The sequence below is a fragment of the Balaenoptera musculus genome, chromosome 1 (genome assembly GCF_009873245.2).
Source record: "Balaenoptera musculus isolate JJ_BM4_2016_0621 chromosome 1, mBalMus1.pri.v3, whole genome shotgun sequence".
Lineage (NCBI taxonomy): Eukaryota > Metazoa > Chordata > Mammalia > Artiodactyla > Balaenopteridae > Balaenoptera > Balaenoptera musculus.
In genome coordinates, this window is record NC_045785.1 from 161,770,959 (window position 1) to 162,059,316 (window position 288,358).

The 288,358-nt window shown below is 41.3% G+C and overlaps 1 protein-coding gene across 9 annotated transcripts; it reads left to right on the top strand.

Moving 5' to 3' along the window:
• Positions 1–87,287: 87,287 nt before the first annotated feature.
• ENAH (ENAH actin regulator) lies at positions 87,288–240,561 on the top strand. Of its 9 annotated transcripts, XM_036830652.1 has the most exons (16): positions 87,337–87,452; positions 166,546–166,711; positions 175,225–175,402; positions 195,444–195,500; positions 200,340–200,424; positions 217,273–217,577; positions 219,456–219,566; positions 221,523–221,827; positions 222,781–222,926; positions 223,084–223,141; positions 224,412–224,460; positions 228,038–228,104; positions 230,824–230,886; positions 234,047–234,125; positions 236,922–236,979; positions 237,547–240,561. In XM_036830652.1, exons 1-16 carry the CDS (start codon positions 87,448–87,450, stop codon positions 237,582–237,584), a joined length of 1,770 nt encoding a protein of 589 aa, XP_036686547.1. In that variant the 5' UTR covers positions 87,337–87,447; the 3' UTR covers positions 237,585–240,561. The 9 variants fall into 9 exon arrangements, with proteins under 9 accessions (XP_036686579.1, XP_036686588.1, XP_036686547.1 ...); XM_036830693.1 differs by lacking the exons at positions 195,444–195,500; positions 230,824–230,886 and adding an exon at positions 141,255–141,305 and having other exon boundaries at positions 87,321–87,452; XM_036830638.1 differs by lacking the exon at positions 230,824–230,886 and having other exon boundaries at positions 218,784–219,566.
• Positions 240,562–288,358: the final 47,797 nt, after the last annotated feature.

Here is a 288,358-nt window from a genome sequence, read left to right on the forward strand (position 1 = left end):
GCCACTGCATCATTTTCTGGTGCAGTTCCAGGTGGCCGGCGCCACTACTTCTTTTCTGTCCGGATGCGGAGGCCAAGGGGTCTCCTGGGAGAGAGCTGCTTTGAAGCTCCTGCGCTGAACTCCTGCACGCTGTCTTGGTGTTGGGAAGCCTTACAGCTGCTCTGCGCTGGCAAAGCCTTCTCTCGCTAACTCGGGGCTTTTTGGATCAGGGTGCTGGTGAAGCAGAGCTTTGGCAAGAACCTTGGCAGCTGCTGCCAAGAGGAGAAAGAAGGGAGATAATTAGACCTGGTAATTGGTTTGCTTTTTACTTTTTTATAGGCAACAGTGACTATGGCTGGGAGAAGACACAGAAGAAAGTTGTCCTCCAGGATCAAGGCTAAGCTGTCTTGATTTTAGGGGAAAATGCTGGTCCCCGGCCAGTCCACTACTTCCTGTCACGTCTTGCCTGGCACATCTGTCTGGCTGTGAAATGATTCTCTGCACCCCGTGCTGCCCCCAACACGGCAATGCAGGTTTATGGTACCCAGGTCCATGCTGAGCCCGGGACCAGGCATCTTAGAACCTTGAATCCAAAGGTAACCTTTAGATGGATTTGCCCAACTCCGACGCCTCCAAGAAGAGATGCTGTGGGGCTTATTGCAAAGGGCTTTATGGAAGCCTTTTGTTTCTGGGCAGAGCTGACTCATCATTTCCCCCAGATAAGTTTGCTCTCTGGGAGCTTTCCAGGCCCCCATCCCTCCAGTTGGCCGTTTCTCCAGACCAGATGGCTCATGTTAGATCTCAATTTGCAACGTGCTACCCTTCATGGGCACATGTTCTGGATTCGTCCCAAACTGAGCAGCTGATTCACTCGAACGTTCTGGGAAGTCCTCGCCATTTGATTCCAATTCAGCACATCAGCATAGAACCTGCGAGTAGGATTTCCAGTTTTTGTGGGGAGCCTATTGATACTAAGCCCAGACCCAGAAGTGCAGTCCTGGGAGATTGAAGTCAGACCTCAGGCAGGGTGCCCCGGGAGCTCTGCATCGGGTCCTTGGGTTCTGGTGTTGCCCCTGGGAGGGCTGCTTCCTCAAAGTTCATCAGAAGTGGACTCAGTGGGATCAATGACCTGTTTTTGTGGCCATTTAATATCTTGGATAAAAGCAGAGGAAAGAATTCATGACCAATTTGAGCTCAGAGGGTTTAGGTTTAAACAGGATGGCCTTTCTCCAGCTTCCCTCCTTCCCAGTTACCGACCGTTTATACAGTAGACAGTTATTGAGCAAGTACTGTATGCCAGACATTGTTCTTAGGGCTCGGGGATAAGGATAAAAAGATGATCCTTGCCTTCAAGGGACTTAATGACTAATGTCTGAGATAGGCAGGCACTGAGAACAAAGTGAGTGAGAGCTGATGTAACGCAGTGGTCAAGAGCCCAGACTCAGGAGCCAGACCACCTGGCTCAGGTTCCTGCTCTCCCACTTAGAAGAAGCATGTGACTTTGGACAAATTACTTCACCACTACGTGCACCAGTTTCCTCATCGGTAGAATGAGAATAATAATGATACCTACTTTAGTGTTTTATGAGGATAAATTAGTTACTAGATTTAAAGTGCTTAGAACTGTGCCAGGAATAGTGAGGGTGGTACACATCTGAGATAGGTTAAAGCTGTAGCATCAAGAGGACTAATTGGATGAAGGCCTTAAGAGGAAGAAAGAGGTAAGGTATATACCCCAGGATTCTGGGATCTGGACATGTGCAGCCAGGAAAGGTCTTTTGAGTCTAGGGACCACTACCATATATATACTTTATTTTAAATGTAAGTGTAGTTGATTTATAATATTGTGTTAGTTTCAGGTGTACAGCAAAACGATTCAGTTATACATACATATATGTATTCTCTTTTTCCTTGATTCTTTTCCATTATATTTTCTTACAAGATATTGAATATAGTTCCCTGGGCTATACAGTAAATCCTTGTTGTTTATCTATTTTATATATGCTCATGTGCATCTGTTAATCCCATACTCCCAGTTTATCCCTCCCCCGCCTTCCCCTTTGATAACCATAAGTTCGTTTTCTCATTGTGAGTCTGTTTCTGTTTTGTAAATAAGTTCATTTGACTATTTTTTAGATTCCACATATAAGTGATATCATGTAATATTTGTCTTTCTCTGTCTGACTTACTTCACTTAGTATGATATTCTCGAGGTCCATCCCTGTTGCTGCAAGTGGCATTATTTCATTCTTTTTTGTGGCTGAGTAATATTCCACTGTATGTGTATATGCGTGTGTGTGTATATATATACCACACCTTCTTTATCCATTCATCTGTCAATGGACAGTTAGGTTGCTTCCATGTCTTGGCTATTGTACATAGTGCTGCTATGAACATTGGGGTGCATGTGTCTTTTCGAATTAGAGCTTTCGTCTTTTCTGCATATGTGCCCAGGTGTGGGATTGCAGGATCATACGGTAACTCTATTTTTAGTTTTTTAAGTAACCTCCAGGCTGTTTTCCATAGTGGCTGCACCAATTTACATTCCACCGACAGTGTAGGAGGGTTCCCTTTTCTCCACATCCTCTCCAGCATTTATTATTTGTAGACTTTTTGATGATGGCCATTCTGACCAGTGCAAGGTGATACCTCATTGTAGTTTTGATTTGCTTTTCTCTAATAATTAGCGATGTTGAGCATCTTTTCATGTGCCTATTGGCCATCTGTATGTCTTCTTTGGAGAAATGTCTATTTAGGTCTTCTGCCTGTTTTTTGGTTGGGCTTTTTGTTCTTCTGTTATTGAATTGTATGAGCTGTTTGTGTATTTTGGAAATTAAGCCCAAATTGTCAGTCGCATCATTTGCAAATATTTTCTCCTAGTAGTAGGTTGTCTTTTTGTTTTTGTTTATGGTTTCCTTTGCTGTGCAAAATGTTTTAAGTTTGATTAGGTTCCATTTGTTTCTTTTTGCTTTTATTTCTATTGCCTTGGGAGACTGACCTAAGAAAATACTGCTACAATTTGTGTCAGAGAATGTTTTGCCTGTGTTTTCATCTAGGAGTTTTATGGTGTCATGTCATATTTAAGTCTTTAAGCCATTTTGAGTTTATTTTTGTCTGTGGTGTGAGGGAGTGTCCTAAATTCATTGATATACATGCAGCTGTCCAGCTTTCCCAACACCCGTTGCTGAAGAGACTGTCTTTTCCCCATTGTATATGCTTGCCTCCTTTGTCAAAGATTAATTGATCCTAGGTGTGTGGGTTTATTTCTGGGATCTCTATTCTGTTCCATTGATCTATATGTCTGTTTCTGTGCCACCACCCCAGTGTTTTGATTACTGTAGCTTTGTAGTATTGTCTGAAGTCTGGAAGGGTTATGCCTCCAGCTTTGTTCTTTTTCCTCAGGATTGCTGTGGCAATTCTGGGTCTTCTGTGCTTCCATAGAGATTTTAGGATTATTTATTCTAAGCTGTGGAAAATGTCATAGGTAATTTGATAGGGATCACGTTAAATCTGTAGATTGCTTTGGGTAGTATGGCCATTTTAACTATATTAATTCATCCAATCCAAGAGCATGGGATATCTTTCCATTTCCTTGAATCATCTTCGATTTCCTTTATCAATGTTTTATAGTTCTCAGCATATAAGTCTTTCACCTCCTTGGTTAGGTTTATTCCCAAGCAAGGAATTTTTTTATGTGATTTTAAACATGATTTTTTTTTTTTTTTTACTTTCCCTTCCTGATATTTCATTGTTAGTGTAATATATATATATATATATATATATATATATATATATATATATATTTTAATCTTGAGTAATTATGGCCTTGGTTTGTTTCTTTGTAGAGTGGGGATAATCATATCTTCCCTTCCAACCTCAGAAAAGCCAACATTTGAATCTACTATGTACCAGACAGTTTTATTCCAAATATTTGAATCTACTATATATCAGACAGTTTCATTCTAAGACTGAGATAAATAACATATTTTAAATGTGTTTATTTTAAAAATTGTGATTTTCTCTCTACCACCGCCTCCCCCACCTCATACCCACCAATAGCCTGGGTAACTGAAAGACGACCAAGCAGGCAGCACTTTGATCTGGCTTTGATAACAGCAGGTACTGCTGTGGTCCTGTTTTGCCTCCATGCGATTCATCACATTTCCATGCTGTTTAGTTCCGGGTTACTAAAGCCTTGTGACCCCACGGGAGGCTGGTGATTTCTTCAGAAGGAGGACCTGGGAGCAGTAAGAAGCCTCGTGAGAAGGTCTGGGCTGCTCAGAGGTGAAGTTTCCTGGATGATATGATGAGATGGGTTGAGGACACACATTCCCCTGTGCAGACCGGTCCCTCCGGGTCCTGGAGGAGCTTCAGGCTCCTAGGAGCTTGTCTGTGCCGCAGGGCTTCTGTAAGGCAGGCTCTGCACAAAGCCCGAGCTTGCTAACGGAGGTGGGTGGGGAGCATTCACATCCTTTGACTGAGGGGAAAGGCCGGATTGGGGGGTGGTAGTGCGGGGAGCGCGGCAGCCTCACTGTCTGCTCATGACCGTGAGCTGCCTTCAAGTGTCCTGGAGAGACTTCTTGGCGAGGTTTCAGAGCTTGCCACCAAGATTATGGCCCCGGCTGGCCTGGCAGCCGTGTGAGGGAGGAGGAAGTCTGCAGCAGATGCAGCAGGATTCCCGCCTGTTTGGGAGACTGGCCAACTCTAACGGGATTACCATCCGCTGCCCTGGTATCCGCCAGGAAGTTGTGAAATGAAATCTCAAGGACCCTACCACAGAGAGTGTGTGGGATGACTTGGCTGAAGCAAGAATCCTTGGGGAAATCGGTCCACTTCCCTGGCACTCCATTAGTCTCTTTCCAGAACAGAAGCTCTGCCTCGGAGCCCAGCACTGGGCAGCTGGTCTGTTCTCTGCATGGCAGCCTGTGGCCTTGGGTGGGGACGAGAGAGATGGTACCCTGGCAGGATGCTGGGGGGTGATGCGGTGACATGAAGGAATGCCTGGGCTGAACCCCAGGAACCGGAAAGTGATCCCTTGCTCTCTTCTAGGCCTCTCCCAGGCCTCTGACAAGCCCACACTGTAAGGTCAACAGGGACTGCCTAGGAGATGGTTATCCAACCCTCTCGGTGGATGGAGGAAAGCACCCCTGAGCTTGGTGTCCACATTCTGGGTTGGAGGTTCGGCCCAGTCCCTTAACCTATCACTTAACCTATGGGGCCTCATTGTAAACTGCTTATCTTGTGAGGATCAATCAGGAAATTCTTTGTAAACTGTAAAGTGCTTTAAATGGAAGGAATTGCTCCAGGCACAAAATTCTCTGGGAATTGCTCCCAGAGAGTCAGAGGAGCTGAGTGGAGCCTTCTGGGCCTGACTAGGTCTTCTCCTGAAGACAAAGAGAAAGGACCTTTCACATGGCCCTTCTTTCTGGCTTCATCTGATATGGGTATCCCTGCTCTCACTGGTGGTCTGGGGTCCTAGCAAATAAGAGTTTCTGTGCCAAGATCACAGAGCTGACTGGTTTTCTTGTGATGACAGGTTTACCTGTGATGCCAAGGTCACTGGTCTTCGGGGCAGCCTAGGGGATCCCCAGCCCAGGAACCAACAGGGGCCCTGTTTTCAGCAGGGTTTGTGTTTATACACGACAGTGTCTTTACCTTTTATCTAGCAAGAGTGAGTAATCTATTTGGGATATTTAACAAAAACCAGACATTACCTCACTGGTGTCTTATCCAGAGCTGCTCCAGTCTTCCCATTAATTCCAGTAACTCAGGGTCTTTTGCCATGTTGAGCAGTATAGAGAGAAATCCATACTCTTTTTCTCTGAGTAAAGGGATTCACAGAACACACTGTTCTAGTATTTGTATTCAAGCCCTTTCTTTTCCCAGTAAACATCTGTTTTCTTTATTCTGAGAACATGGCAGAGGAATTAACCCAGCTCATCCCCCAAACCATCCTGACTCTAGTTGGGTTTCTCTGACGCCCCTCTTCCCTCAGGGATATGAAGAATTTATGTGTGAACTCACACTGGCCTCACAAGGCAGCATCGGGAAATACCAGCAGCAGGAAGACCACCTTCTCTGAGGCTGATGGCTGTTTTCTAACAGAGGTGTCAGAGATAGTGGCTCAAGTCATCATAGGCTTTGTGAGCAGCTGTCAGAGTACAGACTGACGGTGTCTCATGTCTCCCCAAGGTGTGCAAAGGCCTGCCTGCTTCCTGAAGAAGGACCTGCCATCGGTCATCATGGAACACCCCGTGGGTCATCCTCACATAGGAAGTACAGCTATCATAACCCCAGGCCAGGCAATGTTACATCTGTGTCTTGCAGTAGAAAAATTGAGGCCCAGGGACTTCCCTGGTGGTCCAGTGGTTAAGAATCCGCCTGCCAGTGCAGGCGACACAGGTTCGAGCCCTGGTCTGGGAAGATCCCACATGCCGCGGAACAACTAAGCCTGTGTGCCACTGCTGCTGAGCCTGTGCTCTAGAGCCCGCATGCCACAACTACTGAGCCCGCGTGCCTAGAGCCCGTGCTCCCCAACAAGAGAAGCCACCGCAATGAGAAGCCTGCGCACCACAACGAAGAGTAGCCCCCGCTCACCGCAACTAGAGAAAGCCCATGCACAGCAACGAAAACCCAGCACAGCCAAAAATTTAAAAATAAACAAATTAAAAAAAAAAATGAGGCCCAATTAAAAACTTCCATGTATCCAAAATCATCATATATTAGGTGATATGAAGGAATAATTGCTAATTTTGATAGGTATCATCATGGCATGACAACAACGTAAGAAAATGTCCATAGTGGTATAGATGCTTACTGAAGGACATAGCAGTGAAACGACATACCATCTGGGATTTGCTATAAAATATGTTAGCAGAAATATAAGAAAGAAAAAAGAGATAAGATGAGTGACACAAAGCATTGTTAATGGTTGAGTCTGTTCTTTCAGCTTTTGTGGATGATTGGATGTTTTCATAATAAAAAAAATAAAATAAAGGCACTGTGAATAGTGTTAAAAGACAAGACCTACACTGGAGAAGATATTTAGAACACATGCATCTGACAAATGATTCCTATCCAAAATATATAAAGAATTACAAATCAATTTTAAAAAAATCATCAACCTCATAGAAAAAAAGGGCACAAATTAGAACAAGCAATTCCATTCCTAGAAGGGGAAGCTTGAATGACCAATGCCCACACTCACTGGTGATCAGGAAAATGCAAATTACAAAACAAGACACCAATTTATGCCATTAGATGAGCAAACATTTTAAAGTCTGGCAATACCAAGTATTAGTGGAGATATAGAGTTTAATATATATATTAGAAAGCAATTTGGCAATATCTGCTAGAAATGTTTATATCCTACAACCTAGGATTCTACTTCTCAATATATATCCCTCAGAAAGTCTGGGGCAAGTGCACAACATATACTTCGAACACATACTTCGATGTTCATTACAGCATTGTTTATAATAGTTAAAACTAGAAAAAATGGAGAAATAATTCATGGCATAGTCATTATAATGGCAGACTACATAGAAGTTAAACGAATGTGTTCCATTATTATATATAATTATACATAATTCATATAGAGGACAGACTTGTGGTTGCCAAGGGGGAGGTTGAGTGGGGGAGGGATGAACTGGGAGTCTGGGGTTAGTGGATGCAAACTATTACATACAGAATGGATAAACAACAATGTCCAACTCTATAGCACAGGGAACTACATTCAATGTCCTGGGATAAACCGTAGTGGAAAAGAATATTTAAAAAAATAATGTATATATGCGTATAACTGAGTCACTTTGCTGTGCAGCAGAAATTAACACAACATTGTAAATCAACTATATTTCAATAAAAAAATAAATTTAAAAAATATTAGTTTTTTTTTTCATTAGTCCTTTCAACGTTTACCTTTTCCCATTGAGTTTACTATACACAGAACTGCAAATTTGTCATCTTGAAATTCTGGGGTTTTTTTTCTGAAGTGCTGTTCTCCGCCCCCCACCAAAATGCTATTTTATATCAATTATTCCCAAGCTCAAAAACCTCATGGTGGCCCACTGCCAGCCTAAGAAGGTCCAAAATCCTTAACCGTTTGTTCGCATGCCTTCCTCTTTCTCCAGCTTTGTTGCCCACTGTCTGCTGTCACTAAGGAGGTGGCACAAGCACCCAACCATGCTGCATGTCTTCCTGTCTTCCTGCATTTTCAGTCTTGAGATGCTTCGAGCTCAGATCAAATGCCTTTTTTACAAAGCTTTCATCCAGTTCTACCGCGAGAACCATTCCCGTAGCACAGCCCATGTGCTGCCTTTGGTGCAGGCAAATCTTTTTGTACAAAACGGGTCTACAAGGCACATCTTTCCCCCTCCCCAGATCCCTTTCCATTAATGCTGAGCTCAATTATTTAGCAGACTCAGGAAGAAGAGGTGAGATGAATAGACATGCTTATCCATACAGGATCTCATCCATATAAACGTTAAATCCATCTTTCCCCCTTCCTTTCCTTCCTCTTAGATTTTCTTCAGTGATATTAACTGTAAAGCAGGCTGGCCTCACATAGGATTTGCAGAGAAGGTAAGGTGCTTTTCTCTGACATATGGCAAGAAGCTGATGAAAATGAGATTCCTTTAAGCCTAATATTGTATCAATTCTAAGATGCACATTTTTTCACATGTTAATATCTCTGAAATCAAGATGCATTTTTCAAGCAATAGAAGTTTTTTTTTTTTTCTTTCTTGCTGGTATACAAAAATAAAAGTGCATCTTCTATTGATGGTATCTATAATTAGATGAAATAAGGTATATGGGAAGTATTTAAAATGTCTCTAAATGCAAACAGCTTTTACTATTTGATATGAATATTAACTATCAGTGTTAAAAAGAGACTTTGGAACACTGTCCTAGGGGTGCATACTTTTGCAAAAATGGCTCCAGAGCAGCATTCCACTTCATTCCCCCACAAAAGCAGCATTGTGTACATGTCTTATCTACTCTGCCTTATTTTGTAAGCTGTTAGAGGGCAGAGACCCAGAAGAAGATATACCTTGAAATTCTCTGTGTAACGAGCAATAAAGAGCAGACATAAAGCCCTGCAAGCAAAATTCCTGAACAAAAGGTTTCTATGAAGGAAGCGGCTGACCAGTCCCCAGGTAATATCTGGTGTCCCAGATAATAAGCGGGAAATCAAGAATAGAACCCGCAGTGCTCATGGCCTCGGTCTCAGGCTAGACTGCACTCTGACCTCTTTACGCATCCTGCTCTCCAAGAGCCCAAGTTTGGGTTCTCAGGAAGCCACTCCAGGCATGTTTTGTGACAACAGAGGTTGCCTGACGGCTTGATCAGGGATTCATTGTTTATACTTTTCTACTTTCCTGGCGTCCCTCCCACCTGCTTTCGTATCACTACCACTGGTAAGTTAGGCAGACCAGACTCTTCCACTGTCCTCTGTCACCTCCTCATACTACTTCTCCCAACCCTCGGTGAAGCCAGGAGCCCCAGCTTAGGTCACCTGTCCCTTACTGGTCACCTGTGACTTACTTGCCCATTCTGTCCCATTGACTTAGGCAGTAAACTCCCTGGGGTGGTAACAATCTAGGTGGTCAGGGGAGACTCTGCATGCAGTATGGTACTCCATAAATTATTAACTGTTGGAATCGTGAAAACAAGGAGCTGTGAGTATCCGGAGAGGGTGGGCAGAGAGGGGTTTGACAACACACGCACCGCACACACACACACATTTACACAAACATGCAGGATGAGTTTTCTCAGTGACTTTGTTATATGGTTTTCTGAGTTTTCTGTTTTGCTTTTTGCGGAACCTAAGTGCTTTTGCGGTCATAAGTAGGGCTGTTGCCAACTTGGTCCCAGGATGCTCGGGCAGGGGATGGGCTGCGGAGAACTTTTCTTGCTTATGGCAGCAGCAAGGGAACTGTGGGTTCCTTCCAAGGAGCTAGTGTGACTGCAGTGTTGGCGGGAGGCAGCCAAGGTGATGAGAAGGATGTGTTGATGCAAAGAGGTCTGAGGTCAGGGAGCCGCTTTCTGCGTGGCAGCCCTTCCACGCGGCGTTTCCAGCACACCCTCGCTCCCTCTCACTGGCATATCCTGGTGAATGGAGGTCAGGGAATACTATTTTGAGTGCTTCGAGAGGGACGGGAGGCTGCTGGATATATCAGCCTGCTTGTGGGAGGAAGAAGGAAGAAAAGCATCATCAAGGCTGTGCTAAACACAGATGCTGTTCTTTGACCTCCACTCCAGTTGCTACATCACTCCTGCGTACTTTATCTTTGCCAAAACCACAATGGGAGGAAGCTAGTGAGACAAAGAGGTGATCATGGAGCCAACTTCTATTTCTAGCCTGTGGTTGACCCTGGCAAGTAACCTTGAGCAGGTCATTAACCCCTCCCTAGGGTGATTATAGTGGATTCCAACTTATGTCAAGGAACTCCTGTGAAAAGTGATAAGTTGAGATTTTAAAGTGCTTCAAGATCTTAGAAGAGATGAACAAACAATATCGCTGTGTTTGGGGCCAGCGTTATGGGCTTCCCTTGAAATCTAGCTCTCCATGCACTGGCCAGGCTCTCTCCTTCGCTTGGTGACCAAGTGCACAACACATTTAGGACTAGTAACAAAAATAGCTAACATTGATTAAATGTTGACTGTGTGCTGGGCACTTTAGTTTAATGCTCACAGCAACCTCATGAAGTACCAAAAAAAAGTCCAGAGAGGTTAAGTAACTTTCCCAAGGTCACACAGTCAATAAGCCAGAACCAGTATCTGAACTCTGGCCTCCTGAGTCCAGGGTCTGCTTTTATCCATGATGTCGAAGTGTATTTAATTACCAGGTAATTCCTCATTAGTGAGCATTTGCTATATATTCTGTGCGAGTTGGATGGTATGTGGTATGGAACTGTATAAACAGACAGGAAACACATGAAGGTTGGGTGCTAAATGGGTGACACTGAAATGCTTTTGGAGATCTGGGGAAAGAGGGATCAGTATGCGCTGAACTTTGAGGGGAAAGTTCATAGAGAGAATGAGGCTTAAACCATTTTTTGGCTTTCTAAACAGAGTTAGAACATTTAGCCTCTCTGGAATCACAATGTCTAGAAAGATGCCAACATGTACTGGTTGTGGGAAAAGGGGCAGGGAGGAGGGACTACTTCAAAGTCAAATCTGGGACCTGCTGCCTACACCGTGTTGAACTGATTCGTAATACTTTGGCTCTTGAAGCCTCTGTGATGCTCAGCAGTAACGGAAACTTACACAACATTATATGTCACTTGCATCTCAATTACATAAAAAGAAACCTGCATGTCTTCCAAATGTTTTTGGCCAATAGAACACCTTTTTCATAGAATTTTTGTCACTAACTCATAGACTTTCAAGTTTGGGAGCCACTGATGTAAAGGAAAGCCCCTCCTTGGAAACGAAAGTCGTTGACAACCCCCAACAACTGAAAATCAAACTCCCTGAACATCCAGTGTAACGCTGCCCTTTTCAGGGCTAGCATTCATCACACAGCGCTCTGGACATTTGGTTTTTTTCCCTGTTACTACCCTAAGCCAGACTAGGAATCTCCCAAATGCAAACATTTGGCTGGTGTATCTTTTTATGCCCTGTGGCTCCTAGCCCACCTTGTCTAAAGAAGGTCAATAAACATATGTTGGTTTAAAAACGGAGACAGAGAGCAGAGAGGAGAAAATGAAGATGGGAAAAAACCCGTACTTGAAATGACAGCAATTATTGGCAATTTACAACTGATTATTTGAGTTAATTGCCACTCATCAATCAGCACTCTTTGAAAGACTAGTAGATTGTTTAAAATGCAAAATAATGCAAATTTTTATCTTGGTCTGGGTCAGAGCTGGATCTGCAGTTGGAGGGAGCCAAATTTGGGACATGACCTCTAAAATATATCTTCCTTTATTAGCTTTGGCTGCTTTCTGCTGAACTGGGTGTGCCTGGGTGGCTCCAGCCCTTGGAGGTTTGATACCTGGTCCTAGAATCTCATAAAGCCTGAGTACCCCCCGGGGTCAGCATGACTGCAGATGCCAACTGAAGGGCTGCTGGTGATGCCACTGCTTGTGGAACAACTAACCCAAGGCGGGGGGGGGGGGGGGGGGGCTGCAGTTAAAAGTGCAAGTGACACTTTGATCTTAGGCGTGGTCCCTGTCTGAACACACCTTACTGCCCACACCCCTGCCCCCAGTTCCCGGGGTTAAAGAGGGCACCATTCCTGAGGTGTGTGACTTTTAGTCTCTAAAGGCCCATGTCTTTATTTTTTAATTAAAAATTTTTTTATTATTGAATTATAATTGACATACAATATTATATTAGTTTCAGGTATATAACATAGTGATTTGATACATTATGAAATGATCACCAAGATAAGCCTAGTTATTACAATGTTATTAATATAATCACTCAATAGTCTTAAAGGTTCCTCCCATCCTAACTCCAGTTTTTTTTTTTATTGCTTAATGACATTCCATTTATTTTACTTTATTTTTTATTGAAGCATAGTTGATTTACAATGGTGTGTTAGTTTCAGGTGTACAGCAAAGTGATTCAGTTATACATAGACATATATATATGTATTATTTTTCAGATTCTTTTCCATTATAGGTTATTACAAGATATTGAATATAGTTCCCTGTGCTATACCGTAGGCCCTTGTCGTTATCCTAACTTCAGTTTTGAAACTAGTTCACCCTGGGAGAAGTAATTCATAAAACATTTGTTGCTGACACCTAGAGGGGTTTCAGCGCAAATGGGCAGGGGCTTCTCTCCTTTTTTTCAGGAGGAAGGGGAAAGGAGAGGGTTCCTAAAGAGGGTGGAGTCCCAGCACAGGATAAAGGTGTCTCTGAACACTGGTATGAAGACTCTGTCTCCTGTGGGAGGAAATTGATCTTGTTTGCTCTTTTTGTTCTTGGTCGAGTTCCCGGTGTGGATCTTGGTGTCAGAACCACCCAGGCTTGGTCCTCACTGGCTCCTACAGATTCCTAGCCAGGGTTGCTCCCAGGCCTGGACAGCAAGAACTGGGTGGGAGCTCGGAGAGGTCCTGCCCTACATGCTGGGGGCCTGTGGCCGCCTCCCCTGTTCATGCAGCTATTTGGAAAAGACTGGAAGGAGAGGGTGGAGACTCAAAGCCTTGAAATCTGACTGTGGTTGTTTTTCTGCTAAAAACAAAGGATCCCCACCCGCGTCCTGGCCTGTTGGTGCCCTTTAGGGCAGGGCCACAGTGACCCCTGAGGAGCAGCTGCTGGAGGTGCGGCGGGACGAGCACATCCCCTCTCCTCCTCCCCTTTGCTTTGGAAGCACTCATGTACCAGTGGAGCCAGCACTGGCCTCCCGTGCTAGCTTGTGTTACGTGGATCAGCGTGAGCCCTCTACAGCCAGGGCCGAGCCCTGTCTTCGTTTCCCATTTAACTTCCCACTGGTGCCCAGGGGGCTGTGTACACAGAGGGCCTCCAGGGGAGGCTGCTGACAGCATGGCGGAAGAGTTGGGAGTTAGGAGGCTGTTTTGAGGGGTGTGGCGGAATCCTCATCCCTGTCCTTAATTTCTCTGATGCCTGCTAAGGAGCCAGGGTGTGCACCGATCAGTCTCTGTTCCTGGCCCCGTGGCCAACTGTCACACGCGTTGGAGCAAAGAAGAGCTGCCCTCAGCGCGTTGTGTGTGGTTGGCTTGGCCTCTGAGGCTCTGGCTCCACCCGTTGAGCCACAGGTTCTCTATCTTGTGACGCCCTTCATCACCTGTCCCTCCTGACCAACCGGTTGCCTCCACTTCTCCTGCCTGGATGGGAAACGCTATGGGGGAGGGGGTGGGCAGCCTCTCACCTGCACTAAAGCTTGAGGCCAAGGGGCAGGGGAAGCAGGGGGCCGAATTGGCAGGGTTCAAATGGCACCATCAGTGAACTCAAGGGGGCCTGGCTTCCCACCCAGGAGCCCCAGGGTGATGGGACCATACTAAGACAGGCTGGGATCTGGGGCCCTTTGCTGCAGTGCTTGCACCTGGACAAATGTCTCCTCAAGCAACAAAATACAAAGAAGCTATGAGGGACTAAAAATAACTGCGTGCATGCAAAGTTAGGGCAAATTATGGACAACAAGATACAAGAAGCCCGTGCACCGCAACGAAGAGTAGCCCCCGCTCGCTGCAACTAGAAATAGTCCACACGCAGCAACGAAGACTCAACGCAGCCAAAAATAAATTAATTAATTTAACAAAATACTTTAAAAAAAAAAGTTTATTGGTTTTTTTTTTTTTTTTTTAGAAATTTATTTATTTTTGGCTGCGGTGGGTCTTTGCTGCTGCGCATGGGCTTTCTTCTAGTTGCTGCAAGCGGGGGCTGCTCTTCGTTGTGGTGGGCAGGCTTCTCATTGCAGTGGCTTTTCTTGTTGTGGAGCATGGGCTCTAGGCGTGCGGGCTTCAGTAGTTGTGGCACACGGGCTCAGTAGTTGTGGCGCACGAGCTTAGTTGCTCTGCGGCATGTGGGATCTTCCCGAACCACGGCTCGAACCCGTGTCCCCTGCATTGGCAGGCAGATTCTTCACCACTGTGCCACCAGGGAAGTCCCATAAAGTTTACTGTTAAGATACAAAAAAACCAAAACCCCAACTGCCACTTCTGAAGAACCGTGAGTGAAAACAGGGTGTAGGGAGAAAAAGCAGGGTACTGCTCATGCCCCCTGCACTCAACACCACCAGAGAGGTGGACAAACCACCTAAGCCACGCCTCCAGCCCGACCCCTGGACACACACCTACCCTCACCCCATGTAAGGAACTAGCTCGGCCCCCCACTCGGGGACTGAGCAAGGGAACTTGTTACTTGTTTTCACTCCCTCCTGCTGCAGCAGGAGTCCCAGTAAAGCCTTGCGTGAATTTCTTGTCTGGCCTCTTATCAATTTCTATTGATTAAGGAAGGACAAGAACCCTGGTACGTAACAATACAACTTGCAGTCAGTTCTTGTAGCCCACATGCATCCAGAGACTTTCCAGGCTGAGCAAAAATATTTGACCACTGCTGCATCTTGGAATTCCAATGGTTTCAACCTTGATAGTGCAGTTAACTGGATGTCTTTCTCACAGTTCCTTTATTCATAACGTGTACAGAGGCCAAAGTTTGCTGTGATCTTCCTATGTGCCCAGCACTATGCCAAGTGCTTACAATGTATTATCTCATTTAATCCTCACAACAACTCTACAAGGAAAGTTCAGTTATCACCCCAATTTACTGATGAACTAACTGAGGATAGGGAGGGTAAGTAACTTGTCCAAGATTATATTCCCGGTATGTGGCAGAGCTAAAAGTCTGACTGAGGCAACAGTCTTAACAACCATACTACTGTCTCATGTATATGATGATTTTCCTTTGTCCTGGATTAAAGTCTTTACATTTTACCAAATCTAGGTCTTGTGTATATGGATCTAGCATGGGGGTCAGCAAACTATGCCCTATGGGTCAAATCTAGTCATAGCCTTTTTTTGTTGGGCCTGCACGCTGGGAATGGCTTTTTACTTTTTTTTTTTTTTTTTTTTTTTTTTTGGCTGTGTTGGGTCTTCGATGCTGGGCGCAGGCTTTCTCTAGTCGTGGCGAGCGGGGGCTACTCTCCGTTGCGGTGCACGGGCTTCTCATTGCAGTGGCTTCTCTTGTTGGGGAGCACGGGCTCTAGGCACGCGGGCTTCAGTAGTTGTGGCACGTGGGCTCAGTAGTTGTGGCTCGCGGGCTCTAGAGCGCAGGCTCAGTAGTTGTGGCGCACGGGCTTAGTTTCTCCGCGGCATGTGGGATCTTCCCGGACCAGGGCTCGAACCCATGTCCCCTGCATTGGCAGGCGGATTCTTAACCACTGCGCCACCAGGGAAGCCCACTATTTACATTTTTAAAGGTTGTTAAACACACACGTGCATGGGTGCACACGCACGCTAAATTGTACACTTAAAATGGTTAAGATGGTAAAATTTTTTTTCTGGATGGGCCTTTAAATTATTTTTTTTAAAAACTGTGGTAAAAAGACATAACATACAATTTACTGTCTTAACCATTTTAAGCTTCCATCTCTTGGCTATTGTGAGTAGTGCTGCTATCAACATGGGTGTGCAGATATCTCTTTGAGATCTTGCTTCAATTTTTTTTGGATATATATCCAAAAATGAGATTTCTGGATCTATTTTAAACTTTTTTTTTCTTAAACACCACACTGTTTTCCGTAGTAGTTACATCTATTTTGCAATCGTACCAACACAATGGTTGCACAATGGCTCAAGTTTCTCCACGTCCTCACCAACATTTGATATTTTCTGGGGTTTTTTTTGACAGTGACCATCCTAATGAGTGTGAGATGATATCTCATTGTGGCTTTTATTTCCATTTCTCTGATAATTAGTGATGTTGAACATTTTTTCATATGCTTGTTGGCCACTTATATATCATCTTTGGAGAAATGTCTATTCAAGTCCTTTGCCTATTTTTAATTGGGTTATTTGATTTTTTTGTTGTTGAATTCTAGCAGCTCTTTATATACCCTGGGTATCAGATGATATGTGACTTGCAAATATTTTCTCCCCCTTCATAGGTTGCCTTTTTAATCTGTTGATTGTGTTCTTTGATGTATAAAAGTTTTTAGGTTTGATGTAGTTCCATTTGTGTACTGTTGCTTTTGTTGCCTGTACTTTTGGTGTTATATCCAAGAAATCATTGCAAGTCCAATGTCATGAAGCTTTCCCTTATGTTTTCTTCTAAGGATTTTATAGTTTGGAGTCTTATATTTAGGTTTTTAACCCATTTTGAGTTCATTTTTGTATATGGTGTAAGGGAAGGATCCGACATCATTCTTTTGCATGTGGTTATCCATGCAGTTTTCCCAACATCATTTTTTGAAGAGAGTATCTTTCCCCCTTGAGAAGATGGTGAATTTTATGTTATGTGTATTTTAACACAATTTTTTGTGTTAAAAAAAGAAGAATATGCAGCAGAGATAATATTTGGCCCGCAAAGGCTAAAATATTTCCTATTTATTATTTGGCTCTTTATAAAAAAGTTTGTTGACACTAGAGCTAGCGCCTACAGCATCTTGAATACAGTACACCAGTGTCATATGTGTTGACAGTAAGCCCCAGCGTGATGTCTGCCATTCTCTAATTCTCTGATTCTCTTTGGAATATGCCTCTTCTAAGAGTGCACTTAACAATTAAAAACTCAGTGGATTCATTGTGTGCATGACGATGGAAGTGCCAGTGGCTGCGCCTTTGAGTCTGTGTAGATGTGGGCCTGGTTGCCTGGCAGGGCGGCCAGTGGCCTGTTTCTTAACCTTCCTGGTTGTGAAACGAGGATGAGAAATTTTGGCCTTGGAAAGGAGGGAAATGAAAGAGGAGAATCTGACCAAGTCTCACTGAAACATTGGCAGGGAGCTCTGAAGCCTTCTTAGAAGGAAGAACCAATGTAAATCACAGGCAGCATTATTCTCTTAGCAAGTCTTTGAGCTCCTGGCCTAAATGTGTAAAATAATCTGCTTAGGCTCAAGAAAATGACTTTTCTCTTTTCACACTGGATGTATGAATGTATGACCAACAGACTGTCTAACTTAATGTCTTTTCCTGTCTCACTTCTCTACCCAGGTGGTGAATTCCCCGAGGCCTGGTCTGGGTCTCAGATTTCACCTGTGGCTCCTCTGAGCCCTTGGTACCGCACTTAGCAGCAAACAGCGACTCTTCTTCTTTGTTTACTGCCTGACTCACGTTCTGAAAAGCCCCTAAACGAAAACAGGCCTCTAGGAAGAGTCTCTAAGGAAATACGGGCCTTCTGCCCGCCTCTAAGAACAATCTTGAGGCCCAGAGAGCTGGGAGGGCCCTGAGTGCCCAAGTATTCCCTCCCTCACCTTCAGAAGACAAATGCTGCATCACTCCCTGCATCTTCGGCCTTCAACCCACTTCAGTGCTCCAGGAAACATCCTGAGGGTTAATTATTTCTGAGGGCTGACTCAGACGGCATTTTTCTGCCAAAGGATTCTGTCAGCCAAGCACCGTCCTGCAGTTACCCCTCGTGAGGGAGCCTTTGTGAGTCCTGTCAGGGAGGAAGCCCCACTGGCAGGGAGGCCCCAGGCCCTGTCGCTTGGGGTGGAGTCCAGACCTAATCCCCCAGGGTGGGGCTGGTTGCCGGGAAGGGAGCTGTCGCTGGGCGAGTGAGGGAGGCCTGTGTGAGAAGCCGGCCCCAGAACACTCACCACCAGCTGCCTTTCAGTCAGTCCCTGTGGGGCTACTGCTTGCCTTTCATTTTGTTGATTGGAGACTGTGTCCCTGAATGGAGCCTAATGTCCTTTTGAAATTATCTGTTCTCTTTTTCTCTTTTAAAAATTTCTCTTGCATCCTCCATTTGGTTCAGATTGTCACTGTGTCCCTGACAGCTGAAGGTGGATAATGGGACATCCGGAGGAGAGGGTTGATTCTCAAACACAAACGGTCTGCCCTACGAGGCCAAACTGGGGGAGGGTGGGAGGGAGGGAGGGAGAGTGTCTGGGGGAAGAGGGCCTGGGAGCCATTCTTTCTCAGGTCAGTGTCGGATGAGGGGGCGGGGTGAAGGGGGGAGCCCTGGGAGAGCTGGGGGCAGGGCATCAAAACTAGAGCAGAAGAGGTGTCGAGGCTGTGGAAGCAGGAGAGCTGGGAATGCAGGTCTGAAAAGGATCTGAGGGATGGGGGTGGCTGGAGCACGGGTAGCAGAAGGGAGATTCAAAGAGGCTGAACTGCGCTTGAGGTGGGGAGGAGACAGAGCGAATGAGGCCAAGGACTCACTCCATGGGAGCCCTTAGCTTCGACCTGCCCTCTGCCCACGATGTGTGTAGGAAGATATCCACGGGGCAACACAACTGCAGTCATCCCCCCAGCTGACCCATGCTGTATTTAGGGCTCCTGCTGATGGGCCAAAGCTTTGCCTTCATACAGAAAGAACAGCACTTCCGCAAAAGGAACCAGTGAGGGACTTCCCTGGTGGTGCAGTGGTTAAGAATCCACCTGCCAATGCAGGGGACACGGGTTCGAGCCCTGGTCTGGGAAGATCCCACATGCCGCGGAGCAACTAAGCCCGTGCGCCACAGCTACTGAAGCCCACGCACCTAGAGCCTGTGCTCCTCAACAAGAGAAGCCACCGCAATGAGAAGCCCGCGCACCGCAATGAAGAGTAGCCCCCGCTCACCGCAACTAGAGAAAGCCCGCAGGCAGCAACGAAGACCCAACGCAGCCAAAAGTTAATAAATTAATTAATTTTTTTTAAAAAAGGAACTAGGTGAAGGCAGGGCTATTCTTGTGTGAGAAATGGTAATTCTACCAGTCAATTCCATCTCCTCTAAGAACCCAAGGCCTGTAGTAAATTACATAGTTACAATTCTACCCTATTCCCAATTTACCCACCAGAAAACAACACAAAATCCGACCCCGTGTTTTGCAAGAGTCAATAAATATTTATAGGACAGCTTGTACGTAGTACATACAAGGAAGTATTTAATGTGTTATATCATTTGATCTTCTCAGTAACCTTGTGATCTATTTACTAATAAACAAATGAAGACTCAGAGAGGCTACAAGGTAACCAGGAATCACAGGACCAAAGAGATAATAAACCTAGGCCTGTCAATGCTGAGTAGACAGGCTTTGCATCTAGTGAACGGTGTCTACCAGGCTCCAGGATCAGGGCTTGCACGTTGCTCCATAACGGCGTCCAGGGCCCAGAAACTGGGTAGACCAATGCCTACAAATATGCCGCGGGGCTGCTTTTGGAGATTCTATTCTCATCCTCTCTCCTGTGCGCTTCACTCCCCAGCTGCCATCCTGTCCCCCTTCCCCTTCCAGGAAGGCAGAGAATGGAGAAGTTGAATTTCATTATTTGACGTCCCAAGTATTTGAGTGCCTCCCGTGGTGCCAAGCATTATTCTAGTTTCTGGGGTTAAGGAAGTGAAAAGGACAGATTAAAACCTCTGCCCTTATGGAATTCATATTCTAGCCAGGGTACAGACATTTGTCTGAGAGATCAGGTTCTAACTGCATGGAACAGGTCCTTGCGTGGATCAGGGAGGATCTGGGGGAGAAATGGAAGTTCTGGGACTCCTAGGCTGCCGTGCAGAGACTGGAGCAGACCCCTGCTGGGTTGTCTGCTGCCCTATGTCACCAGTTGTGCCCGCTCCCATTGCTGTGGTCCAGGCATGGGCTTTGCAGCTCTGTCTGTGGACCCCTTCCCTGGTTCTCATCCCAGGATGGGCTTCTAAGCCACGCTGACCTAATTAGTGTCATTGCCACAGGATCTGGAATTGAGACTAAAAGATTCAATCTGGGCTGATCTCTCGAACATGTAAAACACCAGGAGCTAAGGAATGGCCTTTGGGTATTTTTTTATTAACAATATTTATTTTATTTTTTTTTTACCATATGGACTGGAGAGCATAAAAAGTCCATTACAGAATAAGAGGACAGAAATGGACTCAGGCATAGAGATGCAGCATGGACAGACACCCTGATACCCTCTAGGCCCCGATGTTGGTATTTTCCTGAGGCCCAGCTGCTCTCCTGCTGCGGGCATAAGAAGAAAACTCACCCATTCAATGACTTATCCTTCTGTGCTTAAGCTGGCTTAAGTTGTTTCTGCTACTCAAGACCAATTCAGTCTCATCTTCAATGTAAACAAAAACTTTGAACCTCTGTTCAGGGCAGAAGCAGCAGACTTAGAATTGGCCTGATAAGATCAGGACTGGGAGTGACAATCAAACTGGTCCCTAGAGACCACGGATCACTTTTAGGACACTCTCCTGCCCCCGCACCACCTCTCTTCCAAGGCCCAGGGCTAAGAGCACACAGGGAACATGCAAGTTGATCTGGATACAACCAGAGGCTGACCTTCACCCAAATCTACTCTCAGTAAAGGATCAGATTTTTGATCCACATGCATTTTTTCCTTTGCTCTAGGCCCTAGAAGGGAGAAAAGATTGTGGTAAAAGAAAAAGAAGGAGGGACTTCCCTGGTGGTCCAGTGGGTAAGACTCCACTCTCCCAATGCAGGGGGCCCAGGTTCGATCGCTGGTCGAGGAACTAGATCCCGCATGCATGCTGCAACTTAGAAGTCCGCATGCTGCAACTAAAAGATCCCGCGTGCCACAACGAAGATCCCCAATGCAGCCAAAATAAGTAAATAAATAAATATTTTTTTTTAAAAAAGAAGGAAAAAGATAAACTACCTTCTAAACTGTGAGTCCAGTAATGGAGTGGCTGTCAGTATTGATCTTTGCAAGATCATTGCAAGCTTAGCAAGAATCAGCTACTGGGTCATAGCCTGTTTGGAAAGACAAATGTAGTCCATTAAAAACGACTGCATATCAGCTACAGAAAGCTCCTTATTTGACTACCTTTACTCTACTCCTGACTGGTTTCCACTTGCCCTACAAGCCCCAGTTTTCTCTGGGAAGCCTTCCCCAAGGTTAGGTTAGGGACCTCCTCTCTGTTATAGTACTTCCTTAAAGTATACTCTGTTTAAGTTGCCTGTTTAAATTCCTGAGAGTAGAGACCATGTATTTTAGCTCAATACCTGGCAGATGGTAGATATTTAATATAAATTTATTCAACAAAGGACTGAATTCGGGCATTAATTTAGTGCTACCTCAAAAGTCTCCATATCTCAACATCTACAGACAACCACTCAGTGGTCATCAAAGCAAGTGTTCATTTTCTCATGTGAGGGAAGTCCAGAGGAATTCAGTCCTGGGCAGGAATGGTGGCTCCAGAAGTTATCAGGAACCCCAAGCTGCTCTGGCTTTGTCTAGCACCATCCTTAGCACTTGCTTCCCCAAGGTCCAAGAGGGCTGTGGCACGTCAGCCATCACATCTGCATTCCAGGCAACAGGACAGAGGGAGAAGGGCAACAAAAGGGCATCTTGCCCATCTGAGTCTAAGCAGACTTCTTGAAAATTGCACATATAACATCCTTTTATATCTAATTGGTCAGGAAAGCTTAGAAATCTGGGCAATAACTGGGCACATTGCTGTCCCAAATAAACTTGGAGTTTTATAATTCAAGGGGAAGAGGAGAACAGATAGTATGTAGGAACCTGAAGTCTCTGCCCCAGTCCCCAAGCAAAACTGTCAGAAAGCCCCCAGCCCCCTTTTAAGATAAGTTAAAATATCAGTAGATCTTTAGGGAGCTCCACTTTGCTCTGTATCTCTGTTCCCTTTGATAGATGGGCTAGTAATCAATACTTTTGTCTCTGCGTAGAGAACTAAGAGAAGCATGGAAAGGGTCATCTCCTGTGCTCTGGTTCTAGTTTGCACCCATCGTTTGCACTTGCCACGGATGGGACCATATGAAGGGTTCACCACAAACAAGCTGTCAAAAAGCTCTGTAGCAAGTGGGCAACTCTCACAGGCCTGGATGACTCAGCCGAAATGGGGATTGCCGATAATGCTGAATGAAACACAGTACACCGGGGGCCCTGCTGTGGGGTTGACAGCCTGGATCCTCCGTGTTTCAGATCCGCAGCTTGCAGAAAGTGCTCTGACAGCATGCAGGCCTCTGCACTGGGCTCCAGGACAAGAAGGAGGGGGGAAAATTTCCTTCCACCCTCTTCCTTCAAGGCAGATGGTCCCCAGTAGCCACAGTTAGAGCATCCTTCCCAGGACACGGGCAGAAGCCCCCACTACCTTGGGCTCTCTAATTAGCACTTTCTCAGACTACAGGTTGATTTTCTCGTAAATTGGAACCATCTGTATGCAGGACAACTGTGATAAAGGAAACATGGGAAGTAATAAAGAGCTCTGGGGTAGAATCCTGGCCCTGCCCCTTGTTTTCTGTGTTGCTTTGCTGACTTCTTTAACTCCCCCCACGAGTCCATTTCCTCAGGTGAAATAGGAGTGGTAACACACCTACCTCACGGAGCTGCTCAGAGGATTAAACAAGATAATGCTGGTGAATGCATTTAGCACAGTGCCTGGAGTACAATAGGTACTCAATAAAAGATAGTTAAATTTACATCTGAGAATACAGAATGGAGATAGATGGCCAAAGCCATTGTGGAGACTCAACCCCTGAACAAAGCTCCCTCTGAAATTAGAGAAATGTGCAACCCTGGTATCTTGGCTGGAATCCCAGGAAGGGATGGGCACTTAACCATGGCAAGCCAGCTCCAGCCCCAGATACCAGGCTCCAAAGGGCAGGGGCCACTCCCCAGCCAAGGGCAGGGCTCAGGGAATGGATTCACATCTTGTTCTGGGGACACTGCACTTGGAAAAACATTATTGATTCTGTGGTTCAGGTTGCAAAGAGAGGAAGAAAGACTGAATGCTATTACATAAAGCACGTAGGTCCACTGTGCTTTCCACTTTAATCATTTTCATTAGTGTCTCTTAAAACTATCTCAGAGATAGCTTATTCCCATTTAGGAAGGGCAGAAGGTAGAAGTAACTGGCTGAACAGCATGAGGCCAAGTAGCAAAAGTTAAGAGTTCATGACCCTCAGATTTCCAGCGCGTTGCTTACTTAACTCAGTATGCTCCATCAGTCCACTCGGTGAGTGCCTGGCAGGGCCTCTGCAGTCGGTGTACTCACCGCTCACATCGGGCGCTCATGATCACGGGAGAAAGGCAGAGGCGGAATTCTAGGGTATGTGACTGTTTTCCCTCGCAGCTTAGGATAAGAGGTGAAAAGCGACCCTTCTGACCAAATCACCAGTGGATCTGACTGCCAGCAAGTCCTGGAGCGGGGAGGTTGGAACTCTTCCAGGACAGATGTCACACTATAGAGCTCTGGAGATGCGATGGGGGCGGAGGAGGGGTAAGAGAGCCAGAGGCAGCCCCTGTCTTCAGCAGGTGGAAGAAATCACGGCTGGAGTGTGGCCTCAGTGAGGCCAAGGGGGGGGTGGAGGCAAATCCGGGTGCCGCGCTAAAGGCACACCTACTGTGCGCTGGGCCCTGTCTCATTACCGATATTAGCTCATTCTCGGCTCTGACTCTAGGAAGCAGGTATGATCGTTCTCCTTTTCACAGAGGCTGGGCCTTGAGCTCAGATAACCTAGCTCCTGATTCTGGAATCTCCACAGTCATCACTTAAGCTGCCTCTCAGGACAGCACTGAGGGTGAGTCCGCGGAGCCGAGTGTTGGGCTCAGGCTCTGGGGACGTGCGCCCCTCAGGGAGGAGGCCTGGCTTGCCCTCCTCCCCTGGCGGGACTCATGCCTTTGGTCAAGGCAGCCTTACGATCCGTCCCTGCCACCACAAGCAGAGACACTCTTGGCACGCGGCCCCCGGGTCGGGTCAGTCTTCGGGGGACAGGATGTTGAGTGTGCCTGTCTTGAGCTGTGCGAAGAGCACGGAGAGCCCACTGGGCCTGATCGGCGAGGGGATCGGGAGCACGACGGGGCCAAGGGCTCCTCCTCCGTTGCCAAAGCCTGGGGGCGCCTGAAATCAGTCCCAAAGCTCAGGCCTGACCCCATGCCTTCCCGGTCCCGGGAACAGAGCTCACGGATTCCAAAGAACGCATTTCATTTTATTTTGATTCCAATACCAAAGCAGCCCCCTCTGCTCACGGAGGCAGAGCCCCTTCCTCTCTCTTTTCCAGAAAAATCCTGAGCAACAGCTGCTTTGGATTCTTGCGTTGACCCCGCATGGGAGCTGCTCGTGTGGCCCCAGTCTCTAGGGGTTTCAGACAAGGAGAACACCTGATCGGGAGCCTTCGGGAGGATTCTGAGGGGTGGCAGGTCTGCCTCTGCTGCGTGTTCATTAACCCCTGGGGTAAAGACTGATGAGTCACCACCATCTAACGCCAGTTGTCAAGACAGGCCTCAGCAAGCAAGCAGCTTGTGGGGAGGCGTCCTGAGTCAGCTGGGAAAGGAAAGCTGCCGGGCCCGCTGACCTAACTCAGGCGTGTGTCATACTCTTCCTGTTCTCTGGCATCCTCTGCTTCCTCCTAAGCCCTTTTCTCAGCCAGGTGCCTTGTGCGGTGTAGAGAGCGAGCAGGACGGGAGGACAGGAGCCGCTGAGCCGAGCAAGCAGTGGTCACTCTCTCCTGTCACACCCGCCGGCTTACAAGTCCAGACACAGGTGCCTGCCCCTCCCAGTGGGACACGCCAAATCTTCTGTAACATTTTAAAACAGCCATGGCAATGCCAGATGACAAAATTTCCCTTGGAGATTGAGAAATTGCGATTTGGATGATGGCAGAATTCTGGAACTTGTGACAGATTTGCTTCCCAGGGGAGAGGGCGAGGTGAAGGCACCAGGCCCCCATCCCAGGTCAACCAGCGGACCTCATCTCTTCTGTTTTATAGACTGACGTTGGGCACAGATTTGATCTGAAAGAGTTCCTTTTCTTTAAAAATGTTGATGGAGGGACTTCCCTGGCTAGTGGTTAGGACTCTGTGCTCCCAATGCAGGGGGCCCGTGTTCGATCCCTGATTGGGGAACTAAGATCCCGTATGCTGCATGGTGCAGCCTAAAAAAGTCGTCTGGGCCTCAGCAGGGCACCTGTGAAGGGGTCGCTACAGCACCTGCTGGTTCTAAAAGAGGCAGATTCCGGCCTAATGGACTCCTCAAACGCTCTTCTTTGGGAAATCGGAAGATCACAATTTGAAGTATCAATCCGAGGTAACAATCACATATAGAAGAGTCCTACATAATCCAGAGCTTTAAAAAATGTGGAATTAAGTCATGAATGCCTGGCAGCTTCTAGGCTCTTCTAGTCCTGAAAGACACCACCCAAGGATGCTTCAGAGTCAAGCCCAAGAGCAGACAGATGCTAATAAGGCTGATTTGTCCTTTTCTCTCTTCTCCTGGGCGTGTGAACCTCTGAATACAGAAAACCAGAAGGGAGCATCTCAACCCATTTCGGTGGTGGCCTCCTTTAGAGTGAAATGTGAGGCCAGGGCTCCAACCTGCTGCCGTCCTAAGAATTCCCAGGCAGGCTTTGTGCTGCGACCTGGATGGCCGTCCGGATTGCCTTGGCTGGGCTCTCCCTCCCTCAGGGTCCTGCTGCTATCAGTTGACTGGTAACGTTTCCTTTCACTGCCTTTTTCAAACTGCTGGGTGAGTGCCAAGCGCTAACTTTGCAGGGTTCATTCAGCCCAGGGCTGGATCTTTTCAGCAGTGCAGGAAGGTTATGTGTTTGCAAATCAGCATAGTAGGGCAGAGTGATTTGGAAGCCATTTCATTTTTTCACTTCATCAAACTCCTACTCACTGGGAAACTCTAAAGCAGCGATATGAAACCTTTCTGGAGTTGTGACACCCTATTGTCACTCATTTCATCTCATCAAACACCCACCCCTCTTAAAAATGCCATGAGGCATGTATTTATTTTTAAGATTAAGGTGAATTAAAATTGGAAAATTACCTGAGAATTTTCTGGCACTCTAGCAAAAAAGATTTACCAGAGGTGTTTAGAAATCAGAACTAGGGATCAGTACTGTACACAAGGAAGACATGTGACCAAATTGAGACGTTGGAGGAATTTTTCTTTGCTACCTCTCTCCCCCCACCACACGACTCCTTTCTCCAGTGAACACCCCCTCCCCTGGAATCCATGCCCTCTTGCTGCCCTGTACCTCCTTTCATGGTACTTCATGCAGGACTGGCCCTTCCCTGGACCTGTCTTCTACTCTTTCTATCAACACTTATCCAACGCCAACTCCTGCAGGTGGCTCTTGTAGGCTAGTTGCTGGGGGGAAAAAAAAGCTAATAGCTTCTAAGTTCCCTTCCAGCATGAAAATTTTTGCAGGGTTAATTGTGTTGAAAATGAATCCCTCCCAGGGATATTTGTAACTTAACTAGAGATAATATCATACCCAAAAGAATTAATTTCCAGTGGAATTTCAACAGGTAACAGAAATGGCCAGTGGAGAGATGAGAGATTAGCCCATCCTGCTTTGTGGTAATGCCCATCCTAGCCATGCAAGCCTTTGCTTTGGGATAGTATAAAAGGCACTGAATAAGAGTCAAGTGACCTGAGTCTATTTCTGACTCAACCCTATTCAACCAATATTTACTAAGCACCTACTATAGGCCTGGCATTGGGCTAGGCTCTAGGAATCCAAAGATGAATGGGACACAGTCTGTGTCCTCAGTGAACTCCTAGTCTGTTAGGAGGCAGCTATTACCTTGATGAATGTTCCCGCAGCAGTAGAGACAAAACGCTATGGGAACACAGAAGAGAGGATAATTAATTCTGCCTGGAGAAAGCCACAGAGAATTAATGTTTGTGTCGGGCCTTTAAGGATTAGAAGGACTTCAGCAGACTGAGCAACAGTGAGAACAGTGGGGGAAAAACACTGGAACGAAGGCACAAGGAGGTGGTTGCTGGGGGGGGGGGGGGTCCAGACATATGGGACACAAGAAGGGAAGGGGCAGGCATGAAGCTGAAAAGCGAGGATGGGGCCAGAGTTTGGAAGGGCTGTCAGTGCCTTACTCAGGAATGGATACGGTACCCTTCAGACTGTGTGGAGCCATGAGAGTTTTGAACTTTCACGGAAAGACACATTCAGGACACTGCCACCTTCTCACGGGCAAGAGGTATGGCGGTTTTACCCGAGGCTGTGAGGATGGAGAGGAGGGAAGGAGATGCTCTGAGGATAGAATGGCTGCATATGATCGGCAGCTTAGATGTTGGAGGTCAAGGAGAGGGCGCAGTCACAAGTGACAGATGAGGCCTCCTGCACTGGCTTCTAAGAGGTGGGGAAGCCAGTAAGTGAAGACAGGAGCAGGAGCCCACAGGAGATAATAATGAGCTTGCTTTGGGGCCTGCTGGGTTAAGAGACCAGGGTGTGGAGTGAAGGTGGCTGTCGGTGTTCCTGCAGAGGATTCTTCTGTTGTTTATGATGTGGGTCCTCTAAGAGGACACCACGTCCTCCTGGTGTCTGTGCCAGCTACGTGCCCACACCCGTTCATCTCTGACCTGGCCCTTCTTCTGATGCCGTCATGTTTTCCGTCAGCCAGCAGGAGTTTTGTGTGCTGGAAGGGAACTTGGAAGGTATTAGGTCCTTTCCAAAGTGACAACGAGCCTACAGGAGCCACCTGCACAAGGAGTTGGCATTGGATAAGTGTCAATAGGAGTGTTGGAAGGAGACAGGTGCAAAAGTAGACAGGTACGAACAAGAGCCCTGGCACTGCCGCTGCCATTAACCAGAGTCCAGGCCAAATGAAGCTTCTGGAAGCTCAGGTCCTCCCTCCTTGAGTACAGACCTGCTTCTTCACTTTCTAGATGCTAATCTACCCTCCCTCCACTTATCTCTTGTTTTCACTTTGTCTTTCTTAAGTAATATTCTTGCCTGGGGAACTATCTTTCCAAAGAAAACTTGTGATTTCCTTCTGTTTATTTCAGCATGAACATTGCTTAGTGAAAACCAATGTTCGTTTATGAGCTAGAACTCTATTGTGGAGATAAAGTGGTTTGGGAAGCGTTTGGGCAATTAGAAACACATCTCAAAACCCCTAAAAAGGGCTTCCCTGGAGGCGCAGTGGTTAAGAATCCGCTTGCCAATGCAGGGGACACGGGTTCGAGCCCTGATCCGGGAAGATCCCACATGCCGCGGAGCAACTAAGCCCGCACGCCACAACTACTGAGCCCACGTGCCACAACTACTGAAGCCCGTGTGCCTAGAGCCCATGCTCCACAGCAAGAGAAGTCACCGCAATGAGAAGCCTGTGCATGGCAACAAAGAGTAGCCCTCCCTCGCCACAACCAGAGAAAAGCCCGCGTGCAGCAACAAAGACCCAACGTAGCCAAGAATAAAAAACAAAACCAAACCAAAAATAAAACCCTAAAAATGTGCATGCTCTTTGACTTGGTAAACCCACTTTGAATTTACACTAGAGTAGTAGTGGATGAGTGCACAAATATGTATGTATGAGATTGTTTATCATGCTTATTATAGTAAAAAACTAAGATATAACCTAAAATTCCAAAAATAAGAGATTAAGTAAATTGTTCACAATTATCTATATAATGGAATTTTATAAAAATTAACTCATTAAAAACGACAATATAGATCAACATTTGCTGACAACTAGAAAGCCAGAAAGATGTTCAAGATTTATTCATTGAAAATAATAGATTATATAAATGTATTATGTAAAATTTTTAATAAAAATATCTGGAGGGGCTTCCCTGGTGGCGCAGTGGTTGAGAATCTGCCTACTAACGCAGGGGACACGGGTGCGAGCCCCGGTCCGGGAAGATCCCACATGCCGCGGAGCAACTAGGCCCGTGAGCCACAGTTACTGAGCCTGCGCGTCTGGAGCCTGTGCTCCGCAACAAGAGAGGCCGCGATAGTGAGAGGCCCGCGACCGCGATGAAGAGTGGCCCCCGCTTGCCGCAACTAGAGAAAAGCCCTCGCACAGAAACGAAGACCCAACACAGCCAAATATAAGTAAATAAATAATTTTTTAAAATATATCTGGAGGGCTTCCCTGGTGGCGCAGCGGTTGAGAATCTGCCTGCCAATGCAGGGGACACGGGTTCGAACCCTGGTCTGGGAAGATCCCACATGCCGCGGAGCAACTGGGCCCGTGAACCACAACCACTGAGCCTGCGCGTCTGGAGCTTGTGCTCCGCAACAAGAGAGGCCGCGACAGTGAGAGGCCCGCGCACCGTGATGAAGAGTGGCCCCCGCTTGCCGCAACTAGAGAAAGCCCTTGCACAGAAACGAAGACCCAACACAGCCAAAAATATATATATATATAAAAAATATATATATATATATATATATATATCTGGAAACCAAAATCAGCAAAATATAAATAATAATTATCTAGAGCACAGTGGGAGGAATTTCTGTTGGTTTAATTATTTTTCTTCCTGCTTCTCTTTATTTCCTAATCTTTCTACAACTAGTATTGCTGGCATAAATAAATATCTTTATCTCTTTCAAATGTGCAAGGGCCAGTTTATCAGCTGTCTTCCCAGACTGAAGAGCAAAGGAAGAACAGAAAAGCTGTTGGAAAAAAAAAAATCTATTAAAAGAAAACAAGTGGCGAAATTGGAAATTATGGGCTACAAAGTATATTTTCCAAAGGGATCTCCCTTTCCCCGCCTATGCACTCTCTGGGGGATTCTTTGGAACTGGATACTCTCAGGTCATAGTCACATAGAGGATCATATACAGGGTCCTTTTAGACACTGTTCCACTTTGCCCCCCAACTTTTCCTAATATTTTAGCTCTTCCACAGTCTCTCAGATATAAAAACCACTCAAGATCTCATTTCTTACCTTAAAGCTATTATTACTTTTTAATTCTATTTTGCTCTGTGCAGTTTATCTTCTAAACTGGACATGTTGCTGCAGGGGATGAGTATTCGTGAAGAGAGTGGTCAGGTGAGGGTGATCAGGCCTGAGAGTGATAAACATCAGCAGAAGCCAAAGGGATGCTGGGAAACAGGCTTGTATAACATGGTCAGCTCTAACTGGTAATCATACATATGCAAAATAAGATACTATTATTCTCACCTCTGCAACTGAGGGGGGAGAAAAGATAGGATCCAGTGTTGGCAGTAATGCAGGGAAACAGACTTCATAGGCTGCTGATGGCAGTGTAACCGGCTACAAGCTTTTCTGCAGGGCTTTGGCAATGTGGAGTCAAAGCTATCCACAGGTGCATACCTTTTGACCCAGAATTTCTACCTCTAGAAATTCATTTTAAGGAAATAATCAGAGATGTAATTATATGCTTATCTATAAGAATATTCATCAGTTTTTTTAAATTAATTAATTAATATATATATATATATATTTTTTGGCTGTGTTGGGTCTTTGTTTCTGTGCGAGGGCTTTCTCTAGTTGCGGCAAGCGGGGGCCACTCTTCATCGCGGTGCGTGGGCCTCTCACTATCGTGGCCTCTCTTGTTGTGGAGCACAGGCTCCAGACGCGCAGGCTCAGTAGTTGTGGCTCACGGGCCCAGTTGCTCTGCGGCATGTGGGATCTTCCCAGACCAGGGCTCGAACCCGTGTCCCCTGCATTGGCAGGCAGATTCTCAACCACTGCGCCACCAGGGAAGCCCCCATCAGTTTTATAACAGAAAATTTTAAGAAAGAGTAAGTTTCTATCACACAGATCTGTGCTCAAATCACAACTTACTAGTTGAATGAACCTGGGCAAATTCCTCAACCTTTTTTAAGCCTCAGTTTCCTCATCTGTAAAATGGGCACAATAACAGTACCTTCTCCTAACCATTTCTCCAGCCATGACTCACCATTTCTCTACATCTCTTGGCAACAAAACTCCTCAAAAGAGTAGGCTACCTGCACTCTCTTTGAAATCGGCTCCCACCAGTTTCTTGCCCTCGCCACTCCAGTGAAACTGATGTTGTCCAGGTCACCAACATTGACTAAATTCAACAAACAATCCTTGGCTCTCATCATAATTGGGCATAATTCGGCACAGTTGGCCCCTCCTTCTGTGACATACTTTTTTCTCTTGGCTTCCAGGACACTGTACACTCCAGATTTTCTTCCTACCTCACATTGGTCACTCCTCCATCTCCTTTGCTGTATCTTCCCTTTTCCCTGCCCTCTTAAGGACAGAGCACCTGGGACTCAGTCCTTGGTCTTCTCTTCTCCATCTACACCCCTTCACCCTCCCTTGATGGTCTCATCCAGTGTCAAGATTTTGAATAATATCTGTATGCAGATGATTCTAATGTATATCTCCATTCCAGACCACTCCCCAAAATACAGGCTGGTTTTTCCAACTGACTACGCAACATCTTTATTTGGATGTCTAATAGGCATCTCAAAGTTAGTATACAAAACAAAATTAACATCCTTATTTTCACTCCCCAATTTGCTCCACCCATGGCATTCCTACCTCAATTCCGTTCGTCAGGTTGTTCACAACAAAAACCTTAGAGTCATCCCTAATTCTTTTTGTTTTTTTCCCTGTCATACCCTACATCCAATCTCTCAGAAAATCTGTTGGCTCTACCTGCAGAATATATCTGGAGTCAGATCAGCTTTTACCACCTTCACCACTACTAGCCTGATCTGAGCCACTATCCCCTCTCACCTGGGTTACTGAAATGGACTCCTAATTAGTGTCCCTGTGACCATCCTTGCCCTCCACCACTTATTTTTAATCAACTGATTTTTTTTAACTAATTAATTAATTTATTTATTTATTTAATTTTGGCTGTGTTGGGTCTTCGTTTCTGTGCGAGGGCTTTCTCTAGTTGCGGCAAGCGGGGGCCACTCTTCATCGCGATGCACGGGCCTCTCACTATCGTGGCCTCTCTTGTTGCGGAGCACAGGCTCCAGACGCGCAGGCTCAGTAGTTGTGGCTCATGGGCCTAGTTGCTCCGTGGCATGTGGGATCTTCCCAGACCAGGGCTTGAACCCGTGTCCCCTGCATTGGCAGGCAGATTCTCAACCACTGCGCCACCAGGGAAGCCCCCTCCACCACTCTTTTCTCAAGACAGCAGCCTGAATGATTCTTTTACATTTTAAGTTAGATTATGTCACTTTTCTTATCAAATCCCTGCAATGGTGTCCACTTGGAGTACAAAGCCAAATCCCAGTGAGGGCTTTCAAAGTCCTCCATGATCTGGTTTCCTGATATCACTCTAATCTCATCTTCCACCTCTCTCCCCATTCACTCCCTTCCACTACAGCCACTTTGGTTCTTTTGCTGTTTCTTACCCACACAGACATTCCTGCCTTTAGGGCTTTTGGAGTAGCCACCCTTTTGCCTGGAATGATCGTCCTTCTTATTCCTTTCAAGTCTGCTCAGATAGCACTGTCACATGATGGGTTCCCCAGAGGGCAGCCTCGGAGCTGGAGATTGACATGCAGGAATTTTATTTAGGAGTGCTCTTGGGGTCAACTCCCACATGAGGGAGAGGAAGAAGCGGGGTTGGTCTGTCTCAACAAAGCTGTAAGCCAACCCCACACGGAGCTCTGAAGCTGGCAGAGTTAGAGTGAGGGGCTAAGACACTCTCTACCTGATTCAACCAGACATTGGATTGAATTGACCATTGGAAGGCAGCTGTAGGGAAGGGACCAGGCGACTGTCTTCAGCAGAGGCAGTTCCAGAGGAAGGCTGACAGCTGAGGGATGTCTGCTGGCGCACTCCCAACAAATTGGGTGAATAAGGTCATCAGCCCTGATGCGGATCATGGGCGGTGCATTACAGCATCCATTATAATCCACCCCTTCTGTGCTCAGATCTACTACTTGATAGAAGTTTGCGGAGCAGCTCCTCCAGAATTCCAGGAGGCTTCTTTCTGAGGGGAAACTTACAAGAGAGAGGTTAAGGGGATGAACCATAGCCCCTGGCATGGCAGATTGTCTTGGGGCAACAGCTGAAATTTATTTTCTCTCCTTCCCCGTATTACCCATTCTAGAGTCCCCTCACCTGCAAATAGCACCTTTGCTGATCTAGGTGGCTTACCTGGTGGGTGACCCAGCCCCTCGTCTCTGATGGTTCTGTTCCCTGTCACCATGCCCTTCTCAGCCATAGCTTCTAGACTTGTCCAGCAGCTGTCAAAATTGGGTGAGGAAGTATCAAGAGTCACCCAAATGGACCCCCTGCATGCCACATTGTTCTTCTTGCCCCAAGTGTGGAATAGCCATCCTGCCTCCTCTACTGGTCAGGGTCTGTCACTCCTGCCAAGATGGGGACTCCTCCTCTTGACTGCTTGTCATGTGGCACGAAGAGCCTGAAGTTCCCAAGGGGCAGCCATAGCCTATAATTCAGTGAGAATTTTTCTGTGTCCCCTAGTGGAAGCATTTCTTCTTTTATAACCGGGATCTCTAACCCTGCAGATCCCAGAGCTGCAGAGACAGGAAGCGCAAATTCCCTGAGTGGATCATTGAGAGTGATGGTAAAGGGAGTCATTCTTGCTTCTACCTCTTGGTTCCCAGATTGAAAAGGGATGTCGCCATCTTAGCAATGCCTTCAAGTTGATGCTTCAACAGCCTATTCCTTCACTCTCTCTGACTAGATAGTATGATGTATGCCTATGGTCATGGGCCTACATTTGCACCTCTTTTACTGCAAAGTGAGTCCCTTGGTTTAATACAATGTTACGTGCGATCTGATGCTGGCAGATTGGAACACTCTAGAAGCACTTGGATAGCAGTACTGGTTGAGGCCCTGCATGGAGAAAAGGCAAAGTCATCAGTGGAATATCTAAGTCTTGCAACATTAATTGCAAAAAAAAAAAAAGAGAGAGAGAAAGGAAGGGAAGGAAAGAAAGGAAGGGAAGGAGGGGAAGAAGAAAGGAAGGAAGGAAGAAAGAAAACTTTAAAATAGAGCTGTACTTCCTCATCAATGAAATATTATACTTTGTAACTACTGAAAACTATGTTCTAGAAGACTAGTTAGTAACATAGTCTGTGCTGTTATGTGAGAAAAGCTGTTTATAAAACATTTTATACACAAAACAATCAGTACAATTTGATTTTGTAAATCTATGTGAGCATAGAAAAATATTCAATAAATGGTAGTTGTTATATTCTACATTCATCTGTTAGGGCCCCAGCGCTTTTCTCATACATTGAGTAAGCTATAAATTAAAGTCATAACACATTAATCATTTATGTGTCAGAATTTAATGCAAATGTTCTCCATCTTTTATCTCTTCGTTTGCACAGAAGTTTTAAATTTTAAAATATTCAAATCTGTTCATCTTTTCCTCACTGATAGCTTCTCTTGCTTTAAAGCCATGAAAAATGGTCATGCCTGCACCGACCTAATAAATGTTATATTTTCTGCTAGTTTTTCTATTTAAAAAATTTAATTGCTACTCCTTGCAAGGTAGCTGGTTGGTTTCCTCAGGGATGATAGCAAAGAAAAGACTCAGAGTTGATCTCTGTTGCTGGCAGGTTGGACATATACCACGGTAGCTAGATCAGCCTTGGTGAGGGGGATCCCATGCTGTTGGGCTCATGCAGAGCCTCTGTCCCTCACAATATGGCTACTCGTGCACCCGGTGTGCCAGCAGATATGACAGAGGTGGGTTGACTTTAACGGGCTGAGTCAGTTTTGCCGACCTCGTTGTTTAATTCTTCTTCTTTCGTAAGTACTATCTCACAGGCATGTTAGCCAACGACCTTCACCCTGCGTGCCGGTTCCCACATGTCCATCCAAGTGTCTCCACCACAGACTTCCTAATCCTGATCTTCAACTCTTTCTCCTTCAAGGCCACTGACCAAGCCGTTCACCACTGCCCATGAGTTTTTATTTATTCCCAAACCCAAGCCACTTCTTTCTTTCACACAAATTGGATGACAGATTCAGTGCCTGAAGGTCTTGCCATTGAGAGGATTTCTCGTTCCATTGTCTTTCGGATCACCCCAGAATGATACTGTAGTGCAGCTACCCATGCATTTTCAGCTCGTACCCACATATCAAGACAGCTCATCCATGAACCTCACTAAGGATTTTCCCTCCTCCGTTAGCTGGTCATCACCTGGTATCCAGGGATCCACATGGAACCGTGGGAGTGAGCTGAGGGAGAGGGGCTGGTGCAGCGGTGATGGGTGGCCTGTGTGTCTGGGTCACCAACTTGTGTAGATCACTTATACCCATCAGTCCTGCTCATGGTTGACCCTGGATGCAGCATTTCCGTCTTATGATGAACTACTTCTGGGACTGCCTGACCTTATGATTCCAACGGCTCTGACAGAACCCAGCTCATGCTGAGCAGTTCTGGCTTCCTGGCCACTTGTTGTCCCATGGTCAGGTGTCTGTCTCTATTAGGGCCTAATAGCATGCCAGGAGCTTTCTAGAAAGGTGTTTAATTCTCTGTGGCAGATGGCATGGCCTTGCTCCAGAACCCTGGGGATCTGCATTGTGATTCTCCCATCGGGACTTGTCATAAATTCCACATGACGTCTTTTTCTACCACTGATACCTCTAGGAACATAGGGTCTGCCAGATCATGTGGCCCAAGTAGCAGGACTGCTTGCACTGCAGCCTGGACATTCTCTGCAGAGCCCTTTCCTGCTCTTAGCCCCACTTAAAGCTGACAGGCTTTCATGTCACCTGGTATACGGGTTGAAGTGATATTCCCAGGTTTGGAATATGCTGCCTGTGAACAGGGGTTGGATTTCCTTCTTTGTGGTGGGAAATGCAAGAGCCACTAATATATCCTTTACTTTGGAGGGGGGATGTCTCAGCATGCCCCAGACCCCTAGACCCCTAAAAACGTTACAGACATGTGAGACCTCTGAATCTTCATAAGGTTTTTCTCCCACTCTCTGGGATGCATGTGTTACAGAGGTCTCTAATGAGCTAGTCACTCCTTACTCATCTGGTCCAGCTAGCATGATGTCATCAATATCCAACCAGCCCAGGTCTCTTGGGACCACATAATGCCAAGAGTGGGAGCATTAACATAGCCCTGAGGCAAGACTGTAAATGTAGGGACTTCCCTGGTGGCTAGTGGTTAAGACTCCGCACTCCCAATGCAGGGGGCCCGGGTTCGATCCCTGGTTAGGGAACTAGGTCTCACATGCATGCTGCAACCAAGAGTTTGCATGCCACAACTAAAGAGCCAGCGAGTTGCAACTAAGGAGCCCACCTGCTGCAACTAAGACCTGCTGCAACCAAATAAATAAATATTAAAAAAAAAAAAAAAAAAGGACTGTAAATGTACATGTTGTCCGTTCCAAGTGAATCAACTGATCTGATCCTCTTTCTGGTAGGGATAGAAATAAATGCACTCATTGGTTCCCTGGCCACATATTATGTACCTGAAGATATGCTAATTTGCTCTAGCAAAGATATAACATCTGGCACAGCAGCTGCAGATAGGTCTACTGCTTGGTGGACTACAGTAATCTCTTGTCATCCTCCAGGATCTGTCTGACTTTTGCAGGGTGCAGACTAATGATTAAATGGAGACATGCTGGCGACCACCAGCCCTGTATCCCTTAGACTCTGAATTGCTTTTGTAATTACTTTGTATGAATTGCTATCATCCTCCCTGGGATGCACTATTGCTTTTTATTTACTATCTTGGTTCATGGGGGGCAGGAGTGGTGCAAGAAAGGGAGTTTCAAAGGCCTTTCCACTAAATAGCTTTTATTCCACAGGCCAAGGAACCAAGATATGTCCATTCAGAGACTAGGGAAGTGACCACCTGGTGGGCCCCTGGACCCAGTGGGCACACTGGGGGCCAGACCCGGGCCAGCCTCCACTTACTAACTGGCCCCCATATGCACCCACTGTAACAGGGTTCTCATGATGATACTTCAGGTATCAGGGTCTCAACTCAGACCCCATGCCCAACAGTCCTTGAAAGAGTATTCCCTTTTCTCAGTATCTGACTACCCAAACAAGTAGCCACAGTTCCCTTTTGGGAAAGGTTTGGGCAATGCCTCCATGTACATCACCATGGTGTTACAGGGTACTTCCTACTGGGGACCTGACCTTTCTTTCAATGCATGAGTTCTAGGTCTGAAAACTAGTTCCTTTCTGGAAACTGAGCAAGGGATTGTGGCTTTTTATTGGGGCTGCCATCCTTGGATTACTCATCATCAGACTGAGCAGAACACTTTTGCCCAATTACTTCTGTTGTGTTCTATTAACCATCTCCACAACTCTCTGGGGGCCAGAGTCCCCTGGCTGCCACTCCAGCCTTGCTACTCATTAGGACAATTGCATCCACCTGGCTACTGAGGGTGAGATACCACATCTGGTCCCTGTTGTTTCAGGGTCCTATCATCCCCATTATCATTAGTGAGCCGGGTTCTGTGACGGCATCTCCTACCCTTAGCCCTGGCCTATAGACTCTTAGTGACACTGGTGCCCCTCTCACACTCACCAGGATACCTCTTACGCTTTGAGGTATCCTCCAGGCCTTCCTATGGGACACAGCCACCTGGCAGGCTTTTCTGTTGCACATAGTATATCAGTTCTAACGTGCCCACTTCTCTGAGCCTTTTATTCCCATCTTCCATCATCTGCCACGGCTATTCTGGCATTTCTACCTCACTTAGTGTGGGCTATCAGTTTTCCATGCTTCTAAGAACCATCCTAGCAGCATGTTCACTCTCTCACCCTGGAATCTTGCCAGGGCATTAAATCCTATGTCCTGAAAGACTGCTCCCAAATTGAAAATCTCTTTTCCGGCTTTTTACATTATCCCTGTTAATCCTGCACCTTCAGAATGCAGTCGCCTGCGTGCTCTCACAGCAGCTCCTGGTGTATGTTGGTAGGTTTAGCAGGTCGTCTGGAGTAGGAGCCCTATCCTACCTTATCAGGCCTAGCTTGTCTCTGTCCAGGTTATGCTGTGGCTTTACCTTAGGTATTAGCCTAGTGGTCAGGAGGGCAGATGTTGGCAGATTCTATAGGAGGGGTGTGTGTCCTGCCAGGGAGAGTCCCCTGCATCCTCTCTAAGCAAGGGGGCAGTGCCAGCCCTTCTTAGGGAGAGGTGGGCCACTTCTGCAGGCTCCGAGGGTTCAGGTAACCTGGAAATTCAAGGTTTTGGGGTACATCAACTCAGATATTCACATTCCATGTGTCGAGGTTCCATTCTTTCCCAATAAGGGCTCTGTCCTGTCTACGTTGGGAGTTTGACCATCTTTGGTGCTCGCTACTCTTGTGATTAAGTCTTGGACCTGCTCTTCTGCTTTCCCTGTCCTCCAGGCACAGGTGAGCATCTCCTTATATGTTCCCAAGGAGGTCCTCTGGCTTTCACACCAGGTTTTTAATTGCTGATTAATCCTTCTCAATATTGCAAAGTATTAATTATTCTAATTCCACTGTCCCAGTAGTTACTATTTCCCCCATATTTCTCAAATGCCTGATATATCACACCCACTAGTGCCATTCCCTTCCACCAGAATACTATCCCAGTTTACCATCAGTGAAAGGTTTAACAAGTTCACTCCTACCTTACTAGGTAAGGCAGGGTCCTTACTGTCAGCTGGATGATGGGTGATCTAATTCCAAAATCCTATCTTAACACCTTCTTTCTTCAACCACTGCTGATACCAATAGTCATAGGTTGAATTCCCAGGGAAGCAGATCCTAAGGCAGGTATCAACACAGAAGAAGTTATGTTAGGAAGCACTCTTGATATCAACACCTCTGGATGGGAAGTGAAGGGGGCAGGATTGTATACAGGGAGAAGTTGGTTGGACCACAGTGCAGCCTCAGTGAGGCCTTAGCCAGGCCCATGTGAAGATCTAAAGCTGGACTGACCCTTTGGAGTAGTGTCAAGCTGGGGCAAGGGAACAGATCTTTGAATCCTCACATTAACCAGTCATTGGGTGTAGGCTGCCCCTGAAGCCAGTGTGATCTTGGGTAAGGTGACTTTCTCCATCAAAGGCAATTTCCAAAAACGCTGAAGTCTGTCAACACTCCCAGCAGCTGGGGGAAATGTCCTCAGTCCTGAAGGGGTACTTGGACAGCATCAGAACTTCTACTATAATCCTAATAAATAGATAAATAGACCTGACTATCCTATTTACTTAGTGAGACAACCCATGCCACTTCTTCATAGTCTATCCCTGCATCCTGAGCACATAGATTAGGATCAAATGACCACATGATAGGGGCTAAAAAAAAAATTTATTGAACAAATGAACAAGAAAATAAATACCTAACTTGTTGGGTTATTGTGAGGATTGAATTGAGTTGATGAATATGAAGTAATTAAACAGGCCAGACACACAGTAACCACCATGTTACCTATTATTATTATAGAGTTTAGAGACTTAGACCAACATGGTAATAGTGATTGTCTCTGACTAGTGGGATTATGGGTAATTTTTATTTTGTTCTTTGAAATTTTTGTATTTCCCAAACTTTCTATGATAAGCACATTTAATTTTGCAATCAGGAAAAAATGGTAAATTAATGGTAAAAAAATGGTAAATGGGAATTTCTGTACAGTAAAGAGCATGAAATTTTTAATGGACATCATCTCTCTGTATCAAAAAGAACAATTGGTTTGACAGCAAATTTCAAATGGTCCTTTCTTAAGGTTGACCTCTAAGTTTCTGAGTACCTAGAACTGTGCCTGGCACAGAGCAAGCACTCAGTAAATATTTGTTTGAAAATTAACGGAGAAGAACAGAGAAGGAGATTGGCATCATGGGGGTTAGGAGGTATCCGTCCTACTGTTGAAAGCAGCATTGTCAGACTGAGAGGTTTTTAAAATGCATTGTTCTGGTCTCAGTTTTCCTATATGTCAAGGTGATAATAAATACCTGTGTCCTTCTCTGACCTTTTAGTGACCTCATGAAACTGCTTCAAGAATAAATGACTTCAATGCTATCCCTATCAAAATCCCAGCTAACTTTTTTGCAGAAATTAACAAGATGATCCTAAAATTCATGTGGAAATCCAAGGGACCCAGAATAGCCAAAACAATCTTGAAAAAAACAAAGTTGGAGGACTCATACTTCCTGATTTCCAAACTTTTCTACAAAGGTCAAGACAGGTATGGTACTGGCATGAGGATAGAGATATAGACCAATGGAATAGAATCGAGAGTCCAGAAATACACCCTCACATATGGTTGATTGATTTTTAAGAAGGGTGCCAAGAATTCAAGAGGGAAAAAAATAGTATTTCCAACAAATGGTATAGGGACAACTGGATCTCCTCATGCAAAAGAATGAAGTTGACCTCCTATATCACACCATATAAAAATTAATTCAAAGTGGATCATACACCTAAGTGTAAGAGCTAAATTATAAAACTCTTTGAAGAAAACAAAGATAAATCTTCATGACCTTGGATTAGGCAATGGTTTCTTAAATATGACAATACAAGCACAAGTGACAAAGGAAAAAATAGTTAAAAATAAATTGGACCTCATCAAAAGTAAAACCTTTTGTGTTTCAAAGGATGCCATCAAGAAAGGGAAAAGACAGACCACAGGATGGGCAAAAATATTAACAAATTATATAACTGATAAGGAACTTATATCTAGAATATATAAGGAACACATACAACTTGACATAAAAACAACTCAATTTAAAAATGGGCATAGATGACTTCCCTGGTGGCGCAGCGGTTAAGAATCTGCCTGCCGGGCTTCCCTGGTGGCGCAGTGGTTGAGAGTCTGCCTGCCAATGCAGGGGACATGGGTTCGAGCCCTGGTCTGGGAGGATCCCACATGCCACGGAGCAGCTGGGCCCGTGAGCCACAATTACTGAGCTTGCGCATCTGGAGCCTGTGCTCTGCAACAAGAGAGGCCACAATAGTGAGAGGCCCGCGCACCGCGATGAAGAGTGGCCCCCGCTCGCCGCAACTAGAGAAAGCCCTAGCGCAGAAACGAAGACCCAACACAGCCATAAATAAATAAATAAATAAATAAATAAATAAATAAATAAATAAATAAATAAATAAAAATTAAAAAAAAAAGAATCTGCCTGCCAATGCAGGGCACACCGGTTCGAGCCCTGGTCCGGGAAGATCACACATGCCGCGGATTAACTAAGCCCGTGCGCCACAACTACCGAGCCTTTGCTCTAGAGCCCGCGAGCCACAACTACTGAGCCCGTGTGCCACAACTACTGAAGCCCGCGCACCTAGAGCCCGTGCTCCACAGCAAGAGAAGCCACCACACTGAGAAGCCCGCACACCGCAACGAAGAGTAGCCCCCGCTCGCGGCAACTAGAGAAAGCCCGTGTGCAGCAACGAAGACCCAACGCAGCCAAAAATAAATAAATTAATAAATTAATTCAAAAGATTAATTCATAGGATTTGAATAGACACTTCTCCAAAGAAAATATATATATGGCTGATAAGCACATGAAAAGACGTTCAACGTCGTTAGTCATAATGGAGATGCAAATCGAAACCACAACGAGGTATCGCTTCATCATTGGATGAGGCTCTAATAAAAACAAGGAACAAAACCAAGTGTTGGGGAGGATGTGGCAAAACCAGAACCCTGCTACACTGCTGGCGGGAATGTAAAATGAGGCAATTGCTTTGGAAAACAATGTGGCAGTTCCTCAGAAAGTTAAACATAGAGTTACCACATGACCCATAAATTCTACTCCTACATATATACCCAAGATAATTGAAAACCTATGTTTACACAAAAACTGACGCACAAAGGTTCACAGCAGCATTATTCCTAATATTCAAAAGGTAGAAACAACCCAAATGTCTGTCAACAGAAGAATGGATAAACAAAATCCATACAATGGAATATTCTTGAGCCATGAAAAGGAATGAAGTACATATTAAATGAATACATACTAAAACATGGATGAGGCTTAAAAACATGCTCTGAAAAGGCCACATATGGTATGACTCCATTTATATGAAATATACAATAGAGTCACGTTTATAGGGAGAAAGCTGATTGGTGGTGGCTAGTGGATGGGGAGAAGGATAAGGGTAGGGGAAGGGGGGATGAGAAGGGACTCCTAATAGGTTCAAGTTTCCATCAGCGGTGATGAAAATGTTCAAAAATTAGGTAGTGGTGATGGTTGCACAATTCTGTGAATATACTAAAAACCGCTGAATTGTACATTAAAAGGGTGAATTTTATGGTATATGAATTACATCTAAGTTCTTTTTTTTTTTTTTAAAGGTAAATGACACAAGGAGCTATCCCTTGAACCAGAGAATTGGAGGCTGGACTAGGGCCAACCTTCAGGGGATGGGAAGTCCCTGTAGAGCCACAGGGCAGCCTGAGCCTTCTCCTTCTTGCTCACAGCACAGGTACTCACATACCTGTTCCCTGCAGGACACACCTGGCTCTGTGCCCTCTATCAGGTTGTTAAACGGCTTTCAGAGCCTGAGTTAGCTGGCAGCTGTGCGAGCTGAGTGACTCTTCTAAAAGGGCCTGAGATCCGTTCAAACAGCCCATCTAGGAGGCTTTTGTTTCCTTGCCCGGAACATCCCTTCCACCTGCCTCCATCCTCAGCCCCTCCTTCTCACGCCGCCTCCACCATAGGACCTTCCGGGTTCCTGCAGGCCTCTTTATCTCCTCCACAATCCCAAAGGTCATCTACTTCACCAGATCTGGTTGATCAAAAACACCACCAGGGATGATTTTTTTTTTAAAAGACAGATTCCTGAGGTTCACCTGGATGAAATTCTGAGTCAGTAGGTCGGGGGTGGGCCTGGAAGTCGTGAAGCTGTCCCAGGTGATTGTGCTTATCAGCCTGACGGGAACCTTTGATCCAGTTCACCCTCCCACCCAGTGCTTCCACATCCCTGCCAAGCGGTTGACTCAGCTTTTCCAAGGAGTTTTCCCTGACTCGCCTCCGGAGTCAGGAGCTCCACCCAAGTGCTTCGAAAATGCTGTGCTCATCACTGCCCCTGTCTTAGTGCAAATGATGAATTGTCATTGTCTGTTTAAATGTCTCACTCCCCCACTTGACTAAAAGCTCTTTGAAGAAGGGGACTGTGTCTTGTTTAATGTTTTACCCCCAATGCCTGACTCATAGTAAAGACTCAATACGTTTATTGAATGAATGAATGAATGAACACCACCAGAAATCTACTAATATAACCATTAGCTAAAGCAACTGGTACAAAGAACTTGACGGTGACAATATTTACTTGGCTATTATATATAGGGAATTAGAATTTGATGGTTACCTCAGCTCTGAAGATGTGACTGCAAGCTAGCTGCCCTTTGGAGAGAAGTCTCACAAGAGCATCATTTAGGAAGACGAACCATTTACTAGAAGGGTGTGATGTATTCCCTGGGACCAAAAATAAGCATTGAACTAAACTCTATTGTCTGTAAGTACTAGAGAAAATTAAAGTAGGAGCTGATTATTTCTCATCCCGAGAGGATTTAGATTCACCCATTTATCCAGCCAAGGGCAGATTCACGTTTTGAGGGGCCTGAAACAATTTTGGAGGCCCTCTTTAAGGAAGATCTTCTTTCTCTACCACCCACGAACTTCTAGTGCCAGGAGCCTAGGACATGCTCATTTCTGTGACACCACATCTGACCCTGCTCCTTTGTGACATGCCACGTGAGTCTTCAAAGTGGGTGGTGGGAGTATTCCTGTAAGCTGTTCCTACACTGGGACAGCTAGCAATAACTCTACACTTAAATAACAGCATACCATATCACTGTGTCCCCCACATCCCATACTAAATGTATTCCCAACACAACTGCCCCTTAGCTGGATCCCTAAATGCCCATGGCCACTCCAATATCCCTTGACAGGAGGGGAAGGTGATGGAGGGGAAGCTGGAGTAGAGGCAGAGGTCTTAACTATTAAATATCTTACTTTTGAAATCTTAAAATATCTTACTTTTGAAATTTTAATAAAAACATATAACCATGAAAGCACATAGTAGGGCCTCTCCCAGGGCCTTGGAAGGGGCCAGTGCCAGTGAGGGGCTTAAGCTTAAACTCCTTTGGCTTCACAGTTCAAGGTGCTTCTGCATACAACACCTGTTTATTGAGAATCTATTACATACCAGGTACTGCTGTTGGCACTAGGAATACAGCAATGAACAAAATAATCCAAGTCTCTGACCTGTGGCACTTACACTCTAGTTAAAATAGATCTGTTTCCCTGGCTTTGGAGGACAGGGAAAATGGATGTGTTGGCCACCACTGCCTCCCAATCATATTCATGGAATGAATAAATGAATGATGAAATGAATGAAACATTTGAGAACTAAAAACTGTTATGCTACTGAGATTTGGTAACTCAAAAATGAAATTCAAGACAAATTACAAAGTTGCTCCAAAAGCCAGTGAAAAATTATAGGGATGGTATAATGACATGGGCGTTGCACCATAATTTTCCAGGACCCGGCAGGACTATTGTTCTGACATGTATTAGCATTGGCAGGTAACCAGAGTTTCCTGCCCCTTTCTTTCTACATTGGCACTCCAGCTAGTACACCTCCAAGGTAGGTCCTCCCTCAGGTCTGACAGGTAAAAACAGGGAAGGACAAGGGAGAATCAATCCCCAGTCCTGTGTGGCCGTCGCCTCTGCTTCTGCTCCCTGGCTGCCAGGAGCTGCTGGAGATGTGGCCCTGTCAGCTGCTTATCTCTCACGACTGTCTCACAACTGCAGGCAACCTCTCACCCCCCTCTGGCCCTTCCACTGCCCTTCCCCCCACCTCCCAATTCACAGAGGTAGAAGACAATGCCCACAGTTTCCTGCCAGCAAACCTGCCTGCATCTGAGTCCATCTTCTCCTCTTCCACTCCTGATGAGATTAAAGTCCCAGCTCCACCACTTACGAGCTCTGTGACACTAATTGAAGCAATTGTGTGGGCCTCAGTTAAAAACTGGTCCCCACTTAAAAATCGGGATAATAATAGTACCTATTTTATTGGATTGTTGTGGGCATTAAATGAGATAATGGACATAAAAGGCTCAGCAGAAGGCCTCACACAAGAAACTTCCTGTAATTGTGAGCATTAGTCCAAGGCCTTCCTCGGTGTTCTGAGTTCTATCCCATTTTGCCTCCTCAGGAACTCCATTTCTATCAGTTAATTCACTCTCCCTATTTCTTCAACGTTTCTTGTACAGGTTCCTACCCATCAGCATTTTTAAAAATTCAATTTACTCCAATTTTTTTAAATGACAATGAAATTAAAAACTTTCCTTGACCCCATATGCCCCCTCCATCTGTCATTCTATTTTCTCCTCTACTTAACCTTCTTTAATTTTTTTTTTTTAGATTTTTTTATGTGGACCATTTTTAAAGTCTTTATTGAATTTGTTACAATATTGAGTTTTATGTTTGGTTTTTTGACCACGAGGCATGTGGGATCTTAGCTCCCCAACCAGGGATCAAACCTGCACCCCCCCGCATTGGAAGGCGAAGTCTTAACCACTGGACCTCTAGGAAAGTCCCTAACCTTCTTTAAACAGTGGTCCCCTCTCACTGTTTTTCCGTCCTCCCTTTTTTTCTGAATCCACCTACCACTCCTCCAAGCCAGTCTTACCAAGTTCACTAAAATCTTCCTGTGGCTTTGAGACCCCACAGACAATCTTCAGTCTTTTCTTCCTTGGCTTCTCCTCAGCTTCTGACATTGTTAATTGTCCCTTCCTTGAAATGCCTTTTCTTCCCTTGACTTCCATAACATCACACTCTTTCATCTTTGCCTCCTACTTTTCCTCCTACTATTTTCCCTCGTCAGTCCCCTGTGTGAGTTCCTCTTCCTCTGTGGGTTCTTCAGCCTCTGCCTGCCCCTTAGTGGTTATAGTCTCTCTTATTCTAGCCTCAGTCTGCTTCTCTTCTTACTCTCCCCTGTCCCTTGGTTCAGCCCAGTGACTCTGTGGCCTCCTTTATCATCCCATGCTGAAGACCAATAATTTAGTGCCTCCAGCCCAGACCTCTCATCTGGGCTCCAGATGCATACACTATACATTGCCTTCTCCACTTACATTTCCCATAGGCCTCTCAAAGACCATATGTTCAAAAATAAGCTTATCCTATTTCCCCATAAACTAGCTTTTCTTCCTGTTTCTCTCTTTCAGTGAGTGGCACCACTCTCTATCCAGTTGCCCAAGCTGGAAACTTGAGAATCTTCCTTCACTTCTCCCTTATCCAATCAATTAACAAGCCTTGTCAATTATTCCTCCTATAAACCTCTCAAATCTATTCACTTCTGTTCATTTCCACTGTCACTACTCTCTTAACAGGCCTGTTTGTTTCCAAACTCCCTCCCTCCCTGCAGGATAAAACCCTGGAGCGTGTTGGGTGGGCCCTGGAGGCACAGGTTGGGCTCCTCGTGATCTGGCCCCTCCCACCTCCCTGACTGGTCACCTTCTCTTCCCTCCAGGCACACTGCTCCACTTTCAGTTTCCAAAAATGCAGAGACCTTTCTTGCCTTTGGGCCTTTGATCCTGCCACTGACCATGGCTGGAATAATCTTCGCAGCCTTTAGTTCTCTCAAGATTGGAGTCGTCTCTGCACAGCTCCCATATCTACCCCTATTGTAACACTCCCTGCACTGTGTCCACGAACTACCTATTTGCCTGTCTGTCTCCCCTCCAATGTACAAACTCCTTGAGAAGAGGACGGAATCACCTAGTTCACAGCTGAATCTCTAAGGCTTTAAGTAAGACCAGCAGAAGATAGGTGCCAGACACAGAATTGCCGGATGGATTAGTGACCCGCTTGGGTCTGATGCACATCTGTGGCAGCCTGTTAAAGCAGGGTCCTCAGAGTTGCTGAGTACCCTTTTTAAGCACCTCTTTGCTGATATCTCAGCACCTGCTCTGAACATTCTTTCCACTGTTATCAAGCCCCAAACTCTGGGATACAGGTGAGAAGAGGTGGGATGCCCTCCCTTGGAGGGAACCTAGATTCTCGATTTTTTAAGAAGGTCAAGTCTGCCAGTTCCTTCCCTCATCCATTTACTTTTCCACCTCTCAGTGTTTCTGTATCCTCACCCATCTTTCCTTCCCTTCTGTCTCAGAAGAGCAGGGATCCCTCCTTCTAACCAAGATTAACCCTTCTATTGAGACCCTTGATCCCATGCCTTTCGGGGACGGCAATTCACCAATTCTCCCTTTTCTCCTCACCTACAAATGCTTCCTCTCTGTGGTCTCATTCCTTCCAGCATACACACAAGCTCAAGTCTCTTTTCTCTTGAAAATCTCCCTCCTCATGGCCTCCTCCAGTAGCCTTTGCTGATGAACTCTTTTTAAAAGGGACTTTCTATCATCAAAAGGAAATAAGTGCTGGCGAGGATGTGGAAAAATTGGAACCCTTGTGCACTGCTGGTGGGAATATAAATTGGTGTAGCCACCATGTAAAAGAGTATGGAAGTATCTCAAAAAATTAAAAATTTTGATTTTAATTGATCACATGATCCAGCAATCCCACTTCTGAGCATTTGTCTGAAGAAAATGAAAACACTAATTTGAAAAGATATTTGCACCCCCATGTTCATTGCAGCATTATTTACAATAGCCAAAATATGGAAATAACTGAAGTGTCCATCCGTGGACGAATGGATAAAGAAGCTGTGGTGTACATATACAATGGAATATTATTCAGCCGTAAAACCGAATGAATGAAAACTTGACATTAGGGACAACATGAATGGACCTTGAGGGCATTATGTTAGGTGAAACGAGTTAGAGAAAGACACATACTGTATGCTCTCTCTTACATATGGAATTAAAAAAAAAAAAAAAACCTCATATAAAAAGAGAACACATCGTGGTTACCAGAGGCAGGGGGAATTGGAGGAAAGTGGTCAAAAGGAAACTTCCAGTTATAAGATAAATAAGTACTATGTAATGTACAACATGATGATTTTAGTTAACACTGCTGTATGGCATATTTGAAAGTTGCTAAGAGAGTAGATCCTAAAAGTTCTCAACACCAGGAAAAAAACAAACAAATCTTTTTTGTATCCATATGAGATAATGGATAACAACTTATTGTGCAATCATTTCATAATATATTAAGTCAAGTCATTATGCTGAACAACTTGAGCTTGTACAGTGCTATATGTCAATTATATCTCAATAATAGTGAAAGAAAAAAATTAAGAGGAAGGAGGCAGCAAAAAAGACTTTCTATTACACTTCTTGCCTCCGTTGTTTTCACCACCCTCTTGCTCCTTCCTCCTTGCCCCCCACTTCAGTTCCCCACCGAAAATGTTCTCTTTAAGGTCACAACGACCTTCTCCAGCCCCAAATCCAAGGCTTACCCCTACACTCTACTGATACAGATGTCCCAGGTTTTCTGCCTCACCTTCCTCGTGATCCAACAAGAGTTTATTGAGGGCGATTCTGTATGCAGCCTTGTGCTGAGGGATGAGAGGTGACCCAAAGTGTAAGATGGGGTCCTCGAACTTGCAGATGCAATTAAGATAAATACCCCAAAACAGCATGGAACAGTGGATGGCAGAATATAAAGAAGTACTCAATTTTGTGGCACAGCCTATACTTCCTATCAGGGATGTAGGAGAACAGCGAGGCTCGACAGCCAAGGAAGTAGACCTCGAGTCTGTCACACAGAGTGAAGTAAGTCAGCAAGAGAAAAACAAATAACGCATATTAACACATATATGTGGAATCTAGAAAAATAGTACAGATGAACCTATTTCCAGGTCAGGAATAGAGACGCAGATGTAGAGAATGGACGTTGTGGACACAGCGGGGGAAGGGGAGGATGGGATGAACTGGAAGATTAGGTTTGACGTAAATACACTACCATGTGTAAAACAGATAGCTAGTGGGAACCTGCCGTATAGCACGGGGAGCACAGCTCAGCTCAGCGCTCTGTGATGACCTAGATGGGTGGGATGGGGGGGCATGGAATGGGAGGGAGGTCCAAAAGGGAGGGGCTATATGTATACATATAGCTGATTCACTTTGTTGTACAGCAGAAACTAACACAACATTGTAAAGCAATTATACTCCAATAAAAAAAAAATCTAATAAATGACTTTGTTCTAAGCCAAAGAAATAAAAAGGAAATGCTAGTCAAGTTTAAGCTGTGAGCGAGGCTACACTGTGTATAATGGGCAGGATTTGCGGGGGTGGGAGTAGGGTTAGGGAGCAAGGGCCTAGTTAGGGTAAGACATGAGCAAAGGGCTCCCACCCAAGCTCCGTTCAGATTTTTTTCTTCACGCTGAAGTGTAAATGACTGACAAGAGCTTAAAATGTAACCTGTAAGTTGTACTTGCATTTTACACTAAAGCCTTCAACTAAGAGGATGCAGCCCTTATGATAGATAGAATTCACCTACCCTGAGTTGGAACAGAATATCAGAGTAAAAAACACTTACTCATCCCTCCCTCTCTGACTGTTCGGTGTGCCAGTTTTCCTATATAGGAACTATGCATGGATATGCCAGCTCTGTTGTGCAAATATTTTCCTTGATCTGAGGTCAGACCCGGCCTCAGCTTGCCTCAGCGCACACGGCCTCACATCCTCCCAGCGGGCTGTTTGTTCTCAGCGTTTGACGTCAGTCTCTGTTCAGTGTGCTTTTATACCCGAAGCGTTATTTTAATCCAAACCATGTTTTAAAATCCTCTCTTATTTTGGCAAAATGGCTTTCTCATGTATTGCAAATAAAAATAATAAACAGGGGCTTCCCTGGTGGCGCAGTGGTTGAGAGTCTGCCTGCTAATGCAGGGGACACGGGTTCGCGCCCTGGTCTGGGAAGATCCCACATGCCGCGGAGCGACTAGGCCCGTGAGCCACAACTACTGAGCCTGCGCGTCTGGAGCCTGTGCTCCGCAACAAGAGAGGCCACGATAGTGAGAGGCCCGCGCACCGCGATGAAGAGTGGCCCCCGCTTGCCACAACTACAGGAAGCCCTAGCACAGAAACGAAGACCCAACATAGCAATCAATCAATCAGTAAATAAATCTTAAAAAAAAAAAATAATAATAATAATAATATCAGATACTCATGTGTCTCCAAACGCTTGGCATACAATTGCTCTGCTTAATCGTTCACAACAACCCTGTGAAGTAGGTTCTGTTGTTATCCCCACTGACACAGGAGGAAACTGAGGCACAAATGATGAAAGAACGTGTCCAAGTTAAGTAACTTGCTGTGACGTTAGGGAGACAGGGTTTCACTCAGGAGGTGGCGGTGAGGCTGTACGTCCTCTTGCTGCCAATTCGTGCTGCTCTGCCAGCTTCTGATGGCTGCTGGCGGTGGCTGTGGAGCGCCTGCAGCTTTATTTTATTTTATTTTATTTTTTAATTTTAAAAAGTGAAGTATAGTTGATTTACAATGTGTTAGTTTCAGGTGTACAGCAAAGCGATTCAGTTATACATACATACATATCTTTTTTTTTCAGATTCTTTTCCCTTATCATTTTAAAATATCGAGTATAGTTCTCTGTGCTATACGGTAGGTCCTCGTTAGTTATCTATTTTTTTTTTTTTTTTTTAAGAAATTCACGTTCTTTTTATTTATTTATTTATTTATGACTGTATTGGGTCTTCGTTTCTGTGCGAGGGCTTTCTCTAGTTGTGGCAAGTGGGGACCACTCTTCATCGCGGTGCGCGGGCCTCTCACCATCACGGCCTCTCTTGTTGTGGAGCACAGGCTCCAGACGCGCAGGCTCAGTAATTGTGGCTCACGGGCCCAGTTGCTCCGTGGCATGTGGGATCTTCCCAGACCAGGGCTCGAACCCGTGTCCCCTGCATTGGCAGGCAGATTCTCAACCACTGCGCCACCAGGAAAGCCCCAGTTATCTATTTTATATATAGTAGTGTGCCTGCAGCTTTAGAAATGCTTGCCTTTCCCTAGTGGAATGACAGTTTGTAGTATGTAACCTATAACAGAGCTTCTCAAACCATCTGTGTTGAAGGACTAGCTTTATTTTATTTTTTAAAATTTCCAAACCATTGAGTGACAACACTTTTTAAATTGCTATAAAAGTTTCTAAACACTTTCAATTTCTATATTTGTGGTAGATTAACAAGGAGCAATTTGCAGATTAGCACCAGTTCAAGGACTATATTTTGAGTAGCACGGTGCATATCATCACCAAAATCAGTTTCATGCTTTTAGAATTTCATTTCTTTCATTCAGTAATATTTGTTAAGTGCTTACTACACAGCAGGCAATAAACCAGGTGCAATAAACAAGAACGTTAGGGCCTTCTCAAAGCTAACATTCTAGCAGGGGAAGCAGACTCGGAAAAACTCACTGCAAATTAATTAGTTTTTTTTAGAGAAATGCTAAGAGGAAGATTAGAGTACTCGGAGTTCATATCAGGGTGCCCCAAGCTAGCCTGACAGGTTAAGGAATGTTTCTCTAGGGAATCTTCAATCTTAGAGCAGAAAGATAAGCAGGGGGTGCGAAGCTCAGAGTGGGGAAAAAGGCTTCTGGGCAGAAGAAAGGGCCTATGCAAGGGCTCTGAGGCAGAGAGACAGATGGGAGGCTGCTGAAATAAAGTCCTGCAGGTCTCTAAAGGTCATGCCAAGGCTTTTACGTTTAATCTTAAGAGCTATGGAAAGCTCTGGAAGAGTTTTAAGCAGGGGGGTAAAATGGTCAGATTAACCTTTTAAAAAGAACACTTACTTTCCCATTAATTTAAACACAGTGAGTTTTCATAACAATTGCAATGGGGAATTAACAATCTATTATAGAAATTTTCACATATGAACAAAAAGTTTGGGACTGTTCTCATATAGCAAGGGTTATTGCGATTCCTGTGCCTGGAAGAACACATCACGGGGACAGTCACGTCTCCAAAGAGGTCAGTACGTTCTACCTCTGCGCCCTTCCCTCAGCCGCGCCATCCTCTCAATAGCATCTTAAGGAGAGGAGCTGTGGGAGGTATGTGACTAAACTGCACCCATTCCTCGCTCTTCTGCACTCACACAACCACACTGTAGTTCAAGTTAGCCGTGCGCCCAGCTAAGGCTCATTTTTTAAGCCGATTGAGAGTGACCACGTGACCCTGTTCTGGCCAATGAAAAGACAGCAGAGATCTGCTTAGCGTTCAGGGAAAACTTTTGCTTTCCAGGTAAGAGGAGACCACTGTCTGGCTAGTGTGGCCCTTCCCCTTCTTCCTACCTTAAAAATGAGTCCAGAGGTGCTGCAGCTACCTTGCCACCATGAGGCAACAAGCACAAGGAAGAAATCCAACATGGTAAGGTTGGTGGAGCAGAAAGGAAAACCTGAGTCTTGCATGACTCGGGCCGGACCGCCCACTTCCGGTCTCCTCGTTCTGTGAGAGAAATAAAGCTCTGTGTGCTGAAGCCGCTGTTAAGTCTGGTTTTTTGATTCTGGCAGTTGAAAGTAATTGAGCTTTCCAACTGGAAATGGATGGTCCACAGAATCAGATCAAACTGCATAGCCCAGTATTCTCCCCCCGTGACTGTTCCCATCTTTGGACATTTAGATATTTCAAAGGAAGAAGGCTTTTCTTTTCTTTCTGACAACCGGTCACCCTTCTCACCGGGAGCTGTAACTGGATAAGTAGCTCTGCCTTGTATCCTTTGTTTCCTAAAAGGGGAAGGGCAGGCAGTGAGGCTTCGGGTGGAAAATGCTGATATACTACACCACATCAGAATGTGCTGTTCTCATTTATTTTTTAATACAAACCCATCTTTGCATGTGGGCACTGGCAAAGAATTGATGGTTATGAAATATTGGGCGACGGTGGTTAATATAGGAGGTAAGTGACACACAGCAAAGGAATCTTGTCTTCAAATTACACAGAACGCAAACCCATTGTGGTTCATGACATAGCTCCCACGTTTTTTCCATATTTATCCAACAGGGCTCCAGTGAAATTAATCATGCCTTCCATTTGTTAAGTGAATATGTAGAATTAGGGGACGGAGTTGTGTAAAGCAGCATGGAAAAGTCACGGGAAGGTACAGCCTCCGGCCTGCTACTGCCTGCTTATCACTTCCTTTGGCACCATTGAGCTCTGGTGAGGACCAATAAGAATGGTTTATACAACATTCAGGGATGAAGTTCAGGAAGTGGTTGTCACAAATGATGGATGCTACAGTTACTATATTCGGCACCAAAGGGATTCATTTATCTTTACAGACATACAGGAGCAGAGCGGGTGCATTCAAAGGTAGTCTTCTGGGCAGAGAAGACATTGCAATTCTAGCCACACGCTGTCAAGAAACCCATATGTCTACAATGTAAAGGGCTTTTTAAGATTACAAGCTGTCTTTCAAGCAACACAGCCTCTACTAAAAATAATTCTATTTGATCAAAGTAGGAAGAATGCTACTGGTTGCTATCTCAGGGGCAAAGATAGACTCAAAACAGTATAATCTCTCATGCCCACAAAAGGACCCCATGAAGGGCTATCTGTCAAAGGAGAGATGTTTCAAAGGAACACATACTCTACTGGGGTGGCCAACTGAAAATATAAAATACTAAAATATGTGTGTAATGAAATCTCCGTGGCTTATAATGAGGGTAAAATCCCCCTGATGGGGTCTGGCTGAAACTCCAAATTAAGAGACTGAAGCTGAAATCCCTATGACCTTGAGGCAGCAGCTGAAGACTTTAATGTATGTTCATTTTCGGTCACTAAATGTTTGTAACATCTGGAGCATGATTAATGCCTAAAAAGGTTGAAGAACTTCTAATGACATTAATAGCCATTGGTTACACTGAAGAGTGGTCCTGCTGCCAGAAAAACAAATGACCAGGCACTTAAAGCCTCTATCAGGGTGGAAAAAGGCATTTTGCCAAATTTAGTCACCTCTTGGAAACTGTGTGGTCAGTTTTCTGAACTATATTTGAACTCCAGAAGTCCATAGTTGTTTCCCTGGGTAAAACAGCCTTCCTGGTATTTCAAGGAAATTTTAAAATCTTTGGAAAGTCTAAAAAGTTCCATGATCCCAATTTTGGAAAAGGGGAAATACTATAAATATATGTACAGAAAAATACACTAGAAAAAAAATTTTAAGTTAACAGCAGTTACATGGGGTAGCAGAATTACTATTTGTTAGGCATCTCATATTTCCTGAATTTTCTAATATGAATATACATTATTTTTATAACCAGAAAAGTTTATAAACCATTTTTAAGACGGAAAAGACTTCTGAAAAAGCAGGTAACCTTCTACAGAGGAGAAAGATGAGTTGATTCTACTTTTGCCACTCATTAGCTGTGTAACCTTGGTACTAGAGGTAACACTTCTAAGATTAAGTGAAATGGTATATACAAAGCACCCACAATACTCAGAGGCATATAGCAGATGCTTAATAACTGGCAGTTTGCATCATTATTCTTGCTCAAATCATATTCAGTGTTCAAAACCATATTCAGATAGCACCAGGTATAAAATTCTATTTTGCTGGGAAATTTACCTGAATTTCGAGGTGAAAGAAAACTGTCCTGAAGACAGGACAAAATAGTGTTCCTCATATAGCTCCAAAGCCTGGGATTCCATGGCAAGGAGAGAGGTAATAGGAGGGGGATGTGACGGTGTTGACAGGGTGCCAGTGTTGGGGACCAGAATCAGGCACCCTTTCACCTCCCACTGGCTTCCAGACAGATAAAAATTGTGAGGCTCTCATGAACATTTGTCAGGGATCCCCGTGCCTGGGGTCAGGTGCAGTGACATGGGACACAGCAACTGCCATGGCTGCAGCTGTTGGCCGTCAGCCCTGCCAGGGCTATTTCAGGTTTCTCCAAGCGTTCCTTGCCCCACTAAGCAAAGCTTCCAGAAATGCTTTGAACTATTCAAGGACGAAAAGGCCCTTATGGCCTCCATTCCTAGGAGGCCAGCCTTCCGCTAACTAAGCCACAGTGAGGGTAGGGTTTCTCTCCTGGGTGGGGAGCGACTGTCTATGCCCCTAGGCCAGAGCTTTCGGGGAACAGAACCTTACACATGCTTCCTCCAAGTCCGAGCCCTTTGCGAGGATTTTCTGCTTAAATTTTCCAGTTGTTTCAGCTAAATATATCTAGTATGAACTCTCTCCTTGCGGTGCAGGTAATGAGGCAGTGTCTCCAAAGTTAAGTAATAATAATACTAATAGTGCACATGGATTACGTAATCTCTTACTTTGTGCCTATGTTGTGCTAAGCAGCTTCTATATTGCTGCATTTATTTCTCACAACAACCTTGTGAGGTCAGTACAGTTACTGTTACTATTTTTTTTTTTAAACATCTTTATTGAAATATAATTGCTTTACAATGGTGTGTTAGTTTCTGCTTTATAACAAAGTGAATCAGTTATACATATACATATGTTCTCATATCTCTTCCCTCTTGCATCTCCCTACTGTTACTATTTTATAGATCACTGGCCCCAAATTTATGTCAGCCCACAGCTGCTTTGTAATGCATACATGCTTGGGATCATCCTTGACTTACTTTCTCTGTCTTGTAAAATTTCTCAAATGATTACCAGTTTAAAATGTGCACGTTTGGGTCTTTATGGATTCAAAGGAACAATCCTCGTTAGATTCTTTTTTTTTCTCTACGACCCTGCCCCAGTGAGCCTGAGTATTTTTCTCGATGACCCTGCATCCCGGGTTCCGATATGAGTCCTTTATATCATGTCCCTGAAGAGTGAATCTCTAAGTTGTTGGCCTCAATTCTCTTCTAAAAGCTGTAATACTCTTTTTTATGGCCCGGGGAACAAATGTACTTCCATAATGACCAAAAGATAGCATGGGAGAGAGAACTGGACAGAACCATATGCAATGAATTTTTTAGTGTAAGAAGAACCCCGTGGCTCCCATTATTCATTTATCACGCAGGCGTCCACCGGGTAACAGCTGACAAGTGCAAAATGATGCTCTGCCCGTTACCAGACTGTTGGGACACTCAATGCAGACCGTCCACTGCAGCTCTTCCTCTGTTCTCCCTTCTGCCCCCACCCCTCAAAGGCTGTTCTTGGCAAAACATATGGGAGCCATTCGGGCTTACTCCTTTCCTTCCGATGTCCAAGTCACGTTGACAACAGGGGATTTACAACTGCCCCAAGTGGAGCATTTTGCTCTCTTTTGGATTATTCCAAGTTTGGGGCCTGTTAAAAGTTTTGTAACTACATAAATATTTACCCGGAGTTTTGGTTACTATATAAACTTAACAAACATGACACTGGACCCAAACGCTGTAAGTCACATGAAAGTCTTCCAATCAAGAAAAGGGGATACTAATAAAGGACTTTGGAATTGATTATTTTTATCACGAAATATTCTTACTGCTATTTTTATGCTGGGCTTTTAAAGTACCAAAATGTGTTCATCCTTGACTCTACATAAATATTCAGACCTCACTTACTGTCCATCAGCCAACTTGCTGAGATGTGCCCCTGGATCACAGAGACCCGGGGGAGAACGTGCATGGTGCAGTACAAGGCTTCACCCTTATTTTATTACTTATTTATTTTGGGGGGACCGTGCGGCTTGCGGGATGTTAGTTCCCGGACCAGGGACTGAACCCACGCCCTCGACAGTGAAAGCGAAGAATCCTAACCACTGGACTGCCAAGGAATTCCCAAGGCTTCACCTTTATAAATGAACTGGCTAATGGTGGGAAGCTGAGGGTGAAAAATGCTACTCTGAGCTTTGTCACCTGTGAGGGCAAGAGATATGACTTTGTGTTCAAATGTCATATGTTTACATTTGTTAGTGGGCTCTTTTTTTTTCTTTTAATGTATGTATGTATGTATTTATTTATTTATTTGGCTGCATTGGGTCTTCGTTGCTGCACGCGGGCTTTCTTTAGTTGCGAGCGGGGGCTGCTCTTCGTTGTGGTACGTGGGCTTCTCATTGCGGTGGCTTCTCTTGTTGCGGAGCACGGGCTCTAGGCACATGGGCTTCAGTAGTTGCAGCACGCGGGCTCAGTAGTTGTGGCTCGTGGGCTCTAGTGCGCAGGCTCAGTAGTTGTAGCGCACGGGCTTAGTTGCTCCACGGCATGTGAGATCTTCGCGGACCAGGGCTCGAACCCGTGTCCCCTGCATTGGCAGGCGGATTCTTAACCACTGCGCCACCAGGGAAGCCCTGTTAGTGGGTTCTGGTTGACACTTACGGATGCCAGGTAGAAAGAGCTGGGACGTTTAATGCCCCAGATAGTGATTATTAAGGGTAGGCACTAAAGTACTCAGACCTAGGACGGGACATGTCGCTCATGAAAAATGTGAGGGGAAATATTGTGCATTCTTTTCCTAACCCTCTGTTTGCCGTGAAGTTAACCCTCCACATGCAAGGGGTGGTTTGTGTTTTATGTTCTTCAGAGCTGTGGTCTCTGGAGGGAGGTCTCTGGCAGGGCTCCCTGCTCATCTGTAGAAACCTGTTGTTCTCAGGAGAGGGTAATCTGCTCGGGTTAGAGCCTGCTTCCTCCACCCTGGCCTGAATCCATCTCCTCCACCTTTCTTCGGCTCCCTGTCACCACATCCTGTGGACCGAGCAAGGAAGGACACTCTTTATTGCTCTGCAGATGATCAGACTGGAACCAGTTTTTCTGAGTTTGATATTACATCATTAAAGGAAGCTTCAGCTCGAGGTGAAATGGGGCAGGTTTGCTGGCTTCATAAACTCTGGAACAATCTTATTTACCGCCCCAAGAAGGAGATAACAGAGCAAGCCCTGAAATTTTGTAGAACACTGCTCTGGTAAAGCTTACAGTCGCTCTGCCGGGGCTTCATTTCTTTAAGGGACTGAGTTAGTGGGCAATTGCTGTTCTTGGAATGTTATTATCCCCATTCTGTACATAAGTAAATGTTGACAGCGAATGGTTTAATGACTTGCTCCAAATTTTATAGCATGCCAAGATTATAGTTAGAGAAAAGCTAGCTGGAATTTCTGACTGTCAAACCCATGCTTTAGCCAGGAGACTCAGCTCTAAATAGACATGCTTTAAATGCACACTAGCAAAATCTGAGAGAAACAATGTTGCAGAATCTAGTATCCTTCAGAACCTTTGGATGGAAGTTATCAAAGTTCGCTGCTAACATTCTAACTCCCTCACCTCTGCATGGACCTCCTAGGAGGTGATGAATCATTTTTCCTTTCCCACTCTGAGGACCTGCCAGGCAGAGAGGTTAAGCAACTTAGCTAAGGACACAATTTTAGAGGTAGAACCATGACCAGACTCATCTCCTGACTCTATATCAGAACTTTCCCAATGATGCTAGAAACTGACCAGATGAGTTCAGAGAGACTATTGCATATCTGTGATGATTCTGTACTGTATTGTGTCTACTTGGTTTAGCTGGAATGGTTTCCCAGAATCCCCTTCTCTATATGGTTCTGGGTTGGAGTTGGCCCAAACAGAAATGGGGGCAAGATTTGGAAGGTGGAAGTAAAGCAACAGCCACTTCTTTGTGAAGGTCATTGTGGTTTCATGTGGTGACAGACAGATGGAAAAGTGCTGGTGGGTTCCAGTGTGTCCTTGCTCTTTCCCATTCCATGTCCAGCAACTCTCTCTTTCTGTCTTCCTTTCTTTCCTTCTTTTTTTCCACCACTTTATTGAGGTATGATTGACATACAAAAATCTTTACATATTTAATGTATACTACTTGATGAGTGTAGAGATAATATATACCCGTGAAAACCATCACCATAATCTATGTCATAAACATGTCTGTTACCTCCAAAGTTTCTTCACACCCTCTTTATTTTATTATTATTGACATTACTGTTGTTGTTTTGTGTGATATTTGGTTTTATTAAAACATGAACTAAGATCTACCTTCTCAGCCAGTTTCTAAGTATACAATACAGTATTGGTAATAGTAGGCACTTTGCTGTACAGGAGACCTCTAGGACTTACTCATATGGGATAATGAAACTTTGCACCTTTTGACTAATGTCTGCCCCCAGCCCCTGGCAACCACCATTAGACTCTCTCCAGCAATTCTTTCTGACGGTTGGTCCAGTGGCCCCAGGCCCAACCACCAGATGCAAAGGCAATAGTTCTCCATGGACTTCTCTACCAACTCTGCTTTCACAGCTCTCCTCCAGCAACTGCACGTGCCCGGCTGCCCCTATTCCTGGCAAACTTTGACTGTTCCATTCACACCAGTGCTTCAGGAGAGCTGGTTAGTCACCAGTCCTCCAGTTCCCCATTAGGTATCCCTGCTTCCCCAGCTTCTCCCATAATTGCCTGATACATCCTGTGATACTCACAGTGGTTCTGCTTTCCCCACTGAAATCTGACTGATGGAAAATCAACATGGTGCACCACGGGAGCTGCAGAGGAATATGAGAGAGTCCCTGCCCTCAAGGGACTTCCAGCTCAATGAGGAGGTGGAACACTTTAACACAGCCAGCTGGGGATTCGTGGCAGCTCACAGATCAAGTGACAAATGCATGATGTGGTCATTGCCTTGAAGTCCTTGCAGCCTGAGGTGTCCAGTGTCTTTCAGTGCCAGGCATGAGGAACTGATTGGGAATGGACACGGTCAGCATTCTTCATGACCGGTGGCCACATTTAGTCTGAGTGGATACAGACCTTTTCCTCTGTTCCATCCAGACTGTAGGCTCCTTATCAACGTAAAAATGGAAAGAAAGTTACTTACATACTGGGTGAAAATGTTGAGTACGTTTGAACACGAATGCTGACACTGAAGATTTCCCATCCAACCAACAGGAATTCCCCTGGCTTGCCACACTTGGGTAACTTGAGTTCTGGAATTCCAGCCTCGGTTAACCCATATCCACAAACTTGCTGGAGTTATGAAACTTAGTGAGAGTACTGTTTTTCTATTATTCGTTCCCAATATGTTCTGTCCTGAGCCGACACCACTGAATTTATTTCCCCCACATGTTTAACCCTCTGCATGTTGACCACCTTTTGGTATCAGCCAAAAGAAAAACAGATCAAAGCATGCGTTCCTGGTTTTTACACAAAATAAATTTTATTTCTAACTTGGCTGGAAACTTCCCCACTCACTCGGTCTGTTGGCCCTTTTTGCTGGACCTCAGTTTCCTTCTGTTAAAAGCAGTTACTAATACCTCCTTGGGGAGGTATGAGCACCAATGCTGGGCTACAAATCCAGGTAAGACCCCTGGGTGAAAGGTGATAGGGAAGCACAGCAGCAATCTGGATGAATAGCCCCTGGAAAAGTCCAGTCCTCAGCTCAAAGCAATACCACAAGCTTCCGGAAGCTGCTTGTGAGCTGAGGTTTTATTTTGCAAATGTGTATCTACATGACTATGTGTCTGGAGTGTCGACTCCAAAGACCTAAGAATACAGTAAATGACATCATAGGTAGCTCTGAAAAATGAGGATTTATTTTTAGCTCTGACCCTTGTCTGTTAAATGATTTGATTTAAAAAGAAGGAGGAGGGGCTTCCCTGGTGGCGCAGTGGTTAAGAATCCGCCAGCCAGTGCAGGAGACACAGGTTCGAGCCCTGGTCCGGGAAGATCCCACATGTCGTGGGGCAACTAAGCCCATGCGCCACAACTACTGAAGCCCGCACGCCTAGAGCCCGTGCTCCGCAACAAGAGAAGCCACCGCAGTGAGAAGCCCGCGCACTGCAACGAAGACCCAACGCCACCAAAATAAATAAACTAATTTTTTTTAAAAAAGGAGGAAAAGGGGAGAAGAGAATGAAATCTAGGAGGCAATGAAAGAATGTGGGCTCCTGCTGGATCTTAAAAAGCACCAGCGTGAAACTCAGTACAGCTTTTCCTATTTCTTTCTTTTCTTTTTTTTTAATTAATTAATTTATTTATTTTTGGCTGCATTGGGTCTTCGTTGCTGCACGCGGGCTTTCTCTAGTTGCGGCGAGCAGGGCTACTCTTTGTTGTGGTGCAACGGGCTCTCACTGCGGTGGCTTCTCTTGTTGCGGAGCATGGGCTCTAGGCACGCAGGCTTCAGTAGTTGTGGCTCGTGGGCTCAGTAGTTGTGGCTCACGGGCTTCAGTAGTTGCGGCGCACGGGCTCTAAAGCACAGGCTCGGTAGTTGTGGCGCACGGGCCTAGTTGCTCCGTGGCATGTGGGATCTTCCCGGACCAGGGCTCGAACCCGTGTCCCCTGCATTGGCAGGAGGATTCTTAACCACTGTACCACCAGGGAAGCCCCTTCCTATTTCTTTTCAACCAGAAAGGTGGTGACAAGAAAAATGGATGAACAGTGGAGGTGTGCCCTCTTAGGAGAATTTGGTGCCTTCCTGCAGTCATTCATTTTGAGACGCTGGTTCCAAGTATCTACAGCAGAGGTGGTGGTCTTTTTCAGAAAATCCCAGCCTTTAGCTTGTCACTCATTTATCCCCTGGTTGTTATACGATTGTACTTCCAAGCAATCTGTCCTGTTTGTCTTGGCATCTTATGGGCTGTCCCCAAGGGTTCCTGCCCACTTTCTGTTTCCATGTTCTGCTGACACGGGGCAAAGAAGGAAAAGAAGCCAGGAGTAAGATCAGACAGAAAGTGGGTCTGCTCAGTAAAGAGAGGGAAATCATGGCGATACTGAAAGATGAAGAAAACAGGACCTCTCACATAAGGGCAGGGCTCAAGCGAAGAGACTTGGGAAGGAAAGCAGGAATCTGAACAGTGGCACGAGGACAAGAAGCCAAGATCAAGAGACATAATGCAGTGAAGCGTGGAGTCTTAACCTCTGGGCCGCCAGGGCAGTCTCCATAACTCTTCATCTCTATTGTAAAATGTGATCAAACATTTTGATCCTTTCTATCCGCTGCTCTATTCTTCCCCTGGAGTTGTCCTTGTCCTGCACATGGGTGCAGGGTCACCATCATATTGCCCTCAGCTTGTGGGAGAGGGGAAGAGTGAAAGAAAAGCCTTGGATAAGCAGTTTCTTTTTAAGCAAGTGATGTGGGAATTACACACATCACTGGTACTCACAGTCGAGAACGTGGCCACGGAGCCACATTGAACCGTGGGGGGCTGGGAAATGAAGCCCCTGGCTGGGTGGGGATGTGTGGATTGCAACTCCATTACCAGGGGAGAAGGGGGCACACAGATCTGGGAAGACAAGGGCAGTCTGGCTACATAAGGACCAGAAGGCCCATATCAGCCGGGACAGGGGAAATTATAGACCCTTGACCAGCCATTAGATGGCATGGGAAGGGGAAAGCAAAATGGTGACATCCTTAGGAACTGCATGTCCATTTGAAGGAAAAGACACCATCAGCAAATACCAGCCTGCCCTTCTTCTTTGGCTACAGCCCACTATTCTAAGGACCTTTGCCTCCAGGTGAACCGCTGCAGTGATTTCCAAACTTTTAAAAAAGCAGCTGTTGGGGCTTCCCTGGTGGCGCAGTGGTTGAGAATCTGCCTGCCAATGCAGGGGACACGGGTTCGAGCCCTGGTCTGGGAGGATCCCACATGCCGCGGAGCGACTGGGCCCGTGAGCCACAACTACTGAGCCTGCGCGTCTGGAGCCTGTGCTCCGCAACAAGAGAGGCTGCGATGGTGAAAGACCCGCGCACTGCGATGAAGAATGGCCCCCACTTGCCGCAACTGGAGAAAGCCCTCGCACAGAAACGAAGACCCAACACAGCCATAAATAAATAAATAAATAAATAAAATAAAATAAAAAAAAAAAGCAGCTGCATTTATAAATGCATTCTTACATGGGATTCTAGTTATAAATAAGAAAACAAAAGGGCTGCTCTGGCTGGAAGAGAGGAGAGGGCCCAGAGCTCCAGCTACCTGCTCTGGTTGTCATGGCACATTAGAGGCCAACACACAAGGGGTATGATGTCCACTTGAAGGTTTTCCCCCAGAACAGTGAGGCTCCAAGAAACCCAGTTTGAGAACCCCTGAGCTGTGGGAAGCAGGGCCCAAAGCTACTAGCAAGGATAATTTCATCAAAGCCAAACTAGGACCACTCGGAACCTTGTAACAAGGAAGTCATGCTCCAGATCCTAGAAGTGGCAAATCTGAACTTCACTCATTTTCTGAGTAAGGTCTTCTGTAAACCCTATTCTGTGGTAGCAATGACTCATTTCATTTATTCTTACAGAGGCTTGTGTATTTTGGGGAGTTTTGTTTTTGTGATATTGGGGTGGCTATATTTATGACTGATTTAGTTAACAACACAACCCCCCAACTATAACATGGTTACCATGGGAAAATATCATCCACTTTATGAAGTGGTTCCATGGACCGCACTGAGACAAAAGCCCTTGTGGGACAAGGTCCACCCTGACTTAGCGGCAGGCGCAGATCCGGGCAAAGGGCGCGAGCTCGCTGGTTGGAGCACCGTTATTACCAGCACCCAGTGCCCGGCGATTCTCTCACCTCTTATGGTGAAATATCAAGGAAGAGAGGGGTGTGTGAAAGAGAAGATCCAGAAGTTCGACTTAGGACTAAATTATGGATGACATCAAAAGAAGCCTCGAGAATGTACAGGAGCCCATAATCCCAGTGCCTGGTCAGCAGAGGTGCAAGATGTTCAGTTGGGGTAGAAGACAAATGTGGTGGGGAAGGGGGAGGTGGGCTGGTTTCCTCAAGCGGTGTCAGTGAGGAATGAAACCTCCCACTGCAACTGTCTCCAACAGCTATCATGCGTTAAGAAAGGGGGGAAAAAAGGTCCTGAACCTAGCTAAGAGAGCAGAGTATTCCTGACAAGAGTAAATAGAAGGTCTCGGTAGTAAACCAGAAATGAGGTCCCAGTTTTCCTCTTACACCTCCTTCATACCAGATCAAGTTCCTTGACTCCCAATCCATCCCCAAAGGAATAATCTTCCCACTTAAGCCCTGTGTTAAATGAGCAAAATATCATAGAGTGTTGCAAATTGTTTAACGACACCTTGTAAAAAACCCAACAGAAAGATGGGCAAAAGATGTGAACAGGCAATTCACTGAGACTGTGAATATACAGTCAAAAAGAAGTCCAAAAAAAAAAAAAAAAAGAAGTCCAAGCTAATTATTCCTCAGAGAACTGCAAATGCAGACCTCAGTGAGACACCTACACCTACCAGGTTAGCAAGAATTAAGAACGCTGACAACACCAGGTGTGGGCAGGAGGTAAAGCTACAGGAATTCTTTCACATTCCTAGTGGGAATGTAAATTGGTATAATGACTTTGGAAACCCATTTGGCATTTTGTTGTAAAGTTCAACACGCATATAACTAGGACTTAGCAGTTTCCCCCTGGGTATATATTCTAGATCAGGTTTTTTTTTCCAAACAGGCTCCCGTTAGCAGGTCATGAACCTAACCGAGTGGTACACAACCAACATTTTTAACAAACAAAATAGAATACAATAGAGTAGAAAAACTTAGAGGACATTGTCTGTAGTAAGGGTAAGTTTTGTTTCGTAAATTGTTTCACATATGTGTGTGCACCCATGTGTGTGTGAGTTGCGATGTGATTTTCATGGTTGATGAATGAACCAGGCAAGACACCTGTTGAGGAGCAGAATGTCTTCTCCTGGGATCAGCCTTTGAATGTGAAAGCAGAAAAGGTTCCCAGAATAAATTCACCCAAGTTAGTAACAGGCCATGTTCCCTGTCTACATTTCTTGACTAAAATAGATTATTTTCTTCAAACTGTATTTTTGCACAAACCCATTTTTACCAGTGGGAGTACAGCATGTGCCACCTGGACCAGGCTCTTCTGCGGACACAATTCATTAGCTGCCCTCACTCTCAAAATGCAATTGAAATGGATGCATCCTTTAAACTGAATACAAGCAATGGCTTCCAGGCATGCGTTTGACTCAATAATTCATGAAGTACTCATGATTACTTATTACTGAGAATAAAGTAAAATTAGCCACATAGAAGCCCAGGAAATGTATCTGCCATAAAGTATTAAGTGTCTCTACAGTACAGCAAACTTTACTGTCTTAAAAACCATTCCTAGTCCCAAGGACTTACTGGAATAAAAGCATCAATTGTGAACTATTCGGCTCGCAAAGGTGGAACAAACTTTCATATCTTTGTGTTACGGGTTGAATTGTTTCCCCTCAAAATTTATGAGCTATCCCCTACTACCTCAGAATATGACCTTATTTGGAAATAGAGTCACTGTAGATGTAATTTGTTAAGACAAAGTCATACTGGAGTCGGTGGGCCCTTAATCCAATATGACTGGTGTCCTTCTATAAAGGGGAAATTTGGACACAGACATGCACACAGGGAGAATGCCATGTGAACATGAAGGCAGAGATCGGAGTGATGCAGCAGAAACCAAGGAATGCTAAAAACTGCCAGAAAACCACCAGAAGCTAAGCAAGAGGCATGGAATAGATTCCCCCTAACAGCCCTCAGAAGAAATCAACCCTACTGACATCTCAGTTTTGGATTTCTAGTCTCCAGAACTATAAGACAATGATTTCTGTTACTCTAAACCACCCAATTTGCAGTACTTTGTTACAGTAGTCATAGCAAACTAATACTTTGGATCTTTAAGATTTAGGCAAATGCTTTATCTCCTATTTAAATACTAAATATTATAATTACAACTCTGTAGGTTTATAGTCAACATTTGAAATCAGGAGACCTGGAATAAAGATTCTGCTTTAGTTGGCTGTTTAACCAATCAGTATCAGCTGCTTCAGTGTGATGAAGATTCTTCGCATTAAAAATAGGCATAGGGCCACCAGTTAGAACTCAGATAAAAGACCTCAATTTTTTTTTAATGTTATTTATTTATTTATTTATTTATTTATTTATATTTTTGGTTGTGTTGGGTCTTCGTTTCTGTGTGAGGGCTTTCTCTAGTTGCGGCAAGCGGGGGCCACTCTTCATCACGATGCGCGGGCCTCTCACTATCGCGGCCTCTCTTGTTGCGGAGCACAGGCTCCAGACGCACAGGCTCAGTAGTTGTGGCTCACGGGCCTAGTTGCTCCGTGGCATGTGGGATCTTCCCAGACCAGGGCTCGAACCCGTGTCCCCTGCATTGGCAGGCAGATTCTCAACCACTGCGCCACCAGGGAAGCCCAGAAGACCTCAATTTTTTGTTTTTTGTTTTTTCGGCTGCACGGCATGTGGGATCTTAGTTCCCTGACCAGGGATCAAACCTGTGCCCCTTGTGTTGGAAGCGTGGAGTCTTAACCACTGGACCGCCAGGGAAGTCCCCAAAGACCTCAATTTGGAACTGGCTTCCTGGTCCTGGGTGGTCCACGTTGAATTAATCTAGATCCACTTTCATACCCCCTACCTGTTCCCAGCCTTCCTTACCCCCAAAAGGCTAGTGTCTTGCTTTCAAAAGCTACTTGGAAGAACTGGTAATTCTCTCCTGGTGCAATCACAAGCGAATGAATGGTTCATTGTTAAAGAAGTCATTCAGCTGAATAAGGCAATCTCTCCTTCAAACAAGGTTAGGGGTGTTGGACCAAACGTTATAATTAAGTCAAGTATTTGCCTACATTTCTTGTTATGTAGCTCAATGTATATAGGCATTTCAAATAACTGAATTTTGGGGTTCCATCAATGTTATTTACTTATTAAGACAAATGAATTTATAGATGAGTATGTAGTAAAGTACAATGATACTATCTTACTTTCTAAAAGGGTTCAAAGACATCTGAGATGTTTGAAAACTTAGACATTTTACAGAGGGTAGGAAAAGCAGCTAGCAATTTCCTGAATTGCTAAGAGCATCTTCTAGAGTTAAGTTACCAGTACAATTATACTTTCACTAGATGCCCAAATCCTACTTATCCGCTTATAATTTCTGTTGATTTGTGAGTGAGAAATAAAGATATAATTTACTGGCTAAGCCAGTCCTATAATGAGTGGAACAAAACCGGATATGCTTGAGAAGTAATAAGCACTTGTCTTTGATTTCCAACACTCTGGTCAGGAAATCTGAACTGCTCGTGATTTAGATCTTTTGGAAATGAAAAAAAGTGTTGCTAGGGGTTCCTAAACTTTCTGCTGGGAGATGTTAGTTTTTTGTTTGTTTTATTGTGGTGAAATATACATAAAATTTACCATCTCAACCATTTTTAAGTGACAGTTCAGGAGAATTCATTCACATTGCTATGCAACTATCACCACCAGCCATCTACAGAACTTTTTCATCTTGCGAAACTGAAACTCCGTACCCATTAACAATAACTCCTCATTCTCTCCTTCCCCTAGCCCCAGTAACCTCTATTCTACGTTCTATGTCTGTGAATTCGACGACTCTAGGTACCTCATAAGTGGAATCATACAATATTTGTCCTTTTGTGACTGGCTTATTTCACTTAGCATAATGCTTTCAAGTTTCACTCATGCTATATGTGTCAGAATTCCCTTCCTTTTTAAGGCTGAGTAATATTTCACCGCATCTAGATATCATATTTTGCTTATCCATTCATCTGTCAATGGACACTTGAGTTGCTTCCACCTGAGTTGTTACTTTTCATACCTTGTCATTTTCTGACATCTCCCGTCTTTGGATCACTAAAGAAAGTCAGACACAGTTGCGGAGGGGGCAGGTGATGGGTTGAAAGTGAGGCAGGTGAGGGGGAAAGATGAGGCAGGGCGGGCAGCCAAAGGGCCTGTGCAGAGGGAGGCAGAGGGCCAGGCCGGCTTCCCCAGAGGCCAGTCAGACAGCAGCACCATCTGCCTGAAAAGCTGTACCAGCAGTGGTTCTTCTTAGTTTCAGGTGTCCTTTGAACCCTGTGTTTAGAACCCCTGGTCAGGTACAGCCTCTGGTAGGTGACTCTAGAATGACACTCACATTTCTAAATCAACGTTCCCTGAAGCCTATCAGAAAGACCTTTACCAGAACTAAGCAAGCCAGTGAGAGCATTTCGAACTAGTCCAGATGAGTAGTTAGGAAGAGTGAGCTCCAAACCCCCTATTAACTCTAAACAGCACTCTTTTAAACCCAGGTTTTCAATTTGATTGAAATGGGATCATGTTAAAAGCTCTCCCTGAATTTACAAAAAAAAAAAAAGGAGGTATCTGGTCTTGGGCAAATTAGGCTGTAAGACATTCTGTAAGTAAAAATATTGATAATTTCAGTACTTCGACACATTCAACATTGATATTTAAAAGTCAATTTAAACACAAAAACTGGGTAATCATTTGATTTTTCACAATAATCAGGGAGGTAAAGGCATGTATTAACAAATAATTTTACACGTGAGGAAACGAGATTTCAGAAAAGCTATGTGGCATATCTAAGGTTACATACCTAAGAAGTGGCAGCATAGGAACTCGAAACCAGGTCTTCTGAATTTAAATTTTAAGCTCTTTCTTTAAGTCAGAAGTGTTTAATCCCAGGAAAAGAGACAGAGGTAGACTGATGCACTATGGACTGGATAAAATTTTAGTAACTTACAACCTGTCAGTTCTGGCTTTGCTACTAACAAGTTATCTCATGTGAGGTAAATAACATTATCACAACTTCTCCTCCTAAGAAATTAGGACTCAAGTCGGTGGCTTGCCCAGGGACTGGCAAGTGTAAGATTTGATCCAAACTATCTCGTTTGAAGAGTCCTCAACCTTCACCTCCATTCTAGAAGCAGAAACATGTTTTTATTTTTGTTTATGGATTTCTAAATAAAAGTGTACTCAGAATTTAGAAGTAATGAAGGCAAATCTGCTCTGACTGAAGGGGGTGAGGGGTCCAGAAGATCCCCCAGGAGGGTGCTGTCCATAGGGTGGCCTGAGGAATCCTGAAACTGCCCATTGGTTTGACCAGAACTTTCTAAATCTTTACAAGTCTTACTGAAGCGCACCTGGACATTCTCTCTCTCTGCCAAAACTGTAGCATTTACTTTTTTGGGGGTAAAGCTGGTCATTTCTCCAATACTTCAAAACCGACTTCTCTAACAAAGTCACCCAACCCTAAATGGCGTTCTAGCTCTCTGCTTCTGGTGACCAATTGCTGTGATCAGCCAAAAGTGATCTTTGGGCACTTTTTAAAATACTATGCACTAAACATGGTTAATGATCCTGGGCCCAAATGGAGAGAAAGAAGAAAGGGCAGGATTCCCTTTCATTGAAAGGACTGAGTTGGGACTTCCCTGGTGGCGCAGTGGTTAAGAATCCGCCTCCCGATGCAGGGGACACGGGTTCGAGCCCTGGTCCGGGAAGATCCCACATGCCGCGGAGCAACTAAGCCCGTGTGCCACAACTACTGAGCCTGCGCTCTAGAGCCTGCGAGCCACAACTACTGAAGCCCGCGTGCCCTAGAGCCCACGCTCCGCAACAAGAGAAGCCACTGCAATGAGAAGCCCACGCGCCGCAATGAAGAGTAGCCCCAGCTCGCTGCTACTAGGGAAAGCCCGTGTGCAGCAATGAAGACCCAATGCAGCAAAAATAAACAAATAAATACGTTTTAAAAAAAAAAAAAGAAAGGACTGAGTGATAGCAGCGTGTGCAGTCTGTGATCTCAACGTGTCTGTGAACTCCCTCCTAATGCCTGACCCACGATGCTGGAGAGAAGCCCCATCCGCACCTGCAGCTGCCCCGTGAGGGCCCCCAGAGAGAGCTGGATGCCGCAGGCGGAGTCCGGCATGTAACAGGTCCGAGGTCCGAGGCCGAGATCCGGGGCGCAGAGGCACGTGCCTGGAGAGGAAGCACCGAGAGCGAGCGGTAATGGATGAAGCTTTGCCGGAGAGACTGTAACCAAGGCGATCGTGAGGCTGGCCTGGCTGTGGTGTTACTGAAACGACTGCAAACAAATGGACAAGTAACACCTTCTTTGTCTAGCGCTGGGGAGGCCAATGAACTTCTCGATTATTGGTGAATTTTCCAGGTAACTGGAACTTACTCTTTTAAGAACCCAAACTGCAAATTTTAAATATTTGTTGTTGTTTTTGAAATTTTCTAGATGCATTCCCTTTAATTTACCTGGATATGGCTCTGGGTCCTCCTTCCTGAGACTCCCTTAATATTCCATGTTTAGGACCTGTAAGGTTTGTGGGGCTCCTCTCCTGTCCCCGTGTACAGGTGCTGGCTTGCCATGCTGTCACATCCAGAGCTGCCTCTTGAGGCCCCTTTCTTTTTTGCTAACTTTAATTTGTATAGGGCCAGGGAGCCAGAAGGTCAAACTTCTCAGAATTGCTCAATAAATAAGACTGAAAACAGTTTCAGTGTTAGCCTGAATCCTCACTTAAGTGCTCTGAGCTTTTGTACCTTGATTTTTGACACAACATAAGCTTTTTTGTTGTTGTTGTTATTCTTTTTAATAGTGGTAAAATTACATATAACATGAAATTTACCATCTTAATCATTTTTAAGTGTACAGTTTAGTGGCATTAAGTACTTTCACACTGTTGTGCAATTATCACCACTACCCATCTCCAGAACTCTTTCATCTTGCAAAACTGAAACTCTGTGCCCATTAAATAATAACTCCCTTATTCCCCCTCCTCCCCAGCCCCTGGCAACCACTATTCTATTTTCTGTCTCTACGAATTTGACTACTCTAGGTAGCTCACATAAGTGGAATCATAAAATATTTGACCTTTGTGACTGGCTTATTTCACCTACCATAATATCCTCAAGGTTCATGTGTGTTGAAGCATATGTCAGAATTTCCTTCCTTTTTAAGGCTGAATAATGTTCCATTGTATGGGTATACCACATTTTGTTCATCCACTCATCTGTTGATAGACACTTGGGTTGCTTCCACCTTTTGGCTATTGTGAATAATGTTGCTATGAACATGGGTTGTACGAATATCTCTTGACTCCTTGCTTTCAATTCTTTTGGGTGTATACCCAGAAGTGGAATTGCTGGGTCATGTAGGAATTCTATTCTTAATTTCTGGAGGAACTGCCATACTGTTTTCCTTAGCAGCTGCACCATTTTATATTCCCACCAACAATGCACAAAAGTTCAAACTTCTTCACATCCTCGCCAACACTTGTTATTTTTGTCAATGCCCTTTTTTGCTTACTTATTGGTTCTTAGTTGTCTTTATATAGTGAAAACCAGCTTTCAGACCTCTGATCAGTGGGTTGTTTCCTATATGAAGCAATAACAAGTTAAGCAGGTGTGTCTCACTTTGCCACAGCAGTGTGATAATAAAAATCATATTATAATGTAGTATAGAGGAGCTAGCTATTTAAAAGAAGCCTATAATCGGGACTTCCCTGGTGGCCCAGTGGTTAAGAATCCATCTTGCAATGCAAGGGATGCCAGTTCGATCCCTGGCCAGGGAACTAAGATCCCACATGCCGCAAAGCAACTAAGGCCTCGTGCCACAACTAAAGAGAAGCCCATGCACCGCAACGAAGAGCCTGCATGCCACAACGAAAGATCCCATGTGCCACACCTAAGACCCGCCACAGCCACAAAATAAATAAATAAATAAATATTTTTTTAAAAGAAGCCTATAATCAGTTATTTTAAGTTTTTTTTTTTTTGCTGCTTTGGGTCTTCATTGCTGTGCATGGGCTTTTCTCTAGTTGCAGCGAGCAGGGGCTACTCTTTGTTGCGGTGCATGGGCTTCTTATTGTGGTGGCTTCTCTTGTTGCAGAGCACTGGCTCTAGTTATGTGGGCTTTAATAGTTGTGGCTCATGGGCTCAGTAGTTGTGGCTCACGGGCTTAGTTGCCCCGCTGCATGTGGGATCTTAGTTCCCTGACCAGGGATCGAATGGGCATCCCTTGCATTGCAAGATGGATTCTTAACCACTGGACCACCAGGGAAGTCCCGATTACATGCCTTCTTTTAAATAGCGGAATGTGGAATCTTCCTGGACCAGGGATTGAACCTGTGTCCCCTGCACTGGCAGGCTGATTCTTAACCACTGCACCACCAGGGAAGTCCTAAAAGATCTTTTTAAAAGTAACTTTTTATTATAAAATAATACATTCACTGTAGAAAATTTAGAAATTATAGAAAAGTGAATAAAAGAAAATAATGCCACTGTCTAGAGATAACTTAACATTTGTGTTCATATCCCCCCATTCTATACACTCCCCCGCCACACATATATATTTATATATGCATACATTATGTATATGTATATTGTATATATAAATATATAATATATATATTTCCTGTCATTTTTCCTCCCTATCATTTCTTCCCTGACCCCCAAACCCCTCATACACTTGCACCTTAGACTGTTGACCACTCTTTCATCCTGCCTTACATTCTCATGGATTTGTGGCTTATCCACTCTTATTTTTAAAAATTGCCCTTATTCCATTCTTACAGTTTGGTAGCCTGGTTTTCTCACTTCATAATATGTTAAGAGGGCTTCCCTGGTGGCACAGTGGTTAAGAATCTGCCTGCCAATGCAGGGGACACGGGTTCGAGCCCTGGTCCAGGAAGATCCCACATGCCGTGGAGCAACTAAGCCTGTGCACCACAACTACTGAGCCTGTACTCTAGAGCCCACGTGCCACAACTACTGAGCCCACATGCCACAACTACTGAAGCCCGTGCACCTATAGCCCGTGCTCCACAGTAAGAGAAGCCACCACAATGAGAAGCCCACGCACTGCAAAGAAGAGTAGCCCCCACTCGCCGCAACCAGAGAAAGCCTGTGTGCAGCAACAAAGACCCAATGCAGCCAAAAATAAAAATAAATTAAAAAAATAAATTTATAAAAAAAATATGTTAAGAGCATTTTCCCATGTCATCATATTTTTAAATAATCTTCAGATACATAATTTTTAATAGCTGTACAGTAAGAATCCTTAAAAAATAATCACCTCTTATTATATTTTGGGGAAGTATTCATGTTCTGGACTTTCTCAGGGATACTATAGAGTTTTAAGAAAATAATTAAACCTGTTTTTACAGGCGCCCCACTGGGTAGACTCTTTCCTAAGACTGTTACTCCCATTTTATAGATGGTGAAAGACAGACACGCAGAGAGTTATTTCTGGTCTGGTATTTTTTTCTAAATGGCAGGAATATTGATCTGTTACATATGGGAAAGAGAAATGCAGAATGGGCCAATTCAATGTGGCATTCAAACTGTCAGAGGAAGAAGAAAATCCTTAATTTGGACAAAGACTCCTAAAAAATATGAAGACGTCCTGGAAGATTATTATGTAATTCCATGAGCAGCTTTTGCTTCAGAGTTAATTGACAGTTAATAATCATAATGATGCTTTGGCATCATCAGACCTTTGGGGCTCATGACTTCGTGTGTGTCTTTTTATAGAGCAATTAATAAGTGTTGGCAGTGTGCTTGTGATCCTTCTGAAATGCTTGGGAAGGATATTGTTGCTGCTGTAGCTTTGAGTATTTTGGGTCTTACAAATGATTTACCACTTACTAAATTCAAAATCCAAATTGTGGATTTGGCTCTCACTGTTGCCAGCTAACAAATGCTATAATACTGGGAAGAAGTTAAGAAGCTATCATAGACTGCTTCAGGGTAATCATGTGGAAGGGAAACTTCTCTTAGCAGGTTTGAGCCCTGCTCTGAGAAGACCCCACATGCCACGGAGCAACTAAGCCCGTGCGCCACAACTACTGAGCCTGAGCTCTAGAGCCCACGAGCCGCAACTACTGAAGCCGCGCGCCTGGAGCCCGTGCTCCGCAACAAGAGAGGCCACCGCAATGAGAAGCCCGCACACTGCAACAAAAAGTAGCCCCCACTCGCCACAACTGGAGAAAGCTCATGCACTGCAACAAAGACCCAACGCAGCCAAATAAATAAATTAAATAAATAAATAAATAAATAAATAAATAATTTTAAAAAGCAGTATGTGCACTTTAAAAAAAAAGGTAGATAATTTGTATTATTTAAAACAATAATTGTCATATTCCCATATGGAAAAAATTTCTTCATCATGTATTTTTAACATGATATACTTCAGTAAACATTTTTTTAAAGATTATAACTACTGCAAGTTGCAATTTAAGTAATAATTACTAGATTGTTTTGTGACTATACAGCTAAATAGTAGACTATATTTTCCTAAGTATTATCATTCTTCTTCCTTTTGCCTTCCCTCAAACTGTAAAAGAAGAAAGAAAACACAACATACAGAAACATCAAGGCACAAATTTACAGGAAAATGTGAGAATGTACTGTTGCTGCTGCATTGTAGATTTAGACTAAAACGGTGCAATTTTTCATGATCACATCTGCTAGCAAAGTTAATTGTGAAGAATCCCACTATTTTCCTCCTATCACTTCATAGTGAATAAGATCCTGCTCCTTAAGCATCAAAGTTAGTGACAATCCACGATTATCTAATTAGCACCACTTCATCCATCATCCAGTTCGGAATATGTTGAAATATACTGTTTTGCTGGATTTCAAATAATAAATATAGAATTTTAAAAACATTAGAACTGGAAAGATATTATAAATCAGTTATTCGTACTTTCTCTATTTACAGATAAGGAAACGGAGAGGGTAAACGGAGAGGGTAAACAACTTGCCTAAAGGCAGATTTTTTTTTCATTTATTCACCCAGTCATTTATCCACACATTCAAGCAACCATGGTTAGCAAGCAGGAGTTAATGTGAGGCCCTCCGAATGCAAAAAAGAGTGTAAGACACCAACACTGTCCTTAAGGAATTAAACTCCAGTGAGGAGAGGCTGGCAGCCCCACAACTAGTCACTACAGCAGACTGTGGTGAGGACCGTGATGGCAGCATGGGCTAAGTGCTACCAGAGCACAAAGATAATTGTTAACTCTACCTGAGGAGGTCAGGAAGTCTTCCCAGAAGAGGACACTTTTGAGCTGGGCCTTGAGGAATGAGCATTTCTTGTTATTCATGTAGAGAAGAGCAAAGGGCAACCCAAGTAGAATATACAACATGAGCAAAGCTACAAACTCATGAGCATCTATGGCAGGATTAGGGAATGGTCAACAGTGTAAGGTGCAAGTGTGGGGGGAGAAAAGATTGGGGAGAAAAATAGCAGGAAATTGGTCTTAAAGAGTCACATGTGGCTAAATTGGTAAAAACTTTGAATGTCATGCTAAGTGTGAATTTTATTCCAAGAAAATATGGGTCCGTGGAAGGCTTATAAATAGGGCTGGGATATGATCAGACCTCGGTTTGCACTGGAGATGAGTTAGAAATTTACATTCTAAACAGGAGATGATGAGAGCCTAAATGTGGAAGAGTGGCAATAAGGAACAAAGAAGATATATGAATGGCCAATAAGCAAATGAAAAGATACTCAGCTTATTAGTCATCAGGGAAATACAAATTAAAATCACAATGAAATAACACTACGTATCCACTAGAATGGTTTAACTTACAAATGCTGACCATACTAAGTGTTGGCAAGGATGTGGAGCAACTGGAATTCCCATATACTGCTAGAAGGAATGTAAAATGGTACAATTTTGGAAAACAGCTTGGCAGATTTCTATAAAGTTAAATATACACTAACCATATGATCCAGCCCTTCCCAATCTAATTATTTACCAAAGAAAAATGAAAACGTCTTCATTTCAGTGTTTAAAGTCCACAAAGTCCATACAGAGACTTGTCCATGAATGTCCATATCAGTTGTATGCATCATAGCCTAAATACTGGAAACGACCCTAATGTGTATCAATGGATAAATGGCATTAAAATGGATACTCAGCAATAAAAAGGAATGATCTATTGATACACATAACAACATGGAGGAATCATAAATGCGTTCTGTTGAGTAAAAGAAGTCAACACAAGAGTACATACTGCATGATTACATTTATGTGAGACTCTGGAAGAGACAAATCTAATCTATAATGACACAAAGCAGACCAGTGGTTGCCTGGGGCAGAGGGTGAGGGAAGGATTGACTAGGAAGAATCACAAGGGAAGTTTTTGGAGTGATGGGGTTGTCCTATACCTCGATTGTGATGGCGGTCACAAGGGCATATAAATTTGGCAAAACTCAATAAAATGCAGATGCATTTTATTACATATAAATTATACTACAATATATTTCATTTAAAATAATAAATTGAACTTAGATGGTAAAATAAACTAAAAAAAAAACTAAAAACATGGCAGTTGATCTGATTTACAGGTTTTTCCATTGGTTCTATTTAATTATGTATTGATGTCTTAAAATAATAAAAAAAGACACAGACAGAAACAAATATAGAAAGGATCTCCCATTCCATTCCATTCAGCCAACCAAAGGGAGAGACATATAGTAAAATTCAGCAGCCAGTATAATACAGAGCCCCAGTTCCACACGTTAGCAAAAAGCAACTCACGTAGATGTTAGTGTGGTATTAATAAACTCCACTAGATTGGAAATAATTTATGTTAAGGATTCATGCATCACCTTTCACCCATTTGAAAAGTTATTTTTATATTTTTCTATATTTTAAATGTGTCTCTGCTCTATGTAGTCAAGCTTCATAAAACAGTTATCTTTAATAATGCTCGTCTTAGACATTTCTTTATTCCTTTGTATTTTCATTTGTATCTTATTTTCACATTTTTAGTATACATCCAGAGGAAAAGAAGTGTGGAAAAGTAAAATATGATGGAGGATAAAGTGAAAGAGAGAGACATTGCCCAGAACTCATTCTATAGCCACTCTGCCATCATTTAGACTTTATTATTTTCCATGTTACACTTTAAAGGAGTGATCCCCTGGGAAGGAGCAGAACTTGGTCAGGAAACCAGAAGAACTGAGAACTGCTTTATCTCTGTCTTCAGGGGAAATTCCCTTCCTTCTTTTCAGAAACCTCTCTTCCTCCCTCCAGAGGTGTGGTTCTAGGAGGGCTCTCAAGCTAGGCAAGGCCCCAAGCTGGACCAATCAAAGTACTCATCCCCTAGCCAGTGTTAGGGTCAGGTATGCGCACAGGACCCAAGCAAGTCAATCACAATCTAGCATGTCCCTCCCTGATAGCCAAGTAAGAGGTGAGCCAAGAGCTCTGGCAGCTGTGTTATAGCTTTGTGAATAAGCCAATCTGAGAGAAAGAAGCTAATACTCAGAGAGAAGTAGAAACAAGACAGAGAAAGAGTCTTGACCATTTGGCACACTGGTCATCCCTGCCTTTCCTGATATTTTATGACATGAGAAGTAATTCCCTCAGTTCAAGCTGGTTTTCTGTCTATTACAACCTTTTAAAAGGAGTGATTAACATAGGTCTCTTGTCCTCTGGCAATGGACTACAATACAATCAACCTTTCCAGGACAGCAGAGAGTGGTTGGGGGCTCTAATGAAAAAAAAAAATCAGGCATCCTCCAACAAGGGCATATGTATACTGATATGCAACTTGTTGGTTTCCAGGACCCCTTCCAGATCACTGCACCCCAGATATTTCTAAAGGACCTCCCCTCCCACTCCCATCCATTCTTCCCCCTTCCTGACCGAGATTACCACTTCCATTCAGGCCTAAGTGTCTTGAGCTCTAAGTTCCCTTCTTAGAGCCTTCTTGGATCTCTCAAGATACTCTTGCTTCACTGCAGTCATTTCACTGGACTGCTGCCTATAAGCCTGGAGGCCAAGATCTAAAATATTGCTCTGAGACCTCCAGGAATATCTGCTTCATCCCTTCTTCCCTCCATTGAGAGAAACCGCTTTCTTGAACTCTTCTGAAGAATGACCTCAAAGTCTTTTTCAAGTTGGAGAGAAACATGGGTTTCATCCCAACTCATGCCTGGTTCCTTAGCCATGATATACAGACAATGGTCCCTCACTGGGAACTTTGCCAAGAACTGAGTAGGAGCTGATTCCTAAGAGTTTGGTGGATTAGGGGGGAGTTTCTTCCTCATATTTACCTCTTCCACCAAACTGATGGCCTGAGAGGGGTGCTGTCCCCCATAGGAACTTGAACATAAACAAAAACTTTTAATAACTTGTGGACCAACTGAGAGCAGTTTGGAGCATTCAAACAAGATTTTGCTAAAGATTTGTGGATAACAAAAGGAAAATAAGCAGAGAGGGAAACAAGAATCTAGATCGCCTGGTATATAAGTTACAGTTCTTGCTCATGACCTCAAGAGCTCCTGTCTTATCTGCTTGTAATTTGGTGTCCTAAGAGATCCTGCCTTTTTATCATTCTGTGCATTCTTCCCCATCTTGCAGGTTCTGCCTTCTTCTGGAGGAAGAACTTCAAAGTATAATAACCACCCAACCAATGAAGAGTTTTGGTGTCTAAAGGCACATAGACTCTGAGAAGTCTTCAGAGTATCCCTTGATAAGAGAACCTGGGCACAAGTGAACATCCTTCAACTAGAGCAAGAGCTTCAGTCACACATTTCCCTCTCAGTGCAGCAGACATTGCTCTACTCAAAGAATGTGGGAACTTCTTGAAGAAGAAAAAGGTGTATCAGTTAATTTTGCTGTGTAACAAACTATCCCGTAACTTTAGTGGCCTTAAAATAATAACCATCATCTCTCATGATTTTGTGGGTTGACTGGGCAGTTATTTTGGTCTGGATCTGCTCAGCTGGGGTTGGATGGTATGGAACTTTCTTTTTTTTTTTTCCTTTTAATATTTATTTATTTATTTATTTTGGCTGTACCAGGTCCTAGTTGCGGCTTGTGGGATCTTCACTGCAGCATGTGGGATCTTCTTTTTTAAGCTGCGGCACGTGAATTTCTTAGTTACAGCATGCAAACTGTTACTTGTGGCATGCATGTGGGATCTAGTTCCCCAACCAGGGATCGAACCTGGGCCCCCTGCATTGGGAGCACACAGTCTTACCCACTGGACCACCAGGGAGGTCCCTGGAACTTTCATTCACAATCTGCAGGTTGACAGGCTGTTGATTTAGGACCTCAACTTGGACAACTCCCTTTCATCCATGTGGATAAACCAGCCCAGGCTTCTTCATATGGCCGTCTCATTTTTGGTTTCCAAAGAGCAGCCAGCAAGGGCAGGCAGCCTTTACAAGTCTCTTCTTGTGTCACATTTGCGATTGTCTCCCTGGCCAAAACAAGTCACATGACCAAGCTCAGAGTAGGTATGGGAGAGTCCAACCCAAAGGCATGGATACTGAGAGAATATTTATAATGGCCATTTTGCAAAAAATCTGACCACAGGGCCCACAAGTTGGTCCTGGCTAATTAAAGAACCTCTTCACCCTGGCCATAGTGGCTCAGGATGGTGCTGTGGCTCAAGCTGGACAATCAGAGTCCCTGCTGGTTGGATGGACTGTCCAGCTTTGGGATCACAGTGCTGGTAGAATGTGAAATTGTAGGTAGTATAGTAGGAGAGAATAGGTCAAAGCACGGTAGGTCAGAACAAAAAGGCAAAGATAAGCAGAAGTATGAGATGAAGATGGTGACATTGTTTGAGCCCCTGAATCTAGCTAGCCTGAAGATCATACTTGAAATATACAGATACTTTTTTTTTCTCTTTTTTTTCTTAAGCTACTTTGAATTGGATTTCTGTCAGCTGCCATCAGAAACCTAACAAAAAGACCTGAGTAGAAGGTCAAAGGGGAAAAGTTCCTTTTATTTGATAGGTTTAAAAAAATTTTTTTAATTTTATATTGGAGTATAGTTGATGAACAATGTTGTATTAGTTTCAGGTGTACAGCAAAGTGATTCAGTTTCACATATACATGTATCTATTCTTTTTCAAATTCTTTTCCCATTTATGTTATTACAGAGTATTGAGTGGAGTTCCATGTGCTATACAGTAAGTCCTTGTTGATTATCTATCTTAAATATAGTTCTTTGATAGGTTGATGGTAATGGTGGGAGTAGCTACATATGGTAGATGCAGCATCAGGGCCCCTTGTTACTATACTCTACTTAGTGTCCTCTTACTAGAAACCCCATCATTAGGAGAGGATTAAATGCCTTATAGTCTATGGATTGATGTCAAATGAGTAGGAGTTAACCAAGACAGCAAATTGCTGCATGTCAATAACTTTTATGCATTTTTGCTCACCACCTAGACTGCTTTAATTCTTCCTTCCCTACTTGTATCACCCCAACCAGTTTTAGAACAGAGTTATTCTGGAAAGGACTCACTGAGTCAAACCTGATATAAACTATGAACTTAGCTAGTTACATCAACTTTCAAAATCAAACAGACTGTCCAGTGCTTGGGATACCAGAAGAACATGAAGAATCACAGGCCAGCTTTCTTAGGAATTGTTTCTTAACTTAATTTGGGCATCATTCAGTAGGAAAGGAATGCCAAACCAGACGTGATATTAAACAGAAGCCTGAAGATATAAATAATTCAAATAGCAAATCAAAATCACCATCTCATTAGTAATAGGACAGAAAATAAAGTGAAAAATAAGGAGGAAAAGACCAGACTGTGAACTTTTGAAGGGAAATATTTGCAAGCGAGAGACATTGAATAAAATGAAAAACAATGAGATGCTCAGTGAAGGCAACATTACCAAAAAATCCACATAAAACAGGAGCTATTTAAAGAAAAATTAATTATGAGATGCTTGACAGATATAAAATGCCACCTGAGTTAGATAAGAAAGCCTGAACAGGAAGCTAAGATAGCAGGGTTCTATTCAAGGCCTTTCCCTAAAATATTGTAACCAATATGTATGGGTGATAAATTTTTCAATGAGTACTTAAGTCCTAAAAAAGTCTTTCACAAGAAGATAAATGAAAAAATAGATGATTCCTTTTCAAAGACTTTATTAAGTCTCATCCTAGACTAAGACTTTTATGGCCAATTGCTTTGCAAACAACCATAGCTAAAGATAGCACGGGGTCACCTAGGGGGTATGGTATTCCCTATCTAGTCTCTCTGATATTAGTTAGAATATTAATAAAGAGTATGTAGACACTTCTCTAAACACCTTTAAAAACACTTAGGCTTGGCTTCATTTCGTTTATTGCCCTGTATTCAACAAAAAATGTTAGCGAATATACTCTAAGCATTTCTATATGAGTTTCTGGTTCACCAAATTGATTTAAGGAAACTCGACCTTTGTAAGCTCTATTAACCTCTGGTAGTTGTATGGCTGGAATATCTAAGGGAAGGAGTGGTGAATGAGTGAATTACCACTGGTCGCTTCTCAGTAGCATTATCATTCTGGAAAAAAATATTAATTGGAGTTCCCTAATTTGGAGACTCATTTAACTCATTTATTGAGCCCCTGCATTGCACAAGGTACAAGCCTAGGCACTTGGGATACAAATCCCTGCCTAAGGGAGTGGTTTATTTATAGTTTGGGTAACCCAAATGTCATGATTTACTAGATGGGCTATTGCGGTAGCAGAATCAGGAGTTAAGTGACTTGTGTTTTGTTTGTTCTGTTTTTAACTATGCTAGTTCTATTTCCTAAGTAGAACCTGAGTCTTCTTTTTTTTTTTAATCAGAGAAGTAAAGTGAAATAGAAAAAGCCACCTGGTGCAGAGCTTGAGTGTGGCTTGTGGAACAGGACTTTCTGCCTTTCCCTTTCCTAGCTGTGTGGCTTTGGGTTATTCTCTTAACCTTTCTGTACCTGACATTCATGAGCTACATGTACGGCAAGGATGACTGTAATGGTACCCAGTTTCTAGGAATGTTGTGAGGATTGACTGAATTAATGTATGTAAGTGCCTAGCAGGTTAGCAAACATCATTATTGGCTAGCCAATCACTTATCTATGTTCATCTCTTACATTCCTGTGACTCAAAGAACACTTCTTCCTTCAAATGTAAAGCCTATCTCTGTTGGTTTCCATCTATAGCAGGCATTAATACAGATAGAAGAGGGGAATGAGAGTAAATGTGGCTGTTAATTGCCTTCATTGTTGATTTGCAATTCGATTCATTTACCACTAGAATATTTAGCCACTGGCTACTTTGGTCAAAGGATTCGACTTCTTAATACACAAAATGAGTACAATATCACCATTTTATTTCACCATAAGTTGGTAGCAATGAGAAATGAGTTAAGAGCATTAGAATGTTAGGTCAAATGAGAGTATTAACGATTAGTGACATAAATTATTTTTCTAATAATTGCTGCTTTTCTTTTGACTTCAGGAAAACTTGACTAGAGATTGAATTTTGACATTAAACCCAAGAAAATTAAGTTTTGAAGATAATTTCTCAAACTAGAATTTGGCCATGTTACCATGCTGAGCAGCAGTTTCAAAGAAAAAGATAATTGGGATTTTTAATGAGCTTTGAAACTTACCAGAAAGGTGGGATAAAAGCTATAAAAGATGTGGTATTAGGCAGTGTGACTTCAGACAGCTCTTACAGGATACACCCTAGTGGTAATATCTTTCTTCTCTACTGTGATTAGCCAGAAAATAATCTTTTCTTTATTAGCTTTTCTCCTCATCTCCTTTGAGGAAATACTCCAAGGTCAGTTGTCACCCAATCATAATGTCCCTAGGATAACTGACTGATATTCTCAAATCTGATTAAGTCAATGGGACAAGTAAATCAATTCAATGCAAGAAACAGGGCAACCACTCATTTTTTTCTTGCCAAGCTATCAGCTAGGTTTTATAAAATAAGAGATAAGAGTTCAGAATTGGGTTATGGTGATGCTTCTTCTCAATCCACTTCTTAAAGCACCATGATTTCATTGTTATCTAGAAATGGAGCCCACCTGCCATATTCATTAAATGGCAACCATAGCTGAATTTTCTGGAAATAATGCCTTGCATTTTATAGAATATGGCCTCTACCAATTGTTATTCCAATACTGTTCAGGCTTTAGGAATCTCCTGCCAAGTTTAAACACTGTGGCACTAAGAAAAGAAAGAGACTCTGGGGAAGAGGAAATGAAATTAGCTTAATAAATCCTAATTTGGAAGGGAGAAAAATGACAAATAGAAGAAAAATGCAAATGGCAGAGAGGCAAATAGTTTCCTCTAATGTCTGTCTCCTGATAATATTTTAGAACCGAGATTATATATGGACAGCTAAAGCTGAAAGATGAGTAATAAAAATATCTTGAATTCTACTGGAATATCATGTTCTACATTATTTTTTCCCATTCTTGGGAAAACGAACAAAAATTACACTAATTGCCACAAAAGAAAACTCAATACTGTTACATATAAGTAGAAAGTATACAATTACATTCACTCCAAACTATCTTCTTGTCCTCACCCATCCCTAAGTAACTCCTGAATTTTCAGGGTAGAACCCTTTTTTGGGTGATGGAGAAGACTGTGCCTACGATCCTTAGCAATGATTTCCTGACTGCTGAGCAGCATTAGTCATGCATCCTCCTCATGCCCATAAATGGAGGACAAGCCTACACTGATGCTCTCAGATGAATTTAAACAAGGCCTGTTCTGAGAGAACCCTCAGAGCCAGACTGACAACACTCCTGCAGCAAACCCATCTTCAACAGAAGCATGTTTTGTTTCATCGTACACACACTGCTAATAGAGGCGTAGAACAACTTGAGATCGCTGTGCACACCTAGGGCTTGGAGCAGGCCTCCCATTGTGGTGTTAAGCTGGGGTGTTGCTCTGTGAGCCAAAGTTGAGGTCCACATACTCAGTGTTAAGAGGAGACTGTATTTTCTTTTTTTAGTTAATTAATTAATTAATTAATTAATTTATTTATTTTTGGCTGTGTTGGGTCTTCGTTGCTGCACGTGGGCTTTCTCTAGTTGTGGCGAGCGGGGGCCCACTCTTGGTTGCGGTGCTCGGGCTTCTCATCGCGTTGGCTTCTCCTGTTGCAGAGCACTGGCTCTAGGGCGTGCGGGCTTCAGTAGTTGTGGCTCGCAGGCTCTAGAACACAGGCTCAGTAGTTGTGGCGCACGGGCTTAGTTGCTCTGTGGCATGTGGGATCTTCCTGGACCAGGGCTTGAACCCGTGTCCCCTGAACTGGCAGGCGGATTCTTAACCACTATGCCACCAGGGAAGTCCCTAGACTGTATTTCTTTTGATGAAGAGTTTCCTCTTCGATTAGAGCAGTCATTCATTCATTCATTCATTCATTTATCCATTCATTTACTTCCAAACATCCGGGTGCCTACCTGAGGGCCAGGTATTGGGCTTCAGGCTGGGTAGCCCTTGTGAGAGAAAAATTCAAGTGATTTTCACCATTCAGCCAAGCCAACACAATCTCGGCTAATTTTAGAGCAGGGTTTATGAGAAGAGAATCCGCTTTAATTCTTACTGTCTAACCCACTTACTTATGCCATAGGAAGGCAGTATGATGTGGTGGAAGGAGCAATGGACCCATAATTATAAATCCTGGGTTTAAGTTCCAGTTCTACCAAAAAGAGACTGTGTGACTGTGGGCAATTTACTTAACCTCTCTGGGCCTCACTTTCCTTTTTTGAAAAATGAGTGGGTTGGACTTAAGATTCCTTCCATCTCTAAAATTCTTTTATTCTATATGGTAACACATTCCACAAAGTTTCCTTTGTGACCAGAATTAGTTGGTGATTTCTTAGCTCAAGTTTCCCTTTGCCCTCTTTCATTGTTAAACCAAATATGAACAAGAAGCAATAACATTTTGTCACAGCCAACAAATTGCCCTTCCACTGAATGATCTTTGGAGGTCAGGCCACCCATTGCAATATCTAAATCCAAAGGCAATGGTATGACCAACTTGTGAGCTGGCGGGCTGCCATCCAAAAGGATGGAAATGGTTGTAGGCGGCCAAAATTCTTGGCTGGTACATTTTTAATAAACATACAAAATAAGAACAGCATTTTCCACTTGGATTGCTTAATTTGGTGCTCATACCATCAGAACATTTGCTGTAAGGATAAAGATGATGTGATATATCACTTATTTAGTGCAGGATGAATTAACTTTCACAAATGAGAAGTAGGTTATGGAGTCATCTGTAAAGCATTTTTATCCTTGCCTCTTGTCTCTGGCAAGAGGAGATAGTTTGAGTCACTACAGCAACATCTCCACCCCTTTTGGCCCTTTGTTAGAGTTTTCCCTGAAACATAATCTCTGCTGGATTTACTGTATTGCTATGAATGAACTAAGGCAAATTGGTGTGAATCCTTTGTGGTCAAATATGTCTTATTAATACTTTTCCAAGATGGTTCGATAAGTCTTATTATAACTTTTCCAAGAAAAAAGCCTCCACAGCAAATGTTCTTTGGCTAATTTGGAGAATATTTGAGGTGCATGTGTTTTAATTACATAAATGACAGTGAGTATTTATGATAAGGCAATGAACCTCATAGTTAGTAGCTATGGTTTTTAATTGTGCCTATTGCACAAACTCATCCAGTTCTTGGGTTCTCTATTTCCCTGTCTCTACTTGTAATATGGCAACAAGGACATTTGACTGGCAAGGCTGTTTTCTCTCCGGCGCTTGGAGATCCTTGAATAAAATGCTCTTCTGTGATGGTAAGCTGTAATCAGACATGTGGGTGGAAATTAGTGTTCAAGTACACCATGTTTAAGCGGAGGTACTGTACCTTTTGACTACTTGAGGCCACCCTGGTCCTGTGCCATAGGTCCAGGTCACTGAGTATATAAGGCTGTTGGTTTGAGGCTGCAGGTTCCAAAAAGAAAATAACTTGGTATTGAGTCTGAAATGGGGAAGCTTTTTATAGTTAAAACTGGGCCACACAGTTCTATTATAGACAAGTCAGGCATTCACCAAGTATGACTGTAACTTGTTCACTTTTCTTTTGGAAGTGTAAATGATCTCAACTATCAAAACTATAATTTGAATTGTGCCTCCATCTTTAAATAAAACACCAAAACTTTTGAATAGATTCCTGGAGTCATGGCAGGTCTTCCATTTTGGATTAGATCCATCCTAATCATCTTAAAAAATACACACTCCTTCTCGGGACTACAAGAGGCCTGCAATTTGTCCAGTTTAAATTTTCATTTGATTTTTGGATTTGCTTTTCGATACCTAAAAACTCCCACAATTATAAATCCTGGCTTTCTAGATGGGGCTTTCTGGATGGACTGCCCCCGCCCCATGCCATTGACTTTAAATGTTTTCTTCGCCAGCATTTTACGTTTACCTTTTCAAGGTGATTTCAAGACCAAACGAATGACGAAAAATTTAAAACTATCATTATTTGACATCACTCCCCGGCCCCCCGCCCCCCTCTCCCCCCCCTCCCGCGGCCGGAATTCCCTTTTTGCTAATGACGATAGAAAGCGGTTTCACCGGCTGCGTTTCTCTTCTTCCATTCCCGCTGCTGCACACGATGCCGCGCGCGTCTCCCGGCGACTGCGTTTCCCCGCGAGTTGGCTGCGTTCTTTCGGGGATGAAGTCATCCCTATACTTGGTGTGTGCATATCAGCTCGTTAAATCGGTACAGCACACTGGGATTCCTCGGGAAGAAAAGGAGCGAAGCGAACAATGATGACCATATTTTACATTTATACGCCACCCCTCCCCCCACCCCGGAGGAATCGCCGGGAGCGGCGCGCGGCGGGGGCGGGCCGTGGGGCTGGCCGGGATGCCCATCGATTGGCAGGTCCCGATCCTGAGATAGCAACAGGACGAGCTGAAGACAAGCCCCGCACGAGGGCACCCGGACGGGCAGATCCGGAGTCCCCCGGCCCGGCCCTGTGCCCAGTCACGCATCCCGGTTGCCGCCTCCTGGCTTCCCAAGCCGGTGGCCGCAGGTCCCGCGCCGGGAGGTCCCGGCGCCCCAGTCTCCGCACTCCGGCGCGGGGGAGGCCTGGGAGCTCCCCCCAGTCTCAGGGGAGCGGTAGGCGACCAGGGTGGGGGGGGAACGACGGCCAAGGACAACCCCGGGGGAGGAACCCTAGTCAGCTGCGGGCGGGGTGGGGGAAGCAGCCCCGATCCCAGGGGGCTGGGGAGGCGGGGTGGGAAAGCAACAAAGAGCCTTTGCTAACCCGTCGTCGCCGAGCCCGCTCCCGCCCCTCCCCGCTCTCCGCAGTACCGCGGGGGGTCCGGCCGGCGGCAGGGGGGCGCCCGGCCCCCCGCCTCCCCTCCCCCCTCACCGCCCCCTCGCCCCCGGGGGAAGGGGGGGAGGAGGGCGGCGCCTGCGTGTTCCTCCGCCGCGCGCCCCGCCTCCTCCCGGGCTTCTCGAGGCGATCCCGACTCTCCTCCCGCGGCTGCCGCAGCTGCCGGTTGCACACGGCCTCGGCGGCGGGCGCGGCGAGCGCGGGCTTGTGGAGCGGCGGCCGGGCGCGCGGCCCCGGCGGGCACCCCTCCGAGGGCGGCCGAGGAAGCTCCCGGGGGAGGAGGAGGAGGAGGAGGAGGAGGTGGGGGGCTGTGGCGGCCGCGGGACCCGCTCGGCGCCTCGGCCTCTCCGCCCCCTCCCCAGCTTTTCTTTCGCCCTCTTATCTCCCACTCCGGGCCGGCGCCTCGGCTTTGTGCGAGGAGATGGTGTAGCCCCGCGGCCGCCCGAAGGAGGAGCTGGACACTTGTCTCCCGGCCCCGAGCTGCGTCCCCGCCCCTGGAGGAGAGACCCCCCTCGGCTCGGCGCCTCCCGCGTCTCCCGGCTGCTGGGGAAGCCTCGGCGCGGCCGACACCATGAGGTGAGGGGCGCGCGGGGCGGGGGCCGGCGGGCCATTGTGCCGCGGGAGCCGCGACCCTGCTCTCCCCGGACCCCGCCTTCCCTCTCCCGGCCCGGCGCGTCTCTCCGGTCTCTGGTCTCTTTCTCCCCGCTCCCGCTTTGTCCCTTCTCATTTCTCTTTCTTTCTTGTAATCCTCCCCAACCCTCTTATGGGGGGGGGGTCCTCTTTTCGACGTTGTCCCGTTTTTCCTCAAATGCTCCTCTTTCGCCCAGGATTTCCCTTCCTAAATTTAATTTGCTCTTGGCTCCCTCCCCCCACCAGCCTTTGCAAGCCAGACCTGGGAGATGGGGAGGGGTTCGAGAATCGAAGCGTGCATGTTGCTGGGAAACAGGTATTTTTCCGTCTGTATGTAAAAATTTCGTGCACTTTTATAACAAAACTCTCGTGTTTAATTAAAAAAGGGAGAAAAGTTTGAAAGATCTGAAATTTCTGCGGGGAATAAAGTGCTCTGGTAGCGATAGGTGAAAGCTCTGAAAGGTGAAATTTCACGATGGTGGGGGAAGGGAAATAATTTATTAGGTTTATATTTGGGGGGACACAGTGAAAGACTGGGATAAGTAAGTTGTTTGGGGTGTGTAAACGGGGGCGGGAGAGGGATTTGTTTGGAAAACCGTTTTCTCTTCTTTCTCTGTAGCAGCCTGTGTTGCATTGCAGCAGCTGCTTTTTCCTTTTCCTCTGTAATCAATAAAACAGAAGCTAAATTATTTTTTCAGCCCCAAAGAATTGAAGGTACGGTCGTAAAATATTTTTTTAATTGATACGATGAAACATATGGTGTGATATTTTTCGTTTTTGTTTCTCCAATTGTGTAAGAGAATAAACCATGATGTGGTGTGTCATTCATTGGAGATTTTTTTCAGCCTTTCCTAAGCCTGTTTTGTGTCCCTAACCTTCTCTTTTCGGATTGGTGCAAGACTTCGTGAGAAATGGGACTTGGTAGACTGAAGGCTGATCCATTCTGCGTTATCATCCTTACGGCCTTCCTTTTAGGTTAAACAGTTGTGGATAAAGTAAATTACTCCATTTCTGTCTTCTGGAAGAGATAGTCTTACAGTTCATTTGGATTTGAATCTCCTTTGTGTTAAAAGATTAATGGCTAACCGTTGCCAAGACCTTTATAGTGTAATACAATGAGATTTGAATGATAGAATCTACACATTCCTGCGCTTTGGCAAGAAAATGTCATGTCATTGGAATTCTTTCTCAATTTAAGTAGTTTTCATTTTAAACTTTTTTTTTTTTTTCTGTCAAGGTTGAACACTACCACTTTGTTTATATATATATATTTTTTGTGGTATAAGCAGTGTTGAGTTTTCACTTCAGCTTACTGTGAATTTGAATTATGTTTTTCTTTAATTCCAAGTTATAGACCTTTATTTGAAGGCTTTAAAAATTGTTTTTAATGCTCTGTTTCTAAGTGACCCTTTTCCTTAGTGATTTCACATGCAAGTTATTTTCAAATATAAGGGATCAGTTCAAAATGTAATTATGGCATACAAACCAAAAAACATAATCTTCATAAAATGTGGCTTGAAAAATGCGAGTCATGCATTTGAGCGTGGTTTTTTTTATCAAGTTACTGATGTCCTTGAAGACTCAGGAACTATAATAAAACATCCGTAATGTTAACATCTTGTAATACAACATATTGTTGATTTCTGCTTTAAAGATTTAATGCTTATAGGGGTCTTGCAGACAAGAATTAATCAAATTTTTCCAAACTTTGGGTAAAATTTTCTCAACATTGAGAAATGTAAAACAATGAAAGTGGGATATTTTAAAATAAAATGATCGTAAAGTTGTCATACTCAGAGGTTGTAAACAAAAAAAAAAAAAAAAAAAGTTAAAAGTATTCAGTGAAGTTTGATCACTATCATGTATAGCTGTGAGTCTGTCAACAGTAAATTATGTCTTCACTTAAAAGTTCCTTTTCTTATAAAAAGTAACTTGTAATTTTTAAGCTGTTTTCCTGCTCTATTGCTTATTAAATGTAGAGAGGGACGAATCACACTGATTCTTTCCAGTAGCATAAATATGGAACATGGTACACAGGTCAGAAAAGTTTGTTCAGGTAGTGTACAGTAATTCTTTGTAGACTAATTGTGAATAATTTAAGAGCAGAAAAGAGGATCAGCTTTTCACTTTGTAAGGCATTGGATTATTTGGTAGGTGGTTTGTACAACTCATATATACACATTTCCTTAGATACCTGTAAAAGCAGGACGGTGTGGTGTGAAAGTAAAAGGTTCTTGTGCTGGCTGCAAAAAGCTCTGGGATATTTTGGTGCTTAAGAAAGTGCTCTTCAGGTTATATTCATATTTGACTTAGTCCAAATGATGCTTTCAAGTATGGTAGGACATAAATGTTATACTATTAAGTCGAATCTCTCTTATTTATAGTAAGGAGTAGTTCTGATGTTTTAAAGGCCATCCGGAAATAGGAGTGCATGAGTAGGAATTTCCATTTAAGTTGGTCAGAATTCTGAAGAGAGGATATGCTAAATATGTTGGCAGTTTAGGCATTGGTGTAAGATCTTTCAAATGACTGTAATTTCAGGAATAGCACGCTCATTGTGGTATAATGTAATAATTCCTGTATAGAAGGAAACAGAATAATACTTTACATTCCTGAAACAATCTTAACGGCATTCTATACTTGTAAAAAGCTGTATATAGAATTACTTGTTAATGTTTTGCTTACAGATAAGAATTTAAAAAATGAGAAAGTGTATTTCTCACATAAGACAGTGAAAGGGTTGAGACCCAAAAAACTGGTACTTTTGTTAGTGTAACATCCAACTTTTTGGTTCTGTTCTTATTGTTCATTTATGTAATGTTTCAAAAGTATAAGATTTATGATTGAGGTAGGTGTATATATTTAATATTAATATAGTGTATGCCTTTTAAATGATTACATTTTTACTTAGTTGGTTAGTTACTCAAGATCTTATTTTGATAGAAAGAAGAGCTTGTCTGATCTAAAATAGTTGCATGTAGCCTAGTGGCTAAGAAGAGCTCAGAAGATTTTGGATTGACATTCTTAGGTCCATATTAAATAGTCCAGGCTTCCACTCACTCTTCTGTGACTTTCTCATGGAAAAAGGTGTTGTGGAGTTGTGAGGATTCATCCAAGCCACTTATTAGCTGGATGACCTGGAGCTGATCACATTATTTCACTGATCTGTATTTTAAAATATGTAAAAATAGGGATAATTCTTTACTGGGTATTAAGGATCAAATGATAATGGAAGAGAGTGTGTATTGCGTACTTATAAGCATTATACAATTATATTACTTCTCTTGTTTTAGGGCTTAGTTCTGTTTTAGACTAGTTATATAAATCTTTTGGGTAGTTAGCTTCACCTCATCCAGTCCAAGTGTGGCAAGAAGGTTTTTTTTTTTTTTAATTAATTAATTAATTAATTTATTTTTGGCTGCGTTGGGTCTTTGTTGCCACGCGGGCTTTCTGTAGCTGCGGTGCGGTGCGTGTGCTTCTCATTGGAGTGGCTTCTCTTGTTGTGGAGTGCGGGCTCTAGGCGCGCGAGCTCAGTAGTTGTGGCTCGCCGGCTCTAGAGTGCAGGCTCAGTAGTCGCGGTGTACGGGCTTAGTTGCTCCGCGGCATGTGGGATCTTTCCGGACCAGGGCTCGAACCTGTGTCCCCTGTGTTGGCACGCGGATTCTTAACTGCTGCGCCACCAAGGAAGTCCCACAAGCAAGTTATATTTTGCTTATCTACTCCCAATTGGTAGTGGCTGCCATGTTGATAAGGACATAGCTGCATTTCTGGGTTTGGTGAGAAAGTGCCATGATTAGTAATGTTTAATAGGGATGAGGGTCCCAGAGAGTGGCAATAGAGTGTTACCTGGAATGCTCATTATTTAACCATCTGTGATCTAGTCCACCCTTCGTATTTTGTAGGTGAGGAAACCGATCTTTAAGTTTCCATCCTGTGTGTATATTTAGTCTTTGAAGTAGTTATTGTGATTTTGTTACCCTCATTTAAATTTAATATACATTTTAGAGTGTGGCACAATCAAAGCTCAGAAGATCCAGGGTTTATATGCTGACTTGTTAATGGAGAAAACAGATAAAAATGGAGATAATTCTATTATTTCAAAGATTGTTGTGTCAGATGTCAAGTGAGATACCCATGAAAGGATACAAATAGTAGTCTCCATGCCCACGGATCTTCCTTTATGTTTGTAGCTTTGGGATGTGTGACTGTCTCACAGACGTTAATTTTAGGGGCAGGAGCCAAATTTGCATTTTTTGGAATGTTAGTGCATTGTATTTAGGCATTGTTTTGCCTTGTAGGTATTAAGTGAACATATCTTGAATAAGAATGTGGATTAATGAAGAAAATTTACCGGTTTTTACAGTAGTCAAGGTTTTGGATACCTTTTTAGCCCAGTTGGAATACGCAAAATAACTGGCAGGCCCATTTGGCTGGTATAGAAGAAATTACATACTGGACTGACAGTTTTGGTTACTTATCCTACACACAGCTTAAATCTGGGGTGACTGTATAACTTGTAAAGCACCCAGTCTTTATCGTAAGTGTAAGAAGGATTTGGAAAAATGTGATTTCAATTTTTATGCAGTTGTTGGGGAGGAAAAGGATACTTAAACTCTTCCTGTGCCCCTCTCCCCCTTCTTTGAAACTGACAGATGGAACTGAGTGGAAGTAAAAGTTAAAAGGGAGAATCTGAGCTGAGGCTGTACCTCAGTGAATGATTCCCCTAATAAGGGCTTATGAAGTTTTCTTACGAAGTTTTCTGGAATAGAAATCAGAAAGGGAATTCCTTGTCAGACCTTCTGGGAAGTAGTCCTTGATTTATCTACCTCCCAGCTCTCCCTTTGTGTTACTGTGTACTTTGCATGTTTTTTGGCCATTGCATTTATTACATTGTTTTATAATGATCTGGATCTATCTGTTCCTCTTCATTGTAAGCTCCTTGAGGATAGGACAGCGTTTTTATATTCACGGTACCAGCAAAATATTAGGCAAATAGTGGGTGCTCATGTAAATGCTTAACTTTGGGGTGTCCTTTTCCAGAATCTATGCACTAACAATAACCAGCACCATTTTTGGAGCACCTGTAGTGTTCTAGAAGGTGTACTGGGTATTATAGGATGTAAAATAGTATTTGGCATATAGTAAATGTTAATAAAGTTATTTAATTGAAACAAACAAACAAAAACAAGCATCCTGACCACAGGGATAGTGTTCAGAAACAAACGGAGTATGTTTCTCACTCAAACACAAAGCTCAGAAGTGGCCAAAAAGAATCAAACTCAAGTTTGTCTAACTCCAAAGCCCTTTTGGAGGATACCGGGTTTCCTTCACTTTCTCATTAAATTCTGCATTAACAGAATGGCCATCATTCTGTTTTTTAGTCTCTTTGATCATGGGACTTGCAGATATTTTTGAGCAACAAGCTTATGCATGTCTATTGGTTTAGCTTATTTCTACTCTACTTAATGACTGCTTTGTTTTGATTCTTACTAGTGCTTAAAATACCAATAATTGGATAGTTTGTGATATTTATGAAGGAAGATGTATTAGCTTAGGGTGCCGTAACAAAATCCCACAGAAATTTATTTTCTCAAAGTTCTGGAGGCTGGAAATCTTGAGATCAGGGTGCCATTATGACCAGGTTCTGGTAAGGCTCTCTTTACTGGCTTGCAGACTGCCATCTCCTTGGGCACCTTCTACTATGTCCTCACATGGCAGAGAGCGAGAGAGAGAGAGAGAGAGAGAGAGAGAGAGAGAGAGAGACAGAGACAGAGACAGAGACAGAGACAGAGCTCTCTCTCTCTTCTTATAAGGTCACTGATCCTATTGGATTTGGGCCCCACCCTTGTGAACTCATTTAACCTTAATTACCTTCTAAAAGCCCTGTCTCTGCATATTGTCACATTGGGGGTTAGGGCTTCAACATATGGATTTTTTTGGGGGAAATAATTCAGCCCACAGTAGAAGATACCCAGATTTTTTTTGTCAGTGGATATAACTTTGGTGGAAGAAACTAATCTGTATAATGCTTAGATGACTTATAGATTGGTTTTATTAAGTAACTCTACATGAAGAAATCATTTACTAACAGGGAATGATTTACACAAGAGACCTCTTATATTTTCTAGAAATTCCTGTACGCTGGAAGCTTCTGTTTTATAGTGATTCTAATAAACTTAGTTAACATGTACTTTTCCAAAGAATCCTTTTGGTGTAAAGCAGTCAGTGTGCATATATTTCAGTGCAGAGGTTGCACGGAAGAGGGTAAAGAAGACAGGCTTTGAAATCAACCTGAGTTCAAATTCTATTTTGACGTTTATGAACTAAGTGATTTTTGAGTAGGTTACAAACAGTTTTTGAGATATGAATTCCTTCTGTAAAATGGAGATGCTTTTTGCATTACAGAGTTGTTAGGAAAATTAAGTCAGAAATTATATAAAACCCTGGCATAGCATTTGGCATGTAAAATGGGCTTGAGAAGAGTAAATCCCCTACTTCTATGAAAGTCTGACATCTCTTAAGTTTATGTTAAGAATGTGAAAAACGATGTAAAATGGTGCAGCTGCTTTAGAATCAGTGTGGTAGTTCCTCAAAATGCTAAACATAGAGTTACTAGATGACCCAGCAATTCCACTCGTCGGTATATACCCAAGAGAAATAAAAACATATGTTCGTGCAAACTGTACACAAATGTTCATGGCAGCATTACTCATAATAGTCAAAAGGAACATGGATGGAAACGTGCTAAGTGAACGAAGTCAGACATAAAAAGCCACTTATTTTATGATTCCATTGATACGATATGTCCATAATGGGCATATCTATAGAGACAGGAGGTAGATTAATAGTTGCTACGGTCTTGGGATAGTGAAGGAGGAGTGGGAAGTGAGTGTGTGCAAAAGGGTTCCCTGACCCCATTCTACTCTGTGTGTGTGTGTGTGTGTGTGTGTGTGTGTGTGTGTGTGTCAGGGGCAGGGGGAGGTTGAGGGCTTCCTGAAACCAACAGGCAATTCCCAGATCCCAGATGCCATCAGGGTGTCTGAGAATTCATCTCAACTCTGACACTGTCTGCCTGGAGATAGAATGAGATTCCAAGGGTAAAGGGCTCAGTCCCACAAGACTCACCCTCCACTTCAGAGGTGAGTTGCAAGTCCAGGTTGTCACCTATACTTCTGACCGACTGGCTGTGAATCAGAGGGTCCCCACAGCTCCCTCCTCAGGTGTGGTTAATTGGCTAGAACAGCTCACAGAACTCAGGAAAACTTGTTTACTCACTAGATTACTGATTTATTATGAAAAGTTTATATTAAAGAGTAGGAGCCAGATGAAGAGCTGCTACACAGGGCGAGTTCCTGAACAAGGGAGTTTCTGTCCTCGTGGAGCCTGGGGCCGGCACAGTGGCACGTGGAAGTGTTCTGGTTCCCCAGTGTGGAAGCTTTCAAAAAAGAGAGCCTAAAAGGCTGTTCTTTTGTTTTTTGTGGAGGCTTCTTTACATAGTCATGATTGACTGAATCATTGGCCAGTGGTGATTGATTCAACTTGCAGCCCCTCTTCTCATCCCTGGGGACGGGGCGGGGTAGGGGCTGGGACTGAAAGTTCCAACCCTCTAATCACTTGGTTGGTTCTCCTGGCACTAGCTCCCATCCTTAGGTGCTTCTGAAAGTTACCTCATTCACATAACCAAGACACCTTTATCGCTGTCTACACGTAGGAAATTCCAAGGGTTTTAGGAGCTGTGAACCTGGAACTGTGGAGGAAGACCAAATATATATACATCTGAATGACCAAACATATATCTTACAAATCAGTGTGTATGGGGTTTCTTTCAGGGGTGGTGGGAAATGTTCTAGAATTAAACAATGATGATAGTTGCATAACCTTGTGAATATACTAAAAATCGCTGAATTTTATACTTTAAAATGGTGAATTTTATGGTATGTGAATTATGTCTCAACCTCCACTCCCCATCCTTGGATTATTATTTTCACTTATGCACTAGAGTAAATAATACCAGAAGATGGTCTTGTTTGCTTTACATTGTTTCTGACATTTTTGTTACTTTGGACTGATATTTTAAATTGACATCTTCATGTTTTCTAAAGAAGAGATATTGAAGGTAGAACCATTGGGCTTTTCTCTTTAGGGAGCCAGGCAGGTAGGAGTGCTGAAGTGGAAACATTAATTAGTGGTGCCTTTGAGAGGCCTGAACATATTTTGGGGTCATATCTTTGTGCTCAGGTAGCAGCCATCTCTCTGGTAGCCCTGTTATAAGCAAGGATGACTAAGGTCACTGATTATATCAGTGAAGCAAATCCATCAGAACCTTCAGAAAACTGTTCAAACCAGGTAGTGTGTTTTTTTTTGGGGGGGGGGGAGTCTGTTTACAATAATCTCAAATACCAAAGAAAGTTTTTGTCTTTGGGAAATGAAGCAACCTTGATGACATTTTTTTGCCCTTCTAGAACATCTGGTTTTGGCAACCAGTACATCTGATGATAATGAAGTCAAAATGACTAACTGTCCTTCAGAGGTCCTCAATCTCCTATCCTTTTTGGTATCTGTTATTGTATGTGTCAACTTGGTAGGGAAGAAGATTCATAAAGAACCTCAGAACATAAAGTGAAATAAAATGAATAGCTCTTTAGGTCAAATCTCAAGGGAGTCCAAATTGCTTGTCTAACAGTGCAGTGAAGGGATCTTTCTGTGCAGGTTTTGTAATGATAAAATTGGTTATATTTGAGTGTCTGCTTTGCTCTGAGATGTCCCTTCCTCTCCTCTCCCAAATTCTCATCTCACATTCGACTAGTATCGCAAGCAAATTGTGCATTTTTTAACAATTTAAGATTTACGAATCATAAGTTTTCATTTCAGTTATTTTGATCTCTTTTTAATCTCTTTAATCTTTTATTTGCAGTATTTTAAGAAAATGAACCAATTTACTATTATCGAAATAAATGTCTGGTCAGTTTTTTTTTTATAAAATTACTTTTTTTCTTTCACTATAAAGCAGTACAGGTTTTGCATAGATTTTAGATGGTATGGAGAGTATAAAGATTTTAATAACAAGTCCAAAGCATCTAGAATTTTGATACTTTGATGTATAGCTTTCTAGACTTTCTGTAATGCACATAGGCAGCCATAAATGTGCTTGTGTGTGTATGAGTATGTTTTAAATAAAAGTGAGATCATACTGTTTAGAAGTGAAATTATGTTGTGTATTTTGTAACTGGCCCCTTTCCACATCTTGTCACTAAATAGAAATCTAAATAATTTTAAGTGACTGCACAGTGTTCTCACTATGCTTGGAGTGACCTTAATCTCTTAGGGATAGACTTTTAGATTTTTTTTCATTATTTTTGTTATTATAAAAAACACTGCCATGAACATCTTTGGGTATATATCTTTGTACACCTGTGTATCATATTTTATATCTGCACAGATACTTATATTTTAGCATATGTTTCTAGAATTAAAATTGAGGAGTAGTATTTATTTTTCCCCTTTCTTTTACTTTTTTCTGTCAGCAGGTCCCATCACGTTGCCCTCCCTTTGCTCCTCTCCATCTCACTGACACTGCTCAAATCCAGGCCACTGTTAACGCTCACTGGAACAATTAGTGTCTCCTCACTTGCGTTCTTGTCCCCCATTCTCTATACATCAGTTAAAATGATCTTAAAGTGGAAATCCGGTATTGTTCTTTGCTTGCTAAAGCCTTCAATGCCATCTTAGTGCTCTTAGGATAAAACCCAAATTAATAATAAAAGCAAAATTATTAGTAGGTCCTGCCTGATCTGACTATATTCTAGTTCCCAGCATAGGCCTCTGAGTATGCAGTAAGTATTTGAGTGAATAATAAATGAAATTACCAGACCAGAGGGAATTTTATCAGTTTTTGACACACATTACCAAATTAACAACATGGATGAGAGTGAGAGTGCCACATTGTGACCAACTCAAGCCATTATCAGCCTTTTTAATCTTTGCCACTCTGATAGGCAAAAGGTGTTATCTCATTGTTTTAATTTGTGTTTCTTTGATACTAGAGTTGGACATTTTTTCCTGTGTTTACTGGACATCTCTGTTTCTGTGTGAATTGTCTATATCCTTTGCCTATTTTCCCAACGGGATGTTTAGTTGTTCCTGTAATGATTTATACCATCTTCAATAAGTAACCCTTTATGGTGTAGATATATTGATATTATAACAGTTATCTAATGTGGTATTACAAACCACCTCAAAACCTAGTAAAACATGTGTGAGTTGGCTGGGCAGTTCTGCTGGTCTCACCTGGATTCACTCATCTTTTCATTCCCTGACTGGGTTCATGTGGTTTGTCTGTTTGTCTCTCACTTAGTAATAGCAGCCTTCCGTTAGATCATGCCCCAGTGTGCAAGCTTTTATCAAACTTCTGCCTGTATCCTGTTCCCTTAGTCTTCTTGGCCAAAGCCAGTTACATGGTCAAGCTCAGAGTCAGGGTGGGAGGAGACGACACAAGGGTGAATCAAGAGGTGTGACTGTTGGGTGCTGTGATGTAAAATCAACCAGATGTATCTTATAAAGAAATTTATCACTTGTCTTTTAATTTTGTTTTGGTAAAGAAGCATTAAAATTTCATGTCAGATCTGTTAGTCTTTACCTTTATAGTTTCTGCCTTTGGTGTCATGCCTTCCCCAACCTAAAATTATATTAGTATTTACCTACCTTTTTTTCTATTACTTTTTGGTTTATGGTTTCATTTATGTTTAAATTTAAGCCATCTGAAATTTGTTTTGGTGTAAGATGGGAGGTTAGTATTTGACGAAATATCAAATATTTAGTCCTTTGTCAGCATCATTTGTTGAATAATCTGTCTTTTCCCATTGGTTTGAAATGCCACACTCATTGTATACTGAATTCCCATAAATACTTGGTTCTGTTTTTGGACTCATTAATTATTTGTCTAATTCTGTGTTACTACCTCACTATCTTAATTACTCTGAGTCTGTAGTATATTTTAATTTCTAGGAAGGAAAGTTACTGTTCATTTTCTTGTTTTTCAAAACTTTATTTGCTATTCTACTTAATACATTGTTTTAGATTAGTTTTGGAATCATTTCATCAATTAAAATGAAAATGAAATAAAAAAGAAAAGTTGCACCCCGAAACCTGTTGGAGTTTTGATTAGAATTGTGTAAAATTAATGGATTAATAGGGGTAGGGGAGAGAATTGACCCCTTTATAATACTGAGTTTTTCATTCTTTTTTCTCCTCCATATATTCAGATTTTTTATTTCATCTTTAGTAAAGTGCATCAACACTTTAGTTTCTAGTTTAGTAGGTTTGATATGGTACCTTTAAAAAGTTCTTACATATTTAGAAATTAAACTTTCAGCTTATTTTTACTCTAAGTATATCTGTTCTCATTTTTTTCTTAATTTTATTTAAAATGTATACTTGTATTTAAACATAAAGCTTGTGATTTTAAAAAAGTTTTTCCTTCTCCAATAACTCAATTCCAATGTTGGCATTTATATTCCTCAGTTTTCTTAGCTTTTGAAATGTAATAGCTAATGGTTACTGAGTACTTACTGCCTGAAATATCAGTACTTCCCATATTAACCATTTAATATTCCTCCTATAACTTATAAGGTAGGAACAGTTGTTATTCCCCTTTTATAGATGAGAAAGCTGAGTCACAGAGGGTTAAGTAACTTGCCCTGGGTCACCCACTGGTAAACAGCAAACTGGGATTCCATCCCAGGCAGTCTGATTCCAGAGCCCATGCTTTTAACCAGTATGCTCGGGTCTCTCATTCAAACATGAACTGAGGTCTGTGTTTGAAGTTTCTAAGTGTTGATGTGTGAGTGAATAATTTACTTTTTCTTTGTGATTTCATCATATAAGGGTTCTTTATTTTCTGAAAATAATTGGTACAAGAACAAGGCCATGTAGAATGAATTGACCTAGAATAGGAGTAACATTTCAGAGATAGCAGGGGTGGGGAGAAAAGACTTTACTTGGGTTTAATCTTGAAAAATGAAACAAAATTATGGAAACATTCATGTTATAGTTGCTACGATGTGTTAAATTCTTAAAATGGAAGAAGAATGAATCAAGTGTTGGTTGCTTGTTTCGCATAATTTTTCTTTAAAAATTGCAAGATCGCAGGAAACTATATACTTCGTGTTATGATGGACTTTTCTAGTATGATCCTAAAGAAATCCATTTTTGCCAAAATATTTAAAGGCTTCATTATCAAAGCCCACTTATATTTTCATATTATTTTCTTTTGCCCTCCTATTATCTCATCTTCATTAGCTTTCTCCAATTATTTGCTCATGGTATCTGTTCAAATGCTTTCAGGGGCAAGTAGCAGACTTAAAGTACTTAAACGTTAAGAACATTTACTATCTCATATAATTGGAAGTCCCGAGAAAGAGTGGGCTCCAGGCCCACTACCCTCAGTGGTTCATGGATGTCTCTGAGAATCCAGGTACATTTTGCCATCTTGAGTATCCATTTCATCTTCACACGGGTAGCAAGCAGGCCATGGGAGTTCTAGGCTTCACATTCAGAACTAGCAATTCTTACAGGAAGGAGGACCATCTCTTCTTTTGTTCCTTTTTCCCCCTCTTAAGGTATAATTTACATACAGCTAAATGTATTAATCATAAGTATATCTACAGGTTGATGGATATTTACTACATATACACATCTGTGTAGCTACCAACCAGGTCAGGATACAGAACATATCGAGTACTTTTCACTCCATTAAGTGCCCTTACGTTCCTTCCCAGGCATTGTCCCTCTCCAATTTTCATTTCTGCCAGTGGCTTTGCCAATAGTTGGAAACAGTTCTCATCATTTTTAGTGACTTTGTAAAGCCCTGCATCTTTTGGAAGGTTTGCACTTCTACTCTGTACACGATACTCATTGTGTTGCTTTGTCATTGAAATACCTGCCATCTTTGAGAGACTGACAGGGCAAAGGTGAAGTGGACTGACAGGCTCCTGTTACCGTAGGAGGGATGTTTGACAGGGATGAATTTTATAAGTTGTTAGTTCATTAGTTTTTCTGGTGTGTGTGTGTTAGGATGACTTCGCTTCCCTGGGCGACCTGGCAAGTTGTGGGAATCTGGCAATGAATCATATTAAGACCCCTGAACCTATTTTGGCCTATGTTACATTTTTACATATGTGTTGCTGGATTTTCTAATTTATTGCATTGGTGTATTACCCCATCCAGTCTGTGATCTATGCAGCAGTCAGATCTTTCTGAAATTCAGATTTTATCAGCTCAGTCTTATCTCTAAAACACTTCAGTGGCTTCCCATTGCTCTTAGAATTAATACCAAACTCTTCATTATCATGGCCTACGTCCCACATGGTTCCTCTTGCTCTGTGATTCCAAAGTTAGTAAAATGGCCCAGTAAGATGAATCCTCAAAAACCACTTACAGGGAATTCCCTGGCGGTCCAGTGGTTGGGACTCTGCACTTTCACTGCTGTGGGCCTGGGTTTGATCCTTGGTCGGGAAACTAGGATCCAGTAGGCAGCGCAGCGCGGCCAAAAAAAAAAAAAAGGAAAAGAAAAAAAAAACCCCAGTTATAAAAAAGTAAAAATGTGCATGGACATACCCATTCCCTTATGCTTACAGTTTAGTGGGGGAGGAGGCATTAATCAGTTTGGTACATGGTATTGTGAGGGTAGAGACTTTCATATATTTTTGTTTGATTCCTTTTTAAATAATGTCATGTGCAAATAATATTTTAAAATTTTCTCTAGCGTGTATGCCTTTTAATTACAGCAGGTTGCCAGTGTTATTTTGTATTGCTTTAGTATTTTGTTATACCCATCTATTATTTTTTTTCAAAGCATCTACTTTAAGGGAAATTCCTCCATCATCTTTTTATATTCCTCTGGATATGGAAGTTTTTCAAGGTGGTTTCATTTGGGGAGGAGATAGGTCTAATAGAATCATCATTGGCTTCAAAGCTTTTCTGTACTTTACTGGCTGTGAGATCTTGGCTGTGCCCAATCTCAATTTCTGTTTCTGCCAAATGGAATTGATAATGCATTGCCTTGGGGTGGGATAGGGAGGGTGGGAGGGAGGGAGATGCAAGAGGGAAGAGATATGGGAACATATGTATATGTATAACTGATTCACTTTGTTATAAAGCAGAAACTAACACACCATTATAAAGCAATTATACTCCAATAAAGATGTTAAAAAAAAAATAATGCATTGCCTTGCTTTGTGGTTTGCCATAATGCATTTAGAGGATTTATGGATTTAGTGTATTCTAGCTATTGTTTTCTTTGTGTTGCACCATAACTTTTTTTAAAAAATGAAGTTCAAGCTCCTGAATGTTCTTTTGCCTTTTTCTTTAACTTTTAATGTGAAAAACTTCTTTTCTTATTTTAGGCACTCTAGAAGCAAAGGAGCTAGTTAAATTCTTAGAACCTATATTTTAAAATGTTTTAAACTTTGTTAAAATGAATCTTTAAACAGCAGACCCCCTGAACTGTGGAACCGTTATTTGTATCACTAGGAACCAGCCCCCTTTCTCCTGCAGTGGCCACCTCAAGTCTCTCACTCTACCTTCCTTTCATATGCTTGGTTCCTACTTCGTCAGCTATTCTTCCCAAACTTCCTCCTAAAAAAACATTCACCTGCACTCTGTAGCACACAGATGTCTCCACCTGGCATTCAGGGTCCTCTGCTAAACATTCCAGCCATGCCTGTCCATACACCCCGCATGAATTCATTTCACAGTGGTCTGCTGCTTGTTCCCCAAAGGTTCTGGTGGAATTTTGGTCTCATTACTTCTGTCTTCTGGAAAGCTGCCTTCTCTGTGCTCACTCAGACTCACTCTTGCTTCAGTTTCCTCTGCTAGTTTATGTCTCTAGTGATTACTCCAGGCTAAGTCTCTCTTATTGAACTCAGATCATCTGTTGACTGTTCAGCTCATTTGGTACTTCAGACCTAAAATTTTCCCTCAAAAAATCAAGTGTGAGCTCCCTTTACTCATGGCACATTTCCCTAAGCACTTTGTAGCATGCTGGGTACAATCAGGGACTTCCAGTAACTTTTAAAAAAGAAATAGAAAAACTAAACTCATGATTATTGAGTGTTTTAGGCCTTCTCATTTTAATTCTCTAGATAAATCATCTGATTTTCAAAGGTATTAGGTAGTACTTCGCACAACTTAATATTAAACACAGTATGTTTTTATACTCCTTTAATAAAGCTATGTAAAGGTATGGATAAGTGGTGGTAATGATATTTGGGTTAAAAATTTAATATTTACTTGAAAGCATAAGGACCAACACATCAAATATGTGTGTGTGTGTATATGTATGTGTATATATATATATATATTTTCCTACCTGGAAATCTTATACAAATAAGAATTCTATCATCCAGTCAGCAAGCCTGTTTCCCTTCAAAAGATTAACTGTTGTAGTTCTTTCTGAGTATGTAAAAAGTACTAACATTAGAAACTAATTCAGTAAGGTTTTTATACAGCTCATAGATACAGTGATGAAGTAGGCAGTTTATTTTTTGTGACCTCCAGATCTACTCTTTCCCTTCCCCCATTTTCCTAAATGTTCCCATAATTTCTGTATCAATCAAGATTCTCTAGAGAAAAGAACCAATATTTATTCATTCATTCATTTAAAGAAACTGACTTACATGATTGTGGGGGCTGATTAATCTGAAATTTGTTATGCAGGCTGGCACACTGGAAACTCAGACAGGAGTTGATGTTGCACCTTGAATCTGAAATTTGTAGGGCAGGCCAGTAGGCTGGAAACTCAGAATTTTTATGTTACAGTCTTGAGGCAGAATTCCTTCCTTGCCTCTTCTAGCTTCTGGTGTGTGCTGGCAATCCTCGGCATTTCTTGGCTTACAGATGCACCACTCTAATCTCTGCTTCCGTGGTCATAGGTCTGTCTTTTCCCTGTGTGTCTCTGTCTTCACATGACGTTTTTCCTCTTTTAAGGAGACTAGTCATACTGGATTAAGGGCCCAGCCTACTCCAGTGTGATCGCATCGTAACTAATTACATCTGCCATGATCCTGTTTCTAAGTAAGATCACATTCTGAGGTACTGGGGGTTAGTACTTCAACACATCAACTCTAGCCTGAATTTCCCATTTGGGTATGGACCACGACTTTGGTCTCATTCACCTCTCACTTTAATCAGTTGAGCTAACTGCCCCAGATGACAGATACAGAGGGAGACATGCATACATTAAATACAAGTACGTGCAAAATATCCACAGTAAAGCTACTAGAACTAATGAATGTAGTCAGTAAAATTGCAGGGTACAAGATCAACGTGCAAAAATCAGTTGTTTCTGTACACCAACAATGAGCAATCTGAAAAGGAAATTAAGAAAGCAATTTCGTTTACTGTAGTATCTAAAAGAATAAAATACGTAGGAGCAAATTTAACCAATGAGGTGAAAGACTTGTATACTGAAAATTACAAAATATTGCTGAAAGAAATTAATGAAGACCTCAGTAAATGAAAAGACCTTCTGTGTTCATGGATTGAAAGACTTAATATTGTTAAGGTGATAGTACTACCCAAAGTGATCTACAGATTCTGTACAGTCTCTGTCAAAATCCCAATGGCGTATTTTTGCAGAAATAGAAAAACCCATCCTAAAGTTCATATGGAATTTCAAGGGACCTGGAATAGCCAAAACAGTCTTGAAAAAGAACAGAGTTGGAGGACTCATATTTCATGATTTCAAAACTTATTGCAAAGCTGCAGTGATCAAAACAGTGTGGTAGTGGCATAAATTAGCCCTGTAGACGGATGGAACAGAATAGAGGGCCCAGAGGTAAACTCACATTTATGGTCAGTTGATTTTTTGACAAGGTTGCAACGACCATTCAATGGGGAAAGGATAACCTTTTCAACAAATGATGCTGAGAAATCCGGATATTCATAGTTCTTTTGAAAGAGTTTAGTATTTTTTCCTATAATATGAATGCCTACATCTAAATCCGGATTTCTAAACCTTGGCATTATTGATATTTGAGGCCAGATAATTCTGTGTTGTGGGTGCCATCTTGTGCATTGTAGGGTGTTTAGTAGTATCCCTGCCTCTACCCACCAGATGCCTATAGCTCAACGCTAACTTCTCTTCCTAGTGAAATTTTGCGTGGGGGAGAAATCACCCCAGTTGAGAATTACTACTCTAAATTCTAAAATGTCAGGAATTACTGTATAACTTTTAAACGTTTAAAAAATATGTTAAGTTTATTTATTTATTTATTGGCTGTGCCGCGCAGCTTGAAGGATCTTAGTTCCCCGACCGGGGATTGAACCCGCGCCCTCAGCAGTGAAAGTGTGGAGTCCTAACCACTGGACCGCCAGGGAATTCCCTTAAATGTTTTATGTTTATTTTTTTAATAAATGTATTTAGTTATTTATTTTTGGCTGCGTTGGGTCTTTGTTGCTGCATGCAGGCTTTCTCTAGTTGCGGCGAGCGGGGGCTACTCTTTGTTGCAGTGTGTGGGCTTCTCATTGCGGTGGCTTCTCTTGTTGTGGGGCACGGGCTGTAGTTGCACGGCCTTCAGTAGTTGTGGCTTGCGGGCTCTAGAGCTCAGGCTCAGTAGTTGTGGCGCATGGGCTTGGTTGCTCCGCAGCATGTGGGACCTTCCTGGAGCAGGGATGGAACCCGTGTCCCTGTCCCCTGCATTGGCAGGCGGATTCTTAACTGCTGCGCCACCAGGGAAGTCCCTGTTTTGTGTTTAAATGAAAAAAGGTGACTCCTGCTGTTTCTTACTTTTATTATTACAGAAGATTTGTATCTATTTGGTTACCTAGACTTTAGTCTGTTAACTCAACCACAAATTATAGAGTTTCAAAAAAGAAAATCTGTTCTGAAAATCAGTTGATACAAGTACATTTGTAAGTTAGAAACTACCTGAAGATGAAAAAAATCAGCCTTTGAATTTTAACATAGGTGAAATGGGAAAAAAGGAATACTTTCAAAGAAATTGTTATACCTCATTGTTAGTTCAATACAAGTGTTTAAAGTAAACTTAACTCATTGTTTTTAAAGATATTTTCGTGATTAACTTTTGTGTCTCAAAGACCTGATAAATTTTCCTCACTGATCCAGAGGCTTGCCGGTACCTGAAGACCCATCACGTGCCTGGCACAGAGCATGAGTCCCTGGCTGTAGCTTGTAGTATCTCTGAGGATAACCTTCGGGTAACCTTTGCTCACACTGTGTACAAACTGCATGGGCTAGCCAATTACATATGACAACTTTTAGTATCCTCTACTTATGCAAAATAAGTAGATATTTGATAAGTGTTAGCTATTATTTGTTGTGCATTTAAAGACAAGCCAGGCAACTTGCTAAATGCTTCATGTGAATCATTTCATTTAATGGATAGGATAAATGAGATTGGTGTCAGCATTGCAGTTCTACATTAGCGGAAACCAGTACTTAAGTGACTTGGCTAAAGTCACATGGCCTAAATGACACCTGAGATTCAAATCAAAGTCCTGCATAAATCCAAAGACCTTGCTGTTAATACTTTGGCCTCTAACTGTTCTATCTTTCAGTGCTGCTTCTCAAATTTCACTTTCCATCCTTAAGATCACATCCAATAGTGTCTCAACTTTCATCTTGGAGATTGTATAGGAAGGAAGTGATGGGAAATGCAGCAGATTGGACTGGATTATAAAATCCAGTAAGGCTTTGAATAACAGGAAAGGAGTGAAACTAATATGCTTCGTATTTCTATGCACTTTTTCTTCTAGTCCTTACAGCTACTCCCTAGGGTAGGTATCACCCGCATGAATGCCCTTGGCTGAAAGTACATGGCTAATAAGTGGTGGAACCTGTCCCTGAACCCAGCGTTGTCTCACTTCCAAACCTGTATGCATTTTACCCTGTGTCTTCAAAATGGTTTGAACTTTTCTGGTGGATTAATGACTTCTAATTTGTGGGCTCTGGGGGCAGCTGTGGGATTATTTTAGGGAGATAACTTGAACCCCTGTGTGCACCAAGCTTTGTAACCCAAAGATGCCTGCCTTCATATATGATATATTTCAAGTATGTAGGTGCTTTTATAATAAGATACAGATTAATTTAAAAGATAGTAAATTCTGAGTACTTTTAAATCACATTTTCTCAGTCAACCTGTATTAAAAGTAGAATTTATGAATTGAAAGGGCCTTCTCATCTTCAAAAAGGCTGAGAACCACTGTTGTAAATTGATTTTATCTGTATTTGATCTGTTTCTTAGGTGGGGCTTGGCAGCCATTTAACTTTCTCAAAAGAAGGGGATATCCCGAAACAATGCAAGTATTAAAGATACTGCAAGGAAAACTGCAAACTTTAAATTTTTGTTCTTTAGATGAAGACTTCTGTAAAAAAAAAAAAAAAGTTACTAGTTATCTATATAGGCAAATCCGTAAAAATAGTTCAAATAAATTTGAAGTAGGAGAAAATTTAAATTGTTAGGAAATTATAGCCCTTGCTCTTATAAATTAGGATTTTTTGAAAATAAACTGTAAGGATCAAATTACTTCTTTTAAATTATGAAACAAAAGGTATGTGGTATGCTATTACATAGGATTTTAAAAAAACAACTCTTACAGATGATGGTTTTAAAAGAGATATCCAAATTTAAGTAGCAGTTTTATTCTAGCACATAGAGAAAGAAACATTGAGAGTGAAGGCATACCAATACATTCAAGTTGTAAATAGGCTGGAATTTGATTCTATAGTTTTAGAATTTATATCATTAGACTTCTGATGTTGGCAGTAGTCTCTGCAAATTTGTTTTTGCATGTTTTCTCAGCCTCGATGGGGTTAACTGTGGCTTGGCAAGCCAAGAAAAGGAGTTCTGTGCTGTTTTCAGACTGCAGAATCTTGTTGCTATGCAACAAACGTTGTCAGTCAGCATAAGGTATAGTAAATTGGTATTCTCTGTCCCTTTTCACCACATGCTCATTTTGTAATCTGAGAGAAGTGGTTTCGGGCTATTTTGCAAGGTTTTATTTTAAAACAGGCATTTAAAGATTTTTGTTGCTTTTTGTAATTGGGTACGTTTAAGGTCTGTGAAGTCTTTCTGTTCTTGTGTAGTAGATACACTAAAATGCTTGTGTTCAAATAAAGGGTTTTATAGATCTGTTTCCGAGTAGTTTCAGGTTAGAGCAGTATTTTTGTTCTGGTACTGTAAGAGGGATGATACTGCTACTTCCAATGGGTAAATTTTTGCTTGAAAATTCAAGTTAAATAATTTGAACATCAGAGCTTTACCATAGCACAACATATTATTTTATAATTTATTTTTGAAAAGTATGGACCCAGAAGTTGGTATCAGCATCCCTTAATTGATAAAGTATTTTTATAGGAATCCTAAACTTGTATTGAATCTCCTGTAGAATCTGATAGTTGACTTTCTTCCAGGGGAAATTAAAATGTTTTAATAGCAAATGGGTAATTGATAATAGCCTTTTCCTAAAAAAAGGGGTAAAGTATACAAAACATAAAATTCACTATATTAATCATTTTTAAGTGTACAGTTTCATGGCATTAGGTACATTCACATAGTTGTACAAACCATCATGTCTCCATCTCTGGAACTGAACAATAGCCTTTTTTTTTTTTTTTTTTTTTTTTTTTTTTTTTTTTTTTAAATAATGGTCATTTGCTCCTCCCTCCTGCCTTGTAAATGGGTTGTTCTACATCCAATAGCATTCCTTCTCTGTATAATGGACTTTTTATTGTAAAACAATTATATATATATATATATTTTTTTTTTAATTATTTATTTATTTTTATTTTTGGCTGTGTTGGGTCTTCGCTTCTGTGCGAGGGCTTCCTCTAGCTGTGGCAAGCGGGGGCCACTTTTCATCGCGGTGCGCGGGCCTCTCACTATCGCGGCCTCTCTTGTTGCGGAGCACAGGCTCCAGATGCGCAGGCTCAGTAGTTGTGGCTCACGGGCCCAGTTGCTCCGTGGCATGTGGGATCTTCCCAGACCAGGGCTCGAACCCGTGTCCCCTGCATTGGCAGGCAGACTCTCAACCACTGCGCCACCAGGGAAGCCCTGAACAATAGCCTTTTGCATCCATTTAGTAACTTACTCCAGGCCCTCTTCTAAATGCTTTAGATAAATTAACTCATTTAATCTTTATAACAACCCTATAAAGTAAGTATTTTCTTTATGTTCCAGAGGAGAAGACTGAGGCACAGAAAAGAGCACACACTAGCCATGAGTGGAGCTGGAATTCAGACCCCAGCCGTCTAGCTCTTCTGTGCTCTCAGCCACTATGCTGTGTTGTCCTCTTTTGGAATTACTTTCATTTCTGTTTAGTGGTAGGAGGAGCAATGATTTTTTTTTTTTAATTACTTTTTGTAGTTTATTCAAGTAAAGTTAACATACTTTAACAGCGTTACGGGCTATTAATGAATTTAATTTGGCCATATTTTAGGCTTTTTTCCTAAATATTTAAAAAGGATGTAGTTTATATTGTATTATGGTTAATTGCATATAAAATTATGTATGTTTTGGTTAATCATATAGAAAAGATTTAATTCCCTTTTTCAGCTTGTTTCTGGACCATTTGCCATGCTGTTCCTTCCAGTAGAGTGTATGGAGTATGCAGATTATTTTCTGATAGTTTAATACTAACATAAAGGAAGGTACATTGTTATTAAAGAATTCTAATGTGATGCCATTTAAAACCTAAAGCCAGTTGGTGTTGGATCATCTACTTCTTAGTATTTTCTAAATTCATGCTCTTTTTTTTCCATGGATAATCTGGAGTTAATTATGTATTGGCAGAGTAAAGAGCAATGGGCAAGAGTGAAAAGGGAGAAAAGCAGTGCAAGGTGTCATTTGAACTTCTGGTTGATGCAAAGGGATGGAATTTTTTAAACTCCGCGCTGCTTTCTGCTTGGTGCTCTATGTCTGTTTTCATTCTTTAACTGAAGAACTTACCTTTCCCCTCTGACCCCCGCACTACCCACCTCCCCCGTTCCAGTAGATCTTCTGCCTTGAGAACCCTCGACCTTGATCTTCCCTGATTTATATGGTCTCATCCTGCTCTAACAGATTTACTCTATAATCAGTTTTCTTTTTTCATTTCTCTTCACAGTTGCAACATCTTTTAAAAAATTTTTCCTCCTTTTATTTTTGTGCATTTCTATATATGTTTGATTATGCATTTTTTAGTTTGTTCACTGGATATGTTTTGCATTCTCCATGCTTTTTAAAAACTCAGAATTTTATTAGTTGCATATTTCACTGTAATTTACCTATTTTCTTTTTTGTTTTTAATTTATTTATTTTATTTTTGGCTGCACTCAGGCTTTCTCTAGTTGTGGCACGCAAGGGCTACTCTTTGTTGCGGTGCAAGGGCTTCTCATTGCAGTGGCTTCTCTTGTTGCGGAGCACAGGCTCTAGGCCTGCAGGCTTCAGTAGTTGTGGCAGGTGGGCTCAGTAGTTGTGGCTTGCGGGCTCTAGAGCACAGGCTCAGTAGTTGTGGCGCACGGGCTTAGTTGCTCTGCAGCATGTGGGATCTTCCCGGACCAGGGCTGGAACCTGTGTCCCCTGCGTTGGCAGGAGGATTCTTAACCACTGCACCACCAGGGAAGCCCTACCTATTTCCTTTTAAATGGCTGTTTGTATGGTTTAAAGTGATTTTGTATAATGAATAATGTTTTCATGAACCCAGAGGGTTTTTTCTTTCCTCCTAATTACAGACTAATTCCTTAAGATAGATTTCCAGAAATAGTATTAGATCTCTGAATAAATAGAAACAGTTTTAAAAGCTCTTGAATCATATTGCCAAATGCTTTCCAAAAGTGTTGTGCCAGTTTTCATGCCAGCCTGCAAATATATGGAGTGTCCATTTCACCACAACCAGCAGCAGCAGAGAATGTTTTGATGCTGACCTTTAAGAATTGACTTACAGCTCGGCTGGGCCTTTATCCTAAATTACACCTAGAATTATAATTGTGGTGGGATTGGATTCGAGACAAGTAAGGCCTGGCTACCAGTTTCTGCTCCTTCAACTGCTTTTTAAGTTCTGTTTTGATGCAGTCACTGCCCAGATAAGGTTTCATTTAACGCTGTATGCTTTTGGATGTGTGAAGTGACTGCTTTTTTTCTGCTTTTCAATCCCTTAATTATTTTCATATGTTGGATGGTATGGGACAAAGTGGTGTGTGTTTCAGATGACATTTCCCTTGAGAGCCAGGGCAGGAATAGGTTTGGCTCTCTCCTTCGCCCTTCAGGGGGCTCTGCTGGCAGCAGAGGCATCTGAGATCAGGTTCAGTGGCCACCTTGTCCAGGGGGTGCTTCTTGGATATAGCTTGAGTTACTCTTACTTCTTTAGCCAGAAAATAATTAACAACTCTGGAGTTAAAGTGGCTTTTCCCTAAAAATTTGTTATAGAATTCAGAAAAATTAAGTGCTGTTAGAATGTTTTCCCTGAGTAGAAGAAGAAAGGTCAAGGGAAAAGCATTCCTGAAAGTTGATAATGTGGAAGCCGCCGTCCTGGCCTTGAACCACTTTGACTTAGGTGACTTGAAGTTCTCTTGGTTCTCTCCTTATCTCATTGGCTGCATCTCTTGGTCCTCTCCTCCCTTTCTCTTCTTACCCTGGACTTCCATTCCTCCGCAGTCTTATTCAACCCCTGGACTTTACCCCGTGTTTGCTGATTCCCAGATTCAAGTTTCTGGCTGGCTCTCTCTTGTGAGTTCCAGATAAGAAGCTCACAAATAATTCATTTTGTATAACTAATAGGCACCTTAAACATCACGTGTCCAAATCAGAGTGTGTGATATGTACATACAAATTTTCACTTACTGATAAATAGGTATTTCAATGACAGTTTTCCCTCAACTTTCAACCATAACAATAACATAAGGGGCTAAATTATAAATAACATCAATATAAGACTTGTAATATTGAAATGAGTGCTTTCCACACTGATTTTGTAAGCTTTAGATCCCATGATTTTTTTCCTGGTAAGCCAGAAGAAAGTTTACCTCTTTTCTTCTGAATGTGTGAACAAAGAAAGGTATTTATTAAAGGATTTTTCTTATGTGAGCTTTCATATGCTATGTACCTATACCATTAAACACCATTCCTTTTTCTCAGTGTAGTATTTCATATGTCAAGCTGACAAACAATAATTTGAACTGTTGTATGGTGGTACAACTTGCTTACTCAACAGTTCAGTTTTGTCAGTATCAGTGCCTTTGTAGATTATTGTTATGCATTTATTTATTGTATTTTTATATGCATTTATTTATTGTACTATTATTTTTTGCCCTCACAAAAATGAGGTGGGGGGGGCTTCCCTGGTGGCGCAGTGGTTGAGAATCCGCCTGCCAATGCAGGGGACATGGGTTCAAGCCCTGGTCTGGGAAGATCCCACATGCCACGGAGCAACTAAGCCCGTGCGCCACAAATACTGAGCCTGCGCTCTAGAGCCCGCGAGCCACAACTACTGAGCCTGCATGCCACAACTACTGAAGCCCTCACGCCTAGAGCCCATGCTCCACAACAAGAGAAGCCACAGCAATGAGAAGCCCGCGCACCGCAACTAGAGAAAGACCACACGCAGCAACAAAGACCCAATGCAGCCAAAAATAAATAAATAAAATAAGTAAATTTATTAAAAAAAAAAAAATGAAGGGGAAGTAGAAAAAACAAAATGTTAGTAACACCACTGAGATAAATATGGAAGTCACTAGGTATTCCGAAAGTGGTAGTTCTTCAGTCTCAATGGGACTGGTCCCTATTTGTATTTAAGCTGGTTGTCTGTGTCTGTATATCGTACATGGTAATTTTGACACTGATGGAAACTCAAGTTAGCTGAAGAAGGACCCTAGTATAGCTTACAGCATCAAAGCGAGAGCGGCTGGAGCCAGGGCCGCTCTCGGACCTCAGGGATGAGAACAGAGCTAGCAATTTTGGTTGACTAGGAGTTACTCGCTCTCTTTGCTAGGCTTTATTCTTGGCCCCTGTGGTCTTTCTTCACATGGTTTCTCCAGATTCCCATATTCCATCCAGCTTTTGTAAATTAAAGTCACAGAATGTTTCTTGTAATCTTTAGGTAGAAAAATCCTGGATGAAGACTGGTGACAAGCCCTGTCTAGGTCACTGTCCCGTCTTCTCTAGTAGGGGTTGGGATGCGGTGATGAGCACCAGTGGTAGTGGGGAATGAGCTTTTCTAAAGTGAGAGAAGGAATCCTGGCAACAGATATCCATTATGATATTCAACTAAGAAAAAGACAATGGCAAAAGTCAGTTATATATAAAAAACACGGAAACATGTCTCAAAGGTGAAGTCTTAGACGATGGAAGAAATTGGAGATTAATGTTAGTGATCCGTTAGATATACAGGGTTATAGAGCTTGTTGAAGAATGTAGCTTGCAACACTCCTTTTCCTTTATAATAAAAGAAAGTTGGGGGGTACTTCCCTGCTGGTCCAGTGGTTAAGACTCCACACTTCCAATGTAGGGGACACAGGTTCGATCCCTGGTCGGGAAACTAAGATCCCACCAAAAAAAAAAAAAAAAAAGAAAAGGAAAAAGAAAGGGTTTCCTAAGACAAAGTCTAAACAAAATTGGTTAGATAACATTTCATTTCTTTTTTTTTTTAATATTTACTCATTTATTTTATTTGTTTTGGCTGTGGCGGGTCTTAGTTGTGGCACGAGGGATCTTTCATTGCAGTGTGCAGGCTTCTCTCTAGTTGTAGCGCAGGCTCTAGAGTGTGTGAGCTCAGTAGTTGCGGCACACGGTCTCTGTAGTTGTGGCATGTGGGCTCCAGAGCTCGTGGGCTCTGTAGTTGCAGCATGCGGGCTTAGATGCCCCACAGCATGTGGGATCTTAGTTGCCCGACCAGGCATCGAACCCACGTCACCTGTGTTGGAAGGCGGATTCTTAACCACGGGACCACCAGGGAAGTCCCAACATCTCATTTCTTACGAAGTCCCTGAGCAACTGAAAAAAAAAATCACTTCTGTCTACTAAATACTGCTTTAGGTAAGCCAAGAAACCAGAAATTTTAGGTGAGAATTATTTAGACAATTAATTTTATCTATATTTTTTATTCATTTAAGTGATTGCTTGTACCTTAGTTTTTAAAACTAAACATTCATCTGCTAACTAGGGATTTCCTATCTTTCGACTCTTGGAATGAAAACTCATTTTAAAATTAAGACTATTGCTTAGCTCTTAGACATCCTGCTTTCAGGAATGGGTGATGTCTGAGAGAGTAGGGATACTGGAATTCCATGTCTTAGTGTTCCATGTCCACTTTGTTGACCCTGGTACTCCACCACAAGAAAGCAGATTCAGGGAGGAGGCACTTCACATCCCAGCAGGTCGGGGGGGGGGGTCCTTACTCCTTAGCTTTCCCATTTATTTGTATCCACCATGTAAGATTGTGGCCCAGAAAGAACTCACCATGTGACAGGTATAAGGATCAGCATCCTGGGGTATTTCCCCTCCAGGGCATCTTGATCTTGGCTTCTTCTTCCCCTGTAGCTAGAGTCCAGATGTTGAGGAAAACAGAACATCCTTTCATTGTCTAGAACAGATTGTCTAACCTCCACTAAACCATGAAGCTTTTAACATTTAAAGCTTGTCTGTTTTCCAAGAGATTTATTAATGGAAGTATCATGGTACTTTGGATTTATAAGTGACATTATGGGTTTTTGATTGCAGATAAAAAGACTTGTTAGTTATTTCCTTTCTTTTTTTTCTCAGTCACTAGGTGTTTTTTAAGAAAAGCACCAACACAAAAGAGTTAACCTCTAATCTCAGAGCCCTTGGGGAAGTATTTTACTAATATTAAGCAAAACAGAAGAATTGGGGGAAAATAGTTGAGAAAACAAATCAAAGGGACTGATTTGCTAATTAATAGATGTAATGCAAAGAACAGAACAACAGAATATAAAAGCTAAGCGCAAGAAGCGTGTATCCTTAAAAACAATAGTAAAAAAAAAAAACCCTCTTTGTTTCATCTTGTTCCTTTCTCTAAGCCTGTTTTTTTCAGAGGTATCTTAAGTCCATGGTAAGAACTCTAGTGTCTTGAAAGTTCCTGGCTGCCTTTCTTTTGGATCTTAGTGTAATCCAGAATCTTTTCTGCAATACAAAAGTTTTTCTACTTCTGGAACTTTAACTTGAAAGTTTTTTGCTTCAAGTTGAGAAGTCTTCTGTAAACTGGCCGGCAGGTTTCTCTTTAGAAGCGTATCTCTCCCCTGTCCGGCCCACCGTTTGTAGTTTCTTCCTTTTGCAATTCACCCTTTGAGTGACTTTATGAAGCATATAGGGTCCCCCACCCTTCAGCCTTTTCCTATAAGCTATCTTTACGTGTATAAGGCTTGCAGTTCTGTCATTCTGCCATAGTTTCATAAATGTTTAATACAACTTAGACATTTTAACAGCTTTATTGAGGTATAATTGACATAAACTAAATTTCACACTTAAAATGTACACCTGGATAAGTTTTCATATGTCTGTACCCATGAAACCATCACCACAGTCAACTTAGTGAACCTGTCCATCACCCCCAGTTTAAAAGGTAATTTAAGCATGTCAGCAAAAATTTGGAGAATAGGGAAAAAAAGGAAGTCACTCATAAACCCTAACAATTTGCATGACCTTTGGTGTCTTTTTTTCATTTACCGCAGTATCAATAACACTTTTCCCCTTTGTTACCTGGTCTTAATAGTGGCAAGACTTTAAAGAGTTGACCAGTGACATGTTAAAACACCCTCTTTACACATCTGACACGATAGTACACAGAATGTTTCACGTTGGGGGTAGAGACAGATTTTCAGCTGCTTTTGGAGTAAGAGATACGAAGAAGGAGGCAAGGAGAGAGTAAAAGAGCGAGAGCAGATCTGATGGTTCCCTCTCTTCCAAAGTGAGTACTCTTGTCTCCAAGGGCTGTGAGAGGGACAGGTATGCTACAGAGAGCTTGTATGTTTTAACTAAATGAAACTGAAGCTGTGGGCTGAGGCAGGTGGTAAATGAGAGTGCCTAGTTGGGATGTATTTAGTTGTTAATGGCCCATGAAGCACATGGCAAGAATTCGAATCTGAAATATTTAATTTAGGGAAAACCCGCGAAGAATTTGGTAGATGGAATGACAGGATCCTCATGGTGTGAATGTAAAATAATATTAATGGTTGATTAAGAGGTAGGTTTGTTTCTTTATTTACACACGTTCATTTCTTTTTTTTCCCCCAGGTATATTGAGATGACATGTAACATTGTTGACATATAGCATATGTAAATTTAAGGTGATATATGTATATGTTATGAAATGAATACCAATAAGGTTAGCTAACACCTCCATCCCCTCACATAATTAATTTTTTTGTGTGTGGTGAGAATAAGATGTATTCTCTTAACAACTGTCAAGTACAGTTGACCATTGAACAATGTGGGTTTGAACTTTGAGGGTCCACTTATATACAGATACTTTCCATTAGTAAATACTACAGTACCACACGGTCCCTGGTTGGTTGAATCTGGATGCGGAGGAACCTTGGATACAAAGGGCCACCTCTAGATTATACTCAGATTAACCGCCGTGTTGTTCAAGGGTCAACTGTATATGTACAGTACTGTTAATATAGTCACTATACTGTACATTAGATCCCCAGAATTTATTCATTTTATAACTGGAAGTCTGTACCCTTTGACCGATATCTCCCCATTTCCCCCACCCCCAGCCCTTAGCACCCATCAATCTGTTCTTTGTTTTGAGTTCGGCTTTTTTAGATTCCACACATAAGCAAGAATATACATTATTTGTCTTTCTCTGGCTTACTCATTTAGCACAATGCCAAGAGGTAGGTTTAAAGAGATAATTCTCACGGCCCTGCTGAGTGGGTCAGGAGGGTGATAATGTTACCAAACCAAACTTGGGTCCTCTCGCCGCTCCGTAAAGGCAATCTGCTGACACCGGGTTGTGGTGAAGAAAAGTGCAGCGTTTACTGTAAGGCGCCATACAAGTAGTCTGGGACAGCTAGCGCTCAGAAAGCCCAAGCTCCCCGATGGGTTCCCCCCGCTCCGCCCCTATGGGTTTCAGGAAAGCATTTTTAAAGGCCAGGTGGAGAATTCCCTGGCAGTTCAGTGGTTAGGACTCTGCTTTCACTGCTGTAGGCCTGGGTTCTATCCCTGGTCAGGAACTAAGCCACAAAGCCACGAGGTACGGTCAAAAAAAAAAAAAAGGCCAGGTGAGGGAGGAGGGGGTCAAAGGGTATGTGTCAGCTCATGTACAGTTCTCTGATTTGTTAATGAGGTAACAAGGTGGTGTCACAGGGGTTAAGGTTATCAATCCTTAGGCTTCACTAGGCCTGGGGGCTGCGTGCTCATGGTCATCAAGTAGTTAACATCTTTCATTTGGTGGGGGTTTTAGCATCTGTAAAACAACTCAGGAAATGTGCATCCCATACTGTTATCTAGGTACTTCAGAGAGGAGGTAAAGCAGAGGATATGGGGGAAGGGTCTGTCCCCTGAAGGCCCCATAGGGTCCTGCTCAGTTACAGTAAGTATCAATATGATGAGAATGGTTGCTGGGACAACTTTAGATTTTTGGTAGGAATATGAAGGAATGTTTGGGAAGATTATTTTTGTGGATAAAATAGCATTGATATACCAGTGACTCCAGTGAGATAAAGATCGTGAGGTGTGAAAGGATAGCCAGTGTTCTAGAATTTGGTAATAGGTAGGATGATAGCATTGTCACTCCTCAAAAGATTTTAGGCAAGTTGAAATCAGGCAAGGATTTTCTGGAGAAGATTTGTTTTAATTCAGGACACATTTTATTGTTTTTGATAGTACAAGACTCTGCAAAGAAGTGGATATTTAAAGATTAAAAAGGATTGTCTCTACCATTAAGGAGCTTATGATCTATTGGTTTGAACTGAACATACTTTCAGAAAATCAGATAGGGCTGATAGAAGTGGCGGGCAGAGGTTGAGGCTCCAGATTTGGTAATTGTGTGAAAACAAGAATGAACCATGGGAAAGTACTAGGCTTTTAATAGAGGAGAAACCAGTCATGGTCATATTGGAAAAGCATTCAGAGGGACTTCCCTGGTGATCCAGTGGTTAAGAATCCGCCTTCCAATGTAGGGGATGCAGGTTCGATCCCTGGCTGGGGAACTAAGATTCCACATGCCACGGGACAACTAAGCCTGCGTGTTCTAGAGCCCGCCCGCTGCAATGAAAGATCCTGGGTGCCGCAACTAAGACCCGATGCAGCCAAATAATAAATAGATAAATATTAAAAAAAATATATATATATGTATATATGAACTTAAAAAAGAAAGCATTCAGAGCTATTAAATCACATCACAGCTTAATTTCAGATAGTCTCAGCTTTTGAAATCAATTGTTTGGTAGGAATTTAGCACATGTCTTTCTGTGGAAACTATGTTGTAATGAGGGGTGATTAGGTCCTTAATCCTCAGGCCATTTAATTCATCATGTCTTTGAAGTATGTATTACACTATTAGGTCAAAAAAGTGTCCGATATTGGCAATTGAATATGGTTCAACCCAGTACATTTCATTATCACCAGACATTTTTGATGTCTATAATTTATTTGACAAACCCCGGGACTACAAAATTGACCTGATAGACATGTCTTTTTTTTTTTTTTAATCTTCTTATTTATTTATTTTTGGCTGTGTTGGGTCTTCGTTTCTGTGCGAGGGCTTTCTCTAGTTGTGGCAAGCGGAGGACACTCTTCATCGTGGTGCGCGGGCCTCTCACTATCGCGGCCTCTCTTGTTGTGGAGCACAGGCTCCAGACACGCAGGCTCAGTAGTTGTGGCTCACGGGTCCAGTTGCTCCGTGGCATGTGGGATCTTCCCAGACCAGGGCTCGAACCCGTGTCCCCTGCATTGGCAGGCAAATTCTCAACCACTGCGCCACCAGGGAAGCCCTGATAGACATGTCTTAAAACATCTCTCTGGGACCATCCATTCAGAGTTTCAAACTGAGATGCCCAAGATCGACGGTTCCCCACACCCCTTGATGTTGTTCCCTCTCTGTCTGGGAACAGGGATTCTCCTTGGTCTTGAGGTTCTCATGCGTCTTCTCTCTAGTAGTCATCTTCTCTTTCTCTGTCCCTAAAATAAGATGAGGGAGTGGGAAGGGAAGAGGGGTAAGAGGGGAGTGTTTTAGGATGCTGATCTTCAAACTGGGTTTTTTAACGCTATTTTTCAAAATTGAAAGAATAGAAAATATCAGAATACATTGCATATGGTAATGGCAAGTATTATTCAATGAAACTGTTTCAGTTCTCTTTGTATGTATGTGCTAGGTTGTAGTATGTACTGTGTATTTATCACCGGCTTCAAAAATTTGATGCTGTTTTGGGAGATGAATTGCTATGGGTTGGGCATCTCGGGGTTTCAGGTATGCCATTGTAGGGTCCTGGGACTTCCTTAACTTCCTTTCTACTGTGGGCTTAAATGATAGGCCTTCTTTCCTTTCGCTGGGTACCACCATGCTCCTCAAAACTCCGGCTCATGTCCTTTTCTTTACCTGCTATGTAATGAAATATAGTGTTATACAGGGTGGAATCCTTTGGGAGTCTTTTTTTAAGGGGCTTCCTAGTAGTTGCTGGTATAAAGGTAGTTAAAAACAGAAAACCTAAGGCACAGAGGTGCCGTTCTCCTTTTTCATTTCAGTGTTGTAAGTAGAAAGTAAAACTTCCTAGTTGAGGAACTTCGTTGGCGATCCAGGGGTTAAGACTCTGTGCTTCCACTGCAGGGGGCATGGGTTGGATCCCTGGTCGGGGTGAGATCCCATGTGGCATGGCCAAAAACAAAAAACCTTCCTAGTTGAGTTCTGTACAGAAATGACTAAGGATTCATCTGTGATTCAGAGGAAAACAAGATAGAATAGGACATTTAATAGGCACTCAAAAGATATTTGTAGACTGGTTGAGTGAATGGAGAGAGTCTGAGCACTTGTCTGACATCATTGAACTACTTATTAGTGAATGATGAAGCACAAGTGAACAGAGGCGATTATCTTTTCCCTTATTTTTATGCTATACTCTCTGAAGGAGAGAGATAAGGAGAAAGAAATCCCAAATTGGCAACTGGTTGGTTAAAAGCGGTCCCTGTGGCCAGTTTTGTATCTGGATGGCCATTCTTTTTTTAAGAGAGATGGATAAACCATTCATACAAAGAGCTGGTGGTGGTTTTAGTTTTGAGGGATATTGGCCCATGGTTCACTTTTTCTTTCTCCCCAGTTATTGGAAAAGTTGATTGTTAGGAAGGCTGATTGCTTTCAGGGAGTTGTCATTTTCCTTCAGGGGAATGTTTGAATGAGAATGGAGGGACTGCTTTGGCAAAGGCAGCAGCTGCTAAACAGTCTGTTTGGGGATTAGGTGCAAGTTGGTATGTAGTTGAAATCTGCCTCCTGGTTCCTGAAATTATGTTCCTTTGCCTCAAGGATAAATGTTTTTCTGCTTACTCCAGTTAGATTCATTTAATTCTGGCTGGTAATGTTTCTAACTGATAACCTTTCTCTTTAAGGGAGCTTCCTTGATGGAGTATTTGACAGCTACTTACTATGAGGGAATTAAAAATGTTGCTTCTGTCTTCCCTTAGTTTTTGCTCAGAATTTAATCACAAGTTGGCGGTAGCAGAACGTTTGAATTAAAAAATTAGCTGTATATTGACCATTTTGGTAATGGTAGAGACTTAAGATGCATTTTGATCCTTTGGATATCAGTATCAAACAAGATTTACCCATATTTTGTGTTGGAATTTAAATTCTAATAACCTTTAGAAGCGTTAGTAATAGAACTGACTTAGGTGGTTGAATCTGAAGCTTGCTAGTAAGTTGGGGTTGCATACATGGGGCATATTTCTGACCAGTTCTCATGGTACTAATTACGTCAAGAGTTTACAGAAGAGGCTAAATTAATTGCCAGCCTATTGCCCATTGCTCATTTAGCACTGTTCTGTTAAGATCCTTTTGATTATCTGAGTAAATACTTTTTTTAATACTGTAGAGATAAGAATCTGCTGTAGGTGCATTACTTGGGGTGTATGCTGACTTCCGTATATCAAATAATGTGTCTGAATATCCTGAGCCAGTGTCTTAATAACCCCGGTCTCTATTTAGGCCTGGCCTACAAGTTGTCAGTCAGTAAGCTGGAAAGTCTTTTGTGGTATCTCTGAGCCTGGAAAAGTAAAATACAAGGATTTGGAGGTATATTTGCATATTTGCGTATTTAGTTTGATTGTATCTTTGTGAGTAGAACTTAATTCACTTTTTTAAAATTGATGGTACAGTTGTCAGTGGACAGGTAAATTTTATCTAACTTCAGAATGAGAGTTGGAAATGTCCTTTTCATTCTGATGTGCAAGGTTGCATTTGTTGGCCGGAGCTCAGCGGATTTTCAGGACTTAAGCCTGGTGTCTTCAAACCTTGATTTAGTGGGTGGACTCAGTTTTCTAATCACTAGTGGAAACTCAGTGACAGTAAATTTTGAATGCTTGTGTTTTATTGGAGTCTGGAATTACTCCCTCTAAAGGGTGGTTTCACTTTGATTCTTGAACATCTCACCTAGCTCTTCTCTTCAAAAAAGGATATTTTTCTCCTCAATTTTTATATATGGATACAATATAAATATAGTTGCAAATACTACATATAGTTAGGTTCTTGTGAAACTGCATTTCAACTACAGATCATTACTACAGAAGAGTAAATGTAGTTAGGCTGTTTTTCTAGTATATTTAAATTTGAAATTCACTTATATGAGTAAAATTAAATTTATTTATTTTTTTCTCAACATTATTTAATATTGGCATATTGACTCCAGTGAGTTCTGAAATAATTCTCATGCCTCAGATGTGACTCTATTAAAATATTATTCAGAGGGTTTGTGTGTGTGTGTGTGTGCGGGGGGGCGGGCATTGGGATGGTGGGCATAAGATTGGTGTTGGGGGAAAGGTTATTATAAGTACCTTATGGAATCAGAAATTTGAGGTAGGTCTCTAAATTTCTGAAAATTGGTCAGATATGCTATGAAGTATACTATAGCATTATCCTTTATTAAGAAGAATATATAATTAGTGATTTTGTTGTTATGACTGAAAACTATACCCTTGCCTTGTCCTTAGGGAATGTCCACAAAGTTATGTTTTCTTTGGCTTGGTAAGTGTTACTTGCCCACTGAAGTATTTTATATTTAAAAATAAAATTAAAGGGAATTCCCTGGCAGTCCAGTGGTTAGGACTCCGCACTTTCACTGCCGAGGGCCCAAGTTCTGTCCCTGGTTGGGGAAATAAAATCCCACAAGCCGTGCCGCCTGGCCAAAAAACCCCAGCAAAACAAAACAAAAGATTAAAAATATAAAAATAGTATGTGCTATTATAGAAAATCAACAAAGTATGGAAAAGAACAGGTTAATCAGTCAACTAATATTATTGATTGGCTTCACAAATACTCATTATTACTGTCAGGTTCAGTTCTCTGGCCTGGAGATATATAGATAAATAAGATAAGAGTCCCGAGGAGTCTCTCAGGATGGCAGAGTGGAAGGACCTTGAGCTTACCTCCTCTCACGAACACACCAAAATCACAACTAACCTCTGAACAACTATCGATAAAAAAGACTGGGACCTACAGAAGAAGATCTTCTACATCTAAAGGCATAAAGAAGAAAGCACAGCGAGATGGTAGGAGGGGTGCCCTTGAAATGTAATCAGATCCTTATCCCCCTCCCCCCCACTCCCACCCCCCGCCTTGGGTGACCTCGCAGAGGCTCTGCCGCAGGAGTGAGAGTTCTGAGGCCCACATCAGGTTTCCCAGCCCGGGGGTCTGGCATCGGGAAGAGGTGCCCCCCCCAGGGCATTTGGATTTGAAGGCCAGCGGGGCTTAATTGCAGGAGCTCCACAGGACTGGGGGAAACAGACTTAACTCTTAAAGGGATTGCACAAAATCTCACGTGCACCGGGACCAAGGGCAAAAGCAGTAACCTCATAGGATCCTGGGCCAGACCCACTTGCTGGTCTTGGACAGTCTCCTGGGGAGGTGGGGTGGGGGGGGGGGTGGCTGTGGCTCCTGCTGGGGCCATAGAAGCTGGTGGCAGATATACTGGGGATTATTCATCTGCATGAACTCTCCTTGAGGCAGACATCTTGCTTGGGTCATTAGCACCAAGACCCGGCCCCCACCCAACAGCCTGTAGGCTTCAGTGCCGGATGCCTCAGGCCAAACACCTAACCCGGGTGGGAGTACAGCCCCACAGCCCCATGCATTAGCAGACAGGTTGCCTAAAGACTTCTTGATCACACAGCCCTGCCCACCAGAGGGCCAGGACCCAGCTCCACCCACCAGTGGGCAGGCATCAGCCCTTCCTGCCAGGAAGCCTACACAAGCTTCTAGACCAGCCTCACCCACCAGGGGGCCAGAAATCAGAAGGAAGAAAACTACAATCCAGCAGTCTATAGTCTGCAAACGCAGGCTAGACACTACCCTGGGACCGCTGGCCCCTGGCCCTTGGGTGAGTGCACTGCTTGGACCCATAGGACGTCTCCTACGGAAGGCTACTTCTCCAAAGTTGAGAAACGTAATTAACCCCAAATGAGGTGGCAGAGGAATGTGTTTCAGATGAAGGAATAAGATAAAACTCCAGAAGAGCTGAGTGATGTGGAGATAGGCAATCTACCCGAGAAAGAGTTCAGAGTAACGACTGTAAAGGTGATCCAAGAACTCGGGAGAAAAATGGATAAGTTAGAAGGATTTTTAAACAAAGAGTTAGAAAATATAAAGAACAACCAAACAGTTGAACAATACAATAACTGAAATGAAAAACAGACTGGAAGGAATCAGTAGTAGAGTAAATGAAGCAGAATGGATCAGTGAGCTGGAAGACAGAGTAGGGGAAATCACTACTGTGGAGCAGAACAAGGAAAAAAGAATGAAAAGAAATGAGGACAGTGCAAGAGACCTCTAGAACAACATTAAGAGCACTAACATTCGCATTATAGGGGTCCTAGAAGAAGAGAGAGAGAAAGGGCCTGAGAACATATTTGAAGAGATAATAGCTGAAAACTTCCCTAACCTGGGAAAGGAAACAATCATCCAAGTCCAGGAAGCATGGAGAGTTCCATACAGGTTAAACCCACAGAGGAATATACCACGACACATTGTAATCAAAATGACAAAAATTAAAGGTAAAGAGAAAATATTAAAAGCAGCAAGAGAAAAGCAACAAGTAACATACAAGGGAACTCTCATAAGGTTACCAGCTGATTTTTCAGCAGAAACTCTGCAGACCAGAAGGGAGTGGCATGATACATTTAAAATAATAAGGTAAGAGTCCCTGTACTCAGGGGGCCTACATTCTAGTAGGGGATGGAGGAGAAAGATGAATATACCCATAAATCAGTAATCCAGTTATTCTCACGTCATAATAAGTGCAAAGAGGAAGATAAAATGTGTGGTGGGAAAAGGTGGGGGAAGAGGCTGCACCAAGGCTTGACTTGATTGGAGTGATTAGGGAAGGCCTTGCTTGGAGGGTGAAGTTTGAGTTGACTTGAAAGATGAGGGAGACAGTCATGCGGAGATCAGGAGGAAGAGCATTCTAAACAGAAGATATAGTAGGTCCAAAGGCCTTGAGATGAGAATAAGCTTGCTTTGTTCCCAGGGGCAGAAAGCAGAAAGAAAATAGCGTCCATAGCAAACCCATAGTAAACATCCTTTGAGTCTTTTTTGATGTATAGTTTGGCTTGTATTTATAGAATTTGTATTCTGCTTTCATCACATTTGCTTCATAATATAACATTCCCCCATTTCACAATGAATGCTTTTAGTAAACATTTTTAGTTTTGGCGTAATTAATTTTGTAAATGCATCATGATTTTCTTACCTATTCCCTGATAATTGGACATTTAGATTTCTTTTCTTCCCCCCTCCCTTCCTTCCCTCCCTTTTTTCTTTCTTTCTTTCCGTCTGTCACTATTATAAATGTTACGTGAGTGCTTTTGGATTGAAAGCTTTTTTGTTTCTTAGGATTGGTTCTCAGAAGGAGAAATATGAACTGGGGCAAAGGTATGAATTACTTATTGCCAAAATACTTTGCAGTTACCATCGTATGAGAGTTCTTAACTATATCCTGGCTTGCATTATTATCTTTTTAAAAAAATTTTTTTAAATTGTGATTACGTATTTATAGCATAAAATTTACCACGGTAACCATTTTAAAGTTACAGTTCATTGGCATTGAGTACATTCACCATGTTGTACAACTATTACTACTGTTTAGTTTCAGAACTTTTTCATCACCCCAAATGGAAGCCCTGTACCCACTGAGACTGAGCAGTCACTTTCCAACACCACCCCCCCCCAGTCCCTGACAACCACTAATATGCTTTCTGTCTCTACGTATTTGCTTATTCTGGGCATTTCATATAAATGAAGTCATAGAGTACGTGACCTTTTGTGTCTGGCTTCTTTTATTTAGCTGAGGTTCCAAGGTTTATTATGCCATAGCAAGTGTTAATGCTTTATTCCTTTTTATTCCCTTGTTTGGTACGTGTTTGGGTATGTGTTTGGATATACTACATTTTGATTCTCCATTCATCTGTAAATAGACAATTGGGTTATTTCTACCTTGCAGCTATTGTGAGTAGGTAGAGTTGCTATGAACGTTTATGTACAGGTATTTGTTTGAGTACCCATTTTCAGTTTCTTTGGGCATATACCTAGGAGTGGAATTGCTGGGTCAAATGGTAATTCCACTTTTAATCTAATGAGGATCAGCCAAACTGGTTTCCACAGCTGTACCATTTTACATTCCCACCAGCAGTGTGTGAAGGTTCCACTTCCTCCACATCCTCTGCCAACACTTGATATTTTTACTTTTTATTATGGCCATCCTAGTGAGTGTGAGTGAAGTGGTGTCTTATTGTGATTTCTGATTTGTGTTTCCCGAATGACTAATGATGTTGAATATCTTTTCATGTGCTTGTTGGCCATTGAAATTTTTCAATTTAAAATTTTTATTGATGTATAACACGTACAGAAGTATACCTATCATTTGTGTCATCCATGTAACCAACACCCAGATCAAGAAACAGCTTCCCTCGTGCCCTCTTACAGTTAAAACGTCTTCCCAAAGGGTAACCACTCTGATTTGTAACAACGTAGATTAGTTTTGCCTGTTTTTGTACTTTCATAAATAGAATCACACAGTATGTATTCTGTGTCTGGCTTCTTTGGCTTAACTTTGTTTGACCCATTCATCCACATTGTTCATTTTATTCCATTGTGTGAAATACTAGTTTGTTTATCCATTCTACTGTTGATGAACATTTGCATTTGTAGTTTCTAGTTTTGTGATATTATAATGTTCTGAGCATTCTAGTATTTGTTTTTTTTCTTGAGCCTGTGTGTGCCGACTATATTTGACTTCTATAGTGGTTGCACTAGCTTCAGGTTTAGTATTATTTTTGCAGTGTTGCCATTGGTATAAGTATTTCCTCTACTTTGTTGGTTGGCTTTTTTTGGTTTGTTTAATTTTAGTTCTTTTTAGGACATAAGGAAGTTTTTAGTGGTTTCCTTTTTTCATTTCTTTGGTTAATTTTAAATTTAGAAAGTGACCACTCCATCTACAGTTTTGATATGGAGAGTCAGCTCTGAGTCAGATAATCTTGGTATGAAGTTGAAGACGGATCAGATGTAAGCATACTTGAAAAAAAAAAGAGAATATTTTCTGACCTGGGGACCTGGCGTTGTTTTGTTTTCTTATTAGATTTTAAGAGTGTCCTCCAGTATTTTTTATAGTAATTATAAAAAACACATTTATTTTTAACCCCACAGTGGGATCTAAGTGACTTATTGAGGCAGGAATAAATATTACTGTCATTCTTTGTTCTTTGAGCTCTATTAACCTTCTACGCCTTAAAAGTACTTTATTTTAAAATTACAAAATAATGCATATGTGATATAGAAAACTTGAAAAATACAGAAAAGCTTTCATAAAATGAAAGTAATACCGCTACTCTAGAAAAAAACCACTTTTGGTGTATATACTTCCTATTATTTTAATGCAATATTAGTTTTCTGTTGAACATAATGTTCTATAATGTGATTTCTCCCTTAATAATGTACTGTGAATACTTTGCTCTGTAATTATTATTCTTTTTTTAACATTTTGGTCATGAGTATTTTTTATTTTTTTTTATTTATTTATTTTTTTTTAAATTACACTATACTAGGTGTGCTTTATTTATTTATTTATGGCTGTGGTGGATCTTCGTTTCTGTGCGAGGGCTTTCTCTAGTTGTGGCAAGCGGGGGCCACTCTTCATCACAGTGCGCGGGCCTCTCACTATCACGGCCTCTCTTGTTGCGGAGCACAGGCTCCAGACGCGCAGGCTCAGTAATTGTGGCTCACGGGCCCATTTGCTCTGTGGCATGTGGGATCTTCCCAAACCAGGGCTCGAACCCGTGTCTCCTGCATTGGCAGGCAGACTCTCAACCACTGCGCCACCAGGGAAGCCCCTATTTTTTTTTTGAATTTTATTTTATTTATTTTTTTATACAGCAGGTTCTTATTAGTTGTCCATTTTATACATATCAGTGTATACATGTCAATCCCAATCTCCCAGTTCATCCCCCCCAGGCCCCCCCCCCCCAGCCACTGTCCCCCCTTGGTGTCCATACGTTTGTTCTCTACATCTGTGTCTTAATTTCTGCCTGCAAACCGGTTCATCTGTACCATTTTTCTACGTTCCACATATATGCGTTAATATATTTGTTTTTCTCTTTCTGACTTACTTCACTCTGTATGACAGTTTCTAGATCCATACACATCTCTACAAATGACCCAATTTCGTTCCTTTTTATGGCTGAGTAATATTCCATTGTATATATGTACCACATCTTCTTTATCCATTCGTCTGTCGATGGGCATTTAGGTTGCTTCCATGACCTGGCTATTGTAAATAGTGCTGCAATGAACATTCGGGTGCATGTGTCTTTTTGAATTATGGTTTTCTCAGGGTATATGCCCAGTAGTTGGATTGCTGGGTCATATGGTAATTCTATTTTTAGTTTTTTAAGGAACCGCCATACTGTTCTCCATAGTGGCTATATCAATTTACATTCCCACCAACAGTGCAAGAGTGTTCCCTTTTCTCCACACCCTCTCCAGCATTTGTTGTTTGTAGATTTTCTGGTGATGCGCATTCTAACTGGTGTGAGGTGATACCTCATTGTAGTTTTGATTTGCATTTCTCTAATAATTAGTGAAGTTGAGCAGCTTTTCATGTGCTTCTTGGCCATCTGTATGTCTCCTTTGGAGAAATGTCTATTTAGGTCTTCTGCCCATTTTTGGATTGGGTTGTTTGTTTTTTTAATATTGAGCTGCATGAGCTGTTTATTTATTTTGGAGATTAATCCTTTGTCCTTTGATTCGTTTGCAAATATTTTCTCCCATTTTGAGGGTTGTCTTTTCGTCTTGTTTACAGTTTACTTTGCTTTGCAAAAGCTTTTAAGTTTCATTAGGTCCCATTTTTAAATTTTTGTTTTTATTTCCACTACTCTAGGAGGTGGATCAAAAAAGATCTTGCTGTGATTTATGTCAAAGAGTGTTCTTCCTCTGTTTTCCTCTAAGAGTTTTATAGTGTCAGGTCTTACATTTAGCTCTCTAATCCATTTTGAGTTTATTTTTGTGTATGGTGTTAGGGAGTGTTCTAATTCATTCTTTTACATGTAGCTGTCCAGTTTTCCCAGCACCACTCATTGAAGAGACTGTCTTTTCTCCATTGTATATCCTTGCCTCCTTTGTCATAGATTAGTTGACCATAGGTGCATGGGTTTATCTCTGGGCTTAAATATTATTCTAAACGATGATTTTTTTAAAATAAAAGCATGATATAAAGTTTAGTTTTTATCAAAGTAGTACTTATGGTCAAATAGTTCTACAAGGCTTAGACTTGGTAGGGGGGGAGTAGTCCCTAGCTTTTTTTTTCCCCCTCTAGAATCCAGCTCTCCAGAGGAACGACTGCTGTCTTTTACTTGTTTCCTCTACAGTTTTTTGGTATTTCCAGATAACATGCTTAAACCAACATTTCTTAACTTGCTCCAGTTTTAGAATTTCTTTCTTGTCTTCCCACTGTGGAAGATAGGAGTTTAGTTTTTAAGCATTGCCTCCCTCCCCACGATGTGTACTTCCCATATCCTAGATATGGTTATATGACAAATTTTGGTTAACCAAGTTTGCTTTATTATGATTACATAATATTTACATCTGTGCCATGTTGTGTATGCTCTGATTACATTTTCTTTTGAAGCAACGTTTTGTTTTATCCAGATTTAATGAAGCTTTGTGTTCATTTACTTAGTTTTCCATGCATTCATCACTTATTCAGCTCCAAACTCTCCTTCTGATGTTTAACTCTCCTTTCAATATAGTCAAACACATCAAGTAATCTTTCATTGTTTTTTAGTTTTTTTCTTGGATACCTTTAACCTTCTATTACAATTTGGACCGGCTGCTTCCTTGGCTGGCTTCTTGTAGTGGAACTTTTCTTCAGCATCATCATGGGAATTCTCTTTGCCTTTTTTCTGTGTGCTTATTACTACTAGTAGCTCCCTCATTATTGAAGCAAGGGAAGCAAATTCTTTTAGACCTGGACTATTTAAGAATATGTTTTTTAGAGCCTCTTCTGACCAATAATTTGGCTGTAGTTAGAAGTCAAGGTTGGAAGTTATTTTTCCTCAGAATTTTGAAGGCATTGCTCTAAGTGTCTTCTAGTTTCCAGTGTTGCTGTGAAAAATCTGGTGTCATTCTGATTCCCAGTCCTTTGTAAAAAACCTGCTTTTTCTTTCTGGGAGCCTTTAGTATCTTCTCTTTATTCCTGATGCTCTGAAACTTTTTAATGATGAGTCTTAGTGTGATTCTGTAAAAAGAAAAAACAACAAAAAACTCATTGTGCTAGACCTTTTTAATCTAGAAACATATGTGCTTCAATGCTAAGAAATTTATTATTTCTTTGGTAATGGGCTCTGAAAAGGAAGAACTCCTGTTATGGGGTTTTTGGGCCTTCTGAACCAATTCTTTTTTTTTTAACCTCTTTTTTTTCCGTTTATTGTCTTTGTTGTTGCTATTCTTTTCTTTATATTCCAACTCTTATTGAATTTAAAATTTTTAGTGTCTTTTTTTAATTTCAAAAGTTTTTTTTTTTGGTTTGTTTTATGTATGTTCCTTTTAATAACAGTCTTTTTAAAAATATTTATTTATTGATTGATTGATTTATTGCTGTGTTGCATCTTCGTTGCTGCACGCAGGCTTTCTCTAGTTGCAGCGAGCGGGGGCTACTCTTTGTTGTGGTGCGTGGGCTTCTCACTGCGGTGGCTCCTCTTGTTGTGGAGCACGGGCTCTAGGCACACGGGCTTCAGAAGTTGTGGCACGAGGGCTCAGTAGTTGTGGCTCGCGGGCTCTAGAGCGCAGGCTCAGTAACTGTGGCGTGTGGGCTTAGTTCTTCCGCAGTATGTGGGATCTTCCCGGACCAGGGCTCAAGCCTGTGTCCCCTGCATTGGCAGGCAGATTCTTAACCACTGTGCCACCAGGGAAGCCCCAATAACATTCTTATTTCACCAATGAATATGTTTTTCTCCGTCTGAGGATATTAATCTCACATAGTTTGAAATTTTTCCTGTTCCCTGGTTTAATGTATTTGTTTTTGTATTAAAATTTCTTTTCCTCTCCTTCTGTTTTGCTTCTTACTTTTCAAGTTAAAGGCTTTATTAAATGTTTGATGGTCCTTGGCTGTCTCTTCAGATTTATATGTGAGACTTTTTTTTTTTTTACTTTTACTTTTAAAGTGAAAGGGATTTCCCTGGTGGCGCAGTGGTTAAGAGTCCACCTGCCAATTCAGAGGACATGGGTTTGAGCCCTCTTCTTGGAAGATCCCACATGCTGTGGAGCAACTAAGCCTGTGCGCCACAGCTACTGAGCCTGCTTTCTAGAGCCCGTGAGCTACAACTGCTGAGCCCTCATGCCGCAACTACTGAAGCACACGTGCCTAGAGCCCGTGCTCCACAAGAAGAGAAGCCACTGCAGTGAGAAGCCCATACACCACAACGAAGAGTAGCCCCTGCTCACCACAACTAGAGAAAGCCCACGTGCAGCAATGAAGACCCAACACAGCCAAAAATTAAAAAAAAAAAAAAAGGTTTTGTCAAGGTTATAAGAAAAGAAAAAAAAGATGAATGGGATTGTGTTGGGTAGAAAGAAGGGAAAGACATAGGTCTAAAATGTACAGCAGAGGTGAAGAGCATAAAGGGTCCAGGGACCTATGAAGAAGTAATAAAAGAAAAAGTGAAAGGGAAGGTGTATTTTCACGGGCACAGCTTATAGGATGATGTTCCTCTTTGAAGGGTAAACTAGTGGATCTGATTTTCTTTGTGAGATCTTCATTTGCCAGTGTTGGTAGGTCTTTTTTCTTTTAGGCATTTGTTTTCCATAGAGAGATTTTCCTGCCTAAGAGAATAAACTTGACTGCCAAGATTCTGTGGCTACGTTGGGGAAGAGGAGGGTAGTAGGTGGTTGGTAGTTACCATTCAGTATTTAGACTTGCACTTCGTTCCCATTATACCTTCCTTCAGAAATGGCCTTTGTTTGTAGTCTCCCTAGTGTAAACTTTCCAGAGTGAAGGACTGAGTGTCTGATTGGGCTTCTTGGGTGGTGGAGTCTGGGAGTTGCTCCTTGTATAGTGTGTTGACCAGTTCTTTTCAGCCTACACCACTCCTGATTCCTGAACTTTTCTAGGCTTTTTTTCTGGGCACTTACCCTCAACAACTTCACTAGACAATTTCCGTTTTCTTCATCCATTTGCTTTCCAGCTTCCAAAATTGTAGTTTGCTACAATCAGTAGTATGTATGTGTGTATATATAGTTTACTATAGTTCTCTTTCTTCTTTTGTTTGTGTGTGGTCTCTGCCTTGAAAAAAATTATTTATTATTTAGTGTTGGACTTGAAAGAAATGCCACTGTTCCATTCTGCCAAGGAGAGGATGAAGTGTTTGGGTGAGGCGTTCTCTGGTCTTTGTGTCGGGCGGGGCTGTCTGCTGCGTCACTCAGGATCTGCCTGCCCGCTGCGTCACTCAGGACCTGCATGTGTGCTTCTTTTATCGGATAAACGTTGGGCTAGTTTTGTGACTGGTTAAGGTTATTAAAGTTTACTTTTGAATGGACTGTGAATGCTTTTCAACTAATTTATTAAAATATGGTAATTCTAATAGGTTAAACTTAGATATAATGTATTATTATTATTATTTTTTTTATTTATTATTTTTGGCTGCATTGGGTCTTTGTTGCTGCGCGCGGGCGTTCTTTAGTTGCGGCAGCAGGGGCTACTCTTCCTTGTGGTGCTCGGGCTTCTCATTGCGGTGGCTTCTCTTGTTCCGGAGCACGGGCTCTAGGCGTGTGGGCTTCATTAGCTGCGGCACGCGGGCTCAAGCTGCTCCGTGGCATGTGGGATCTTCCAGGTGCAGGGCTCGAACCCGTGTCCCCTGCATTGGCAGGCAGATTCTTAACCACTGCGCCACCAGGGAAGCCCGATATGTATTTTTTAAAATGATCTAATATTGTATTAGAAGGATTTATAAAACATTCTCTTTTGGTACTTTATGGATAATCTAAAAGGAGCGTATTCTTTAATACAAGGGGGATGTGAGGTTTAGGTTTTTAAGATGTTCAGTACTTTCAGGGTAAGAGTATTAATTAGTTTGCTAGAGCTGCCGTAACAAAATATTGCTGACTGGGTGGCTTAAACAACAGAAATGTATTTTCTCACAATTCTGGAGGCTAGATCTAAGATTGAGGTGTTGGCAGGTTTGGTTTCTTCTGAGGGCCTCTCTCCTTGGCTTGTAGGTGGCACCTTGCTGTGTCCTCACATGGTCTTCCCTTAGTCTGTGTCCCACTCTCCTCATGTACGGATACCAGTCATATTGGATCAGGGCCCACGTATATGACCTCACTTTACCTTAATTGTCTCTTTAAAGATCCTAACTCCACATACAGTTACATTCTGAAGTACTAGCCATTAGGACTTCAACATATGAATTTGGGCTGGGGGTGTGGGGAGATTAATAAAATTCAGCCATTAAAAAATATTTTTATTGTCTCTTATGCTTTGAAAGCAGTATTGTTTCAAATACACTTGAGAAAGGAATGTATTTGTGTAGCCCAGTGGAAATAGTATGGGCTTCGTAGTCAGATATATAGGCCTGGTTCGAATCTTAGCCTTTCCTCTTAGTAGTTCCCTAAATTATTTAACCTCTGTAAGACTTGCTCCCAAATCGGTGAACTGAGAATAACAGTATATCACAGGGTGATTGTATGAAATTAAAGACTATGTTTGTTAAAGTGCCTGGACATATACTTGCCTCTCAAATATTCGCTATTGGTCTTTCTTCTTTCCTAAAATACTGTGTTTTGTGTATCCTTTTTTTTTCTTATTTAATATCAAGAAATGTCAATTTCAAATATAGACATATATTATTTTTAAAATTACCATATGCTTTTCTATTCACAAGTGATTTTCAATACTGGCAGTTTCATAAGGTTCAACCTAAAAATGTATTTACCCAGTCTGTCCCTTGGTGAAATTTCCCATCATCGCAAGTTGTTGGTTTAGCATTCTTATACATACGTAATACACTTACTTAAGTGAAACCTACGGAAATGTAATCTGCTTGATTAGTGCATATCTACATTTCAAAGACTTTTAATGTTTAAGGACAAACAGCTTTTCAAAATGCTTATTTCACCTTTATCAACACGATATGATCGTGCCCTTTTCCCATTCTGATATTATGGAAGTTTGAAAGGATATCTTGTTTTAACTTGGTTTTCTTTGTCTAGTGCGCCTCAGTATTTTCTGTATCTCTATCAGGCTTCTCTAAATGTTTTGTGAATTGTCCATTTTTATATTGAGGTATTTGGGTTCTTATTTTTTAAAGATATCTTTTCCATTGCTTCTAGATTTGTCTTGTGTAAAAGTTGAAAATTCTGTTATTGTTTTCCCATTTGTTAATTAAACTAAAGAGAATAGAACCTTTTATTTCCTGGATGAAGAAGCTGAAACCTAAAAGACCACATCCATACACACTTGGTAGTTAAGGGAAGGATTCTCTGTTCAGATTGCTCAAGTTTGAACCCTGATTTTATGGTTTAGTACCTTTATAATCTTAGGCAAGCTCTTTAACTTCTAAGCCTCAATTTCTTCACCTGCAAAATGGGAATAACAACATACAGTATCTATTTCATGATTATTGCAAGAATTAAATGAGACAGTGGTTGCAAAGCTCCTATCCAGTGCAGGTCACATAGTAAGTAAGTACCATGTGGAGTGTTAGCTGTGAGCGATAAGATTAGTTAATGGTTGTGGGAGTAGACTCCTTGATTCCAGTGCCCTTTGTTTATTGGCATTCCTAACCTTTTCACTAGAAACCCCCTCAGCGTTTAATACAGAGTAGTATTTATTTTAAATAGTATTTATCATTTTTCATTTCAAGACAGAGTATGTGTTACCAGCTAATTGTAATTAGTCTTAAAACAATTTCTTGAATACGTCTATTTAGTTGCTTTTGCTTTTTCTAATTTTGTGATCATAGTTTAAAAACAGAATAAAACTAATACGACATTGTAACTCAACAATACTTTAATAAAAATAAAAACAAAATACACCACATTTAAGAGGGATTCCTATTGTAACTCACCATTGGTTTTCAGTAGCAGTCAGTAACTGACCCACGTTTATGATGGTTTTGCTTTGGACCTGGTTTTGTTACAACACAGGCTCACAGGCACAGCAGGCACACCCTGGATGTATCTTGATTGTTGGGAAAGTTACGGCTTGCACATTACAGGAACTGTGAGGAAAGGCTGGTAGATCTTGCTTGGTTAAATAATAAGAAAAACTGGTGGCTTTTCTTTTTTTTCCCAGTAAAATTTAAAAGTTAGATCTTTGTATCCAGTCTGTTTTAAAATTAGATTATAATTTATTCACTGTTTAGCCATCATTAGTAGTACTTTTTGTGGTATAGCAGGACTGTTTGAAGGGCAGATGTAACACTTTGTTTTACATTTCAAGCTTTATTTTGTAATGTTCTTACTTTTCAAAGTAATGTTATGCTATTTACAAGTTGTGTGTGTGTGTTTTAGATTTTTAATTTAGTATTTCCTATTTGCATTTCAGAGATTAACAAGCAGTTTGACTGCTCCAGGTTCATGTTTTTGGAATTGTTTTTCTGTTGTTCAGATTTTCTTTCATTAGCCCTGTGAGCAATCAACACTATATACTGACATCATCCCTATTGTGTATAAACTGTTTAACCCTTCACAGTCCCTACTGTGATGTCTAGTTAATGTTGATTAAAGTATATGCTTGCAGCCATTTTGTAATCTTTTCTCTTAGGGCTTATCTAAATAATGCAAATTATGCTTATTTTCAAATCTTGGTTTTTCTCCATTTACAAGTATTTGTTGCTTTTTTGTGCTAATTAGCTGAATTAAAAAAAGGAGGATTTATACTGTTTGGTCTATTATATTCTGTTATTACTATATTCCAGTGTTTTATGTTAACACATATAATTTATTTTGGTTGTTGTTTGTTTTTCTTTTTTATTGAAATATAGTTGATTTACAAAGTTGTGACAGTTTCAACTGTACAGCAAAGTGATTGAGTTATACATATCTATCTATTCTTTTTCAGATTCTTTTCCATTATAGGTTATACAAGATATTGAATATAGTTCCCTGTGCTATACAGTAAATCTTGTTGCTTATCTGTTTTATATGTAGTAGTGTGTACCTGTTAATCCCAAACTCCTCTAATTTATCCCCCCCTCTTTTCCCCTTTGGTAACCATAAGTTTGTTTTCTAACACATATAATTTTTAAACATTGGTATTTATTGCTTGCGGAGAAGTCGCTTGGTAAGCAGTCTTCCTTTGTTTTTACATAATACATTTCTGATTTTTAGTCTTTTTCTTTACAATCCTAAGTGATCAGCATTTAAAATTTTGACCGTTTAAACACATAGCCATATGCTTCTTAAATTTGTGAAATTTTATGTTAAGTGATTTGTTTTACTATTTTGTATATTGGCTAATGCTCTAAGTTTTAAAACTTTACGTTTGGAAAATACTAATGTTTTTCTTAATGTACTTTTTCACAGTCCTTCTGATTGATATTCCCTGAGTGTTGTCTTTGAAAAATAAACATGACTCATAGCACTCAAGTAGCCAGGCATGCCTATAATGAATGCCTCTATGTACATTTTGAGGCTGAGGTAGAATAAACATAGCAAGCAATCCCTTTTCTTTTTGAAAATGAACTTGATGGTAGTGTTAAATTTAAAGGTGAACAGAATTTCAGTTTTGGAGAAGAGAAAAGCAAAGGTTTATATTAGAAGACATACTTTTTTCAATATTCTCTAAATTAATATAGAATATTCATGTATAATTAAAAATAATTTTGTAGGAGCTGAAGATTGCCATCTCTTAAATAATTCATTTCAGGGGTTATTCTTCACTAGCTCTTAAATATGTACTTTGAACTCTAATAAAGAGGTGTATATGTAGTTTAAAAAATCCTTTAGAAGTTTTAAGGAGTTTCATATCTAATTTTAAATGTTTGTTTTGTCAAATTTTTAGTTTATTTTTACTTCGAGAAAATGACTCTTAAGGTAGAGTCCTCATTTTGGATGGTCAAGAGCCGTTGATTAAACAATCCATTTTTTGGGCCATTGATTTGTGGTGCCCTCTTACCCTTTATTAAATTGTCATTTAATTTTTGGTGTCATGGAGTAAGTTCTTATTCAGTTCTGTTTGGCCATTTATTCTTGTGCTCATACCTTAATGTTCTTAATATTGTGGCTATAACTTACAGTATGTCTTAATGTCTGATCCTGCAAGTTAATTTTTTTAAAAGTTGATTTAGTTGTTGGTTAACCTTTTATTTTTGTATAGACCTTTTAGGTTAAGTTTTGAGTTCCTTAAGGAATCCAACTAGAATTTGAGATTGCATTAAATTTACAGATTAATTTTGTAGAGAAATGATGTTCTCATATTTGTGGATTGTATTGGTTCTTTTAGATAGGTGATGTCACTGGCAACAGTGCCAGTTTTCTCTCTTCCCTTCTAAAAGTTACCTTTTCTTTTTCCTTTCTCGCAGTGTTGGTCAGGGCCTTCAGCACTGTGCGAGTCAGCATGGTGGTATCTTTTGACTTAAGGGGAATGCATATGTAGTTTGTCTGTTTTATATTTGTTATAGTATTTGGTATATATAACCTTTCCCAGTTAAGGAAACTTTCTTCTATACCTGGTTTGCTAAGATAAAAATTATTAAACAGGTGCTGATTTCTTGCAGTTATTCTGCTTCTGTTGAGATAATCATATATTTTTTCTTTTAGCTTTTAATATGGAGAATCTTGTTTTCTTAAAGTACACTATTGGATTTGGTTAGTCAATATTTTATTTAGGATTTTTTTACACCTACTTTTGTAAGTGAATTGGCCTGTAACTTTATAGTGTTATTTGGTTTTAGAATCAAGATTACCAGCCTGATAAAATGAGTGAGGCAGCTTTTGCTCTATTTTACTTTCTGAAAAAACTTACTTTAGATGAGGGTAAACTGTTTCTTAAAATTTACCTATTAAAAAAATCTCAACCAGAAATATTTTTGGAGAGGAGCATTGCCATTTTAATTACCTTAATCTTTAAAAAAATATATTTATTTATTTTATTTTTTAAATTTATTTGGCTGTGCCGGATCTTCGTTGCTGCTTGCGGTATCTTTTAGTTGTGGCATGCCAGATCTAGTTCCCTGACCAGGGGTCGAACCCATGCCCCCTGCATTGGGAGCCTGGGGTCTTAACCGCTGGACTACCAGGGAAGTCCCAGTTTCCTTAATCTTTTTTTTTTTAAATTAATTAATTAATTTTTACTTTTGGCTGCGTTGGGTCTTCATTGCTGTGCGCAGGCTTTCTCCAGTTGCGGCGAGCAGGGGCTACTTTTCGTTGTGATGCGCGGGTTTCTCACTGCGGTGGCTACTCTTGCTGTGGAGCACAGGCTCTAGGCGCGCGGGCTTCAGTAGTTGTGGCTCGCGGGCTCTACAGCGCAGGCTCAGTAGTTGTAGCGCACGGACTTAGTTGCTCCGAGGCATGTGAGATCTTCCCTGAACAGGGCTCGAACCCATGTCCCCCCACATTGGCAGGCGGATTCTTAACCACTGCGCCACCAGGGAAGCCCTCCTTAATCTTTTGATCTGATCTTCAATCTGTTTTTCTTCCAGTCTATTCAGAGTCTCTGTATTTTCCTGTGATAATTTTGGCATTTCATTTAGATTACACATTCATCAGGGTTTAGTTACCCTTGTTAGAAAAAGTCTGTCTAGTTATTTCCCTTCTCTTGGGTCTTCTTTTTCTTTTTCTTGATCAGTTTCACTAGAGTTTTTATCTGGGTTATTAATATTTACCAAAACAGCTTTTGGTTTTTTTAATCTTCTCAGTTGTTCTTTTGGTCTAGATTTTCATTGATTTTTGCCCTTGTCTTTGATAGTTCCTTCCTTTTTATTCTTTTGGCTTTTCTCTGTTGGTTTTAAAATTTGTAACCTTTTCTATTTCCTGATAAATGTGTTTAAAGCTATGTATTTTTCTATTAAGTTCTGCCTTTGCCTTTTCTATATATAGAAAAACATTTTCTAAATGTTACTTAATTTTTATTGATTTCCTTTTTAACATAAAGTATTTAATTATACTTCAGGAGCTTCTTATAGTTATTTTCTACTTTCTGCTTTCTCATTTTATTGCAGTTATTATCAGAACATAACCATAAGATAGATTCTTTGGAATTTAATGAGGCTTCCTTTACTCCCAGTACATGGTTATTTATATAAATGTTTTAGATATGCTAGAAAAAATACATGCTTTCTCTTACATTGGGGCAGAGTTCTGTGTATTTCTAATTTGAGCCTTCTAATTGGATTGTTTAGGACTTCAATATTTTTGCTTATATTTTGTCTGCTTGATCTATCAGTTCTGAACAGAGTAGATTAAAGAATAATTGATTTTTCTCCTACAGTTCTGTTAGTTGTTAGATATATTTTGAGGCATATATATGAGTGAGTTTCCTTATGGTGGATAGATTTTATTCTCTTGTTTTCTTAGTGTATAACTTCTTTATATATTTTAAAATTCCTTTCAATTTACTTTTTTGGGAAAAATTTCATACCTTTAGGAAAGTTACAAGAATATTACAAAGAAAATTAATGTATTTTTCATGTAGATTCACCAGTTAATATTTTTTCATATTTGCTTTCTTACTAATTTTTCTTTGTATATCCATGTATTTGACGCACTGTATGAGATTCTCACACAACACTTTACCCCTGAATATAAGCATGGGCACTCTCCTGTGAAATCACAATACAGTTATCTTGTTCTAGGTGTTTAGCATCGATAACCATAGTATTATCTGATACACTGTCTACCCTCAGGTTTTCTTAAATTCCCCAGTAATGTTCTTTATTGCTCTTCTCCCCTTCTCTCCATTTATCAGTTACATTTAATGAAACTGTCTCTTTAGTCTCCTTTTATCTAGATTATAGAACATTTCTTCAGCTTTTTTTTTTCTTGATATTGCCATTTTGAGGAGGCCAAGTCAGTTGCTTTGTAAGACATCCATTATTTTGATTATGTTTGTTTCTTCGTGAGTATATTCAGGCTAAACGTTTTGCTGCAGGAGTATTATATTACATAGTGAGGTTGTATTCTTTTCAGTCCATCATCTGGAGGCCCATGATGGCAGTTTTCCTGGATACTGGGATGTTAAGTTTGATTGCTTTGTTAAGATGGTGTCCACCGGATCTCTCCATTTTAAAGGCATCCTTGTCTCTTTATAATTATTAAATGATCTGCAGGGTGATACTTTGAGACTGAGTGAATATCCAACAACTTCTTCTCCAGTGTTTAGCATCCGTAATATTGATTTTTGCTTGAATCAGATATTATTATAGTAGTTTAAAATGGTGATTTTCCTGTCTCTATTATTCTGTTAACTGCCATTCCTCTATAATTTTGACTTTTTATTGGGTATTAATATTGCTCTTCCATTGTGAAGCAACTATACTCCAATAAAAATTAAAAAACAAAACAAACAAAAACAACAACAAAAAAGCAAAAAAGATTGCTCTTCCAGCTTTCTTATGTCTTTTATATCTTTTACCATCCTTGTATTCTTCCTTACCTCTTCCTGCTTTCCACTGGATAGATGGAATTTTCTTCTGTTGGTTTAAAAGGTATATTTTCATTGTGTGTGTGTCTTAACCATTTGCTCTTAACTTAAAACATAGTTCTGTTTATATACTTTTTTTTTTTTTGGCTGCATTGGGTCTTCGTTGCTGCGCGCAGGCTTTCTCTAGTTGCAGCAGGCGGGGGCTACTCCTTGTTGCGGTGCGCAGGCTTCTCATTGCGGTGGCTTCTCTTTTTGCAGAGCACAGGCTCTAGGCGTGTGGGCTTCAGTAGTTGCAGCACGCAGCCTCAGTAGTTGTGGCACGCGGGCCCTAGAGCGCAAGGGCTTCAGTAGTTGCAGTGTGCAGGCTCTAGGGCACATGGGCTTCTGTAGCTGTGGTGCACATGCTCAGTAGTTGTGGCTCGTGGGCTCTAGAGTGCAGGGTCAGTAGTTGTGGCGCACTGGCTTAGTTGCTCTGCGGCATGTGGGATATTCCCGGACCAGGGATCGAACCCGTGTCTGCTTCATTGGCCGGTGGATTCTTAACCACTGCACTACCAGGGAACTCCCTGTTTATTTACTTCTGTTGGTTTCTTAAAAATTACCAATGTCTGTATCTTCTCTAATAAGACAAGTATTTTAATACACTTTCATGTTCTTGGGTGAGGTTTTCCCTCACCCAATTAAGTGGATATTATTTAGGATTTTTAGTTCTTATAATTATGAGTATACTTTGTCTTTCCCTTTCTTTTTCTTTTTTTTCCTTTTTCTTTCTCCCTCCTTTTCTTCCTTCATTTCTTTCTTCTCTCTTGCTTGTTCAAGTTTTGAAACTCATATGTAAAAGTATATGAATACTCTTGTACGTGGAACAACTTCATTCTCTTTTAACTTTACCACATGAGATGTTACTGTGTTAAATAAACATTGTGTAAAGGGGCTTTTGGTTCCACTGGGTGCTCTGAGGGAGGTTCCTTCAGTTCTTTGCAGCTGTTACCTTATCTTTAAAAAGGAATTAAGAATACTGACCTTGCAGAGGTTTTGTGAAGATTGAGGTCATACAGAAGCATATAACTAAATAATAATATTAATAGTTGTAAAAAAAAAAACCAGTAAGCAGAGGTAAACTCTTAATACCACTGATTAAGAAGCAAAGATTTAAATTAAAAAGTTAAACAAGTTGATTTCAGATTTGGATCTCATTAGAATGTGATATTAGAATATACCTAGTAGGCCTTATGCATTATTTTTTCATATTTTGTTCAGTTTTAGTACAGCAAAAGAAAACAAAAAAGTGTATTTTTTTTCTGGTTCAGGATTCAGTTCAGATGGCATGTTGGGTTTTGTTGTCATGTCTCTTTTAATATGGAATGTTCTTCAGTCTTTCTTAAGCTTGACCTTTTTGATGAGTACAGGTTATTTGTATAATGTCCTCCAAAATGTCCTCTAATTTCGTTTATTTTTTGTTTCAGTATCTACGTTGTTCCAAAGCACTACCATTAGAAAACCTGGAGTCCCTATGGGTAATGATTTAACATGGTTTTAATGTTTAAATTGTTATACTTCACCACTGGTAGAATATTCATTTCTTGGCAAAACAGAAACATAAATAATGGGTTACTTTGGGTATATGTCCCGCATATAGGAATGGTGTCCACTACTTGACTGGAGCACTTTTATTGTCTTTTTCAAGAGAGTCTGAGAAAGGAGGGGAGAGATAAGAGGGGGATTTAATTAAGTCTTCTGACCTAGACGTCTCATCAGAATGAGAGAAACAATGCAGCTAGCAGCTGTGGCCACTTGTTCAACTTATGTACCATATTTATGTCACTGGTCAAATGTTTTAATTTTCATTTAAATATCTAGAGAAGAACTGAAGTCTTAAGGTGGCAGCTGTGTGTGAGGAATAGCCTATCGAACTGCAAGATAAACAGTAATTTTTAACCCTTTGCTGCCCAATTTACATCTGTATCACCTGATTATGATGTGATTTTTATCACCTCATTTTATCACCTGTGATTTTTATCACCTGATTTTATTCTTTAACTTTTGAAATGAAATGGTTATCTGTATGATCAAGTTTTCAACTGTTTTCCTAGACCAAATAAGTCAAATTTCCTAGAAACTGTTAAAACTGAGTTAGAGCAATATACATAAGCTAAATCTCTCCTTTTAGGCTTAATAATTAGAGAATAATTGTGGTCTTTTTTTGTTATTGTACATTTTAAGTGTTATTTGATGAATACTTAAACTTTTTGAAGAGTACTTTCTGAAGCCAGCCCTCCCCTGCACCCCAACCCAAGCTTCACCAAGGCTATATGTGGTCTTCCTAGTTTTGTAATATGGCTTGGGTAATTTCAGGGACCATTTTACTTTAGAGATCAGGAAATTGAAGATCCAGGAGGGCTGAACTCAGCTTGAGTCCTCCAGACTCTGCTGACCTGGTGCCAGGTCTGATTGGCAGAGGGATCAGTTAGGTGGGTTTCCCTGGCATGGTTAGCATAAGTTACGTCCCTATTGTGACTGTTGCTAAGGGAAGAAAAGTATCTGAAAATTGGGTTTTCCAGTGAGGAGTACTTTGTGCTAGACATAGCTGTCTGTCTCACTAGCAGTGGGACTTCTGGAAAAGCGTATTAAAAGATAGCATGAGCCTTTTGCAGCTAAGTGGCTTATGAGGTCAGTCAAGGAAAGAAAAAATAAGCCAGCTTCAAAAAAGTCTTTTTCAATTAAAGCTGTGGGAGGAAATAAGGACTGTGTCAAGATACTGAGAAAACTAGTTTTCTAAATTTTTAGCCACATAGAATATCCTCTTTAGTAGTAGGGAAATAAAAAGAATACTTGAAGTTTAGTTGCAGGCATTACATATCTTGAGGAAAAAAGAGGACAGTTCTAAAATTAAAATGTAGCCCATAAACATTTTTAATTTTTGTGAATTGAATTACTCATCGTTTTGAATGTTGCCTTCTGCTAAATTACTCCTTTAACATGAATTGAGTTCGACTATTTTGTTCAGTCATTCCTAAATGTTAGATGAAATTCATTTACTGTTTTGAACTTTATATTTTTAGATGTACTCTAAGAATTACACAGCTGTTGCTTGGAGATGTATGTGAATTACTGTGAGAAACAGGATCATGATTTAGGTCCTATGCCAGCTGATAGTCAGCTGCCACAGAATTAAAAGATTAAGCTAACACATGAGAATATGGGTATAAAATCATGCTTTAGAATGTTCTGAATATGCCTACCTTGTTTCAGGTACCTAGTAGTCATGACAAAGTGCGTTTCGTGATTGGAACACTGGCTTTAGGTTTTCTATTCAAAAGCTGGGAGTATTTTCCCTTCATTTTGTTAAGAATTAGAGTTAAGTGTGACCAGCTAACTACTCATGTCAAGATATATTTCATTAAGTCAACTTCAGTTTTGGACTTCATCGGATTAAAATTAATTGATTAGGAGAAATATTTAGTTTGAATCTTTTGCCATGATTAATTTGGTGGTTTTAAGATTGAGTTGCTCCCAAGGTTCAGTTAAATAGATCTGACACTGTATGTTGTTTTCTAGATGCCTATTTTCCCTCAACTGTATCAATTCCATATGTTTATTTAGTGCATAAATAAATACATACGTATACAGAATTTAGAAGGTTAGGTTCTAACCTTCACTGACTATGCTTTAGCAAAGGTGTCTATAAAGTAAGAGAAGTTTACCATTTACTTCAAATACAAAATTGCATATTATTTCTTTGGGAGATGATCGCTAATAAAAAAAAGTTTAAAAAGATTAAAATAGTGGTTGTCCATGTTTCGTGCTGTCCATGTTTCATGTAATCCGTTTGCTCACTTGACATTCAGCAAATACTTGAATATACTTCAGGTATTAACACTGTAGATAGAGGTGATGCAGTTCTCTATACCAGGATGTGCACTGCCTAATGAATTGTTATAATGCAGTAAGAATCATGCTGTGATAGGAGTACTCCTGGAGTTCTGTGGTGCTTGCAGACCTACTTGAGGGGTGGTGTGGAAAGGGGCCAGTCCAAGAAGAATACTTTGATGTGACGTGTAAGGTATGGATTGAGCAGTAACAATTAATTAACAAGATGGTGAGGGCAAAGAAGGCTTTTGAACATTCAGGAATAGCCTGATTAAAGGAATGGAGAGAAAAGAGACGGTGCCCCAGTGGAGCAGCAAGATCTAGGAGATTGTAATGATGTCGTTTCACTGAAGCAATCCCAGAAACAGACTTTGCACTGCTTGAAGATGTCCTCACTCAAATTGGAAAAAATAAAAATATTGCATGTGCTTATGACTTTTCACAACCATTGAAGAACAAATGCCCTTGAACTCTGAATCTAGCAACGTTCCAGTGAAGCCCTGTAGTTGGTTCCCAAGATAAAATAATCTCTGCATTTCTAGCCTCACCTCAACATTTATTGCATGCACATTCATTTCAGCTGCTTCTTATGGTAGACTGAAAAGAGAATTTTACAGCTGATACTATGTAAGAATAGCAGGTGTATTCTCAAGGCACATTAGTATGGCTACTTCTTCAGCAGGTTCCAGCGGACAGTCTTCACTGCAAGCAGCTATTGATTGTTATTAACTCTACTTTGTTGGTATTATTAGAAAAGCACAGCACTAAGGCCTTCTCGTCAAGCAACTTAAAAAAAAAAAAAGTAGCAGTTACCATTACACCTTGTTTGAACATTTTGTAGAAGTACAGAACAAGAAATTCAGAATTTCTTAAATGTCATGCAGTTTGTATTTGGCTGAAGACCAGTGATAAAAGTGGGGCTGCTGTTTTTCAGATTACGGCCAGTCATTCTCTTTGATCACGCTGTGCTATAATTACTTTCAGAACACACTGACAGAGTGTGTGACAAAACATCATATGCTAGTGATTCCTAAATTCCTGTTAGCTTTTATCATGTTTATTCTGTTGTCATTGTCAATCTCGTGACTACTGACTTTCCATCTATGTATTTTCCTCCACTTCCCAGCCAGCGCCTGCATGAAGTTTTGGTATTCATCTTGCAGTTCAGGCTTCCTCTTGTAGCGCTGACAGCACTCTTTGGTACTTCCGTCTTCTCACGCTGCTGGGTTACTTGTCTCCCTCCCCGGGGCATGCTGCAGTATGCTAGTGTATGGAGCAGACCATAAGACAAACATGGCCTCTCTACCTGGAGCGTCAATTTTGCTGAAAGATTTTTGTGGAGAACATGCTATTGAAATAGGCTCTGTAGTAGAGTGAATTGCAAGATATTCACTATATTTTAGTTTGAAACTTCCAAGAAATTTGTTTGCTGTAGGCTCTGCAGGGCTCCTAGACTTCTTTAGGGTATGTGTGTTGAAAGCCTACTGTGTGCCATCTCCTGTAATCTTCAGATACTTTTTCTGGAATATTTGTTTTATGATAATCATCATAGTCTAGTCCTCAGAACTAAAGTATGCTGACCTTGTTTGAATTAGCTAATATGTGCCAAGGGGGATATGGTATGTCATTTAGGGGCTGAATTCCTGGACTGTGTGGAAGAACTATATATGGAGAAAGAGGAGAGAAGTATGCTTTCCCAGCTGTAGTGGACAGACTGTTTTTCAGGGCAGAATTTCACCACTTATGAAAAGTAGTTTTGAGCAACATTTGGCAGCTAGTGAGTGTTGAATGTGTTTGCCAGATTATATAAATATCTGGTCTGGAACCATGAATGTCCAAGAAATACTCTTGGGAAATTAAGAGTTTCCTTAGGGTAATAGAAAAACCAGGCATGCTCCTTAGGTGGTTATTTTTAAGCCTGAGAAGCATTGTTTATAATTGACTTAGTGTGACTAATTATCCTTTGTACCTGAATATCATATTCATATTTGTCTTATTTTAAGTTGATTTGTAAATCAAATATTAAAAATTAACAAAAAGCAACTTCTTATGACTTGAAGAGTCCATAATCCTTATTAAGTCACATACAGTAGCAGTTAAATTGAAACATGAAGCTAGAATTATATTGCAGTCCCATAGAGATGTGCTAAGCAACAGCCATTTGCAGCAGTATACTTGTGACATTTCAAGGCTATTATGAACTCCCAGATCCATAAATAACCACTGTAGCCTGTAATAGGCACCAAATTAAATAGGTACCCAAGGATGAGTAGAAATGGAGAAAGCCCCATTGGCATGCGGGTGATAGAAAGTTCATCAAGCTCACTCTCCGTGCACCAGACTGGCAGAGTGGAAAGTTCCGATTCTTGTATTGCTTGAAGGATGACTCCATGCATGCCATGGATCTTTAGGTTTGTTTGTCAGCACATCAAATGTTAAGGGTACACTGTAGTTCTTTGGTAGTGTTGCTGTCACTTGTGATCCTGGAATCCCATTTATTTGCTGTCCTCATTTACCGAAATGCTGTTGCTGCTGATACAAATAATGGCTGACATTATTGAGTGCCCATCACGTGCCAGGTACTGGAAGTGCTTTATGTACATGGTTTTATTCTCATGGCAGTTCTATGACGTAGGAACTCTTACATTCCACTTTAGAAATCAGGAGGCTTAGGCTAAATAGCAACTTGTTTAAGGTCACATATATGTGTGCACGGAAATGTCAGAGCTGGAATTGAAATTGATTCAGGTTCAACTCCAGATTCTCCGCTCTTAACTCCCATGCTCCAGCACTTGTAAAGATACCCACTCTGTGCCCTGTAGAATCTAGTACTGATGATCTAGATCCCAGAAAGAAATTTGAAACCTTGTTGAAGTACAGGCTGTTTTGGGGGGAGGGAGGGAAGTATAGTCCATGTATCAATGATTTGGGTAATTTGTATATGCTTAGCAACAGTTCTGTGGTGAAATCTAAGATCACCACTGTCACCTGGTCTTAACTATAAAAGTGATGTGGTAATGTGAATAAACTGTCTTTATCAGTTTACGCTGAAAATGAGATTAGTGGAGCCATCAGAAATGTAAGTCTATTTTGTAAAAGGTCCTAATTAAAATATTCTTAACTGTAGTCTCTTATGCAGAAATAGTAGGATGTCATGTTTTCTAGGTAATATTAAGATGCTTATCTCTGTTCAGAAAGTGCTGATTATCCGACTTCTACCCGGAGAGGGTGTAGGTAGGAATGCTATTTTGGAGGGCCCTGTAGTAATTCAGGAAATAATGCATTAAAGCAGTGACAGTGGGACAGATGGAGGGGGTATTAGTAGAGACTTAGGTGGTGGAATTGACAGGGCTTGGTGACTGATGTGGGGTTGATAGCGGAGGAGCAGTCTGGAGTGGCACTTGGGTTTCTAGCTGGGGCCAGACAGTAGGGCTTTTGGTATCCTTCACCTGGGATTGGAAATAGGGAGGAGCAGATAGGGTGAGGGAGGAAAGTAGGTTGCATTTTGAGGTATGCTTGTGGTATGTAGATAGAAATACATACTAGGCAGTTGTCTATATAGGTTTAGAGCTTAGAAGAGAAGTATCGGCTGGAAATAACTTTTTTGGCACTTTTTAACAGGTATTAGTTGAAACTGTGAGTGTGGACTCTGGTCTAAGCCGTGGTGGTGTGGTGGTGGTTGTGTGTGTGTATTTTGAGTGAGAGGGGGAGGGGATTAGTCACTAGACTACTTTGCCAAACTGATTATTTTCATCTACACATTGTTTTTCAATCCATTCAATTTAAAAAATTTTAGAGTTCTTACTTGAATGAACATGGAGAAATAAAACATGCCAGTCTTTTGTCTTTCCTTTTTATTACTGAAAATAAAAAATGTACTATATTACATCATCATAATTTTTATTATAGGTATTGAGTCTGTGCATAATTAGCTCCTTTACAGAGAAGACTACACAGGAATGAACGTTTGGTTAATTTACCCCCCAACCCCTAAGAGTTTATTATGCAAAATTGTAAACACACAGAACAATTGAAAGAATTGTTCCGTGAAAATCTACATGCCCACCATCTAGATTCTACCATTAACATTTTACAATACTTTATCACTTATCCATCTAGCCATATATATATATATATATATATATATATAACTTTTATGAATTTCAAAAAAGAGTCATCAGTGCACTATTTCCTAAGTATTTCAGTATGTATATCATTAACTAGGATTCCATAATACAGCTTTTTTCCTTTTGTGGTAAAATATATACAGTGAAATGCACAGACCGTTGGGTGAGTTTTGACAGATGCACGCACCTGTGTAACCCAATCTTTTTCAAGGTACAGAACATCCTGGGGTGATGACAGAGTTCCCTAAAGCCCCTTCCTGTGTCATCCTCATTTTCACTGCCCGCACCCCCCAAACAACCACTGTTCTGATTTATTTCCACTGTAGATTAGTATTTCCTGATCCTGAACTTCATCTATTAGGAATCATAAAATAAACATTCTTGTGTAAGGTTTCCCTCACAGTATGTTTTTGCTATTCATCTGTGTTATTGCATGTATCTGTTGTTTGTTTTTCTTGCTTTGTCATATACCATTGTGTAAATATACAACAATTTATCCATTCTATTTGTGGATACCTGGGCTGTTTCTAGTTTTTGGCAATATCTAGCATTGCAATTGAAGGGTCAGAGGGTAAGTTCTATATAAAAAAAGTACCAAATCATCTTTGAAAGTTGTTTAACAATTTTATATTTCCGTTAGCAGTGTATGGGAGTTACAGTTGCACCACATTCTAACTCTTCTGGTGGATGGGTAGTGACATTTCATTGTGATTTTAATTTGTATTTCCCTGATGGTTAATGATGTTTAGCTTTTATGTGGATTTACTGACCGTTTGTATATCACATTTTGTGACATTTGTTCACATTGTTTGCCCAATATTTTATTGGTTGTCTTTTAGTTGTTTAGCTGAGTTTTAAAAATGCATCCTAGATACCTTTCAGATTTATGTTTTGCAAGTATTTTTTTCTCATCTGTGCCTTCCCTATATGGAAATTCCCTCTCGGCCTTAATTCCCTCCTTCCCTACTTTCCTTCCTTTCTATAGCAGCTTTATTAAGATATAATTCATATACCATACATATGCATTTTTTTAAAGGTCATTTTTAATGAGAGAAAATTTTAACCTTCCTACTTTTTTCTTCTATGATTATTGTTGAAACCTTTGCCTACCCTCAACTCATGAAGATATTCTCCTATGTTTCCTTCTAAAAGTTTTGAGTCTAGCTTTTATGTTTAAGTCTGTGATAATCTTGAATTAATTTTTTTGTATGGTGTGAGGTCTGGGTTGAGATTTATATATTCAGTTGTTCCAGTACTACTTACTGAAAAGACTATCTTTTCTCCATTAATATGCCTTTGTATCTTTGTAAAAAAAAAATCAGTCCATATTTCTGGACTCTATTTTGTTTCATTGATATATTTGTCTATCTTGAAGCCAATACCATACTCTCTTGTTTGCTGTAGCTTTGTGTCTTGAAATCAGATTGTGTTAGCCTTCTAACATTATTCTTCTTTTTCAAAGTTGTTTTGGATATTCTGTGTTCTTTGTATTTCCATATGAATTTTAGACTCAGTTAATTTCTACAAAAATGCTTCCTGGGATTTTCATTGGAATTGCATTTAATCCATAGATTAATTTGAGGGAGCCTTTATATCATAACAATATTGAATCTTCCAATATATGAACGTGGTATATCTTTTTATTTAGGTTGTTTTTAATTTCTCTTACCAACGTTTTATAATGTTCAGTGTAGAGATTTTGCACATCTGATATTAAATTTATTCCTAAGTCAAATACTTGAATCCTGCAACCTTGCTAAATTCACTTATTAGTTACAGTAGCTGCTTTGTGGATTTGCTAGAAATTTTTTTTTTAATTAATTAATTTATTTTTAGTTTTGGCTGCCTTGGGTCTTTGTTGATGCGCGCGGGCATTTCTCTAGTTGCAGCGAGCGGGGGCTACTCTTTTTTGCGGTGCGCGGGCTTCTCATTGGGTGGCTTCTCTTGTTGCGGAGCACATGCTCTAGGCGCGTGGGCTTCAGTAGTTGTGGCACTCGGGCTCAGTAGTTGTGGCTCGCGGGCTTAGTTGCTCCACGGCATGTGGGATCTTCCCTGAGCAGGGCTCGAACCCGTGTCTCCTGCATTGGCAGGCGGATTCTTAACCACTGTGCCACCAGGGAAGCCCGCTAGGATTTTTTATATAAATATTTGTTATCTGCAATTAGAGGGCATTACTTTTTCTGATCTTTTATTTATTTATTTGCCTTGGTGCAAAGGCTGGGAGTGCCACTATAGTGTTGAATAGAAATGGTGAGAAGAGCATTCTTGCCTTGTTCCTGATCTCAGGGGGAAGGAGTTCAGTATTTTACAATTAAGTATAATGTTAGTTATAGCTATTTCTGTAGATACTCTTTATCACATTAAGGAAATTCCCTTCTGTTCCTAGTTTGCTGAGAGCTCTTGTTATGACAGATAATGCATTTTATCCAGTGCTTTTTCTGCATCTTTTGCAATGCACAGTTTTTCTCTTTTATTCTGTTAATGTAGTGAATTACTTTGGCTTTCAAATATTAAATCAACCTTGCATTCCTGGGATAAACAATATTAAATTATTCTTTAAATATATTGCTAATTTTGATTTGATAATATTTTGTTAATTTTCGCATCTGTATTATGGAAGGACAATGTCATTTTATTTGTTTGTACTGTCTGTCAGGTTTTGGTATTAGAGTCATGCTGACATCATCAAACAAACTGGAAATGATTTCTATTTTCTGAGAGTCTGTATAAAATTGATGCTATGTTTTCCTTAGATATTTGATACACTTCACTAGAGCAACCATGTGTGTGGAGTTTTATTTGTGGGAAGCTCTATAATTTCTTTAATAGATAAAGTAATTTAGATTTTTTCTCATGTCAGTTTGCTTTTCAGGAATTTTTCCAGTTTCATCTAATTTGTCAGATTTGGTGGCATATGCTGTTCATCAAATTCCCTTAGTATTATTTTAACATTTGTAGAATCTGTAGTGATAAGGCCTCTTTCATTCCTGATAATAGGTAATTTGTGTTCTCTCCTTTTCTTGATCAGTTTAGCTAGAAATTTTAATTTTTCTTACTGTTTTCTGTTTCACTGGTTTCTTTATTATTTTCTTTCTCCTACTTCCTTTGGGTTTTCTTTGTTCTTTTCTAACTTCTTAAGAGAGGGAAGCATAGATATTTGGTTTTAGACCTTTCTTTTCTAACATAAGCATTTACAACTCTAAATTAACCACTAAGCACTGCTTTAGCTGCATCTCATGATTTTTGTTATATTTTCATAATGATTTAATTTGAAATATTTTCTGATTTTCTTGTGTTTTCTTCTCTGACCCATGAATCACTTAGAAGTGTGTTTTACCACCCCACCCCCCAAATTTTTTTTAGGTATCCTAGTATGGTTAACTTCAAATTTAATTCCATTGTGGTCAGAGGACATCCTTTGCATGCTTTCAGTTATTTTAAATTTATTGAGAATTTTTTAATGGTCTTGTATATCATCTGTGTTGGTGATCATACCGTGTGTACTTGAAAAGAATGTATATTCTGCAGTTGTTGGGTGTAATGCTTTTTAAATATTAGTTAAGTCATAGTAGTTAATAGTTTTCAGATTTTCTGTGTTCAGCATTTAAAAAAAAAAATTATTTATTTATTTATGGCTGCGTTGGGTCTTCATTGCTGCGCGTGGGCTTTCTCTAGTTGTGGCGAGCGGGGGCTACTCTTCGTTGCCGTGCGCGGGCTTTTCATTGCGGTGGCTTCTCGTTGTGGAGCACGGGCTCTAGGCGCGCGGGCTTCAGTAGTTGCGGCTCGCGGGCTCTAGAGCGCAGGCTCAGTAGTTGTGACGCATGGGCTTAGTTGCTCCGGGGCATGTGGGATCTTCCCGGACCAGGGCTCAAACCCCTGTCCCCTGCATTGGCAGGCGGATTCTTAGCCACTGTGCCACCAGGGAAGCCCAAGTGTTCAGTATTTTTTAATGTACTTTATAGATTATTGCCTAGTTTTATCAGTTACTGTCTAGTTTTATCAGTTAACTGAGAGGTGGTGTTAAAATTTGCAACTAATGTTGTGGAAACGTTGTTCTCTCTTTAATTCTGTCAGTTTTTTCCCTAGCTTTATTGAGATTAACTTGACATACAAGATTGTGGAAGGGTCTTCCCTGGTGGCACAGTGGTTAAGACTCCACCTGCCGATGCAGGGGACACGGGTTCGAGCCCTGGTCCGGGAAGATCCCACATGCCGCGGAGCAACTAAGCCCGCGAGCCACAACTACTTAGCGCACGTGCCACAACTACTACTGAAGCCTGCGCGCCTAGAGCCCGTGCTCCACAACAAAAGCCACGACAGTGAGAAGCCCGCGCACTGCAACGAAGAGTAGCCCCCGCTCACCGCAACTAGAGAAAGCCTGTGCACAGCAATGAAGACCCAACACAGACGCCCAAAAAATAATAAATAAATTTTAAAAAAAGATTGTGGAAGTGTAAGGTGTTGATTTGATGCAGTGATATATTGCAAAATAATAATTCAGTTTTTGCTTTATGTGTTTTGAAACTAATTAGATACATGCACATTTATGATTGTTGTATCTTTATGGTGAATCGAACCTTTTATAGTTTTTACGACCTGATGAAAATAATGTGAGGCAGAAAACTTCAGGAAACAGGTGAAATCTCTAATCAGTTGCTTCAATTCTTGTTAATGGGGTGATTTGCTAGGATAGGGAAGTTATGTGCTGCCAAGTGAAGTGTTTACCGGTATTTTTCCTTCTGTCACTGACCATTTCTAAATATACTTACTTTTGTGAGCTATCATGCTGTTAATGAGGGTTTAGGTTTGCTGGTGCACTGGGAGTTAATCTTTGAAAACTTCAGATCAATTAAAAAAAAAGATAAGTGGGTAGATACAAGATATGAGCCTGTTGATTGTGTGCTGTTTATTGTGTGCTAAGTGCTATGGGGCATGTGAAATAGAGATTGTCTTGGCTTTTAAGTTTACATAAAACACTGTATTGTATATTTGAGGGTCGCTGAGAGAGATCTTAAAAGTTCTCATCACAAGAAAAAAAATTGTAACTGTGTGGTGATGGACTTACTGTGGTGTTCATCTTGCTATACATATATACACACACACAAATATCAAATCATTATGTTGTATACCTGGAACTAACATACTGGGGGAAGAAAGAAATTTAAGATCTTGGGGGACAGGCAAGAGGGTGTGTGGAGGTGCTGTATTGGTTATTTATGGCAACACAATAAAATTACAGCAATATTTAGTGGCTTAAAACAACACACATTTATTATCACACAGTTTCTGTAGATTAGGAATTTGAGTACAGCTTAACTGGGTCCTCTGGCTCAGGGTTTCTCAACAATTGCTGTCAAGATGTTGGCCAAGGCTGCAGTCTTAACCGAAGTCATCACGGTTGGGGGGGGGGGATCCTCTAAGCTCATTTACATAGTTATTGATTGAATTCAGTTGCAGGCGGTTGGACTGAGGGCCTCAGTTCCTCCCCACAGTTGGCCTGTCACGCCAGCCTTTCCCACAGTATGGAAGCCACAGTCTTTTTGTAAATGAACCCTGGAACTGACATTCCATAACTTTTGCCATAGAATAGAAGCAAGTTGATGGGTGTAGCCCACACACAGGGGAAAGAGATTACACAAGGGCATGAATACCAGGTGGTGGAGATCACTGGGAGCCATCTTTTTTGTTGTGGTTGGGAGGAAGGAAGAAGATGCAAATTATTTCTTATAATTATACTTGTAATAGGAGCCAGAAACAGCAGGGAGAAAGTATAAACCAAAGTTTATAACTAGGAAGCTAATGGTTGTCAGTGCAGCCCAAAGAGTTGTCTTATAAAAAGAAATAAGAGTAGCAAAGCATCTCAAATAACAAGACATAACAAAACTTTAAATATTCGTTGCAACACGTTGGATTAATTCTAGACAATGTTATTGTTTGTGTTTTCTTTATTAGCATAAAAATTTTGACTTGTATTAAGACATAACCTTTACCAAATGCAAGTGGGATTAATAAATACAGTTTTATTCCTTGATAGACAAAAATACTTTTTTACATTTTCATGTTTTCTTAATATTTGAAGCTATTATCTATTTTAAAAATTGTGGTAAAATATATAATACAAAGTTTATGTATTTTCACCATTTGTAGTCACAGTTCAGTGGCCTTAAGTACATTCACATTGTTGTGAATGGTTGTTGTAAACCAACCATCTCTAGAACTTTTTAATCTTCCCAAACTGAAACTGTACCCGTTAAATAGTCACTCCCCCTCCTTCCCTCCCCACAGCCCGTGAAAACCACCATTCTACCTTCTGTCTCTGTTAGTTTGACTACTGTATGTCCTTTGTATAAGTGGAATCATACAGTATTTGTCCTTTTGTGTCTGGCTTATTTTAACTTAGCATTATGTCTTCAAGGTTCATCGTGTTACAGCACTTGTCAGGATTTTTTCCTTTCTAAGTCTGAATAATATTTTATTGTATGTATTTACCACATTTTATTTATCCAATTCACCTGTTGATGGGCATTGGTGTTCCACCTTTTGGCTGAATAGTGCTGCTGTGAATATTGGTATACAAATATCTGTTCAAGTCTCTGCTTTGGGGGCTGTCTCAGAAGCTGCCTAGCACAGGTGGGCATGGAAAGGAATTAGCTTTAAGTTTAATTCTGATGAAAAAGAGATCTATAGCAGACAAGGGAGGTTTCTACTAGTTAAAAAATACAAGTGATAGATACCTAAGTAAGTTGTTTCATTAAACCTTACCAAGTTACAAATGGTGTTAACAGGTCTTTTTGTGAAAGACTGAGCTTTTCATAGAAAGTTTTCATAAGAAGTTTCACCAAAAAAAACAAAACCAAAACCGTTTCATAAAAGTTTCATTTTGTTTTAATGACTGGTTTAAAGAATAATTAACTCTATGCACTTACTGTAATTTAAGATGATGATGTTTATGGTATTTTAGAAAATAAACTACCACACCAGATGTCACTGGGTCTGCTGACCATTCACATTTTCTACAATACTTTTGGATTCAGATTATAATTCAGGTGTGCCCAATTTTAGGAAAGTCAGAGACAGTAAATTAGCCACTTAGCTAAGGTGAGATTTCTGGCAACTTTAACCATCTAGAACTCAGCCATAAAATGGAGCTTTCTTATACTGTACTTTTTTTTTTTTTTTTAATTATCACTTCATCCTGCACCAAGTCTTTGATTCAGCAGAAATTTAGTGAGCTCCTAAGTAGGGGCTAAACACCAGCTACTGTTAAATATATCAGTAAAACACAGTCCCTCCCCTCCCAATCTAGTTGGGAAGACATTAGTAAATGATTATAGTGTTACCCCTAGTTCAGTCTGTATTCATATTCAGTCCTCTTCTTTGTTTTCATTTGTCTGAAAGGATCTTTTTTCTGTAGTTTTTTTTTTTTTTTTAATTATTTATTTATTTATTTATGGCTGTGCTGGGTCTTCATTTCTGTGCGAGGGCTTTCTCTAGTTGTGGCGAGTGGGGGCCACTCTTCATCGCGGTGCGCGGGCCTCTCATTGTCGCAGCCCCTCCCGTCGCGGGGCACAGGCTCCAGACGCGCAGGCTCAGTAGTTGTGGCTCACGGGCCTAGTTGCTCCGCGGCATGTGGGATCTTCCCAGACCAGGGCTCGAACCCGTGTCCCCTGCATTGGCAGGCGGATTCTCAACCACTGCGCCACCAGGGAAGCCCTTTTCTGTAGTTTTAGGTTGAAATTTTATCTTAATTTTCTAGTCAATACTTTAGTAACTTGGATGAAAATAACTAAAGTTTCTTGTATTATTTCATTTTACCTATTCTTTTTGAAAAATGAGAGTGGTATTCCTCATATTAGCTAGTATATTTTAGAGTTCATGTACTCCCTCTAATGCTAAATTGTTACATTGTATAGTAACAAAATCAGGGTAGTTAAAAATAATGGAATGGTGGGTGCTGTTCTACCATATGACTTGTTTTAAAAATCATGTTATATTTATATATTCATTTGTGTGCATGCGCGTGTGTGTGTCTGTGTGTTGTGTGTGTGTCTAGTTTGATGTCTAAAAGGCTTCCCACAGATTTTGCCTTCATGTAATTCTTTGAAGAATGTTGAGGTTCAATTTGAAGGAAACTTCCCCTGAAGTATTAATTTTATGCGTATGTCTTGTACTATCTTTAAAAAAAGTCTGTGATAGTCTAGATATGTTTTCGTAATAGTATAAGGTATAATTTTCTCTAGTGAAGTCTTCAAAAGAATCCTGGTTTATTTCTACAAGAACATCAATTTCAGCAAATATACAAATTCCCTTCCCTTAGCTTCAACAAATATAACGTGAAGTATAATGCAGAAATGATAGAAAACTTCTGAGGAGTTAATTTTATTGAACTAATATAATTGGTAGTTAGGCAGACTCTAGCTCTCTTATTCAAGTAGAGTGATCGTAAGTCCAGACTCTGAAGCAGACGGGCTGCTTTGAATCCCATTTCTGTCACTTCCTGCAGTATGTTGTTTGGTCAAATTAATTCACTTCTCAATTTCCTATCTGTAGAATGGGAATATTAACAAGTATCTACCAAATAAAGTTGTTGAATAAATAAATGAATTAATAAAGGCAAAGCACATAGAACAGTGTGTGGATCTTCTTAAGTATTATATTCATATTAGTATTTGTTTTTATTATAGTATCATTATTATCATCACAACCCTGGCTCAGTAATTAATTATATATGTCACTTATTTGTCTCTGGGTTTCAGGTCTTTATTAACGTAAGGAGATTTCTTTGCGACTACAGCTGGGGATATGTCAGTCTATACTAAATACTATAGATAGTCAAAAATTAATAGATTTTCCCTCATTGATTTTGTTACGATTTTTGTGCTTGCAGTTAAGCAATACTTTGAAACACAGGCTCCGAAAATATTTATCTATGGATAGTTGTAGAGTACGGTCTCCTGAAACAGTTGGTTTTAATTTTTTAAAAATAGTGTTTGCTTTTTTTTTGTTAACTAGTCTTCTGTATCACAGGAAAAGCAGGAGGGCTTGATTTACCTGGGCTTCTCGGCAGCAGGCCAAGGCTCCTTCAGTACTTGCCCAGCCAGTTGCATGCAGAGGCAGGTTTCCATCCAAGATTTTCTGTCTTAGTAGTTTCTTAATTCTCTTTTTACTTCCTGCCCAATATGATTTCATTTTCTTTTCTCTCTACAAACCCTTATAAATTCCATCCTCGTTTTCTCCTCTCTTGTGGTTCTAAGAATATCAAAATAGTCGCATTTTCATTTTCTGTATTATTCCTCTCTCTCCAGGTATATTGTTGGCAGAGGCAGGTTCTTTTTGTTGGCCAAGTCACATTTATAGAATTTTTCACGTTCTATACTTCTGCAAATAAGGGGTATTCATAATTAAAGTCAAATAGTACAATAAAGATTTTTTAAAAAGCTTACTCTTATTCCTAAACATGCATAACAGCATGTAGGAAGTGCCTCCTTTCAGGTACTTTTTCTACATAGTATTTTACCTAATGATTTCTCCTTTTTTTTAAGAGACTTTTTCATCCTATGGGATAACCCAACAGATTTGCTGAAATGTTCTCTAAAACATGCTATCTTGCTTTAGATTATATTGGTCATTTTCTGTGGTGACTGTGGATCTATGTTAGATTACAGTTGTACTTTGCACATGAATATAGATATTATGGGATGAAGAGTTAAGTAGTGGCATTGATATTTTCACCTTTTTAAAAAACCTTTTAGAGGTAGACATAGAGAATGGACTTGGTAACACGGGGAGGGAGGGCGAAGCTGGGGCGAAGGGAGAGTAGCATCGACATATATACACTACGGAATGTAAAATAGTTGGCTGGTGGGAAGCAGAAGCATAGCACAGGGAGATCAGCTCGGTGCTTTGCGGCGACCTAGAGGGGTGGGATAGGGAGGGTGGGAGGGAGGCTCAAGAGGGAGGGGATATGGGGACATGTGTATACATATGGCTGATTCGCTTTGTTGTGCAACAGAAACTAACACAGTGTTGTGAAGCAATTATACTCCAATAAAGAGCTATTAAAAAAATAAACAACCTTTTAGTATTTCTTAGATGAATGGTATACAACTATGTGGTCTTTAGTGGAAATTTTGCCTTTCTATGTTATTGGAGCTACTGCCTCACAGATGGTTTTCTTGCCTTGCAGAAAATAAGTTTGTTTGCTGCCTTATTTGTATCTGCTGTTTGTCAGTGGCATTCACAGAGTTTTCCCGTATCCTTCAATCAGGGAGCCAGGACAGCAGCACCTGGCTGTTCTAGCAAGCAGCACCCGCCCCCCTGCCATTCTTAGCAAGTTTTTTGGTTTATGGATGGAATATGAAAGGAGAAAAGCTAGTTAGTATTTCACAAATGTAGTGTATAGTAGAAGCTTTTGTATGTAATGTGATCTGTACGGGTGATGATGGTTGGTTAATTGATCTCAAGCTTGGTATCCTTAAAAATGGCATGTACCTTAGAGCATTTTAGTCTACTTTATGTTCATTCTCTGACTTTTGTTTTTGGTAAAGCTTTTAGTGTTAGTCTGGTGATGAGAAGTCTACATTGTTTTTCTTTTCTGAAGCATGCCCATGTTTTATCTTCAGGGTTTCAGCTTTGGTTTCTTTAAAGTGGAGAGAGAACTTAAGATATATGCAAAGCATTCTCAGTATAGCAGTCTGCTAGACTTGTGTGATTCCCCCATCTTTTATGTATATCTTACAATTTTTTAGTGCCTCATCTTGATAGGAACTTAATTTTCATAGAATTTCTATATATTCACATTGTATCCCTTTATATAATATTTAAATTGCATAATTACAGTACAAGTACAATTGGAATGAATATATTTGGTCACAAACACAGCTGACTTCTTAATAAGTATACAGCCTAACTGGGAGCAGAAGAGTGCGGGGTGATGAGAATAGTTTTCTAGCTCAGAGCTGAGTGTTTTGAGTGCTAATGGTATGTTTTATAGATGGAAAGGAGAAGGTCTGAGGTTGTCCATTTGGGCATTGGAAGTCAGAAAAGGGAGCTTTCACTGGCATGTTTTGGCGTTCTTACTCAAAGCTTATGGATTTTTACTTTTTACAGTTAATATTGCTCACTACTTTCCAAGTCAGTACTTCAACAGATCTTAATTAGGAGAGATGAAAAGATACAATGCCGACCCTTCAGGGGTTTAATATGATGTTGTTGGAGACATGATATGCATACTGTATTGTGAGAACCCAGAGAGTGAGTTCCTGTTATATATTGAGGGAGAGAGGACAAGCTTTCAAGAGGATGTGACACTTGTGTCTAAATTCTGCAGAACTGTCAGTATTAGGCGAGGAGGAAATGTGCAGGTAGGTTAGGTACAGGGCATGTGCAAAGGTGTAGATATATGGACAAATATGGCATAATTGTTATTGCTGTAGTGAATACTGATGTGCCCCCAGTGGTGGGATGTGCCACCAGCAGCAGGATGGTAGAATGGTGTCTTGTACACATTTCATGCTACAAGTATTTGAAAGAAAGAAAGTATGAATGTTGAGAAAGACAGAGGCCAAATCACAGTAGACCCCTTGTGCCATGCTATGAAGCCAAAGTTTATCCTGAAATGAGTCTTTGGAGTGTCTTAACCAGAACAGTGAGGTGATGAGATTTGATTTAGAAAAATTTCCCGCTGGAAGCACAGGGAAGAAGGAGTAAAATTGCAGTCAGGGGTACCAGTTAGGAGACTTGAAATAATCCAGATGAGAAACTAGGGACGGCCCAAATTAAAGCTTTTGAGCATTGTGAGCAAAGGGAACTAATGAATTTAGAAGTTTTTAGGAAGTAGAATTGACAGGCCTTGGTGACAGAGTGCCTGGCAGGGTGAAGGGCAGGGAGGATGCTGGTGTGACCCCTAGGTTTGCAGGATGGCTAGAGTCCAGAGTGGTGAACTGAGAGAAAAAGCCTTCTATTTGTGACTCCTCTAGTGCTTAACACAATACAGGGCATGCCATTTATTGCTTACTTTCCTATTTGAAGAAAATACATGTTTATTATTCCCGATTTGAGTGCATAATCTTTTATAACTCTAGGAGGCCATGGAATGCAGGTGTGAAAAATAATTGTGGAATTGAATTGAAATCTAAAATTATGTTTAAGCCTCTTTAATGCTTGAAATGTTATAAAAATTACAAGCTTGAGCAACAAAAATTGACATGAGAGAATAAGATGGAAATACTGTCTTTAAAATTACCAACTTTTTAAAAAAAATTAATTTTATTTATTTATTTTTGGCTGCCTTGGGTCTTCTTCGTTGCTGCGTGCAGGCTTTCTCTAGTTGCGGCCAGCAGGGGCTACTCTTCGTTGCGGTGTGCGGGCTTCTCGTTGTGGTGGCTTCTCTTGTTGCTGAGCACGGGCTCTAGGCGTGCAGGCTTCAGTAGCTGTGGCTCACGGGCTTAGTTGCTCCGTGGCATGTGGGATCTTCCTGGACCAGGGCTCGAACCCGTGTCCCCTGCATTGGCAGGCAGATTCTTAACCACTGCGCCACCAGGGAAGCCCTAAAATTCCCAACTTCTTTGTGTAATTTCTTTCTTAATATTTTATCTTCTGAATAACTGACATCTTGATTCACAGAGTGACTCAGTATCATAACAGACAAGATGCTAATTCTCTTTCTTAGGGTAAACTCTCTAAGTCGTCAGTAGTATAGCAGAGGTTATTGTATAGACCTTGATAACTTACTGCAGACTAGGCTCTGTCATTCGAAGATAAATGACATTCTCCTTTTCAAAGATGATGAGTACATTTTTATATGTATGTAAAAATAAATTAATTGGGACCATGACTTCCAGTAGTGACATCCTTTGTAGCACGTCACATACTACTTTGGGAGTATCAGTAAAATGCTAGGTGACATAATTTTTCTCTTGCCTTTGGTTGTCCCCTCCTTCCCCTTCTCCTTCGTCTGACCTACTAGCAAATCCTGTCTCCTGTGCTTCTGACATATATATCCCATATGCTTCCCTCTCCTTTATTTCTAGTCTGGTCCAAATCTTACCATACACACGTCTCACACTGGTCTTCATGCTTGCATTCTTGTTTTCGATGCCACCTTCCTGAATCCCTTCTCTTTATAGTAGCCGGAGTCATCTTTTAAAAGTGTAAGTCATGTTCTGCTTAAAGCCCTCTAGTGGCTTCCCAATGCACTTGGAGTAAAATCCTAACTCCTTCCTGTGGCTCAGATATTACCTCCGCAGAGTCCTCCTGGTGGAAAAATTAATGAATACTATGGGGGGAGGGAGCAATTAATTCTGGCTTTGGGGACTCCAGAAAGACCTTAACGGAAGGAATGGTATTTGATCCAGGTCTTGATGATCCAGTTCTTGAGTAGGATTTTGCTAAATGAAATTATGTACTGAACGAGAATTTAAACAATGCCTACTCTGTGCCTAAGCACTGAATATTCATGCTTTCTTTGACAAGTAATGGTTACTTTGAAAGGAAGTTGCTATTTTCAAAGACTTGGCTTTATTGCAATCTCAGTAAACAGCATAGACAAGAATAGCCAAGGGATCCTTACTCTGCTTAAATACCAGGAACCATTTCATTCACAGGTAACCTATAAAAATAAAATTGGGCCAGCATTTTCTACCATCATATATACCTGTTCAGGAAATTTGACTGTATTCAGAAATGAATTTTTACAAAGCCACAGAATTGGATTGTAGTGTCATGGTTTTCATACTTTTTTAAAAAATCAGCTGTCTTTAGCCTTCTAATGCCATATTTCATTTTTTAAAAAACCAAAATTAACATCAGGAAAATGAGGTATAATCAATTACATACACCATTTGCATTTGGTCATAAAATGAAATTTTTGTTTATAACTAATTCACTGCCTGATCTTCACAAAAGTACAGCTCAGTAATTTACTAATTTAATCTTTTATGTACTTCCTTTACTGACTCAGAATGTTGAAGGCTTTGACTAGGTATTCATTTTGAGCCTTGTTATAATTCAGATAGAATGATAATATAAAGATTATAAAATTTTTGTCTTTTTTGCTGTGCTTGTTTAGATCTTTATTTTCTTTAATTTTTTCCCCTTTTTGACTCTTCAATAGCTGTGGTTCTTAAATCTTGCCTTCCTTCCATGTTACTTTTCCCTGAAAAACTGCACATATGTGAATTTCTGAAATTTCATCATTTCAGAAATTCACTCATTGACTTTCTCATCTAAAAATCCTCCTAGATAAAGTTGGAAATTCTTACCAGAAGAACCTCTAAGCTGACCTATCACTGCTCTAGTGCTTGTATATACACCAACGTACAGGCAGTTCTGTTGTGACTCAGGCCAGTCATATGGTCATACATATAAAGCAGGAAGGCTTATAAGTATTTCACTGGAGCAGGGAGAAATGGAAGAAAAAAAAAAAGTGGGCAATGTAGAGAACTGTATGGAAAGCTAATTATTATATTTATAGTATATTACATTGTATTTATTTTGAGATTTTTAAGTTCCAAAATATCTTCATTTTAGTAAGTTATGGTGGTCCCCTACCTTACCCTGAAATCTCCTACCTGGCAAGTAGGCCAAAATACTGTCAGCCCTATTCTGTATTGATTCATCCAGTCGGTTTTTGAAGTTTATGGGTTTGTGAAATCCAAAACTGGGTACCACTAGCTTATTTTGTGCGTACCTGTAATTTGGAGTTGGTATATTGAGTGGGAGTTTTCTTCTCAAATCAACAGTCTGTTCTCTTATTTTTTTGATACAAACTGGGTGTCCAACAATTCAACTGAATTCAAACACTAACTTTCTGGAATTAGTACAAGATGCCATAGGTTGAGGGCTCAGTCCCACAAGACTGCTCCCACTTTAGACCTGGCTGCTGTCAACTGAAAAAAAAAAAAGAGTACAACATGACAGTAGTGAGTTAAGTAGTGAGTAAGTTTTATCTGGGGCCAAATGGGAACTATAGCCTGGGAGACAGCTTCTCAGAAAGCTCTGGGGAACTGTTCCGGAAAGATAAGGGGGAGGTCAGTATCTACGTGATTTTGGCGAAGGAGGATCAATCAAGCACACATTTTGGCAGAAGGTTGCTGCTAGTCACGAGGAGCAGATGTCTCTGTTAATGATTTTAGTGCTTTTATAGATGTGAGAAGATGCAGGAAATGGGGCTCATAAAGTCTTCTGAAAATACCTAACTATCTGAAGGCCTGTTCTGCCAGTTTTTCCTAGAGCACAGAGTGCCTCATTCCTGATCTCTGCCCCGAACTCCTTTCAGGGGGTGTTGAAGGTCAGCGACTCCAGTGGCTTAGTGGCTTCATTTTTGTAGAACCAGGTGGCAAGTGACAATTTTTAGTTGGCACTGCCAGTGGGGTACTTAGGTTACCCAAACTTAGGCCCAGCTGACTACAAATTCAGGGGTTCCCAAGACTCCCCTTCAGGCTCAATAATTTGTTAAAATGACTCCCAGAGCTCAGGAAAGTGTTTTACTTACCATTACTGGTTTATCATAAAGGCTACAACTCAGAAACAGCCAGGTGGAAGAGATTTATAGGGCAAGGAATAGAGAGCTTCTAGGCCCTCTCTAGGCATGCCACCCAACCAGCACCTGGATGTGAGCTCGATTGGGTGTTTTTACGGAGATTTCGTCATGTAGGCATGATTGATTAAATCATTGGCCATTGTGAGTGAGACCAGTCTCCGGCCCTTCTCTCCTTCCCAGAGGTGGGGAAGGGGTGAGACTGAACATTTCTACCCTCTGATCTTGGCTTTGTATTTCTGGTACCCAGCCCCCATATGGAAGCCTAGAGTCATCTCATTAGCATACCAAAGACACTCTTACTGCTCAGGAGATGCCAAGGTTTTTAGGAGCTCTGTTCCAGGAACCTGACAAAGACCAAATATTTTTTGTTATACCATAGGATGTGTGTCTCTAGTTGAGGAGAGGTCCTCAGGTGTGTGGAAAGGAATGGAAAGACTTGGCTTGGTCGCTAAGAGCCCGCTGGACAGTGCCATTCCTTCCTGGCTGGGTCTTGATTTGGCTTCTCTGAGTGCTGGATGCCTTGTAGAAAACTACGGGGTTGTTTGGGGCTTAGCTTGTATCTTCACAGCTTGCCGCATAACCCGGGTAGCTCTGACTATACCTCCAGTAACACTTCAGTTCTTACCCACATCTTATTTTTTTCTTCCCTTTAACCTTGGCTTCTCTTGGTGCTTCTTGGTTTTGTTTAGAGTTAGATTTGTATCCTTAACATCTCTGTTTGAAGATTTCTTTTCATCTTCATTAGAAAACTAATCAACCAGTTTTTGTATTTTTGGCCTTTCTTGGCTACTTTGATACGTTCATTTAGAGATGTCTTTGTTTCTGTGGTTATAGGGAAATTGAAGCGACCAGACATTTGCTTGCTGACTAAGTGGCTTATATATATCTTGAGTAATTAAGCATTAGTCAGAGCTATTCAGTTAACTCGGTGCTTCAGGAATTTGGAATGTCTCCGGCATCCCACTGTAGAGCAATGAGGAAGAAAAAGGTGGAGGAGAAAGTTGGGACATTTTATTTAACTCTCCTGGTTTTAGATTTCCTATGTATCTTTTGTAACTTTTTTTTTTTTTTTTTTTTTGAGGCATGGGATGACCTGATTTACAAAACAGGGGTTCAACTATTGCTTTAGCTTCTGTGATCCCAGTGGAACTTCTTGAAGAGACATTATTTCTTGAACCTTGGGGAAACATCGTGTATGTCCAAAAACATTAATTTTCGAACTGGAAAATACTGTTCTGTATTAATTTACAGATTTGTTTCTTGAGTTGTTATTTACAGTTAGTTAGTAAATTTGTTTCTTGGATTGTATGCTGTAAGAGGCACTTTGCCTTAGCTTGTTTCTTTCTATAGGGTTATGTAAATTTTGTCCCTTAACAAGTATTTTTGTTTTGAGCGATGAAGAGATTTCAACTGCTGTGCTGACAAAGGCTCTTTAATCAAGCTTTTAAAAATAATTCAAGCTTTAGTCATTGCCTCGTTTTTACTCCCAGAACTAATTTACTAAAAAAAATTCGGTGCAGCATAAAAATTTAGACAGTACCACTGGGTTTATTTCAGTGTTTGTGCTGCACAGGTATTGTTACAAGTTTTTGTAAGATTTAGCTAATGGAAAATTACAAGCATGTATAACCCCACTGTTCTGGGTGGTTTTATTGCTTGGTGCTGTGACCTCTTTAGGTCTCCCATGATCTTCTGTCATCAAGTCACACAACAGGTCCAGTGAAGCACATACATATACTGTTGAGAGATGGGCCAGAAGTGTGGGTAAGAAGGGAGGGCATGAAAGCGACTTTTTGTTTCCCAGGATGTTGGGGAAGAACCCACATGATTTACTGTTTAAAATCTTGAAGGCTAAAATTGGTGGAATGAGCAGTGCTTTCGTTAAAGATGGGGTTGGGTGAGCTACTTAGCGTCTCCATTAACAGCTGCTTAAGCGTCAAAATAAGTCTTCTATATGGAGATTGAGTCATTTTAATTCGGTTAATAGTCAGCATGGAGTTAATATACCTGTTCTGTAGTTCACTTTTGGTATTTCATTTTAAAAAAATAACATATGGTATAAAATAAAGTAAAATTCCAATCAGTCTTTTTTTAATATAAATTTATTTATTTATTTTTGGCTGTGCTGGGTCTTCGTTTCTGTGCGAGGGCTTTCTCCAGTTGCGGCGAGCGGGGGCCACTCTTCATCGCGGTGCGCTGGCCTCTCACTGTCGCGGCCTCTCCCGTTGCGGAGCACAGGCTCCAGATGCGCAGGCTCAGTAGTTGTGGCTCACGGGCTTAGTTGCTCTGCGGCATGTGGGATCCTCCCAGACCAGGGCTTGAACCCGTGTCCCCTGCATTGGCAGGCAGATTCCCAACCACTGCGCCACCAGGGAAGCCCCCAATCAGTCTTTTTTACCCAGTATTATTTTGGAATATATTTGAAAGATGAAACTATTGCTTAATATAGAATTAAGATCATCTCTACATTTTATTTGTTCATGTATCTCAGTATCACTTGGTAACAAATAATTGAGATGAAGCTGAGATTTAAAGATTCTATCATGGAGTTGGTCTTCTTTTCTTCAATATTTATTTGTGAAGCTTAGAATTTAACATCTAGAAGAATCCTTAGAAATCATCTTATTTTACTTTTTCATTTTTAAGTGAAGAAATTTGAAACATAAGATGTTCTCTTGCCTGAGTGGAGTCAGGGACTACTCAGTCACGGTGCTGTCCATTGATTGCTAGTGGCCACTCCATATCTCAAGGGGCAGAAGAGCCTAGCAGAATTTGTTATATAGACCTTGAAGCAAGCCTGATGATAAAAGTAATTTTGCCAGTAAAGAGAGGTAATCACAAACAGTTCACAAATGTTATAAACATATGTATACAGTTAAATAATGATTAATTTATATTTGTAGTTATATTCAGTTTAATGAATGTATTAGATCCTCAGCTTTAGAAGAAAATGTTTCTTATATCTAAGTGCTCTTTGTGGATCCTGATCTCTTTCTGGTCCCTCATTACAGTTCATTTTTTGGTCTGTCTTCCCCATCAGACTCCACCCATAAGAGCAGGAAGCCTCTGTCTTGTTCATTGTTGCTGTTTCTAGCACCCAGTAAAGCACTAATTGTTGACCAACTGCTCGGTTAGCTAACTCTGGTTTATATGGCTATGTGGGAAGCTTAGCATATTTTAAGTATCTTAAAAGTTTGCTTTTCTTCCCCCCCACCCTAGTGAACAGAGTATCTGTCAGGCAAGAGCTGCTGTGATGGTTTACGATGATGCCAATAAAAAGTGGGTGCCAGCTGGTGGTTCAACCGGGTTCAGCAGAGTTCATATATATCATCATACAGGCAACAACACATTCAGAGTGGTGGGCAGGAAGATTCAGGACCATCAGGTAAGGGTCTATTAAATTCTTAACGTTATCTAGTATTACATAAGGACTTGATACATTCAGTAAAATAAAGAAGTACTTTAAAATTATAGACAAAAGAGTCTCTATGGGAAAAAGGATATCGGTTTGCCTTCCCACCCTCTCCACCTTTTATAAAGCCTGAATTTAGATGAGGATTTAGAACTAATTGTTCAAGAATATAAATCTGAGTTTTTCAGTTACGAATATTCTTTAGATGCTTTGGCCTTCAAACTAGCTAGGTTTTGGAATCCAAAGTAAATTTAAGACAAACTAAAATGTGAAATACACTTAAGTAGCAGAGCGTGTTTAAGGAATTCATTTCCCACCAAAGGTATGGGGTATGGGATTATAGGAAAGAGTTCAAAATGTAAGTAGTTTCATAAAATATTGTTAAATTCATATACGATAGAAAAATTGTAGGTATTAAGGTTGCCGGAATAGTTAGGCTTTTGTAATCGTGTCTGCCATGACAACTAAGCTTTTACTGATTCCCTGCTCTGGATTTCTTAGAAAGGTGACTGGATTATCTGATTACTTGAGTTCTTGGGCCTTAACAGATCAGGAGCAGTAGATAGAGGAAAATATAAATAGGGTCTTGTTAGCATTAAGTATATACCAGTAGCAGTGAGGGCTTTTATAAAGAACAGATTTACAAAATACTTTTTTTTGGCTCTGGTAAGATGGTAAAATCAACCAATGTTAAACATATGCAGGAAAAATGTAACACATTTCCATCTGAGTTCTTACTAAAGAAAGGTAGGTCCCTGCATTTCCACTAGGAGACCGGGTGGTGTAGTGTGGTGTGGCCAGATGCTGCAGCAGCCCTGTGTTTTGGGATGGAGATTATGAACTGGTAGTATCCAGGGGCTTAGATTTTGTGGCCTGTGAGAGGCTGGGCTTTGAAACCAGCATCTCTGCATAAAGCTGAGGCCTCTTCAAGGGGCTGCACACCATAAAAAGAGGACTTAGAAAAATCCTCCTAATCGGCAAAGAAGTTTGTTTCTGTCTGAGCTGATTTAGGAGCTCCTCTGAAAGATGGAAACCTCCAACTTCACTTACACAACTCCAGTCAAGAAATTAACCAATACTGGTTGCAGGCCAGTGAAACTCCTAGGGCACCTGGCAAAAACAAATGCATTGCTCCCCTGGAGAGGAACTTCTAAAGACCTGAATCAGTTTGCCGAAAGGCAGGTCACTGAATTTAGCAAGTTTAACTATTAATACTAACTGGCCCAGCCTGCCCTCTGTCCTCTCAGGCCCCCTGCCCTGTTCTTCCTCCTCCCTAGCCTCCTTCCTTTTGCTTTCTGTGCCTGTTGCTCAGCCCTTCTCTGGTCTCCACAGTCTTTGTACCAAGAACCCTCTCTCCCTGGGGGTATCCAGGTCATTCTGAGTACTTTCTCTCCCCTTTGTCTTTCCTCCAGCAAAGTGTACCAGCAGTGAGTTAGGCCAGAGACAAAGTGAATACTTCCTAAGATGCTACTATAGAGAAAAACTGGAAACTGGACAACTAGAACTTTGTAGAAATTATCGAACATTTTAAACACAACTTTCCAAACTAGTAGCTGTAAAATAAATTTTTGGTAAATTCAGTGAATTGGTCATTTGATAACACTGATGAACAAACCTAAAAGTATCTAAATATTGGCAAAAAAGAAAATATTTAAAAATAATTGGATCAAATCATTATTTGTAAACTTGAATATAATGTTATATGTCAGTTATACCTCAACTGAAAAAAAAATTAGAAGTCTGTGTAAGTCAGGAAATTTCCATATGAAATACTGAAATTTTTATTCATAAGAGAAGTAAACTTTCCTATGACTTCCAGTTTTGACAAATAGAGTGTTTCTTAAAATACTGGACATTTAAAAACACACTCCTAAATAATTTGTGACACTAAGATGAAATCATTATGAAGATTAGAAAATGTTTAAAAATTTAAAAAAACCAACCTCGATCTGAGTGACAAGATATTACATATAGAAACCTGTGGCATGTCTAAGTTGTCCTTAGATGGACCACCCACCCCCGCCCCCCCCGTTTATTCTCATATCTGCAAATCTGTTTCTGTTTTGTCATGTTTGTTCGTTTGTTTTGTTTTTTAGATGCCTCATGTAAGTGAAATCATAGCGTATTTGTCTTTCTTTGTCTGACTTATTCAGCATGATACCCTCTAGGTAGATGGACAAATCTTAATGGCATATAATAAGCAAACCCAAAAAAGCAGAAGGAAATACTAAAAATAAAAGAAAAAAATAACTAAATAATAAATAGAAATTATTAACACAGAAGCTGCTTCCCTGAATAAATTGACAGAATCAAACAAAAAAATTAAAAGCTATAAATAAACAATATTAGGGTTGGAAAGAGATATCACTATAGTTATAGTAAGGAAATAAATTATAATATTATGAACAGCTTTACACTAATAAATGGGCCATTTTGTAGAAAAATATAATTTACCACACCTGGCAGAAAAGTATAGAAACATAATAGACCTCAGTCATAAAATGTATCAGTAGTTAATTATCTACCCCCAAAATTTAAAAAAAAAGGAGAACATCCAGAGCATTTATAAACAAAATCTAAAAACCTTCAAGCTATTACCTGTTTTATGCAAACGGTTCTAAAGAAGAGTGTTTTATGAGGCTAGTATAATTTTGATATCTGAGACATAGAAGAGCCATTTGAGAGAGGAAACTTATAAGCATGTTTCACTTAAGAACATTGATATAGATATAAAAGTCCTCAATAAGATATTAGCTGACCAAATGCAACAATGTATATGGGGGAAAAAAAGACCACCACTTGACCAAATAGGATTTATCTCTTTATCTCAGTAATTTAAGGGTAGTTTAACATTAGATAACCTATTAATTTGCTAGGAGAAAACCTATAAGAAACAAGAGTCTCAGGAAAAACACTGATAAAATTAAAATCCATACATAATGATTCTCAGCATGTTTGGCATAAAAATGAGTTTTCTTAAGCTGATAAGGATGAATAATATAAACATACAGCAAACATCTTACAAGATGGTTCAATGTTGGAAGGATTTCCATTAAACTCAGGAATAAGTTTGAGGATTTCAGCTTTAATCATCTTCATTTAGTATTGCAGAAGAGGTAACCTAGTAATATGAAGATGAAGAAATAGAAGCAGTAAGGATTGAAAAGGAAGAAACAGAGCTGACCTTATTCGCTGATGATATAATTGTCTACGTAAAAAATTCCCAAGAGTATCTGCAGATAAAATATTAGAACTAATAAGATTGTTCAGCAAGGTTGCTGGACATAACATCAGTATATAAAAATCAGTAGCATTTTTGTAGAACTAACGATAAACAAATTGAAAATATAATTTTATACAGATACTGCTTAAAGGAACAAAAATGATAAAGTACCTAAGAATAAATCTAATAAATAATTGGTTTCTTTTCATTCCAGAGTACCTTTTTTCATTTCTTAATGGTTATCAGTCTGTTCTATGTAGAAACATATTAGTATAATTTATTAAACAACATCTAAACTTTCTGTACTAAGAGACATTAAAAAAAAAATGACCCACCATTTATTTGTAAAATTGAGTATGTACAAATTGTATACATATATATGAAAAGCTACCATTTTTCTCCTTAATACTTGAGTGCTTTTTATGTTCTAGGCATTGTAGTTAGGTTTTATATAGATAATAATTCCTGACCTTGAAGAACAATGCAGTAAAGAATGGGATATTATGCATGTAAGGAAAACAGCACAGTTAGTTGTTTCATTTATGACAAATCATTGCACAGTGAGGGCATAAAAGAATGATCACTTTGTTGAGAAGATGGGAAAGAGGGTTGTGGATGACTTCATAGACAAGATAAGCTATTGAGCCACGTCAGAAGGAAGTATAGGTGTTTAACTGCACGGTTTAATCTGTTACGCTCAGGCTAAAAATGGATGGGTGTGCGTAGGATGGAAATCACTAATCTAGATGCAAGCTCATTGGGTTTGAAGTATTAGGATTATGAAGAAGTCCAAACCTGATAACATCCTTAGTGAACATCCAATAAACAGTTATTATTGAATGAAGGTATATGCATCCCCCTTGACTTTGAAAGCTTTTTGAGATTATACAGCTTTGTCAATCCTTGAAAGTTAGAATCGAATGAAATAATTTGTTCACATTTTAAAATTTCTATATTGGAAAAAGTGAACTCATGATTTAGATAATTCTCTTTTGATTCCAGTAATATTTTCCTCAACTTTTTCTAATATTCTGTCACTGAACAAGTTGAAAAAAGTGAACATAACTATCTTTTTTTGCCTGCCCTTTTAACCTATTTGCCAAGCAGGGATATATATAGATTTGCCTTAAAATTTGGTTTATAATTTTCTGGTAATGTTAAATTCTAGCTTTGGGTTTCTAGTAGCTAAGGATTTGTGACCTCCCCACCCCGCAGCCCGATATGTATAGAAATCATATGGTAGGAGGCGATCATATCTTCTTAATTGTAGTAAAAATAAGAAAATTTACCATTTTAACCATTTTTAATGTACAGTTCAGTGACATTAAATACATTCATATTGTTGTGCTGCAACCGTCACTGCTATTCATCTCCAGAACTTTTTCATCCTCCCAAACTGAAACTCTGAACCCTTTAAACAATAATTTTCCATTTCCCTCTACCCATAACCCCTGGCAACCTCCATTCTCCATTCTATTTTTATGAATTTTACTATTCTAGGCATTTCAAATAATTGGAATCATACAATATTTGACCTTTTATATATGGCTTATTTCACTTAGCATAACATCTTTAAGTGGTCATATTTTAAAAATAGTTGTCAAATTTGGGTATTGGTGGATGAGGTAATTTAATTTAGATAGAGCCTCTCTCTGTGAACCAAAACAATTGGACAGAATATTTAAAAGAAAGAAGTCTATTTGGAGAGCTTACGTGGCAATGAAGAATTATGGGTCCATGACCTAAAAGCAGAAAGAACCAGAGAAGTGAGCCCAGCTTGGGACCTATGTTTACCTGGAAGCACATATCAGTTTTGAAAGAGGGGACTGAGTAGCTGAACAGAGCTTTTGGCAGACTCCTGGGACTAGTAGAACAAAAATTATAAGTTAGGGACTGCTAATGAGGGGAGGGTTGTCTTGGTAATCCCCCAGGCCATGATTTGGGACCCAGAAGCCCCATACCCTGGGGAAGAAGTTTGACTCATAAGTAGACTGGCCTTTATAGGAACTGATACTCAGCCTCTAATGACATTTTAATCACTTTTGGATTAAGGTAATTTGAGATTGTTAGTTTCCCTAGCTGCTTGTCGGAAACAAATGTAAATCTCCCCTGCAAAAATATAACATCATTGTAGGCCTCAAAATTTCCATATAGTTGTCCATAGACAATGTCTGGCATTCAGTCAAAATAACCAGAATGCGAGGAGACAAGAGGAACAGTAATAGAACAAACCCACTGGGAATCCAGTTAATGGGATTACCAGAAATTGACTTTAAAATAACTGTGCTTAATATATTCAAGGAAATGAAAGATAAGATTGAGAATTTCAGTAGAGAACTGGAAACTTTTTTGAAAAAAGAGCCAAATGGAAATGTTGGAATTGAAAAATAAAATAACTGCTATTAACAACTCAGTGATGGGTTTTACAACAAATTAGAAACCACTAAAAAGAATTAGTAAACTGGAATATAAGTCAGAAAGAAATACTCAGTCTGAAGCTGTGATGTTCTGAGAGAGAAAAATATGGACATATGAAAAAGCTTAAGAGACATAGGAAATACAGTAAAAAAAAGTATAAGGTATACACATACGTTATTGGAGTCCCAGAGGAGAGGAGAGAATGGGGCAGGAGCAGTAATTGAAGACATAATAGTGAACAAGAATTTTCAGAAGTGATGAAAGGACATCAACTTAGAAATGCTGTAAATCTTAAATGGGATAAATACAAAGAAAACCACATATAAACCCATCATATTAAAATCACTGTAAACTAAATTCAAGGTGAAACTCTTCAGAGCAGTCAGTGAAAAAAGGACAACTTTAGAGAAGCAACAATAAACTGTCAGCTGACTTCTCTGTAGAAACAACAAAAACTTAAGAGGCAGTAGATTGCAAAGAACTAAAAGAAAATGAGTGGCCACTTAAAGTTCCAAACCTAATACAAATAGTCTTCAAAAATCAAGGTGAAACAAAGATATTTTCTTACAAACCAAAGTGGAGATAATTCATCACCAGGAGATCTGCTTTGAATGAAATTCTAAACGGTGTTATTCAATATCAGAAATGGTCCAAACAGAAGCTTGAAGAGGGCAGAAGGAATAAAAAGCAACAGAAAATGTAACTATTGGGTAAATCTTAAATGATCATCAACTGTATAAGACTACTAATAATGTTTTATGAGGTTTAAAATATCAATGGAATTAAAACACCTGATAAAACTAGTGTAGGACTCCTAGGATGGGCATTGGAAGAAAGGGAATGTTATTGGAGATAAAGTATTGTAAGTCCTTGTATTGTTGAGGTAAAGATAAACATACTAGTTTTTATTTGTCTTTGATAAGTTTAAGGTACCTGTTGTAATCTCTAGGGCAGCCACTAAAACAACAGTGAAAACATGTATAACTAGCAAGCTAATAGAGGGGACAATAATAAACAACTCTAAAAGAAAGTATGATAGATTTAGACCCAAATTTATATATAATTTACATTAAATGTAAATGGACTGAACACTACAATTAAAAGCAGAGACTGGCAGATTGGATAAATAACACAAAATTGATAGTATAAAATTATAGCTGCACACAAAGGACTGAGAACAGCCAAAGCAATATTGAGGAACAACAAAGTAGGAGGACATACTCTAGTGGCTATCAAGACCTACTATAAAGCTACAATAATTAAGACACTGATGTTGGCTCAGAGATAGGCATATTGGCTAGTAGAACAAAATAGAGCCGTTTAGTCACTTGATTTATGAAAAAGGTAAACCTGCAGCAAGTTAATAGGTAGTGCTGGATCAATTGGACAGCCATATTGAAACAAAAAGGAAACTTGAACCTTATATCATACCATAGGCATAAATCAATTCCAGTTGGATTGGAGATGTAAATATGAAAGTTAATACAATGAAGCTTCTATAAAGTAATATGGGATAATATTTTCATGACTTGGGATTGAGAAACATTTCTTAAACAGGTTACAAAAAAGCATTAACTATAAAGAAAAAGATTGTGAATTTGGACTGCATAAAAGATAAGAACTCCTGTTCATCAAAAGACACCATTCAGAGAGTGAAAAGGCAAGTCACAAAATGGAAGAAGTATTTGTAACACATAACTGATGATCCCAACAGTGGGATCATCCAGAATATGTAAAGGACTCTTACAGATCAACAAAGAAAAAGATGGACAACTCAGTAAAAAAAATGGGCAAGAGATTTAATTTAAGCAGGTATTCATAAAAGAAGATCTCTAGATAGCCATTAAAACATGAAAAGGTGCTAAATCTCAATATTAATCAGGGAAATGCTAACTAGAACCACAACGATGTAGTATTCATACCCAGCAGAATTGCTAAAGTAAAGATTGAGTATACCAATTACAGTGTTGCACTGTATGTGCAGTTGTACAAGCTCTTGTATACTGCTGGGGGAGTGAAAATTGATAGGACCTATATGGAAAGCTACTTTGAGTTTTCTACTGAAGTTGAACATAGGTATGGCTTGTGACATTTCCACTGCTGGGTATATGCCCAACAGAAATGTGTGCTCATTTGGTGGACATTTGGTAGGATGTTCATAACATTGTTATTTTTAATAACACCAAACTGGAAATAATCCAGATGTTCATTAATGGGAAAATGGGTGAATAAACATGATTTGTACAATGGGATACCATAGAGTGATGAAAAAGAATAAACCACAAGTACATGCAACAAATAGATACCTCTCATAAATAATTTTGAGGGAAAGATGGCAGATAAATTACAATATGTATTGTGTAACTCCATTTATATAAAATCCCCAAACCTACAAAACTGATCTTTGATGTTAGAGGTATGACTAATACCTTTTGGGAGGCAGGAGGAGTTAAGGAGCAGGTTTCTGATGTTAACGTCATATCTCTTGATTAGGGTTTTGGCTACATGGGAGCAATCACTGAGATAACATGCTTATGTTTTACACACTTTCTGAATTTATAATACCTCAGTAAACATGTTCAAATATATTTAATGAGGGATATAGATTTTCTTTCATTTTGCTGATTTACTCTTTTAAGGCCAGACCTTTGTAACTATCAGACAGCCTAACGTCCATCAGACTGTTACTTCTGCAGACTAATTTTACCCTAGATAATTGTTTTAACCATTTTTTGCCAAGGTGTGTCAGGAGCGGGTTTGAATGAATATGTCCAATCAGGATTTGTTGACGTTGTTGATTTTGCCAGTTATTAGCTTGACTATAAAAAGAATTACTGTCTTTTAGGTCGTGATAAATTGTGCCATTCCTAAAGGGTTGAAGTACAATCAAGCTACACAGACCTTCCACCAATGGCGGGATGCTAGACAGGTGTATGGTCTTAACTTTGGCAGCAAAGAAGATGCCAATGTCTTCGCAAGTGCCATGATGCATGCCTTAGAAGTGTTGAATTCACAGGAAACAGGTAGGGCGTCCTCTGGTTACTTGTTTTCTTGAACTGAAGTGTCATGTATATGTTAAACCAAATCTTTTCTGACCAACTTTTATTTAAATCGTGTATGTATTTGAAGTGATTCTTGAATTTCTCTTGTTTTCTACAAAAATGTGAACTTTTGGTTGTTGATGATAAATGTGTACTATAAAAGGATAATCTTATGAGACTGTTAGTAGTTAGTAATTTTTTAACCTCATTTGAAGTTATTTAGTTTGTTTATTCCGATCTAGAACCTCAACTTTCATTGCAAGGACATGAGACCCAGAGAATATGCAGTGGATTGAATATGCATATTTGTCATCATCTTATTTTTTATGAAAAAACACATGTTTTCTCAAACACGTTTTTTAAGCCACTACTGAACTTCAAGTAGGACTGTCTACTTCCTAGTAGATAAAAATTCCATTCTGAAAGTTGTTTAAAGATTTTTTGGAGTGCCCTCAGGTGGTACAAGTCATGAATTGCATGTCCTCTGACACTGCATCGTGGTCAGAAAGATGTGTAGAAATAATTCACATTATTTTTAAAAAACACAGGATTTAAAACTGTGTATGTATCAGAGGTGAGCTTTTTTTAAATTTTGGCTTAAAAAAATAGGAAAAAATATACCAATTTGTGGTTCTCTCTTTAGGGAGATAGATTTTATAATCAGAAAATTAAGGTTATAATAAAACAAGACATATGATTACTCTTGCCTTTGTGTATTTAGTAGCAATCTTATTGATATAAGCATGCCATAAATAAAATTTATTTGTATATTTTAAGAGGAAGGAACTTATATAGTTACATTAAAATTTGGTATTTTGTTGAAGGTATAGAATTTCAGAACCTGTTATAGATACTTTAAATTTTATACCTTGCCCTATTCTAAAAAGGATTGAAACATCTAGCCCATGTGTTAGTCTATTTCACATATGAATTTCAGAGTAAGAAGACCCTTTGGAATCTTGCTAAAACTACATTATGCCTATAGGTGGTTTATATTAGATTTTCTTTTGAGGAAATTAGTATCTCTATAAATAATTTGTACATAACTCTCATATCTTATCTATTTTGAGAAAATAAATCACTGGAACTTCTTTTGGTTTGTCAGTAAGTCCAGAAAATAGCATAGAAAAGTCTGCTCGTATGTACAGTCTTGTATGTAGATCATCTAAGTCACTGTACTTTTCTTTCAGGCATCAGTATTTTATCAGCATTCTCCTGTAGGTATAGAATTGCTCTTCTGTTGCCATAGTTTTACCATAAGGAAACAACTCTAATTGTGGTTCTTAATATCTTAATTAAATAGATCAACTACATAATAAATAATTAAAGGACCAAACTTTAGATCTAAGAGCATATGTATGACAATAACATTTGGCTTCTCCATGTTTGGAACAATATAACATTACTTTTATTTCTGAACCTTCAAAAGAGTATCCATGGATATTGGGAATTAAATGTTACTAATTTAAAGTGGTTAAAATTATTATTGTTCATCTTGTCATCAATTTTTTTTAACCAATTGGAAAAGATTGTTTTTATCAGTGTATATTCATATAATTTGTTTTCAAAATGCAAATGCTAACTAATGTTTTTTTCTTCTGATCTTGATCTTTTGAAATTAATGAGTCTTAATGTGGAGAGACTCAATTACATTCTCTATTATAAAGTAATTTCCACATTATAGAAAGTTTAGTAAATGGGAAGATCGCCCATCATCTCATTAGCTACACAAGCATTTTGGTAAGGCAGAAAAATTGAATAGATTCTTCTCAGATAATTTTGAAGCTTTATTCTCTTCTCTGTCACAGTCTCAACTTATCATGGGCTGAGGAAAGAGAGAGAATGGTGGAAGAAGTTGGTCCATCCTAGCCATCTCCTTGCATCATGGCCCCAGTCACTGGCAAAGGAACTTTTGGTTCTGTAGCTTTTTCATCAGAGAAGACAAAGAAAGCATATAAAATGGCTGATGTTCTTTATAATCTGATTTATTTAGAAAATGACTGTTTTTGTAAATTACTGTAGTTAAACACTGTCTCTGATTTTTGGTAGCATTAATTGGCTTGGCAGTGGAGGCACAGGAGGATTTAGATGATATGAATCAGAAGTGTCCTCGGGAAAGGATACAAACTTTTCTGTAGATCTCTGAAGTAGGATAGGTACGTACCCCACCCCAGAGTTATTTAGTGGGCCCCTCCTATCCACCTAAACAAACATACCCAATAATATCACCTCTCATCTTGAACACCTTTTCCCCTTCCACAGCTGTTTGCTTTGGGTTCATAGCCAATTCCTTGCTAAAACCATCTATTCTCTTCTTGCCAAAACCAAGTTGGGAAAGCTTAACTCTTGTATGTCCCTCCCTAAGCAAACACTGTACCCCATAAATCTCTGATCAGAAGCAAAAGAAACAAACTTATTCATAAAGGTAAAGTAACTATAGCTGTTAGTCTTTTTTACTTAGTGTTTTGTCACTTTTTAAAACCAGTTTTCCATATTGAATGCTTCTGGCTTTTTTGTTTACTAGGTGTTAATGTATTATTCGTTGAATATTTGTTAGTCCTTCTTAGTGGTGTTCAGGCATTTTTAAGTTATGGACACCTTTGTTCAAACAAAATCTTTTTCAGATGCTCAGTTCATATACAGACCCCTCCCCACAAAACAAAAACAAAAACAAACCTCCAGAGCTTCTCTGATTAATGTGGGAGTTGGAAGCCCATAACCACTGGGGCACCCATGTACCCCAGAGCAGGATTTGGAAATTACTAACCCATCTTCTCTGCCAAAATAAAAAATCACACAATTCTCCCTTCCTCTTTCCCTTGCCCCCCACGTCTCTAAATCCTCAAGCAAAATTTTTAAATTAAGAAAAAACAGCTTTTTCTGTAGCTCGTCATACTGACCTTTAAAAGGTGCTCTGTGTACATGTTTAATATTTCCATTTCTTTTATGAAAAGGGTGGGTGGCAGAAATGTTTTCCTTTATTTTGTTTTTAACTTGATGTGCAAGTATCTAATATACTGGAAAGTACAGGAGGTGCTAAATACAGTGAGTTCTGTTTGGAATTTAAAAAACACAAGTCACATGTTCTAACATTTTTGAAGAAGAGCTGAATTAGTGCTTTCTTTTAATACCAAAAGCTGCAGTTTATCAGTTTCCTTTGTCTAATGGAAATGGACTCAAATAAGTACATTCAAAATGCGTTATCCCGCCTGATATTTTTGATTTCTGTATTATTTATCAAGTACATTTATAGCAGTTTTGCAGATAATAGTTATGGATTATATAAAATGTAAAGTCAGTCCTTTTCATGATTGGTGGGTGTGAACTTGCACAATCTATTTCATTTTGAAAAAGATTTAAGTCATTTGAAAAGGAAATAATTTTTAAATTCCTTTTTTTTTAAAAGGAAAATCATATTAGTGTTCAGTAAGATTATTCTACTATTGTTCTACTGAACCAAGGTTAAGCATACCTTTATAAGAGGAAAACCTTAAAATATTTTACCATTAACTAAGACTGCTTTTGCTGGATTTTGTTTTATATCTATTGAAAGCAAGATATCCTCCTGTTGGAAATTTTCTTTAGACTTTGTAATTAAAGATTTATAAAGACTGAGATTCCATTCATTTTTTTAACTGTTAACTTGGCCTGATAAACCTTTCACTGTGTGCATTTGTATGAGTTTTATCTTAGCATTTTTTAATCTTTTTGAGATATGTTTTGGAATTAAATGGATTTAAAATATCTCAAAAAGTTTCTAGAAATACTTTATATGTTTTATAGTGACAGTTATTTTTCATTCTTCCAGAATGCCAGTATTCATGGGAGCAATATTAAGGTTATATCACAGAAACCATCAAACAGGTTTTGAGCTTAGGTCCTGTGCTAGGCACTGGGAATAAAGCTAACATGATAAGGCCTATCCCTTGCCTTCCAGGATTTCACAGCAAAATTAGAATTCGGTTTGTAAAATGTTGTGAATGAAGTATGCAGAAGAAAATTCTAGGGTAAAGGAAAGTTTTGAAGAGAAGGTGGTGCTTGAACTATGTTTTAAAGAATGAGTAGGTGATAGAAGAACATTCTGGATTGGCTTGGAGGCATGAGAGCCTGGAGCAATTGGGAAACAAGCAGGTGATGTTGTGGCTTGGGCACGAGAGTTTCTATTGGGGGAGGGAAGTCACAAGAGATAAGACAGGGAAGGGCCTTGTATTCTTGCTGAAGGGTGTGCAACTCATGAAGTCGGTCTGGTCTGCAGTACGGTCTTTGAAGGGTGCTGAATAAATGTTTGATGTGATCAGGTTTGTGCTTCAGGACAAAAGTGATGGATTGGTGAGCATGTGGTTGCAGGCATGGAGGTGGGTTTTGGACGCCGCTGTGATAATATCAGTGAGAACGATGAGGCCTGAAGTGACATGGTATAAAGAGGAAAGGAGCCGAGTGAAGAGGAGGTGACAAACTTTATTCAGTGCCTACCGTGCCTGTGAAGACATTGTTCTAGGCCTTCTACTTATGTCCTCATTTAGTCGTTAAAGCAGTTCTGAGGCAAGAATAATAATCTGTTTATCAGGCACCGGCTGTGTGGCAGGTCCTAATTGGGCACGTTTATTACTGATAAACTTTATAACAACACTGCAAAGTTGGTGGCATTATCCTTGCTTTAGAGATGATGGAGCTTTCAGAAGGTCACTGGCCTGGCCCAAGGGCCCACAGCTAGACAGTGGCTTAAGTGGCGTTTGTACCCAGATTTAATTTTAGCATTCAGCCTCTTTCCACTATATCTGTGAGACATAACGGACAAGTCAGGGAGGAGAGGGTGGTGTTCTAAGACAATTACCAGATGTGTCAGTTTGGGCAACTGGTGACGATGGATTCTAAAGGTGGTCTTGGATAATAGTTTTCACTTCTAGCTTTCCTTAATCAATAATCTTACTGGAGAAGTAACACTGAAACAGATAAAGCGTTAGCTGTTCATCAGGATTAAATGAGTAACAGGTTTGGGGGTTGGGTGGGTGGGACAGTTTTCTTGTGGGTGCTGCCATGTACTGCTTCCTTCTCTAACTTACCTCTTCACACCCTTCCCCATTTATAAATTCAGTCTCCACAATAATGTGAGGTTAATCTGTCACCCCCAATTTCCAATTAGGAAGACTGATATGGAGAGGTGGGACTTCCCTGAGGTCACATATACCTAGAAAGGGAGGCACAAGGGGGTTGGGTTTTCCGACCTCCGGGCCATTTCTTTTTATTGCATTTCTCTGCTTTTCAATTCAAGATCTTCAAAGCATATTTTAAAAGGCTTTTGAGGGAAGTCAGTTTCAGGTGAGAAAACAGGAAAGAGAAGAACTTTCATTTACTTTTTGTTTTATGGTTTTTAGTAAAATTTTGTGGTCCTTCATTTTGATTTGGTGGAAAGAACTTAAAATTGGAGGTAAAAGACTCCAGGGTTGACTCTTCCTCTGGTGGCAGGTTGCCTTCTCTGAAGCTGTTTCCTTATACTATATAAAAGGATCATGAGAATACCTGCGTTAGGATATCATGGGAATTAAATGAGATAAAGACATTAGTATTTTTAAACTATACAGCAGAATGTTATTTTTTAGTGCTAACATTTAAAAATACACAGAAAATTCTACCATGTGGATTAATTTACTTACAGGAATAAAAGTGGTAGAGAGACTTTGAAGTTTTCTCCAACCTCTTCTTTGTCTTTACTGCCTGGTACAGATATACCATGTTATGTTCCTCCTCCCCTGTAGAAAATCAATTAATTTATCCATCCTTGGATACATGCAAGGGGAAATAAGACTCAAATCTTGCCCTCAAGGATTCTTCTACTCTTGTAGAGGAGATTAAGACACAGTCATAATCCAAAAGAGGAAGTCATATCTGAGGTACAGATAAAATCCTGTGTGAGTATGAGAAGGGGAATGAGATTTCTTTTCACTGGAACAATTGGGGGAAGTGTTAATGATGAGATGGCTTTTTGAGCTGATTTTGAAAGATAGATAAAATGCAGGCATAGGGACATGAGGTGGGGGGGGGGAGGCATATCCGGCCTAGGAAATAGCGTAGGAGTACAAAAGTGGAAAGAATGAGCTTGTTGTAGACCAGGAGTCGTTTGATTGGCCTGGTGGGGATTAAAGTCAGAAAGGTAGGTCTGACCAAGAAGGGCCTTTGAGAGCTGTGGGTGATAGAGGTTTAGTGTACGTTTTTGAGCAAGTGGAATGACGTGAACAAAGCTGTACTTCAGAAGGCCAGCAGTGGTTTGAAACGGGAGCTGCTGGAGGCCGTGAGACAAGCCTTAAGTTTCTGAGTGGAGGCAGAAATAGTAAGAATAGAGAAGAAAATTCAAATAGGAGAGGGATTACAGTGATAGAATCAGGTGCGTTTCAACAGGAAATCACTATTGTATGACTGCTTCGTCCCCTTAGGTAAGTTTTTCTTTAAAAAGGAATTCTGGCTGCCCATGTTCACATGGCAACAGTAGAGATCTCTGGGAGAGTATCATATCTGTTTGCAGATAATGTGGAACCTAAGGTTATTTCTGCTATGTGAAGAAAATCAGTAGTTTGGGAGAAAGAGGTGAAAAATGAAAATGTAGTTCAGCATAAGATTGAATTTTTCCTGTGAACCTGAGTCCAGGTTTTAGAAAGAATGGTACATGGGCACAGTTTTTGTCTGTAAATAGCTTTTAGAGATCAAATATGTTAAGCCCACAGTTTAGTAATTTATTAACAGAGTTAGCATAGACGTTATATATGAATGCCCTTTTCCTTGGGAGATAATTCTGTTTGGGTTAGAACAATGATTTTCAACTTATTACCCCCAAAGCTACTACAGAACAACTGATAGAGTTCTGAGATAATTTTCAGTGTTTTGGAAAGCTAAATAAACGATGTACATCATACATTCCAGTGATAAGGTTGTACCTCCTAACTCAGATATTAAGCTTCTTTGTTTGAGACTAAATTTGTCAGCTCTTTGTGGAGATGCTTATTTATCTAAAACCAGTAAGTTCTAGTTAACTACTGTTGACATTTTGAAGATCTTGTGATTGTGCCAAGATACTGATAAGAAGAGTTGCAATAGTCCCAGTGCCTGAATTGAACACGACCATTTATATATCTTTGCTTACTTATGGAAGAACAAAGATTAATGATAAATACAGTTCCTTTGGACAAGTTCACCCTAAACATGGAGTCCAAGGGGGTTAGTTAAAATAATAAATGGGTTTCTAGTTGTTGAAAAGGTTGGGAACTACTGAGTTAGGCTTCTGGTTCCTGTGCCCTACCCATCATATCTTATAGCCTCTCTCCCAGCCTTTCTCAGCCAGCGTTACGTAAGAGAGCTAAGTGCTTATGCAAAGTGATTTGGGTGACTGTTCTAACATATGAATTATTATATATATTCATATGTGAATTTTTATTTATAATAAAAGAATTTTAAAGTATTTACTTCATGACTTTTAAGCTTCTAGTCACTAACTGTTTGGGAAAGCTGCTTTGGCTTGACAATAACTCAAGTCTGATATTGCATTTTTCATAAGCACAGCTTTAGTCTTATGTTGTGGCACTTAGGATATTGTCCTGCTCCAAAGTGGGATTGATTAAATAACTAAAAGAGACAAGATTTTTTTGGTAAATCTGTATTTCATAATCATATAGAAAGTTATTTTAGCCTGAAGTTTGTTGTCAGACAGACATTATTCTGTCTCTCATAATCATATAGAAAGTTATTTTAGCCTGAAGATTGTTGTCAGACAGACACTATTCTGTCTCTCATTCTTGTTTCTCTGCTTCTCTGGTAGTTGGGCATCTTATTAATGTATTGTCTGTTACAGGTCTAGCTGGTGACTTCAGTTCTTCAGGCTTATTTTACAGTAAGCTTGAAATTTAATTAATGGTGCTGCAGTGAACTGAGGATGTCATCCATGATTATTTATGTGTTTTCCTGTGTGAGATTAGTAATTTGTATACAGTTACTTTACTTGTATTCCTGAATTTTAATCATATTTGTTGCCCATAAATTGGAGAAGCATTTGCTGGCTGTTAAACAGTCGAAAATTCTGATACCTTTTTTTTTTTTTTAAATAAATTTATTTATTTATTTATTTATTTTTGGCTGCGTTGGGTCTTTGTTGCTGCACGTGGGCTTTCTCTAGTTGCGGGGAGCGGGGGCTACTCTTCGTTGCGGTGTGCGGGCTTCTCATTGCGGTGGCTTCTCTTGTGGAGCATGGGCTCTAGGGTGCGCAGGCTTCAGTAGTTGTGGCACACGGGCTCAGTAGCTGTGGCTTGTGGGCTCTAGAGCGCAGGCTCAGTAGTTTTGGCGCACGGGCTTAGTTGCTCTATGGCATGTGGGATCTTCCCGGACCAGGGCTCAAACCCGTGTCCCCCTCATTGGCAGGCGGATTCTTAACCACTGCGCCACCAGGGAAGTCCCTCTGATACCTTTTTGTCGGACTTTTTCGTCTTTAAACGGGGATGCAGGGAGAAGCTTTGATAGAATAGAATCTGACTTGTCCGTTGATGACAAGACACGAATTGCAGGAACCACTTCTACTCTCATGAGACCAATCACAATACACAGTGGCAGCCAAATCTGTGGCCCAATTTTTACAGCTTAATTTTTTTCCAATTGAAGTATAGTATATTACAATATTATATTAGTTTCAGGATCACAGCTTAATTTTGGACATGCTTTCATCAGTCTGTAAGTGAGAGTGTGTACCGTTGGGTTGTCCATGTTTGTATTCAGGAAAGAGCATGTGCACATTGGTGCAGTGCCTCTGAATTAACATTGGGCATTCCTGTTTTTATGATCTAGGCAAGATAGAAGAATTCTAATTAATCTTTTGAAGATGGTATTAAATAGTGGTATTTTGACATCAGCTTTTTATATATAAAGAATATTATGACATTGTTTTATTAAACCATTAAAAATTCCTAAGAGGTAGATGATCCCATCTAAAAGAGGAAAAGCCACAGTAAACTGAATTACTTGTGCTCCTAATAAAGGTACTATGTTACATGATACTAGGTAAACAAAAATGAATGATTCGAAATTGTTGACCTTAAGGAGCAGTTGTGTAGAGAAGATAGGCCATGGTCAGACATACCTGCAAGGCAGTGTAAGTACCATGCATGGTACAGAGTGGTAATTAGGAAGTGGTATAGGCAAATATAGCATACTACTCATGTAAAGATACCAGAAATAACTCCTTTAAGGTAGACCTGCTATTTCTGTAGGCTTTTGCAATTTCTGAGATGATTCACGTGAGGAAACAAATGACTGCTGTTTTCTGGAAATTTTCAGTGATATTTGGCTATGAAAGTGCCATTCATGTAGGAAGAAATGTATTTTTATTGAGGAGTTTCCTATGCAAATATTGTCCTGATCTTTACTGTGATAATACTATTCAATATACTAAGAACAAAGAATTACTTTTTTCTTATTCAGATTTAAAGTCACTGGTCTCCATGGATTTAACATTTTCTTTAAGTCTTAGAATCATACATCCCCAATTTGAAGATATTGACTGGATAGGTGATATTAATTTCCAGGAAACAGGTCTCTAGTGTCTTTCGCAAATAATACTAGAGAATGACCTTATGTTCATAGGAGGTAGGGTGGATTTTTGCGTACCTCTGTTGTGTGTACCAAATAATCTTGCAGTGGCTTTCCATTGCTCTTAGAATAGAGTACAGGCTTCTTAACGGGGCTCTGGGTTCCTTCATGAGCTGGCCCCTCTTGACTCTGCGTTAACTAAACGCACTCTCCCCTGCTTCAGGTCCTTGCACCTTCTGTTCCTTCTTTCACCACAATGGGACTTACTGTTTTCAAAAACACTTTAAAATGATAATTTCTGGACTGTATAAATAAATTTGGCAGAACCAAGGTTAGTGACAGTCCTAATACAGTGACATTTACTAGCAATTTTATTTGCACATAAAGATCAAATTATTCAGTGTCTCCTTCTGCCAGAGGCCAAAAGATATATGCATACATACATTTTAAAATGTACCCTACAATCTTATTAATCTGGACTAAGATATATAAACAGCTCTCAAATATAGTTAATACAGTAGTAGTAATTTATAGTATTATTTACATGAATAGATGTTTGAGTCTCTAGAGTTTTGTTCTTAGGAAGCTATAACTGTTTTTCTGCTCCAAAGGGATACTATTCTTTTGGGAATTCAGCTTGAATTATATCTTTTCCCTCTTAAGTAGGTACTTTGGCCTCAGTTTGGGTAGTACAGTTTTATTTTCAAGTATCATAACACAGATAAGAGCTAGGTTTTCAGGACTCTCTGATATTTCCACATTGTCGATTAGTCCAGCAGTTATTTATTTCTCTGCCACTGTTTATTTACCCTTTTATTCATTAAAGTATGAATTTGAACAAGTGTCATTTAAAACTTCCCGTAAGTATTTCCTGTGCATTTTATCTCCCTGTGAATAGTGATGCTATGGTCCCTGCAGCCGGCCTGTGGAGTCTTGACTTGCTTAAAAAACAAATTCAGCATGAAGTCGTTGCCGGAAGAGATACAGCCAGATTGCCTTTCTAAAGACACCTCCCTGTTTTCTAGAGTCACCCCTCCCTTTAACAGTTCTCTTGTGCCCTGCCTTCTGATGCTTTTTGGTCATGAGGCTTGGGGAAATAACTTACCTTCACCTGAATTTCTTCACACTGGGAATTGGCTATGGACCAGGCTTTTTCCTTGCTTTTTTTTTTTTTTTTTCAATTTGTTTTTTGGCTGTGTTGGGTCTTCGTTGCTGCATGCAATCTTTCTCTAGTTGTGGCGAGGGGGGCTGCTCTTCATTGTGGAGCACGGGCTCTGTTGGCGTGGGTTTCAGTAGTTGCGGCGTGTGGGCTCAGTAGTTGTGGTGCACGGGCTTAGTTGCTCCGCAGCATGTGGGATCTTTCTGGACCAGGGCTCGAACCCGTGTCCCCTGTATTGGCAGGCGGATTCTTAACGACTGTGCCACCAGAGAAGTCCCTTCTTTGCTTTTTAAAGAGTTGATTTTTTTTTTTCCTGGAAGCTTGTGGGATCTCAACCTTATAGTCCATTAAAAACTTCAGATATAGATTTCCTGGGTGTTCTGGGATTTCTTTATATTATGCTGAACAAGGCTTTATAGGAACCCCCACTTACCCATCCACATAAAGGTGTTTTTTCAGTTGAAGACGGTTTTATTTCCCTGACTTTTGTTTAAATATTTCTGGTCTTGTATATATCTCCTGCTTCTTTATTATAAAATTATATACAGATTCATTCATTCTCATATTTATTCTCTCCTATTTGCATTATGTAGATGGATTGCTATATGTAAAGGTACTTGTAACACATAGTAGGCCTTTAGCGAGTTCTGATTAAGTTACATTGATTCTGTAAAACTCCTATTTAGTTAAATAAATTTATCAGTCACCTACAATGTGCCAAGTTCCATGCTGGTTGCTGGTAATGGGAAGATGAGTATGGCACAGATACTACCTTTGAGCATCTTGAAGTCTAGTGAGGCAGACAGCTGACTCTAACGCAATATAAAGTAGTAACTCACAATAAATTGGAAGGATCTTAGGCTCTACCAGTTTTGGTATTTTACAGTGTGTTTCCTTCTGAGCTCTAGCTGGTATTGAAGTTTTCTTTTTCCCCTCCCCCTGTTTTGTTTTTAAATAACAATGTATCACTGCTGCTTTTGTAGTTCATTTTTAGAGAATGAGTAGTAGAAGGCTAAGATTTAACGTGGAAAATGTCTAATGAAGAAAGTAAAATGACATAGGATACAGGTTGAACTAAAATATTACCAAGAATATCATTTAAAATACGATAATAAGTATTTTGTGCACAGTTTTCCAGAAGAAGTTGTTCTTTATCGGGTAACATCTATGGATTCTTAAGAGTGGGAATATGGCATTCCTAATTTAAAGTTTCCTTAATTTTTATAAGTTTGACCACATAGCTGATGGCTTTTTTCATTTTCTTTCTTTGTCTGAATATTTGATGTTTCCTCTAAATAACACACCCTCACGTTTGAATTGTCATATCAAATTTAGACCTACTAATTATGAGTCATATTTTTTAGAGTAGTGAAATAAAGATACATATTGTTATGGATATAATTACATTTCAGAGACTGAAGTTAATGATGTTTAGTTTGTAGAACAAGTTTATTTTTATGTACTTGCTGACAGCCCACACCAATAACTTTATTTATATTTAATTCTATTTCGTAAACCCCATATGAGGTAAACAAACCCAGTTTATCTAATTTATTATATATTCATCAAAACTATTCTTTTAATAAAATTTTACTTATTTTTGAGTTTCCAAAAGTAAATGTGGACATCTTTGTCATTTAAGTGTTAGGGTTGTCCGGGGTTGTTTTAGATAGAAGTTGCTTCTTGGTTTCGTTGATGAAGTATCACGAATTATTGTCCAGAGAAAATGAGAAGGGCAAGGGCAGTAGGGTTCCCAGGGAGAAGTAGACAGCTGTCCTGGTTTAACTAGGACAGGCCTGGTTTTCGATGAACCATCCTGAATGGATATGTATTCAGAGTCATGACCTAAGAAATGCCTTTGATTTTTGATTCCTCCTGAAAAATAACATGATGGCAGAGGAACCTTCCCAGCCCAGCTCTAGTGTTTGGAAGGGACATCCAGGTGCTGGCTCTGTAGTCCTTCCAGACACTTGGGGTCATGCTGGTATTATTAATCGAGTCACTTCTTTCATTGTGTACATCCAATTCTCTGGTCAGAACCTAGAGCCAGTTGGAGCTCCACCCGACAAGAACTGCTCTGGGCAGTAGACCTTGGATTTCCAGCACAGCATTTTGTTTTCCTAGCGAAAAAATTTTTTCTGATTAAAAAGTTGTATGCTTATTATAAAAGTTTAAGCAGTACAGAAAATCATAATGAAGAAAGTAAAAATATCTAAAGTCCCACCATCCACGCAATGGTTAAGAATCCACCTGCCAATGCAGGGGACATGGGTTCAAGCCCTGGTCCCGGAAGATCCCACATGCCATGGAGCGACTAAGCCTGTGCACCACAACTACTGAGCCTGCATGCCACAACTACTGAAGCCCGCATGCCTAGAGCCCGTGATCTGCAGCAAGAGAAACTGCCGCAATGAGAAGTCTGCACACCAGAAGGAAGAGTAGTAGCCCCCGCTAGCCACAACTAGAGAAAGCCCGTGCATGGCAACAAAGACCCAATGCAGCCATAAATGAATGAATGAATGAATGAATGAATTTAAAAAAATGTTTAAAGAAAATTCCACCATCCAGAGGTAATCACCTTTAATATTTTCCGTAATAGAAAATAAATAGGCACTGGGATATTTTTCAGCTTTATGTTATAAACAATTCTAAGATGAAGAATACAAGCATGACATGGCACTTTTTGTTTTCCTTAATAGCTTTACTGTACCATACAGTTTACCCATTTAAAGTATACAATTCAGTGGTTCTTAGTATATTCACAGAATTGGGCAACTATCCCCACAGTCAGTTTTAGAACACCTTCATCACATGGGAAAGAAACCCTGTGCCCCTAAGTCACTATCACCACCCCTACTCTTACCCCACCCCCATTCCTTCATACCTCCCAGCTCCTGGCAGCCACTAATCTGCTTTCTGTCTCTATGGATTTGCCTGTTCTGTACATTTCATGTAAATGGAATCATACAATATGTGTGTGATCTTTTGTGACTGGCTTCTTAGCATAATTTTTTCAAGGTTCATATATTTTGTAGCAGGTATCATGTATGGCAGTTTGAAAAGTAAGTCATTATAAGAAAGCATGTATTCATGTATCTAGGCATACTCTCTAAGTTTTAACAATTGACTTTCTTATTTTCACAATTGATGTTTGTGTGTTAAAGTTGTAGGAGTATGGTATACAGTGAAAGTAATGACTAGTACTTAATATTTTTTTTAAATAAGGAGGTTACAACCAAAGCAGAAAGCCCTCCTCATATTCTTTAGTTTAAAAAACCCAACATTTAAAAACTTGGTAAATTGTGAAAGTAGAATTGTGTAGTAGTTTTCTTTGCCAAATTGAATGTAGATAGAGATGAATGCTTGGCCATTTGTGAAATCTCTGAAGTTTATTCTCTTGGTCCCCAGGCTCAGTTTTCTTGCCCAGCATTGTCCTTCCTTCACTTTTTTCCCACATCCCAGAGCATTACCTTAGAACTGCATACGTTTTTGGTTCTCTTAATTCTTTTTCTCTTACAAAAGTAGGAAAGAACGGACATGGTCTTTGAAAATTTCTGTATTATACTTTTAGAATGAAAACACTTTTCTTGGTTAAAAGAATTTCAGCTCTTTACATGTGGATGAGGAAGCAAAATTGCATGAGTTTCCTTAAAAATGATCTGAGGTGGTCTCATCTCATTGGATTGCCCACCACCCCCAAATGAGCCTGGCCCATGGAATTGGGTGCCTTTATCATCCCCCCCGCCCCAAACTTTCATTTTGTAGGATGTCACACATCTATTTTCTCTCTGTCTCCCACTTTCTTTCTTGTCTGAATATAAGTTTGTACCACTTTGCCTAATTTTAATGTATGAAAACTTTTCTCCTAAGTCTTTAGACAGATTCTTCATATTTCTTAGAAAATTTGGTATTACCCAATTTTATACTTATGCTTATTATCTCCTTTCAAATTTTTTGAAGTGGATAACTGGGAAAAAACATATATAATTATAAAACTAGAAATAGGAAATAAGAATTCTGAGTGAAGGAGGGAGAAATAATTATATTAGTTGTCTGGGGGCTAATAGTAACTCCAGTTGAGTGTTGACTGCCAGAAAGTTCTAGTTAGTACAAAAAGGAAGCATACTAGTTGACCAAGAGAAGAATATCACAGGCAGAAGGCATGTGCATGTGTAAAAAAGGCCCTGCAGCAGGAGGAGCATATAGCTTATTTGAAAATCTGGAAGACCAATGTACCTGGAGTGTAGAGAGAAACAAAGTATGAATTGGATGAGTTAGGCCACAGCCACATCATGGGGAGAAAGCACCGGAGTTTGCTATTTATCTTAAGATCAGTGGGAAGATATTGAAGAGATTTTACTAAGGGAGATGATTTGATCTGGTTTAGTTATTGAAGTATCACTGGCTGCTGTGGGGAACGGGAGAGGTACAACATCAGAATGGACAGTTTATTTAATAGTCTAGGCTGGTGGTCCCTTAATTTTTGAGCTTATCTCCTAATGCACGTGTATTTATAGCTTATGTATATGTTTGGCGTTGACATATTGCATACATTGTAAAACATGAAAAATAGAACTGTAAAAAGAATGAGAAAAAAATTAACAGAAATGGAAGTACTACTATGTTCTCTCCTACCGTAGGGTATGTTTAGCATTCTGGGATATATGAATCCCACTTTGAAAACCAAGAGATCATGGAACATGAAGAGTGACAGTGGAGGTAGTTTGGAGAACAATGAGGAGATTGCATTAACAGGACTTGGAAATAGGTTAAATAGTAGTAATGGAAGGGCCCTAGATATCTGGTTTGCATAACTGAATAGATAACAGCTCTGGTTAGAGAGTTAACAGATACTCTAGTAATAAGCTAATCATCTTTGTTAAAGTGCATTCTACCTGAATGTGGTGTTTTCTCTGAGCATATATGTACTTAATAGTGCCTTAGTAACGAAATAGAAGGGGGTGGGGATGGTGAGGGGATTTGATCTATGCTCATGAGGAAGAAACAGAGAAATGAATGCGGGACACGGGTTACTCTTACCTTTAGAAGTGTTAGGATATGGCAGGATTGGTAAGTTATAAACCCCTCAACTTCTAGTTGACTCTTTCCATTTCTTTAACTGGAGACAGTCACTCATTCCACATCTAAAAATAAATGGCCTTCAAAACAGATGTTGGACTGATGCTATTGCCAGTCAAGCCTAATCAATTATCAGCAATTTATCAACTGTTAGCAGCCATTTTCATTCTTGCTTAGAGGGGAATAAAATGCATTTGAGGCCCTAAGTTGGGGGAGAACTAAAGAAATGAAGAGGGGCGGGGAAACCCAGTCATATAAATAGTTTTGCTTAAGATTCAGTAATGAAAAAAAAAAGAGAGCAGTTCTATATGATGGTATTTTTTTCACATGTGGCTATAGATACATGATACCTCATTTTTTGAGATATATAACGATTTTCCTTTATTAAAAACTGCATATATTTTAAAACAAAATTTGAAATTCTTTTGAAAATGTTTTAAAATGCCACTTTAAAATTATCATCACTTTGAATAAAATTTACTATTTGTAATTCTCATGTCTTTTAGCACAGTGCCCTGCAAATATGGTACCTTTTTCCTCCCAGTTTTATTGAGGTATAATTGACAAATAAAATGGTAAGATGTTTAAAGTGTACACGATGATGATTTGATACACATATAAATTGTGACAGGATTTCTTCCATCTGGTTAATTAACACATCTATCACATATTTATTTTTTTTGTTTGGTTGATTGGTTGTTTTGTTTTGGTGAGAACATTTATGTTCTATTCTCTTAGCATATTTCAATTATACAGTACAGTGTTATCAACTATGTTTTCAACCGTGTTTTACATTAGATCTTCAGTCTTTATTCATTTTGTAACTGAAAATGTGTACCCTTTTACCAGCCTCTCTCTCTTTCCCTCACCCCCCAGCCCCTGGCAACCACTTTCTACTCTCTGTTTCTGTGAGTTTAGCTTTTTTAGGTTCCACATCCAGGTGATTCCATGCAGTCTTTGTTTTTTCTCTGTCTGGCTTATTTCATTTAGCATAATGCCCTCAAGGTCCATCCATATTGCTGCTAACAGGATTTCCTTTTTCCTATGGCTGAATAATATTGCAGTGTGTGTATATATATATACTGCATCTTCTTTATCTGTTGATGGACACTTAGGTTGTTTCATATCTTGACTATTGTGAATAATGCTGCACTGAACATGGGAATGCAGATATTTCTTCAATATCCTGTTCTCAATTTCTTTGGATATATACCCAGAAGTGGGATTGATGGATCATATGGTAGTTCTATTTTTAATTTTTTGAGGAGTATCTGTACTGTTTTCCATAGTGGTTGCACCAGTTTATACTCCATGGTATCTATTTTTGAACACAGGCAACCATACCACTGCAGTGTTTTCTTCCATTCTATTCTATATACCTTAGAACAAACAAAAACACATTTGCTTTCATGCCTTCTCAAAAATGGTTATAGTAGAACTTTGCAATCATGAGGATAATACCTGGGGCCCTAATGATGGTCAGAAGTATGATCACTGCTAATTTGCATGCTATGCTGTGCTCACTCAACAGACCAGCTTTCCAGAGAGCACAAATCAAATTAAAACCAGCTGTAAGCAAACATTATCTCATTTAATCCTCAGAAAAAATGCTGAGCTGGGTAGTTTCTTCATTATAAATTTCTTTGAGATTAACTCCTGGTAGTGGAGACCTCTAATGTTAAAAATGTGAATACTAAGGGTCTACTATAGTAATTATATATTGCAATAAAATACAGTAATACCAATCAAATGACAGCCTGTCATTTTCTCCTACTAATATCTCACCCAAAGTTTGTGTATTTCCTTGCTTGTACAAAATGCCTAATGCTAAAGGATGTTAAAAGGCGGGGAAAAGCCTGAGGGATAGCTGTTTTACAAACTATATTAGAAATAAATGAACAACCATGACAAGACTATTTCAAGGTCAGAGTAGCTCATAAGGATGGTCTTTTTTCTTTTCTAGAAGTCTAATATAGATGTTAAGTTTTGATTGTTTGATGCATCTTAACCGCTTTAGTTAACCTCTTTAGTTCATGCTTTCCTTTAGGGTGCATCCTTATTTCTCTTAGCCGTAAGCCTATTTTAATACACTGATTTAAAGAGAAGTGTCTTTTTTTTTTTAACTGAATTTACTCAATCTGTACACTGAACATTCTTTTCCCATATTCCACCCTCCTCCCTCAACTGAGTGAAGAAAGAGTTAACAGCATCAGTATTAAGCAGGGAGTGCTGTTAGCCTTATGCATATGATGGAATGAATAATTTAGTATCTTCGGGAAATGCAAACTGCAGTAGAACTCAAGCAACCTTATCAGAATTTAGATAAGTATTTTACGGGATGGTATGAAGTAAAAGTCAGTAGAAAGAATATGTTTAAAGATACCAAGTGCAAGAATGTTGCATAATAGTTTAAACTGTGAGAAGATTGGGGATTTTGGGTCTTATGTGGTAGTAATGTTTTACCTGAATTCTGAGGATTGTCAGATGACTTTTTACCAAAATGATCGGTAATGGAATGTGGCAGTTTCTTTGCTGTCAGAGACGAGATAATTTCTCAGGTTTTTCCTGTAAGTTTTTAATATTTTCCGTATTTTTTTTTCCTCCTTTAAATATGAATGAAAGGAACTGAAGGGTAAAACCTGAAGACTAGGCATGTTTATTTAATAAAGGCTTTATAGAAGTAGTCATTTACAAACATCGGTAAGACAGATTTTTTAAAAAGTTTAAACAAAATATAATTATTGAAAATCTTCTAAATGGTTTATCGTCTTTGGCATGATCTGATTAGGCTAGTAGACATTTTATATGTATGCCTGTGGTCTTTTTTATGTCATTACTGTAAATATTGTGCATGCGACTTTAATAATAATTGATTAAGTGGGTGGAAGTACTTAGGAAAGGTGACATTCAACAATCTTATTTATTTTGTGTTTGAAAATATCTGCTGTATTTAATATCTTTAAAACAAGGCTTAAACATAATTGGATTATATTAAATCTAATTTCTAAAAAACAATAAAAAATTCTCCTATTTAAGATTTATTACCATTTTCAGGTGTGCATTCTTTAAATATAAATTGGTTTGGTTCTGATTCTATGCAAACTTTTAGTTAGCATAAATTGTATTATTTAAGAATACAGTTTTAAGGGAAATCTAAATTACTGTCTTGTTTGCCTTTATGTAGTCTTTCTTAAGTCAATATATTTTTAACTTGTTTATTGTTTCTTGATTAATACTAGTGGAAAGAGAAAATCTTTCCTATGCTGAAAAGAATTTCTGTAGTATTTTATTTATAGAAAAGTACTGATGTAAAGTTTTGAATGTCACTAATGTAAAACTAAAAGAAATTTAATTTTTGTTTTTCCGACCCCAGTTTTGAGTGTCACCTTGCTTTTGTAAAAGCCTTTCCCCTTTTCATAAATTATCATCTCCTTCTCATTGAATTTTTTCACTTAAAGAGAATTTACCTCATTAATACTTAAGGTAAATTTTAGTATAGGCAACCTAAATATTAAATGGTTTTTTGAGGTGGCCACGCATTTTTTAACAAGATTTTGTCAAATTCGTATGCATATATACATATTGAAGAAAAAAGGAAAATAAAATGTGGCTTGATAAAACAATGAATAGTTTTGCTGTTTTTCAAAGATGAAAAATGAAGATATTCTTATTTGACATCAATGAATATATAACACTTTAATTGCTGGAGGCTGTGTAAAATGGCTTTGGTCTTCAACTAGTAGAGATGAGTTCATCTCATGTTAAGCTAATTTAAGCATTTCCCTTAAATTTTTTTCAGCTGCAAATTCTTTTAAATGAGCAATACTAAAAGAGGGTAGCTATCATGGAATTAACTAATGGCCATAGATCTGACTTCCTGTATCTCAGGTCCACTTACTTTTTAAGATAATTGTAAAATGCAAATCGATTGCATTCTCTGATTGTATAACTCAGGAAACAATTAAGCTATAAATGCATCATTTGGTCTGTGGCTTATTATAGGGTTTCTTCCACAAATAAGATTACACATAAAAATTTTTAACAAGTTTATGTTAAAGAGGATACGTTTTTATTAAATTACAGAGTTTCCAGAATGAGGATCTAGCTAGGACGTATGTGTAATACGTTTTGAACCTTTCAAAGCACCTTTTAGTTTATGTGAAGTTCTTCAGATGGCCCCGTTGTCCTTTGAAGCTTCTAACACCAAGGTGTCTGTTGCAGCCCAGAGCAAAGTTACTGCTACCCAGGACAGCACTAATTTGCGATGTATTTTCTGTGGTAAGCAACATTATGTTTACATTACTTTTTCAAGCTGTGGTACATACTCCTTGCGCATTTCCATAACTTTTGTTTCCTTAGGCCATGGTCTGGTTTGTGGTATTTGGGATACACAGCAAGCTACTGTTTTATGTTGTGATATTTGTTGTGGTTCATGTAGGTGATTTGGTCAGCTTTTGAGTTGGCTTCTTAGTAAGGATTTAGTTAGAATTAGGATCTCAGAACTAATTCTTGTTCACTTCTTCCAACATGAATGAGAGAGGTTTTTGTTTGTTTGTTCGTTTTTGTTTTTAACTATTTTGTTTGAGAGCAGTCTTTTTAAATTAGAATTTAAGGGGAAAAGTTATATTCATCTTAATATGCTTTGGGGAATATAAATGTGATTTATTGGAAGGGAGCTTTTGCTTAACTTGAATTAATTTTCAGGTGTACATGTTGTAAGGCAGATGTGAGCTCTTATTAATAGGTTGATTTCTGATTGACAGCCTCCTTTATTCAGTAGGTTAGATATCTGTGGCTTAGGAGTGAATTCAGGCTTATAGAGTGTTTTCTTTCACTCTCACGCTCATATACACACATGTGCACATATATGTGTCGTTTGCATGGACAAGCCGGTTATGTCACTTAACCGTTCCACATTACAGTTAATCAGGTACATGCATATCCTTCTCCTTACACTAGGATGTATCTATATATGTACACATATACACAACACACACACATCTGAATTCTTTTTATTCTCATTTGATCCTAAAACTTTCTGATTTGAAAACCCAAGTTCAAAAAGTGACTTTTAAATCTTAGAGCCTTTTTTTTTTTTTAAACTCGTATATATACCTTTTTGACTACTGTATACCTTGGCTGGCCAGATTGTTTTATGAGAGATAAAATGATATATACTACTAAAATTTTATATAAACAATTCAGCTGTGTATATGTACTTTATCCATGTGCATCAGAGTTTTTGATATGATCCTTCAGTATTACTAATATTGTTTCTTTACCTATAAAGAGAATTGTTTTAAGATTGATATACTTGCTGGTTTAGGCAAAGAAGCATGTGTTATACATTTCCAAAAATGAAAATTCTAATGCATTTCTTAATCACCTGCGGTTTTATTTTACGATCTCTCCAGGTGACAGTTACAGCAGTGAGCCTGTTGTGCGGCTCCTTATAAACTCTCCACTCCTTCTCAGGTTCCTTAATTAATCGTTACAGATTAAGTGATTAATTAGTAACTTTTAGTTCTGATTTTTCTGCCTCCTCCTGGGGGTTCTTCCAGGCGGTCTTTTGAACTAGCCATGAGTGATTGTTTGTGTTTGTGTTATTAGGACTCTTTTTAGCTCTTTTGAAAACCTACTTGATGTTCTATACTTCGCTACTTAATATGTGGAGTTCCACATGCAGAATAATAGAGTTTAGCCAACTGCAGAGAAAAGATTGATTTGGCCTTCATAAAGGTGAATTTTTTAAGTTGTAAAATAATGTGTTAAAAAGCAGTTTCCCCCAGTAGTATGTTTAATTGATTTAACTGTGTACAAACAATATAATTACCACATTGCTAAGTTTAAACTTGATTGTATTGTGTATAATAACACCTATTTGTCTTTTAGTCCTGTGTTTTAAATAGTCTGTGGCTAAGTGTGAAACTAGGTCTGTGAAAATTAAAATGTGACAATAAGTGAAATATGCTTTAGCCAAAACTCAGTATTGAAGTCAAGACTGAACTGCCATTCATTCCTGGTTTAGAGAGACATTCTATTCTGATTTCCATCATTTATAAGATACCATATCAGTGACATGGACACATTTTCTTTATTAGAAACGTGTGATTTACATACTTTGCTATATGAATTCTAGCCAGGACAAATTAAGACCAACCATTGTCTTTGGCTGCGGTAATAGAACAGAGAAAACTAACCCTCATGTAGCTACTGTTCTTTATGATACAATAGTAGGAACAAAGCATGTTCACTTGTCCCTTCTCCTTTTTTCCCCCAAAAGAGCTGTTAAGCACCCTGTGATGCTTATAAAATACTGTTACTTACCCACTGGTTAGGAAAGTACCTTTTTTGCATTCTCTGAGAACACAAATACTCATGTAGGCATATGACCTATGTGAAGTAACTAATAGTTATATTCCAGAAAATACAGTGGCAGCTGACAGCCTTGCCTAATCTTAATTGCTGCTTCATGTTGTGTGTGGTGCCTTTGGTATAATTTAACAATTGTATAACCCAGTAGAATGTCTGACAAGAATGAAGAATATAATTGAGTACCTGAAGTTCATAATTTACCTAAGACACTTTTATTTAATGCTCACAGTATATTTATATTATTTCTTAAATGCACATGAATTTCAATGTGCTTGTTATTGTTAGTTGACAACATTGATGAAGAAGAAACAAACAAAATAACCAGGTTAAATATGGATGTGAGAAAATGCCAGGGGAAGGCGTCCTCTCTTCTGCCCCCCAGTTAAAGAAGGTGTTTGGGAAGACAAATAACCCACTATCACCAAGAAACCATGTAGAAAAGAATTTTAAGAGTTGTTCAGTTGTTCTTGGATTCCTCCCATTTTAAAAGGATCTTCCTTGTAGTAAACTATTTTTATAATTAATAATATCAGCCAGAAAATATTGCCGACATTTTCAAAACCTCCTTTTAAAACAAGCTTGCTGAGTAAACTTTTAAATTAAAAAAAAATCCAAAATAGTTTTTATAAATTGCTAAAAGAAACCTTTCTCACATTCAGATTTTTTTGTGAGTTATATCAAACTTTGGACAGTTTAATTAAAAAAAAACACCTTTAAATAAAATCAGTAGGAGTGAGTTAAAATTTTGACATCTTTCTCTTGAATTTATGCATTTGAGTTAAAACTTACATCAAGAGATTTTAATTGGTGAATTTAATCTATTAATATTATTGTTGAGCTACAGTGCCTGATGTAGATGTGAATTAGTAGGATCGAATTCTTTGAGATTGATGCCAAACAAATCTACCTACTGACATTCACTGCTTAATTATTTGAGTAGCATGAAGTTTTAACTTAAGTACACAAACATTGTTTTTAAAACTAGTTAAACCATGATGGTCTTGTGAGTTGCCCATGCTAAATGCTCACATTTAATATTTTTGGATAAATATAACTTTGGAAAATACTTCCCCAAATAGTTTATATTTTCTCACACTTACCCTCCCACCTTGTATGTCCCCCTCCTCTACCAGAAGAGACAAGTAAAGTACTAAACATTAGGGTATGGCTTAATATGACAGTCTATTTTTATATCATTATGTTAATATCCAAAAGAAGGAAAGAATTCCAGTCTGTCTCCTAGACACATTACATATTTTCATTTATGCAAACATTTAAGTGCACTTTTAATTTTAAAAGCTTTATTTTATTTTTTTTGCTGTTACTGATTACATGGGGTTAATATATTTTTATATTTCCTCTATGTGGCTCTTAAAATAGCAGAGTCTTTTAGGAAATCTAATGAAATATCGCTGCAGTTGTCATCTAATTTGTCTTCAGAGGACAAATTAAATGATTAATCTAAAAACATGTGTAAAGAGATGAGGAGAAAATTTAGTAGGTAAGTTCAGATCAAATTATTTGTTTTTTTACACTTGGGATATAAAAGTACTGTATTATATTCTAATGAACCTTATCCTTCTCTTTGTGAAATCTTCTCCACTAGTATGAAATACTTTGTGCTTTTAACTCATAGATTACAAGAGTTTGCTTTAGCACATAGAAGCATTTATTTATTAATTGTTTTTTATACTAGTGGTCTACAAAACACTTTCAAATTGTCTGCTAGGGGCCTTTGCTGGCACACTAGAATTCACAAATATGTGCAGCGTATCATTACTCATATATTTCTCTCCAAGAGTGGAAGATAACTACTGTTTCTTTATTCTCTTGTTTACTGGATTAGGTTTCAAGATTGTTCTGTTGTAACCATAGGCATTGTATATTAGGTCCAGTATTTTATTTATCTCATTTTATGACACATAATTTTTATATCCAGTGACATTAAAATGTCCCATTATTTAGTGGCCTTCTTTATGAGATGCTAAAAATGGGTCTGCATTTTATATGATGTGGGAATGAATGGTCATTAGTTTCTCATGACAGAACCATGTTGGTTTGAACGCAGGTTTTTTTTGTTTTGTTTTGTTTTTACCCCAAATGAAAAGTTATTATGATTACCTGTGTTACATTAAAAATTCAGAGAAGTAGGTTAATTATATATGGAAGTTTAGCAAATGTTTGTTTTCACCAGTGCTGGAAATGCCAGGCCATTAAATAAGAATGGCAACTTAAAGTGGGCAAATTTGATAAATGCATTAGCATGCATCAGTCTAGTAATAAGGTTCTCATGCTCTCTCTCTCCTGTTTTTCATTTCCAGTGTTCTATTTAGGTGAGTTTTTTGAATTCTGATTTTTCATTTAAGTTCTCCCTCTCCACTTCATGAATAAGTACCCCAAAGAGAATGTCTCATTGTCTTAGAAACGTCAAGCTTAGGTGCCTATTCAGATGCTCATTGAACACTTGTTTTACTCAAGCTCTTCATATATAAATGTTTATTTTTCCTTTATTGTTGATGTTTTCCATTTGTTTCAAGTAAGCCTTCTGGAGATAATGACAGTATTATGTTGCAGTCTTTCATTTGCTGTGTGTTATATGAAGCTTATATTTTATTTTGCTAAACAAAAAGAAGATACATTTGTAAATATGTGATGGTTTTATGTTATTCTCATGATTTTATCTCCTCTATCCAGTGCAATATAAAGATAATGTTCATCTATAATGTTTCCCTCCCTTTTTAGGGCCGACATTGCCTAGACAAAATTCACAACTACCTGCCCAAGTTCAGAATGGCCCATCACAAGAAGAATTGGAAATTCAAAGAAGGTAAATTCACAAGTTATTTGCACCTTTCCTTTCTACTACGGAAGACCAATCTGTGAACATATGATATTGAAAGTAGATTATGTCTCATCAGCCATTTGGAAGTCTGAACTTTTATTGTTGTATTAAGTTTTAGAATCACTGTTAATAATCAAGCAGATTCTTAATAGGCTGGACAAAAGATGTTATAAAATTTCATATATGCTTTTTTGGTAAAAATCATACTTGTGAATTTAAAATATTTTAAATACTCTTAACAGCATACAAAATGTCTTTACACTTCAAGCAGTCTTATTTTTATAGCAGTTAAATTAATCTGTGATCATTATGCCTGTCACATGACTGGAAAGTTGAAATAGTGTTGGCTGTTTGTATAAGGCATTGAATATTGAACAGGAATAGTAATGGAATACAGAATCATTCTGTTTATGATTAAACTGTGATTGAATGAAATCAATAACATCTTCATTATCTCAATGCAGTTTAGAAATACATTTGAAATTATAATACAGCCTCATTTAGGGGTAGTTTTTTCTGAATTAACCCAGAGTCTCTAAATTAGAGGCTACTTTATAGCAAAATAGTTTTGTAAAATTCAGTCACATTCAGTAACTAAAATTGAGCTAGTCAAACCAGGTGCCCCATTTTAAACAAATTAAAACTTTTTAGAGATGTTGATACTGCTTTTTGTTACTAGTAGGGCACCCTGTTTTGTTCTGGGGAATTGATAACCATCTTATAGATGGACTTTTCCAATTGAGAGGCATTTGCTCCATGGCAAGTCAGCAATTTTTCTTGTCACTTTTGATTTGGACCTCATATTTGAAATGTTCTTCATATTCTTTATGTTGTCTTAATATATGTGTCATGTTTCCCTGACAGATGGTCAAAGGAATCTGTTGCTATGGTTCTGTGTTGGTTGCTTTGCTGTGTAACTACTTAGCTCTTGAGGAAGGCCCTCCAGGATCTCTTAAAGTGAATTTCGTTTTTGCCACCGTCTGTATATTTAGTTAGATCACTCTGGAACTAGCCTCCAAATTTGGTGAAACTCTTTTTCTGCTCTTTAGAGTGATGCTGTAACAGATATAAATAAAATTAAGTTTCTGTAGAAATAAGGGAAGTTTAAGGAATATGATCATTTATTTCAGTTCCATATTGAAAGTTTTAAACATACTAGAATAATTCCAAGAGTTAGAAATTGTATGCTGTCTCTCACACACCAAACGGAAAAGTAATTAATAAAAAATGATCATAGTTTTATTGAGAGTAACACATTTGTAGAAAACTAGGAAGAACCAGGAGAAAATCCTGAACATAATAGATCATCTCTGGTAGTACAGAGTAGGCAAGCAAGTAATCCCAGACACAGTTGGCTGGAGTCCAGGACAGCACAGAATACAAACAGAAGTCTTCTGCTGGTACTGCTGCCTTGTCAAGGGTCACAGGTGGGTCATCTGCTTCACAGAGGGTTGTCAAGAACTTGCAGCATGCAGTTTTAGTTGAAAACGAGTATTGAGTGAATTTTTAGTAATTGTTAGGAGAACGCCATGCCCTCATGTATGTTCTTTCTCATTTCAAAGCGTTCATCTGGACTTGAGGTTTTTCTCTTTGTATGTAAGTAGATACTTAAGGGTTTGAAAATTGAAGATGTTTATATTACTTATTTGTTTAGTTGAAGACTTTAACTCAGTCATTTTGAAGAGTGGAATCCGAATTTCTGAAAAATTGGTATGAATTTTAAATTATTTTCTGTCCATAGTCATGCACAGACTCTTCTTTCTTCTTCCACTTGACACCAACCAATTTCCTTCTCTCTCATTATTAATTTCATCTCCATTCCTTTTCTTTATGCTTCACCCCATTTCCTTTTTTTATGTTCTTTTTTGTTGTTGTTTTGTGGGGTTTTTTTGGCTGCATTAGGTCTTCGTTGCTGCGTGCAGGCTTTCTCTAGTTGTGTCAAATGGGGGCTCCTCTTCGTTGCAGTGTGCGGGCTTCTCATTGTGGTGGCTTCTCTTGTTGCGGAGCACGGGCTCTAGGCGCGCGGGCTTCAGTAGTTGTGGCATGCGGGCTCAGCAGTTGTGGCTCACGGGCTCTAGAGCGCAGGCTCAGTAGTTGTGGCACATGGGCTTAGTTGCTTCGCAGCATGTGGGATCTTCCCAGGCCAGGGCTTGAACCCGTGTCCCCTGCATTGGCAGGGGGATTCTTAACCACTGTGCCACCAGGGGAGTCCCACCCCATTTCCATTTTAATCTCATGAAATCTGCTTTGTGTTCACAAATCTACTGGATGTGCTGTTTCCATCATTGACTTATTCTAGTTTAAATGTCTTCTCTTGGTCTACATATTCCACTTCTCTCTCTTCCTTTTGATGCTTTAGAGTATCTTTTTTGCTAACTCTTCTCCTTTTCTGTACCTCTTCCTTTTCTTATATAAGGCTTTACACTTAGCTATCTCTTTTTTATTTCTGCACACGGTGTAACCTTTGAAAAGTTGATGATTTGGTTGGATCTTATAGTTTTCTTTTAACTTCTGTGCTGATGGCTTCAAAATCTACAGCTCCTGATTATCCAGTGGAGAGCCAGACCCATATTTCCAGATAAATGGAGTAGTGTCATGGGTCCTTCTGAGAATTTAGTAGAAGTAGTGAACTACTGCCGTCTTCCATCTAGTCCCCCCACCCCACCCAACCTAACCCTTCAGATATGTGCGTGTGATTTTACACAGGTGCACGCATGTGTGCCCTTACATGGTCCAGAGGATCACAGACCCCCTTAATTCCAACAGTGGATCCTCAATGAGAATTCCTATTTTAGAGCTCATCCATTTGGGTATCCTACTGATGCCTCAGTTTAAACCCTTATGATTTCATTTTTAATGTACATTCCTTCTTCTCTCTAATATTTCTCCCAAAATTTCAGCTTAGAAAGTCTATAATTATCTTCATTCACAATATCTATTCAAGTACATTTTGTTATTTCTTTCTCTAAAAGCCTTTTGGATTTACTGTCCTGACATTCTAATTACTAATAGCTTTCTCCAGTATTTATTCTCTTGTATACTGCTGTAGTTTTCTGACTTCCTAGTTTTTCTGTCTTTAAGCTAGATCCCTTTCACTTATTCCTACTTTATTACTGCCAGATTATTTTTTCTTAAACTTTTTTGCACAAACAGTGCAGGAGGGTCTAAAAAGAGGGAGGGTGATCTGCTGCACACTTGTGCCTTCCCCTCATGTTAATCATGAGACTTAATCACTTTTAACCATTTCTACTTTTAGTACTTTTGATGAGTTCTTCTATAGTAATATATAATGTGTTTATATTTCTGTTTCTTGATTAAGTCACATTACAGATAGTACCTATTGACTCTACACTATGAAAAATTGAAGAATTCTTCACTTCCCTTGCCAATTATGAGTAGTTATTATTTTTAGTTCTTCTAACCTTAGTATCTCTTAACTCTTCACTCTGTAAGAGGAATGCAGTAGTTCTGCACATCTCCCTGTCCCCTTTCTTCCATTCTACCACCTAGTTTTGATAGACACATCATTTTTTTAATTTTATTTTTTTATTTTTTATTTTCAAGGTTTATACATTTGCAGTCTTTCTATTACTGTCATTAAATCTTTGTCTTTATGTTAGTAGGTGATCTTTTTTCCCCCTTCCTAAAATCCTTTTAAACCTTCTTATTAACATGGTAGTCTGAGTTTTCACAAAGATGTGATATGTTTTTGGTTTTGGGGTCCCCCCCATTTATTAAGCTCAGTACTCAATGGACTGTTTCCATTTGAAGACTTACCAAAACTCCTAGATTTTTTTTTTTTTTTTAAATTTTATTTCTTTAGCCATTTCCTTCTCTCTGTTTCTTCTGTTCTCTTTCTGGGGAGCTCCTACTGATCAAATGCTGGGCCTCCTGGGTTATTTCCTTATGATGCTTATCTTTTCTCATTTTCTGCCTCTGTTTCTGTGTTCTGTATTCTTGATGATATTTTTAACCATACGTTCTAGACCAGCATTACCTAGTAGAAATATAAGCTACATATTTAATTAAAATTTTTCTAGTAGCCATACTAGCAAAAGTAAAAAGAAACAGATGAAATTAATTTTAATAACATAAAATATGTTGTTAAATAAAATATTTAACCCATTATAACGGAAATATTATCATTTCAAAAAGAAATAAGTATAGAAATTAAGATATTTTACATTCTGTTTGTCATACTGAGTCTTCCAAGTTCAGTATGTATTTCTTACACTTACAGCACATTTCTGTTCAGGCTGCCCACAGTGTGAGTGCTCGAGAGCCACATATGGCTCATGGCCACCTAATTGGACAGCACAGTAGTTGATCTCCTATAATTTAATTTTATTCTCCAAGAGCCTTTTGCGGAGCGGAGGCAGGGGGAGCGATTATTCCTTTTTCAAAACAGCCTGTTCTAAATTCATGATGGTATCTTAAGTCCCTCTTGTTTCTCTTCCGTTGTTTGAATTATCTCCTTCCTATAGAGTAGTATTGTTTGCCTTATTGGTTTTACCCAAATATCTGGTAATGCTTAGTGGTCTCTTTATTTCTAAAAAAAGAATTAGTCTGAATGACGTCAGTACTTGGCTTGGGTTTCCTCTTCATTGTGAGGTTTGGGTGTCTATGGACAGCATTCTTCCCTGACCGAGGGCTGCCAAGGGGGTCTGTGCAAGGGGCCAAGCAGACAGACTGACAGGCTCTCCTTTGGGTACAAGAGTGGGGAGCAGATAGGCCTCAGCCCCACAAAGCTGAGCTACCTCTAGTTCTACCAGGCACCCTAGCTCATCTGAGGCAGCTTGTTCACTTTGTTTAGAGGACAGTCTTCTGTGATAAATGCCATTCCATCCATTGAGCTCAGGTTGGGGAGCAGAGGGATGACTGGTGCATTTTCTTCAGACAGTGTGTGTGTTTAGTAATCAGCTTGATTATGGTTGTACTGCCCATGCCCGTTCTTTCTACCTGCTGATCTCAAGTTAGGTCTTTCCCAGATTCTTCTCGCGTCTGCTTCAGCCATTCTGAGTCTGTGTTCGGGACCCTGGATGCCTCCACTCTTCAGTCCAGTTATGTTCCAGGCTAAGTGCTTTGCTCTGAGTGCTTACAGTATACCAGGGTGGTGGGTGGCGGACAGAAAGCTTCAACCTAATCAGAGAATAGAGTGAACGTGACACAGTGTAGCAGAAGATGGTAAGTGCTATGGGAAAAAAATAGAGCCAAGTGAAGGGAGTATATGTTACAGAGGGCCAAGGGGAAATGGTTACAACTTTAAATAGGTTGGTCAGAGTAGATCTTACGGAGATGGAAGGAAGGAGTTAGCCGAGTGGATGTCTGGGTAAGTGTATTACAGCAGAAGGAGCAGTCTGTGCAGAGCCTTAAGGCAGGATTGTGCTCGTGTACAGGGAGGAACGAGGAGGCGTGGAGGCTGGAGCAGAGAGAACAGGAGCAGAAAAGGAGAGTAGTGGGGGAGTCGTGTCATGCAGGACATTGCAGGCAATCATAAAGAATTTAGCTTTAATTCTGAGAGAAATGAGGGCCCCTTGGATGATTTTGATAGGAATCATCTGGCTTAACATTTTAACAGAATTAGTTTGCCTGCTTTGTTGAGACCAGACTATAGAGAAACACAAATGAAAGCAGGTACAGGGTTGTGATAGCAGCCTAGCAAGAAAACTAGTTAAGAGGCTATTGCGGTAAACTAGGCAGGAAATAATGATGGCTTTCCCCAGGCAGTGGAAGCGGTGAGAAGGCAGATCCTTACGTTTCCTGGTGGATTGTATGTGGGGTGTGAGAGAAGGGGAGGAGTTGTGGTTTTTAACGTAAGCTATGGGAAGGATGGAATCACCATTAACTGAGACTGTGAGTAACAGGTTTTGTGGGGAGAGATCAGATGAATTTTGAAGATGTTAAGCCGAAATGCTCATTGGACATTCAAGTAGAGATGTTGACTACTAGGTAGTTGGATGTACTAGTACATAGGAACTGGGAAAGAATTCTAGGCATATAACTCCTCCCTACCCTTTTTGTCTTCCAGAAATTTGATGATAAATTTGGTCTACTAAAGACCACTCAGCTCAATTTTCTACTTTGTAATGGGTTTATTTTTACACATTTTTGTTATTTTTCTGGAATTCCAGTAGAATCTTGGAGTGGGGGAAGACAGTTTGGCTGCTCACATGTACCAACTTGAGTAAGAAGAGTCCAGGAGCTCATGTCACTTCCCTGCTCGCAGTACGGGTGGCCAGCTCTCCTCGCATCCAGTTTAATTCTTTGGCCTGACACTTAAGAGCCCACCCCATGTATCTCTTTCCTCCCTTATGACTGTCTGTACACCATACTTGGTTTCTCCCTCTGTGCTTCTGTGTAGCATTTACCTCTCTGTCCTGCCCTTCTCATCCTTCCTGTCTTGTCCTTTTCTGTAGACTGTTTTCCAGGTATATTAATGGTTTTCGTTTCTGAACTCCTGTAACTTAACTACACGCTCTTTTATTGTTTGTTGTTTACTTTACATATGAGTCTTACCTCCACAGTGAACATTACAGGCTACTTGAGAGTAGGGACCTGAATAAAGTTTTGAATAAAAAGCCAATAAGTTCAGTGGTACTGAATTCATTTATATATAGGTGTTGGGGCATAACAGGCAGAAAATATGAGTTCATAAGGTTGTTGGGACCATTAAATAAGATAATACGCACTCTTTTCATGCTGCCTGGGCTTTTCTGTCTGTGCTGTTTGGGAGACGGTGGGAGCCATTCCTGAGGAGATGCTCTTTGAGCTGTGCCTTGAAGGGGAAGTGAACTAGGAGTTTCCAATCATAGAATGGAAAAGCATTCTAGGCGGAAAGAGTCTATGTGTAAGAGCCAAGGGAGTGCACACCACCTGTGTGACGTGAGTACTGCCCCGCTTCCCCCGCTCCAGGACTGATGGTGCTATTAAACTGGTACGTAAAGGGCCTTTATGCCATGCTAAGACATTGCTTTTTAATATTCTTTCCCTGTTTGTCATATAATAAAAAGGCATCTTGCTTTGTAAAACTTTAGTATTTTCAAGTTATAAGAAAAGTATATGCCATTTTCTTTTGACCTACATGCCAAACAATCTGTTTTTGCTTATGGTTGAAAGATACTTGGGAAAAGGTACTACAAAACCCAAAAATATCTGCTGAATTTTATATAGACAGTTAGTGCTGGTCTTCACTTCATCTCAGCCAGCAGCTGTGCATGGCTGGATCTCGTTTTGTAGATTAAAAAACACAGTGGCAGAGGGATGTACAGCACACTCTAGTGAGACGTTTGGTTCCCAACAGAAATTATATTTTCAAAATTTATTTTGGGTAGTTATTTATATAAAAATAAATTTTCTTGTGCTTGATTTTATTTTCAGAGGCATGATAAAATACCCTTGGGACAACTTTTATTTCATAAGTTGAGTAACTTTATCCTGTTACTTTGGCTATTTAACTGGATCTTTCTACGCCGTTACTGGAAAATGTAGTAGAAGAGAATATTAATTTGCATCATAACATTCACCTGCAATTTTAGTAGTTATATTTTCAGTATCAAGTTCATATTATAATAAACGTTACATTTCTGTTACTACTCTTAGGTAAGCTGTTAGTGGGTATCAGTAATTGATTTTTGAAGACTGGTAAATGATTCGTATTTGGTGAGCTAATAATAATGGATGGGGTAGGAGGAAAATGATGTGAGTAGTGTGCTCCTTGGGTGTATGTGTGCATGTGTATGTGTGGTGTGCATAACAAACTTGATAGGGTTTTTGCTCAGAACCATAAATTATAAATGGATTATTTTAATCAATAGCTAAAAATTCGTATTCTTCAAGTTATTTTTCTTGGCTTCTGACTGTTACAAAAAGGAAATGAATTGCTTAAAGAAAAGTTTAACAACATATTTTGAATCTGGTTTTGTTTGGGACTGTCCATTGCACTTTGAGGAACATCAGTTGCACTTTGGCGACAGCAGTTGTACAATGTGAAGACAAGAAATGGCCGTCTACTTTCTGGTTTCTAAAATTTTGTTGATGAGTGGTGTTAGGGATTGAATAGTGTCTCCCAAGAAAGATACGTCCTGGGGCTTCCCTGGTGGTCCAGTGGTTAAGACTCCACACTCCCAATGCAGGGGGCATGGGTTTGATCCCTGGTCGGAGAACTAAGATCCCGCATGCCGCATGGCACGACCAAAGGAAAAAAAAAAAGAAAAGAAAAGAAAGATATATTCTAATCTCCACTACCTCAAAATGTAACCTTTTGGAAATAGAGTTGTTAGTTAAGATGAGGTCATACTGGAGTGAGATGGACCCCTTTATCCAACACGACTGATGTCCGTATAAGAAGAGGAGAAAGTTACAGAAGCAAGATGGCCATGTGAAGACACAGAGACACAGAGAGAACACCATGTAAAGATGGAAGCAGAAATTATAGTGATGCTTCTACAAGCCAAGGAATACCAAGAATTACCAGCCTTCCTGAGAAGGAAGAGCAAGGCATGGAACAGATTCTTCCTTAGAGCCCTTAGAAGGAACCAGCACTGCCAACACCTTGATTTCAGATTTGTCACCTCCCACACTGAGAGAATAAATTTCCGTTGTTTTAAGCCACCTAGTGTATGGGTCTTTATTATGGCAACCACAAAAACTAATACAGGTGGTAACTAGCTTAGTAGACCAGCAATAGCTAAACTAAGCCAGGACAGAGAAGAGAAGGGTTGAGTTGCTGTGGTGCCTCTCAGTGGCAAGCCGTTTCATAATGCTACACGTAGGAAGGTTAGGTAAGTCTTTATAAGGAGGGTTTAGCTACCCACATTTTCCCCACAACACCCAAACAGGAGACTAGAGATTTATTATCTTCTAGAGATGCTCTAGACCAGTGCTGTTCAATGGAAATGTAATGCAAACTACATGTCATTTTAAAGTCTTCTAGGGACCACGTTTTTGAAAATTTTAAAGAAACAAGTGAGATTAATTTTATTAGTATATTTAACTCTGTACATCTAAAATATTATTTCAATAGGTAATTGATACAAAATTTTAGGGATGTTTTACACTCTTTTTTTTTCATACTAGGTATGAAAAATCTGGTATGTGTTCCAAAATCTGGTATGTGTTTTTATATTAAAAGCGTATCCCAGTTCAAACTAGGAGCATTTGAAGTGCTCAGTTGCAACATACAGCTAATAGCTACCGTTTTGGACAGCATAGCAGTGTAGGCTAGGAGTTGGCAAACTATAGCTCACTGGCCAAGTCCAGCCCTGTAGCCTGTTTTTGCATAGCTGAGAGCTAAGGAGGGCTTGTACATTTTTGCAGAGTTGTTTTTTTTTAAAAAAGGAAAAAGAATATGGACAGAGATACTCTCTGGCCCTTTTCAGCAGGTTTGCTGACTCCTGGTAAAGCCTGAGGTATAGGAGGCACAACTGTGAAGGTGTGGGTGAGAGGCCATACTGAAGAGAGATGAGTGAAAGTCAGCCAACTTGGTCTCTTTCCTTTGCTCAGCTCCCAGTCATTGGCAGCCAGACCTGTAGAACTCAGGTAAGGAACATGAAGAGTCCTCCTCCGGAAACTTGGCTTGGCCAAGAGAAAAGACAAAGATATTGACACCCAAGGTCCCTCCCATTGAAGCTCATTTATTTAAGGGCTTCTGATCAGCTTTAGTACCACTTATCAACATGAATGGACAGCCAGGGATCATCATACCTTTAAGGACAACTTTTATAACATGAAGACAGATCAAAACAAACAGAAAAAATTGAAATTGGAGGAAACATGTAATAACAGGGAACAGAAGAAAACCTAAAAAATACTATAATAGCTTCAGAGAACTAAGAATATATTTTATTCATAAAGCAAATGTTTGTAGTTATTTAAAAAGAATCAGAGTGTAAGAAAATGTGCTTAGAATTTTTTTTAAAAGCATTAATTTTAATACTAGGAGGTTTGAGAAATAAGGTTGAGGAAATTGCCCTGAAAATAGCTGTAAAAGATAGAGATAGTATATGAGAAAAAAAATAAAAGAAGATCAGATTAGGAGGTCCGACATCTAAATATTAGGAATTTTAGGGGGACAAAACAAAAATGTGAGGAAATGGAATCTGCAAATAAATAATATAAGAAAATTTCCTGGAACTCAGTGACTTGCTTGTGGTCAGAGGTGCCGACTTTTTCTGAAAAGGGCCGGATGGTAAAGGTCTTAGACTTTGTGGGCCACGAGGTCTCTGTGGCATTTGTTCAGCTCTTCCTTTGTAGCTTTGCCACAGACAATGCAGAAATGATGGGTGTGGCCAGATTTGGGCCATGGACTGTAGTTTGCCAGGTCCCCTGGTCCAGATTGAAAAGATTCACCAAGTGTCCAGCCCAATAAGTAGGAAAACATAAAAAGATCTACCACCAAGGCATATCACTGGAATTTTAGAATATTAGAAGATTTTAAAAGTGGGGGGAGCTTCAAATTCCTGAGAAGTTACTTCCAATCTAAAATTTCCTCCTCTGCACAGTTTCCTAGGAAGCTACTGGAAGATGTATTCTATTAAAATGAGAGAGTAAACCAAGAATGATGATACCATGGGAGGAGCCAGGAAACAAGAAATCCAGTGTAGGAAAGAGATAAGGGAGTTCCCAGCTTGACTAAGGCAAAAGCAAAACCTAGGGACCCAGCAGGTCTGAAAGTTATAAAGGGGGAATAATAATCCCAGCACCGAAGTGGGGAGTTGGTGCGTTGAAAGTGTATAGCCCTACAGTTAACCTTCAGAGGCAGGATGGACCAAAAGTTTCTGGGGGGAAAGAAAAACAATAAGCAAACAAAAAATAGATCACCTGATATACTTGACCCTATTGAGAGGGTTTACGGTTCTGATGGAGAGTTAAGGGTCGGTATAGAGAAAAAGAATCAAGTGTAAAAGGTAGCCATTTGTAACACCAGGGTTAAGAAAGGGATTGTTCTGGAAAGTAAATATTGTCAGCCCTGAGTAAGTTAGATGGATGCTGATGTATCCAAAATACTGTCATGATTTTATTGGGAGAATGAAGAAGGAAAGATTTTAGGGGGTTAGAGGGTGTAGGAATTAAATCATTTGTGTAGTGTGAAGTCAGTAGATAACTTCTAAATCTGAAAGACTAAGAAGTATTAGTTCTAAACAGATTAATGTATGTAGTTAGAAACGTGAGATAAGTATCAAAGTGTTGAAAGTAGTTGCTTCTGGGGAGAGAAATCGGAAGTGGTAAGGGTTGAGAAGAGGCTTAGTGTTTTGTTATAAACTTTGTAACACTCTTTGACCTTTGAAACTATGTATGTATTTTACAAGTTTAATTTTTAAATTTTAATGAGGATAAAATTGAGTTGATAAAACAAATGTTTACTTTAGATGTTAAATCTTGTTAGTCCAATACTTTTACTATAGTAACACGATGATAGTGTAGTTTACTTTTCTATTCATATGTTGTGTAGCATTTGTTAATATCAGTTTTTGGTTCTTACTCATATTATTAATTCGGCTTCCTTGGCTGACTGTGATGAAAAAACATATTCTAAGAGACATGAGTCAGTCCTGTGTCAGTCTCAACACGGAACTTAATGTAGTTAATACCTATAAATAGTTTGCAAATCACCACTATTACCTGAAAGTTATAAAAGGGAAATAATAATCCCAGCACAGAAGCAGGGAGTTGGAACAATGAGAATGTACAGCCCTCCGATTAGCCTTCAGAGGCAGGATGGACCAAGAGTTGACCGCCTTCTCTTGTAAGTATTGTCTCTTGTCTCAGGAGCTTTGTAATATTAAAACGTAATTATCTTGTTTAGTTTTATCCATTTTTCATTTGTTTACTGATAGAGAAGTGAAATGCCCACATTTTATTTATGCAGTTTTATTTTCTGACTGATGTCGGTAGCATTAGTATTACTAAATGTCGTCAGCCCGGAACATTTTTCCTAATCTGCCCTCCTACTTCATTATGTCAAATGTAAATCACTCTTCATTTACCTAACACTATTTTTTTGTTATATATAAGGTTGAATGAAATGTGTTTCAAATTTTTGTTACATAGATTTTGCTTGCTTTAAGAAAAGTAAGTTTTTGAGTTAAGATAAACTAAATTTGTGTTCAAATATATAAAAAAGCTATTAATCTCGTTGGCTGGTGCTTCATGCATCTCTTTGCATTTGGGGGATAGCTCTTTTGGGTGAGAAATTCAATAGGTATTTTGGTGGTGGGAAGAATTTTTCCTGATATTTTTAAAATGCTCTTGGTGGCTATGATATTAGTCATTTGCACTACATTTTTTTCTGAAAAAATATATTTTCTCAGAAGGTTTCAAATTATTGTAAAATGTATATCCTAACTTAAAAGAAAAATTAGTCTTCCAGAATTTTTCCGTAATTCAGAATTAGGGCCCTTGTAATTTTTTTTTTTTTAATTATTTTATTCACTTATTTATTTACTTTTGGCTGTGTTGGGTCTTCGTTTCTGTGCGAGGGCTTTCTCCAGTTGCGGCAAGCGGGGGCCACTCTTCATCGCGTTGCGCGGGCCTCTCACTATCGTGGCCTCTCTTGTTGCGGAGCACAGGCTCCAGACGTGCAGGCTCAGTAGTTGTGGCTCACGGGCCTAGTTGCTCCGCGGCATGTGGGATCTTCCCGGACCAGGGCTCAAACCCGCGTCCCCTGCATTGGCAGGCGGATTCTCAACCACTGCGCCACTAGGGAAGCCCCCAGGGCCCTTGTACTTCGAAAAAATCTTCAGATGAAAACAGTCATTTGTAGACAGAACTCTAGGAAGAATAGTCATGTGCATTTCCAGTATGTGAGTTGGCAGTGGTGTTCTAAGAAAAGCAGAATTTATACATTTGGAAACTGTCCCCCTAAAAAGATATACAGATGTCTTGCTTTAGAAGTCAAAACATGAAAGTCAGAAGATTTATATATACCATCCAATTTAGGTGGAATTATTCATTCCACTAAAGATTTGTAAGCCTGAGATGTTCTGTTTGACACACAACTTTGGGAAATATGTTTAGATGTGCTTCTTTTCAGTAAACAGGCTAAAAATTAGAGACTTTGAACAGTTTCCTTTCTTGCATCTTTCTTACTTTCAAATCAAGAAAATACACAGTCATCAGACTCTCCTGCAGCTGTATGAACTGCCTACTTCAATCATCTATCAATGAACTTGGGAGATCTCTCTGGCACTGTGCTCTTTCCCTACATCAGTAGATACTCTTTTTATTTATAGACTGAAAACCCAGAATATTATGACGTGTGGAGCAGTCTTTTAAGTCAGGACACCCTAGTTGTAAATGCCATTATTTAATAATTCTTTCAGATTCACTTTACTCGTACCTGGCCTTCTACTTGTGCTTTAAGCTTACTTTTTGTGTTAAAAGCATTATATGGTCTAGAGAAGCAGCCATTAACTTGGGGGTAAAAAAACTAAGAACTTGGATAAGAAATGAGATGTAGTCTTAGAGTACAGTGTGGTTCAGCTGTGAACAGTGTTTACATTATCATATTCATAATGTAAACTCTGAATATTGATTTAACCAGAAATCAGTATTCTCCCATGACTATATTGGGAAAAGCCTGTGTGTGGTGAGGGAGTTACAAGAGATATCTTAAAAGTCAGTAGACATGTATAAAGTTAAAATAATCAAAAGAATTGACATATCTAAAGAAACAGCCAAAAGAACTGATAGTAATTATCTCTGATATATTGGAAACTGGGATGGGAGGATTGGAACAATGAGCTGCTATTTTTTTCTTATAAACTTAAAAACTATGTGCTTGTATTATTTCGATAAAATAAAATGAAAGAGGTGGCACAGGAATGTAACAGGACCTAATAAATTGGATTTTTTAATCATAGATCTTGGTGCAGCTACATTAAAAGTTAAATACTTTCCCTTAGCTTCTGCTTTCAAATATATTCTAATTAGAATAATATGGGTATATCTTTTGTCTTCTGGACCCAAGAGATTGCTTAGAGTATTATTACATTTCATGTGCTATTATTTTTTGATGCATGTTGTATATTTCAAATGTAATATAAGCCCTAGCTGAGTTTATTCATTAGATGCAGGTTATTCAATAATAATAACTTCGTCTAGTTTATTATTAAAAATATTCTTCTGAATATACCTAATTTCTTGCCCTCATCCCTACAGTGATATTGTTATCCCTCAGAAACTTTGGCCCCTAATTTATCAAATGGTATAATGAAGTCATCAGTACTGTACCGTAAAAATCAGATTTTATTATTTAGTTGTCAGTATTTTCAGCAACTGTTGGGTTGGCCAAAAAGTTCGTTTGGGTTTTTCAGTAACATCTTACAGAAAAATCCGAGCGAACTTTGTGGCCAGCCCATAATCAGCACTACAATAGGTGTCTTCTGTTTTCCTCTTGCACTGATGAAGTACGATGATCTGTCCAGAGAGAAGCTTTGTGTTGTTGTCCCAGGAGTGGGATTGGGCTTTTCCTTTGTTTTATAGTCAGTTCAGGAACCATGAAGGGGAGGGATTTCTGGAAAGGTCTTCCTGGCTTATTGATAGTGTTGGGAGGAGCAAAGGGCAGCACGCGCGTTCTGTCATGAAGCTCAGCCTCCAGTCAGAATCCAGCCAGTTTATTAGCCAGTCCAGGGAAAGTCTCAGTTTGAAACCTCCAAATAAGTATTATTATAGCTCAACGTTTATTGAGTTCTTATGCTTCAGGTACTTAGTAAAAAGTTGTCGCGGTATTATCTCATTTAATCTTCCCCGCAATGCTGTGAAATACTTTATGCGTAAGATGAGTGTAACTTTTTTTAAATCTTAGGGCGAGTTAATTTTTATAGCAAGATAATTGTTTAAGTCCAGGTGGGTACTTGGAGATATTTTCATGCTCTGTTACATTATATATGAAAGGTAAAAAGCAAACTGTTATAGAGCCACATCCAGGAGGCTTCTGCAGGTTTATAATATAATCACAAAGAGATTTTTGTAGTCATCATTTGAAGTCCTAGAGTTGAAGAAGATTTTTAATTGCGTAAATACTGAGACATTCTATACTTGCTTAGATAAGAAGATAAAAATATGTGAATGTTTTTCTAGCTGATCTTCAAATTTAATGAAACGTTAATAGAATTGAGAGCATAGGTCTTGGCAGAAAGGGTAAATTTAACAAAGTGATACTAAAGTTTACCTAGAAAGAGTTATATATCTGAGAATCACCTAGAAAAACTCCGCCAGACAAGTAGATATATGCTCCAAAACATTCTGGAACTTCAGTAACAGTCAACACACGTAAAGGTGGCATCTTAAATTAGGTCTATAACCTATTCGATAAAAGGTGCTGTGATGTAGGTCACTACTTCACATGTCAAGCCCAAGATGAGTTTCATATGAACTAAGGATTTTATTGTAAAAAATAAAAGTATGAAAAGAAAGTGTTAGTAATTATATAAACTTGCTGTGGGACAGGACTGCCTAAGAAGGATATCAAAAGCAGATCACATAAAGGAATAATATTACTAGATTTTCTATGTAAAATTAAAAACCATATTACAAAACAAAACTTTAAAATCAAAGACATAAAAAAACCGTAATAAAAGTTAATGCATATGACTAACATGTGTGACAAAGTGTTATTATCTTTAATATAGAAAAGAACTCTTTCAAGTGAATATGGAATATTAACTATCCCAAGAGAAAACTGGTCAAAGAACATGTGCAGTTAATACTAACACAAAAATCAGTAAACAGATTGCAAAGTACTTAACCTCAGAAGTAATCAAATAAATGAAAATTGTTATATGATATCAGTCATATTAGCAAAGATTAAAAGCAGTGATGGTGTTCATTGTTAGTGAGGGGAAAGGAAAGTGGGCATTCTCATATACTGTTGGACTTATGTTCCTGAAGACAATTTGGAACCGTGTGTCAAAAATCTTGATATTTGTATCTTTTCATTTAGCAAATCTGTGCCTCTGGTGATGATCCTTAAGAAGCAGGTAGAAAACGGTTCAAAGATACATGAAGATAAATGTTTATTGTAGTATCAGTAATAGTATTAGGCAAACTTATATAGTACCATAGGAGACTGCTTAAACTATGGACCTAAACAAAGGACTACTACTCAGTCATGAAAAGTAAAGGTACAAAACTGTACTTAGTGCCTTAGAATACCTTTTACAATATATTAAGTGGGAGAGGAGAAAACAGATTTCAGAGTGGTAGGGACATATTCTAATTTATTTGGTTTTTAAGGTTTATATGCATATTTTCGCATGAGGAAAAGTTTGGAAGTATGAATGCCAAAATGTTAATTTTACTGACCTCTGGATATGAGACTTAATATGATTTAAAGTTTATTTCTTAAGTCTGTTTTTTTTTTCCATTCACCATTTATTGAGCTAGTGCTGTGACTAGCCATTGTATTTTCTAAAATGATAAAATATAATTTATACAGTAAAAATTTGATGTTGTTTTAGGGAGGTAATTACAATTTAGGGATATTTCCATTAAATGATTGAAATAATGTCTTGGTCATTAAAGTGGTATGTTCAGTTATTCATTTATTTGCAACACTTTATTCATGAAAACTACAGAATAAAATGAGACATTAGTGTAATGTGCTGAAGCAGCCCAAAATGATCCTAATAAGAGAAATTATTTTCATTCGTATGAAACATAAGCCATCTCTATCTAACATAGTCTTTCTTCATGTGGAAAGAGAGATGTTGATTGCCTGGTCTACACTGCTTTGTATTTAAATCAGAAATAAGGTTCTCATAGGTTCATTGTGAAAAGAATGGGTTTTTAATGGTGAGTAGCCACAGTTGCATATTTTTAATTTCTTAATTTCAGGCAACTACAAGAACAGCAACGACAAAAGGAGCTGGAGCGGGAAAGGCTGGAGAGAGAAAGAATGGAAAGGGAGAGATTGGAGAGGGAGAGGTTAGAAAGGGAAAGGCTGGAGAGGGAACGACTAGAACAGGAGCAGCTGGAGAGAGAGAGACAAGAAAGGGAACGTCAGGATCGTCTGGAGCGGGAGAGACAAGAGCGGGAGAGGCTGGAGAGACTGGACCGGGAAAGGCAAGAAAGAGAGCGGCAAGAGCAGCTAGAAAGGGAGCAGCTGGAATGGGAGCGAGAGCGAAGAATGTCAAATGCCGGTAAGAAGTTTACAGATTGTTCCGTGTTCCTGATGTCTGAGCTTGGATGGCGATGGCATTTTGTGTATTCGTGTATGAGAAGGACTATTTCACATTTGAGGTGCTTGGGAGTAAGCAATACGATTTGAAATTAGAACAAATATGTGGCTATTGCTACTTTAACATTTTCTTTTTATTTCTCTCTTTTATTGCTTGGAGACTTAAAGAAAGCTCCAGGAAATTTTTATTCTGGTATTCTAATTCTTCTAACTCCCTATAAATTGGCTATAAAGTGTAAGTGTGTTTTTATGGGAAATTTTTATATTAGATGAATTTGGAATATATTTCCCTTCTGAGAGTGCTTAAATTGTCTTGAATACCAGAGTATTCCAGAAATTTGTTTGATTGTATTCTAAAGTTTTTGAAGGAGGAATTAAACACAGTAGGTTAAAAAGTATCCTCTCTAGAGCTGACTAGTAATTTAAATATATGCAAGTATTGTGAAAAATTAGTAGAAATCACTAAATCTGATGGAATTTTATTGAAAGACATAAGGGTTAAGATATGACTAAAAATTTGAGGTATTTTGACATTCATTAAAATTAACATTTATTGTAGGATTTAAGAATTATTATTTTATTCCATATGGCCTATATCTAAAGTTTCAACATGGGTTGATTAAATACTGGTTGATTGGTTTGTTGTTTGAGTTCATTCATTTGCTTTTGATTGCCTAATTGTTTTCTGGGGTTATAGCCAACAAAACAAAACTTCTCCACAAATAAACATTGAATTTGGGGGTTTCTAGCCCTTTATGATAAACTTTTTGCTAGTTTCTCTCTTTATTATTTTTTTAAAAAAAAACAACTAAGCTTACTCTTCTTTGTGGTCTTATTCATGTAATGTTAATGTCCTTTTAGTGGACGAAAATAATGAAAATTAAGACTACGATCTTCTTCTTGTAAAGAATAAGCTAATCAGTTTAATTTATCAGTCAACTTGTTAGAGTAAAAGAAAACTTGTCCTCTTTTGGGTCTCAAAATGTATTTATAAGCTAAGACATTTTGGGGTGAAATTAGTTATTTGCCCATGTGCTTATTCTCTGGTACTAACTGTAGTCTACATTTGTACATTTTGTCTGAATGCTGGTTTTGTGGCTTTACTAGCTCCCTTTTTCTCTCTCCTTTTTTATCCTGTCTTTCGCCACTGCTTTCCACCTCTGTCCAGCTCCATCCTCCGACAGCTCCCTGTTTCATGCTCCACTTCCTGAGTGTGCCAGTTGCCAGCCTCCTGCAGCACCTCCTCCATCATATGCTAAAGTCATCTCAGCTCCAGTGTCAGAGGCCACTCCTGATTACGCTGTAGTGACCGCTTTGCCACCCACTTCCACACCCCCTACACCACCTCTTCGACACTCCGCGACACGTTTTGCAACATCTCTAGGTTCAGCCTTCCACCCTGTTCTTCCCCATTATGCTACAGTTCCTCGTCCTCTGAACAAAAACTCTCGACCTTCTTCTCCTGTGAACACACCCTCTCCTCAACCTCCAGCTACGAAGCCCTGTGCCTGGTCTACTTCCAGTTTCTCGCCCCTCCCTCCGTCTCCTCCAGTAATGATTAGCAGCCCCCCAGGCAGAGCTACTGGTCCAAGGCCCGTCCTCCCCGGTTGCGTTTCTTCTCCTGTGCCCCAGAGGCCTCCATCACCAGCGGCCCCCAGCGGGCTGCTCGACTCTGTCACATGTCCAGTGTCTCCACCGCCTACCTCAGGGCCAGCGGCGCTGCCACCGCCTTCCCTCGCACCACTCCCACACTGTGGATCTCAAGCCTCTCCTCCTCCAAGCACCCCTGTTGCCTCAACTCCCTCATCCAAGCCTAGTGTTCTCCCTTCTCCCTCTGCAGCTGCCCCTGCCTCTGTGGAGACTCCTCTAACCCCTGTGCTGGGAGACTCCTCTGCTTCTGAGCCAGGCTCGCAGGCAGCCTCTCAGCCGGCCGAGACTCCAGCCCAGCAGGGTAAGGCTTCCGTTATTGCCACTAACAGCTAATCACTTGGAAATGTTACACGTCCACAGCTCTCATTGCCTAGAAGAATGGGGAGGATGGTTTTGAAAAAGGCGAAGGTGGGTTCTTTTCTGTTGGATTAATTGCATTTGGAGGATCAGTATGAGGGGTTTCCATATTGAACTAGATTTGGATATCTTCTGCGGTGTCATAGTCAGAAGTGTTATTCAGTATTTAAGGGCCTCTGTATGTTTCTTTTCATTTTCACTAGGAAAACATTACTTGATACATTAATCCACACAATAAATATATTGATATAATCAAACTTGTCTTCCTTTAATTTCTGGGAAACACAGAGATTATATTTAGTGCCCAACTGTAGTCGTCAGACCTGTCATCCAGGAGTCTCCTCTGGGACAGTTCTGATCTTGGACCCTATTTCGTATTGGGCTTCTCATATCAGACTTCCAGGGATGGGTGCCACCCTAAGCCCTGGGGAGCAGCCCAACTTTGCACAAAGGGTGGAGAGGATGGCAGGCTTGATATGTGCCCCAAAGGGTTCCATGGTCCAAAATTCCAAGAAGTAGCAGGCTGAAGGGATAGTTGGGAGAGGATAGCATACGCTACAGTTATCCCCCCACTCCCCACGCCTGAACTTTGCTGTCACAGTGACAGGGGAGGGGGGATGTAATCTAAGTATGGATTATTTGTAAGTAGAGAAGGACCTGGTTCTATAAGTAAATAAGAAGATGCTTAACCCGCTCCCTTTTAAAATAGGATTTAACGAGGATTACAGGAAGGAATGTGACAACAAATTTGTACTTACAAAGGAACGGTGTTATAGTCTGGATTTAAAACACTTATTAAAAAAAAAATCTTAGTTCTTAAGGGCTTGTTATTGCTGTGTGTATATTTTTCATGTTGACTTACTGAATTTGCTTAAAGGTTGAGTCACAACTCTAGTAGGTGCAGTTCAGTATCATTGTGAAAGTGATTCTGGAGCAAGAGAGACACAGTTAGCCTGACAGAGTCCAAAGGCCTACCTCCTGTATCCTCAGAGCTCTGATGACCCCTCATGTAGCCCATCACTATATTCTTCCAGCAATTTATGATTCCAGCTTGTGTAACTGTTCAAAGTTAGCAGTTTCAAAAAACTTACCACCCAGTTTGCAGATGACATTTTATTTGTCCTAAAATACCCCTTTAAGCCTTAAGGAAGGGGGAGGACCTACAGGGTCAGTCTCCTGGTTCTTGTTCTTGCCCACTCCTTTGTGATTTTACAAGATCTGGACATTGCTCTCTTAACCCCTGTCTTCTGTACTTCAAATTCTATGTCTCCTAATTATTTCTGATAGTTGTTTTGAGGTTTTACTTTGTTCTAGTAGATTCCTTTACTTCAGTGATTCTCAATTCTCTTTATACATTGCTTTTAAATGTGGAATATTTTTGACATATTGAAGCCTGGGACCCACCCTTCTTTCATGTTCTCAATTCTGCCACTTTGGAAAGCAAGTAACTATATGCTTTCACTGTCGTAGAATTTATTGTCTCAACTCTTAAGGTTTACCCAGATTATTTTGGTCTGTTATTTTGAACAGCACTAACTGCCATCCTATACATTCATTTGTCTTTTCAGGGATGCTGCCTCTGTCCCACATTTTATAAGCATTTATTTTGTTTATTTACCAAATGCCCGTGAGCAAAAAAAAGAAACTAATTTAGATGATCTGTTGCAAAGTTCTATTAATAAAGCTCTAACAGTAAAGGGAGTAGTTATACACTTTGGCCTTAATTTTTAGTATTTTTTTAATACTGATTTGGATGTTAAATATTATGATAAATTGAACTCATTAATTTGTATTAAATATTCAAGTCAAGTTAATTGAGCATGTCATTCTACATGCTTTTCCTCCTAAGATAGTGTCACTTAGCTCTGTTGTTGATGGTCTTAACATTTCTTTCTCTCAGGCATTGTCTTGGGACCACCTGCACCTCCACCCCCTCCTCCACTCCCACCAGGTCCTGCCCAGGCATCAGCCGTACTTCCTCCTCCCCCAGGACCCCCTCCACCCCCTCCACTTCCGTCCTCAGGGCCCCCGCCTCCGCCTCCTCCACCACCTCTTCCTAATCAAGTACCTCCTCCTCCCCCGCCACCTCCTGCTCCTCCCCTCCCTGCATCTGGATTTTTTTCGGGATCCATGTCTGAAGACAATCGCCCTTTAACTGGACTTGCAGCTGCAATTGCTGGAGCAAAACTTAGAAAAGTGTCACGGGTAAATGCATTTCCTAATTAATTGTATTTTTTATGTTATGTCTTATTCTGTCTCAGTATCTAAAACATTGAATTTATTGTATTCTGATTTTATGAACCCTATGTTACTAACTTCATTGACTAAAAAACATGTGAAATAACTTAAACTTAATTAAAGTTGCAAGAATAATAGAGTTTCTGTAGCATTCACCACTTAACATTTTACCATATTTGCTTTATTATTCTTTGTGTATGTTTCCTTCTGCGTAAACAGACACACACACACTCTCTCTTTTTGTCTGAATTGAGAATAAATCAGAGACACCTTGCCCCTATTTCCCTAAATACTTAAATATGTATTTTGTAAGAACAAGGACATTCACCTACATGACCACAGCATGATTATCAAAATCAGGAAATTCAAGCGATACAATACTATAATCTACAAATCTATTCAAGTTTCATCTATTGTCCAATAATGTCTTTTATGGCACTTTTTTTTTCTACTCCAAGATCACCTGTTATATTTTGTTGTAATGTCTCTTTACTTTTAATCTGTAACATTTCCTCAATCTCCTCTTTCATGACATTGACAATTTTGAGGACAACAATATAATTATTTTGTAGATCATCCTTCAGTTTGGTTTATCTGATATTTCCCTAAGATTTGATTTGAGTTATGCATTTTTGGGGGCAGGTTTTACATTTTTTTACTACCAACGTAATATGTCCTTTTCAATGTATTACACAAGGGGACATGTGATAGCATTTTATCCCATTATTGGTGATGTTAGCTTTGATAAAACTTAACTGATACATAAAATTACTCCATTGGTCCTTAAAGTTTAAAAAATAATATCTAGGTGTTTTTATTGAAATTAATGCTGATATATCCTTCTGTTTTGAATGTAATATATTAATAAACATAGGATTGTCCCACATAGGAGTTTATTATGTATGTATATTCTCATTAAGATGGAGGATGCCTCTTTCCCAAGCGGAGGGAATACCATTGGTGTGAATGCGGCCTCATCTAAAACAGACACGGGTCGTGGAAATGGACCCCTTCCGTTAGGGGGCAGCGGTTTAATGGAAGAAATGAGTGCCCTGCTGGCCAGGAGGTGAGTGAGAAATTATATGGATGTGTCCAGAATTGAGAGGATTTTGTTACTTTTATTCTAAGTATAATTTAACTAGATGCAGTTCTTCCCTTTTGGCATAGTTTTACACTAAGTTACCTGATGTTTTTTTAAAAAAATTGATTTACCTTCTTTCTAGGAGAAGAATTGCTGAAAAGGGATCAACAATAGAAACAGAACAAAAAGAGGACAAAAATGTAAGTTAATAAAAATAGTCTACTACATGGAGACTTCTCTGGCGGTCTAGTGGTTAAGACTTTGTGCTTCTACTGCAGGGCCGCGGGTTCGATCCCTGGTTGGGGAACTAGGATCCCACATGCCGCATGGTGCAGGCAAAAAATAAATAAGTAAAAATAAAAATAGTCTACTACACCTGAAAATGTGAAATTCAAGTATAGCTCATTCAGGAAATTGTGTCAAAGCTTAGTTTGAACTTAATTAATTTCAACTAACAATTGTTTCTTTTTAACTCTTCAGATACTAAAAATGGCATTATTTATAAATTTTTAATGGCGTTCTTACTTAGTAAAATGGGTTGAATGTGTGGAGTTGGGGGAAAAGCACTGAAATTCTCACCTTTAGAGTTTAATTCTGTACCCAAGCCTACCATTGAAGGAGTGAATGACCTTTTACTAGGTTTTTTAAATCTCTTAGAGTCTCAGTTTCCTTGCATTTATAAATTTATTTATTTATTTTATTATTTATTTTTGGCTGCGTTGGGTCTTCGTTGCTGCACGCGGGCTTTCTCTAGTTGCGGCGAGCGGGGACTACTCTTCGTTGCGGTGCGCGGGCTTTTCATTGCAGTGGCTTCTCTTGTTGCGGAGCACGGGCTCTAGGCGCGCGGGCTTCAGTAGTTGCGGCTCGCAGGCTCTAGAGCGCAGGCTCAGTAGTTGTGGCGCACGGGCTTAGTTGCTCCGCGGCATGTGGGATCTTCCCCGGCCAGGGCTCGGATCTCTGTCCCCTGCGTTAGCAGGCGGATTCTTAACCATTACATCACCAGGGAAGTACAGTTTCCTTGCATTTAAAATGAAGGAATTAGACTAAATCACAGTTTTCAAATGTTTCCCCTAGGAGCCCTGTGGTTATTAGCTGTGCCCCCCTCTCTAGTTCAGGAGGGCAGACTCTGCTTTATTTGTTTTATATATTAGTGTTTAACAGTATAATTGTTTTCCCTGCTGCATTTGGCCTTCTTTGATGCCATTCAGATCTCTCTCTCATATGTGGCTTAGTCACATTGGCGAGCACAGCTCTCAATGAGGACGCGTGAGGAAAGGAGCCATGGGGAGTGGCAGGGGGTGGGCGCAGGGGTGGAGGTGCTAGGATAAGAAGAAGGTCTAAACTAGTGTAGAAGGGAGAAAAGATTGATGAAGGGAAAAGTGGGAAATGGCAGAAAGTATGAAACACCAAATGTCTACAACAGGTTTCTAGAAGATGTGGTATTATTAATACGTATTTCTGTATATTTAGGAAGATTCAGAGCCTGTAAGTTCTAAGGCCTCTTCAACAAGTACACCTGGTAAGTTCGAGATATATTTTAATCTTTATGAACTTTCTGTAAATATCAACACTCCTCAATTAAAAATTCCCCATTTCTCCATGTTTGGATAAAGTGACTGCTTAGTTACTAAAACGTTCAAGTTCTTTGTTCACACTTGAGAGCACTGACTTTTTCCTCTACCTTTTGTGACCCCAGAAGCAGCTGTTAATTTCTTTCCGATACTGGGAGATCTATTAAAATCCAAAGTTTTTTTCTGATGACTCTTTCTCTGAAAATCATGATTTTTGCACATTCTATGTATATTATTGTTAATGACTTGAAGTTATTCACTTAAACAAGGAAAAATATGTTATCCATATGAAAGGGAAATATTTTTAGTCATTGATTCGTAAAGGTAAGGATTATGTGAGCATGTAGCTAGCATTGAAGTCTATCTCAAAACATTCTCCCATTGAATCGTCATTTTAGCCATTCATTTGCATAATATTGATAATCAAGGAAATAAAGCTTCTAATTTGTAACGCTGAAAAAATTTTAAACAACAAGGATTTAGTGTATAGCACAGGGAACTATATTGTAATAATCTATAATGGAAAGGAATATATCTGTGTGTGTATAGCCGAGTCACTTGGCTGTGCACCTGAAACTAACACAATATTATGAATCAACTATAGACTTCAATTAAAAAAATAATCGAAAAAAATCTCCGTAGAACTTTTGGGAAATGTTCTTGAATTCAGTAAAATTTCTGACATTGAGAAGTCTTGGGCATAGAATATATTACTTAGAATATTAACAAAATACATTTCACTGGAGGTACTTACTGATGACTATATCCGTATTTAGAATATGAGATTGTTACATTGTACATGTCATTTCTTCATATTTGACTAAAGGCTAAGCACTAGACTGTCTGTTCATCTCCTTACCTAATTTGGCATGAAGTGACATAAGTAAATTTGATGAGTTTGATGAATTAATATCTAGAATGAGCCATAAGAATCCATTATAGGGAATTGTCTATAACCACTCATTCTCATTATTGAATAGTGACTCTTCAGCGGTGTGATTGCTATATTATAATTAATATTGTGACTGTGAATAAGTTTTCCTCTGAATAGGACTCAAATCAGTTTATGTTATCTTCATTAAAAATTCTCTGGTTTGTGACTTATTTTACCTTTATCTTCTATAAGCCAAAATCAAAATACATGCTGTTATTAAAACCATAGATGTTTTAGAATTCAACTATAATTTGGGGTCACAGAAACTTTTAGAATTTGAAAAGAGCTATGAACCCTCTCCCAGGGAGGGAAGAATCATATTTTTATACAAAATTGGTCACCATTGCAAAATATTCGTGAATTCCCTGAGGGTTATCTATGGACTCCAGTTAAGAACTCCTTATCTAATATATATCCCCTTATTTAAAATATGGAAAACTGAAGCATGGATTTTGCATGTGTTTTTGTGTGTGTGTTTGCACATGTGTGCCATGTTTATAAAATTAAGGATTCATTCAGAAGGTCTGGAGGCTTCTTTTTTTTCACTTGTTTCAGTCAAAAAAAATTTTTTTTCCCCTAATGGCCATGTGTCAGACACTTGACAGGCCAAAGAGAAGTGAAAGATAAAGTCACCCTAAGCACAAGAAATCCATGGTTCAGCTGGGATGATGAGATACACACAAGTGAAAAGTTCATCTTTTACGACCACATGTTGAATATTAAGTAATGTGTCAAAGAGGGAGGAGATTGTATAGTTTGGAGTCACCTGGGTCGTCTTTGTAGGGAAAAAATGACATTTTACCCTGCCTTAAAGAGTATTTACCTTAGCTGAAAGTAGAGGAAGGAGTGCTGTTTCAGGAAGTGGGTACGGCATGAGCAGAGATGGGGAGTTGGAGCTGGAAGAGACTAGGAAATATCAGGTAGACTTGCCTGACTAGGATGGAGGGTTCCTTTTGAGGAGTACTGGGGGAGAAAGTTTGGAATAGCAAGTTAGAAGTAAAATGTTGAAAGCTTTTTATGAAAAGATCAGGAGTTTAGACTTCATCCTGCAAAGAATTGAGTTGACAATCAACTGAAACTGTTCTAGGAACATTAAAATTGCAGTTGTGAGCAGAGTGACGTAGAAATCAGGGAGGACCAAGATAGGGAAACTGGTGCCAGTAAGGATTTGATGTGTTTCCAAAGACCCGGTGAAGGCAACCCAGCCTCTGTCCTTCCTCCTGAAACCGACCTGGAGCCCCCTCAGAGAGAACACGGCCTCACTATCTGCAGAGCCAAACTGAACTGCTCTTCCTCAAAACCAGATGCGCTCTCTGAAGATTAAAAGATAGTTCTGGTTTGGCTGATTGAGAAAGGACGTCAGCCAACTGTTAAATGGTAGCAACTGCTACATCTTATCATGTTGGAATTATTTCTTCATCTCTTTGCCTGCCTCTTCTTTAGTGACAGTGTCCTAATGGCTATTCTCTGCCTGTCCAGTTGTCCTTCAGGATTTCCCTCTTTTCCCCTCCTCTGGCAGATGTCTCTTGGATGTGTTTCTGGTTCTGTCTGTCATGGACCTCCTCATCTGATTATCTGATGTCCCCTGGCTCACTCTGTGGTGGTCAATGAGAGAGTGTGTTAGCTGTTAGAATACAGATGAAGGAGTAACCATTGATTGATTGACAGGGAGTAAAGCAAGATGAATGATGACTTTGTTTCACACCTAGGTGACTGAATGCAACAGAAATCCAGAACAAAAGCAGTGTTTCAGAGTTTGAGTTGAGAGTTTAAGTTTAGTTTTACATATGTGCAGTTTGAAAAGAGGACAAGCTACCTCAGTAAGAATGTGCATAGGCCAGTTGAGGGGCTACATTGGAACTCAGACCATTTTTTTAGCTAAAACTCTGCACAACTTGTATGTAGACTTGATTCTCATGCGGCCCAGATTCATCCTTCCATGACAAGCTTCCACTCCAGATTTCACCCGGTCATCCAGTGAGGCCAGTGATGGCATCAGCGAGGCAGCCCAGATTAGAAAAACGGTTCAAAGCACAATCAACTAAAAGCTCAGAGGGAACTTTATTTAACTGGAGTTGTCTGCTAAGTCCCAAGAATTGGATTGGTTGTTTGATAATCAAGGAAGTACAATACAGTCGGATGATTCTGAAATATATTTTGAGTTTGAATTTTTTCGCAAGAGGACTGTTTGAATTTAGATTAAATATTGAAGTACATGAACACATTAAAGATTCTTTTTATTCGTTTTACCATTGGCACTAAAAATAGTTTAAAAGAGTATAGTTAATACTGTCCCATTCTAATAAATTTAAACTATCCTTATTAATTTAAAATAATTTTCACAATTCCATTCTAATTAATTAAGATTGTCGTACCCTTAATCTTATTGTCCTGTCTTTATTAGAGAAACTTCTTACCATCTGGTGTTTAAAATCATTGTATTTTAGATTTAACAATCTAAGTTCTTCCTAGGGAAACTTGTCACACTTATTAATTTCTTCTCATTTTGGGGTCTGAAATGGTACAAATTAGAAACCTAACTCTGGGAGCATATAGGATATTTAATAACTTACGTTCTTTTATTTTTAAAGAACCGACAAGAAAACCTTGGGAAAGAGCAACTACTATGAATGGCAGCAAGTCACCTGTTATTTCCAGGTATCAATTTTTTTCCTAAGTTTTATTTTAGAATTGTACCTGAAAAGAAATCTTCATTTTTATTGTAGAAAAAATTCGAATGGTAGATCTGAAATTGTACAAAGGAGCAAATAAAACATCTGTAATCCTACTGCTGTTGGACGACCACTAAGCCCCACTGTATTTTTATTAGTAATTGTCTAAATTCTACCCTATGCTTATTATTGTCACCCAGGTTGTCTGAAATTTTAAGATAGCTTTATTCCTTCCAATTTTTTTATTTTGAAAAATTTCAGAACTGCAGAAAAGTTGAAAGAATAGTATAGCAAACGTCTGTGTACCCGTCACTTAGATTCACCAGTTATTAACATTTTGCTAGCATTGGCTTGAACTCATATCTACACTACACATCCACACTTTCTTCTCTCTGAATAGGTGGAAGGCAGTTTGCAAATATGTGCTGCTTCAGCCTGAATACTTTAGCATTTTTATTAAGAAACAGGACATTCTCCTGTATAACCTCAATACCATTATCCCTGTCAATAAACAACATTGAACTTTTGAAAGAAACTTATGTTTTAAACTGAAAAGCAGCTGGAGAGAAAAAGCTACAATGTTTAAGAGAGAGTAAAATAAAACCTAAAATTTTGAATTTATAAAGTAGAAAGATTTATTTTTCAGTTGAAACTTCTGATTATAATCGAGTTAGAAAAGATAATGCTCAGAAACAAGACTGGTTAATTCATGTTTCTACAAGTGGCTTTGTATGCATGATCAAGCAAATTCAGTATTTCTTAGCCAGGCATACTTTACTGTCATAGCTAACTTTATATCATAGGTCTTTAAACATAGATGAAACTTTTTCTTGGTTTATGAGACAATTTAAAGGACTCATATTTTTTCCAGAGAAAGGTATGTATCTAGAGACTAAAAGGTTTTTTCGCCTTTCCTTTCTGAGCTATTTGCCTTATTTTTGCCTCATAAAAAGCAAACTTGAGTCTAATTATGGAAACCTAATAAAGAAAAATGCAAGAATAGATCTTATATTGTCACAAGTCTGTTGTGTGTTAGCTTCAATCTAAGTTTGGATTTGTTTTTTGTGTGGTTCTTTCTGTTGGTGGGAAGATTTGGTGATGACATAGTTATTTAAGCTCCACAAAGAAACTGGGCCTTTTTGAATGTTAGAAGCTTTCAGTTTCAAGAAACTGGGCCTTTTTTGAATGTACAGAAGCTTTCAGTTTCTAAGTGACTGAAAGATGAATATATTTGATTTTAGGAGAAAATGGCAGAATTGCTTTTGGTGAACATGTTTTTTCAGTAGAGTAGAAAAATTGCACATTTATGTTCTCCGGTACCTAATTGATGTGGCCTTCTAATGCATCTCTAGTAGTTGTTACAGATTTTCTTCAGTAGCACATTACGAAGCCTCATTTATCAAGTGCATATCAGAACAGAACTGTGACGTGCCATTTGTCCTTTGTCACTACTTTCATCCCTTCCTCATTGATAGGGATTCTGTAGTGAGCTTGGCTAAGGCTAAACTTAAATTCATGGCAAAAGTCTTATCTTAGAAAGGACATGGAAAAGCTTCTCCAGGTGGAATGTATGTGTTCCTTGATGTGGGTGGGTTCATTTAATGAAGGAAAGAATTTTATTTCAGAGATTTTTCAGACTTCTGGAGGAAGTTTAAATAAGTGCTCTAAGCATCACCATTTAAAAAATATTTTGTCAAATATGGGTTCTTATATCTAGTAGTGTATTGTAATGATGTTCTAGCTCTGGTAGATAGTTTTCCTCTCTCTTCCCAAAATAGACGTTCCGATTATTTCCTGAGCACTCATATCCCTTTTGATAGATTTGATCCAACCACTGATATGTATGTCTTAAGATTTCACTGCAAGCAGTTTTAAACCATAAAAGATTTTTTAAATATGTTTAAAAGACGAATAACTGTATTGCTTTTCTTCCTAAATTATTTACCCCGTTCCTTCTGAAAGCAAGTATATTGGCCATTTTTTGTTTTTATTTAAGCACGCTTTATTCTTGAACAGTACTGAAAGTACCCATTTCTCTTCTGAATATCCATGTCAAAATTATGTTAGTGATAAGATGGATTAATATCCTATAATATACATGAGATATTGCATTATGCTATTATTTATTAAATGAAGATGTCAGAATAAAAGCAAGAGTGTTGTAGTTAAAAATGCTCTAAATCATGACTGGAACATAACATTGGAAAGTTTGTGAATTCTTCTTGCGGTTTTTATTAAGAGCTTACAGATCTTGTATTCAAGATGGAAAAAAAGTTCTTTATGTGCCTCCTGAGAAGAGTTAATTATGTATACTTCAAGCTATAGTGATTTTTATTGTGTTTTTTATTTGAGCCCTTAGTTTTATTTATCTTCACTCTAATGGAAATGTCTTTGGTTGTGTCTGATACTTGTTGAATCTTTGTATAGGTAGATTTTACTATGTCTGCAGTCTATAAAAGTAGCCATTGCTTAATGATTTTTAAAAATTCTCTATAATTGTCAAGTAAACAGTGTCCTCATATAACTAGACTCAGTCTCCAAATAATTTTTTTTTAATTGGAAAAAACAATTATTTTAAAGTTAATGGACTCCTTTAGTTCTTCTTCTGTTTGCTATAACTAAAAACCTATAAAACAGTAACATAATGAGAATTAATTCTTAAAGTTCTATTGTATACCCCTTTAAATGGTTTTTCCCCTTCATAGACGGGATTCTCCAAGGAAAAATCAGATTGTTTTTGACAGCAGGTCCTATGATTCATTACACAGGTATCATCCTGATGTGACTTTGTGATTTGAGACTTTGAAATATGTTCAGGATAGGGCTGAGCTTTTTCTACATGGATTGGTAATCACCACAAGGGAGAGATGTAGGAAGATCGAGTCTTTCATATTTAGCTGTATTTAGAACACTTTTTAAAAAAATTCTGAGCGATTTTAATGAGAAAAATTAATAAATTAATAGTATTCATTCCCCCGCCATCAGTTTATATTTGGATTATGATAAATATAAATGATAAACATATCAGAAATACTAGCGTGGGAATCTAAGGCCTCATATATCTAGAGTATTTGTAGCTTTTGCATTTTATTTTAAAGGCCGTTCTCTTTATGATTATAAGTCAAGGCTTTAAAAAGTTGAATAGAAGATCCTGTACTGTTTGTCACTGGAACACAGGATAGTATTATAGCCACAATTGTGAATAATTTATTATTTGAGGAAAATCTCTATTTCCTACATACTTTGCAGTATATTGAGTATCTTTAACAACCTAACATCTAACATCCTTGAGATTATTTCTTTTCTAGGATGAGTATTATTATACCATTTTTTTAATTAAGAAAACTTAGGATATGAGCCATGTATTTCTTTCTTAATTAAAAAAATTGACAATTTCTTAAAATCCTCAAGTGCTTAAGCCATATTTAGAATTAATTTGGCAGAATAGAGACTTAAACAGTTGTAGTACAGTTATTTTATAGGCAGGTATCTAGAGGCAACACTCTCATTATAAAGTAATAAAAACCTCTGAGAATCCCCCTTTTTTGTTATCAATTATGGTAAAAACCCTTATGTTAGAAATAACTGAGACATACCCATGTTATTATATGCATCTATTTTTGAAAATACACATCAAGTCTACTGGGAGCATGAATTAAATAGTATATGGAGGGGGTGTCTATGGCAGTGAGTAAGGAGTTCTGTAATCAGACTCTGTGTGGCCAAATTGTTATTAGCTACAATTCTTTTCATGCCGTAGATGATTAAAATATTTGGTAAGTTCATTTTGTCAGCCAGTTAAATCTGCATAAAGTGTTTATAATACAGTAGTGAAACAGTTTCTCCTGCTTTTTTTGAGACGGTTTAATTGTTTTGACCAAAAGACTTATTTAGAAAATTTGCTAGCACATAGAAAAGTAGCATTTAACAACGAGATTTTCTGTTGTAAATCTTCTCAGTTACCTTGCTGCTTTCATACGTAGTGCCCCCTGGGATAATGTTGATAAGCCTTTTTTGAGAAGTGGTGATTACGTCTTTCCTTCAGTATGAAAAGTTCCCCCCTTTAGTTAATTATCACGGTGGTGGTGGTGGTGGTGGTGGTGGTGGTGGTGGAGGTGGAGGTGGATTGCATGTTAGCATGAGTTAAAGTTTTTAAAAATTGCATGTTTCCACAATTTTCTATTATATAACAATAATTTTTTGCATTGTTTATTAAATATGGATATATTCATAACATACCGCCTGGTTAAGTAGCAGACCGTAGTTATTCACATGAATTTCAGGGATAAGTCTGTAACGTCTTACAAAAAAACCTGACGGAAAAACTTGAACAAACTCTTTGGCCAACTCAGTATAAGTTTAGGAGAAAACAGTTAGCTAGTTTGTACCAGTTAAATGTGAAATGTAAAAGAAAAGCAGAATAAATAATAATTTACTTCTGGAGAGCAGGAATGGACACTATGGGTAAATGAAATGCACAGTATGTCAACCTTTATGAATATTGACTGTATAGACCAGACTCTCCAGAGCACTGTGACTTGCACACTGTGGATCTCAGTACGTCTGAATTGACTGTGGAATTAAGTAACCTCAGCAAAGTGAAAAAGGTGTATTGTCTCAAGAGGGAAGGAAGTATGTCACGTAAATCTTCTTATCCAACCCAGGGCCTAGCTCAGTGCCTCTTGAAAGAGGTTTTCTGAAAGTTATTATTTTTCTTGTTCATATAAACATAGCAGCAGGTATGTAATAAAATTGCTTGACTTCCTTCACAACAATCTTTCAAGTTGTCATATATTTGATATTAAAGCAGATTAACTCAATATTTCATCTTCACAAACAGTGCCTACGGGTTTGAAGTATAAATATGCCTTATAAGAATTGTAAGTTTGAAAAAGTTATTATACCTATTGAATCTTGGTTCAAATTACTCTGCAAAGTTGGAAATATATGACCTGACTAATGGTTTTCATTTGCATTGATTTGTGACCCTTAAAGAGTAGCCACTTAGTATATACTAAACCTGAAAATAAAGGACCATCCAATTAAAATTCTGGATTTTCCGCTTAGTATTTTCTCTCATTGCCAGAATTGGAGAGGGAGCCATGACTGACTGACTTGATAAAAATATACCTAATACTTAAGACTTATTTCTTCATGTAAAATTTTTAACAGAAGCTAAACTTTTGAAAGTGCAATAGTAATTGACCATCTGCTTCTGTGTGGCATTCCCCTCCCTTTTCCTTTTAAAAAAATAAAATAAGTTTATGGAAGTAGATGACAATTCAGATGACATCTTCATCAAAACTTCATCAGGAAATAGCCTCATAGCCAATTGGATATGAATATACTTTTAATTTAATAATCATTTTTCAAATATCCTTATTTGTTTTGATGCTTAAAACGGAATAAAACACATACAAAGAAATCATACTCATTAAATATTTTTTCTCCCTGCATAGAATTTGTAAATTGATATATATAGAGTGAAATATTCAAGTCTTTATAATTTCCTGTTCATTGGTTTGCCAGATAGTTAGTAGATAACGTACAGTTTCAAAAGGAGAAAACATGATTGTTTTACTTGGGCTGCGATGTTGGAGCTGGCCTCCCGTCTGTCCTGATCACCATGCCACATGTTACCCAGCTACCCTCCTCGTGCTCAAAGAGTGTTGTCCTCTACTGGAGAAGTCTCGTCATCTTATCACCTTTTTCTGATTTCTTTACAAATAACTGATAATACTGAGAAAAGTGAGAAATACTTTCATATGTTCTTATCAGTTCTGCAACTATTAGGACAATTAACTTTTTAACTCTTGTTTTAAGAAATGTACTTCAATCTGGTGTTGGGTTGGTAAGTTTGCAATTACTAATGAACTCATTAAATATCCTAAGCGTTATTTACCTGTCCTGAAAATTTCATTTGTACAGACCAAAATCTGCACCCTCGTCACAGCCCAGTGCCAACGGAGTCCAGACGGAGGGACTGGATTATGACAGGCTGAAGCAGGTGGGCGACCAGTGGCAGCTTCCCTTTATTTGTACTTGTTCTTTTTTAAAAATATCCCATGTGCATATATTTGACAGGTTGCGAATGTGTTTGAAAAGAGTATAGAGTAGATATTTTTTACACAAGTTAAACAGTGGCATTCGTACTATGTTATTTTTTTCAAATCCTCATGTTTTGGTTCATAAGTTTGCATAAAGTGCCAGCAGTGGCGGAGGGTAGGGGCAGTGGTTTAATGGTATATTATAAACTTTAAATGTAAGTGAATCAAGTACAATTGCTTAAAAAAAAAATGGGCTTGCACTTTTCACTTATCATTAGCCAAAATGGACCCACCAAGTCTGGTTTTGGCAAGAATGTGAGGAAAATGGGCACTCTCACCTCACATACTTCTGCTTTCTAGGAAGCAGTTTGGGAAAACAAACCAAAAGCCTTAAAAATACATGATTTACCTTTGAACCCGGCAATTTCACTTTGAAGAATTTATGCTAAGAAAATATGATAGAAGTATGTAACTATACAGTGTGGAGGAGGGCTCTGCAGCTATTAAGGAACCGTAACTGAGAATACTGAACAGTGAATTGTGAACACTTGCCCACATTAGGTGAAACAGACAGGTAACCAACAGTATGAACAGTTATGTCAATTTTATAAAAAGGAAAAAGATATTGTTTGTATTTTGGATACATATGCATTATATTTAATACCTATATACACAGAAAAAAAATGGAAGGAGTAATAGGTGATTTTGGAACCTTGAACTATCTTATTTCTAGAAGAGGTAAATAATTTTTTTTAAATGGTGGTGTTTAAAAGATTTGAAATGGAAAGCAGGACATCTTAGTAAAACAACTATCAGCTTTGCAGACCTGAGTACAGATGTGCCTGTAGCGAAAAATTTAATCTTTGTCTTCTTACCCTGCACTTCAGGGTAGCCTCTGAAAATCACAGTTGTACAGATCACTGTAACAGGCATTTATTGACTGTCTGGCGGACTTCAGTGCTAAGCATTTGCTAGGTTATTAGCATGACATTGTCTCCTAATCCTCATAGTAGTCAGATAACATAGTGTTTGTACTCAAGTTGTGCACATCTGAGGTTCAGAGAAGTTAAATTTACTCAGTCCCACAGTCAGGATCAGAACCCAGTCTTTCTTCCGAGTCCGCTTTCCCCATTCTATCACTCATTTTTTAAAATGCCAACAAAGTTTGAGTGGGGCTTAAAAAGGGACCAATAATGTTGCAATAATGAGTTCAAAGTAAAAGTTAAATAGGAATTAAAGAGGCAAATACTAACAATTTCAGATCAACCTAATTTTTATCTGCAGAGCTGTTTGAACAGTTCAGTTGAGTTACGTAATTGGAAAAGCATGTGGTCATTGATAATCAAGCCCTTGTTTCCTGTGTGTTAAACATGGCTTTCTTTTCTTGAAAAACATTTTAAAATGGAGCACTTGCACACATTTAAAATATGGTAAGTTCTTGGCAATCTGAAGCAGGGGACTAGAAGAGAGGATAGATTTGATTTTAGGACTGATTTTAAGTTAATTTGAAAAAGGATATCTGTTAGTCCATATAATAACTTCTGTGCATCAGTGTCCTCATTGGAAAATGGAGGAATTAAACTAATTGATAGTTTTCAACCTTATTTTAAGCGTGAAAAGCTTTTTTAAAAAATGAACCTTAAACACAGAGCAATTTAATTTTACCTGAGGTGTGTGCAGTATTAAAGAAAGTCAAATAATTTGAAATTAACCCTTCCAAAGGATAGCTATTTTTCACCCATTAAAAAAATTGTGTCACCTTATTAGCCCTTTTAGCTTTCATATTACACAGTCTTCATTTTTTAACTAGGGGGTATCTATTATTTCAAATTGAACTTTATAAATAGAGATTTTGCAAAATATGTAAAGATGGATTGGTTTTCATAGAGGAAGGAGGGTCCAGAACATCACTATTAACTAGAACTATAACACGGGCCACATAGTACTTTAAATTTTTAGTAGCCGCATTAAATACAGAGAAACAGGTGGTATTCACTTTAATATATTTTATTTAACCTAATATAGCCAAAATAATATTTCAATACATAATCAGTATTTTTAAATTACTAATGAGTCATTGTACATTACTTTCGTCATACTAAATCTTTGAAATCTGGTGTCTGTTTTACATTTACAATGCATCTCGCTTCAGACTAGCCACGTTTCAAGTGCTCAGTAGCTATGTGTGGCTGGTCCCTGGCTTCTTGGACTGTGCACGTCCAGCGGGATCCAATCCTCTTCCTTCCCCACCTATTAGGGCAGCCCCTGAGGGCCCTCCAGGGGAATCCTAGATTCCTTGAAATTTAGTTTGGCAGCTCTGGTGATTCCTAAGGAGTCCCCATACTTCAGACCAGATGACAGATTTGCCAAGCGCTGATTGTCCAGTTCGCGTGTCTTCTTCCTTGAAACTTCTTTATGTATTACCTCTTAGCTCCCAGAAGACTAGATTAAAAGCAGAGCCATTACGTTTTCTAGAAATTATCTGAATCATACCTTTCACTGGATGACCAAGTAATTATTTTAGTTTTAGAAAACATTCTGCTTCCTATTTTGCTAAGCTAGAATAAGCAAAGATTGGGAAGCAAAGACTATTAAAACAAAATTTACCAAGGTTAATCTTCTAAGACATAAACTGTGACTCTGGAAACAAAAAACATACATAATATTTCATACATTCTTAAAATTTTATGTGAGCAAGAATCTTTTTAACAGTTTTTTTTTTCTGTATTTCTGATGTTTTTCTCTTAATATTTTAGGACATTTTAGATGAAATGAGAAAAGAATTAACTAAGCTAAAAGAAGAGCTCATTGATGGTGAGTGTCTAAACAAATTTGCTACCCTTATAGAGTGATGTTCAAGAATAGCCATTTTAAAGAAAATGCAAATAAAGAAATACCCAGTTTATTACTTGAGGGCATAAAACAATTACTTTTCCATATTATCCTGCCCTTTACTTGGTTTAGGATGTCAGGGAGGAGCTCTGTCTCCTTCATATAATGGAAATTATTTGTGAAAATAGGGGTAAGCAAGATTCCTAAGCTTCCGGTGTTGAGTAGTATTAGATGGAAAACTAGGTGAACAAGTCTTTCTCTAGGTTACTTCTATTCATCCATCCCATCCCACTGACCTCTTGTTTTAAGCACCAAAAATCGGTCTTTTCATTTTGTGTACAAAATGGAGAGAATATATAAATATATAGAAATTAGTGTGGTCTTCGTAAAAATAAGAAAAAGATTTCTGCAATGAAAGATGCAAGATCAGTGTGTCTTCTTATTACTGTGAGTTTGAATACAATCGTTAAGATTTCTTAAGAATGAATCACGCATTTATTTTACCTTATCATTATATTTACTTTTAATATTTTTCCTTTTCCTACCCAGCAATCAGGCAGGAGCTGAGCAAGTCAAATACTGCATAGAGAATCAAACTAAGGAGAGATAGGACTTTAATCTGGAGAAAGGAAAAGAAAAAAAAACCTACAAAGAAGAACTGTGTTAACAACAAAACCCTTACTTACATCTTGTGAGCTGTAAGAAGAAAATGGAGACAAACAGTCGGAAGGAGGGAAAAATCAACATACTTTGAAAGCCTTCAGACATTACTACTCTGGCGATAAGCTGTTTCCCTCACAGTTTTCTGCTTTTCTCTGACCTTTACAACGGGATGGAGGAGAGTCGTATAGGAGTTCCTGTATCAGTTATGCAGAAAATACTGAATCCGTCAGGCAAGATCACCGTGCATTGAAATACTTTCATGTCAAGAGAAAATCGCACGTTTTCCACAATCCATTGCTAAAATAAAGAGGAGAAAGGCTTGAGAATTTTTTTTCAGAGAATGGTGATGAGGAATTTAGCAAGTTATGCTATTGTATTGTAAATGTTTCTCTCAGGTTTGTCTTCCTATCATATTTGATATTCCATGAATAATTGAGTTCAGCCCTATGTAGGTTAAGATCATAAAATGTGGAACAAATGAAATTGTATGTGCTTTCAAAGGGTGATATTTATAAGAAAGTGTCCTAAAAATGATTTGTTCAGAGTGAGGAATTTTAGAATGATAGGAAGTCTCTCGAGTGTAGCCTTCATGCAATTTTGTAGATTCAAACATAAAATTTGTCCAGAATTTAAAGATTTAGATGCCTTCCTAAATTGTTACAATGCTTTACCAAATCTGTGACTCCTACATAACACAAACCAGTGGTCAAATGTAAAACAGTATATTGTAGATTCACTGTAGGTTTTCAACCTTTTTTAGATTTATGCACGTGGACATTTTTATAATGTAATTACAACCACACAAAATTAGCTTTTTAAATTGCAGACAGTAATGCATGTCAAACTAATATGTAGTGGCCTTTTCAAGGCCTAGTCCCAGGGAAAACATTTTGTAGAGTATAGGGGAGCGGGAGGAAGGGAAGGAATAATTTTTTATTTAAAGTTAATTTCTGCACTATCTTCGTTCTCAGTTATCTGCATGAATAATAATGAGGAATATTTTGTGACTTTAATTGGTAAATATGTTAACAGCACCAAGTACTTAATCTTTTACATCATGTCTTCAGCTATTTGTATTTTAACTTGAGTAAGTTCAGTGGTCTGAAACATGATTCTGAGCTTCACATGAATTACATCTTAGTGTGGAACTCAAAAGTTCCATCCCTGAATTGGGCAGTTGTTATTACCTAGGCGCCCTGCAGTTATACAGGTATTCAGGTACACATTCCTGACTACAGAGCTGCTTTTGAACCTTGTTATGTTGAAATACTAGAAAAGTAACAATGATGGCAGCAATTAAGGTCACAGAAATCATTAGATAAAGGGAAAACGAGGGGTCCTGCATAATTTTCTTTTAATAAATAAAGTGAGACTTAGGTGGTGGGAAGAAGGAACTAGATACTCTACTTACCACCGTGTGTGTGCGTGCGTGCGTGCGTGTTTGTGTGGGCACTCACGTGTGTGTATGTTATCCACTCCCTTTTCTTTGAAACTTCTAAGATTAAAATAGGGGAGAAATCCTGTATGTTGCAATGATAGAATTTTTTGAAATTTTAGGAAATCACAATTCTCCAGGCTCTCCATCTTGATTTATGCTTGAGTTGTTATGTGCCATATTTGCTTTGAAACCTTTGATTATCAGTAGTTTTACTAAAATTTTGAAGAAATAATCCACTTTCATCTGCTTTCTAGATTTCTTAATCTAAGTTCGTAAGACGGAACTTGTTGATAGCGCATAGTTTTCTAAGCGCTGCAAGTTTGCAGCCATTACCACTTCAAAGAGGTTTGAATGAGGGAGTTTTTTTCCCTTGTTCAAATAGTTCCTGTTTCTGTAGAAACTTCATTTTTAGATCTGTGATGGATGAGCTATCATAATTCAAGTATACAGTTCTTCTTTTCTATCAACTCTTCATTGTCATCCAATAGTGAAGACATTAAAGATGCAGCAAGCTTATGAAGTACTACTTTCTAAAAGAAATAGGAGGCATTTTCATCTTTATTGTTGTACTTTTGGTTATGCAAACACTTTGATGATACAAATGTTTATGTCCCCCATAAATCTGGTCAGAAATCACTTTTGATTTTGTTGATTAAGTTAAACAGTCTATAGTAGGATAGAGTACTGGGTACAAGTGGTCCAAAGTAAGATAAAAGACTACGGTAAAAATGCTAGATCTTAAAAAAGAAACTGGTTTATGCACTAAACGTTTTGTGCCTTGGTCTAATATTAACATGATGTCTGTGTAAAATGACAAAAAGAACAAGTGTTGAATCACGTTTTATTTCCTGTCGTTCTGCATTATCCCAGATTGCTAACTGTGTTCTTTCCAAGAAGTTTGATTGAATTACTGTATACATTTGCTGTCCTATGTGACAGTTTTGTCATTGTTAGAGATTTCAGTAATTAAAATGGGAAACAGAAGCTTAGGTTATTTTCCTTATCAAAACTATGTTCCTTGGAGCCACAATATTATGATGGTTTTCGTGCTCTTGTACATTGGATGTCTTAAGCTGAGTGCAGTTTAGGGGATCCTTTCTAATTACAGGAAGGTACTTCTTTCCTTCAACACTGTGATCTGACCTGTGACAAATCTGTACTATACACTATGTAAATGGCTAACAAGTCAATTGCAAACCAACTGAATGTACAAATCTTAGTGCTGGTGCTGAAATCTCTTCAGAATAGTCATCATGATCTCAAAGTTTGTTTCAAAATTTGCAAGCATCAAGTGTCAATCAAAACTGAAGATGAAACACTAATGAATGTTGAATTCTCATGCTTTAGGTGTACTTCCTTATTAGAGTTTTTGGTTCTCTGCTATTTTTACCGTACTGTTTCATTTAAATTTCCTACATGCTAACTTCGTTTGTGCGATTGAAATAAAATTGCAGTATATACGTGTTGCTTGTTTGTGACACTTAGATAATCTTCTGACATAATCTGTTCTAAAATAAGTTGGATTGAATGTAAAAAACACTCTTTAAAGTCCATGACTTCAATACTTAAAGTTTACATACCAACACTATTCTTTAAAGATTTCATAAGTCATAAATACTAAGTAAGTAATGTATACAAAGGGAATATGTGATCATGTATCTATCTACTTTTTGCTTGAAATAGCTGTTGGGTGTTCCCTGTGTGTTCTTATTTTCTCTTGGCCCAGCTTGGTACAGTGTCTTACAGTCAAGATAGTGATAAATGTTTAAGTTTACTCCATTTTGTTCTACAGCGTAGATACGTTAAACTCATTTATGCAGTTAAAATTTTCCTTTATATAGTTTGCAGTGTAAAGGATATTGTAAGGGCCTTACCAAGTACCGAGTTTTAAATACAGTGAAATCTGTATCTATAGTGTTTGTTTATACAGTAGTGTTTGTTTATATAGTGTTTGTTTATATGTAGTTCTTGAAACCCACATATAAGCAGCAGTACGTTTTATCTGTCTCTTACGAAGTACTGATTTTGAGTTCGCTTTAAAATTCTAATGTCTTCATTAGAAATACAACAGTCTTTGTCTTCTTTCTCCTACGGGACCCCAACTTTTCCCTCCCTCATCCTCTCCGCTTCTCGTGGACCCCATGTTCCTGCCACTCACTGACGTTTGCAGTCATTACCTAGTCCACAGGTGTAAACATATTAATTGATTTTTTTCTCTCTATCCCATCTCGGGTTCTTGCTTCCCTTCGTGTATAAATCAGAATGTTTGTCTACAAACTAAGAGTCACTTCCCATTCAAAAATGAATGAAGTAACAGGTGGTAACCTTTAAAATTTGCCTAGATACAACTTTGTCTCCTAAATTTGTATATACTTCCAGTGCCCTTGTGCAGAATTGGCCTTTAAGTTCTAAGTAGTGTTATCCTTTGAAGCACAGTTTACAAAGGTATGCTACAGGATCTCTGTGATTCCTTTCTGTAGCCATCCTAACTTTATATATAACCCTCTTACCCTTTCAATTCTATCGATTAAGCATAAGAATGACATCATCATATAAAGCATACTGTGTGAAAGAACTCTCTAGGAGCTCTTAATTCCTTTATGAAGCTATTGCATAATGTGCTTTCCTGAAGACATTTACTCCAGCATTCACAGTAAAACTCCACACGTGTTCCTGGTAGTACCATTTTTGTTTTTAATAGATGAATTCGTATCTGTACATCTCCTCAAAGCTCTAAGGGATGAGAAAGGGATCCTGAGAGTATAATGAAATTAGTGATGCTAATACCTCTGACTTTTCACTGAAAAGCCATTTCATATTTAGACTTAGATGTTTCTGAAGTATGCATAAGGAATCTTTGTCAATCTGGGTGAATAGAATTGTCCCAGGTATCTTTGGCTACAAAAAGACACAGTGGAGAACATGTATTTTTAAGAGTAGTTTTCTCTCAAAATAAGCACATTTGCCTAAGAAGCTAAAGTTGGTAACCCCTCAAGAAAGGGCTGTTGAGCCAAGTACTGTTGAGGGTCTAGAATGCAGATTTTCTCTGTTCCAAACTTCCAGATAGGCTGTGGATTATGTTTGTTTCCTTTATGTTGTCTCTAGATGATTTTTGAGGCTCAGTAGTTTTTTTTATTTTTTTATTTTTTTTTAAAGATTGATTGATTGATTGCTATGTTGGGTCTTCGTTTCTGTGCTAGGGCTTTCTCTAGTTGTGGCAAGCGGGGGCCACTCTTCATCGCGGTGCGCGGGCCTCTCACTATCGCGGCCTCTCTTGTTGCGGAGCACAGGCTCCAGACGCGCAGGCTCAGCAGCTGTGGCTCACGGGCCTAATTGCTCCGCGGCATGTGGGATCTTCCCAGACCAGGGCTCGAACCCGTGTCCCCTGCATTAGCAGGCAGATTCTCAACCACTGCGCCACCAGGGAAGCCCGAGGCTCAGTAGGTTTGTATATCTGTTCATAATACTTTAAAAGTGAAACCTTCAAATTTTCAGAAAGTCTAAAATTGATTAGAAAAGAAAAAATAATACTAGAGTAAATTTAGGAGGGTTAGGAATATGCGGCGTCAACTTAAATGGAGGTCTAGGATATCTCCTTTGTTGATACCAATGGTGAATTCACAGAGAAGCAAATTGAATCAGTAAGGAGATACAATTGAAAGCTCCTAATGTTATGAACTATGTAAATATATCTCTTTCTAAAGAGTTTTTGTTTTTTTTAACAGTCCCTGTGAGAGGGTAAATAAATGATTGTCATAATGACTTAGGATGTTGAAAGAATTACTGCCACATTTATTGGTTAGTTTTGTTAAATCTGATGAAACCAATATATCTGAAGGTCAAGAAAGGAAAAAAAGGACTTTTCAGTTATTATAGATTCATCCGTTGCAGATGAACTCTCTAAGCTGAGATGTTAGTATCAATTAAGGCACGTAGTAGGCTTCAAACACTTGCTGATTAATTTAACGTGAAGAATAAATAAAGCTGAATCCTCAACTTTAAGTGCTTGAGCCAAAAGGTCACGGTCACTGAGATGTACCCCACTTCTGTGAAGCATGTTGTATACTTGGAGAAGTTGAGCGGAGAGCAGAGCCCCTGGAAGCTTCTGGTATAGGGCTGTGGGATTCCTCGGTAGAGGGAAGAAATCAGGGCCTCAGGGAGGCAGCTGAGGGTAGGGAGGACATATGCATCATCTAAAGAGTGTTCTTTTCCATCACTTTTTCATATAACTCTAACTGAAAACTCAAATACGACCTTTTCTCAACTGTTCTGAGAGAAGACAGCTTTCGTTTTAATAAAACTTATTAGAAAAGCTTATATATTTCATTAGAGGGCTAAGTTTGCATTTATTCCGTAAGTGTAAAACTCTGTATACAAATCACAGCCTCATGGTTCATCATGTTTAAATTTGATTTAACTTTTTTCCCCTTTGGCTCCAAGAATGATTTCTTTAGCAATAGATAACAGAATTTTTTAAATATATAAAAAAGAAATTGCTAATGTAGGTAGTGAATAACGTTATATGGGTGCATTTGGTTTTTAGTTAATGGTTGTTCTTCCAAGAAGACTTAGAATATATTAAAAAGCATGCAGTTAGTTGGTCCTTTGGATTACACAGGAAATGGCATTTAGAAAATTTACATGGAAGAAATGTATATTGATAGGTGTTTACATTGAAGGTTATTTAATTCTCCGGCAGGTCCCAAAGTTTCCATTCAAATCTATAGAAAATGAGAAAATAGGTTCTTGGCTTACACTTAAAATACAAGCTGTTTTAATCATACAAACGAAGCTGCCACAGAAGGCTTTTTAAGATTGTGGTTCATTCATGCCCTTAGTCACGTCCATGGAACCTTAGCCTGAGTCCCTTTTTGAAAGATTAAAGGCATTTTTAGAGCCGTTTTTCAATTTGCTTCATTTAAATTTTAGGTGAGAAGTACCGATTTGAAATTTTTATTGTCGTGAACCACGTTGAACTCGGGTGTAAACTCGGTTTGTTCTGCCTGCCGTGGCAGTGGGTGTTTTAAATCTTTCGGAGTTTCCCTAGGTGCTCGTATCCTCAGGTCCGAGGTTTGTCCGTTCTTGGTGGTGGACTGACTTAGCGCTGTCACCCAGGCCCCGTGTGACCTCGGATGCTGCCAGGCTGCCCGGCGGTGGTGGTTGGGCAAGTGGAAGCTGGGCGTGATGAACTTACATGTAGACCCAAGTTAGTTCTGCGCCTTGAAGGGTTGGTGGTAGGCACTGACTTTGTCACTAAAATGTCCAAAGGGAGAAATCATTTCCCCCTGAGAAAAGTATTGGGAGGATTTAGATAGAAGAGAGGCGTATTAAAATCTGGCTTCATTTTCTTTTCTGCCTACTTATTACCAAGGGGAATGAATGGGAGTTTCAGGCCTGAGCCAAGGAGTTTACAGTTTGGTTTCCTTACCATAGACACTTCATCATTATAGGTTTCAGTTGCTGAAATTGAATTCTAGGGGGTAGTATTTGGTCCTCACATAAAATAGCCTTGTTTCTGAAAGTAAACATCGTTAGAAGATTCTTACTTTAACCCACTTCTTTGCCCCTTTCTTAGGCTGGACACTTTGTGTTCCTCCCGCTTTGCCGTCTCACTCCTCCCTTTGTTTGTGGGAAGTGGACCGGTCATTGGCCTGGGCTCCAGCCGGCTTGACCAGCTGTCGGGCTGCAGGCTAGTCCATGTGGTCTCCAGGCCGTGTCTCTGAGGTTGCCCCTCCCTTAACACTTAGCTCTGTGTGTCATCATCCAGTGTGTACTCTGCAGCCACTGGTTTGCTTTATTTCTTCCTTTTTGATCCAAGAGAAGGAGAAAAGGGCCTGAGTTTTGCTCTCTGATCCTAAGTGCCGCTTTTAATTGTTTCAAAATCTTAGACCCTATTCACTGGAAAACATGCATCCTAGGTGTGAACAGTAAGGTAAAATCGATGAAATGATGATTTTGCAGTCGTGCCGCATGCAGTGTTAGTGCTATGTTAACTGCTGCCCCAGGGTCCTCTGCTCACTCGTGAGATTTCACGGATCGGGTTACAGATGTCTGCGTTCTCCCGGCCACGGCCTCAGCCTGGAAGCACAGGCATCCATCCATTCCCACAGACCAAGAGTGATACCGTGTGGGATCATGTGAGACATGAAACCGTGCTCCGGTTATGATTAGATCAGTGACAAAGCCCTTTTGACTCTTTTTCTGGCCCAGTAGTTTTTTTTTAAGTAAACACTCTGCAGAGCTGGATAGAGTGAAGCAGCCCTTCTTTGTTTCTTGGGGAGGAATGCACTTCAGCAGCTCTCATATCCCCTGAGCCTGCTTAACCATGGTTCCTTCTATCACTGTCATCCATGGGAGGAATACTGCCCTCCCCTCTCTGCCCTTCTTCTTATATACGAGTGTACAAGCTGTCATTCCTTCCCAGGTCCTTGTTGTTAATCCAAAAGACTAACGGCAGTTTCTTGGCCAATGAGGTGACTCTCCCGCACCATTTGGGTGAATGTTGTTCTTAGTCCTTGCTTGATCTTAAGAAGTTAATTGGCACAAAGTCAGAGGTTGAATGGGAAGGTTTGGGATTAGAAAAGATGAGTCCTGTTTTGCAGATGTTCTTTTACTTCTGTTCTTGGTGGGCATGTGTGTGTTTTGGAATTCACTTTTTTTTAGCAGTAAGACACGCTTTTCATAATGTGTGTTTTTTTCTTTTTGGGGAAAATGAAGTGTTTCTAACAAAAGTGAATGAGCTAGAAAGAAGATTCTATCTTGAGACATCTGTAGTTGGTGCAAAATATTCAGAACTCAATTACAGTATTTACACATTTTCATAGACATTCTTTTTTTGGTTTGCTTGATAAGACTGAACGAGGAAGCATCCCTGCAGTCTGTAGTTATAGCAGCATAGCAAGTCTGGTCTGTAGCTGAGGTAGAGAGAGTGGGTGAGTTAGGGCTAGTCCCATCTGTGCTTGAGCGGAGTGGGACTTCAGGCAGAGGTCGATCCAGGTAAGTTCCAGTTCAGAGCTTTCTGTTGCCTTGCCTGTGGGAGGAGTTTTCAAAACATTTTACTTGACCTGAACAAAAATCAGTTCCATTTTGCTTTCTGCTGACCTCTGGGGAGTTGGGATGACCATATGAGTGAATGACAGGAAGGCTTTTTTGGTGCTTTTTATCTTACTTTTGAGAAGTGGGAGAGTCAGGAATGAACCTTTCCGGTTGGAGAGCAACATAACACCGTTTCCATTATGAGATTTAGAATGTTAAATACATTCTCCTTGTCAGACCTACCTAGTTGATAGGCCAACAGCATCCTGTAGAAGAGCCCAGTTGGTAAAATTTAAAGGTGAATTTCTTGTGGTCCAAATGGGTTAGTCCCCCATGTTATCCTGCTTTGCTACATAATTTTAAAACTAGAAATGTGCATTTATGTCCTTAAAGATTATGCAGAGCGATTTTCTTTGCTAAGGATGTGAGTACATGCAGCCCATGAATCTAGGGCTTTATAATCTGGGAGTGAGCCTCTTAAGGCAGTATGGACTGAAATAACACTTTAAAAGTTAAGGTTGACTTAAACATATCCAAGGCCATATTTGAATTGGAATTAGAAATTATTTAATGTGTATACAGAACCTCGTGTATCTTATCTCATGGAATTTCTGAGTTACTGGCCTTGCTGAATTTCAGGAGTAAAAGAAACTGGTAGCAACTTGTTTTCAAGCAACAAATTGTAAATTGCTGCTTGACTCAAAAATCATTTGTAAATCCAAATAAAGGGGGATCTTATTGTCGGGAAACATTACCTTCCAAGTTTGGAGCCTACCTTTAAGAAAGGGAAGTGGAGGAGAGGGTGAGACATGAAACCAAAATGGTTGGCAGGGTAGGTGGGATTAGACGGCACCAGGGTTTCGCACCAAAGTTTCAAATATGAATAAATAAAAAGGAGGACCACTTGCAAGACAACTTAGGAAGGACTTGCCAGAAAGTAGCAGCTCCTGCTGCACAACAGTGCCTTCAAAATGATTCTCTGTGTGAATTGCATGCAATTTCATGTAACCATAAAGTGTAACCTGTATGTGCATGACATGTGTCTAGAATGTGTAAAGTTAAGTTCAGCAGAAAAGGGGCGTAGCCCTGTCACTGATGGGTCAGCGAGCCTGCTGAAGTCCTTGGACTTGACGTGACCTCTTAGGTCTGCAGCATCAGAGCCCTGTGTTTGCATTAAGCAATCGTATTGAAATCGGATCCATTTCTTCCTTTGTACTTTCTTTCCTACTTTGCAGCTTTGCTGGTTTTAACTGTTTCACTCTTCTGCTTCTTGGTATCCTTTCTTGTTTTGAAATAAAAAGATGAAATACTTACGTCAAAGAAGACTTGTTTTTATTTTACCAGTGCTCTTCATTTATCAAAAATATATGATGTGAAAAAGAGTGTTCCGCTTTCTTGGTTGTGATCCTGACCTCCAAATATGCTCAATTCTAAAAGCTTGAAGAGCTTTTCCTGGGCCTCCTTCTGCATTTCAACCCGTCACTAAGGAGGGTGTCAAGCAATCTGCTTTCATCCCTGAATGCTGCTGCTTTTCACTTCTGTCTAGTGGGGTCCACAGAAAACAGTGCCGTCCTCACTGGAGCCCCCCCGAGGCCGCTGCCCAGACTCAACGAGCAGCCTGACGGACGAATGAATGGCTGCCTCTGGGCTACCAAATACCCTGTGATTTTCAGTAGCAACTGTGTTGTGTCTGTAACCCAGGAGTAGTGCTACCACAAAATCACTGCATGCGGAGGCTGGGAGTGCTTTGGAGTTCTAGAGAATGGAGGGCACCTGAGACTGCACGTTCTTGTCTTGTGACCATCCCATTCTCACTGCATTTCCTAGAGGCCGGTTACCTTTCAGCCAAGAATATCTGCGAGCCTGTGGTTTGTAAGGAGCTTGCTGGTACATTCATGTAGACTATGTGACCATTTAATGGCCTCACTTTAACTTCTGCATTTTTTTTCCCCATACTCTGAAGTCAGGAAAGCGGAAAGAAGGCTCTTCATAGCCTGAACTAGAGCAACTTGAGTGGTTTCCTTTTTCATTAGCCTCATTTCTAGCTGAATTTCTTTTCCTCCCTTCCCCTTTTCAAATATCTGAGAAGCCCCCGAGGTTCACGGGAAAGGAGTTGGGGAGGGTACACTGCGATGTCCGGCTTCCCTCGCTCCTGAGACTGATGGTTTTCATCCCAGGCTCAATCCCATTATCTATAGTGAAGAGGTTATCCTCTAAGAGACTATGATAAAAAGATTTGCCAGGCTCCTCAGATCCAAGTGAGATGTTCTCTTGGAGCTTATTATCATGAGGCGTGATATCCTAAAATGCTGCATTAGCAATTATATGCCAGCAAGAAGTGCAGAGGGGAAGGCAGCCCCTGGCAGGGTGGTCCAAGCATTGGGGTTTGGTGCTTCTGTTCTCTCAGCTGGAAAGTTAAGTGTCTGGGTTTTCCAACATCATTCCAGCTCAATCTTTGTGGGTTTTATACCCGGCTGCAGGCAGCTGAGGGTCCCCACAACAGATGGGCCAGTCTGACAGAGACATTCAGTATCACAGAACTGGAGACTGCCCCCCTGACTGCCGACAGTGGCAGACCGTTGGAGGTCGTGTAGGTCAAGTTCACGGCTCCTCCATGGACCAGGTGTAAAGAGCCACTATCCTGCCATTTCTCTCTGTTCACAGGGCCTGTCCTAGCAAAGGCTGAGAGATACTGTAACGCTGAACTGATGTTAATTAACATTTGTAAAGCTACCCCGTGGGGAGGAGACATTGCAGATCTAGTCTTCAAAACTCTTTGATTTAAAAGTCACCTGGGATGTGACAGTGATTTCTATTATTCTTGGATGATTATGGCTATATATATCATCACTCCCGACCCCCAGAACAAAAATTTGTATGGAAAGCCTGGACGCTGGCAATGCGATGCATAGTGCGGAGTTGTGCCTTTCCTGCCGCTGCTCCTGAGACTCAGTGGGGTTCTGGGACCCTGCAGACAGGCACTGTCAGCCCAGGAAAGGGCACCCGTCCCTGCAGTGGGGACTGACCCCCGAGGTGAGAGCAGAGACCGCCTCTCAGGAGCCGCCCAAGCCCGCACCAGGGCTCCCGTCAGGAGTCCCCGCAGCTAGCATCCCCCCCCACCCATATTTTGCCTCTTTTTCTTTTTTTTTAAAGGAAGTAAAACGCAGAAAAGTGCACTTACATGTACAACTCACTACCTTGACGCCATAAATACACCCATTGGACCAGCACCCAGATCAGGAAATGACATTGCCATGACCCCAGAGCCCTCTCGCGTTCCCTTCCGTCCACACCCGGGAGAAACACTCTCCTGACTTCTAACCCCGTAGATCAGTTTTGGCTGTTTTTGTGCTTTATTTAAATATACTGGTGGGACTTGCCTAGTGGTCCAGTGGCTAAGACTCTGCACTCCCAATGCAGGGGGCCCCAGTTCGATCCCTGGTCAGGGAACTAGATCCCACATGCTGCAACTAATAGTTCTCATGCTGCAACTAAAGATCCTGCATGCCACAACGAAGATCCAGCACAACCAACCAACCAACCAAATAAATAAATAGGACCGGTGCCTTTTTATTTTCTTTTTTTCTTTCTTTTTTTTTTTTTTTTGGCTGCGTTAGGTCTTTGTTGCTGCGCGGGCTTTCTCTAGTTGCGGTGAGCAGGGGCTACTCTTCATTGTGGTGATGGGCTTCTCATTGTGGTGGCTTCTCTTGTTGCGGAGCACGGGCTCTAGGCGCGTGGGCTTCAGTAGTTGTGGCTTGCGGGCTTAGTTGCTCCGCAGCATGTGGGATCTTCCTGGACCAAGGCTCGAACCCATGTCACCTGCATTGGCAGGTGGATTCTTAACCACTGCACCACCAGGGGAGTCCCATGGACTGGTGCATTTTCTGTGTCTCAATACTGTAGGTGAGTTTCATTTATAATGTGTGTGGTGGTTGGTCGTCCATTCTTACTGTGATAGAACAGCTCCCAGCTCGGGACCACCGGGGCTAGCAGTGCCATGAAGGTCCATCCCAGTACGTGTCTTTGGTGCCCATAGGCATGTGCTTCTCGTGGGCATGTACCTGGGTCATAGCCCGTGCCTGTGTCCAACTTCAGCAGATACTGATCCACTTTTCAAGACACTCGTGACAGTGACGGAGTCACTGCTACACTTGCGGGCATGTCCACTGGAAGGGCCAGTGCACCTCCGTTCCATCATGCTCCCCTCTGTGAACAGCCCACCATCCACAGGGAAGGTCAAGTGGAAGAACCAAGCCTGCCTCCGTGAGATTCCCTAACTGGAGTCTGATCCTGTGCCCCTGAAACATGGAATTAAGGACTTTCTCACACAAATTCCTCGCCCTCTTACTCACCAAGAACACAATTCATGTCTACACTTATTGTGAGGAATTTGCTCAGAATTGTTTGTACTCAATGAAATTGTTTTTAAAATTTATTTCATTTAAAATGTTCACCTAACAAAGCACAGACTGACGGAGCAGTTGTTTGTTTGTGACCCACAGATTACAGAAATGTCCCTCAGGGCAAAGGAAGTGAGGTACACGCCCAGCAGCCTAGAAAGTAGCTGCCTTTTGTTCTGTTTTTGTTTTTTGCTTTTTCCTAAAAAACGCTGCGTCTAGGGGGTGTTCACATGCTTCGTTATGGCATGGGAATTTGCTTGATTTGAGGAAGTAATCCCACCCGCTGTGCGGTAACCCAAAGATTTAGGGCCTGAAGCGGATGTTAAGATACAAATCTCTAGTGTTAAGTTCCAAAAATTTTTGCCCATATAGTGAATTATTATTTTTTAACTGGGAGCTATTCCAAATCCGAAACTCCTTTCCTCTCCTAAATTTTCAAAAAAGGGAAAGACTTTTTCCCCTTAATATCATCTGAGAAAATATCAGATTCTCTTGTTAATATTGAGATACGTTGGTCAACAAGGTCCAGAAGGTTCAGATTTGGGCAGCAGATGGACCCAGAAGTGGGATTTTTTTCCTTGTAGATCCCTTGTTTTACCAACCACTTCATGGCAGAGCATCTCAGATGCTGCTTGCAACCTGGTGATGCGAGCAAAGGATACAGAGAGCTATTCAGAATGCCTCCAAGTTAACAAAAGGCCAAGAAGAGTTGATGTTCTGGATTTTCGGGCATTTTTTTCTGAAATCCTCATGAATTAATTGAGCAGGAATGGATGTTGAACAGCAGGGATAGGATTGGGTCTATAAACTCAAAAATCATGATTTCCAAGAGGGGTATGCCAAAGGGCTTAAGATCCAAGAAATCTGTCTGTTAGAGTTTAGAACTGGGGGTTACCAGCCCTGCCAGACGGTGACGGCTCCACAAGGCAGCTTGTCATTGGTGGAGCCAGTGCCTTCCAGCAAGCTCCATCTCAGACCTCAGAGGGAGCTGTAAGGGGTGGGGGGTGGGGGGGGATGTACTTGGAATTCAGCCAGGAATCAGGTACAATTAGTTTGTAAATAACGTGAATAAGCTTGAAAAGATCGCTTTTCCCAAGATGGCTCAGTTTAAAGTTCTCTCTTCACAATAAACTCCATCACTAATACAAAAGAGCCTCAACACCCAAATAAGAATGGAATGATATAAGTCACAGGGCCAAATTTCGGGAGGTGGCTGACTCTGGATGCTTTTTACCCTTTCTTCTCTAGAAGTGTAAGGTGAGGAAGGGGGAGAATCGTGTATTACTTGCCTCTAAAGCGTGGCCCCTACCCTTGCGTGGGGTAGGGGGAGGAGATCTGCGAACTATTTGGGCTGAAGTTAGTTTACAAAACCAAAGTCACAATGCATGGGTAACAAGTTGTACATAATGACACAGACACAAATGAAGAAATAATACATGCTGCCTGGGGTTGATGGGAAAGTCCATTTGCCGCACATCCAGATGGGCTTCAAGGAGCAAGTGTTGCCAGGTGACAGTGGGGAAAGGGTTTCCAGCAGAGCGATCAGCGGGGCTTGGGGGTGAGTGCAGGCCTGCCCTGCAGGCTGGGCGGGATTGGAGGTGAGAGATGGGCGTGGTGGGAGGTGGAGTCTCAGGGGTGGGAAAAAACTGGAGATATTGGGCACTTGCCCTTTGAAATCCCAGCACGTGCCACACCAGACTCCGTGGTTTCTGGAGAGGTTCAGAGGTCCTCATGAGAGAGAGAGAGAGAGAGAGAGAGAGATTGATTCTGATTTTAAAAAAGAAGAAAAAGGCCTTACAGTTCTAGGACTGTGTGAAGTTTGCAGAAGATATAAAACTGTGTGACACAGTCCCTGTTCGCGGAGCCCACAGTGGTACCTGGGTTTACATTCTTCTACATGTTTAGACCCTCTGTGGAAAATATAACCATTTAAAATGCCTTCTATCTGAACAGACTGGTGGTTCCAAGGGGCAGGGGTTTGGGGAGGGATGGAGTGGGAGGCTGGGGTTAGCTGATGGAAGCTTTTATATATAAAATGGATAAACAACAAGGTCCTACTGTATAGCACAGAGAACTGTATTCAGTACCCTATGATAAGCCATAATGGAAAAGAATATGAAAATATATATATATATATGTATAACTGAAACACTTTGCTGTACAGCAGAAATTAACACAACATTGTAAATCAACTATACTTCAGGTTTTTTTAATAAATTTATTTATTTATTTATATTTCATTTTTGGCTGCTTTGGGTCTTTGCTGCTGCACACGGGCTTTCTCTAGTTGCGGCGAGCAGGGGCTACTCTTCGTTGTGGCGTGCGGGCTTCTCATTGCGGTGGCTTCCCTTGTTGCAGAGCACGGGCTCTAGGCACGCAGGCTTCAGTAGTTGTGGCACGCGGGCTCAGTAGTTGTGGCTCGCGGGCTCTAGAGCGCAGGCTCAGTAGTTGTGGTGCACGGGCTTAGCTGCTCCACGGCATGTGGGATCTTCCCAGACCAGGGCTCGAACCCATGTCCCCTGCATTGGCAGGCGTATTCTTAACCACTGCGCCGCCAGGGAAGTCCCTATACTTCAATTTTAAAAATATCAAAAACTAAACTAAACGAAAATGCCTTCTATCTAAATTGTTTTAAGTGTTCAGAGGAGAAGTAAAGAGTATTGGTCCCTTCAGGAAACAAGATGCCTCTCATCTCCTGGACGAGTATTGCTGTGGTGATGTGGGCATTGCTTGGATTCCCGCATATGCTGCCAGGCCATCGGGTGAAGTGACCTGTGATACAGGAAAGAGTAAGTCCATTGGTCTAGCGCTTTCCTGAGTCTGTGTTATGAGAGCGTTAGTGGGAGACATTCGAGCCAGGGGTCACTGGGCGTTGTCGGGATGCCTGGGCTAACCTGACAGGATGCTTCCAGCCATAAGCAACAGAACAGCCACCTTAAAAGCAGCTTAAATAACAGGAGTTTCGTTGGTGTATGTTGGTGAGGGAGGGATGCACACCCAGGGGTGTGGGGACGGCTGAACACACCACGCCCGACCCTGGACAGAGGAGTTTGGCATCGGTTATGGGTCACCTGTACTCACTGCTCAGGGGAGGACGCCGCACACCACGCACGCTGCAGGGGGTTGCAGTCAGGAGCAGAGAGAACAGCGGGGGCTGGGCGGCGGGGGTGGGGGAGTGGTTAGTGATCTCAGTAGCGTGAGGAGTCCCACGGTTCGCGCAGCGGGATGTAACTGGCAGGGAAGTGACACCTGCCACTCGGGCACCAGCAGGGTGCTGGGCAGGGGAAACTCCTTATGCGCACGAGACACCCTCACCGCACGCAGCTGGTTCCCGAGGACAGACTCCAGAGAGGAAATGTTGACTCAACAGATTTGCTCATGTACAGTATTCCTCCATATGCTCAAAGGACTTGTCTTTGCCAGTGTGGGAGGAGAGAATATCGTGTTGCTCTTTTGATTAGGATATTGCATTAGTTAGAGCTCTCCAGAGAAATAGCGCCAATAGGATCTGTGTATATTCACATATATATCATAAGGAATATCATATAGCATATCTATATATGCATGTGGAATTGCTTATGTGATTACAGAAGCTGCCAAGTCTCCAAATCTGCACTCAACAGGCTGGAGACCCATGCCTGTTGTACAGTAGTTCCCCCTTATCTGTGGTTTCACTTTCCACGACTTCAGTTACCTATGATCAAGTGGGGTCCAAAAATATTAAATGGAAAATTCCAGAAATAAACAATTCATAAGTTGTGCACTGCTCTGAGTAGTGTGATGAGATCTCGAGACCTCCCGCTCTGTCCCTCTTGGGAGGCCCAACCGTCAACATCGTCTGCCTCTGTTACTCAACCATTTGACATCATCATGGTTCAATGATCCAAGATCACCCAAAGCAGATGGTATCAGAAGGTCAGTGGTAGCCTAACGCTACGTCACAATGCCAACGTCATTCACCTCACTCCTTCTCATCAGGCAGGCTTTTTATCATCTCACATCATCGCAAGAAGGGTGAGTACAGTACAATAAGATATTTTGAGAGAGAGAGTCCACATTTACTTAACTTTTATTACAATGTATTTTTATAATTGTATTTTTTTTTTGGCCGCGCCGAGTGGCTTGCGGGGATCTTAGTTCCCTGATCAGGGATTGAACCTGCGCCCTCAGCAGTGAAAGTGTGGAGTCCTAACCACTGGACTGTCAGGGAATTCCCTATAATTTTTCTATTTTATTATTAGTTATAGCTGTTAATCTCTTACTCTGCCTAATTTATAAACTAAACTTTATCATAGGTATGTATGTAGAGGAAAAAACATAGTTATAAACACGGTTCGTTGGTACGACCTGCAGTTTCAGGCATCCACTGGACACCTTGGAACAAATCCCCAGTGGATAAGGCAGGATACTGTCATTCTGGCCTGAAAGTAGGCAGGCTCCAGACCCAGGAAGGGCTGATGATTCAGGTCAAGTATGAAGACAGGAAAAAGCTGATGTCCCAGCTCGAGAGCAGTCAGGCAGGAGCTCCCTCTTACCCTGCGGGCCTCAGCCTTTTTGTTCTATTGAGGCCATCAACTGATTGAGTCAGGACCACCCACATTGGGGAGGGCAATCTGCTTTACTCAGTCTACTGATTCAAATGTTAATCTCATTCAAAAACACCCTCACAGACACACCCAGAATAACATTTGACCACATGTCTGGGCACCCCATAACCCAATCAACTCCAACATATAAAATTAACCATCATAGATATGTCCTCTTGATCTTCCCTTGGCTGCCAAAGACCTAGCAGACGCTCTGGAAACAGGACTTTTCTCCACTTAGGCCAGATCCAAACGCTTCCTCCTACGCTAAGAGTAAGGGAAACTTTATGCCCTTTCCCACCTGTGACCAGAAAGAGGTTTTGCCCCCATTTCATTGCCAATGGGAAGAAGTTGAATGCAAAGATCTGCTTCTGTATTCCATTTGTTATTCCCCAGATCCTTCTAATTTACCGACCTGGGCCAGCCTGTCCTGGTGACCCCTGGGGGTGCTCTGCCAAGGAGACCCTGTCCTGGGAGTCTGTAGGCTCCTGGGGGGGGACAGGGGGCATTGGTGAAAGGGGAACAACACGTAAACACAGTGAATGCACCCCATGCAGTGTGGAGGGATATAAGGGGGGTGGTCGGGGGAGGGTGTGACCACCTGGGGCCACTGCAGGCCTTAGGCGCAGGTGATGGCAGGAGGCTGTTGGAGCAGAGTTAGACTCAGCTCTATAATATTCTTGGATGTGGTGGGGCTCATGGGGGTGGGGGTGGGGTATTGTGCGTCTCTGTGTAGTGTTATTTCCATTCTTTCAAAGGCTTTGCATCACTCCCCGTTACACTACCCGCACCATTCCCATCAGACCCTCGCTCCCCTTCACACCTGCTCACCGGCCACAGCATCCGCGGTTTGGGTCTGCATCCGGGTGAGAGCGGTTGCAGCGAACTACTGAGAGTCTTGCAGGAAGGCAAGGTGAGGCGCAGGGATGGAGCTGCCAGGCCTGCCGGGGTCTTCCTGGCCCGTGGAGCTGGGTAGCGGCGCTCGGGCGACCCCTGGCGATCGCTTCGACAGTGACACCCCCCCATAGTCCACAGCGGGTGTGTAGCGCCCCCTGCCGGCCAACAGCCGTTATTTTATTTTCCTCGAATTTTGCCTTGGGATTGGGTAGTGCTGTTACTATTCCCATTTTACAGTTAAGAAAAGTGAGAAACAGAGAAATTAAGTAATTTATCCAAAGTGAGACTGACTGAGAAGGGATGTGAATCCGGGCATTTTGAATTCATCTGCATTAAGACCAAGATAGCTAATATGACCTCAAGTTATGTCCACAAAAATGTGTGCACAGAGCCTTCCCCCGGGCCCAGCGAATCTGACCACTCCTGGGGGCTGTGTTGAGCCCTGGGTATCCCACTTTTGGAAAGCCATCAGCGGCAAAGCGCAACACGGCCAGGTTGAATGGCCAGAAGGGTGAGAGGACTCGAAGTCCAGTCATGTGAGGAAAGATGGAAAGAATGGGGGGATTTCAGCCCGGAGGAGGGACTTAGGGAACACGGGGGGGACTCCACACACCCGAAGGGCTGCGTGGGGAAGAGGGTCGGAGCGCGCCGGGGTTCCACGGTGGGGACCGTGGACAGGCCGATTTCTGCCCTCCCGAGCCTTCTGCCAGCCGGGCTGCCTCCAAAGGAGGGAAGTGCCCAGCGATGTGGGCACGGCCGCTCACTGACCCTTGCCGGCTGGGGTGGAGGGATGTGGACAGACGTGAGGGGCCCGTCAGGGTGCTTACAGCTTCTTGGGGGATGCAGGGCAGTGGGCGTTAGCAAAAGGGCAGGAGGCCTGGCCAGCGCTGGGGAGGGCTGGAGGCTATCTGCTCTCCTCTATGGGGGTGGGGGGGTGGCTCACGAGGTCCGGGGGCTTCGGGGGTGGACGCACCGCAGGGCCGGGCTCCATCGGGGCGCAGGGCACGTCTTACTCGCCAGCCTCTGAGAGGCCGAGCTCCCTGCACCTGGGGCGGGGACGCTGCGCGGGGACCGTGGGGGCGGGTCATCCTGCCCCTCGCCGGGGTGAACCCGAGGCACAGATGCTGCCCCGTGAAGTGGAAACTGAGGCAGAGGGTGTAGAAGAGGTGCCGCGGGTGAGGTTCTTCAGGAGGCCAGCACTGAGCCGGAGTTAGGGGTGCAAAAGGTTTAAAGGGGAGCAGCACCAGCGGAGAAAATGGGTAGGAAGAGCTGGCAAAGTGCCACTCGGATCTGCTACACCCGTCTCCGCAGCCCAGTGGATGCTGGGAGCCCATCAGAGGAGCCAGCGGAGGACGGAAGTGGCCAGGCCCACGTGCCCTCACCTCCCTCAGTCACTGGCTGCAGGGGCGGAGAGGAAGGTGACCTTGACCTTGACTCAAAACCTGAGGCTGACGCCGTCCTCAGGGTAGCCATCAGCTCACCACCCTCCTTGCCGCTCCTTCTGAGAGGCCCATCTGGGAGTCGCCTGACCCCAGCCAGTGGTGCAGGGTAGCGAGGGGGTGAGGAGGGTTGGTGGGGGTGCTGAAGCCAGGTCTGGCGCCCCATAACCCAGGGCTTCCCCCTAGGGGCCACACCGCTACTGACCCAGCCTCCTCCGTGGGTCAGCCCCACCCAGAGAACAGGAGGTTCACTGCATGGCCCTCCCAGGTATCCAGTGAAGAGGGGTGGTCCCCCAACTCTCTGGACTCCCTGGACCCCCAGTAAAGACTGGGGTTGACTTCTTAAGGCAGTCCCATCCCTCACAACTCACCTCTGCAAAGGTGGCTTGAATAGGGGCCTAAGCACAGCGTGTGTTCCGTGTGACTGGCAGGCAAAGTTGGGAGTGGAAGTGGCCGGACAGGAAGGCCACCACCTTCTTCGGGGCGACAGTGTTGGACCCCAGCTTCTCACTCACTTCCAGCCCTGTCCTCCCCCCAGCCTGGCCGAGTGTGCTGGTCGCCTGCTGGCTCCGGGGTCTCTCTGCCCCCACTGGTGTCTGTCTACTCTTTCCTTTTATGCCAGCAATGATGGTGAGTCACAGCCTTGGGGCCCTGGGACCTCCCCTCAGGATGCCCAGCCCCTCCCACCAGGTGCAGAGCTCCAGACCCTCTCACCCTTCTGCTCTCATCCCCATTTTCCTCTGGCCCAGGGGTCCCCAGGCAGGTGCAAGGTGACAGTCACTCAAAACTGGCATTCATCTCCCTAATACACAATAAATAAGCCAAGCATTCTCCTGTGTTAGTCGATAAGGGTTGCTGTAGCAAAATACCACAGTCTGGAGGGCTCAAAAGAAATTTATTTTTCACAGTTCTGGAGGCTGCAAGTCCAAGACCAAGGCTTGGCAGATTCAGTGTTTGGTGAGGGACTGCTTCCTGGTTCATAGATGACCATCTTCTCACTGTGTCCTCACTCAGCAGAAGGAGTGATGGCGCTCTCTGGGGCCTCTTTTATAAGGACACTAACCCCATTCATGAGGGCTCCATCCTCATGACTTAATCACCTCCCAAAGGCCCCACCTCCTCATACCATCACATTGGGGGTTAGGTTTCAACCCAGGGATTTTGACGGGACATATTCAGTCCACAACAGCTCCATGTGATTCCTCACCCTTGAAACCCTGATGGGGTTTCTAGTGGTGGGGGTGGGCGTATCTTCCCCGATTCTTCACTCCAGCCTCTGAAAGTTTTGACCTCTCAAGGTAGAACTTTAGAACAACCCAGACAGTTAGAAAGTGTCCAGCTGGCTGCAAGGTGCAGAGATGGGAGAGGTCCTGGGGAGCAGCTGGGTAGGTGAGAACAGCCTGGCTTCCTCCCTGCCAGCTCCCTGATGCTAGCGCCTCCCCACTGGTAGCTCTGGTGAGGCCTATTAGTACCAGGCACCATCCGCCTAGCCCAAAGCCAGGAAGGATTCTTGGGGCTGGAGGCTGCCCTGTCAGGTACTGAGGCTCCCAGTTTTACAAAGACACGGAGTCTCAGAGCACGGGGGTGAGAGTTGTCTGAGGTCACCCAGCATTGGATATCTGCTCCAGAACTGGGAGCAGATCAAATTGCCCACCACCAAGTGGACTGCTTCCCAGCTTGCTGAATTATTTCCTTTCTCTGCTGCTTGGAGTAGGATGTTTATGTTTTATTGTAGAAGTGCTGACACTTATTGAACACCTACTGTGTACTAGCTGCTGTGCTGGGTGCTGGGAGCACGAAGAGAAATAAAACACAGTCCTTGCCACTGGTGAGTGTGTTGCCTCATTGAGGTTTGTCCCGAGAGCACAGACCAGCTCTGGACACCGGAAAGTCGATCTCCATCTTGCTTTATTTATGTGCCCAAAAGCCATTTCCAACTCTGGCTGGTCTGAATTTCTTTCCTTCGGCTATAAGACCTGACAATCTTATTCTCGGCTCCCAGTGAACTGTTTGCAGCCACTGCCCAAGTTTCCCCAGCAAAACTGTTATACAAGCAGGCATGCTCCCCACGTGGAGGCTGGCCACCAGAGCTGAGACCCCAACCTGGGGGGCACCAAATGGCTTTCCTGAGCCAAGCCTGTTGCTCGGACAAAAGTTAAGGGATCCAAGAAGCCCAGGGTGACCTGAGGCTTCACCACAAACTTGTCCTTGTGGAGACCCCCACCTGGGTGGATAGAAGAATGGGAGGTGCCAGGGCAGAGAGGGTAGAGTCAGCCCCGGACTCCAAGACCGGCACCCTGCATTAGTTTGCCAGGGCTGCCGTAACCAAGTGCCACAGACTGGGGAGCTTAACCAGCTGAAATGTATCATTTCACAGCTCTGGAGGCTTAGAAGTCCAAGATCAAGGAGTCAGCAGGTGGGTTCCTTCTGAGGGCTGGGAGGGAGAATCTGTCCCAGGTCTCTCTCCTTGGCTTGTAGATGGCTGTCTTCTCCCTGTGTCTTCTTATGGTCTTCCTTCCGTACATGTCTGTGTCCAAATTTCGCCTCATAAGGACACCATAATAATCTCGTTACCTCTTGATTACCTCTGTAAAGACCCTATCTCCAAATAAGGTCACATTCTGGGGCATTGGGGGTTAGGACATCAACATACCAACTGGGGGCGGGGCACAATTCAACTCCTAACTCACCCCAACCACAAGTTGTCATGGTTACTGGTGTCAAGGTCAGGGAGCTCATTGTCTATTGCTGAGCCTGCCCTGTGGTGTCTGTTTCCTATGGCAGGGGCTCCCTGTCCCTTTGGGGCTCAGAGCAGGCCGCCCCAAGATGTATCGCAGTGGCATATTGATTATCTGAATTAAAGTTATTTGAGAAACAGCCAGTGGGGAAAAAAATGACATAGAAAAACACTTTGACTCCCCTCTTTCCCCCTGAAAGTGGTAAATAAATCTCCCATGTGAAGGTATCCTCTCTGTACCGAAAGGATAGAAAGCATCCTTATCACCAGAGTCAGGGAATTCAAGGCTAAGAAAGCTGTATAAACAAACTTTGTTACTTCTTCATTAGTCTGCAGCCCCAAGCACTGCTGGCCCTTTGTTAAAGCTTCACAAATAATTATTTCTTGGTCTAAAAATGATATATAAACATCCTGATTTGGTCACTTTGGGAGTCCCATTTCTATAAGACCTCTGTGCATACAAATTAAATTGTTTTTCCTCCTGTTAATCTGTCTTGTGTCAATTTCATTATTAGAGCAACCAAAAGAACCCATAGGGGATGGGGGGAAATCTCCCCCTTCCTGACTCTTGCATGGAGCACTTACCTGAGTACAGTATACCCAGGCCTGTCTAGAGAGTCCATTGCAGTGTGTGATCACCTGGGGACTCAGGCAGAACACCTGAGCATTTGGGGCAGGAAGCAGGGCAAAGGAGGAGAATATGGGAGAAGAAAGCACTTAGGTTTAATTCCTAGCCTGGAAGTTCCTGCACACTCCTCTTCAGATATGCAGGACGACCCCAGAAGAGGATTTGTCTTCTTTTTAGGGCAGGGCTGTGCAGGGGTGGCAGCTGCAGCCCTGTTTGCTGCTCCTGGAAACTTCAACTACCAAACGGCCCTCCTCTCAGGGGGTTGAGGGTGCAGAGTCCTCCTGCCTCAAGATTGCCCCATTTAGCAAATAAAAATACAGGATGCCCAGTTCAATTTCAGTTTTAGGTTCACAACAAATATTTTTTTAGTACAAGTATTTCCCAAACATTGCAAACAGGAGGTCAGGAAAGAACTCTCTGAGGGACATTCGGGAAGAGACCTGAATGACATGGAGGGAGAACTGTGCAGATCTGGGGGAATGGTAGAAGCAGAGCAGGCAAAGGTGTGGTTGAGGAATTGCACAAGGGCCGGTGTGGGACGTCTCAGATTTTAGTGCGAGCTGGTGAAGATGCAGATCCTGGGCCCTGCCTCTAATTTAGTAGGTGTAGGCAGGAACAGGGCTCACTTTTAAACAAGCCCTCCTGGAGTCTGACTCCCTCCCCCCCCCCTTGCATTTCCTGCACACAGTCCAGGGGGTTCAACTCAAGCTCTGGGGGTCGGAAGTGGGAAGCCCCCTCAGGGATCACCTGGCGCAAACCCCTCCTGCTCCCGGCGAAGGAACGGTTCCAGGGGTCTCTAAAGACCTCATCCACGGGGCTGAAGGGGAGCGCGTGGCTCTTCCGTGGCTGGTCGCACGCTCCCTGGTGACCAGAAAGCTCCTTATCCTTCTCTTCTCCAAGCGGGACGTCAATCGCGGGCCTGTGACCCTTCCCGAGAGGCCTGGCCCTCCAGCCCCCAGGGCCCCTGAGAGCCCCACGGGCCTCTCTGCCCGCACCTCCATTCAGGAGCCGCCTCGGCGAAGGGAAGCCAAGGGGTCAGAACTGCCCCCGCAGTGCCCCCCCCATCACCTCCTGCCCCCGGAGGGCGGGGCGAGCCGCTTCTCCGCAGCCCCGCCCAGCCCTGGCCACACCCATCCTCTGTGGAAGGATGCGCGTCCCCGCCCCCCCTCCCCCCTAACCTTGAGAGAGAGAACCGAGACAGGAAATGAGCTCAGAAGCCCTAGCCACAGAAAGGGCGGCTCCCGCAGTCAGGCCCTGCAGGTGGATCCAAGTTCCCCAAGCGCGGAGACCTCACTGCGGCCCCCCGCTCCTCTCCTGTAGCGTCAGGACCTGGAGAGCTTGAACACACCACTTGGTCGGAAAGCCTTGCACACAGTCTGTCTTTGCTGCACCAACGGGGCCAGCAGCACCCCCTGCGCTTGCCAAGGCTGAGGTGAGGAAAAAACACCCCCAAGACCCTGGACGGGCCTCAGCTCTCAGCAGCTGCAGTGGCTTCAGGCCCGTCACTCCGTTGCTGGGTCTCCGTTTCCTCAGGGAGTTGTGGTGAGGCTGAGATGAGAACACGTGTGAAGTGTCGGGTAAACTGGTGGATAACAATAACCCGTCCGCCTTCTTCCTGCCTGTCCTACCTTGTGCCTGTCAAGTTATTGGGAGGGGGCTAGCCAGGGGTAGAAGACGCATCTAGGGTGCTCATCCAGTTCATGATGACCCTTGTTTCTCTGGAGAATATGTCCCTCCATGTCCTGGCTGTGTGACCTTCAGCAAATGACTCAACTTCTCTGTGCCTCAATCAGACATTGGCTAAATGGGAGTAATATTATTAATACCTACCTCATGGAGTTGTCATGAGGATTAAACAACGCATGTAAAGTACTCCATTCTGTAAGTGCCTGGCACACAGTAAGTGCTCAACAGGAGTCAGCTCTGGGTATGCCCCACCCCTGGGGGAAAAGAAGCAGAGGCCAGCAGAGGGGCGTGGCTGATTCTTGTTGGCGTTCCAGTGCCGGGACACTGTTCTGTACCTCCATCTTTGGGTTCCCTCTGCTTCCTCATCCTCTTTCCAATGAATCACCTTTTTTGGGTAAAAGTTAGGATCTCTGTTACTCCCGACTGAACCTTAACACTGGAATGTAAAAGAAACAACACACGTCATTTTTCCTAAACTAAATTAATCTCACCTCAAGCTTGTATCTCCCTGAGGGGGATCGTCCACTTTTTATTTCCAGAGAACCCCTCCCCCCAACTCCATGGGCTCATCAGGAGTCCCGAGGATTTCAGGGGAAGAGGAGCACGAGAAGGGGCCTGGGCCGCAGTCCTGGGTGATCATCGCTGCCCCTCCTGTTCCTGAGCACTGCCTCCACCTCCGGAGGCTCTGAGATGTCCCCCACAGGGTCCTCCTGGGTGGCCGCGGGCACGCACAGGGATCCCCCTGCCCTGCTCGTGAGACTGGGGAGCTCTGTGGACTTGTGCAGGGCACATGCCGTGTCGCCTGGGCAGTCTGACCTTCCCACTGGAGGAGTCCAAGGCCTAGGCTCTGTCCCTGCCAGGCCTTGGGTAACCCAAGTGGATTTTTCTTGGGCCTCAGCAGCCCCTGAAGCAACAACAATCAGTCGGCCTTCTGTCCCCATCTCTCCTTTTCTCTGAGAGCCTGGCTGAGGAACGTGAGGCCTGTCTGTCTTCCCAGGTTGAGGAAGTGAACATTCCTCCCGTTTCATTCCTCACGTGCAGACAGTTTATTTCACAGCATCCTGCACACTTGCAGCCAAAGGAGTGTGAACAAAGAACAAAGAGTGTGGCTCACCACCCAGTTCTACAAGGGTTAAGTCTTAACCCACTGCAGTCCCACCAACAGTGCACCCTGAGAGGAATTCAGGATAAAAAACAGGATGAGACACCTTGTGCTTTGGATAAATGGGCCCCTAGATAGTTAGATGTATATCTCAGGAAGAATTTCCATGACCCTATATTTTTGCATCTTCCCATACATAAGAAAGCACTAAAATCATTAACTTGGGATATCTGTTCTTTGTGACTAGCAGTCATCTTTTACCAAGATGTATGCTTGATTGCAAGTATTTCCTAGCCAAAAATCATATATAAACTGGCTTTTCCCCTCTTTCTTCAGAGCAGTTTCCTCTGAGCTGCTGAGTGGCGTCTCCGGGCTATAGTCCTCAGCAGGACCCTGAATAAAACTTAAACTCACAGAAAGCTGTGTGTCTTCCTTTGAGTCAACAGATGTCTCAAAGGAGGCCCCAGGGTTCGGGGAAATGATGCTCAAGTCTTGGTCGGTCCAGACCACAACCCCGGGCCACAGCCCACCGTAGCCCTGCCTGCACCTCTGCATTGGCACTGGGACAGGAGGACCCCACCATGCCCACTTTGCTCACCCAGAAAAAGATGAGGCTTTATATTTCCTTCCCCGAGCCTGAGCTGATCAGGCATTGTCACATCACCTTTTCACGATCCCACTTCCTGTCCCACCCAGGCCCACATGCTAACCACCTGCACTAACCTGCATTATCTTCTTCACAACTTCTTCTGTCGGCTCTCAGGTCACCACCAAACACCTAGATTGCCCCTGGGACCAGCACTCCTGCTTACAGAGGCAAGTCGGATGGCTCCTAAGCCTTCTCTCCCTATCGTTCACAGCCCAGGCCTCCTGCTGGCTCCATTCAGGCTGTGCCTCTCCCTCCACCCATGGAGCCTCCTTCACTGGCCTCTGCTGGTCAAAGCCCAGAGCTGGCTCCTAGGGTCTGCAGCACAGGCAGCCTCAGGACCCACACCATCCCACCCCACCCCGCCTTCCATCTCTGGTCATCTCCTCCCTGAGGATGCAGAATGGGCTTGCAGGCAAGGGCTATGGGTAAACACCTAGACACGCCTCCTAGGTCCTGTCATTAAGAGGGAGAGAAAAAGGGAGCTGTTCAGAATTTTCAGATGTGAGCAAATCCCAAGAAGAATTCTTCATTTTTATTTAATTTTAAGCAATGGGTCAGTGAAGTCTTTCTTGCTGAGCAGAATTATATCCTCAGCATCTTTCTCAACCCAGTGCTTCAGGCAGACACCACTAATGGAAGGATTTTATTTGCCATTCCGGTAAAGCTAAGCCCCCTCAACCCCGACCACGTTAGCTCAGGTCGGCACCAGCTCTCATCAGGAGGGAGCCACAGCCCCTTACCCACTCCCTGCCTGCAGCCTCACTCACTCCATCGCTGCCCACCCTGCGGCCGGCAAGGTCTCATCCTCCTGTTCATTCTTGTTCTGTGGTGAAACGAAACTGTCTCTGCAGAGGGTCAAATACATTTTCAGGCCATACGGTGGACTCCGCTATCCTAGCCTAGGTGGGGCTGTGTTCCAATAAAACATTATTTACAAAGACAGGCGGCAGGCTGGATTCGACCTGTGGGCTGCGGTTTGCCAGCCCTGATCACAGAAGATGTGGACAGCTCGGCATGCCCTAAGAGACCTCTCTAGGTGTGGCTCCTTTCTCCCTCTTCACTTCCACCTCCTACACCCCTCTGCCGCCCCCATCCCACTCACCGCCAATTCCATATTGCTTCAGGTGCCCCCAAGGCGTTCTGTTCCCACTGTGTCTTTGTTTTTTTAAATAAATTTATTTATTTTTGGCTGCGTTGGGTCTTCGTTGCTGCCGGTGGGCTTTCTCTAGTTGTGGCGAGCGAGGGCTTCTCATTGCGGTGGCTTCTCTTGTTGCGGAGCACGGGCTCTAGGCGCGCGGGCTTCAGTCGTTGTGGCTCGCAGGCTCAGTAGTTGTGGCTCGGGGGCTCTAGAGCGCAGGCTCAGTAGTTGTGGCGCACGGGCTTAGTTGCTCCGCGGCATGTGGGATCTTCCCGGACCAGGGTTCGAACCCGTGTCCCCTGCATTGGCAGGCGGATTCTTAACCACTGCGCCACCAGGGAAGTCCCCCACTGTGTCTTTGCATGTGATGATTCCTCATCCTGGGTGCCTGGGCTCCACCCCTTCTCCACCCGAGAATCTCCCACCTGTCCCTCTAGATTCAGCATCACCCCTCCCAGGGCCTTTCTGTGCACACCCACCCCCAGCTGCTCACCCTTCTGGCTTCATTTAGCCTGGCCTCTGACGACACCAGCCCTTCCCGCCTCTTCCTTTGGATTCCATCTTGCCCTGGTTTCTCGGTTTCCTCCTGCTTCCCCGGCTGCTCCTCCTCCGTCTCCTTCAGCTCTGCCGGTCTCGTCACTGGTGCTCCTCACTGCCCCTTTCCAGCCCTCCCCACTCTCGCCCTGGGAGATCTCCTCCCCGTGGCCTCCCGGACGCTGACGCTCCCAGATCCGCGCCTCCAGCTGGACCTCTGCAGAGCACGAGGCTCTGGACTCCGGCAGACTCCACACCCGCAAGTCGCATCGGCTGCTCCTGCTGAGCGTGTCCACGCCTCAGCTCACCGTCCCTCTTCCCGCATCCCTCTCTGTAAGGTAGCGTCTCGGGTGCACGTGTTTTTGGAGCCTCCTCCCAGTTCACAGCAACCCCCTTAATCACAGCCTCCTGTCACCGCCAGCCATTTTACCCCCTCCCCTCCCTTGGTCCTGGGTCACTTCCCAGGTGGTTCAGCAGGACACCTCTGCCCAGGTGAGCATGAGCCAGCTGGCCAATCAGTCTCTTCCCTGGGAATTTGGAACCAGGTGGTGCTGGTGTTTCTTCAGGTGAATTGGCCTCTTCTCCGTGGGTGGGAGCTATGGGAGAGGCATTTTCCGGCACCCTGGGGCCTGGAGAAGCAGCGGGAGTTGGTCTGAGGAGAGCTGTGCAGGCAGGATCAGAGGTGAGAAGGCTGAGGCTGAGGCCGAGGCTGGAACGTGAGGTGGCAGGGCAGGGCTCATGTGCCCATTGTACAGATGCTGAAGGAGACTCCAAGGGAAGATCAATGTGGTCCCCAGGTCAGTAATCCAGGCTTTTCGGCCTTGACCCTCCTTCCCTCAAGTTCGTCCCGTGCCCCTGAGCTTTTGCTCTCTGCAAGCAGGAGGGTCCCCTGAATCATCTGAAAGCCCGTCATGCTTTGGGTGGCTGGACCCCCCTGCGTCTCTGCAGCTGTGCCCCTCTGCTTCTCCTGCCCCTTCCCCAATGCACTCCTGACAAAGGGGTTGAGAGCAGGGAGGGCGGGACCGACCTGCTGGGTCTGGGCTGGTTTAGGGCCAGGCCATTCTTTATCTTGGTTTTCACAGAACAAAGCGGTGCTGTTCCTCCCGGCAGCAGGGGTCCTGGGGTGAGGAGGGGCGCGTACTACTCCCGCTGGCTCTGGCTTTTGTGTTCTCTTCTAGCCTGGTCTGGGAGCCCAGCAGGCCCAAGACGCTGCAACCCGGAACGGCACAGCCGGCAGGGACTGGGGAGGGCCGCTTAGTCCCAGCAGAGTAGCAGAATGTTTGCCGGAAAACTCCAACAGGCCATCTGCTTCCAGAGAGCAGAGCACACGGTCTTGAAAGAGGCAGCCGGGGCTGTGGAGCCACAGAGGGCTGTCCTAAGGGAGTTGCTTTTTTAAAGGTTTGTTTTATCTATCGTTGGTTCATTTGGGTTTGAATGTGTTTGAAAGCAGCCCCTCTAGGCCTCGGCCAGCTGCTGCCCTGCCCCGCGCCTGCCCTCTAGACCCTAGCGGATATCCTCAGACGGAGAAGGGATGAGGGACAAACAGTGGATGCAAGGCGAAGGAGAAGGGCGTGGGTCCTCCAGGTCCTTCAAAAGCAATCCATCCCTCTGGGTTAGCTCTGGCGGGGACAGGAAGCCCCACACGCTGTTCCCCCCGAAACACTCAAGGGCAGCTGGAAGGGAGAGAAGTGCCTCAAAGGAAAAGTGGAATTACCTCCCTAGCTGGGCCATTGCAGTGGCCATGGTTCACAGCAGGGCCGTGAAAGACCCCCGCTGGGGGAGATGACCCACACTCTCTGTCACTTTTACCCTGTAGATGCTGATTAGCAATTCAACCCTGGAAAGTTTTGCTTCTTGGTTTTTATTTAATCATATTTTATTTATTGATATTTATTTATTTTTGGCTGCACTGCACGGCATGTGGGATCTCAGTTCCCTGACCAGGGGTCGAACCCGTGCCCCCTGCAGTGGAAGCATGGAGTCTTAGCCGCAGGAAAGTCCCAGGTTTTGCTTCTTGGGCTAAAAAAAGCAACGAGGGTGGAGCCCTCATTGGAGTAATGGTGAGAAGTAACCCCCATTTTCACCTGAAAGCACTGGTGGGGAGAGCTGCTCCCAGGTGGGTGGGTCATTCAGTCATTCAGCAAGTGTTTATCTAGAGGCGGTGACATGAAAGGGTCCTGAAGGATAGGTGGTGTCCTATGCGGCGTGCTCGGACGTGGCGGCATAGGAGAGGAGTTGCAGAGGTTAAGGGCAGGTGGGGGATGACTGGTGGCAGCTGGCTAGCCATTTTGGCTGTGGTCGCTGCTTTTACGTGAGATCAGATTTTCCTCAAGCATGACACACGAGAAAGAGTAGTGGCACAGGCTGGCTTTCTGAGCAGAATTCAAACTTTGGTCAAAGCCCATTGCAACCAATTTTGTATCACAATAAACATACTCTAGAGTTTAAAAAACCCTCAGACCTCAGCTAACTATTCTATATTGCTGAAACCCTGAATATGCTTCCAAAGCAGTAAAACAGAAACCCTCGCTGTTCCTTGCTCTTGGTTGAGAGACCGTGGTCATCTGTATCCTTCCGTGAGCATCTGCATTCTTCGCTGCAGGAAGGGCGGCCCGGGAGCCTCCAGATCACAGACACCCACCGGGGCTCGGCTGGTGTCCGGAGGCATCCAGGACCGGAGGATTAGGAACTCTCTCTCCTGCTCTCCCTACCAGGTGCCGGTAGAAGAACCGTCTTCAGTGGTTCTCACATAGGTCTGCGCTCCCTGTCTCCTCGCCTCACCCTCGCTCCCTCCTCCCCCAACTGTGATCTGAAATGTCCCTCCTCTGGCTCCCAGTGGCTGCTCGTCCTCACCCCGCCTAAGGGCTGACACCTCCAACCTCCCCTTCTGGGTGCCCAGGGCTCAGTCCCCGGTGAGCCTTTCCTTTTGCTTCCCGACTGTTCCCCACCTCCTCCTCTGGCCGCTCTTCCTCTGCCCCCCGCCCTAAGTATCAGGAACCTCAGGTCTCCATCGTTGTTTCTCTCCTTTTCCCCTCCTCCGACTAGACTCTTACGCGTGCTCTCATTCACTCCCGAGGAGGACAAATATATTCGATGGTGTGGAAATCCGTCATTTCCTGGCCTCCTCTCTCTCAAGCTCCTGTTCCATTAACCCGTTGTTACATGGAATATCTACTGGATATCCCAGAGGCATCTCAAATTCATCATGTCCCAGGCTGAACTTGTCCCCTTCCCCCCAAATCCTTGCCCCTCCGTCAGTACTTTTTTTTTTTTAATAAATTTATTTATTTTTATTTTTATTTATTTTTGGCTGCGTTGAGTCTTTGTTACTGCATGTGGGCTTTCTCTAGTTGAGGCGAGCGGGGGCTACTCTTCACTGCAGTGCGAGGGCTTCTCATTGCAGTGGCTTCTCTTTGTTGCGGAGCACGGGCTCTAGGCACATGGGCTTCAGTAGTTGCAGCACATGGGCTTCAGTAGTTGTGGCTCGCAGGCTCTAGAGCGCAGGCTCAGTAGTTGTGGCACACGGGCTTAGTTGCTCCACGGCATGTGGGATCTTCCCGGACCAGGGCTCAAACCCGTGTTCCCTGCGTTGGCAGGTGGATTCTTAACCACTGCGCCACCAGGGAAGTCCCAGTATTCTTTTGTTTTTGAAAAACTGTATATAGTTTATATATAATTTGGTTTAAATATTAATTTTATATAGGACCCCTTGTTCCAAGTTTGGAATGCTCTAACTTGTCCCGGTTTGGTCCTAATATATAGGTAATTCAAACTTTCTCTGCCACCTGGTATGTGCCTGGTGATTCCCACAGTATTTTTCCCTTCCTTCCTTCCTTCCTTCCTTCCTTCCTTCCTTCCTTCCTCCCTCCCTCCCTCCCTCCCTTTCTTTCTTTACTGGGGTACAGTTGTTTTACAACGTTGTGTGAGTCTCTACTGTACAGCGAAGTACAGTTCCCTGTGCTCTACAGCAGGTTCTCGTTAGTTATCTATTTTATACCTATGAGTGTATATATGTCAATCCCAATCTCCCGATTCAGCCCATCCCCGCTTCCTCCCCTTGGTGTCCAAACGTTTGTTCTCTATGTTTGTGTCTGTTTCTGCCTTGCAAACTGGTTCATCGCTCGGAGAGAGACGTCCCCTCCTCCAGCTCACCCACCCAGAAGCCTGGGGGTTAGAGGAATGAGGCTTCAGAGTCGAACCACTTGGTGCAAATTCCAGTTCCACCACATCCTGTGTTAGCCTGGCAAGTTCCTGAATCCCTCTGTGCCTCAGTTTCCCAGGATAAAAACAGCTCTTCTTAGAGAGTTACAGTGAGCAACAAAGGAGATGTTGCATGGGTCGCGGCCATACAGAAGGCGCTCAATAAATACGAGCTGTTATTAGCTCCCTTCCAACGAGAACGACAACGACAACAACACACACACACACAACCCTGTGGGCTCTACCTCGTCTCCACATTCAGGCCCCTGTTCTCCACCCTCATGACCACAGCCTTGACTCAGACCTTCATTATTTCTGCCCTGAACTACTGCAGTAGACTCTCTCACCCTTCACGCTCCCTCTACTCCAGTTCAGCTGGAAATTCCTTTTTTAAAAAAATATATATGGGACTTCCCTGGTGGCACAGTGGTTAAGAATCCGCCTGCCAATGCAGGGGACACGGGTTCGAGCGCTGGTCAAGGAAGATCCCACATGCCGCGGAGCAACTAAGCCCGTGCGCCACAACTACTGAGCCTGTGCTCTAGAGCCCGCGAGCCACAGCTACTGAGCCCATGTGCCACAACTACTGAAGCCCGCGTGCCTAGAGCCCGTGCTCCGCAACAAAGAAAAGCCACCGCAGTGAGAAGCCCGCGCACCACAACGAAAGAGTAGCCCCCGCTCGCCGCAACTAGAGAAAGCCCGCGCACAGCAACAAAGACCCAAAGCGGCCAAAAATTAAAAAAAAAAAAAAAAATATATATATATATAACAGTTTTATTGAGATATAATTCACATACCACATAATTCATTCATTTAAAATGCATATTCAGTGGTTTTTAGTATATTCGCAGAGTTGTGCAACCATCTCCACAACCATTTTTAGACCATTTTCATCGCCCCAAAAAGAAACGACCCTGAGCCCATTAACAGGCCCACTTCTTCCTCCACCCCCAGCCCTAGGCAACCACTAATCTGCTTGCTGTTGCTATAGATTTCCCTATTCTGGACATTGCATATGAATGGAATCATGCCATATGTGGTCTTTTGTGACTGACTTCTTTCACTTAGTGTGATGTTTTCAAGGTTCATCCATGTTGTAGCGGGTTATTATTCCTTTTTATGGCCAAATAATATTCCACGGTATGGGTGTGGCACATTTTGTTTATCCATTCACTGGATGATGAATTGAACAACAAAGAATTGTTTCCACCTTTTGGCTATGACAAATAATGCTGCTATGAAATTTGTGTACAGTTTTTGTGTGGACATATGTTTTTATTTCTCTATATACCTGGAGGTCATACTCTATGTTTAACTTTTTGAGGAACTGCCAAACTATTTTCCAAAGTGGCTATACCACTCTATAATCCTCTCAGCCAACCTTGGGCATGGTCTGCCTGTAAGGGTGTCCTAAGCTGACTTGAGCCACATCTTCTTCCAAAAATGACAATTTTTATTTTAGTTGTGTTCTTGTTATTGTCTCCTGCTTGTCCATGTTTTCATGATGTAACTTTGTTTCATTATGACTCACCAAGGAGTGGGGGAGTCCTTCACTCTCCCACTAGAAGGCACACTCCCTGAGGGTGGGGGTGCTCTGTTTGTTCCCATCTGTTTCCAGTGCCCAAAACAAGTTCTCAGTAAATATATGCTGACTCAACTGACAATGCTCCATCAACTGCTACTAGATCTATAGTTACTGACCCTGATTCCCAGCAACTGTTAAAGAAACACCCCTGTGTATGATGGAGCATTGCTGACTTCTGATGGGTGTTCTGTTTGGTCCAAACTTTAGACTGTGTGGCACATTTCTAAGAGTGCCGGATTGGGTAACCGCTTTTCCTGTGAAGTCCTGTGTTCTTTTATGCACAATATATAGCTTTAATGAGAGTGAACATTTGTTTGGAGGATTTGCTGTATGTCAGGAGCTGTGCTGAGCGCTTAATGCATTACCCCTTTTTACCTTTATAACAAGCTGTATGGGGTAAGTACTATCATTATCCCCATTTTACAGCTGAGGAAATGAGGCACATAGAGGCACTGACTTTCCCAAGGTCACGTGCCTGCCGGGTGAGAAGCTGGGAGTCTCAGTTCAGGAAATATGTCTCTGAAACTGATTCTCTTGCCCATTGTGCTATGCCCCTCCCCCAAATAAATACCTGGCCAATAGATTTGGCAGGGAAAATGCATCCAAACACACATTCTCCTAAGCAGCTGAATTTTGAAGTGTTTTTTCCCCCATTTTTTAATTGTGGTAAAATATAAATAAAATTTACCATTTTAAGGGACTTCCCTGGCGGTCCAGTGGTTAGGACTCCGCGCTTTCCCTACTGGGGGCGTGGGTTCAATCCCTGGCTTGGGAGCTAAGATCCCACAACCCCGTGCAGTGCGGCCAAAAAAAAAATTTACCATTTTAACCATTTTAAGTGCACAGTTCAATGGCATTAAGTATATTGACGTTGTTGTGCAACCATCATAATCATCGTCCGTCTCCAGAACATTTCTTCTCAAACTGGAACTGCACACTCACTAAACAACTCCCCATTCCCCCCTCCGCTGGCGTCTGGCAACCTCCATTCTACCTTCTGACTCTATGAATTTGACTAGACCCCTCGTCTAAGTGGGATCACACAGTAGTTGTCCTTTTGTGACTGGCATATTTCACTTGACCTAATATTCTCAAGGTTCATGCATGTTGAAGCATGTGTCAGAATTTCCTTCCTTTTTAAGGCTGAATCCTCTTCCACTGTATGTATAGACCACATTTTGTTCATCCATCCATCTGTCCAGGGACAGTGGTTGCTTCCACGTTTCGGCTGTTGGGAATAATGCTGCTGTGAACATGGGAAACATGCTGTGAAGCACGTTTTTATGAAATTGATCAAGGAAATCAAGGCCTCAGTGGGGGGGGTCCCGAGGGCCACGCTGATGGGGAGGAGGCGCTGTCACCTCAGCTCATCTTGCCCCCTGGTTCCTCTGCCATCCACCACTGCCCTTGACCATCCCTTTAAGCATCTGCCTCTCCGCCTGGCTGTGAGGACATATGCTGGGTTTTATTGTCTTATTCCACTGCTTTACTGCCTCTTTCTGGCACCTGAAAGCCCCCGTTCCCCCCGAATCCAGGCAGCAGGGACCCTAAGAGCAGCACAGGATCTGGGGGCTCCGTGCTGAGAGGTACCTGCTCTGGAGCTTCTGAGTGACTGCTGCTTAGGCTGCCGGGGCGGCTGGCCCAGCCCTCCTCATCCCCAAGGGGGCGCCACTCAGGGAAGACGAAGAGGTCCACTTACCCCGGTCCTCCATCCAAGCCACCCCTGTTTCCTTTCCTGGCCTCCGTTTTTGTCTTCTCTTCTCCCCAGAGCATGTCGGACAAGTGGGGACAAAGCAAGGGGAATTTGAAGATTTCTGACAGGCACAGTTCCTAGAAACTTAAAAAAAAATTTAAAATAAATGTTCCAAGAGGACTTCCCTGGTGGCGCAGTGGTTAAGAATCCGCCTGCCAATGCAGGGGACACGGGTTCGAGCCCTGGTCCGGGAAGATCCCACATGCTGCGGAGCAAGTAAGCCTGTGTGCCACAACTACTGAGCCCGTGAGCTACAACTACTGAGCCTGCACTCTAGAGCCCATGAGCCACAACTACTGAGCCCTCGTGCCACAGCTACTGAAGCCCACACACCTAGATAGAGCCCGTGCTCCGCAACAAGAGAAGCCACCGCGATGAGAAGCCCACGCACCACAGAGAACAGTAGCCCCCGTTTGCTGCAACTAGAGAAACCCCGTGCACAGCAACAAAGACCCAACGCAGCCAAATAAGTAAATAAATTAAAAAAAAAAGGTTCCAGGAGATACGGTTCTGCCCTAACAAAAGAGTCTCTCAGGTGCGGGTCTCCAAAAGGTCACCAGGTTACATTACTCAGCGCTGGGTGAGGAAGTAACTGAATGCCAGGGGACTGGCTGCAAAGGGCCACCACTCCAGGAAGGGAGACTTTTCTTTCTCCACACTTGCTATTCAGAGGGCATCTTACTACACCACCACCGCATCTGTCCTTGTGAAGAAAGGACAGCAAGCTGCCTCCCACACCAGGGCAGTGTGTTCAGTCTTTCACTCCCTTAGCATTTGGGGAGCACCTGCTATGCCTTGTTCTAGGGCTGGGAAAACAGACAAACTCCCTGCCCTGCAGGAACGATTCTAGCTTGGAAAAACTGATGAATGGAGTGACACGGGCGGAAAGGGCTCTGGAGAAAAGGGAAGGAAGTATGGGGTGGTGGGGAGCCATCATTTTCAACGGAGTGGTCAAGAAAGACCTCACTGGGAAAGTAACATTAGGGTAAGACCTGAAGAAGAGAGAGAGAGCACCCGGCAGTGCTGGAGAATGTTCAGGCAGCGAAGGCAGCATGTGCAAAGGCCCTGCGGTGGAAGCCAACAGCTAGGAAGCCAGGGTGGCTGGAGCTGAGTGGGCAGAGGGGGGATGTCAGGGGATGAGGCCAGTGAAGGGTGTGGGCGTAGCCTTCTGCACCGCTGTGAAAGAAGGGAAGCCACCGGAAGGTTTGAAGCAGACACATGACATGACCTCAAGTTTTAAGAAGAGAACATCAGTTGGTGGCTGTGTGGAAAGCAGCCTGCAGGGCAAGGACAGACGCAGGGGATCAGTTACAAGGCTGTTACAATAGTTCAGGCAAGAGATGGTGGCAGCGAGGGTATGAGAAGTGGTCAGATTCTGGATATGCAGCATTTTGGAGGTAAAGCTAACAGGATTTCCTGACAGGTCAGATATTTCAATTTTAACACAGAGTAGAAACAAATAAAAGAGCCCTGGATTCGATTTCAACAAGCCTGGCTTATATTTCTGGCTCTGCCTCCTGCTAGCCATGAGACGAGGATAAGCAGATCAACCCCTTAGATCCCAGCTTCCTTATTTGTAAAAAGGAAGTGAGAAATATCTGCCCCTTTACCCGACAGGTTTTTTTGAGAGGATCAGAAGAGAAACTGAGGGTGACCACTCGCTGAAAGCTACAGAGTGCCATGCTTCTGCCAAATAAAAAAAACCTGATGATTTGTTTTAATGACAATTATGTTTCTCTCCATCAGTGGAGTCTTTTTTTTACCTTGGGGAGGGGGTGCCAGAGGGATCAGCCCCCTCTCTCTGCCTCCCCTCTGGGTGCTGGTGTGCTGGGGTCGGGGACCTTCCCCTTCCTGTAACCTACCAAAAGTGCCACGGACAACTCTGCAGGTTGTGCCCTGTCCAAGGGCTCCTGGGTGAGATGCGGTGGGTGCTGAAATCCAGCCTGTGTGTGCCCTGCTTCAGACCTTGTACCCTGATGGGGGGCTGCATCTGCCCCAGGAATGTTCCTTGTTTTGTTTTATTTTTTTCTCTAATTTGCACAAGACAGAGGATCAGGCAGCCCCAGCTGCCCCTAATTCAGCAGCTGAGGCAGAGAAGGGAAGATGCAGGTAGGGGATGAGGTGGTGAGCTCACATCTTCCTTGTTAGAGTAGTTTCTGTGGTCTTACAGGAGAAAACATTCTCTGGGGAAATCTTTTTTAAAAAATAAATTTATTTATTTATTTTTGGCTGCATTGGGTCTTTGTTGCTGCGCGCGGGCTTTCTCTAGTTCCGGCGAGGGGGGGCTACCCTTCGTTGCGGTGCGCGGGATTCTCCTTGCGGTGGCTTCTCTTGTTGTGGAGCACAGGCTCTAAGCGCGCGGACTTCAGTAGCTGTGGCGCACGGGCTTCAGTAGTTGTGGCGCATGGGCTTAGTTGCTCCGTGGCATGTGGGATCTTCCCGGACCAGGGCTCGAACCCGTGTCCCCTGCATTAGCAGGTGGATTCTTAACCACTGCGCCACCAGGGAAGCCCTTGGAAGTCTTTTTAACTTGGATTGATGTGGGTTGCACAAGGCAAAATTGGGGCTCTGGAATCATTTGAAGGCTAGAGAAGGAAAGGAAGAAAAAGCAACTGAGGGATCCTACCACCGGCTCCTTTCAAAGTGGCGCCATTGCAGAGAAAAGATGGAAACTTGAGATTTAGGCGGATGTGTTACACTGCGTCCCACCCGATCCGGTGCTTAGGGTGCCGAGGGCCTGATCCCACCTTGTCCTGACCCCCTGCTTTGACCTCTCACCTTCTGACCCTGAAATTCAAGTGTGGCTCCCCTTTGGCATGATCTGTGCCCATCCTCTGGCTTGGTTAGCAGCTGGCTGCTCTAGCAGGCAGGCCTGATGTCCCAGCCTGGCCTCAGGCCATGGTGAGAGGGCTGCACATTTTCAAGGTCATTGTCTCTCCTCCAGGTTCCCCAAACCAGGTGAGAACCAACTATGGTAGAATGGGTTTTGTAATGTATTGTGTGTAGGGTGAGCCTCTGTTTTTCTCCATCTTTCCTCTGCACGCTTCCCCTGGAAGGAGTACCCTAATTACCCTCTGGAGTAGCACCCCTCCCCCACTCCTAGATCATGGGCGGGGGGGGGGGTTTAAATCCAGCTTAGCAACATGGCGGCCATGGGACTCGTGAGCTTCTCACTGGGAGGGGTAAATGTCCCAGGCAGAGCAATGACATGAAATGAGCCTTTCCAGAGGATCTTTGGGTCAGACGTTCCCTACTGGACCTAACAACAGGAAGGATGGCCTGAATCTTGAGCTGCTGGGACCTGACAATGAAACCAACCTTCAGCAGAGGTGGAGCCAAGAGCTGCCTCTCTCCTGATGGCATCACGTGAGCCTCTGAATCAAGCTCTACTGGAAGTACCAGATCTATCCCTGCCCTTCCCCAAAAGGCACCAATAATTTCCTTTTTTTTTTTGCATAAGCCACTTTTTTTTCTCCTTGTAAATTACTGCAAAGGTCCTTATTGCATAGACCACAGTTCAGAGAGGGCCGCTGCCCACAGCGGTGTAGCAGAGTGAGGTTATATGGGCTACTGTGACCTTCCCCTGACATAAAGCTGAAGGCTTTGGCTGGGACAGTTGGTAAAGCTGGAGTTGCACTGGCTAATTGTGAGCGATGCCTCAGGAGCTTGTCCTGCCTCAGAGGGGACTGGCGGGTCAGACACAGGGGCTGCCTCTGCAGATGACCTGGGCTCCTCCCGGGCCATCAGCCTCCCCTGAGGCCTGGCCTGCACTTCCTGTCTCTCTGACTCACTCTCTCTGTGCCCTCTGCCCTCTTCCCACCTTTTCTACATCTACTGAGATGCTGCCCACCCCTCAAGGCCCAGCTTGAACGCCGCCTGCTCCTGTCACCCCAGCTGCTCCTGTCACCCCTGCTGGCGTGTCCCCAGCACAGGAGCCCTCTCACTGTGGTGGGGACAGCACTGCATAACCAGGAGGACTGAGGCCTGGCTCTGCAGCCTTCCAACTGTGTGAACCTGGGCACGTCGCTTGACCTCTTTGAATCTGATTGTCCTCATCTGTAAAATGGGAATGACACTCTACCTTGAGAGGACAGACCTTGAAGGACCTGGATGCAAGGTCCCAGAGAGGCAACGAGACTCCTGAGAGAGGTAGGGTTCAGGCAGAGGGGCCCAAATCACCGCTCACAGAGCCCTGTGCTCTAGCGTGGATGCAGCTGCAGAATGATTCCCGCAGGCCCACCCTCCCCCAAAGTCCTCCACGGGGGCCTGGGGACAGCATGGAGGTGGGCCTAGGCGAGAAGGGTATCTGTGCCCTGAGCTACACACCCGCTGTGGTCGGGCACTTGCACCCCACATTTCCTCCTTCCTCCAGACCTCAGTCGAGAGGGCAGATTCCATGGGGACAAGGGTGGATTCTTCCCCATCCTGTGAGCTTGACAGGTGAGCCCAGCCCAGTGGCATACAGGTGCCTCTTTAACTGGATTGAGAAAGTGGAGTGTTTCCCCTTCCCATTAAAAAAAAAAAAAAGGTTGAATTAAGCAGAGCTCCAGGCAAATGCAGAGGCTAAAAACAAGAAAGGTCACATTTGTTTTTCCTCAGGTACAGCCCTGCAATCTCAGCTCTCCACCCTGTTGCGGGTTCCTTCACTCATTCAGCTTTACAGAAAGGGTGTTTCTAGAATTCCTACTCTGAGGGAGGCTCCAGGGGCACAGAGTGAGGGGGCGCAGATCTGTTCTCAGGCTGCGCAAACAGCGGGCACCCAAGGCAGAAGGCCTCAGGCGCCATCCAGACAGACGGAGGGGCTGGACCCCAGAGGCCGGCCAGATGCCAGACCCTGCGAGGGCTGACCCTGGCCTCCCCCACTAAGCTGACTCCTCCTCTCCTCCCTAGAGTGGACAGACAAGCTGAAAACCAACTGGGTTGAGCTTCCTTCTCCTTAAATCTCTGGCAGGGACAGGATGGAAGTTGGGGGCTGGGAAGGAAGAGAAGCCAAGGTCTGGCTGCAAACCTCTGAGCACGGCGGCAGAGGGGCCAGACCCTAGGGAGCAGGAGGGCAGTGCCCTTCATGTGCTTATTCCGCTGTCGAATAGCCGAATGCTCGGGTCCAAGTGCCAGAGAATGAGAGGCTTTTGAGCACGGAGAGCTGTGAGAAATCTCCCAGTCAGATTTACACCAGGAGAATAAACTTCTGGGAGAATTGCAAGACCCTTAACCAGGACAGCTTTGCAAAAATCCCCCAAGCCTCGCATCCTCTGCTGTGTGCTTGGTTCAAGGTATAAATATTCACTGTGATTCAGTCAGATGCAAAGAATAAATATTATTCTGGGCTAAAGGAATAAAAAGTCCAGAGGCAAATGACAGAGATGTGTCTAAGACGGCTGAATGTTTTCCTTGAACATTGTGGGTTTCCAAAGATCTCTTGATCCCAAAGACATGCTTTTGGTCAATAAAATACTGAATAAAACGCATCATGTTTCCAGAACCAAGTCCAATTCCATTGGGAGGAAAAACGAAATCAGGCCACATAGTGATGCTTTGAATACTGGGAAGAAGGCCCGTCATAGTGGGTACCATTCCGAATCTTTGGATGAGAAAGGACAGAAAGACAGACTGACCAGCTGTGACTGCCCACCACTTCACCGTGGTGTGTGCTCAATTCCAGACCAGCCCCTAATCTGGGGAGGGAGGTCAAGGCCAGACCAGAGGGCAGCAGACGAGGGAGGGGCAGTGGAGATGCCTCACAGCCCCAGGGAGACCCTGGGTCCTGGGAGGGCAGGGATTAGTGTCCCCTTGGAGGCAGACTCAGTGGGGTAGTGTGGAAATGGGGTGACAAGGAAGGAAGGAAAAGGAGAGAAGGCAGAGAGAGGAAAGCAGCCTCTCCCTGTTCTAAATACCAAGTGCAGTAGGAATCCTTCCAAGTTCAGTCCCGGCCCCCTCCATTCAGGGGGCTGCTTGCAAGGATGCCCGCCCTCCCTCCCACCCACCGCTTGCTGGGTCTGACTTGGACGCCCCCCTCTGGGCCCCATGGTCTCTTCCACTGGGCTGTGGCCTGGCCCTAGCACAGTGCTTGCAAACTGCAGGTGCTCTGGAGGTGATGTCTTGAATGAGTGAACATCTGTCCGCTATCAATCTGCAAGACGCCTGAAGCCCCTTCTCCAGCATCCTGAGGCGGGTGTACCCTTTACTGCGGGCTCATGGTTCCAGGCACTATGCAGAAGGCCCTCCATGCAGTGCCTCAGGGGTGCCAACTATATCATTTTCTTTCTGGCAACAATATTTTGGATCATTAGAAGTGTCTTTGAAATGCAACTTTTTAAATCTTTTTTTTTCCAATTTTTATTTATTTATTCATTTATTTATTTATTTATTATTTATTTATTTATTTATGGCTGTGTTGGGTCTTCGTTTCTGTGCGAGGGCTTTCTCTAGTTGTGGCAAGTGGGGGCCACTCTTCATCGCGGTGCACGGGCCTCTCATTATCGCGGCCTCTCTTGTTGCAGAGCACAGGCTCCAGACGCGCAGGCTCAGTAATTGTGGCTCACGGGCTTAGTTGCTCCGTGGCATGTGGGATCTTCCCAGACCAGGGCTCAAACCCGTGTCCCCTGCATTGGCAGGCGGATTCTTAACCACTGCGCCACCAGGGAAGCCCCTGAAATGCAACTTTTAAATTACAGAATGAATACTGCCCCTGGGAAGGGGCCTTTTCCCAAATGCTCCAGGAAGCACTTGGCAGGATGCCTTTCCAAGGGAAGCAGAGCCCAACCAGTGCCTGTGGCTGTGACAGACCCAATGTCCTGTCCAAACAGGAACCTGGGCCCAAAGAGGGGCTCCTAGGGGAAGAGCAGAGGCCCCCTGAGGCAGAAGCCCCCCTGCTCACCAGCTCCCTAGCATTCCCCCGACCCCAGGAGGTCCCTTCGGCCATACGCCAAAGGCTGGGAACTAGGGTCTCTGCAGACGCAGTCCCCTCCACCTGTACCAAAATATTCCCTCCACTCATGCAAAATGGCGCCGTCTTCCTGGAGCCTTAGGGCCGGTGTGTGTTGACATCTGTCAGCCGAGCCAGCAATGGCTTTCCCATGTGTCTCAGGCCCGGTCACACACACAGTTCTTCTCTTTGTTCTCAGGAACCAAACAGAGCCAGGAGGGCCAAAGCTGGGAGGGAGCTTCCGGAAACATCTGCGGTGGCTGGACAGAGGTGAGCCGTGACCCCGGCTCGCTGCAGAGCTCTGTGTGGCCTTTGGAGGCCAGCCTGACCCCAACCCCTGAGAGCTCCACATCCTGGGGTTTTCCTGGGCTGACTCCCTGTCTTGGGAGCTGGGTATTTATATTCATATCCCAAATGCTAATTAAGATCAAACTGACTCTGCTGTTCACTCTGGGGGACCGCAGTCTGGACAGGTGACACAGCCTCTGCCTGTCCTCCAGGGGCACCAGCCTGCAAGGGCTTCTCTCGGGGAACCGCCAACGTCATAGCCCGCCTTGGGGGTGTGCTTGGAAATTAGTTAAAGGTGTCTAGTCTTTAAGAATGATGAGAAACTTGGGAGGAGCTATGTTGACAGCCGACACTCAGACATTTCCTCAAATAAGCATGGTAGGACCACTCCCAGTCTTGCTTTTCCAGTCTTATTTACCTGCTGAGCCGGGGGTAGCAGGCGGCAGAGAGCCGCAGGGAGGCTGTTTTCTCCTCCTTGATGGGTCCCCGAAACCTTGGGAGCCAGGGAGGTTCACACTGCCTGTGCCCTCAGGATGCCTTTGATGTGACTGTCAGAGAGTATGTCTTCTTGTGGCTCTATCAGGATGTCCCATTTCATGAAACTCCAGTATTTCTATCCTTAATTGGCATATCCTCACTGAAACTCTGTGGTCTCTTCTCAAGCAATTTTCCGGTAAAAAGTTTTCCTGGCTAGCCTGTAAGCAGTATTTTCTAGCATTTGTGTTAGCACCGATCCAGGTGGCAATTTTCGACCAGCTGTGAGACTACTTGGCAGGTTTTCAAGATCAAGCAAATCCACAGGCTTAAACAGGCAGGTTGGCTCAAGCCACTGAAACACCCTGAGACACGGGGTGGGGAGGGACAGGGCACCCATGTCTCCTCCATCTCCTGTCACCACTGACCCATGTGCTTCTCACTCAAGTCAAACCATAAGGAGGGCTGTTAATTTTTAGAGAAAATCAAACTATTTTTTAAAAAATCAAATTGCATTCTTGTAAACACTCTTCTGACTATCCCATTCTGATGGGACAGGGTTACACTTTGGGGACTATTTATCAGGTGCCAGGACCTGGGTGCTTCTCTGGAGGACAAAGACTCGCTCCCCTCCTAAGCTTCCAACAGTAAAGGCTCCAGTTCGTTGCCGACTTTGACCCATCAGCCTCCTCTAAGATAAGCTTCCGGGTTTTCACGTTGCAACACACATCAAACCGCAGAGGTTATGAGTTCTCTGTGTTTCTCCTCTCGTGAACCACCAGGCAGGGCAACAAGCCCTGCCCACTTCCTGCTCACGTGTTGGGTCTGCAACGACCTTTTATTCCATGAAATGAAGTCAAAAGCAAACCCTAGACAATAGCCAGGAGACTCTGTGAGGTGGACACTCCAGCCTGGTCACCAACTCAGAATTGCCTTATCTTCAGAACAAACTGCAATTACTTATGTAACAAATCCCAGCCAATCTCATAAACTTCAGGCTTTAGGAATGAAATATGGATTAACTCTACTCTTATGCATAAAGATGTTCATCTTCTATCTCTTGTATTTCTTTTTTTTCCCTTGGTGGTGCAGCTGAGGCTCCCAGGGGATGTGTAAAAGAAAGAGCTTCTGATAGAAGCAGATATGGAGAGTTTGGAGGCTGGGTTTTTGTGACATCAAATAGCCCTGCAGGGGGCTGGTTTTTTGTTGTTACAAAGAGCACAGCCTAAAAAGACAGCTGTGCAAACAGCAAGCAACTGATTGGGTGTGTTCACCACACTGTGCACAGCCCTGGTTGCCAGCAAAGGGGATGGATAATGAGGTCACATGACAAGTCCTAGCTTTCCTGGTGCCTACAGTTCATGAGCCAACACCCACATCAAGCCACCACTCTCACTGGGTATATAATTACTGGTTCTGAGGGGTGGGGCAGACTTACCACCAGGGATATCTTGTGCCCCGTCCCAACTCTCTGGGAACCAGCTGGGATTTCAGCTGCTCTTGCCTGGCCTTTCTTAGCCCCTTGTAGATAACCATGGGCTCTGAGTCACTCTTGGTTTCTCTTCCCAGCTCTTCCCACTTACTCCTTGCGTCAACCTGGCAAGTCAGTCAGCCCTTTTTTTCAGTTTCTTCACCTGCAAAATGGGTATAATGTTCCCACCTCATCGGACTGTTGGAAGGATTAATAGAGCTATCTGCACACAAGATCCCGGCACTTAGTGGAGTCTTATTTTTATTTATTTTTTATTTTTTTAAGTAAATTTATTTATTTATTTGGCTGCGTTGGGCCTTCGTTGCGGTGCGCGCCCTTCTCATTGCGGTGGCTTCTCTTGTTGCGGGGCACAGGCTCTAGGCGCGTGGGCTCTGTAGTTGTGGTTTGCGGGCTCTAGAGCGCAGGCTCAGTAGTTGTGATGCACGGGCTTAGCTGCTCCGCGGCATGTGGGATCTTCCCGGGCCAGGGCTCGAACCCGTGTCCCGGGCTCGAACCCATGTCCCCTGCATTGGCAGGCGGATTCTTAACCACTGCACCACCAGGGAAGCCCTGAAGTTTTAATAAGTGTTAGGTAGATCACGCATCTTTGTATTCGCAGATATTGGCCAGTCTGCAGTGGACTGCCGCGTTACTGTGCGCAGGACAGAGGGCAGGTCCAAGCACTGGCCTAACTCTTCACATTTCCCTATTTTTTCCTCCCCTCCAGTATATCCTTTAAAATAATCATGCAAGGATATACAACCCCAACTCCCACCGCGGAACACTTCTGTGGTGTGGCCCTGCATGCAGGCAGCAATCTGCCACCTCCCTCGCCAGGTGAGGGTACAGCACGCTGAGGGGCAGCGCCACTGGAGAGTGACTTGGGCAGATCCTGATAGTCAGGAAACTCTCCGAGCCAATAGGTCCACGTCACCATAGCAACCACGTCACCCCCTCCAGGGTGGTACATTTTCTTCCTCTGTTCTTCTCATTCTTTCTTACCCTTTTTTTGTTCCCCCAAGTGTTTTTGTTTGTTTGGTTGGTTGGTTGGTTTTCTTATCCATCCAACAAATCTTTATACCATGAGCCTATACCAAGGCTAGGACACAAAGACCACTAAAATGATGAAACGGTGCACATCTTCAGTTTGGAGTTAGGGGTCAGCACACACATGACGCTCACTGACGTGTGGTGATACCAGTTACGAGGGGGGACATGCCGCACTAAGTCTCTGTTAGCCAAGACATGCCCTTCTTCTGGCAGAGCTGGGCCTCATCCACACGTGACAGCCCTCCATCTACACCTGACAGCCCTCCCATCTATACTTGACAGCCCTCTGAGGGCTCTGACCGGTCCAGGCAGGGCACTCTCTGCAATGCTCCCAAAAACATTTTGATGGACGACCCTTTCCTCCTCCTTGGGACAAAGATGGTGCCTCCAGGTCCTGTCATGCTGGAGTGATTCTCATGTGAATCAAACCTTTTTTGTTCTTCCTATTTAGAAACTTGCAACAAAACAAAAGGGGTTCAGATATTGTTTTATTCTCTCTGGACTCCTTAGGTGCATGACAAACAGAGAAGTTTCCAGCCCCTCTGCTTTCGGTTTCATCTGTTCACTGTGATAAGGTTCTAGAAGGGCTCCTGAGCTATGCATCACTTACCTGTGCCAAGAACCACACAGACATTCCAGACTTCTGCCTTGAAAGTGAACCTGGCAGTCCATCAACTTCTAGCTACTTTTTAGACATCCTCTGCTCCATCCTCTTGGTTTGTGGATTATAAATTGTTCTCTTCGTGGAAGAAGTAGAAGCAGAATTCTCCCCTGCCACAGCTGGCCGAGGCAGAGCCGGTAGAGGGAGCTCAGGGATGTCACTAATTATTAATTAAGTGTATTCAGAACTTCTAACACTTGGCACACGGGCAACGGGAGAAAACATTGAAAAATGATCCAAACCTTACCGACAGGGAGAGAAACTCATCATGAAACACTGCTGAGCTTGTGGCCAGACAAAGCAAGTTCATGTCAACATGGGCATCGATGGCCATGTGATTTTCAGGAGCCCCAAGTCAGATTGCCAAACCTGGTGTGTACCACGTCCCACATCCTCCTCTCTCTACCTGAGGTGAATGCTTTCTTTCTGGACCCAGATCGTCAATCCTCAGTGAACACCGACCTGTTGGTAAGCTCTTAAAGGCCCTGGTGTGAACTCAGTGAGTATTCCTTGCCAAATCAACTTGAAGGCAGAGGACGAGGTAGAGGCCTTGGTTTGTATGTGGTGGGCAAAGAACATGCTCAAGTAATTTGAAAGACTTTCTTCATGGTCCCTGGCATTTTAGAATCACCTGGTGGTTGCAAAATCACCAGCAGTACAAGTATTTTGGGCAGGGGGAGGATATTGTTGGATTTGAGGTATTTCCAAACTCTAGGAAAGACATTTTTCCAATTTAGTTACTCTAAGCTGTTTTAGGGATGCCAAAGAACTTATCTGGTTATAAAGTAGTCAGTCCAGTGTCACTGGTATCAGGGATTGGGTGATGATCTTCCAGCCCAAAGTGTTAATTCAGGGAACTGGAACCTCAGTCTCCCTCTTGTGGGAGGCTGTGTTCTGAACCATAGCTAGCTGGCTCCACTAACTTTTCCAGGCCGTCTAATTCCAGACTGCCATGTGGACCCTTGTTGGAAAGGCTTGTTCCTCAAAAGCAGTGTACTTCATCCCCCTTCCTGCTATGAACTTATATCTCATTTAGATAAACATAAAAATCCCAGGCACTGCTGGAATTTGTTGTAAAATTTGTTTTAAATTTTCTCTTCAAATTTCTTCCATCATAAGAGTTTCATACATATTTGCTGAATGAATGACTTAATAAATTAATGAATCAGAACTATTTAGTGATTGCTTACTGTTAAATTTAAACCTCACAACTGCGCTGTGAACGATGGGTATTATTTTCCCCATTTTATAGATAAACAGTCTGAAGATAAAATTTAAGGGCCTAAGGTCTGAAGTGTAGGTGGAGAGGTGAAGATTCAAGTGCAGGTCTCCCCATCTCTGAAATCCACATTCTCTGTGGGACTCCGTCCTGCCAAATCAGTAATCCTCTGACTCTTTTAATCATGGGTCCTTGGAACTGAAAGGAAACCATCCTGCCTCTTAGTTATCATTTCCCTGTGTATATTCCAAAGGGTGATGTAGCACTGGACTTTAAATGCTTATGTGTCCAAAAAGTTTACCCTGCAAAACATGTACAGCTAACATGCTTTTACACTTCTCTTCCCTCCTCGGAAACCGGGCTGGTTAACTGTCGCTTCACTGGCCTCTACTCACACATTCACCAATGAAAAAATGTTTCCTTGCTTTGCAAAGGACAGTCCCATGAAAGAGGAAACATGTTGAAGCTCAATTCTCCTCCTCCTTGAATTAATTATCCTGAGATGAAAGTAACTTGAGGCAATAGGTTGCTTTTGTGTTAATTTACTCTTGTTAATATTTTATATTTTAGCTCTTCTCAAGTCATGTTTTCCTAAGGAAATGGGAAGAGTTTGTCACTTACTTGCAAACATTTTTCTTGCCTTGGCCTAAAGAAGTTAGAAAAATTTTGATCTATACTATATACGACACTAACTGGTATTGTACTTAAAAAAAATGCATGACACAAATACCTCTTAGTCTCTTAGCGCAATAATTTTTAATCTAATGGGCATATCCTGAATCAAAATTTCCAGGGTGCCTTGTGTGGCTTGACAAACCATATATGATATTATAAAAATATTTAAAAATCATAAATATTTTTAAAATTATTTATTTATTTATTTATCCCACGAGGTATGTGGGATCTTTCTTTGTTCCCGACCAGGGATCTTACCTGTGCCCTCTGCATTGGAAGCATGGAGTCTTAACCACTGCCAGAGACGCCCCCATAAATGTTTATTTTATTAAAACATTGGTAGTACCACCTTACACCCCTTAGGATGGCTACCATCAAAAACAAACAAACCAAAAAACCCCAGAAAATAGCAAGCATTGGTGAGGATGTGGAGAAATTGGTACGCTTGTGCCCTGTGGGTGGTACACTGCGATGGAAAACAGTATGGAGGTTTCTGAAAAAATTTAACATAGAATTACCATATGATCCAGCAATTTTACTTCTGGATATATACCCACCCCCAAAATTGAAAACAGGAAGTCATATACCTCTACACCCATATTCAGAGCAGCAATATTCACAATAGCCAAAAGATGGAAGCAACTCAGGTGTCCATCGATGGGTGAATGGATAAACAAAGTGTGGTATATACATACAATGGAATATCATTCAGTCTTAAAAAGGTAGCAGATTCTGACATATGCTACAATGTGGATGAACCTTGAGGACATTATTCAAAGTGAACTAAGCCAGTCACAAAAGGACAAGTACTTTGTGAATCCACTTATATGAGGTATATAGAATAGTCAAATTAATAGAGACAGAAAGTAGAATGATGGCTGCCAGGGACTGGAGAAAGGGGAAATAATTATTTAATGGGTACAACGAGTTTCAGTTTGGGAAGATGAAAAAAGTTCTGGAGATGAATGGCGATGACAGTTGTACAACAATGTGAATGTACTTAATGCCACTGAACTGCACACTTAAAAATGGTTAAGATGAAAAGTTTTACGTTATATGTATTTTACCCCAATTAGAAAAAGAAGCAAAAAAAATTTGGTAGTATTTATAGATATTATTGAATATTATTAATGAGCAAAGGATTTTCAAAGTAACTGACAGGAATTTATATTGCCCTTTTGGATATAATAAAGAATAGGAGGAATTCCCTAATTTGACTTTATGATTTGAGAACATAAAGAAGGGCATCCTGTTAAATGCATGGTCAGCACTCTAGGACTATTAGACAAGCATATACATTGTCTAGTAGGCATATGCAAAGCAAAAGTGTGTTCAAAACATAGACCATTAAAAAAAAAAAGGAATGTAAAGAGACCTGAGTAGCCTGCGTTGGCCAGTGGAAGGAGACCCAAAGGAAACTGGGGCCTCTCTCCTCTGATCAGGATTGGTGTCTTGGCCTTGACTTGTGGAGCAATAGGAGTTCTCTCTAGGGCCAACAGAATGAACACAGAGAACATCATGGAAAGTAAAACAGGAAAAAGAAGTGGAAATTAAAATAAAAGGAGGGCTGTATATTTGTAGAAATGACATTTTTGATGGGTGCTGCTGTTATGCTATCTTGAAGGTTAATGCTATGGGAAGGCTTATAATCTTGTACTTTTGGTATGTTACAAATGGAATCATTCTGAATGGTCCAAGATAACCTTTCCTTTGTTACAGTACATAGACAAAAGATTACTTTACTGAGATTTCAGAAATCTAAGTATGTAAAAACTATACTCATACAGGCAAAAATGGCATTTTGTTCCACAGTGTGACTTACCCTGGAGAAGACTCCAGTTCAGAGTACCACGACTTGCTTTGCTATAGCAGTGGTTATCTCTGGGATCCTAGCCTTCTGTATCAAACATAAACAAGCAAAGAAATATCTTAAGTAACTTAGTATGAAGATGCAATTTTTTTCTGCCAAACTATTCATGTCAAATAATATTTAGAGTTGTTTAATGGCTATTCAAGCTGATTCTGTACAGCTTTCAAATACATCTATATTGCAATTACATTTCATCTGTTTTAATAGATATAATATTCACATATATTGTTCGTCATTTACGTAGATGTGTGTTCTGAA

Coding starts and splice junctions, on each gene's coding strand:
- ENAH (XM_036830638.1), top strand. Junction 195,501..200,339: donor TTTGCGATGTATTTTCTGTG/GTAAGCAACATT, acceptor CTCCCTTTTTAG/GGCCGACATTGCCTAGACAA. Junction 236,980..237,546: donor AAAAGAAGAGCTCATTGATG/GTGAGTGTCTAA, acceptor TTTCCTACCCAG/CAATCAGGCAGGAGCTGAGC.